Source organism: Amyelois transitella, chromosome 20 (genome assembly GCF_032362555.1).
Source record: "Amyelois transitella isolate CPQ chromosome 20, ilAmyTran1.1, whole genome shotgun sequence".
Classification (NCBI taxonomy): Eukaryota; Metazoa; Arthropoda; class Insecta; order Lepidoptera; family Pyralidae; genus Amyelois; species Amyelois transitella.
In genome coordinates, this window is record NC_083523.1 from 4045922 (window position 1) to 4283370 (window position 237449).

The window sequence follows — 237449 nt, forward strand, 5'->3', positions numbered from 1 at the left end:
TCGTTATCCCAACTCCGTACCTAAATAGAAAAACACAACGCGTATTTCTAAACTTTATTTATTTTTTCAGAATCCTCACTGTGTGTGTTGCGTGTTTGCAACACCCAGCAACCAGCCTTTTGTTTGAGGAAGGTTTTTGGCTAACAAGCTACTTTTTATTTATTTAATGTTGGTTTATTTCTAGCTATTATAATAACTTTCATTACAGTAGCAAAACGCTATTATATTCAGAAGAAATTAAAAAATATATAAATTTAAATATATTAATTTCTTAATTAATATTTTTTTTGATGTATTAATTTCTTCTGAAGATGATAACCAAGTCAGTCTTCAGTCTCAGCTGAGATTTATAATACCCAAAGCGAGTAACCATCGCTTTGTTAATTTCGCGAACAAAGCTCAAAGCTTTGCACTCGGGCTTCGAGCCAAAACTCCCATCTCGGTTTGTCAAGTCGGCTAAAACGGAATGCTTATCAATAAATAGTTTTAGTCTGTGTGTTTGTATGGCATTTCCGTGGGAATTCTAGTTCCTTTGAAAAGTGAACATTGTTTGTTAACACTTACTCTCTTTCACATCACAACGTAGTCCCTATTGCTCTAGCTGTAGCTTTAAAGGATGGGTCGCCATAATGAAAATGCTAGCATTTTCCAGCGGTTTTGCTCGCGCACATTTTCGTTTATCGAGTTTTCACGGGAATAGTTATTTTTTTCCAGGATGAAATGTCCTTTCCTATACATATAAATACCTACATATAGTTACGTCTTTATACCTTGCGGGGCAGACAGAGGACACAGTCTTGCTCAATTTAATGAACATAATATTAAGTAACTAAACAAGCACAGTATCAACTTTAAATAAATGCAATTTTCCTTCTTTAAAAAAAAATTACATTTCAATCATTTTCCACTAAACTAGTTGGTTTATTTTACTGTCTGTCCGTACAATTGAAACCTCCGCGTTACAAACACAAATAAAAGTATCAAGTTACCTCTGAATAAAAATTCTTTTTATTCAATCTAACTCCTGGCAAGCCAGTGGGAAAAGATTTCACTCACAAAGGTGGCACGCCAGCGGAAAACTGTTTTGACATTCGTGCCAACTCTAATGCACTCTTTGAAGAATATTTTTTATTTTTGAACAACTTTATAATAAACCCACTACATATCTTTCCCATGGACATCGTAAAAGGCGATTTAGAAGATTGGCATATAAACTTGGGATCCCTCTTGTAGGCGATGGGCAAACAACCTGTCACTATTTGAATCTGAATTCCATTATCAAGCCATACAGCTTAACGCGCCTTTCAGTATTTTCGAGACTGTTGACTCTGTCTACCCCGCAAGGGATATAGACGAGACTATGTGTATGTATGTATTGAACAACATTTTGGGTAATGTTTTTTTTTCTTATTAAGTAAGTATAAGTAAGAAAGTATAAGTTAAAGTATGTTCCTTATAGTTCCGAGGTATTTTATTGAAATATAAAGTTTTACATACTAAGTTGTTGTGTTAGTAAAATTATTTTTTCCCCTGTTCGCGTGTAATACTCCATAAAACCTAAGTAGGTTAGTAAACTAAGTCTAGGTTTCATCACTGATAATTAATTGAATTTGAATTTAATCGGTCCAGACGTTTATCATTCTTTAAGAAAACTACAATAGCCTTAGATAATACATACTTATTTACCTTAATTTACCTAGTAAAACCACCTGTGGAATATGAAGGTCTTTCTAACAAAAATAAAATTTCAGTAAAATTTTACCGACTCCCTACTTATATAGTAAGCAGGGTGACGTAAACCTGGATAGAGAAAGTCCTCATGACTGAAGAATCTTAGAGATTGGTTTCACTCGAGTATCCGGAAGTTTTTCATGCAGCAGCCGCAAAGGTTAAGATAGTCATGATGGCCAGCGGTCGTAGGGAACCGATTCTATTTGATACATTTTATAAAAAAGAAACTTTCCAATATTACTGACTTACACATGTATCACGTCTCCTCCTCCTATTGAGCAGACAAAGCCTTCACCCTTACTTAAATGTCATTTTCTGCTAATATGATCCAAATAAAAAGAAATCAAGTTCCTACAGCAGTCAATTGAACCAACAACAAATCAACCTACCTAATTTCATTGTAAAATTACGTCTATTACCGCGTCACAGAGTTCCATCCCGCATAACTTGATATGCGGTTGACTGTACAATAAACTATAGTAAAATGACGCACATACGTATTTGTTCCGAAAAGTCACCCGCTAGGGTTAACACCAAGTTTACGAGCAACAGTCGCAGATACAATGTCTATCTGTCTCACTCTCACCGCAATTGTTGAGTGAACAAACAACTACTATGTTGCAAAAAGGCGCCACTGCAACTTCTGCGCAACTTTATGTGGTTTGAACTACAAATTCAACATGGATGTTTGATAGAAGTGCGGTGTATGGTCAAAGTAAAATGCAAGTTGGACTAGATTCCTGACTCGTGTTAAGCGTTATTGTTAGAAAGGAAATTATAATAAGTTAAATACATACATACTTATAGTCACGTCTATATCCCATGCGGGTTAAATAAAGTCTTGTCAACTGAAATGCCATGTTCAGCTGTGTGGGTTTGTGATGGAATTGAGATTCAAATAGTGGCAGGTTGCTAGCCCATCGCCTATAAAAGGAATCCCAAGTTTTTAAGCATATTCCTTAGTCGCCATTTACGACACCTCTAGAAAATAGATACTGAAGTGCCGGAAACTACACGACTAAGTTAAATATAGTATCTTAAATAATTAAACGCTTTCTGTTAGTCACCCAATATAACGTAAGCGTTTAATATGTATTGGGTTGAGAAAAACACATAATATTTTATAGTCTATGGATTGGACACTACTGATATTTTATGGCCACGACTTACCTCAAAATATTATTTTCAGATGATCTTCCATTAGTTACAAAACACAGTTTTCATTATCAATAGTTACGAAGCGGTGGACTTGTTGGCAAATATATGTATCATAAATATTTGTCGCTGTGTCCGTGCGTTCTTTACGAGTAGCTTTGTATCCAGCCCGGTCGTGATATATCGCCCAATAAATATGAAGCCTACGACACTTATATAATACATACTAATATATATATATATATATAGGGCAAGCGTCGAAATGCTTCTACTTTCGTTTTGACTGAATATTTTTTTTTCGATAGACTCTTATTTGTACATACTTCAACACTTCCATACTAACCTTTTAAAGAGAAAAGATTTGTTTTTTTTTAACATTTAGGTTTACACAATGATCACACACCAATTGACATTTGGATAATATTTGACACAGAGACGGAAAAAACTTACGGGAGTCTAAACACTTTTTTCTAGAAATAGCTAAGCTTGTTTAAAGTAAAAAATTAATGAATCATATGATACAGAGTGTTTTGTTCCAACGCTTCTTCTACACTTGATCTTGAAAAACATTAAATAATTATAAAATAATGTTTGATATCATTAAGTATAATACGTACCTTGCAAGTATTGAAAATATCAATGAATTGAATTCAATTTGTACCCTTACCTTCGGTATGATAACCTTAACGAAACACGTGTTTTTGCAAAACCGAGAAAAACAGGAGTTAACATGTTTTCCCGTTGTTTTCGCGTCCGTCCGTACAAACACCAATTGTTCCCAAACTTTTGATTCGGACGTTTATTTTCGTGCGCAAATGCTGCTTTAAATAAGTATCTCTTTCATTTCCATTTCAATTAAATGTTCCCATTTAATAATAAGTTTTAATTGAGAAAAATAAATTGGTTTTTTTAATAAATACCTGCCATGTAGAAATAAATATAGAGGTACGGGACAAATAAATATATACAGCACAAATTACACAGATTGAGTAAGTCTCGAAGTAAGTTCGAGACTTGTGTCTCGACACTAACTCAACGATACTATATTTTATAATAAATACTTATATATATAAACATCCAAGACCCGGGTCATTCAGAAAAAGTTCTTTTCTCATCATTCCCTGGCTGGGATTCAAACCCGGGACCTCCGATTTCACAGATAAGCTACTACCACTGCGCCACACAGGCCGTCGAGAAATATTAACTGTGATCAGAAATAATAGGAAGCTAGAGTTTTATACCTTACATAGTATGTATATAGTACATAGTATATATGCAGTCCATTATACTATGAAAGGTGTAAAACTGTACCCTATACCATTATCGATGAAAATATTAGTTATGATTAAAAAAGTATGCAGTTTCAGGTATAGTGTGATATACAATATACATTCATGAAATCAATCACACCGACGATATGTACCTATGCGGTCATTATTATACCAACTGTGCCGGCGAAGTAGGTAGAGACTTAATCTTTCCACTTGCCCCGATCCCTGCATACTTCCTTTGTTTTTTATATATTTATCAATCTTATAATATAATTTAGGAAATAAGACCAAAAACATATCTTCTATATTCTAGTCTAGTCTAGTCTTATAGTCATCATTTGCATATAACCACTACTCATTGCAAATTTATAATTTCTTTTTGAATTGGTTACAATGAAAAATTAAATAAGGTAATATTATTTTTTTTTTTAAACACCACTTAACCACCCACTAGACATTTTCTAGCCATTATTATTCACTTCCGTTTACCTGAAGTATGAGTTTAAATAGATACATAGGAGTAGATTAAAACCTGAAATAGTCAACCTCTGACATGAAATGAGCAGAGAACCAAGGCCGTAAGCCGCAATCAAAAAGTAATAAATAATTAACGATTCAATGATGACCAATATCCGCATGAAATGATTTTTGTTTCTCGCGTTATTATTTCAATGATATTTTAAATCGCAAATGAACCTATATTATCGCTTGATTTCATATACTTGATAAAGCTAAAAATGCCAGGAGAACCTTGTTGTGTACAAAGTTTCATCATTACCAATCGATCGTTTATATCCATTACGGGGCAGACAGAGCCAACAGTCTCGCAAAGAATGAAAGGCCACGTTCAGCTGTATGTCTTAATGATGGAAATGAGATTCATATAGTGACAGCTTGCTAGCTAATCGCCTAAAATAAGAATCCCAAATTTATTAGCCTATCCCTAAGTCGCCTTTTGCGACATCCGTGGAAAAGACATGGAGTGGTACTATCTTAAGTATCGGGAACCACACGGCAACCAAAAGCAATGCTTCACCTCTTCTCCTTTCTAACGATTGTCCCGGTTACATCCTCAGTTCTCTGAAACGGATCCCGGGGTACGCCTTCAACCATGATATTTACATAAAACGACTCCCATCTCTGACCTGCGGAGGGCAGGTAGGAGTCGCTTTGTGTAAAAATAACCTTTTCAGAAGAACCTAACCCATATTAGATTATGGTTTAATATGCAGTTACCTGAATGCGAAGGTCGTGATGTTATCCCTCGTCGTGAGGTTAGCAATTAAACTAATGTACCCAAAATTGGTACATACCCCCAGTTGGTCTAACAAAGATTCTTAGCAAGACCTATGCAATGCGCTTTTTTTTTTTGCTTTTTGGAGCACCTTAACCGTTCGACCACCGCAACGCTCAAATAAAATACCAATATTTATATTACATTAGTTCAATAAGTTGAGGTTGGGCATGTCAAACTGAAACATATTTATTCATACATGGTGTCCGCAATGCGCGGGCCACGCGGCCCTGACAGCTCTGGCCGCCATGATTAATTGGCGACAGATTTCCAGTCGCAATCATACATTATTTATTAGTTTTACATTACTTATTTTATTTATAATCGAACGAGATGTGTTATATGAAATTGAAAATGTTTTGATTATGAATATTCTAGAATGGTGCAAGTTTTTTAACAATGTTTTCTCTCACAGTATGAGCGTTATTGTAACAATACAATACATACTCAGAAAAAGATTCACTGGTACATGGCCGTGGTAGGGTTTGAACATCACGCTTTTTATTTATTCTGATATGTTAACCGTTGGACCATCAGACGCCTACCTGCGCAAAATACACGAAGGGACTCTTCGTGTAATTGCGAGGGTAGGCGTCAAATTTCACTGTAATAAATTGTTGAATAATTTTGTTAGTATTCATTTAAGGCGATTCCTTAACATAAAATTAAGACTGACTTATTACTATTGATATTTGAAGTGAAAAACGCTTCATAAATTCAAAAGATGGTGACAGAGAAATGCAAGAGCTGGAGCCAAGAACGCGTAAACACCTATGCTGTAGTACTTGATCATTTACCTTGTAACACGTCACTTTTTGGTCGGCAGTTAAATGTGCGGTTCAAAACAAGTTCGATCGATACCGTCACTCTGACATGTAACAAACAGCTCAACATTACTGCAACTACAAAATAATCAGAACATAGATGAAGAACCGATTTTCTCGAATATTTTTTATAACAATTTCATTTCTATTTCGTTTTTATTGGTAGAAACTTGAAACTCGAACACGACGTACAAAATAACCAGAACATTAATAGTTAACTAATTTCGAATTTTTTTTTAAAGAAATAGTTTTTTTTCATTTTCATTGATAGAAACACAACCTCAAAACATGATATCTCGAACTATTAAATTACTTTTTATGAAATCATGCTGGAACTCTTTGACACTCTTAAACTTTCGGTGTACCGAACTGAAATTGCCCCCAAAATAGGTTTAACCTATATTTGTAGCAAATTTTATCAAAATCGATAAAGTGGTTTCATTGAGAAAAGGTAAATAAAAATAATACAATAGTTATCTGCTTTTTCCTTAGAGTCGCAACATAGATTATTCTTTTAGATAAAGTTCACCAGTTGTAGGACTAAAACTCAATAAACATTTTAATAAATAAAATAAAGAGAGATCACAATTAAAGTTGGTGCATAGCAACGGCGTGCATTATAAAATGCGTCATTTCTGTTTCAACTTTATATCGTGTTGGAAGCAAGGCGACGCGGTCCAACCATCCATCTTCTCAGTCGTTACCAAACCTTTCAGGTACAACGCGATTTGCTTAACGTCTTTTGCATTACATTTTGAGTTGTAAATGGGATTAAAATTATGAAGTACTCGGAAGATAAATGATGATTATTTTTATTTATTGATAACGTTATTTTGAGTGAAACCCACTTTACCAACAAATAAGACATCTCATCTGTAAATAATTATGTTTTTAGTGGCTTTCATAATTACGATGAAGAAATTACACTGATATGTATTTAATCTAAAAAATCTATATTTACCTACGAGCATTTTTCGTTATCGAAACAGCAGAGTGACTTAAATTTTACATAATCCTTAGGAGCCTAGTATATAAATAGACATTATTTTTACAATTAAATTCTAGTTTATCTACAAAAAGCTACGCGTAATTACTCTTCGCTATAACGTTCAACGAATATCCGTTAAACGTGCAAAAACGTCATTATTTTAACCGTTACGCAGCTTTGTCATACATTGCGTTTAATCAGGCTTATCTCCTTACCTGCTATATGTGCCGTGCGCCCGTTTAACTGGCAACGCTGAAAGGCTGATTTTGGTGATAAAGGTGCTAATCCGTTCCGCTGGTAGGCACGCTGTAATACCGTGCAAGTTTAATTTATACGTATAATAGTTCAAACTACTACTACTGCTCATATTTCTTATTTATTTAGTCTGTATCCCATGCGGAGTCGACAAAGCCAACAGTTTTGAAAAGACTGAAAGGCCACATTCAGCTGTATGGCTTAATAATGGAATTGAGATTCAAATAGTGACGGGTTACTAACCTATCGCCTACAAGAAGAATACATTTAGTCGTCTTTTACGACATCCATGGAAAAAGATGGAGTTGTCCTATTCTTTAGTGCCGGGAACAACACGGCACTTCTTTTTTTTTTATTAGTTGATTTCCACATGATTGATTTCCATTGAGGCTTATCTATCGAATCAATTATACCAAAATTGTCAAGTTAGTCTGTAATACTTTTTATTTTACTAGTTATTCTTGTATATTGTTGCCATTTCGTCACGAAACTTATAAAACTACACGATACATTCTTTGGGATCGCTTTTTCTCTCTCCCTGACATGTTTTCATAAATAACGTTGCATCCTCAGCCGCAACTTATTATTTATTCCTGAACAAAGGAACTGTACCCTAAGATAGCTCGATAGCCGCTCACAAAAAATGGCCACATCAGGATAACGTGCGACATTTGTTGACCTGCTACTTCCGTATGTATTACGGTAAATAGCGTTCATTTTATATGTTAAATGTTAGCTTTTCGTCACATGTTATTCGGACGCATGCGAAGGTATTCATCTTCTATTCTTAAAGTTACCGCAAACACATTTCCACATTTTGAGGAACATTTTTTTATTTTTGCTAGTTTTGTCCAGCCTAAGCTAAGATAAAAATACTTTATCTTTTAGTTGCGTCTTAAGCCCCAGATTTTTTTTTAAATTTATTTCTTTAGGGGTATTTATCTATATAAGGGCTTTATTTATTTTGTGAAAAACTATTTGCCCAATTTTCTACGATACTATAACTATATTCTACGAGAACATTCATGACTATATTCTATTTATAGAAATCAACTACGGTTCTCTTCTATATTAAGATCTCAGCGGTTCAATATTATTAATTATTCAGAGTTACAACTATCCTTGTATTCAGGGCTGCTTGAGAGCTAGACTAAAGATTAGGAGTAAGTCTAGAACATAATAGGCTTACCAAGAAAGTGCTAAAACATTTTAATGCTATTTGCTTTAAATGATGTTATATAATTATTTGCTTAGTGAGAAAAGGTTCTCGGTGTCTCGGACAATCAACTGTCACACACCGTTGATATTCTTTAAAAACGCACGCAAGCATACCTACCAACTATATTACACTTAGTAACGTTTTCCACGGAATGTAATCTACTTTAGGTACATTTCGTAACCACTTTTACGGAATCTCACCTAAAAAAGACTTAAAAACTAACTATTAAATTTTCATCGCACTCATTTCCCGTTCAATAAATATTTTTTCGCTTTCCAACACAATAGAAGCGATTTTTTATTCACTTGAGAATATAAAGAACGATCATGGCAGCGTTAATTAAAATCTGTTACCCCTTTAGAAACTTATTTCATAGCAATTTCTATTTTCAGGAAAATTATGCTTTTGTTGTTACAAACCGCGGCGTCTTTAACAAATAGCATTTAATCGAGTTGAGTTTTAAGTAAGAAAAATAAATATAGGGTAATTGTTATTAGAACAAGGTTGGTTTTAAGAATCTAAATAATTAACGTATTATTGAAGACAAATGCCTAATCAAATATTGTAAAAAAAAAATTATACTTACTTAATAGTTTAACTGTAAAAAATTATGTTTGTACTCATGCTCGATAATGTACCATTACGTAGCATTTCATTCCAAGCACCTATCTTAAGAGAAGCAAATGTGTTAATGTGTAAATTTCTTCTAAAAACATATAAACTCAAAATATGTTGCGATAAAAAACATAGAAAAAAAAGAAAGTTAGTACAATCACATATCGTCTATTGATTAAATTTATTCATATTATCTTTTGAAAATGTTAAAACCTGAAGCGGTTTCATAATAATCTGAATTATCCCGTTTCTACAATCGGTCATAGGTTTTTTTTCTGCAGATTATAATGTAAAGTGCCGTGTGGTTCCCGGCACAGGCGTGCCGGGCCAGGCGTGATTATATGTATGTATGTATAATGTAAAGACGTTTCTGCCGCTGTTTGCTAACCTAAAATCTCGTACATATTTTTGCCATCACTTACATATTTTCCTACCGCAGCCAGTGTACAAATAAACACATTTTTAACTATTTACACTTATTTTTAACCATCTGGGATGTGACAAATGACGAGAATAGAGAGTGCGCGGAAAAAGTTTTCTATAACATCTTTAAGGCCACTCCGTAAGATTAGGTTTTAATCGGATTGCAAAACGGGGGTGCTACTACTGGTCAATGAAAATTTTCTTTTAAGTAAGAAAAGATAGGAATGATTTGACAAAAAAAAATTTATGGCAAAGAGACAAGATAAATTCATGCTCATGGTTACGTCATACGGTGCTCGGACTGGTCAAGTCAAGAAAATATATGTCTCCGTGACTCTGCTAACATTGGAATTTTACTCACACGCTGAGTTGCCTGTAATAATAATACTACGAATAATAATACTCCGTACACTCAAGTTAGCCTGCAAAGGTTGATCGGAGTCGCTACGTGTAATAACCTGACACACCAAGCCTGGATCGCGTTCCCCAGGCTCCTCTCCGGAGAGATGATGATGTAACCGGGACTGACGCCAGGAGTAGAAAGATGGAATTAAGGTTCTAAAAGTGACAGGTTGCTAGCCCATTGACTAAAAGAATTCCAAGTTTAATAGCCTTTTTCTTGATTGACTAATTTACACAATGGAAATTAACACCGAATAGATTCGAATCTCTTTCCATAGTAGTGCCCCTTACCCTGACCATTCTTTAAGTAAGTCTGACAGCGCGGCTTTGCACGGGACGCTACGTAAATCTTGTCTCATTTGTATCAAGTCCTAAGACGCAAATTGTTCTGAGAATGTGTGGCCTAATTCAATTCGGAGTGGTAATGAGACGGGTAACCGCTGACTCTGAGGCAAAGATCGTGATTCCATTGAGTAAGTCAAGTTTTTTTAGTAGAGGTAACATTATACCACCTTAATAAAAGTTGAAAGGATTTTCTTTAAAAAATGAAGCATAATGTCTTCAATACGTTTTAAAATTAATAAAATAATCGGCTCTGTATTGTAAATTTTAAAGACATTTTCTATTGTAATCTCTAAGTCTAATATAACGTACCTTAATTAAATAAGAAAAAAAAAAATACTAATGCCTACTCTCTCCTCTATTATGGAATAAAAGCGCGCTCTACAGACTTCTTTGAGTATTAACTGGGAGTCGGTAATACAATTTTGTTAGGCGTCTGGACTTATTATCTCGAGATTTTCAGGTTCAATTGGGGTAATTATTAACGAAATCAGTCTATAAGATTGAGATCCAGCTATTATGCTAGTAAATTGGTTTTATTTAATCATACTTCAGTGTTTGTTGGTACATTAATAAACTTATTTATTGTGCGATCCAACCCTTTTATTGATAAAGGAGTAATTAAGAAAACAATCCTAATTAAGAAAATTAGAATCAAAATATATTTCTTATCAAGAATACCATTATTTGTTGCGCTATTCGTTAGTACTTATTCCATTTGATAAAAAAAAAACATTAAAAAATATATTAACTTGATGAACATAAACGAAAAATCCCGTTTACTTGTGGATCATTACACTCATGGTCATGAAAATTTTACTCACTCAACTCACGACCCAGCGTTTTGAGTTTTGCTGTTATATAACTTGTCTGACTTGGTAATTGACTGATTGAAATATTTCAATCAGTCAATTATTTTCTTCTTATAAAATAAAAGATAAAGTTAACCATGGTAGATGTGCCCAGAAGGCTAGCCTATTAATGCTGAACTTAATACAAACAATGTAATTTATTTTTCTTATCTGTGTGTGCGTTTCGTATATTTTTTGCCGTTCGAAAAAGATTTCGTATACCTACATTTTTATTATTCCGTATTTATCTCAACACGTTATACGTATTGATCGTAAAAAGCATAGATATAATTTTTTAACGAACACAAATTGCCGGCGGATTTCGGAATTGCAATATAACGAGTGTACAGACATTGGTTTTACAGAAAATTGCGATTTGTTTTATGCAAATAAAACATTTTTAAATTTAGAAACTTAAACTAGCATAATGCTAAGTACATAAGAGCGAAATGGTCGTGAAAATATTTTACTTTCGATGTCCACACCAATTGATACACTAACTAGGATAAATTTTGCTAATTCACATAAGTTGTAATTGACTTAAAAAAATATAAACGTTAATAAACAAATAAGGGTTTCTTAACATTGCTCTATTTATGGGATAACTTAACAAGGCAATAATAATTTTGTACTTGTCCATGTATATAATTTTTTATTTTACCTACTACCTACTATTGAAATTATGAGCTTGGGTTGATATTCATACATACATATAGTCACGCCTATACCCCTGGCGGGGTAAACAGAGCCAACAGTCTTGACTGAAAGACTGATAGGCCACGTTCAGCTTTTTGGCTTGATGATAGAATTGAGATTTATATAGTGACAGGTTGCTAGCCCATCGCCTAAAAGAAGAATCCCAAGTTTATAAGCCTATCCCTTAATCGCCTTTTATGACATCCATGGGAAAGAGAAGGAGTGGTCCTATTCTTTTTTTATTGGTGCCGGGAAGCAAACGGCACATCTTGGGTTGATAATTCGCACTTATTGTAAATATTAAAAGGTTTTTTAGTATTTACAATAAGGTATAGGGTAAGGTTGCTTAAGTCGTACCCCCTAAGGAAATGTTACTCTAATAATTACTACAATTGAAATTAAACACAACTTCTTACATCTGTCGAATCTTTATTTAGTTGCCTTTCCATCAACGTTTATAGACACTAACAAATCTTTCATCAAAATAGTTAAATTAACAATTTTAACAAACCTGCTTTCGGTACGACTAAGGCGCCTCAGTTCCTAACTCGTACCACCTATAGCCTAAGTCGTACTTAGAAAATAGACTTCAATGAAGTCATAATAAACTATATAGAAATAATACTGAATAACAAGAGATCACTTGAAACATGTTTTGGTTATCAAGAAGTTATAATATCGAATCTACTTACTAACACAGATATCACAAATATATTTTTTAATGGTAGGTACTACTTTCTACACCAGCGCATAGGTCATGTATCCAGACTTTACATTTTATGCACTGGATCATGTTTTCTTCGCGATCTTCTTTACATAGTTGGCATAACCATGATGCTTTAGCTTTTATTTTTTTGTTTTTCTTTATTTCTTCTTTTAATACTTTTATTAATTCCTTTTTCAATTTTGATTTTTTTCATATCTAGTACAGGCTTCTTCTTCTTCTTTATATTTTCCTTGGCTTCTATTATAGAGCCTGGTCCATATCCTCTTGCTTCCAAGTATTGTATTTTATCTTTTTCATGCTATGTAGTATTTATAACCTGATGAAAAAATAAATTAATTGTTAAATAATTTTCTTTATACCTAAGTCGTACCGGTACGACTAAGGAATTTAGCACAGGTACGACTTAAGCAGAGGGGACTTCTGAATTTCAAATAAAAACAACTAACAAAACCTATAAATATCTCATGTTTGAGTATGCTTAAACTATTGCTAGATACGCACTCTAAATAGACATTGTCAAAGAAATAAATTAACTATCGCTATCCTGCCATAAATAGCTTATAAATGTGCCAAAAATTGTAATGCAATACGTATAAAATACTTACTTTTTAAATATCTTCGTTTCACGAAGCCGAGCAGCGTTCCACTTGTTTGAATTTGTTTGCCTGACTAAATAGTTCAGATAAATGTCATCACATGGTGCATTTTTTGTGTATCAAGTGAGAAATTACCGGGGTACGACTTAGGCGGTGGTACGATTTAAGCAACCTTACCCTAATTAGTTTTTTTTAAACAATAAACTACTTATTTGTTGGTAAAGTTAGATTTCTTACATTCCATATTTTTTATAAAACTTAAATAAAAAATCATGAAATGTTTAATGTTAATATGGAGTGCCTAATACGCAATCTCGTTATTTTATGCCGCGGTTCAGAAGGCACATCACGTCCACGCTTTTTGCGGAGCGGACAAACATTCAAATTGATCGGCAAATTGCTAGATGCTGATTTACGAGCTTCGACAATTACCTGTGTGTTTGTTTACTCTTTTATTACTTTTGGGATACAAATGTTTGTTGTATAGAAAATTGTTTTATTTGATTGCGTCGATTCGAAATTGGGGAATGGCGTTTAGGAATGTAACCAATTTTCTCTTGCGTCCATGTATTACTATACTTATAAATAGCAAGGTGCTATCTGATTGACTGACATTTCAATTACGTACCGCTGTGTCTAAATTGCTAGATCCCATAAGCGGTTTAGGGGATCTAAGATATATTTCCTAAAACTCCCGTAATTAACGAAATTCTACAGTTTACATCGAAATAAAAAAAAGCAGGTTTGGTTTCGATATATTTAAAGTAATATCTATCAAAATAAGTACCTAGTATCTATCAAAATTTAATAATTGAAAACGTTATAATTTTTTTAATAAATTGTCGTTCTATGTTAATCTGAAGCCACTTTTAGACGCAACGCATTGAAATAACTTGTATACAAATGTAAATGACGGAAAATAACCTCAAAAATAACTTCCACGCTCATTGATCGCAAAACTTATCGGAACTCCCTTAACAACAGCAAACAGATCGTGAAACATAATATTAATCCAGATATGCCAAAAGGCAATTCATTTGTGGACATCATTGAATTATGATTAATCGGTAGGAAGTTGGTGGATACATCACTTACGCCTGGCGGCTGGCCAAGTCTGAACAATAATCTGGCCGGTGAAATATGGGCCAAGACGCAATAATGTATACTTAATCACAGTTATGCGTCTGGGGCCAAGCGGAATAGAAATATTTTGGCCGCAAATGCAAATAAGTTTTAGCTTCAACGGATTATTGAATCATTATGACACGTTAAGGCATCCTTAACATAACCTATTGGATAATTCAGTGATAAACATATTGTGAGTTTAACGGCGAAACGGACAAAAGTACATACATACATACATATAGTCACGTCCATATCCCTTACGGGGTAAACAGAGCGAATAGTCCCGAAAAGACTGAATGGCCACGTTCATCTGCTCGGCTTAATGATGGAATTGAGATCCAAATAGTGATAGGTTGCTAGCCCATCGCCTAAAAAAAAGGATCGCAATTTTATAAGCCTATCCCTCAGTCGCCTTTTACGACATCCATGGGAAAAAGATGGAGTGGTCCTATTCTTTTTTGTATTGGTGCCGGGAACCACACGGCAAAAAAGAAAAAGTATCTCTATGTTATTACTCACCTACCTTACCTACTCCTGGATTTTTACCAAAAGCAGGTTGAAAATGGGACAAATACCAGAATGATAATGATTTCAAATTTCATTCAAACAATTTCCTACAGTCGCTAACGAATTGTTTCTCAAAAAATCTCGCTTAATTTCCGATCCAGCGGTTGGAAAGTTCCTTAGTTCACCCCTAGCCTAGCCCATATAAGGTCACTTATAAGGTCTTCTTTTATATAGAAATATTTAATTTTTTTTAAACTCTCCTCTGAAATATAAATAATTCACTTAGAAAAACTGTTAAAAAAAACAACTCCATTATACTTAAGATTCTTTTAAATTAACCATATATAAAGTTTATCGCGCTATTAAGCTATAAAATTTATGGAGGCCGCAGCAAGCCTGCATTTATTTGGCGCATCACATCTTCTAACGATCCAATACGAGTACATATATTACGTCTGTATCCCTTACGGGGTAGATAGAGCTAACATACATACCTACATATAATAACGTCTTTAACCCTTGCGGGTAAAAAAAAGCCAACAGTCTTGAAAAGACTGATTGACCAAGTTCTTGAGTGGTACCCCATCCACATCCACATCCACACTAATAATCCACATCCACACTCCACACTAATAATAAAGAGGAAAGATTTGTATTTTTGTATGTTTGTGTGGAATAAACTCAAAAACTACTGGTCCGATTTTGATAAAATTTGGCACAGATATAGAATAGACCTTCAAAAGTGACATAGGCATAAATTTGTTTTGAAATAAATTAGTTTTCAGGTAGAAAAATATGTCCACCCGTGCGAAGCCGGGGCGGGCCGCTAGTAAGAGATAAACACATAATGTATAGATAGACAGACTCTTTATTGCACCTTAAGAAAAAAATAAAACAGAAAAAAAAACACTATCATTCCAGTATATGATTGTCTGTCATGCGAAGCTCCCCAATCTGCGTCTACATACCCGCAAAGAAATTTCTTTTTAGATTTCCTAAAACATAATATCAAATCCAAGGTATGCTTTAGATAACGCAGTCAGTACGCGCTTCGCGCTATTATACCTAGTGCTGAACAGTACAGCACGAGTTAAATTGCGATAAGACACTAACAATATGCGCTATGTTGGGTCTAGTGGAAACTGCCAGGTAATTGCAATTGGGGCAGTACAAATAAAATAAAATGCAAATGTATGTATGTGAAATGGTATAACTGCTCATGATGTATCAAGAAATTTCTACGTATTCGGTCAAGATGCGAACAATCGCTTTGACACGGTCTTACTGAAGGCTTTTGGACGCAATCGGCAAGTGTCTGGGGCCAGTAAACACCAAAACTTGCCGGCGTTCTGGCTTCAATACTATTTACACCAAAAGACAAGAATTGAATCTTAAACAAAATTCAGTTAATACATACACATACATACATATGGTCACGTCTATATCCCTTGCGGGGTAGACAGGGCCAACAGTCTTAAAAAGACTGATAGGCCACGTTCAGCTATTTGGCTTAACACTAGAAGGGTCGGGGAAATTGCATACCTTCAAAGACCGCGACCGTCAAATTGACGGTATATGATAATTACGGAGAAAATATGATTGAAATATGTACCTATGTGTGTCATAAAAACAAAATTACGAATTTTAATTAATGCTTTTAATTAAATACTTTGATTAGTTACATAAAACATTTATTACAAATAATTTTTTTAAATACTTTTTTTACACATTGACCACAAACAGCTTTCTGGCAAATAGTACATAAGTCACAAGTGCGGTTCTTTTTACATTTTGAATTAATTTGACATTGTCGTCTTTTTTGTGATGTAGAAGGCTGTTCTTCTTCAATAGTTATGTTATCCAAACGTTGAAAAGCTGATGCACTTTGTTTTTTATTCACGTACTCTGCGCGAAGTTCACTTACAAGTTGTAGAATATAATTATGACGAGAAATGTTTTCACCTGTAACTTGGCGATAAATAATCCATGAATTTATGGCGGCCAAATCTAGAATATTATAGAAGACGTGGACTGGCCATCTTCGTGTTCCAGCTCTTACAGTATATTTTCGTGCCATTTGGTCAATTATATCCACGCCTACCTTAGTTTCGTTATAAAATTGTATAGTCTCCGGTAGTTTTTTTTTGACTCAGCATCAATATGAATATTTTCGTGTAATGTACTCAATACAATGACATTTTTCCCAGGTTTACCTTGATAAATTGTTAGGGTTGTGTTTGTTGCCGATTTCAGTATAAAGGTTTCATACATATCTCTTTGTACGAATGTTTCTACAATTCGCTGGTACTTCTCGTCTTGCCCGTCTCATTGTTCCAACAATACTTGTACTTTCAGATTAAGCTTTTCTGCCAATTTTAGAGATGTGAAAAAATTATCCGTTGTAACGTTCCGACCTTTTTTGAGGTAAGGTTGTAACAATTTCATAACAACATGTTCTGGTAACGACATATTACTTAGGCGCTCACTATCTTTTCCTAAATAAGGAAAACCCCCACACAGATATTTGCTCTCAACATCCACTAATAACCAAAACTTTATTCCAAATTTATCAGGCTTGTTCGCAATATTTTGCAAAAAAGGGCAACGTGTTTTCGATGGAAATAACTGCTCATCAACAGTCATATTTTCACCAGGAATGTAACACATTTGGCAATTTTCTATAAAATTATTCCATATATCAGAAATCATTGCAAAGTCAGTAGATAAACGTGTATTACGCGTGCTTCTCAAATCAAATCGTAAGTATTTTATTATTTCTTTGAATCTATTTTTACTCATAGTATTTTTGAAAACTGGCGGACCCCATTCTAAGGACCATAAAATGTCTAGGTCTAAATGGCTCATGTTGTAAGCTCCACGTGCATAAATCAGTCCAATGAAAGCATCTAATTCATCTAAAGAAATTTCCCACGATTCATCTTGACATTTGATACGTGCTTCAGTTTCAGTGCACAACTTTATGCGTCGTAATATAAATTCTTGAATAAAAAGACGCCAAGAAGTAATAACTTTTTTGGATTCTACATACCGCTTTGCATATGGAGTGGGACCTGGGTTTTCTCTCAGTACATTTTGCCGACTTCGACGGCCCGTCGTTCCACCACTAAAACTAGGAATACACGTCCATTCAGTGCCATCACTAGCCACTTGTCTCATACCTATTTCGGGTAATGATGACGTTCTGACTTGCCTCCCACCACGTGTTATACTTCCCGAATGCACTGCTCTTCCGCTGGATCCAGGTCTTCTGCCACGACTTCTACGTATACCACGTTCGCTGTGTAAATTACTGTCCTGCGTTTCACTGTCGAAATGACTTTCAGTTGGAATGTCGGCTTCTGAATCCTCAGATGTAGAACTTTCTTGGTCTAGCTGAAAGTCTTCATCTTCGTTATCACAATGCGTTACTGATAATTCATTGCCACTTTCATCACCTGAGTCATCTTCTTCAATATTACAAAGTTGCGATAACTCTCGTTCTATTTCGAAACTCGAGAGCTGTTTGAAACGCCGATTGGAACTCATTATAAAATAAACACACGACAATTCTCTTCAAATAATCAGTTGAAACTGTAAGTCATGTCAATAAACACAACATATAAATATATAGGTAAGATAAGAAGGTAGAAACAAAACTTTTGTTTTTAACGATAGAATTGATATTTAACTAGTGACAGGTTGCTAGCCCATCTCCTAAAAAAGAATCCCAAGTTTGTAAGCCTATTCCTTAGTCGCCTTCTACGACATCTATAGGAAAGAGATTGAGTAGTCCTATTCTTTTTTGTATTGCTGCCGGGAACCACACGGCATCTCAGTTAATACCTTGCTCTATTGTCTCTGTTTAACGTACACAGGCAGTGTAGAATAGGACCACTCCATCTCTTTCTATAAATATCGTAGACGTACTTACGTTGGCTAATTTACAATGGGCTAAAATTAAATCACTTTCCTAACGTAGGTACAATAAGTATGAGAAGGTATTAAAGCTAGTCGAGAACCATCTTATTTTAATACAAACTTGGTATATGATCAATTAAGTAAAAATCTGATCATGGGGTCTATTCACCTTTATAAGGCATTCTACTGTCTCTTTCATTATCCGAAATGATAAAAAAGATAGAGATGATATGATATGAGCATGAGCTTGTTCGCTTCGTGTCTAAACGAACATTAGAATAGAACCACTACATATCTTTCCCATGGATGTCGTAAAAGGCTTAGTCGCCATTTACGACATCCATGGCAAAGATTAATAAACTTGTGATTCTTCTTGCAGGCGAAGGGAATTTGTCCCTTTTTGAATCTCAATAACATCTTAGGCTGAACATCTGAATTTTTGTCTTTGGCCTTTTAGTCTTTTCAAAACTATTAGCTCTGTCAAACCCGCAAGGTATGTAGACGTGATTATATGTATGTTTGCTTGTTAACTTTCGTCAATGAGGGGTCGTTTGGTGTAAGCCGTACTTCAAGGAACATTCCTCTGTTGGACCAAACTTTACAATTAAACCCTAAACTCTGACTTCGGTCAAGTCACGATCACAATCAACAAATACCTACGATTCACAAGTTTTCTTGTTCTTACCCAACTGTGATAGAAAAAGTAATCGTGTTTGTGTGTAATAATTCGATTGACCGCATATTATGATGAATAGACACATAATAACATATCTAACTTATATCAACATGTACCCTTTATGTATATAAAATAACAATAAATATATTTTTCAGTTCAATAGTAAACATAAACATATATGTGAGAACTCCTTTTATGTAATCAAATGTCAGGAGAGATACCGAATAATATGGATACGAGTACACAAGTATATATTTACACATATACCAGCCGACTAAAATGACGCCTTTTCGTAGGTTTAAAGAAAGCTATTTGAAAACAATTTCTGTGGAGATTTCCCAGCGGTCGTTAGTATGTCTTCGTGCTCATATAGTCAAAACTGAATTTAGCAAACGTTGCCTCCATCTCGAGTGTGGGATTCAATATTATCGGCATTAATATCACGTATGGATTCTGATTGAACTGTTATCAAAGACGAACTTATTTCATATGACTAGTTGTTGCCCGCATCTCCGTTTACGTGTTATTGAAAAACGAAGGTTAAGGTTATTAATTAACAAAAAAAGTTTCATTCAAATCCGTTGAGTAATTCCGGACAAACAAACATACAGACAGACATTTTGACATTTTTTTATCTACCACTAAAATAAACTATAAATGAAAATTAATATAAATGTGACTAATGAAGTACTTAAGTCAATTTATAAAAAGTTAAATGCGTTTACATTTAGACATCTGATTTTCTTAACGTTTCTGTTGAAATTACATCAGATTAGCCGTACGCTTGCAAGTGTAATTTAAAAGTAAAAATACCGGACTTAGCGCGCTAAAAACCGATGAAACGCTAGTCTAAATTTTCATTTAAAGAAAATAGACAACCGTTGGTCCCTCGCGTCAATTTAATTTTCATCCCCGTTACGAGCGCCGAACTTCCTACTACATGTGCTATGCATACACGACAATTATAACTAGAGCTCGCACCCTCCCTAAAATGACCCGTATACCTTGATTAATAGAGTGTAAATTAAAAGAAGGAAAGGTCAGTCAGAATTGGCTGTAGTTTTACCGAATTGGGATGCACCGACAACGGTTACGGCAACTGCATCGTAGTAAGTATAATGACTCGCACAAACTCCTTTTAAATGTTAATCCTGCCAGCCATTTACATTAACGTGATTTGTAAGGATTTACAAAAAAATCATTTAGTTCGTGATCAAGTATTAATCTTGAAATCCTTTTGAACATAAAGGATGGTGAATGACTAAGACATGAAAGTTTATATTCTGGATTGAATTTTTTGAACTCCTAAAGAATTACAGTTGTCAGCCTGAGATCACTTTTACTTAGCTATGCCATTTCACTTTACGCTATTTCACCATCATTCTCTCAACGTCATCATTACAAACGCACAACTACATTGTCAAATATCAAAATTTTCCTTCGAAATCTACCAAAGCAAACAAACTAGTAAATACTCGAAATAGTGGATAAAATTAATCTATATCCAAAACAAACAAACGGATGTAACGAAATTAAACAAACTAGATCGAAATCGGCGAAATTGAGCATAAACTAAGCACGATCGCACGAGCAATATTTGTCGTCACAACTCTCTGTTCCAGCTATTCTCAAAGCGGGATTTTCAGGAACTTCAAATAAATTGTTTTTGTACCCGACTGTTTATTAAAAGCAGATAGATAGATAAACTTTTTATTGCATAGGAGTTAAACATACAAAATAGCACAAAAGAGACAGAGATGGTACATAGGCGGACTTATCGCTGATGCAATCTCTAACAGTCAACTTTTGGGTGGAAGGAAACCAAACAGGAGATTGGCGTTGGCGCATAGTGAAATAAAAAATGCTTAAAAGTTATACAATAAAAACAATATATATCTATAAATAATAAATACACATCAATACATAATAATTACATATACTTAAAATATAGTAGAATGAGACTTAACGAGATTTTTGAAACTATCAATATTCTGGGCCTTCCCGTAAAAAAAATAAAAGCAGTCGGGTAAATAAATTAAAATGTCATGCAAAATGTCAGACCTGAACCTGAAGTGAAAGTTGAGCATTTTGAACAAGATTACAAATTTACCACTACAGAACGTCTTTAATACGTATTAAGTGATTAGTACGAGTAAAATAACGGTAACGTGTGAATAATTCCGTATTATACTTTTTAGTTTCGAAGTTGAAACAGACGTGTGTTTTGTTGGTCCGCTAACATCAACAGCATCACATAACAATCCTTACTCTGTCATACGTATAACCGATTTCGATTGAAAGAAAACACAAATTTTATACATATGTATATTATTGTATATACACTTACTACAATTACATATCTCACAACACCAAAATATGTTTTAGAACCACTGTCTTTCCTAACGCTCTGTAGTCTGTAACTAGGAAATACCCCAGTGCTATGATGAAGCGCCTTTCAGAGCCAAGTCTGTGGCGTAACGAATGTGGCGCCAACAACGTACCTGTCTCCAAAATCTTCATGGTAGATTTGCACCACAAGTACATGAGTTAATATATAGGAAAGAGTTCCCGATGATGAAAAGCAAAAGAATTGAATTGAAAAAAACTGAAAAAAGTATACATACTAAACCAACCTTGCATGAAGAGAGTGAGGAATGTGGATGAAGCCAAAGAAGCATACACGGATCGAGGGGAATGGAAAGCTGTAATTTCTGCCTACCCCTCCGATAAAGAGGCGTGATTTTATGTATTAAATTAAGGTAAAGGAACTAAGACGAGCGCCTTTTTCGGAATGGGGACGAAAAGTCAGTGTCAGTTCAAAAGTGCCTAAACTCCTACGATCCCTGTTGCATACTTCTTTCGTTTCATTCATTCATATTTGAGAATAAATAAAATGATAGCATTGCTCTGTTAATATCTTTACTCACGATCTGCAGAGCACTAGAAGGAAGCAGCTTATTGTCATGGTCCAATTTCAATGTCCACTGGCTTCATGACTCCGTCTGTGAAAATCCGAGAAATCGCCCGCTACTTTCCAATGCCTTGAGAGATCTCTACAACTACTCGTAGAAACTCTCAAATGTATTTATGATTCTTTCCTTTGTTACATTTCAGTACTTTTAGACATGATACGTTTTTTTAGTAGATATTTCGAGTGGAGGTTTTATTTTAAGATATCATTTATTTTTAGGGCTTCGGTGGTCAAACCGTTAAGAGGCGAATATAATGAGTGATGATAATGAAAGCACTGGTTCAAATCCTATGTATTTATGTACACATGGCCATGTAAATGAGTTTGAGTGCTAATCAATGTTCTTACGGTAAGAGAGAAATATTATGAAAAGGCCCGCCCATACAAAATGATTTTCATAACTGATAAATCTATGAGAATCATAAAACCACTCAACGGATTTTGTTGAAATTTGGCATAAAACATTTTAAATTTCCACTGAAGCTCGTCCAGGCAAACGGTACTCCGTAGCGATTACTCATAGAAATAATGAAATCGATGCAATCACTAAATCGAGGACTATTTTCCAATACCTATTTTCACACCTGCTCCTACGTAAACAAACGCTGCCGATTTAATTAACGATTAATCATGAATAAATTTAACATCTCATTAGTGGTCGCACTATGCTTTTCACCTAATTAATTATATCTTTCGCCACACTCGAAATGAGCGAATTAAATTCGGTCCAAATAAATAAAACAAGTCTATCGCCAAAAGGATTGTTTGAAATCCTGGTATTGTTTTGTGGTTAGTCAAATGTAGTTGAATTTTTGAAATCGGAATAGAAGTACAATTAATTGTTTTATTATTTCTTTAGCGCGTGAGAATTTTTAAGAAAAATCAATGTCAACGTCAGTTTTTATCTGTAGCTGATAAGATTTGGTACAATATTTTCTTATTTATTCGTTACAAGAAAATAAAACATTATATAACACACATTATTTGAATCTCAGTTCCACCATAAAGCCATACAGCTTAGCGTACCCTATCAGTTTTTTCAAAACTGTTAACTCTATTTACCCCGCAAGTTATATAGACGTGATTATATGTATGTAGTAACATACAGAAAAAAACGCAAACGGAAATTCTAATAATCAGATTTTTGGCTTATATAAATATATATCGATTTTTTTTGCAACAGACATTAGTCAGTTACTATTTTATTATATCCATGGAGATGGATGCATTCGTTGCACAAAAGACCTCCTTAGGTATTTACATTGTGGCAAAGGATCGAACTGAGAGCACGCAAAGAAAGAGAAAGAGATACTAAAGAGAAGGGTGACTGAACTTACACGGACCAACATAGACACCAAATTCTATATATTTATAGACAGATCCCTCGGGACACGGTGTAGTTATCATTTGTTACTAGTAATGACTAATCCACGAATGAATAATAGTCAAACCGTGCGCCGCCAAATTGTTAGATGATTTATGAAGACCGCCTTCCGCTGGTAATCTGAATGTACAACAACTGTCTCGTAAATAATTCTCAGTAATGTATTTGGTGTGGTTCCCGGCACCAATAGAAAAAAGAATAGGACCACTCCATCTCTTTCCCATGGATGTCGTAAAAGGCGACTAAGGGATAGGCTTACAAACTTGGGATTCTTTTTTAGGCGACAGGCTAGCAACCTGTCACTATTTGAATCTCAATTCTATCATTAAGCCAAATAGCTGAACGTGGCCTTTCAGTCTTTTCAAGACTGTTGGCTCTGTCTACCCCGTAAGGGATATAGACGTGATGATATGTATGTATGTATGTATGTATTTAAGTGGGCCTGAAATTAATGAAAAAAACTTTTAATCTTCTCCGCCGAAATTCATCCCACGGATTTGCTAATTAAACTTAACAAAAAATAAATTATTGATTACATATTCAAGCATTTAAAACTAAAATTTCCGGCTGTCTTGCTCATGTGGGAACTTCCATGAAAGTCTTTTGTTTTTTCCGAGAAAGAGGCGTGATTTTATGTATGTATGACTTTTACCCCAGAATGAATTAATCGTACCAAAGGTTTAGCCATAAAAGCATATGACGATCACATAATCGCATTTATAATATTACTTTTTAGGTAAGTATATTTCGCCACCGAATCCTGCAAGAAGGGCCTGAATTGACCTAAAAATACTGATTTTATTACCCTAGTACCGAGAGAATTCAGTACAAAGGTGTAATACAAAGTGTAGGAAACTATGATTTGCAAACACCTTAATTCATGGATATTTGTATAATAACTAACCACGACTGCCTACCTGCACAATAAAATACTAAACAGTCCTACATTTTTTCAATTTAAATGATTCAAAAGGATGTATAACTGATAGTATTTGGCAAAGTTTATATTCAGTTCCGTGCATGACACCTCAAAAACAAACAAAATCCTCCTGTACTTTGCCTTTAGTAGATTTCCACAAATAAACAAAGAGATAATGCTCTACCCGGAACCACATGGCACAAAGCTAGTACCAACGGAAATATCTCAAATATTATTTTATTTACACAGCATATTAATTTAGAATATAAGTAACCACAAAATAAATATTTGTCACACATTCTTGGCTAAATTCGCATACTCCAGAATGTTACACGCCACATACATAAAGCCGTCGATACACTGACGATTAGTTATAATTTCATTTTAATTAGTGTTTAGTTTACCATAATTGGCTTTAATTTATTTAAATTACTTACATACAACTTGATGAGTAGTCGATACACTTTCGGAATTCATTATATGAGTTTTGATAAGATTTTAAATGAAATGCTATTATTTATCATAATGTAAAAATACTTTTTTAGAAGTTTGTCATATTCTAGGAGGTCTTTTAACAGTTTATCTGCCTAGTTTCCAATATAATAGGTAACGTAGGTCAAAACTTTTTAAATTATTTAGTCATTACATTATTAGACCGCCTTTATTTATAACCGTTCCCGTCTCTTTTGTACTTTATCTATCTATTTTTATTTAATAAACTACGAGAAAAACGGTATCGAAAGAAAGCCACAGCAAAACAAGATTAAGTATTATTAATTAAGAAGTAAATATTTATCAAATAAAATAAACTTTATCCTGAAAATATAAGTTCGTTTTCTAACTAAACTAAGTGAGGTGTGTAACTGGCATTATGAGTTTCCTGCAAGCCATAACATTCTCAAATTTCCGCCGCGGGCGTGGAGGTGGCAAGGCACCAGCTACGTTTAATTTCGTTTAAACCGCCGACCAATTATAAAAATAGACTCTTTCCAGATATCGACCTAACTGTAATAATGAAAAGAGAAGGCGATGATAACAACAAAAGTTGTACCTTGGTACCGAACCAATGGTCATAAGATTTGAATGCCACGTTTAGCTTGTTTTTATTTATTCTGCCGCAGCATCTTTATTTTACAAGTACTCTCCTATATACTTAAGAGTTACCTGCTAGGTTTCATTTAACGTAGTTTCGTTTTCATTTCAAAATGATAAGATTCTTTTGGATTTCAATAAAATTATGCCAAAGAAGAAGCATCACCTAGTTATATAATGTGTTAAAATATATTTCTATCTTTCGCTCTATACAGTAAAAACCGACTGTAGGACAGATAAAATATATATGATCGCCCTACTTTTTTCCATACCATGTAAGGAAAGTATATTTACCAGAAATTTCTTAATATTATCGTTTGCTGAACTTTCATTTGTTGTCCATTCATTTCTATGTCTATGAGAGTAACACTAGTTGGGTACCGCGGCTTCGTCCGCACGGATACTTGTACCCAGTATTTTAATTATATAAGGTGTAAGGGTTTGTTATTTCGACAATCTCCTCTATTTTGTATGTATTTCGGTGTGCTTTTGGGTTTCGTGCCCGTATCTTATGTAAAGTAAATGGTATCCTCGTGATGTATGATTATATATTTTAACGTAAGCTTTTATATTTTATACTAGTCTATTATAGAAGAAATTTTTTTTTCTTCCTGCGTATTACTTAAAGTCAATCAAGAAAATGGCTTATAAATCTTTTGTCGAAACGAATTTCGAAATAAGAAATATGATTCTTTTACCTAAACCAACTTGGAAGGAAGATAAAATTTCTTATTTAGTAACTGGTATATGCAAAACAAGAAGGTCAAGTTTCTCTGCAGATAAATATGAAGGAACTAAATCAATGTGCAGGTATTAATCTAGTATTGTCTGTCTGTCTTCCCACTTATGAAGCTAATGCACCGGTTTGATCTAAATGTAATCACCTTCCCGCCATCAAGCCTATCTGATATTCAGTGATAAAGGATCTGTCACATGTAAGGTATGAATGTAACACATTTCACGAACGATCTTAGGACCCAGAGAATTAAACCTATTATTTATTTACTTTCATAAATTATTTACTTTCAGTTATTGGAAAATACGATTCGCTTTCTAATAATCCAAACGAAACCAAATTTCGTATGTCTAACCATAGCTCATGCTATAATGCTGGCCTGCCTGGATGGTTGAATGGCTACGGTTAGTGGACAATATAAAGAAATAAATATAAGAATAATTCCATAAAAACAATTTCAAACTAATATCTTAAGAATCACATACATATATCAACGTCACACAATATCACATCTTTCTCCTTTACAGAGACAACAGCATCGAAAACACTGGAAGACTTAAAAAATTGCCTGCAAAAATTCAACAATGTAACATAAGTTTCATATGACACTACCTTTACAAAGCCCGATGCGCTCACAATTACCGCTTTTGTCCGTCACACGGGGATTTGGGGCTCTCTATGAATGCATTATAACTTGCATAATGTGATGGCGTAATGGCCGAAGTGGCCAGGTATTTATTAGGTCTATTAATATCAGTTAGTTTATGTAACTAAGTTTGTATCTTAATTTTTATGTACCGCTGGAAGAAATTTCTCTAGAAATAAGTAATGCCCTTGTACTGAATTGCTCTTTATTTTAATTTTTTTTTATTTTCCTTGTTGTACATAAATATATAAATAAGTGTGATTACCTACCTCCCGGTGTTAGTCCCGGTTACTTCCTCATCCTTTCCACGCTCACACTATTTTAAAAAAGGACCATTGATCTCTTGATTTGTAAATGTGACTAAGAAAAAAAGGGGTGAAATACCCAGGGTCCTTTGTTAACGATACATCTTTGTTTATGGTTATTTCTATCAGTAATATCTTCTTTCTCTTCGCGTTAATCCCAGTTAAAACCTCGACTACACACACGAGACTCTTTAAAGACGAACCGAGGATGTGATTTTTGACCATGATCCTGAGTAAGAAGCGATTCCCGTCTGATTTCCGCAACCTTTGCAGGAAAACCTGACCCAGATTTGATCATGGTTTATCCAGTTAGATGTTTCCCCTCACCATAAGGACATCAGATTATGTTCAAAGAAAAAAACTCAGGAGTCATTAATACATAAGTAGCATTTGAACCCGTTACTCCCCGCGCATAACACATAATTCAGCCACCTAAACGGTTCGAACACCGACGCTGTAAAATTACCTGCGTAAAGCTTTTACAATATAGCGTAATCGTAGAAGTGGCCAGGTATTTACTAAGTACGATTACTCGACTGGAACCATGATAGGCAGGCGAACTGCACTGATTTTCATTGGGAATTGGTGAACTGAAAATTTCGTTAAGGCCTACCCTTTAATTGAGTAGAACCTATTTATAATTCTATGGCAGAATTCATGGAAATCGGAATAATCATTCATTTGAATCAATCAATTCATTTGAACCTAAAGTGTAATGTGGAAATTTGTATTGCAATTGAGCATCCATGGTCGTTTATCGGTATTTTCAGTTTATGGTTTTGCAATTATAACTTTTTAATATAATCATTAGATATGCAATTCTTCTGGCTATTTAGTTAATTATTCTCATGCTCAAATTTTAATCCTTCTTTTTGACTTATTTGTTTTTAATTAATTTGAATCATGTGAAATAGATTTCCTAGGCACTAAGTACAATAGACAAAAAGTGACCAAAATCATATCTTTTCCACGTCAAACCCGCTATCAATCTGTTTACTGTGTAATTACCGCTTGTAACAACCCATGGAGTAGCATTGTGTATTTATACAATTACTGTTCATTAGGATGCAGCCGCTTTGTGATGCAAATCCCTAGTTTTTGCCCTGTGGCCCGCTTCCACGTGGCGACTGTAAAAATCTTAATTGCATTTGTTACATAGAATTGTATAGAAAACTAAAGTACGCCCGCGGCTCCACCTGCGTAAATTAAAAAATCGTAATCGGAATTTCGGGAAAGCTTCTCTCAGTATGTACTAGATCGCATAAGTAACCTTCAAACCAAATAACAAATCTCCAGACCTACCAGTTTGGGCTGTACGTTGATGGTCAGTGGTTCCTTTTATATATTTAGCTTCACCTGGATATTTAAAAGGGTAATTGATTTACTATCAACGAGCTAAAGGTTTATAGAAATAGGAATAATAAAAGACGATATAATTAATAATTAAGTTGTCATTTGCTTGCGGAAAGATTTTTCATGTCTGGACTGGGTCCCTGGTGGGTACTCGTAATGCCCCGAGTAAAAATCCTTCTTTGGGTAAAAAGATTTGTACAAAAAAAAATTGTCAAGTAACCATTTGAATATTTTTAATAATTTTTTTTTTCGCAATGGCAAATCGCATAATCAGAACACAACACATGCTAATCAACAATTCGCATCCAAGTCCTAATATCAAGTTGTGCGATTAAGCAAATACCTAATAAACATACTTACATTCCACACTAAACTCACAAAGAAACCAGTAGTTGTAAATCAACATTAAAAAAGGAAGTTCTCAAAAATATTACTTCAATGTCCTCATTAGTCACGAAATACGAGTCCATCAGTTCTTGGCTCGAACTGGAGCAATCTCATAAGTGGAATGCACCAGAAGTTGGACTAAACTTTATAAAATTCAATATTTTCAGTAGCGAGTTTCCTTGAAGAAGTCGAACAGTCGGGAACTCCGTACGTTGCCTATGAAAATAAACATGATTTCTGTGCTTCGATCAACTATGTAATAGATTCACAGATGAAAACAAAAATAAAACATCCACACACTTATAAACGTAGTTTTCAACAGCAATTGGGTGATCGAGCGAAGCTTGTTGTTTGTTTTTTTTTTCAGTAATGTCACAATTATCATTATCGTAGCCAAGCATTCAATAATATTTACTGCGAGAAAAATAACTTGTTCGATTTTTTTGCCCCTTGTATTCGTTAGAACTGTTTTCGAAACCGTGAATACAGAATTGCAATAAAGCACACGGTAATATGCATATTCATGGATTGTATGCCTTATTTTAATACTTTAAGATCCAGTTTTGAAAAAATGGACGAACTCTGTAATTTTTTCAGGAGGATTGTGGGTCTATAAATAGTACGTCGATGATTCTGTGGTGAATCTCGGCGGCGAATAGGGGCGTATCTCGAGGGTTTTGGACAAGTTTGATTCGATTCTTGAAGCCGGCGCGGTCAGGAAATGCTGTAAACTAGGTTTGATCGGACGGGATGCAATCACTGCTTTAACTGTGTATCACTTTTAATGTTACTTTGTAAGCAGTCGGTAACATAGCGTACATAGCACAATAAATAATTTGAACAGGAATTTATCTTAATAAGCAGTTGTAACGTATTATAATTTCTTTGTGAGTTACGGATCTTTAATGAAGACATTGAAGTAATAGTTTTGGGTACATATTGATTTATACGTTGATTTACAACGAGCTTGATGTTGAAGTTTAATGTGCATTTTAAGTTTTTGAAGTACTTACTTGTAACGAGTCAAGAGTTTTAGACTAGAAAATCGATTGGCATGTGTTGTTTACGCATGGGATTTTGTAGTTAAATATGTATTACAAAAAGACGTATCAATATTATGTACCATTATATCAGTACGAAATGAATGAACTTTAGAAAATATTGTTCCAACAAGTACATATATGTGGGTTGTGAACGTTTTTTTATTTAAGTTATTCGTTATTTTTAGTTATTGCTAGCACTGGCAACTTTATTTTAGAAGGAAAAATGAGGTTAGATGTCAAAGAGTGTCATTAAGATTTTGAAGTTTGTAAGATCTATAAGTCTATTATAAAAACCGAAATAAGATATTTGTTTTACTTAATCTAACTGAGTAATCCCACAACTTTTTTGGGGGCTCGTCCGGGATGGTGCTCAATATTGTGGTGGTCAATATTGGATTGAAGTGAAACAACACGACTGAAGACGAAAAATCAAGACGACTATTTAAGGGTGCGTCCACATCTGGCGAATGTGCCGCGAATGTGCAGCTCGCGAGCCGTTTGCGAGCTGCGCGCGTACAATTTTGTTCGAGCGCCGCTCCTGCGCCGCCCGCGCGCAGTTCACGCGCAACCTAAGCGCCGTACGCGATCAGCGCGCGGGCGGCGCGCTAGCGGCTCGCGTCTTCCTTCCACCCGCGTCTCAATCCCCGCACCCCTTACCCGCTCAGTTCGTTTCTGATTATTGGAGGTTAAGTACGTGTTGTCATGGAGTGGACGGAGGAGAACTGTTTACGCTTAATTGAAACATATAAAAGATTTCCAGTTTTGTGGGATCCTAAAGATCAATATTACTATAGAAAAAATGTAAAAAATGATGCGTGGAAAGAAATTGGTGCTATAATGGGAAGCGATTATGAACAATGCCGTAGCAAACTGTTAAGTCTTTTATCTTCTTTTAGAAGAGAGAAAGGAAAAAGTCAAAAAAGTAAAGGGACAGGGAAAGGCGAGTAAAAAACTATTTGTTACTTTTTATGTTTTATTTTATTAGTTAAATTGACTATGTAACTAATATTATTCTATATTTTTAGGTGCATCCGAGACTTACAAAAGTAGATGGTTTGCCTATGACGCTTTTTCCTTTTTAGCTGATCGGGATAAACCAAGGAAACGTATAAATACTGTAAGTAATTAAATCAACAATATTTATCTTGAAATGCAATACGGCCTTCATTTACGCAATAAGAAGCAATCTCATCTCTTATTTCGTTTATTTCTCTTGAATATCTTATTTGTGATGTTTGAATATTTGAAAGAGATGTCAAATTAGGTACGGATTGATTTATATACATATTGGAATTAGTTGTATAACTATCGGTGGCGTTCTGTTTCAAATAATTATGCAAGTGAATAATACTCATAACGACTACTTCAGCAACTTCTGGTTTTAATATCATAGGTTTTCTAAGTACCCTAAAAATGGATGATGCAATGCCAAAGGCACTCTCAACAATTCTGCGAGCTCTGCTTAATCTATAGTTAAAAATGCGTTCCGGAGTGCCTTTACTGTGGTTACCGGAGTATGGTTTCATCACATGTTTATCTAGAGCAAAAGCGCTGTCAGCAACAAAGAAGTAGGGTATCGCTTTAGTCCTGTAAGGTAATGCTTTTTCTTGTGGTAAATTTAAGGAGCCATTTTGCATCATCTTGTAGAACTCTGTATCTTTGAATATCCCTCCATCAGATATACGCCCCTGGCAACCAACATCAGCAAACATAAATTTATAATCTGAGTCTACCAGTGCAAACAGAACAATACTAAAAGTAGATTTGTAATTATGATATTCAGTTCCACTTTTCGGAGGTGCCTGTATGACTATATGTTTACCGTCTATTGCGCCAATGCAATGGGGCAAATGCCATTTATCTTCGAATCCTTTACTCACTTCTAGCCATATTTCTGGTCTCCTTGGCACCTGAAAAATAATAATATAAATATAAAAACATTATTACAGGAACAGGCAGATATAGAACAAGATAAAGTGGATGAGCGACAGGTACAAGATGATGGAATAAATACTGACACTGAAAGCGACCTGTCTTTTATTGAACCTCCGCCGTCCAAAAAGAAAAAATCGACGGATGATAAAATCGTAACTGAAGCCCTACAATGTTTAAAGACTGCTACAGAAAAATTGAGCGATAATTCCAAATTGTCACAAGAAGTACATTCATTTATAAATTTTATTGGAGCCAAAATGGAATCTTATTCACGTTCAACAAAAAATATGGTTCAACAGGCAATATTTGATGTCATAATGAAAGCTGATTCTGGGTACTATGATTATCAACCAAATATGCAAGTGTCAACGCAAGGTTATACAACTTATTCTCAAAGTGCTTCTACGTCCAGACCGCACAGTCAGGAAAGTAATTATTCGGCAGAAGATACGAATGACAGCTACAGTGATTTGTTTCAATAATAACTACTTTCTTTTTGTAAACTTATATGTTGCTTATAAAAAAGGCTATGTGATTATTTAATAAAGATAATTAGAAAAATACTCACACGTACGTTTTCCTTTAAACACTTGATAATCGCCAAACACACTTCAGGAATAATAATACTTATACTTTGCTTAGAAATTCTAAAAAGGTACTGCAAGCTTGTGTAGGAATCTCCAGTGGCCAAGAATCGTAATGTCAAACTTAATTTATTTTCAACTGAAATTGGTAGCCTAAAATGCGTTTCCTTTTTAGCAATCTTGAAACTAAGCATGTGTAGTAGATTTTCATATAATTCTGGTGACAATTTTAAAAAATTTGCATAGTGGCCGCTTAATTGATGGCTTTTTAACTCCGCTACTATATTCTGTTTTCTTTTAAAAATAGGATTTTGCCACCAACGCCGTTGTCTCTTTTTTTTCCTTTTTATCAGTAATATAATAGCTAATGATGCAGCAATTATATTAAAAGCACTAGTGTCGTCCGACATCTTCGAAAGTACTGAGCCAGTAAATGGAACTGTAAGCGCGAGGATTGAGTACGCGCAGATCGCGCGCCGCGCGCACGCCTTATACGAGCCTTGTATGAGTTGCGCTAAGGCGGCGCAACGAACCATTGCAGTGACTGCATGCGTGCAGCGCGAGTGCAGTTCGCGTACCGTTCGTGAGTTGCACATTCGCGGCACATTCGCCAGATGTGGACGCACCCTAAGAAGGCAAGTCATCGACGGACATATTACAGACTGTTTTACCGACTATTAGTATCCGACGGTTCATGCTTAACCGCTACGTGACGTCATTTCTGAATGCTGTTTTACCGACGCTGATGGGAAAAAATATTGCCAGATACATGAATAACGTTATTCGTATTCGTTATTTATTAACGTTATGATAAGTTGATACAACGATTTATAATATTCAGAAATAACGTTAACCCGATTTTATTATGAAGAAATAAAGACTTTAATTAATTTTCACATTGAAGACGAATATTATTGATGAGTTCAAAGAAAATATCTTGTTGTACGGCACAAAGACGACTTTCATTTAAGACGAATAAGATTGCAACTAAGATGCCGCCGAAGAAAAATACCCAAGACTCAGATGTAGAAGACGTTGAAGATGTTGAGGTACAGATATCATTCAGAGACTTAGAAAAGTATATGAATACTTTCACTGGAGATGATACTTACCCGGTTAACGAATTTATTGAAGAATTTGAAGATGTTGCTGCTTTAATGAAATGGACTAACGTCGAAAAATTAATTTACGCGAAAAGGCTTTTAGGAGGTACAGCTAAATTATTTCTACGTTCGATGGGAAGAATTAAAGATTACTCTGGGTTGAAAAAAGCATTAAAAGAAGAATTTGGTCCGAAATTAAACAGCGCCACGATTCATAAAAGACTGAGCACCCGCAAGATGAAGAATGATGAAACGTATCAACAGTATTTTTTGACAATGAAAGAAATCGCTCTGCATGGTAAAGTTGAAGATCCTGCTTTAATGGAATACGTAATTGATGGTATTAGAGACACTGAATCTAATAAAGCTATACTCTATGGTGCTTCAGACCTTAAGGAATTTCGGAAAAAGTTGGAGATTTACAGCGAGTTTAGAAAGAAGATGTCTTCACGTTCCAATTATGTTTCTCCTTCAACATCAGTCCAGTCTGGATCTAGAAAGAAAAATGACGCCGCACCACCTAAGAAACGATGTTATAATTGTGGAGATTTAAATCACCAATCATCAGCGTGTACCAAAGGCATCAAATGCTTTAGATGTAACGAGTTTGGACACAAAGGACCCGACTGTCCGAACCAAGTAAAAAAGACGTTAAATATTTTGAAGAACGACAAGATCGAAGCTCCTTTTAAGCTAGTCAAGATTAATTCTACCCCGATGATATCACTTGTTGACACTGGAAGTGATGTTAACCTCATAACTGAAACTGGATTTGAAGACATAAAACGAAAAATTACTGACTATAAAGATATGAAGATTTATTTAACTGGTATAGCTGAAAAACAAATGTTAACAGAAGGAATATTTACTGCGAAAGTTGAAATTGATGATGGATTCTCGGATATGACTTTCTACGTTGTGAAAGATAATGCCATTCCCGTAAGATTGATTATTGGCAACCCGATCCTGAAAGAGTTTGAAGTTAAGTTCACTAAAGATGGAATTGAAATGGAAAAGATTATGCATCTAACCCTACTAGTAGAAAATAATGAGAATACTGAAGAATTTAATATAGATGACTCACAATACACAGCTGAAATAAAGAAAATGATCAAAGACTATAATTCTAAAGAAGAAACTAAGAAAAGTAATGTAACATTAAAAATAATACTAACCGATGAAACGCCGATATACCAAAGTCCACGTCGCCTGTCACCTCTGGAAACAGATATAGTTCGTAAACAGATTAATGAGTGGCTGGATAAAGAGATAATAAGACCTAGTAAATCAGATTTTGCATGCGCAATAGTTTTAGCTAATAAAAAAGATGGAACCAAAAGAATTTGTATGGACTACAGAGGAATTAACAAGAAGATAATAAGAGAAAGATTTCCTTTGCCGCTGATTGATGATCAGATTGATAAATTAAAAGAAGCTATTATATTTACGTCTCTTGATTTAAAAAATGGATTTAATCACGTGGATGTTGATGTAGATAGTCGGAAGTACACTTCTTTTGTGACACCGCAAGGCCAGTTCGAGTTTATCAAAATGCCGTTTGGTCTATGCACAGCGCCATCCGTTTTTCAAAGATATATCAACGATGTTTTTCACGATTACATAACTGATGGTACTGTACTATCTTATCTTGATGATTTAATCATTCCCGCAAAGACAGAAGAAGAATCACTGGCTAAAACAAAGAAAATATTTAAAAGAGCGGAAGAATTTGGTCTGATATTCAATTGGAAAAAATGTCATTTTATGAAGAAGGAAATAGAATATTTAGGATACATAATTTGTAACAATGAAGTAAGACCATCCAAAGAGAAAATAAAAGCTGTTGCAAATTTCAAAAAGCCCACTAATATCAAAGCCGTTCAATCGTTTCTTGGTTTAACTGGATATTTCAGAAAGTTTGTTCAGAATTATTCTCTAATAGCTAAACCTATGACAGATCTGTTAAAGAAAGGAGTTGTTTTTAATTTTGACGAAATATGTGAACAAGCCTTTATAAGATTAAAAGATATACTTACCAATTCGCCGGTTCTCCGAATTTATAATCCTGCTTTATACACAGAAGTACACACCGATGCAAGTGCAGATGGTTACGGAGCTGTTCTATTACAAAAAAATCCGATTGATGATCAGTTACACCCAGTGCATTTTATGAGTAAAAAGACTACTCCCGCTGAGAAGAAGTATCATAGTTATTATTTAGAAATTTTGGCTATTGTTGAAGCAATAAAGAAATTTAGAGTATACTTACAAGGGATACACTTCAAAATTGTAACCGATTGTTCTGCATTAACGATGACACTACAAAAGAAAGACTTACCTCCACGAGTTGCACGATGGGCCTTATTGCTCGAAGAATACGACTATGAGATAGAACACCGATGGGCATCACGAATGAAACACGCAGATGCGCTGAGCAGATATCCTGTCTGTTTAGTTCTTTCTGAAACTACAGCAAGGATAAAGAAAGCACAAAACGAAGACGAACATGTAAGATTGATTAAGAAGATTTTAGAGACAGAAGATTACAAAGATTATGTTGTTCAGAATGAAATATTGTATAAGTGGAAAGACGGAAATAAAATAATTGTTGTACCTAAAAAGATGCAATGGGAGATCATTAGGAAGAATCACGAGAAAGGTCATTTCGGAATAGTAAAGACTGAGGAACTTATTGAAAGAGAATATTATATAGAGAATTTAAGAGAAAAGATTAAGAAAATTGTTGATAATTGCGTTGAGTGCATAATTGTATCTCATAAAAAGGGCAAAAAAGAAGGTTTGCTTAATCCGATTGATAAGGGTAGTGTCCCATTGTCGACCTATCACATAGATCACTTAGGACCCCTTACATCAACAAATAAAAGTTACAAGTACATACTTACAGTAGTTGACGCGTTTACCAAATTTACTTGGATTTATCCTGTGAAGACTTTAACAACAGAAGAGACTATTAACAAACTGACTTTACAACAACAAGTTTTTGGGTCACCCGAACGTATAATAACAGACCGAAACGCTGCATTCACTTCAAATGATTTTAAAGAGTATTGTAAGAATGAGAACATTACACATTATTTAATAACGACTGGTCAGCCAAGAGGAAACGGACAAGTAGAGAGGGTACATCAGATAATTATAAACGTACTTGCTAAACTAAGCGCCGATGATCCTACGAAATGGTACCGTCGTGTATCAAATGTACAGCGTTGTTTGAACGGAACTTATCAACGTAGCATTGGAATGACGCCGTTTGAATTGATGTTCGGAGTAAAGATGAGAGATAAAGATGATGGAATATTAAAATTGATTGAAGAAGAAATTATTCAAAAAGTAAACGACAAGAGGCAAGAATTAAGGGAGAAAGCTAAAGAGTCTATAAGGAAAATACAAGAAGAGAATGTGAAGTACTACAATCGGAAGAGAAAAGAGGCTTTTTCTTATGATATTGGAGATTTAGTAGCGATCAAGAAGACACAGTTCTCACAAGGGAGTAAACTGTACCCTAAGTTTCTAGGACCCTACGAAGTCACCGAAAAGAAACATAACGACAGATACGTACTAAAGAAAATAGGAACAGCGGAAGGCCCTATTAAGACGACTAGTTCTGCAGATAACATGAAGCCTTGGGTCACCTCGGAAGATAGTATTTCATCTGGGACAGATGAATAGTCAGGACAGCCGTGTGGGTTGTGAACGTTTTTTTATTTAAGTTATTCGTTATTTTTAGTTATTGCTAGCACTGGCAACTTTATTTTAGAAGGAAAAATGACGTTAGATGTCAAAGAGTGTCATTAAGATTTTGAAGTTTGTAAGATCTATAAGTCTATTATAAAAACCGAAATAAGATATTTGTTTTACTTAATCTAACTGAGTAATCCCACATATATTACATAGTCTTCATTCCCTCCACAACATGGGTAGGCGGAAGGATAGTAACACGACACTTCCTGCCTCGAGACCGCACACCGATGCGACGTCGCATTTTAAGCTATATGGGACTGGAAGCTTTATTGCAGTAAAAACTCGACCTTATGTGTACGCGATACGGTCAAAAATACTCTAAACGTGTATATAAATAATTTTTTATGTACGTCAATTATTAAAACTTGAGATTGTTAATTATATCTTGTTCTCAAATTGACACGTGATTATATTATCTATTTACTATTTTCTAATGGTTGACTGGTTGACAATGCTATTAGCATTAAGTTCACCTTATGTACCTTTAAGGTTCAATAAAGTTTCAAATAAATAAACCGAGCTATGATTGTAAGAATATATTAAACGCTATCATTACCTGCCTTTAATATGTTTTCAAATATTACAAAGGGTCAGAAAACTGTGTCTTCTATCCAGATCGCGGGATATTCTAGATACATTTCCAGTATGGAAAGTAGCCGGTTCCCGGGGGATTGCTGTAACAGGTACATTGTTGGAAACACGTCTACGAGTTTACATAAATGCAATTTAGTGTACTGAGAGCTACGAAATTCGCCTTCATATCTAGATCATAACATGTTAGAAGTTATGCAAGTTCAAATTTTTCAAAGGTTCTTTTCTCAATAATACAGTCAACTACAAATCTCTATACATACTTTTTCAAAGCAAATACTGCGAAAGTTATACTTGCACATGTACCTACTCTAGATTATGTAAAAGTTTGTAAGGATGCGTGGATGTGTGTGTGTATGTTAACTCTTTCACGCAAAATCTGTACGGATTTAGATCAAATTTAGTAGAATAGTAGCAAATCCCGGAGTGCAGACGTCATACAATAAGTACACCATATCTCTTTTCATCACAGCATGCGCAAGGTTATCCCAATACATCTAATTGACTTATTTACACTACTTCGGTAATGCGTACCTTTCCCAAAGATTTCAATTTAACCAATTTCGGGTTTCCTTCTGTGTAATATGTATGTCATGCACTTTCATCTGAATGTTGTATTGAAACCAGAGCGCAAATATTATTCTTTGCACAGCGAACTTGCTTGGAATCCTATCTGCGTATACGATTTCGGAATGTTGCGCGGTACGCGTGGGATAATATTTTAAAGTATAACTTAATGTCTTCCTAACAGACTATGTTGTGTTGTGTTACGTCAAATGAAGAATTTACAAACATACAGAAAGCCGAGTCATTAATAAATAATAATAAATTATTAGAAAGAGAGTAAACGAACTAAAAATAGTACTTTGAAGAGTTTATTAAAATTCTCAAATAATATAAACATCTAAGAACCTCGCCAAAAAAAAGGTATAATTTGCATCTTGACCTGACCGGCGAACAAAATTCCAGCCTATTGTCCAACAGACCTTAAAATAAAAACTAAATTTTAATTTTACACTTAAATGATATTTAATTTTAAAGTACAATACTCGTAGGCTGTATACAATAATGGCTGTGTGACTCAAAAACCTGCGCCAATCACGGTTTGACTTTCAAAAAGTAGATACATTCAATTCCATCGTATTTTTTCATCACAAAATTTATTTCCATTGTCACATACTCTAATCAAAATAAAATTTTCATCACACACAAATATGGAATAGGAAAAATGTAACTGTCCCAATATTAGCCGTTGGATACCGAAACGCCGGGACACAGTCTCGACACATTTCCCGCGCAATCTGATTTCCCTTGAGCGCCGATGGTACATTTTAATGTTCATTTGCAAAGTAAATAGCCTTCCCTAGCCCCTGTTTTTAATCACGTTCTTTTATCTGAGGTTTTAGTAATTTTAATACAAACACTTTTAAATACTAATCTCGAGGGACTAATGTGAGTAGTTTCGATGCAATCTGTTTGTTGACAATTCTCTAACCTACTTATATTTCTGAAAGAACAGCTCATGAGGAAAAATTACGAAGATTTTTATCCCCGTTCATCATATTTTTAGCAGCTTATGGCGACACTTGTTTTCATACGATACCACAACTGACTTATTTTAACTAATTTAAGTAGGTAAAGGCGATAAAATTATAACACAATGGCCTACTCACAATATGACGTCACATTACGAACACTTAAACTTGAATGAACATCTTCATAAATCACTGAAAAAGACAAAAAGTCATGTTCAACTATAGATAACTAATAAAAAAATAGTTGACGAAAATCAGCCAATTTATTGACAAACATTGCGGCCCTTTGATACTCACCTACGCTTCTACCACACTTTGTTGATACAAAGCAAAAATGTACCAGTTATCAAAACATATATCAATATCAATACATATAATAAAGCAGTAAAAAAATATTTATTACGATAAAGAAATAGTAACCGAGCATGAATTTGAAAAAAAAGTCTGTCTGTTTGTATGTACACTCTATTGAATGAAACTTTTTTGTTGTATAGCTCTTATGCCTGACCAACATATAGGTTATAATTTATTTTGGAATCTTTGACGGCCTCAGTGGCGCAGCGGTAGTACGCTTGTCTGTGACACCGGCGGTCTCGGGTTCGAATCCCGGTCAAGGCATGATGAGAAAAGAACTTTTTCTGATTTGCCTGGGTCTTGGATGTTTATCTATATAAGTATTCATTATAAAATATAGTATCATTGAGTTAGTATCTCGTAACACAAGTCTCGAACTTACTTCGAGGCTAACTCAATCTGTGTAATTTGTCAAAAAAACCTGATTAACCATATAGACCACCTAAATCATCCGAATTATGGAAAAGACGCCTAATAAACATGTAAGTAAATTTAATAACCTTAATCTTCGTATTTCCAATAACACGCATACGGAGTTGCGGGCAGCAGCTAGTAGAAAATATATTTAATTTACTGATTTAAGTATAATAACGTAGCGTTAGTTTGCGCTTGAATTCTTATAGAAATTTCAAAGAATTTCATATTTCCAACATAGGCTATGTTTAAGCAATCGAGTTATATTTATATGGCCTTAACCTATTTCATACACAAATAAGTAATTCAGACCTAAGAAATTTAAAAACAAATCATATTCACGAGATAAAACAATCATACGATTCAATTGTACAATTGATCGTGTGGCTTAAACCCTTTGGCGATTATGTACAAATCTACATGCAAATGTGGTCAGTCCAGCCCGCGGTTCTATTCGGACGTGCAGATGTGTCCGGGGCACGGCTGCTGGCCCCAAATGAAGCCTCCATGCAAATCACTCGGCCTGCGGTTTGGGGAAATAGTTCGCTGTCTCAATACACAAAAATAGAAACAAAATACGAACGAACAACTTGGCCTTTTTCTTTTAATTTATTATTTATGTCACTATCTTCTTTTTTTTTGTTATTATATTAGTTATGCTATGTGGTGGTTAATGGATGTCGTTAAAGGCTTAAGAAATGGCTAATAAACTGGATATTCTTCTAGGCGATTAGCTAGCAACCTGTCACTATTTAAATTCAATTCTATCATACAGCTGCAGGTGGCCTTTCAGTCGCTACTGTACAAAAAAATACTGGCCTTCTAGAGAATCTAACACTCATTTTTTTTATTCGGTTTAAAATTAAATAGATCTATCAAGTATTTCATATTTCAATCGATACCGTCTACATTCAGTTATTAACGTATCAAACAGTACAATACCCGGTTAATATGATTACCGAGAACAAGATCAAATACGAAGAATTCCCAATCGGCCGATTAAACTCCACAAGCCGGCAAGTGATCGACTTCTTTGACGTATACTCGAACTTTGCCCTTTAGTCGACAGGTACGATGAACCTGCGAAACATTGCTCGGATCGAGATTACATTCTGAACTTAAGTATTTGGAATTGGTCTTATTATATTTACTGGCTTAGGTTATTAAGTACCTATTGGCGAGATTTCCTAATGAGCGCTGACGCCTAGAATAGAGCTTAGTTCACGTAGGAGTTACTTTACACGTTAAAAAGTTTCCTCGTTTACGTCATTATAACAATTTTTTCTAATTACTTTTGCTTTTGCGTACGTACAAATTGAATATTATCTAAGCGATAAAAATATATACTTATACATAGACGCATATACATAGATAATAAAAAACAGAATAGGACCGCTTCATTACTTTCCCATAAAAGTCGTAAATGTAGACTAAACAATATGCTTAAAAACATGGGATTCTTCTTTTAAGCGATGGGCTTGCAACCTGTCACTATTTGAATCTCAATTCTATCATTAAGCTATATAGCTGAACGTAGCCTTTTCAAGATTATTGGCTCTGTCTCTGTATGTATGTCATACATAGGTATCACGTCTTACGATGTAGTCACAACCAATAGTCGCAAAACTCGAAGACCAAATTTAGCTGATATAGCTCTACGAGTATGTTGGAATTGAGATTCGAACTAGTGCGAGGTTACTTGTAAGCACAAATAAGAATTCCATGTTTAAAGCTAACCATTTCTATTCATTCCCGTTATCATCTATTGATTGAAAGAAATAAATATGCTTAGCGGCAGGTCATCGAAAGTTAGTTTCCTTGTGTTAACATGAATATAAACAACATTGCTGATTATTTTGTATTCGGTCACTCGACCGTCTTACAGCAAACAAACACTAGTCTGATTGTGTGTTTGTCTTTGATGCTGCGTGCCGCGAACTCACCGCACGATTGACCTTCTAATGTTTTGTGCCAACAAATCTTTGGCCAACTTCGCCCTTGCTCGCCTTGGTTTTATTATTTGCCGTGGGAGTTGGTTCACTGGGCCTCGGGGCTAAGTCAAATCAAACAATTTTAGCTCTTTGCGGAAATCTGCACAGTAGTATTGAAACTTTCAGCTCAACATGTCAGTGTTTAAAACATTTTTGTTTTGTTTTTGGTAAATTCTATTAATTATTGATTTGTCTAGGATAGGGTAGGGAAGAGACGCCCTAGACAATCACATAAATTGAGCAAGCTATAAAGTTCTACACATTATTTAAAGACTTCAAACTGTAGCACATATAAATAAAAAAAAGCCGTTAAGCATTTTTTTCATGAAAACAAACTAACCAATCTTCGCTAATATTGCTATAAAATGTGGCTAGTAACATTTTCCAAGGTAAAAATAAGAAAGTACAAAGGGTAAACTGAACAGAAGAGATAATTGTTTGCGGATGTAATGTCGGGACTGCGACATAGTCGGTCACTTTGATTATGTCAGTTATTAAGCCGGCCGGCCCCTTTAGAATCCGCATGGGTTGTAAAATGTCTTTTTGAAAGGTAAAAACTACTAGCTGTTGCCTGCGATTTGTTTACTGTAAAAATTCAAAAAGATAATCTCAATTTATAAAATCTGATTTATTGCCCCTTAGAGGGAAGAAATTTTCGTATACTGTACCATTTTTTAATTAGTTTTCGCGACATACGAATACAAACATACAGAAATTCTGAAAATCATATATTTGCCTTCTAGCAATACTTTGTGAAATATAGCCATCGGTTAGTTACAATTATATGAATGATAGTGCCTGTGATTATGTGCTTCGGATTAAAAAAAATAAGTTCAACACATTTTTAGTGTTCAGGCAATGGTAGGCAGGTAGGCAGTCTATCATCTATACATATAATAAAATTGTAGAAAAGTGCTGTCTGTACAATGAAAATAAAAATAAAAAAAATAGCAGGGGTTGTTGTTATGTCGATGTCGAACCCAAAAACGTAATTAACTTTTTTTTTGTCTGTTTGTCGGTTTGTCTGTTTGTCGGTTTGTCTGTTTGTCTGTTCACGCTAATCTCAGAAACGGCTGAACCGAGTTGGATGCGGTTTTCACGAATATATTGTGGTATGCTTCAGTTATGCTTTAGTGTTTGTTTCATGTCAATCGGTTCATAAATAAAAAAGTTATGTCAAATTAAAGAATCACGTCGAACACTATTCTATGCTTATACATAGGCACCATTAATCTCCGCAACTATTTGACGGATTTGATTGAAATTTTGTACCGACATATTTTAGAGCCTGGCGCAACATAAAGACTACTTTTTACCGCGGGAAAACATCCGTTTCCCATGGGAATCGGTAGTATATTGTTTTTTTAACGCCTGTTCCGGTCAACGAACGACGTCGATCATTGTTACTAGATAGGTAAATTACAATCTATATCTATACATATAATAAAATTGTAGAAAAGTGCTGTCTGTACATTGAAAATAAAAATAAAAATAATAGCAGGGGTTATTGTTATGTCGATGTCGAACCCAAAAACGTAATTAACTTTTTTTTTGTCTGTTTGTCGATTTGTCTGTTTGTCGGTTTGTCTGTTTGTCTGTTCACGCTAATCTCAGAAACGGCTGAACCGAGTTGGATGCAATTTTCACGAATATATTGTGGTATGCTTCAGTTATGCTTTAGTGTTTGTTTCATGTCAATCGGTTCATAAATAAAAAAGTTATGTCAAATTAAAGAATCACGTCGAACACTATTCTATGCTTATACATAGGCACCATTAATCTCCGCAACTATTTGACGGATTTGGTTGAAATTTTGTACCGACATATTTTAGAGCCTGGCGCAACATAAAGACTACTTTTTACCGCGGGAAAACATCCGTTTCCCATGGGAATCGGTAGTATATTGTTTTTTTAACGCCTGTTCCGGTCAACGAACGACGTCGATCATTGTTACTAGATAGGTAAATTACAATCATTAATAGAATATGTTATAGTTACTTATTACCTTGGAATTGACTGGATTACCATGGGAAAAAAATTAAAAGGGCTCATCTAAATTCTTTCTACTTAAGTTAGTTTAGGCTGATATCATAAACTATAAGAATAATTTACCGAGGGAAATCATAGTACTCCCATGGGAATGAAAAAACATTGTTCTTTTACGGCTGAAGGTAGTTTGTAAGCTGTTGGATTTTAAGAATAATGTCGAACAGATTCCTTCCAGTTTCCCGTGGGTCTGAGATGTTATCCCGCGGTAAAAAGTAACATAAGTGTTGTTATTTCCAAGCCTAAACTAACTGTTTGCCAAATTTCATCCATATCTGTTCAGTAGTTTTTGCGAGAAAGACTAACAAATATGCGTCTATACAAAGTTTCGCGTTTATATTATTAGTAAGAGTTAATTCTATTACGAATAACTACTTTTTTTCTCTGTTAGTAGAATTTACTGAAACTTTATAATAATTTTTATCTATCTATATACATATAATAAAATTGTAGAAAAGTGCTGTCTGTACATTGAAAATAAAAATAAAAAAAATAGCAGGGGTTGTTGTTATGTCGATGTCGAACCCAAAAACGTAATTAACTTTTTTTTTGTCTGTTTGTCGGTTTGTCTGTTTGTCGGTTTGTCTGTTTGTCTGTTCACGCTAATCTCAGAAACGGCTGAACCGAGTTGGATGCGGTTTTCACGAATATATTGTGGTATGCTTCAGTTATGCTTTAGTGTTTGTTTCATGTCAATCGGTTCATAAATAAAAAAGTTATGTCAAATTAAAGAATCACGTCGAACACTATTCTATGCTTATACATAGGCACCATTAATCTCCGCAACTATTTGACGGATTTGATTGAAATTTTGTACCGACATATTTTAGAGCCTGGCGCAACATAAAGACTACTTTTTACCGCGGGAAAACATCCGTTTCCCATGGGAATCGGTAGTATATTGTTTTTTTTAACGCCTGTTCCGGTCAACGAACGACGTCGATCATTGTTACTAGATAGGTAAATTACAATCTATATACATATAATAAAATTGTAGAAAAGTGCTGTCTGTACAATGAAAATAAAAATAAAAAAAATAGCAGGGGTTATTGTTATGTCGATGTCGAACCCAAAAACGTAATTAACTTTTTTTTTGTCTGTTTGTCGGTTTGTCTGTTTGTCGGTTTGTCTGTTTGTCTGTTCACGCTAATCTCAGAAACGGCTGAACCGAGTTGGATGCAATTTTCACGAATATATTGTGGTATGCTTCAGTTATGCTTTAGTGTTTGTTTCATGTCAATCGGTTCATAAATAAAAAAGTTATGTCAAATTAAAGAATCACGTCGAACACTATTCTATGCTTATACATAGGCACCATTAATCTCCGCAACTATTTGACGGATTTGATTGAAATTTTGTACCGACATATTTTAGAGCCTGGCGCAACATAAAGACTACTTTTTACCGCGGGAAAACATCCGTTTCCCATGGGAATCGGTAGTATATTGTTTTTTTTAACGCCTGTTCCGGTCAACGAACGACGTCGATCATTGTTACTAGATAGGTAAATTACAATCTATATACATCTATACATATAATAAAATTGTAGAAAAGTGCTGTCTGTACATTGAAAATAAAAATAAAAAAAATAGCAGGGGTTGTTGTTATGTCGATGTCGAACCCAAAAACGTAATTAACTTTTTTTTTGTCTGTTTGTCGGTTTGTCTGTTTGTCGGTTTGTCTGTTTGTCTGTTCACGCTAATCTCAGAAACGGCTGAACCGAGTTGGATGCGGTTTTCACGAATATATTGTGGTATGCTTCAGTTATGCTTTAGTGTTTGTTTCATGTCAATCGGTTCATAAATAAAAAAGTTATGTCAAATTAAAGAATCACGTCGAACACTATTCTATGCTTATACATAGGCACCATTAATCTCCGCAACTATTTGACGGATTTGATTGAAATTTTGTACCGACATATTTTAGAGCCTGGCGCAACATAAAGACTACTTTTTACCGCGGGAAAACATCCGTTTCCCATGGGAATCGGTAGTATATTGTTTTTTTTAACGCCTGTTCCGGTCAACGAACGACGTCGATCATTGTTACTAGATAGGTAAATTACAATCTATATACATATAATAAAATTGTAGAAAAGTGCTGTCTGTACAATGAAAATAAAAATAAAAAAAATAGCAGGGGTTATTGTTATGTCGATGTCGAACCCAAAAACGTAATTAACTTTTTTTTTGTCTGTTTGTCGGTTTGTCTGTTTGTCGGTTTGTCTGTTTGTCTGTTCACGCTAATCTCAGAAACGGCTGAACCGAGTTGGATGCAATTTTCACGAATATATTGTGGTATGCTTCAGTTATGCTTTAGTGTTTGTTTCATGTCAATCGGTTCATAAATAAAAAAGTTATGTCAAATTAAAGAATCACGTCGAACACTATTCTATGCTTATACATAGGCACCATTAATCTCCGCAACTATTTGACGGATTTGATTGAAATTTTGTACCGACATATTTTAGAGCCTGGCGCAACATAAAGACTACTTTTTACCGCGGGAAAACATCCGTTTCCCATGGGAATCGGTAGTATATTGTTTTTTTAACGCCTGTTCCGGTCAACGAACGACGTCGATCATTGTTACTAGATAGGTAAATTACAATCATTAATAGAATATGTTATAGTTACTTATTACCTTGGAATTGACTGGATTACCATGGGAAAAAAATTAAAAGGGCTCATCTAAATTCTTTCTACTTAAGTTAGTTTAGGCTGATATCATAAACTATAAGAATAATTTACCGAGGGAAATCATAGTACTCCCATGGGAATGAAAAAACATTGTTCTTTTACGGCTGAAGGTAGTTTGTAAGCTGTTGAATTTTAAGAATAATGTCGAACAGATTCCTTCCAGTTTCCCGTGGGTCTGAGATGTTATCCCGCGGTAAAAAGTAACATAAGTGTTGTTATTTCCAAGCCTAAACTAACTGTTTGCCAAATTTCATCCATATCTGTTCAGTAGTTTTTGCGAGAAAGACTAACAAATATGCGTCTATACAAAGTTTCGCGTTTATATTATTAGTAAGAGTTAATTCTATTACGAATAACTACTTTTTTTCTCTGTTAGTAGAATTTACTGAAACTTTATAATAATTTTTATCTATCTTCTATATCTATACATATAATAAAATTGTAGAAAAGTGCTGTCTGTACATTGAAAATAAAAATAAAAAAAATAGCAGGGGTTGTTGTTATGTCGATGTCGAACCCAAAAACGTAATTAACTTTTTTTTTGTCTGTTTGTCGGTTTGTCTGTTTGTCGGTTTGTCTGTTTGTCTGTTCACGCTAATCTCAGAAACGGCTGAACCGAGTTGGATGCGGTTTTCACGAATATATTGTGGTATGCTTCAGTTATGCTTTAGTGTTTGTTTCATGTCAATCGGTTCATAAATAAAAAAGTTATGTCAAATTAAAGAATCACGTCGAACACTATTCTATGCTTATACATAGGCACCATTAATCTCCGCAACTATTTGACGGATTTGATTGAAATTTTGTACCGACATATTTTAGAGCCTGGCGCAACATAAAGACTACTTTTTACCGCGGGAAAACATCCGTTTCCCATGGGAATCGGTAGTATATTGTTTTTTTTAACGCCTGTTCCGGTCAACGAACGACGTCGATCATTGTTACTAGATAGGTAAATTACAATCTATATACATATAATAAAATTGTAGAAAAGTGCTGTCTGTACAATGAAAATAAAAATAAAAAAAATAGCAGGGGTTATTGTTATGTCGATGTCGAACCCAAAAACGTAATTAACTTTTTTTTTGTCTGTTTGTCGGTTTGTCTGTTTGTCGGTTTGTCTGTTTGTCTGTTCACGCTAATCTCAGAAACGGCTGAACCGAGTTGGATGCAATTTTCACGAATATATTGTGGTATGCTTCAGTTATGCTTTAGTGTTTGTTTCATGTCAATCGGTTCATAAATAAAAAAGTTATGTCAAATTAAAGAATCACGTCGAACACTATTCTATGCTTATACATAGGCACCATTAATCTCCGCAACTATTTGACGGATTTGATTGAAATTTTGTACCGACATATTTTAGAGCCTGGCGCAACATAAAGACTACTTTTTACCGCGGGAAAACATCCGTTTCCCATGGGAATCGGTAGTATATTGTTTTTTTTAACGCCTGTTCCGGTCAACGAACGACGTCGATCATTGTTACTAGATAGGTAAATTACAATCTATACATATAATAAAATTGTAGAAAAGTGCTGTCTGTACATTGAAAATAAAAATAAAAAAAATAGCAGGCGTTATTGTTATGTCGATGTCGAACCCAAAAACGTAATTAACTTTTTTTTTGTCTGTTTGTCGGTTTGTCTGTTTGTCGGTTTGTCTGTTTGTCTGTTCACGCTAATCTCAGAAACGGCTGAACCGAGTTGGATGCAATTTTCACGAATATATTGTGGTATGCTTCAGTTATGCTTTAGTGTTTGTTTCATGTCAATCGGTTCATAAATAAAAAAGTTATGTCAAATTAAAGAATCACGTCGAACACTATTCTATGCTTATACATAGGCACCATTAATCTCCGCAACTATTTGACGGATTTGGTTGAAATTTTGTACCGACATATTTTAGAGCCTGGCGCAACATAAAGACTACTTTTTACCGCGGGAAAACATCCGTTTCCCATGGGAATCGGTAGTATATTGTTTTTTTAACGCCTGTTCCGGTCAACGAACGACGTCGATCATTGTTACTAGATAGGTAAATTACAATCATTAATAGAATATGTTATAGTTACTTATTACCTTGGAATTGACTGGATTACCATGGGAAAAAAATTAAAAGGGCTCATCTAAATTCTTTCTACTTAAGTTAGTTTAGGCTGATATCATAAACTATAAGAATAATTTACCGAGGGAAATCATAGTACTCCCATGGGAATGAAAAAACATTGTTCTTTTACGGCTGAAGGTAGATTGTAAGCTGTTGGATTTTAAGAATAATGTCGAACAGATTCCTTCCAGTTTCCCGTGGGTCTGAGATGTTATCCCGCGGTAAAAAGTAACATAAGTGTTGTTATTTCCAAGCCTAAACTAACTGTTTGCCAAATTTCATCCATATCTGTTCAGTAGTTTTTGCGAGAAAGACTAACAAATATGCGTCTATACAAAGTTTCGCGTTTATATTATTAGTAAGAGTTAATTCTATTACGAATAACTACTTTTTTTCTCTGTTAGTAGAATTTACTGAAACTTTATAATAATTTTTATCTATCTATACATATAATAAAATTGTAGAAAAGTGCTGTCTGTACATTGAAAATAAAAATAAAAAAAATAGCAGGGGTTGTTGTTATGTCGATGTCGAACCCAAAAACGTAATTAACTTTTTTTTTGTCTGTTTGTCGGTTTGTCTGTTTGTCGGTTTGTCTGTTTGTCTGTTCACGCTAATCTCAGAAACGGCTGAACCGAGTTGGATGCGGTTTTCACGAATATATTGTGGTATGCTTCAGTTATGCTTTAGTGTTTGTTTCATGTCAATCGGTTCATAAATAAAAAAGTTATGTCAAATTAAAGAATCACGTCGAACACTATTCTATGCTTATACATAGGCACCATTAATCTCCGCAACTATTTGACGGATTTGATTGAAATTTTGTACCGACATATTTTAGAGCCTGGCGCAACATAAAGACTACTTTTTACCGCGGGAAAACATCCGTTTCCCATGGGAATCGGTAGTATATTGTTTTTTTTAACGCCTGTTCCGGTCAACGAACGACGTCGATCATTGTTACTAGATAGGTAAATTACAATCTATATACATATAATAAAATTGTAGAAAAGTGCTGTCTGTACAATGAAAATAAAAATAAAAAAAATAGCAGGGGTTATTGTTATGTCGATGTCGAACCCAAAAACGTAATTAACTTTTTTTTTGTCTGTTTGTCGGTTTGTCTGTTTGTCGGTTTGTCTGTTTGTCTGTTCACGCTAATCTCAGAAACGGCTGAACCGAGTTGGATGCAATTTTCACGAATATATTGTGGTATGCTTCAGTTATGCTTTAGTGTTTGTTTCATGTCAATCGGTTCATAAATAAAAAAGTTATGTCAAATTAAAGAATCACGTCGAACACTATTCTATGCTTATACATAGGCACCATTAATCTCCGCAACTATTTGACGGATTTGATTGAAATTTTGTACCGACATATTTTAGAGCCTGGCGCAACATAAAGACTACTTTTTACCGCGGGAAAACATCCGTTTCCCATGGGAATCGGTAGTATATTGTTTTTTTTAACGCCTGTTCCGGTCAACGAACGACGTCGATCATTGTTACTAGATAGGTAAATTACAATCTATACATATAATAAAATTGTAGAAAAGTGCTGTCTGTACATTGAAAATAAAAATAAAAAAAATAGCAGGGGTTATTGTTATGTCGATGTCGAACCCAAAAACGTAATTAACTTTTTTTTTGTCTGTTTGTCGGTTTGTCTGTTTGTCTGTTCACGCTAATCTCAGAAACGGCTGAACCGAGTTGGATGCAATTTTCACGAATATATTGTGGTATGCTTCAGTTATGCTTTAGTGTTTGTTTCATGTCAATCGGTTCATAAATAAAAAAGTTATGTCAAATTAAAGAATCACGTCGAACACTATTCTATGCTTATACATAGGCACCATTAATCTCCGCAACTATTTGACGGATTTGGTTGAAATTTTGTACCGACATATTTTAGAGCCTGGCGCAACATAAAGACTACTTTTTACCGCGGGAAAACATCCGTTTCCCATGGGAATCGGTAGTATATTGTTTTTTTAACGCCTGTTCCGGTCAACGAACGACGTCGATCATTGTTACTAGATAGGTAAATTACAATCATTAATAGAATATGTTATAGTTACTTATTACCTTGGAATTGACTGGATTACCATGGGAAAAAAATTAAAAGGGCTCATCTAAATTCTTTCTACTTAAGTTAGTTTAGGCTGATATCATAAACTATAAGAATAATTTACCGAGGGAAATCATAGTACTCCCATGGGAATGAAAAAACATTGTTCTTTTACGGCTGAAGGTAGTTTGTAAGCTGTTGGATTTTAAGAATAATGTCGAACAGATTCCTTCCAGTTTCCCGTGGGTCTGAGATGTTATCCCGCGGTAAAAAGTAACATAAGTGTTGTTATTTCCAAGCCTAAACTAACTGTTTGCCAAATTTCATCCATATCTGTTCAGTAGTTTTTGCGAGAAAGACTAACAAATATGCGTCTATACAAAGTTTCGCGTTTATATTATTAGTAAGAGTTAATTCTATTACGAATAACTACTTTTTTTCTCTGTTAGTAGAATTTACTGAAACTTTATAATAATTTTTATTTATAATAAATATCTTTATAGAGAAGTTAAATAAAAATTATCGGTTTAGGAATCGCGGTTCAGCTTAGGATGGACGTTTGTCGGTTGCATACGACGACTGCGCGCGCGGGTAGGTATATAAAGCGCGCCGAGAACCGCGCCGCGCCATTAAAGTAGGTTTTTTAGCTACCCAAAATGACTGTGATTATGATCCAAAATAAAAATAAGTATATATTTAAAAAAAAACGCTGCTCATAGTCACTATTCCACGCGAACGAAGTCGCGGGCACAGCTAGTATAAAAATAAAAAAGCAATAGGACCTTGTCTATCATGAATACAAACTAGTCAAGTTTTTACAAGAAACTACTCCCATCTGACCTGTGCATTCTTTGCATGCATATTAGATCGTTTGTTGTCCAAAATTGACTATTTTGCCAAAAAATATTCGCCTTCTCATAAACTGAGTTTACCATTACACCAAGTTAAGCGTTATCTCAGGATGGGTGCGCAATAAAGTGGAAAGTTGGAGTTTCGGCCGAATCTAACTGTACTTTGAAAATATTGTCCTTCCCGAGTCCTGAGTCGTATCTGATTAGACGGTCTTTGGTACCATCTGCAGATATTCATAAACTAGCTGTTTTAGTACCTAAGTTTAACATAAACTGGCTTATACTGCAAAAAGTACATACGAGTAAGTAACCAATTTAAACTTCTAAAGTCAGGAAAAATGAAATTTTTCCTTTTTTTCTTTTTAGGCTTAATATTTAACTTTAAGTTAACGCAATAAACCGATTATAAAATGGTTAAAACCTGTTTAAATGTACATACACTTCGTAATGAGCATTCAATTTAAATTCTCTTTGCAATGTGCACGCAGTTTATCAGAAATTAAAATACATTTTGTGCGGTCCTTATATTGAAGGTATAATGAATACAAACGGAATAAGTAACTTTGTAGATTGCAAAGTCAAAAACTGCATTATTTATGATGATGTTTCGAAATCTTGATGCATGTCAAGGAAGGAAAAACCTTGAATTGATAGCCTCATGCTTTCTTCCGTTGACTGTTCTTTTATAAGACCATCTTCAGCTGTCCCTGTGAGACAAATAACAGTCGTCCTAATTTATATTTTATAGAATTCTAGCTGGCCACATTTTCAGTTAACATATAGTAAGTGCGTTCGTACATTTTTAGTATGCAATGAAGAGTTATTTGTTTTTTCATAAACATTGCAGTGAGTGTGCAATACGATACTAATAAAAAGAAATAATAAGAGTAAAAAGTGGCGTAGCAACGCTCCATAAATATCGTAGCTCGCAGCGTAGATCTGCTACGAGTTACAATGACAATGCTACGAGCTACGCATTAGCGTTGACATTATCGAAACAATGAACTGAAAATATTATGCCGTAATATTTATGTTACTAGCTACTACGTAAGTGTAATTTAATTTAATAACAAATAAAGGCATCGGTTATCCTACGGCAACTACCAACCACTTTTCTGAACTACATAAAATAATTACATTGCTGAAACAAAAAGTCTTGCTCATAAGCGGATTCTGGGCTCTTCTTCAAGCAGGTGTGGACGCAACCGGGTCTCAATCCAGGAGGAATGAGGACGATGATGTGAAGTACAAAGTAACTGGGTGGTTTACTGCGAAGTAGGTAGACTTACCTTTCTCAATGGCAAAAGCACTTACACCACTACTAGAGCATTAAATATTCCCGAAGCGAACTTAAAGCGGATGACAATGTAGTAGAAAGTAGGTGAAAATCGTATACCACATTATACTCCCAGGTCCCAGCATATACTATAGTGTCTGAAAATGCATTCATATTTTTAAACGAGCTTCTTCCTATGTTACTCCTGATGTTGTCCGTCTCTGTGCCAAATATCATCAAAATCGGTCAAGTAGTTTTTTATTTATGTGTTACAAAAAAAATAGAAATCTTTTCTCCTTCTCGCTCCTGGCGTTAACCCGGTTTCATCCTCACCTCTCAGGAGAAGACCGCGGGGCTGCGCCTTTTGACCATAATACTGGATTGAGTAGGATAGGTCAGGTTTTTACACAAATATGCATGTATAGAAATAAACGCAAAATTTTTCACTCTCTGACTTAACCCAAACTTTTAATATAAAATCTACAAATGGATCATGTTATTAGCATAAAATAAAACCATTTACCGAAATAATTTAATTGCTCTTTTAACATGTGCGATTAAATGATCAATTTAAAATTTCAATTGCATGACACCACACCAATTAATTATTATTCAGAGAGTTCATTATTACTGGAACGGCCCATATCTGTATAACGACGGCGTCCATTTTCATTGAGTTTCAATCGTTGGTAATTAACAGCGTTCATTTAAATAAAACTAAACGAGCGGTGACAAACTGCTGACTGAAAGAGGAGCGAGAGAAAATAACTTTATGAAGTTGTCTCTGGCTCGGGGCCCGCTCCCGTGGGAAGTTCACGAAGTCATGTCTGTACCAAATTTGTCCATCATACCAAATTCGTCACAAACAGCGATACAAACCTTGTTATAATATTTGTATGGCTGGGTGCTAAGCTTTTACAGGAATATCTGATTAGTAATTTTGATTTGACTAAGTTTGCCTAATTATAAGACAATACTTATTAAGCCTTTTTTTTTAATAACTGAGCTCATATTACCGTAGATAAAAAAAATTTTATAATAAATAACTCATTAAATTTCCCAGAGAAAACAAACAAAAGTAGAAAATGCGAAGAAGTGAATAAATGAATTTATTCTACTATTGTTTTACTCCACGAGAGAAAAGGCTCTCAAAGATTGCCAGCAAATGGACCCGTTTCTAGTAAACTGTTTATAGAGATAACTCGCATCATCGATTCAAAAGGAATTGCTACGAGGAGGTAGTGCATTTGTTCAGAGCTCCTATGCTGGTAAAGGTGTGTTCTAACTGCTCCTGATATATAAATACTTACATCGGATAATTCGCACGGATGAACTGCCTCAAAGATACTCGTAGTTTAAGACTTTCGTTTTGAGTCAACTCAAGATTACTTATCGTCGTGCCAGAAGTATTAGTCGCGGTGGTAACCTCACCTCTCTGAAGAGTGGCTTGAGTTGCCTGAATGTGCAAGTTTCCTCGCGATATTTTCCTTAAGTAAGAGAATTTTTTTTATAAATATGATATTCAATTAACTTTTTCCTAAAGAGAAAATTTAATGACCCCAAGGACAAGATGATATGAATAAGATTATGAAGACTTAAGGACAAATAACAAACTAAATATCCAACTCAGCCAAAATAAAATAACCTTAATGCAGTTAATAAGCGGCTATAGTTATATACCTATTTCTTTTATGGTCACCTAAAGCGGAAAATATTCCCGATATTTTGTTTACAATGCTCCCAGAAGTAAATTATAATTGAGAGTATTAAACCATTAGGTAGTGATTTGATTGTCAGAAATTCGTTTTGTATTTACTGTAGTTAAAGCCTTAAAGTTACCTTCAATGGAAACTTACCTTAATGCGCTTTATAATAAAACTTATCCACAAAAGTGAACCAGTGGATATCACTATATTTTCATAAGTAAAATCACGTGAAATCTTTTATGTATAAGTCCACTTTCCATTTCTGTATTCTGATAAATAGATAATAACTTTGATTGAAATTAATATGTTCTGTTCGTATGTCATACTTTTGCGTAATCGCGTATAATATTCATTGGTAAAGCAATCTGTCAGTTTGACGTTACGTTTAACTAGGAGATATTTTTCCTGGCGCTTCATCATGGAGAGAAACCTGGAGTAGCCCATGACTGCGATTCTGGATTGGGTCAATCCAGTTTTTACACAATACAACTCCCGTCTGACCTCCACAACCTCTGCGTTCACACATCATGTCACATGTTTACTTGCCTGCACATGCAGTAAAAACTTACATCTATACTAATATTATAAAGCTGAAGGGTTTGTTTGTTTGAACGCGCTAATCTCAGGAAGTACTGGTTCGATTTTAAATTTTTTGCGTTGAATAGACGATTATCGAGTAAGGCTTTAGGCTATATAACATCACGCTGCAACTATAAGGAGCAAAGAAATAATGGAATATATGAAAATAACGGGGAAAATTATTCATCCCTTAGGGCTTCAGTGATGCCAAAAACAACTATTCCACGCGGAAGAAGTCGCGGGCACAGCTAGTATTTACAAAACTGCGAGGAGTATTTTTCTAGGTAGTAAAAAAAACATATAAAAATTTTAATCAAATCTCTAATTTAGCCAACTGTGAAGCAACCGCGCCCTGAACGTGTTAATCCAGCCATTACAGACAATTTTAGGCCAATTGAACGCTCCATCATGCTCAACTTAACCCTGAATTGTGGATAATGAATAGAAGCAGGAGTTATAATTGATTGCGTGAAGGTTGGCGTATAATGTAGCCAGCCCGTTAGATTTAACTACAAATCTTCAGTTTTTTCGTTTCCAAATTAGTTTCCAGTTTTGACATCCAAATCTACAGTTTTTATTTTCTTCATTATACGATTTTTCTCAAAAAAGGAAAGTTGGTTATGGAAACTGTAACGATATTTTCTAATAAATTTATTTATTTATTAAATTTATTAATTAGAAAATATTGTTACAGATTCTTTTTTTTAAATAAATTAGTTGTTTAAATACGAAAAAATGTTGCAACGGAAATTCAAAACAATTTTTTTGGTGGGAAAAGATACGTCATTAGTTTTGGTAGACACCACGATCAGCTGTTTAATAAATCGGCCCCAGTTTTCAGTTTTGACTTTTAAATATACAGTAAATATTATCTTCATTTTACTATTGTGTCATTCGGTGAAGAATTTAGTGAATTTTATTGAGATTAAAAATACTTATAAGTACTTACACTCCAACTTCTCGAAAAACTTTGGTATAATTTTCAAGAGACTTCCAGTTCTTTATGAGCTGATTTACAGTTTTATTCTACATTGGAGTAGGCAACACTGCGGCGTATACGCGGGGGATAGTTCGACGTTAAACCTTAATCGGCCATTAGTAGGAATCACGAGAGTGCTCACGTATGCAGAAACATTATGTTTGTCGTAGTCTTGATATTACACGTCTATGCTATCTTTAAATGTGTTTGAGTGACTAATGCGAAAACTTTCTTGAGATTCTTGGCTGGATAGGAAGGTTGATCGCAAGATATTACTTGTCAACAACTAAACGGAGATAAAAGAAAACGCTCATTTATAAGAATATGAAACTAGGAAGGTAAAATACATATTTCCATTTTAAGGTCTTATAAAAAAAATAAGCGCCTTGAAACTTAGAGCTTGGACCGATGTGTTGGACAAGCCCACAATAAAAAGAAATTCGTTGGATATAAGTACAATCCAACAACATTTCTCGTCTCTCGGGCAATTTTCCAGGCATTTAACAGTTTAATTTAACAGTTTGGGCCGTGTGGTTCCCGGCACCAATACAAAAAAGAATAGGACCACTCCATCTCCTTCCCATGGATGTCGTAAAAGCCGACTAAGGGGTAGGCTTATAAACTTGGGATTCTTCTTTTAGGCGATGGGCTAGCAACCTGTCACTATTTGAATCTCAATCCTATCTTAAAGCCAAATAGTTGAACGTGGCCTATCAGTCTTTATAAGACTGTAGGCTCTGTCTACCCCGCAAGGGATACAGACGTGATTGTATGTATGTATGTATGTATGTATTTAACAGTTTAACCCAACCTGGCAGAAGATCCGAAACATCGCTCCCGTTACGCTATTCAGCACATCAATATCCATCTGAACGAGGCACAACATTTGATACACGAAACTGTGAAAGCACTTAGCGTATTTCCCCGGCGACACTGCAGTCACTCGCTCTGATTGACACAGTGGAGGATTCTACGCGCAAATAATATTAATTTCCAATACGCTAATGTCTCCCATTAACATCCTATTGCATTGTTACTAATTTGATTATTTTTAATTTTCCATCTTATTGAATTTTGCCTGGACCTATAAAGATCACGGTATATATTTTTAAAAATGAATTCTATGTTTTAAAGAACTCTTAAGTAATTAGCACATAAAATTGCAACAAGCGTGACGCGAATTATGGCATAGTCTAGTTGTAACCATCATTTTGAAAAAATACATTGAAAAATGAATAGGTAGTTGGTGTTTGAAAATTGTTGAGTACGAAACAAATAATATAGCGAACACATAAGTGTTATATGCGTCTTATGTATAGGTACCTAGGTAGACACTTCGTGGCATTTCATGTATGAATACGACATAATTCGTAGTAATTTAAAATTATTTACTCCTACAGCATGTATATCCAAGTCTTCATTGTATGATGATGTAAAAATGTACCCAAACTTCGTATTTTTATTTAAGGCGCTTTATTTCTCAATTGAAGTGTAAATTGTAACAAAAACGTGTGGTTCCCGGCACTATTACAAAAAAGAATAGGACCACTCCATCTCTTTCCCATGGATGTCGTAAAAGGCGACTAAGGGATAGGCTTATTAACTTAGGATTCCTCTTTTAGGCGATGGGCTAGCAACCTGTCACTATTTGAATCTCGGTTCTATCATTAAGCCAAATAGCTGAACGTGGCCATTCAGTCTTTTCAAGACTGTTGGCTCTGTCTACCCCGCAAGGGATATAGACGTGATCATATGTATGTATGTATGTATGTATTGTAACAAAAAACATGTTCTGCGCTGTGTTATGTGCTGTCTGTCTCACGTTACCCTAAATTTTTAGCTCTGGGGTTAAAAAGTATACAACATTGTTGCAACACAATTTTAAAATATCCGAGAAAAGCACACACAAATAAATTACTCCCTAATATACTTTACGGAGAAGATAGAGCTAAGAAATTAAAAAAATTAAAATGGAACTGAGGTTGATATTGCTTATGGTCACAGGTTGCTCCTAAGAAAAGCAAAAATATGTTAGCGTAAAATTAAAGCAATAAAATATTAACATTATTATTATGCTTTCACTAAAAATTTTATATAAACAACAACGGAAGCATCACATCGCAATATCTCAGTTGAAAATAACGCTAAAGCATAAAAGCTTTATGTTCTAGTCGTTCGAGATAATTAAATTTGCTTTCCGCGGTTCTACGGTGAAATAAAAACTATCTAGTTAAAATGAATAAAGGACTGTGTGCAAGGTCTAGCAGTTTTAATGTTTTAATGAAAAAAACACCGGCACTCATTTGTTTTCTCTAGCTCATAAATATGTCCCTTATTTACCCTAGGTTACGTTTTTAATATAATTTTAACGTGTTGGAATAAAAGTTGGGATTTGTACATAGGAAGGTACTTGATATGTTGTGTTAAGTATATGGCATATTATGCCCAGCCCAGCCCAGCGACACTAGGTGAAATTTACAATTATTATATGTTATTTTTCTATACTTACTTACCTTTCGAGTATTGACTGTTGCTGAGTGATTGAGTACGTACCAGACAAAACACAGATCAAACCAGTGAGTTTTGAATTTAAATGTGGCAATAGGTTCCTTATGTGGTCAAGGAATGGACTCAGAGAGAATGCCAACATTCCGGCGGGAAAGGGACAGGACTTTTCATTTTACGGGGATTGACTGATAACTCTTAAAAAAGAAAAAAACTGATCGACTGACATATCCACGCACAGCCCGAATTGTTGTATCTAAGATTTAAAGTTCGGGATGTCGGTTCCTTATGTGGTCTAGAATTGCAATAATAATAAGAGCGTATTCCCCAAAATTTCCACGATAAAGGTAATTAAATGGATATTTCGCTTTACGACGACGGAGTCACGGGTCCACAAGCAATATAATCGAGAGAGAGAGAAGAAAAAACATATTTCATAACAACGTTCGTGAATCAAAAAGACCGCCATGATAATGTTGATTTAAAATCCTTCTTGCCAACATAAAAGAACTTTGACAGTTGAGAACGTCGAGAAGTTACAATTATTCAGAGAATAAACTTGATTGTCACACAACATATACGATCGACCGACAGTGACAGTGACAACTCAAACAATAAATACTTACTCATTTATTTGACTTCCAAGTTTGAAGCAAAAATAAATAAAATTTTCACGAATATACATAATTATTTTTCTCTACCAATTCCACAATATTTAGTACACAAACTTGAATAAACATTGAACCAGTGAATTAACATGAAAGCATGCACAGCAAACCTCAATAGATGGTGTCGGCCCTTGTTCATAACCTCTCGGCATTATTGCGAACATAAATCTATTTACGAGCGAGATGAGGCAGGCGAAAAACCTCGACTGGTACGAGGAAAGCCCTATCCTGAATGGCGTAAACCTTGGATCAAACGAGATGGCGAATGGAAGAGCAAACTCTCTGTGTTCATTGAGAAAAATCCTAGTCCAGGTAATGTTCATACTCATATATCATGTCTGTATCTCTTACGGAGTAGATAGAACTATTAATTTTGTGTAAGAATTAGAAATAAATAAATATTGATCACTTGTTATTATGCCAATTTTTTGCAAAATCCTTGCAATTCATTTCACTGTGCCTTTTATGTTTTTCTCTTTTATATATCTACTTGATGCTCCCTTTCTTTCAGACATTATGTATGCATTATCCAATATACCTAACCTGACTATGGATCAGATAAAGCAGTGGTGGGCTCACATGAAAGTAGTGCAAGAGATAGAGAATCAAAGGCGATTGCCGGAAAGAATTGCAGCCCTTGGTTCAAACCTGGCTGCTCTACATTTCTTCACATATAGAGGATGTGCTGTCAGGTATGTATAAATATTCAACTTGTTTCTCCATCTTTGACATAGTTTAGTTTATTAATAAATAATTATCAGAGTAAAACATCTGAGATCCTGGCTTGGATGTTTTTGTGAACTTTTCAAATTTTATAAAATTACATTATTCATTGCAGTATAGCATTATGTATTTCAATGTCACAATTGAATTGTTTTAAGGATGAAGGGCTCTAAAGAATGGGTTGCAGGAGATGCATTGACACTTAAGCTTCCAACAAGCTATATTGATGGTCATTTTGTAGAAGCAGTTGATTGCACCCATTTCCATCACAATGGTATACGCTTTGAAGGCATTGAGAATTTGTTGGGTTTAAATTTCCTGAAATGGCTGTCATTGAAAAACAATAGACATGTTGATGTGTGGTGTCTCGATAGATTATCTGGGCAGAACGGGAAAACACTGGAGTATTTAGACATAAGTGGCTGCAATTTATGTGTTGGATGCATTGTAGCAATTTCTAGAATGAATGCTTTGAAATATTTAGTACTCACAGATCCAGGCCCAAACATCAAACTTCAAGCTGCCATTTCTCAACTGGAGGAAGAGAAACCACATTTATTAATAAAAGCTGTCAATCCAATAATCGAAACAAAGATAGACTCTACCAAAAAGACATCTAGCTATTTATAAGATTTCTCCAAAATACAATGGTAAAAAGTAGTCAAAGAATAGTATTTTTACTTCAATACATAGATAATAATTTCACAAGCTTTATTTATTTTGTTCATTCATATGCAGTTGATATGCACAAAAGAACCAGTGTTTCTACACTCCACCCCCTTTCTTATTAGTCAATTCATATGATTGAGTACATTTTTTATCCTTCAATCATCAAAGATCACAGCTGTGTGATCGCAGATATATAATTTTTCAATGTATGGCATTATTTTTTATCAATAATTGTACAAAATTGTAAATAAGTGTAATAAATTATTAGTACAAAGGATTGTTAGTAGTAAGTGAAATTGTTAAATGTTGAAAAGGCAATAAATAAAATTCATAAATGTGTTCGAGGTTTTTATGTTATAACATAAGTTCATACAATGATCCAATATGCTTGAACAAACTGTCCACATTACTATGGTTTATTCACTAATACATTACTGCATACAATGTCTGCCTGTTTGTTGTTATAAAGTTAAAAGTGCCATAATTTGGTCCATAAGTTGGATTCATAAACGTTTTAAAAATCTTGCTTATGTGTATGTGTTTACAGTTTCAGATTTTTTTCTGATTCTTTTTGTCTAATTCAATCTAATATACATTAAATTGAATACTTAAATCTAAATAAAACTTCTAAACAAGATATTTACATTTACACCACTTTGACTAAACAATTAGACTAATGCCTTATGTAGAAGAAATAAATAACGAATATGAAATGCTTTATTTAAAATGTCCTTTTTTGATGTAATTGCTAATTTTCTTAATAATAAAAATTTGTTATATGCAACATATTAAATTCAGTCTAATATACAAACTGCCTATTATCCATTGTTTATTGACTGACAAAGCCTTGAAACAAAACGAGAGATGTGTAACAGAAACATGTATAACATGGAACTAAGGTTTGCAAGTCAATAAGGCACTAGTAATACGCAGCTTATTCCAATTACGATTTGTTTCATATTTGTTATTACGATAACACGCTAGTTTCCCAAACATTCACTCCAAGTTCAAGTACTCGACAATCTGCAAACCAATGGACAGCAGTGAAACAAATTGAAACATTCAGTACAAACCGCCGCGACATATCAAACAACTGTTAATTTTAACGCTAAATTAGTTTATTGCAACAAAATCTTAACGCGTAATATAACCATAGGTGCACATTGAATTTATGTAGAGACAAAAGGGTGATAAAATATATTCATTAAAATATAAACAACACAACTGTTGAAAGAACGATGTCAACAATCATAAAATCAAGTGATAAAATAAATCGTCCATATGTTTTATTCTGATTGATGTGTATAGAGTAATTGTATTAAAATATGTTTCGTAGAATGTAAAATTTCACACTATTTTGTAGCATACGAATAGAAGATTTTGAAAATGTTACTTATACTTTAATACTTTATTAAAATATCAATTGCTTTTCATTCGGCGTAGTACAAATCTATATTTTCGATCTACGGTAACAGTTCAAGTGTAAAATGTATGGTATGTGTAAAGCTTTCGCAACGATACTTTTATTGAGGCTTTTTAATTTATTAGGTATTATATTTTCCATTAACTTATTATTATTTTAGTGAAATGAAATCATTGTACTGCGCCTTAAGAAATAACTATCATATCCGTATAACACAATTTGCCTATTGCATATCATTTGTCTAATTCTGTCATAATTTTAAATGGAACGAGAAATGAAAGTCCAGACTAGCTCTGTATTGTGAAATATTACAACTACATTATGACTAATTGGTAACAACGTCTCTATAAAAGACATTCTATTTGATGAAATATGTAAAAAGCACCAGGATTTCAATGAGGCCAAAATTATCGGAGACGTTCTAGCAGAAGGTCAGGTCAAGAGTACCCAAAACCGACCAGCTTGCATGAAGAGAGTTATACATACATAAAATCACGCCTCTTTCCCGGAGGGGTAGGCAGAGACTACCTCTTTCCACTTGCCACGATCACTATATATTCAAGATAGATATTCAAGAAAGTTATAATTGTGGATAAAGCAAAAAAGTGTGCAGGGATCGTTGCTAGTGGAAATATGGTCTCTGCCTACCCCTCCGGGAAAGAGGAGGTATGTATATATTCAGTCGACGATAAAATACATCTGGAGCGTGTTTTACAAGTTGTATAAAACTCCTGCGCCTTCTTAAATCATCAGGCGTTCGAAAGCTTCATTATTTCACGTTCTGCCCCGTAACACGCCACAACGATAATTTTCGCGCGATAAAAATGGCGGCGCGCGTTCCATGCTAAGAGGAAGCTGGTCTTATTAATTATCCGATGAAATATTAACAGCTAGCAGATTTAAGGTTTACCCCATTATACCATATTTTCAGAAACTATTCCAAATCTTATGTTGCTTAAATCTGTGCAAAACGAGTAATGACGAGATAAACACTGGTTTCCCTGAATGTTTTTCATAAAATAGAATGCCTTCTACGAGTTGTATCAAGACAACAATGATTATGAAAAATGACCAATTGACTACGCGAGGCTGACACGAAGTTTTAGTTTGTATAGTAGAAGCCAATTCGGCTTAGTATCATACGCGGATCTTTATATAAATGCAGACATAAAGTGCACGACGTTGTCACGTGCGCTTATAGTTATCACTTCAGATTGAGATGCTTCTGTTTTCCCCAAACTCAGTGCCAACCGACGCTACAACTATTACGATACATTTAACAGTGCGAAAATATCTCTTATATTTAGTTTTTAATAAATTCATTTCACTTCCGGACTCCTAAAGCAATTGTCTAAATACTAATAACGCCAAAGAGATCATTAAAAAATACAATTTTGATTTACACAACATTTGTATTGGCCGAAATTTTCCAAATATAAATTATATATTTTTCTCCTTTAATTATTATTAATTAGCATTATCTAAATAAAAAACTTAATTACTTTGAGAGCCGGGAACTCTTAACACTAAAGTAAAATTTAATATTTACAGTGAGATTATGTTAATGTATAAATATTGATTTATCTAGTGTCGTTAATGTTTGAGCTGTTTTATTAAACCACTGCCGTGTTGTTTCAAAAATGATCACTACTTCCCTTACTGTTAGAAAAGACGTAATAAAGATATAAATTTTCGTATAATTATAATGTTGATATAGTATTTCTTACTATGCGCGTGATCCTACGCATTTGTAGCTTTCAAGACAACTAACATCTCCAAAACTTAGGCAAACATAGCACAACACGCAAAGATGAGTTTCAATATACATAAATACTATACGTGCATTTTGTCACTTCTCAAATCTAATAAATCAAACATGGCATCAAAAAAGATAATTCAAAATAACTCCGCGTTGCTTATAAGTAAATCACTGTACATAGAAATAATTAAATAAGTAGATATTCATCTAATAAAAATGTTTTTTTTTAACATGTGGAAGACGTACATCACAACTTAAATACAAACGATACAAATAATTAAGACTTAAACAATATTGTACGCACCAACTTTTACCTTTACTGAACATACAAGGTCTGCATATATAAAACAAAAAAGTTGATGGTTAGTTCCATGAGAGATACTAGCTGTTAAAATATCCAAAATAATTATAAAATGAAACATGAATAAATGAACATTACATACCAATCAATTCAACAAAAAGTCCAAAAACCTTTATTTCATCTTTCACATTATATTGGACATATATGCAAAACTTGTATTTAACGACATCGTTATACCAACAGCCAAATAATACGACAATATCGTATATTAAACATATTTAACTATGCCAGTCTGATACTTTAATTAGAAAGTTATAATATGGAGTAATGTCACTTTACTATTGAAATTTTTCTGTAAAAAAAACTATCTCATATTTACAACCTTCTAAGAACATGAATTTTCATATTTAGTAAACACGGCAAAAATTATGGACACCACATAAACATATTATTAGGCAGATGGCATAACTCCTATATAAAACAAGGACGCAATGAACGATATGCGTCTTTTATCTCTCTCTTGTGATTCTTCTATAAATGCAAAAAATCTTAAATGAAACAAGGTACAATAAGTAAAAGAAAGCAATCTTATAACGTTAAAAAATTACTTTAAAAACAAAGAGAAAATTGTTATTTTCTGATATGTCCAAATCAATATTTCGGCTGTATAACTTATTGCATTGCTAAGATGATTTGCGTCCTTATTTTGCTTTATAACAGAAATCTCACATTATGTCAACATCCCTTTATATTCGACAACTAAGGCAAGCAACAGTGGAATACGATAAATAAAATATGACACTCGTAAAATGGACGTACGTTACAAGTATATATTGCGACATTATACAACCCTAAATACACTTCAACCCAAATAAGGACTTACATATAATTACACAAATAAATTTATTGAGATCGTGCCCGTAGTGAGTAAAGTGCTAGTTAAAATGGTGGTTAGTTAATGCACAGTCCCATGGAATATTTTTTTCTTCCAACAAACTAGTATTTCAAATAAATTAACCGCAAATTGTGCATCAGACTAAACCACCGTCAAACAAACACGCAATCATGATTACAATAATTAGTTGTAATCAATGTTGTGCAATTTATTTGATAGCATGATAAGCATTAATGACCGCCCTACACGTAAAGTAGGTAAAAAGCGAAAAACAAATACATAATGAATGGCATTAATTTAAAATTCGGATGATGATTTTTTTTGTATTTTTTTTTCTTTTATCTGGACAACCAATCCAGCGTGTGATGAAAATTAAATAATAATAGTAACGTTCCAGCGTAAAAACTTCAGAAATTCTATGGTAAATTGCGTGTACACATTTCTATGATGTATTTAATTTACATCAGTAACTTTTACTGGAAATTGGAAGAAATTGAAGATATTGCAGTCTGATAACGCCGCAATTTTAATATGAACAATTTTAATTAAAGACAAAAAGATAAGAAACCAAATGGGGACGACGAAACTTCAGGTTCCGTTTATGTCATTTGGCTATGGAACTAAGAAATATGTTGTCAATACTTATTTTCTTTTGAGTGACAACACGGAACGTACTATAACCTAACTGTACAGATTAAAAAGGAATAACGTAATTACTGCTTCAAATCTTTCTGTAATGCCTCGTTTTCGCTAAGCAACAATGACGCGCATTGTGTCATGCTGTCTCAATAACTATCGTTAATAGCATATCTTGCATCTCGCTCGTGATAAAATAAAAGTGTTACTACGTGAATTGTTGATTAGTTCAAACGATACTTAAATAATGTACCAAGCATAGAAGCTGAGACAAGCTATTTGGAATAGTCGGAATTTCGAAGTCTTTCATTCGCAAAAATATGGCCTATTCACATTAGATTGCTAATGAAAATAAACCATTAATTCCTAAATTGCCAAATGTTTTACTTTATAATAATCTTTGAATTAACGACGCAATAAATATCTTAAAACTTCAATAAAAAAAAGTGTAATAGAAAAAAAGGCTGACGTAGTGGCTAGAAAAAATCTGTGAAGCATCGTAATGGCGGCATTGTACGCATGTGTGAGTGAATGAAAATGACCATAATCTATGACGTACAGGCGGCTGACTGTCACTCTAGCAGTGAGAGTGGGCGTGGGGTTTATATATATACTATTGGTGCTTCATTTTGCTGTATCATAAAACTCCGTCGTCCGCCTTTTTTTCTAGGTCTATGGGTATCCGAAAAAAGTATTTAAAACTAGCTATTGACACTTTATTTGGCATTCAGAAGTATATTTTCGTACTAATTTTTATAACATTCTAATGTAAATAGACCTTCGTTCAAATCGATTTTCATATAGTGAAATTCGTATCGATAACATGTCACAAACATCACATTTTTATAGATTTTTATTTTTTTTCCTTATAGTACTTTTTGGATATATTAAAATACGACAACCAATTACTTAGCGTATTTTTAAATGCGTTCAATCATCAGGGCTGTAAAATCACAAATTGAAAATATTAAAATGTACTTCTCAGTACTGAAATAGGCCCTTTTAAAACACAATTAATTCACACACGTTCTCCATTGCATTCGCCACATCATTTTAGCCGTTGATATTTTTTACACGTCCACATGGATACAAAACTATTCGGTTACATGTTTACACTCACCAAAGTTTCTCATTCAAGTAACTCCACGTTCATTGGGTACTTTATACAAAACAACGTAGTCGTAAATATTTGTACCGTATCCATTGCTCGGTCGGTATCAACAGCTAAACGAGCCGCCTACTCTTGTACGACAATGGAGATTGTGTATCCGCATCGCTAACTGGCCGTTGACGTTACTATCGGAGAGTTCACGTCTGAAAAAAAAGTTATTTACGGTCATTTGAATTCGAAGTTTAATTCTGCATAATTTCAAGATGTTGACTCGTTAGAGAAAGAGAAATAGAAGATACTTTTCGATCGGCACATTTATCTGTTATTTTGTGAATACTTTTTTTTTATTGCATATAAATAAAAAAAATGAAGTTTCATGCACATAATATGGTTGACTTACTGGTCGGCGTGTTGACCTCCGAATGCGGCGTGAGATTATTCTGCGCCATCAGTTTCTGTCGCACCTCTCGGATCTTCAGCTGTAGTGACATCTTCGTGGGGAAAATGTCCATGTGAGTAGCCTAACAAAAACAAGTTATGAGGTTGAAACTACATATTAGCATTTTTTGTTAAATTCAAATCTTTCCTGTGTATAATTCCTGTATGCACGAGGTCTCCCAGGTGGTAAAGCCAACAGTCTCGATTACGGATATAACGGATACTCGATATAACGGATTTTAAACTTTCGTCTTGTATTTAAAAAGAATCATTGTGTCACGATTCGAAACTATCTAGATAAAATAAAGATACCGTTACGTGCGCGTTAAAAACCTGTAAAAAGTATTTATAAACAGTTTCAAATAAACAGAAAGGTCAACAGATTTAAACATCAAGATGCCCGACCTGGAAGTGCGTGGTGGCCTGCGTGGAGGGGAACATGCCGTGGTCGTGGAACAGCTTCATGACGAGCTGGCGGCGCTGCTCCAGCGTGCGGCGGTGGCCGGCCTCGCGCCCGCCCCCCACACCCCCCGCGCCCCCCGCGCCCGCGCCCGCGCCGCCCGCCAGCGAGCCCGAGCACGGCGTGCGCGGCGACATCTCCTCCATGCTCTCGGGCGCTGGGGGAAAGTAAACATTCATATCTACATTGACTCAAATAATTTTTTACATTTATTTTTTAAGAAGGAATCAACAGCATTGAATATATGAAAATCAAATCACAGTTTCAGCTTTGTTTATTATCATCGAACTCCAAAACTTATGATATAAAAAATAACGTCATTCTGCTAAAGATAAAGTAACACATCACTCACCCCTATAGTTATCCAAATTGAAGTCTGGCCCGAAGAAGGTGTTCCCCACGAGTTTGGTCGTTGTATGAGGAGTGCCGTAAGATATAGGTGTCGGCATGCTGTTGCCGTTCATAATCTCGCTTTCCATTTGAGGCGTCGAGACTATCGTGCCGTCTTCCTCTGTAAAATATACAGTTATTTATTAGAATTATTATTTTTAACAACATAATTGAAATATTTAATGCTAATTACGACCTTAAGGATCTAAAAGTGGAAAGGGCACCATGAGACCACCGCAGAGAAGAATCGAAAGAAAAACAAGGTAATAATGACATGATCGATGATAAACGAAGGTTCACAAACAAAATTCATACTATTAATATGAGAATTTTTTATTTATTATTTTATCAACTTAAAATACTACAGGCCTTATTTTGAAAAGTACTATCATGACTAAGGCTACCTTCTCTAAGAATTCCGACAGAAGCGAAACTTCTGTGTCTAAGGAAGAAATAAAAAATAGAACCACAAACCTATGCCCAGTTTGTTATGCTTCTTCCTCAGGTACAGTTGAGGACTTCGCGGCACCACCATGGCGCTAGGGCTGCACGCCTCGGGCTTGAATTGAGGGAGGGTACTGAACTTCTGCTCGAAGTTCACCTGCTCCAAAACCCTGCAAGGTTTAGCATCGTATTAGATTTTCTCCTAAAATTACATTTATCTTTTTCTTCTTTTCTCTATCCCTAATTAAAATACATATCTGAAGTAACTCTGTCTGTCTGTCTGTCACGCTTTCACGCCTATTCCACATGACCGATTGACAACTGAATTTTCGTGAAATTTGGGACGAGTTGAGTCTGAACATATGCTACTTTTTATTGCGAAAAAAGAAATCATGCTGGCGAAGTCGCGGCCACGTCCCTTTATACTATAGTAAAGAGATAATATATTTTAAAGAATTTGTAGGGAGTCTAGAAAGGATGCGACGGTAGAGAAAACAAAAGCGATTGCGGCGCGCACTCCACCATTGAACGAGGATAACCCCAAGATTGGTGATACCATGGTTTGGTGAAAGTATAGTGTATTAAACATCCTATAGATATATGTGTTCCAGATGGGTGAACTTTCGATATTTTGCGTTGTCTATCTGTGATCTGAATGTACTCACTTATCCCTCCCGTCTTCATTGCCCTTCTTGAAAAGGCTCTTCTTCTTGAGCGAAGGGCTGGGTAAATTTTCATGTTTGGGAGACATTGGTGTTTCCGTCTCCAAAGGCGTTGTGGGTCCGCTTTCAGACCGAGGCACGGCTTGGTCACCGCTGCCTGTCGAACCAGTCGATGTTCCTGAAATGGCAAATTTTATTTAAGATTTAGGCAATGGTTCAGTTTAAATTTCTTTTTGCCTGAAAGATTAAGTTTACATGATTTAGAAAGTTTTTCCCAATACATCCCAAGATGAAGATACAAAAAATTGGAACTTGAAGTATAGGCCATAACTCATTGGAAGAATTCCCATCCACGTCGTTGCTCGAAGACTATTCATTGTCCATAGGTCAAAGTTTTGTTGTCTGATAGATGAATCATTTGGGATGGCAAATACTACCTTGCTGCACATACATAAAATGACGATAAAATATGAAATGAAAATTGTTAAACCTGTGAAAATAATACCTGTGCTGATCTCACATGAAATATCTCAATGAAAAGAAAATAGTTAAGAGCTGTGAATATAAATGAATTAGGGTAAACCGTATAGCTATTGCCCACTTAAGGACTTCAAACACTTTGGCTTCAAATTATAAAAAAAGTATTACAAGTTTCAACCATTTATAATTTTTTTCTTATGTCTAAATAAGATCTCTATCAAAGTGTTAACGATTTTTAGTCAAAACTTACATGGCTTAGAAAATAAATAAACAAATTTAAAATTATCCAAAAATGTACAGTTATTGCCCATTGCTTACACTAATTGCCCACATCATAGCACAGTAATTGCCCAGTACCCTTAAATGATAAATTAGACTTTGAACTTTTGTCACTCCTTCTGATGTTCTTCAAAAATGCCTTCCATTAACCATCACCTGGCTTATTTTAAAAAAAACCAATTAGAGCGCGGATTTTATTCCAAAAACTTTTGCACGGAGTCTAAAATGTCTATTTCGAGGAAATCCTTTTCTAGCGATATTTTTATCCAATCCTCCAAACGACTTTCTTCAGACATTAATAGGTATAGGTGACTAGCTGTGCCCGCAACTTTGTCCACGTGGAATAATTATTTTGAGCATTATTGAAGCCCTCAAGAATAAATAACTTTCTCCGTTTTTTCACATTTTCTATTATTTCTTTGCTCCTTATAGTTACAGTGTGATATTATATAGCCTAAAGTCTTCCTCGATTAATGGTCTATTCAACGCAAAAATAATTTTTCAATTCGAACCAGTAGTTCCTGAGATTAGCGCGTTCAAACAAACAAACAAACTCTTCAGCTTTATAATATTAGTATAGATGGTCCTGCAGCAATAGATTTAAAGCTTACCTAATTGAAGTTGAAGCGCAATCAGAGTAAGAGAAGAGGGGAAAGGATATAAGATAAAATGAAAGATTTAAATTACTTTTTAAGTGTATAGGAACAAACGGGCCAAAAAATACAATAAACTTGACTCTTGTCAAACAGACATTTTTAAATTTACTTGTCCGCCGAATTTATGGCGGGACGAAGGAGATCCGCGTATGAGTTTTTATACATACGGTTGTCCGTTTGTTACTAACATATAATTTTATTTATTTATAGTATTTACAACTATTTAAATGTAATCCCTACAGCCCTAAACTGGTTTTATGTCCCAGATTTTTAATATAGTAGCGGAGACTGGACCTCGGAACACAGTATTTTTGCCTTGTAGACAAATTGTTAGAAGCATCTTGAAGAGCCTCGATAGCTTTCTGTAAATTTTCTTTGCTATATTGCACTTTTGATGTCTTTGGCATACTGTAAATAAAACAATAACAGCCAATAAGATGTTGTGCATAGCGATTGGCTACCCGCACCCACGAAATAATGTTAACAATATTTGCTACATTGTCAATATTATTGCGTATGTTTGGCAAAAATATTGACAATATTACATAGTGAAAAAAATATTGACAATATTACATAGTGAAAAAAATATTGACAATATTATTGTCACAATATTATTGCGCGTATGCAAGCCATTAAGCTAATAAATGTGACGGCAACATTACTGACTTAATCAAAAAATTGCCGATAATGATTGCCCTGGGCAATAACTATAGAAATTAACCATGGCAATCACTAAAATTATGGTGGGCAATAACTAAAAATATGCCGAAATACGTACAGCGATTGCCCACCATTAAAAAACCATTGAATCTAATCTGATTTCAAATATTTTCATTAAAAACATAACATAACACTTATGATTTCGTCATAACCATACACCAATAATGAAATATCAAATAAAATTTAAAAAAAAATGAACCTCTAAGCAAGTAATTCCTTAAGAAAATTGCTAAAAAGCTTACCTGTTTGAGTTACACGTTCACCCGTCATGACAAAATATACCTTAATGGTTTTTTTTTCTTCAGTGTTAACACTTATCAATTTTAAAATCTACTATAAATTGACCATAGAGTAACCTAGTAAATTATATTCGAAACAAGTGAGAACACAACCTTTGATTCAGATTTTTTTCTAAAAACGGGCAATCACTGCCTGTGGGCAATCACTCTCTGGTTTACCCTACCTCTGTTTAGTCGTTTCTGCAGCGGCGCGCAGCCCAGCTGTGCGGGCGTGGGCGCCAGCGGGAACGGCCGCGTTTCCTCTGCCGAGGTCTCCCATTGCCCGCTATGGAACAAAACCATAATGTTCTTAAAGTAACTCTTCTTAAAACAAAGAGTGCTGTATGGTTTCCGCCACTTAAGAATAGAACCACTCCATATCATTCCCATGGATGTCGTAAAAGGCGACTAAGGGATAGGTAAGTTAATGAATTTGGGATTCCAGATGTAGACGATGGGCTAGCAACCTGCTACAATCTCAATTGCATCAACAGCGTAGACAAAATGGGCTCCTACTTACAAAATGATACCAAGTTGCAACGTTACAACTGTTTTATTCAACAGTTTAGCAGATAGCTTTTTTGTTGCAATTATAGATCATAATAAAATAACTAACAAACTATTTTTGAATCCTACGTATCAATACCTATCCATTTATTACCATGATTCTATAACTTATTACACATCCCTATTTTCATTTTGTTTGTTTGTAAACACTGTATTGTACATCACAATTTTTTTAGTAATACATAATATGACATAAAAAATGCATTTTATATTTATAGATAACATCTTACGTGTTGGGTTTGACCGCCGCGTGGTTGCTCTGCGACACGATGACAGACGGCGCGCTCGGCGCACTGCTCGGCAGGACCGTGGACTGCTTGCTAGTTTCCACTTCTGTAAAATAAACATTTATAGGTCAAACTCGATGAGGATTTATGTATAACTTTTATAAAAAAAGAGGACCAATAGGTATACTCCTATTTGAAATCGGTTAAATTTTTAAGCTTCTCCTGTATGTAACAAATACTTTCTTGAAAACCGCATCAAAATCGGTTCAGCGAAACTCGAGATAATAAGGGACAAACAATACAGATCAAACTGAGAACCACCTTTTTTATAGGCGGTTAAAAATACATGCTGTAAGATTTCGTTTAATCAAAACAAAAATAGACTAGATTACTTTCTCTCATTTACAAACAGCTTCCATAGCTAAGAAGGACAAATGAATTTATCTTATGGCACTCACGAATGAGGTTTTAAAAATGGTATGAGAATATTATAATAAAAAAATATAGATTATCGTTGGAAGGATGACGACGTCAAGAAGAAGGAGCTAAGTAGGAAGATAGATTTAACGAGAATCGATTAAAAAGATCTTTATTCTTTCTCTCATTTACAAACAGCTTTTATTGCTAAGTTTTATATCCAATCTGACCTCCGTAACCTTTGCAGGTCAACCTATTGGTCATGGTTACAAATCCAGTTGCCTGAATGTGCAGATTTCCTCACCATGTTTTCCCCCACCTTAAAAACATCGGTTAGTATTCTAACTAACAAACATAATTTATGAAAATAGTCATGACCGAGATGGGATTCGATTTTTTTTTTTTTTTTTTATTATACCGATTCAACCAGCAACGCTCTAATTTTAGTACATTTTTCTAATGACAATATACTGACCAGTGTAAGCAGGCACGCATAGCCTGGACAGCTGTACGACGTGCAGCTGGTGCGGCTGCGGCTGCGGCTGCGGCGACTGCAGCGGCGACGCCTGGCTCGCCTTTATCAGGAGGTTGCCGGACGCGTCCAACGACAGGGTCAGGGGGCCTGCATCAATTTAAAAAAAAGATGATTATACACTACAATAAAATGAGGAAAATTCATTAATAAAAATATGTGTGGTTCCCGGCACCAATAAAAAAAAAGGGAATGAACCACTCCATCTTATTCCCTTGGATGTCGTAAAAGGCGACTAAGGGATAGGCTTATAAACTTGAGATTCATCTTTTAGGCGATGGGCTAGCAACCTGTCACTATTTGAATATCAATTCTATCAATAAGCCAAACAGCTGAATTTAGCCTATCAGTCTTTACAAGACTGTTGGCTCTGTCTATCCTGCAAGGGATATAGACTTTGTTATGAACTTTGTTTGTCAAACAAACATTTTACATGATCCAACCCATTTCACCTTTCCCATCCAATATGATCCAATGATCATGGTTACACATACAGTTGCATTGAATTTGCAGGTTTCTCAAATTGATTTCCCTCAACTGTGCTGTTTATCTAGGACAAAACATATCAAACGAACCCAATACATATGTGAATCGGGACAAAGTCAATGTTGATTAGAGATTATTAAAACACTAGAGGCCGCCCGCGACTTCGTCCGCATGGAAACCCTATCAATCCCGCGGGAACTCTGGGATAAAAAGTAGCCTATGTGTTATTCTGGGTCTTCAGCTACCTACATACCAAATTTCATGGTAATCGGTTCAGTAGTTTTTGCGTGAAAGAGTAACAAACATCCATACATCCATACAAACTTTCGCCTTTATAATAGTAGTAGGATTGACTACCATTTAGACTACTACTACTAAAATTTACCTGTAGGATTATCACCAAGATTCCTTTTCATCAAAGTGACTCCCTTCAACAGAGCATTTGTTAAAGCAGTCGACGTCGATGCTTGAGTATTCATCGATAACCCACTTGAGTGATTCATTGTCAGCCCGCTTGATTGATTCATTGTCAACCCGCTTGATTGATTCATTGTCAACCCGCTTGATTGATTCATCGTCAACCCGCTCGGTTGATTCATCGATACGCCACTCGATATCACTTGGACCCCACTTGATGTTGTCGGCAAATTGATAATTGATGCTATAGCATTATCCAAAGCCGCTTGAGTGGTAAGATTTGGTGTGCTTAGAGAAATGCCTTGGACACTGTTAGTGAGGCTTTGAGTACTCGCTGATATTGACTGCAAAGGGTGCGGAGAGCTGGGTACTTGGCTCGGTAGACTCTTGTTCACGGTCGTGAATGCTGTGGCCCATTGTCTGTGATCACCTGTAATAAAACGTGTACCTTTATTAAAAGATTTATACATACACAACATCACGCCTGTTTCGCGGAGGGGTACGTTGGGCAAAGACTACATCTTTCCACTTGCCAGGATGCAAACTTCTTTCGCTTTATCCACATTTATTAGTATTTTCATGCAAGCTCTTATTTAATGTCCCTGATTTGATTCCATTTTAATATTTTATTAACATAAGTATGACGTAATTTTTGCGTTGTTTTTAAGTTCTCTTGTGACATATCATCCTCAATTAGTTCAAGCCTTCTTTTTACAAAACACAAACATACCAGTATCGGCGTGTGTTGATTTGAAAGCGCCACCAGTTGGTTGGAAAACCTTAGAGCCACCAGGACTCGAAGCTGTAATACCGCCCAGCAGATTGTCAGATGAGCCCGCCCTAAAACAAACATTACAAATTATAGGAAGAATGTTACTAAGAAAAAAATTATGAAACAAAAACGTAGGAAAAAAGTGGACACGAAACTACATTCATTTCGAATTTGTAACATCGGTAACAAAGAATGTGTTTTGCAAGTCTGCCATGTTACACAAACAACAACAGTTGCGACATAGATTTTTTCAAATCATGGTGGAGTATTATGGCGACATTTACATTCGCGGCAACAGACTAATTTGTTATTACCATTATGCCAGTACCCCATTCTAGAAATATGTTATCTGTTCAATACTGTACGCACCTAGCTTTGATCGGTTTCGGTCTACGAGTATGGTCGTGATGCGGCAAGTACTCTCTGCCCTCGAGCCCCTCAGAATCTGAATCCGTGACTTTCTCTCCGCACTTCAGGTCGATTTGCATATCCTGCGCCGGCGGCTCCTCGACCAGAGATTGCGGCATCTGGAATTAAATCATACATTAAATATGGCTGAAACCTGCATAAAAACAGTCATAATACTAAAGGAGAGGACTAACAAGTGAATATTTTATCGAATTCATTAAACCCAAACAATCTGTAGTTATTAATCAAAATGTTAAAAGATCATTAATCTAGGGTTTACGTTCACGGCGAACAAATTGATAAATTTTCGTCATTTCAGTCAGTTTATATGATGAAAACAAATAATGAGCGTTACCTGTTCGTCATCACTAAGTTGCGGCGATGCGACGTGGTATCCCGTTGCAGCCGGCATCTCCGTTCCTGCCGCCGCAACATTATTCGCTTCCGAAGGTGTGCGGGGACTCTGTTATAACAAATCATATCAAGTCAGCACACTAAGAAAATATATGAAATATGATATGATGGAGTGAGGAATACAAAACTAAAGGGACACTATAGAGATTTTGTAGGGAGTCAAGATAGTGTGCGCTATTAAAGAGCAAACGCGACAGCAGCGCACTCCGAACATGATTCGGCGAAGTTAACCCGGAAGGTTGGTAGAGCCATATATTATACTAAGCTATGTATAATTTTTCTTTCGGAATTGTTTTATGACGAATTCTGTAATTGGCTTTTCTGTGTCTTCTCTCTTATAAATAGCTATTGTAAGGGTGTGGAATATATGAATGAAACTAGCTTTAACCCTTGTGGGAATTGCCTCAACCTTTTTCCGTAGTCGACACTATAAGTACGCATAATTTTTTGGAGATCGGTTGTGCAGTTTAACTGAGATATTAGAATGATAAATTACCTCAATTAAACTAGCCGACCCTGAATAAATATTTATAGAACTTTTGACAAATAATGATTTGGTATAATTTGATTAACATATGAATCGTACCTGTGGCATAGATCGCGTGGGATCGCGACTGCTGGAGGATTTCCTGCGGTCTTTGTTGCACCATTTCCATTCAGGATGCGCTTTGAAGTGGGCCTCTTTAACCTGAAACAATGTATAGTTTATCAGAAAACTTAAAAAAAGAGAGAGAAACATCTTTACATATTAGCATACACTAGTTCGCTGCCCAGAAAAAGGCCGAAACCGAGACCAACGCTATGATCATGATGTCGATTTCACGGATTGGAGCACACATACAAACTCCGACGCAACATAGTCTATCGCGCGGTTTCCCGGGCATCACCCCAGCCTGGCGGAAGATCTTCCCTTTGCGGCGGTCGAGCTCGTTTCATCGCTCCCGCAGGGCGGCAAAACAAAATGGCGGTCGGGTCGCTCGAGCCGAATTACGGACTCAAAGTAAACGCTCTTCCGCAAAAGTACCGCGACGACAGAGTACCCTAACTGCCCTTATACTACAACTCGTTCGATAAGAGCGATTAGATGATTCGTGCGGTCGCCTTTGTTAGGGTAAGGATCCCTTAAAATTGGGTAGTGAAATAGGCCTTTATTCATTCGAGAGCGCCTCAAATGGGGGGTCAAAAAGGAATCCTGAATTATTCTCGTGAACTAACAATAATGTATGGATTCAAGATAATACAGTACCTCGCTAGCCAACTCGTTGTACTTCTGTTTCTCCTCAGGTTTGAGCGAGTACCACCACTCGCCGAGGATTTTGCTGACAGTCCTGTTGTCCTGATTGGGATTCAACTGGTGCACCATTTGTCGGTGGCGCTTGGAGAAAATCATAAACGCGTTCATCGGCCGTCTGATTCGGCGCTCCTTCTGTATACAATAATTTGGATTAATAAGAAAAATCATTATAATATAAAGTGAGCAGTGTCGTGTGGTTCCCGCACTAAAACATATAATTAGAATCACTATCTTTTTGGATGTCGTAAAGGACGACTCAATAAATGTGCCTATTCATCTTTTGCAGTTTTTGATAAGCCAATATGGATAAGTGCCGTGTGGTTCCCGGCACCAATACAAAAAAGAATAGGACCACTCCATCTCTCTCCCATGGATGTCGTAAAAGGCGCCTAAGGGATAGGCTTATAAACATGGGATTCTTCTTTTAGGCGATGGGCTAGCAACCTGTCACTATTTGAATCTCAATTCTATCATTAAGCCAAATAGCTGAATGTGGCCATTTAGTCTTCAAGACTGTGGGCTCTGTCTACCCCGCATGGGATATAGACGTGACCATATGTATGTATGTATGTATGTATAAGGTTCTCCAGCAGTTTGTCAGACGAGGGTCGCTTCGTGTCAAAGCCTGACTTACCCAATCCTGGATCATGGTCAAAATCCTCACCACGGGACCCTCTCTAGAGAGGTGTGGATGTGTCCTGGAAAATGAAGAGTTTACCTTATCAGTTGCAGCGGCAGGAGAGTTTAGTGAAGAGAGACTTTGTGACCTCCTTTTGTTGGAATCGTCGCCGCCACTCGTGTCTTCTATCACGTCGAACACTTCATCGTCTTCTTCTGTGCACATAGGTGGCGCTGTTTCACCTGGAATAGTGGAATAATGTATTAATTTATTTGATTTAGGGGAAGGTTTATAAACTTGAGATTCTTCTTTTATGCGATGGGCTACCAACCTGTCACTATTTGGATCTCGACTCTTATCATTAGCTGAACGTGGCCTATCAGTCTTTCAAGTGTTGGATCTGCCTACTTCGCAAGGGATATAGACGTAATTCCTCCTGGCGTTAGTCCCGGTTACATCCTAACCTGTCATGAGAGGAGCCCAAAGTGCACCTTTGATCGGGTGAGTAAGGTTTTTACATGAAGCAACTTCCGTATGAGCTCCACAACCTTTACAGGGAAACTTAAACGAGATTTCAGGTTTCCTCCCGAAGTTTTTCTCACCGTAAGAGCTCTGCGAATGAAATCATACTCACCAGTAGTAGCTTCAGTCTTGATCTGCTCCTCAGTCTTGACATGGGGTGTGTGGGGGGTGTGGGGGGTGTGCGGCGTGTGGGGGGTGTGGGGCGTGTGGGGGGTGCGGGGGGTACGCGGCGAGGGCGGCGCGGGGGGAGGGGACGCCGTCAGCAGCGGCACCAGGGACTGCCACGGGAACACGCCGCCTGGTACGCCGCTCGTGGACACTGGAACAACAAAACACGTGTCATCAATCATGTATATTATTACACGCTTTCACCTACGTTACACCGATTTACCTACTTTTATGAGTCGAATCGGCAATACTACCATCTGATATTACCATCTCAAACCAATGATAGGCTCGACTGGTCAAATATTGTCACTTAAGCGATTTAATGTGTAAAACAATTGAAATCTTACCACCAAAACAAAAGTTTCCAATTTCTACCACTTTAAATAGCCTTCACTCACCAATGATAGCTGTATGCGACGTCGGAGGCGGCAACACAGGCAGCAGTTGACTGGGATGTACAATCACAGCGCTGCTATTCACGTTGTTCACCTATATATATTGTAATATATTTATTTATTTTTAATTTATATTAGTTAAAACTTTATTGTAAAAAATAAAAATTTACAGCAGAATACATAGGCAAACTTTAATTGCCTTGAAATTACGTATAATAAACCCCTTTCCAAATTCCCACATTATTACAATAATTTCTTTCCCAAAACATAAAATGTGTGTATAAGTGGGTGAACATAATATAATGACAATATTCATATTCATAACACTTAAATCTAGATTCCTTTCCATTTTCCGGATTAAAAAACCAATCTTTTAAAGACAAACATTCAAAACCTTTTCAGAATGCAATTCCCGAGTCTCTTTCTATCTTTCTAATATAAAATGATCAACACTTACGTGATCACCATTGTCCAAACTCCTGTGTTCATTTTCCAGTTCATTATTGTTCATCTGCTGAGGCATTTTCTCATCTATCTGTAAGTCACAAAATACGACTTAAAGCTTCCCTAATTTTATTTATTACAATTGTATTGGTTAGTAAGAAAAATTCTACTAAATACTCGCACGGTTTCCATACACTCTCCTTGTATATTTACTAAGATAACCTTAATTTTTTTCTTTAAAGATTTCAGTAAACACTATGGCAAAAAACAAGCTTTACTATAACTGTACTCACATGAATAGGCTCGACTGGCTCATTCTTGATCAGCACAAACTTCTTCTCGATATTCTGCGGTATGACATAAAACCTCTTTATATTGTCTTTGGCCTCCGTATCCACCACGGACAAGAATCTGGCCTGCAGCGGCGCCGGTTTGATGATCCTTTTATCTTCTACAACTCGAGTCTCGGATAATTCCGGCGGCCTGTGTTCCATCACATTCCTGTGAAGTCCGTTCTCATCATCGTACTCCGAGACTCTTCTATTAAAAAAATTCTCTTGATTATTTAGTGGTGGTGATTCTTCGGCTCTGTAATCGTGTAGTCCGTTGCGTAAGTTCAACGTTTGTCGGTACATTTGCTCTTTTATGCCGTTTACACCTCTATGGACGATTAGGTTGTGGGGTAAATCGTTGTTGGTAGACCGCATAGAGTTGGCGATGCTCGTTTGGAGGTTGGTGTTGTTCAGGTTGAGGGATATGCTTGAAGGTAGAGTGAGGTTGGAGGGCAGCGTGGTAGAGTACTGGTTGATCGATGATTGGATGGTACTCTGGATGGACAGCGCTGAAGGTTGTTGAACCCCAATCACGTTCGGTTGGCTGGTGTGGAGACTTGTTGGGCCATTCCTGTTCTCCGGCTGCAAATTAGAAAAATAATTTTATTATTACTTGCACTGATAGCAAAATCATTTGATAGATAAACTTAAAAACGTGAGGTTATTTTAGGCGATGACCTAGCAACCTGTCACTATTTCTGAAGTTTAATTTCATTATTAAGCCATTTAGCTAAATCTAGCTTAATATAGCTTTCAAATGATGCGACTATTGTCTCATCTACGCCATAGTCAGTCAACCAAACATAGTCTACATTGCCTTTGATTCTTGTGGCTATTGGCTCTGTGTATATATTTTTTAAGTAATAGTCGTAATATAGGTATATTCACCTGATGGTAGGGCGCCGGTGAAACTCTTATAACGCTGGTCGCGACTCCACTCACTGAAGGGCTGACACGGCTCGGCCGAACTAACTCGGGGCTGAAACAAAAAGAAAAAGGTATAAAATACCCTGAAAGTCTGAAAGGGCAGTATATAACGATTTCTTGAATTTGACGGACTGATTATGGTTGTGGATATTTCCATTCCGGAAATCTTCATTTTCTGATTAGCATGGGTCGTAGATATATTTCTTTGCTTTTATTACTAGAGAAAGCTGGTAAATTATGATCAAAATTGATTAGTATCCACTGTAATAGATGTCAGAATTCAGACGGCAAAAACCTGAGAAAACGGAACCGGGGATAACGCGAGACGAATTATCAATTCAAAATTGATCGCCTATGTCAAAACTTCGCAAACCCAAGCAGGATGTTTTTCCCTTGAAAACACCCATCACTAACAATATGTCACTATGTTATTGCCGCCTTTTTTGCAGTGTTAATTTTACAACATAGTGAACAAAAACAAATAAAAAAGGCTTCTTTATTTATTTAGATAACAAGGTGAGCAGGAAGGCAATGTGTAACTGACCGTATGAGCGTGTGCGGGCGGTCGGGGAGCGCGGCGAGCGCGCGGTGCGCGGGCGGGCGCGCGTGCGGCGGCGGCGGGCTGCAGATGGGCACGAACACGTTGCTGCGCAGCGGCGTGGGCGAGCGCCGCGCGCCCGGCGGCGACGCGCCCGGGCTGCCCGAGCGCGAGCTGCCCAGCGACACTGCGGAACACACGCCCGTTCTTTATTTCAATTGTTGTTTTTTTTTATTTATGGCCAACACGTTTTGATGATATTCTTAGTTTGAATGTGATTCATATTTGACTATGTATTCACACTGTGCTGATCGATCAGCAACACTAGCACCTGAGCCTGGCACAATGAGCTCACAGATTTTTTTTTATGTTTGTTCTTTATTAACTTCTTACAAGATTTAAGGAACTAACATTCGACTTATCAAGAGAGCTTCTTTTTAAAGAGTTCAGTTTCGAACAGTCTAAAAATATATTTTGTAAAATACTAAATACATTAGTCACTATATATCAGAAATACAAAATATATTACCTAACATATTAGCAGCCTCGGTCTCATCGGAATCGAACCTGCCAGCGACTCTGTAATGCGGCGGCGTGGTGTCGGACTCGCGCGATGTCTCGTCGCCTTCCACGCCCGTGCCGCTAGACGACAGGGACTTGCTGCTGCTTCTGAAAACAAATTTAGACCATTAGGAATAAGGTAGTTTAAAATGGTTTGCCAACAAAACAGAATCTCTCCACTTTTAAAGTTCTCCTCTTAATATAATCATGCAGGTCAAACGCACCGGGAGGGGGGCAAGCAGAACGGGTAATACAAATAATTATACAATTTACAAAGATTATTTAAGTCTAGTCTTTCCTAACGCCATGTATTGCAATATATTATGTCACCTGTGATGTTGCGACGGCTGCGCCAATGGCGTGTTGGATGACGCGACACCGCGCAGCGACAAATGTCGCGAACAATAACCACGACGTTGGCTCTCCTTGGTGCAGCCATCTTTGGAACACAATCGCCGCCATTGCTTGCCGTTGAACTTCTTTCGGATTCCTGTAGGCGTTGATACGACGTCGCCCTTCTTGTATTTGTGCGGGGTTGCCGCTTGAGATCTGAAAAGGAAATGATGTATCGATCAGTATTTAATTATTTCACCGCATTAAATTTACTTGCTGGAGACCAACTCTAAAGATTTCCACGATGACCGTTTGGAAGCATTCAGTGTCTTCATACATACATATGGTCACGTCTATATCCCTTGCGGGGCAGACAGAGCCAACAGTCTTGAAAAGACTGAATGACCACATTCAGCTTTTTGGCTTAATGATAGAATTGAGATTCAAATAGTGACAGGTTGCTTGTCCATCGCCTAAAAAAGTATCCCAAGTTTGTAAGCCTATCGTAGCCTTTTACGACATCCATGGGAAAAAGATGGAGTCGTCCCATTCTTTTTTGTATTGGTGCCGGGAACCACACGGCACTCGTCGTCTTCATGTACTCATTTAAAGAAAAAGTATTAAAGCTTTGAATTAGTTATATATATTTTTTATGTATTATAGGAGCTAAAATGGTTACCATTCAAATAGACAAATTTCACTACGATTAAATCTATGACACAATCTAAAAAAAAAGTAATTATATTTGTCACTTACAAACTTAAATTCAATGAAGGTAATTTCATACGTTATACTAACCTGGGAGTAGGCGGTTGAGATCTGGGAGTGATGGAGCGCTCGATTAGACTGGACGTGCTGCCTCGGCTCTGCAAGCTGCTGCGTTTGCTGTTACTGCAGTCTGTCAAATCAATGTCAATCATACATACATACATACCATCACTTCTGTCACCCATTGGGGTAGGTTAGAGACTGTAATCTATCAATATAGTAATTACATTCAACCAAACAAAATTACATTATTAAAAATTATATAATTATCCTTAGCCATCCAAAGAGGAAACGCAGCTAGTGTGATGGGTACCTTTGAGCCGGGTACGATTCGGGGTGGAATTTTTGACTGACAATTATATATTACATTTAGAATGAATACCTATTTAGATTAATTGTAGAGAATAAAAATTTAATTTTAATTAAGGATACTAATTATAAATTGTAAAAAGAATACTGTGAAATTTTATGATGAATTAATAAATATTGGATATAACAATATATAAAAGAAAAAAAAAAAAAAAAACAAAATTACATCTATATTTGGTAGATATCTCCAGTAACTTTTGATAAGCCAAATCTTTTATCAAACGAACCGCTAAGATTTGCGTTAGGGAGTTTTGAAGGCAAAAGTGAATAAAAAAGTAGGCAGGGATTGTGGCAAGCGGAGAGATAGTCTCTTTAGTATTCCTTCGGGGAAGAATCGTGATTTTATGCCTAAGAAGAGTGAATAAGACCACCTTTGACCTATTTTTTTATTGTAACAATTATAATTTATAAAACACAATAGGCGAACTTAATGTTAATAGCATTATCGAAAAGTTTAAGCAGAGAACCTATGTGTGGGATAATAAATAATGCATAATAAACAAACTGTTTGATCCTTAATCAGAAATAACTCATAACATCATTAAACTGTAAAAAATCTTGATTTTCGAAATTTGGACGATGCGCCCACGAAACCTCTAGTCAAGAAAGAAACTCAATCTTCACTCACCCATCTGCGAGTCATTAGGAAACATGATGTCTTCTCGTCTCAAATCATCGTCGCTCTCGCCGTAGTCCATGGAGCCGTTGGACGAGGCGCCCACAGTGACCACCTGACCGGCGCCAGGCATCGGGGACGACGTGTAGAAATTGCCGTCGCACATTTGAAACGACTGCTGAAATTAGACAATGTCAAAAATTTTATTAGCTCTAGTTCAAAAAGAAATGACTACCGATAAAAAAAACACTGTCGAAACTAGCACATTGTGTCCTTAGTTTCCATAAGTTTAGGACTTCTCCATTTCTTTCCGTGGATGTCGTCAGAGGCAAAGGGAAATATAGCAATTCTTAAAACCCAAGCTAAGTTGTTTTTGTATACATAATGCCCAAATTCACCAATTATCATCGTAGTGATAATTAGACCGAACCGGGCCAAAGCCCGCGTCTTTCAGGAGTCTGATGTCTTCACTCCTACAGTCTCTTTGCCGTATCTAACACCTATAGAGTACAACAATACTGCCAACATACCGCCACCGGCATATGCTGGACCGGCACCTGATGCATGGGCGTGTGATGCGAGCCCGCGTCTTCCAGCTCGTCAGCCCACGGCGGCTGCAGCAGCCTGATGTCTGCGCGCTTCACTTCTACAGTCTCGTTATCCATGTCTGATACCTATAAAATTATGTACAATAATATAAATAGGATATATATACAGTCAAAACTAATTTAGGATATAGAGAAATTTTTTTTTCTTGAAATCGTTTGAAATATGTAAAATATATCAACGCCACACGCAACTGCAGAGGTAATTTGATATGCAGACTGCTGATCATAGTATTTCTTTAATTACTCCATTAAAAAAAGAGAGAAATGTATTTTTTATGTGCAAAATTAGTAATTTCCGAACCGATTATGAACTTACCATTCCTACTATCCTCACTGAACAGGTCGCAAAATCAACAGATACTAGGGCCTAGTTCAGATTTTTTATAATTTAAGTAAGTACACAACGGTCTATAACACTAACGGTCGTGTATTTCGCAAATTTTGCGTAAACAATAAACTTGATTGGCCTATTTCTTAAATAAGTATTGTAAGATAATTCCCATCAAATCTTAGTTCTCTAAAACAGTTCCGAAATTCAGAGTCAGGAATATATTTTAGTAGGTACGAAGAGCAAGTTATATTTATCTGTTATTAAACATATGCGACCGTTGGTCTGGGCGATATACAAATAATAATTGTACTTAACTATCAAACTACTAAAATAATCACGCGACAATATTATTTAACTGGCTTTTACGCAGAACTTCGCACCCGTGAGAATTTCCAGAAAAAATCTTATTCCTAAAAGTATTCTATCACTGTGCACAAAATTTTTTAAAAATCGTTTTATTACTTTTTGAGTTTATTCGTTACAAAAATACACAATATTAATATTTTCTCTTTATTATTAGTATGGACAATTAAACAGATTTTTATATAAGACTCGAAGTTTTATTTGTGCCAAATATCATTGAAACTGGCCCAGTACTTTTTACTTTTTTTGATTAGAGAAAAGAAGAAACCTCTCTTTACAGTATTATGATTTTTAAAGAAACGTAAAACTTAATTATTCATAATATATTTATCTATCTAGCTCTAGGAATCAAACCCTGCACTACCTACTCATAGTGAACCAGCGTAACGGTTACGCTTCCAAGGTCGTACATACACATTATGTAGATTATTATAATGTAGATAGCGTGATCTCTGGAGCATAATGATGTCATGTTTCAATTAAAATCACTGACTCATCCTAACATATCCTCTCTTGTTTTCAAAATTAACAGGAAAATCATTATTTATTATAACAGATAAATAGAGAATGTGCATGTTACTTCCTTATATACTTCTTCTTTCTATAACTTTCTTGTATATTTTTAAGTTGGTATATAAATATGTTTTAATCATAGACTTGAGCCCTTCACATTTCTCTTCCATGCAGATTTGCAGAATAAATAGGCTGTGATTACCTAGAGTGTTTTAGTGGAACTTAACTGCTTAAGTCCATACCCCATACTAATAATTATAAAGAGCTTTTTCTAGCAACAAAAAAAACTCATAAACTACTGGACTAATAGATATGTGTAGATGTACACAAACATATTTGAGAACAAGACAAGGACAATCTGATTCTATTTATAGGCATCTGGATATCATGTGTTATTCTGATGCAAGTCAATGAAACAAATCACCAACTATAGTTTCATCTAATAATATCATACTACATTATGGCACATTATTAATTTTAAACATGTGGCACTCAATGCAATCAAATATTCTTTTACAAAACCATCTGATTTTGTTTTTACTTTGAATAGACATAAGACCATTGAAATTCACCTAAATATTCAGATCACAGCATTGCAAATGCAAACAATAAATAAGGTAAGTAACTGGTACACTTTATGTCTATGAGATTAGATAAAATAACTAATGGACTAACAAATACAGTGATAGTGAACTCACTTTGACACGTATCCTTCTCGGCGCGTTCAGGACCTCAAACACGAATCCTTCAACAAACACGTTTTGCACACTTTCCCGGCTATGGTCCGTAGTCCTCACCACACAAGATGCCCCCACCAGCAGGTGCATCATTTGCGGGCTAGCATCACTGATTATATCGAACTTATTTTTACCGAAAATGTCACTGTACTCAATAGGGTCATTCTCCTGGCCATCTAGTTCCACGATCACTTTGCAGCCTTCGGCTTGACGGATCACACCGGGCACGTATAGGCCGCGTTGCTTGGCTAAGACTCTGTGGTCGCGCCATTCAGATAGGTCGATGTTTAGGTAATGGATCTGTTGTGCTTTGATTTCCTGTGGCGAAAGCTGTTGCACCACGGGGGAAGGGTGTAGAATGTGCTGGAAGTCGATCGGAGCTAAGGCCACGGCCACATTGTTTGTACAATTCCTTTCGATCTCTTCTAGTTCCGAGGGATCGAATTTTCTTTTCTTTGGGAGGTTTCTGACGGGGGCCTGCGTGGGCGGCTGGGCCGCCGGCTGTGGGGCCGCGCTGCTGCTCGCGTTCCCTGGATTCGTCGGGTTAGCCATGCTTATGTTTGGTATGGGGATAGTCGACGACTGTGACAGGCTCACTGTGCCGACACTGCTTATCACGGAAGCCGGGATCTAAAAACAAATTGTAAGACATTAGTTCCTGTTTTGCAAATATAAGTCTTGGTATTTTTAATAGGCAGGTGTTAGTGCGACAGTTTGCATACGTATAGGAACACCACGCCCGTTAAAACATAACTTTGCACAACAAAGTATGTAATCATAAGAATGATATCCACTAATTGTTAGGTTTTCTTCTCAATAACTATGTCTAGGGTCACTAGTGTAAAAAAAAAATTTAAGCTATTTTTACAGGTCACCTGTATCAGTACTACTGTTTTCAAAGTCACTTTCAATCTAGAACTATGTCCACTGTGAATGACAAAACGTTGACCTGCCGCATTGAATTGAAGACTTGATGAGTTCGTAGTGAAATCGTAAACAATAAACATCTGAGTATGACGTCACCTGATCGTCAATATCTGCGTGCGCGTGCGTGCGGTAGAGGGGGTGCGAAGGGACGGCGGGGGGGTGCGGGGGCGGGGCGGCGCCCGCGTGACCACGGTGCATCACCGCCACCCGCTACCACTGGTCACTCATGGCCTTCGGTGCCTGGGGATAAAAAAAAAAGAATTTGTAATCATTACTGATTTACCTGTTTTTTTACAGGACGAAGTCGACCTCATTTCAACGATTTTAAAATTATGTTTACGATAGTATCTTCCAATTCTTACAAGTTCATAAGCCCTAGATAATGCATAGAGCCAAGAAACCCTTTTGATTTGAAATAGAATGATTCACAGAGCCGTAGATAAAAATGTGTACTGCATATAGCCAAGAAGCCTCTAAAGGCAATTGTCGCGTGTAGCCCGAAAAAAAAAACGCCGCCTTCTGCCAGCAACCGACAAACCTACTTCGGTGCGTCATCTTTTGTCCAATGTAAAAGGCAGTCTAATAATTTTACTAAAATCAGATTGCCAATTCAAAATCATAGACTGATAATAAATAAAAATTATAATTAATATACTTTTTAAGTAGAATACGACACATAAACAATATTGATAAGGAAAAGTATACAGGAGATATTATTTCATCATACAAATTGTGAGATTCCTACATACATGCATCACATCTCCTCACGAAGTAGACAGAGCTAACGGTGTCGAAAAGACTGAAATGCCACGTTTAGCTGAATGTCGTTATGACAGAACATAGAAATCAGATTAGCTTGGAAAGTTTAACTTGAGTTGAAATTATAAGCGAAGAGATACCAACCTGTCACTATTTGAATCTCATTTTCATCCTTGACCTTTAACGAGACTGTTGGCTCTGCCAACCCCGAAAGGTATAAAAACGTGACAATAAATACATACATACATAAATAGTTTTAATATAAGATTTTAGTACCTAATTTTTTATTCATTTCGAATCAAGTGTATCCATCATTGCAGATAATACAAACAGTGTTGAGCATGACGCACACAAACATGAATGACGATCTTTACATTGATGATAGCGTCCTTTACGAGTGTGCTCGTACGCAAGTACTTAATTACAACGTGAATGGTAAACTGAAGGTGTATTTCTTTGATTGGATTGAAGATAGAACGTTTAGCTGGTACTATTATTATATTTCTTAACCTTACCTACTAAGTTCCCAGCGAACTATGAAAATCGTAAATTAATTCGGAATTCGATTACATTATGACTCCGGGTTCTTCTGGGTTTAGGTAAAGGACGCAACAAATCTGAATCCCAATTCTATCATTGAGCCATCCAGCTAAACAGCTTCGAGTTAAATGTAGCTTTTAAGTGGAACAGTCTATGTATATGTACGAGTATATCCCGTACAATACAATAACTCTTATTACAGGTCTCAGATCTCTTCCAGGTAATCTTAGAATTATGGAAACCATTACGTCTTCCCTTATAAGGGATAAAATCGTGATATAATGTTTACGACTCTCATTCATTTTCATCCAGGCGTTTTGTTCCAGTTTTCGCTAAGCCCTGCCCAAGGAAGACTCGCGGCCCGCTCCCGATCTAGAAATGAGAAGGTTAGATAACAACAGTAGAGCGTCTGACCTTCTAGACCTTATTTACAGTCACTATGACTTGACATACATTCAGTCAGAAAAGTATCGGGAATGGATTATTTATTTATGGTTCCAAATTCAAATTTTTGTTTTTTTTTGTTGTTGTTAGATTGGCACAACTGTTTTCCATTTTGGCGCGGAGTTTGAGTTGCATCTGTTGTTTACATTAAATACAGTGCTATTTTTAGTTATATCATATCTAGTGTGTATTGCTAATTTCATAATGGATAAAAACATCGAACAAAGAGTTTGTCTTAAATTTTGCATTGCCAATGGAATATCGTGTTCGGAGTCACTGAAAATGTTACAGAAGGCTTACGGTGAATCGATTTTATCAAAAACTCGTGCTTATGAGTGGTACAAAGCGTTCAAAAGCGGTCGAGATGTGATGGAAGATTTGCCTCGCTCTGGTAGGCCATCAACGTCTGCAACTGAAGTTAACATCGCAAAAGTGAAGGAAATAGTGACTGAAAATCCTCATTCAACTTTGAGAGAGATAGCCACCGAACTTTCTGTATCTCACGAGTCGATCCGTACCATTTTAACTAATAATTTGGGTATGAAACATGTTGCCGCTCGGCTAGTCCCAAAAGACCTGAATTTTTTTCAAAAACTCAATCGCATGAGAGTCGCTGAGGACATGCTAGAACGAGTCAATTCCGACCCAACATTCATGAAACGCATTGTTACTGGTGACGAGACGTGGGTTTACGAGTTTAACATGCAAACTAGTCAACAAGCTTCGGAGTGGCGCCTTCCAACTGAACCGAAACCGAAAAAACCACGCCAAAGTCGTTCAAAAGTCAAAGTCATGTTGACTGTTTTCTTTGACTATCGCGGTGTTGTGCACTCGGAATTCTTGCCGGAAGGTCAAACGGTAAATAAGGAATATTATTTGAGTGTTATGCGGCGTTTAAGAGAGCAAATCCGACGAAAAAGGCCAGATTTGTGGAAAGAAAATTCTTGGATTTTGCACCATGATAATGCACCTTCGCACAAGGCCATCATTGTGAACGAATTTTTAACCAAACACTCAACAAATACCATCGAGCAACCACCATATTCACCAGATATGGCTCCAGCCGACTTTTTTCTTTTTCCTAAACCCAAATTACCACTTCGTGGCACCCGTTTTCAATCGGTAGAAGACATAAAAGAGAATTCGCGGCGAGAACTGACCTCAATTCCGGAAACAGCGTTTAAAAAATGTTTTGATGATTGGATTATTCGTTGGCGTAAGTGTATCGTTTCTAAAGGAGCATATTTTGAAGGTGATAAAATAAATTTGGATGAATAACAAACAGTTTGTGTATTATTGATCTTTTCCCGCTACTTTCTTGACAGAGTAGTATTTATGTATATGTATGGCATATTTATACTTCATTTAAGTATATTCAGCTATCTAGCTACATCTTGGCGAGTCGACAGGATTCCAAAGATAGTTAAATTTTCCCACTATATTATTCTGCCATATTAAGCCTCGTTGGTACTACTGTCTGTATCAGGTCTTCGCGGATATCTCAGCCATCTAGCTGAACTAGATCTTTAAGTCATTTCGGTTTTGGCTAATCCGTAATTAATAAGGACGTGATCTTGAACCGTTAACTTCCTTTTGACACGCACGAATTAGGTATACCGTTTAAACATTTAGCTTTATCTGGAAATTCATGCTCTTATCTGTTTCATAACAACTTTGGTTCTCGACTGCCATATTATGGTAATTATTTTCGAAACTAACTTTGCTCTTTTCTTTTGTCAAAGTCTAAACTACGATCGTATTATTCAAATCTTTGTGACGCGAGACGCACTATGGAGTCCCGAAACTAAACCATTGTTACGAGTTTTTTTTTCGACATACCTACCTACTTACGAATATTTTTTGTATACACTGGACTTGAAAAAAAAAGAAGTGTTTGCGACCGAAAAGAGACAAAACATTGGCTAAAAATTAATAAAGTGATTTCCATAAAGGCCATCAATAACAAGTTCATTATCTAAATAACGCCTAAACTAGAGCTAGCAATAAAGTGAAGCGATTCTCCTAAACCAGTTATTCAAGTAACAAAAAACTTCAAAACTGATGAGTAATACCTTGATGATGTCTTCGAGAGAATACTAGTGTTGTAACTTGTATGAAATAGATATATGTAGGTATATTTAGTGAAACGTAATGTATTGTAGAATTTATTTACATCACTTTTGTTTCCTCCGCTCCATTCCGTGACTCATTGATAGGTATTAACTATTTATCTTGGCGATAAATGTAATTGTGTTGTTTCGTATTCAAATATAACATTTCAGTTTAATAGCTCAAACTCCTGGAATTTGTTATGTCAAAATGACACTGGAAGTTGCAATTGTGTATTGAATTCAACTTGATTTATACATACATACATACATACATATAATCACGTCTATATCCCTTGCGGGGTAGACAGAGCCAACAGTCCTGAGCGGACTGATAGGCCACGTTCAGCTATTTGGCTTTAAGATAGAATTGAGATTCAAATAGTGTTGATTTATATGTGGAATTTATATGTATATCTCTTTTTCTTCCTCGTTGTCTTTGAAGCTGCAAAGATCGGCGATAGAATGTAGCTTTCTTTACATGCTATTAAAAGATGCAAAGTTCATACGGTTGTTTGAGTTGACACCGGAGCTTGGGAATGTACTATGACGCATTACAAGCCCATTTTGACGGAGATGGAATGGTCCTATTCTAATCTGGTGGTCACAAATTCGTGCTCCCCATGATCAAAGGACAAAAGCACTAGTGCGTTTGTTAATACTAGCATTATAAGTTCCCAAGGGCAGTAAGGTCCGGACCATTTATTCACAAACCTTGACAAGGCGTAAAAAAAAGATATAAAAAGAGAGGGATGATAAAGCATATGACTTATTAAGCTTCGTAAATCCAGGCAGGCAAAGCCAAGGATACGACTCGAAAAAAGTTTACTTAGAGCAAGTATCACTTTAATGCTAAGCTTAAATGCCATCAAATCTACAGCAGACCCCGAGCATTTGATGCTGATGACGCAATCGGTAATACGCTACGAGAGAGAGACGATATCAGCAAAAACTTGTCGTAACTTGAACGCATGATTTATTAGTATTGGGGTGTCTCTCTAATCTTTGCGCATTCCCGGTTGTACCCTCCGCCAAAGTGCTTCGGGGCTTGAGGTCCGCTTCCTACATTTTTACTTTAACAGTTAAATAACTTCTGCAGATGACATCGTTACCCTATGTAATTTAATTGTACTTATTCTTGTTTCCAAAAATCTTTTAACCTTTGGTTGTGTATGGGATATCCCGAAATTCCCACAATCACGCTGGCAGATCTGCGTGCATAATCTAGTCAATGATATAACATTTTTCTTTAGCCACAAAGGCGTTGACGGTAAGTTCTATTTCGAGTAAACGCTAATTTAAAGTGGATTTAGCTCGGATCAATAACCTGTGCTTAGAGGTCTCTTTTGTTTAATTTTTTTATGCAAACCAACAGAATTTTATCTAGATATTTTATTTACTTTCAGGTGCGCAACTTCTGGGAACTGTTGTGTAATAAAATATCTGCTGCCGTTTCAAACAGAATAATTTTTAACAGACTTTGATCGCAGGTTGAAAACATCGAAAGCATGACAAGGCTTGCTTTAGAAAAAAAGAAAAGAAGATGCCATCACAAATCTTCCCGGGGTTTTGCAAATAAAAAAATACATACCTACCTACTAAGAAAAAGTTTATTATCTAAGTAGATATAAAAATAGGTTCTTGGCAGAAGGTCAACTAGGTTGCTTGGTGTGTTTTCCTGAAACCTGATTCGATTCATAAAGACCTACGTAACCTATTACACATGATAAAATAACCGTATACTATAACAAAGGAGATAGATTTTTTAAAATTCCAGGAAATTGATAAATATTTATAATTGGTTGTTACAATAGACATACTTCTAAGAACGGAGACAACAAAAACAAATGGTTAGCCATCTAGGTAGTTTGGTTTTCTAAAATTGATGCCAGTTACAGTTAATTTCACTTGTTATGACTACTGTAGCCTGAATATGTGATTAACAAATATTTAAAACTAGCTTTTTTTGCCGTGTGGTTCCCAGCACCAATACAAAAAAGAATAGGACCACTCCATCTCTTTCCCATGGATGTTGTGAAAGGCGACTAAGGGATAGGCTTACAAACTTGGGATTCTTTTTAAGGCGATGGGCTAGCAACCTGTCACTATTTGAATCTCAATTCTATCATTAAGCCAAATAGCTGAACGTGGCCATTCAGTATATAGCCCGCAAGGGATATAGACGTGACCATATGTACATACATATATACATACATATGGTCACGTCTATATCCCTTGCGGGGAAGACTTGGCCAACAGTCTTCAAAAGACTGAATGGCCACGTTCAGCTATTTGGCTTAATGATAGAATTGAGATTCAAAAAACCTTTGAAGACGGAGCCGCGTCTACAAAGGTTTTTCGGAAATCCCACGTGATCTTTAGTATTTACTGGGATGAAATGTATTCTATGTCCTTCTCCAGACTTCTACGCGAAATTTCAAGAATATTGGTTCAGTAGTTAACACGTGACAACGTAACAAACAAACGAACTTACTTTAGGATCATAAGGATAAAAACGGGCCAAGTGAGTTATTTGGTTAGATTTAAAGAGTTGTTGAAATTTTATTTATAAGTTATTTGGATTCCTGCTTGACATCAACCCTAGTTCTTAATTTGAATTACCCAGTCAAGATTAAAAATCTATTCTATGATATAAGTTTCTGTATTATTTTAATATACCTACTTCTTCTTCTTAACCTTCATCAATCAAATATAAAATATTTGATTTGCCTTCTTCCACTATGTACTATTTTGGGTAGTAAGTGCCATTTATACACAACTTCTCGAAAGTTAAAAGAGTGACATACAAGTATAATTACTGGTATCATATTAGTTTTTTCTTCATAAATCAGCTTAAATACCTTTATTATAAAAATTCCTTTAATATACATAGGAAGTTGTAAACATAACATTAATGCAGAATCTATATCTGCCATACCTATAATACTAACATACACAAATGTTTGTATAACACCTTTAACCTAATCTAGTCCAAAATAAGATAAGTGGCCAATAATATTATCATATTGCTTATAAAATTTTCCACTCCAATACAATTTAAAGTTATAATGTATAGGTACCTAGGTAGGAGTAGCTTTGTGTAAAAACCTGACTCACACAATCCAGGATCCAAGGTCATTATGGTCAAAGGCGTAGTACCCCAGGCTACTCTCCCGAGTGATGAGGATGCAACCAAAGTAAAAGCCAGGAGGAAGAAGTCATATGAAATTGTAATGAAACTATTATACTAATAAAAGTTCATACTCTACTCAGATTGCAATCTGTGTTTGGCGACCAATCCAACACCTGAATTTTAATTGATGTTGTAAATGTTGCTCCCAGAGACTTTAACTCCTAACATATTGATACTTTAATTCTATGTAATAAAACCACCATTTTCATTTGCACGCTTTTAAATTCATCTTAAAAAATATATTTAAAAACTGCTTTCTTTTTACAAAATTTGATTAGTTATTTTAAAATTTTTGGAACTTAAATGCATACCATCATTTTAAGTGCTTTTTTGTGAGAGTTATACAGCTGTCGCAACATGATGCAAAAGTGCCTAACTAACCTTCTTAAAACAAGACTAAAGACAAGTTCTTACATGTCTGACAGAAATGATAGGAGATCAGGTGAGGATCAAGAAGGTTGTTAAAGAAACATATTATGTAAAAAATATGAAGATACAATAAAAATATGGGTAGAAATTTAGTGTTTAACTTTAAACTATGGATGTAACCTGCTATAGGCAAACATGTGTTTGTGGATAATCAATTTTTTTTTTCAACATAGCTTAGACAACATTTTCCAGCATTGTGAATGTGACTGGCAATGCAAAATTTTATGTCTACTTTTGAAAAGTGATGAAAATGTTGCAGCATAGTTCATTCTGCTGTTTCTTCTACTATGTACCTACAAGTTTCTTGTACTTTGGAAGCAATACTAACTTTAAATACCTATAAGTACCTATAATGTTTGACATCAAAAGTGACAACCTATCCAATCCACTTAAATGGAGATTCCATTCTAAACTAGATACTGTAAAGGAGTTAAAATAAATAAACTTTTCATTTCATTTTCATCTAATATTGAAAATTATAGAAACTTAAATTGTGATAGATACCTATAGAGACTGACAAATGTGGTTATGTACCCTGGCATTTTTCTCATCTACGTATTAGAATCTCTTACACCATAGCATACACCAATATTAGATCACTCAGACTTATGAAAGCTCTGCCTCAAATCCTATCAGTAATTGGAGCCCTATGCTGCTTGGTAGGTAATTGATGACACTAACAACATTGATAAACTTGAACTGCAGTGTGCAATACCTACTCAAAATGTAGTAGATGATTGCCATAAACAGCTTTGTGATAAAAGATAGATATAACAAATAAAAAATATGAGTATCTATATTAAAATTTATGTCCAATACACGTCAGATTCCTGTGTGCCTCGCCAACATATTGGCCGATTGGAAAACATAAAATGCGGCAGCAACCGCTGCATTCGTGTAGTGTAATCAGCTGATAAGGCACTGTTAACGTTGCGTTACCGTGCACGGCGGCATTTCTATAGATTTTTACCAAAATCACCAGATCAGCAATCCTGAAGCAAGCCTACAAAGTGTTACGGAAGGTTTACGCGGCGTGAGTTCTCGCCGTGATCATACTCTTGCCTAGATGACTAATATCAACCCCGATACGACTGCGTCACAGTATGCACAAAATCGAATACTATTACTTATTCGCTTATGTACCTACATATTTATTGCCATATGCGCCCTACATGCGCAGACATCATCACATTTTTCTATACCTAGGTAGGTACTACTTATTAGGCACTCACCGTCGCTTTCCATTGTCTCGAAAACAACGCACACTGTATGCAGTCTAACCACATAATAAAACAAAATGGAAGTCCAACTCGCCCGCACCGAGATGAGATATTTTATGAGCGATCCGGGCACTTCTCTTGGTACTTGAGTTGTAAAACGTTGTTACTATCCTGTCGTAGTATTTTAGCAGCCCCCCTCCAATCTATTATCTGCCGTCACCAGGAGATTATTTGCTAACGACCACAAAGATAAATGTCTATAACACTGGTAAAATACCACAAAAGTACAATTATATGACGATATACACAAAAATTAATGTCCACTTGAAAATAATAATCATTGAAGCGTTTGACGTCCAAAGACACAACTCACAACACCCACATCAAAAAATTCTACATGGCGACTAGCCTGGCACAGCTTTCAATAATTTCCACTCGAACATATTCCCGTTTCACTTGTTCGCCATTCATTTTATTATTTCTCAATACGTGCGAAAGGGATAGAAATATATAAATATTTCCTATGTATGAATAGAATCGGTGTTTTGAAGTATCCCTCCCTAGCGCTATCCGCGACCGAGTTGAATGGACCCGAGACGCCTTCAGCCATTGGATCGATGAAGGCCACGTGATACAAATATGTCGCCCAGTGTTGAAAACCCCGCGAAGTTTAACTTAATACTCTTTTATTTACCTGCTGGGTATCTCAAGTCTTGTATGTGATAGTAGTATAACATTATTTTTTGATAAATTAAATTAATTCTCAATATTCTCGTGGCCATGAATGTCGTAATCGACCAGAGACATTCACTTCTCCTAGTGCAAGAAAGCTTGTCTGTAGCGAAAAGAAGACATTGGGTGCCAGCTGCTTTTTTTTCTCATGCAGATTGTAGAAGTAAATCAAGGGAAAAGCTAATTCACTTGGAATTCTCCTTGACCATGGGCTGGAAACTTGCCACTAGGTATTATGAATTCCATCAAAGCAATCCAAGTGAACGTGCGTCTCTGCTGACTGTTCGCTCTGTAGGCCCCAGAAGGAATAAAGAGGTCAGAGAGAGTTACTTAATCATTAAAGTCGATCCCGAAATTATGTAACTATGTACTCACGTAAGTCTTCGATTAGGTATAAAATAAGTGATATTCTGCTGTGAAAAGATATGTGATCGGCAGCCTGACATCGAATCGAAGCCAACATGCCTCGGAAAATTTTACGAATCGTTAGATGTACCTACCTGTGTTTTTTCGATGAAATGTAACTATCTATTTGAACCCGACTAGGCGATGCAAAGGAGGATTATGTGTTTATGATTCTATGTAAGTGTGTATGTTCCTTTATGACATTGTAAAGACCAAACGGTTTGGTAATTTTGATGATTCTACGTCAATCGATTTGTCTTAACTTTGCGAGTGACAAACATGTAACACCCCCTCTACCACTTGGTACCTTGAGCTAAGCCCGAAGTCAAAAGCCGAGCTCCCGAGCTAGGGCGAAGCCTATTACTCCAAACCGAGGTGTTCTTATTTGTTTGGGATGATGGCGGGAAGAGCTGTACCAAGTCTCTTTACCCTCAGCGACCAACTAAATCAGGAATAAGATCGCAAACGAATAGTTTGTAATTACGAAGCGCCACTATAATCTCTCGTCATTATTCGGTTTTTATTTTTAAATCTGTGGTTTTTATTACGTTTACTTCAAACAATACAATTGGTAAATTTTTTAAATTTTTAAAATTGGCAGATTCCGCAGATTATAACAATTCAAAGTGCTATGGTGACATCTCTACGCCACAAGACACAATAGTGAATCACGCAATGCTATCAACCAATAACAGCAGAGTCCGAATCGCGCAAGCAAAGATTTCACGGATTGGAGCCGTCAGCTGGATGCTATCAGTATTTTCTGCATGGGAACAATTTAACGCTGGGTAGAAGCACATCTGCAGCTATACATAGAAGCAGGCTCAAGTGGAATGGTGCCTTGGCGTGTTATCGGCATTTTACAACATCATCAGGTGACAAGATCTGAAAGTGAATGGCCAGTGGTCATGGAAGGTCCGTAGAAAATACCTTTTAAAGTGTCAATACGCCACTGTGAAGGGTGTTTCAAACCGACGCTACTTCCCGAAGTGGCAGATTTTCATCGACTTTCTAAAATTCTGATCACGACTGCACTCTCACAATGAGCCGCCAGTTCCTGAACAAGCAAGTGGTCTTCGTATAGTCCTGATCTAGCACCATGTGACTTCATTTTATTCTCGAGTATATTATAAATAAACTTTAAACTAAAAAAATCTTCGTCATCGCAAGTTGCATTGTATTTAAGCAGACTGTAAACGTAATTCTAAAACTGGTTAAGATCACTGTTGAATAAGTATATTACCCCACCAGAGTACACCCGCGTGGAACGCAAAATCCTTTTATAGCTTGGTTCCTAGTGTACCTTTACTTCTCACAATTTATGTCATAATGCGAAATTCTGAGGCTCTGTTATAATTATAACATTAGCATAAAAAGAACAAATAGATTTAGATATATTTTATTGAGTACGAAAATATATCCTAATTACTTAAAATTAAGTATGACTATAAAGTCTGTACATTGTTTACAAACCATGCAAATAATTTTACCAATATTATACCTCAGGTAAGCAGGTATATTTTCGTCACACAGAATGACTACTGACTTAGCATGATTTACAAACAATACACTTCACTGAAACAAAAGTGCAATCTTTCCATAACATTTACAGTGAAATTTTTATCCTAACATATTTATTGGAATTACAACATCTTATTTGATATTTTTTTTTCTGTAACAGTAATTTTAACATATCCAGCTTTATTAAAATTTACAATGCTATTGTCTAATACATGAGTTGTCTAATTAGTGGTTGTATTCCAAGCAACAACAGTGTAAAGTCATTTATGTTTACTTAAATCAAAATTGGTAAGTTTAGATGCCAAGGCCGAAAACAGAGACAATACAATACATGGTTTTGTTTTCCCAACGCACTGTGCAAGACCCATCAGTGTTGTTGTCCCAGAAACATGAAGATGCCGTGTGCAATCCAGCTCCGTTTTTCTGCATTATTGTGCATGTCACTGTAACAAATATGATGAAAGCTTGTTGAGAACTTTTAATTAGTGAATAATAAATAAATATATGCCGGACAAATTACACAGATTGAGTTAGCCTCTAAGTAAGTTTCAGACTTGTGTTATGAGATACTAACTCAACGATACTCTATTTAATAAAACTTATATAGATGAATATCCAAGACCCGGGCCAATCAGAAAGTTATTTTATTATTATGTCCTGGCCGGGAATCAAACCCGGAACCTCCAGTGTCCCAGACTAGCTAGTACTGCTGTGCTACAGAGGCCGTCAAATTAAATAAACTTAGTGCACATACAATAAAGCTAAACAAACAATTGGATTTAAATATGAAGTGTTGTTTTATAGGTTGCTTTATTAGGAGTCAAATGTCTGAAGTTGAAATTAAGGGGTGATAAAAGAAAAGGGGAATCAATTTTTTAAATGTATTATTTTATGAAAATAAAAAAGATTTTGTTACTTTCTGCGACTTTCTAATAATGACACATTCACTTCTTTTTTTAAAATTTTAACTGAAAAGATAGAAAAAGATAAAAGATAAGATGAATTATTTATTAACATTGGGGAATAAATTTGCAGTTATGAGTTAAACAAGATATTAACGTAATGCACATTTGGCATAAATTTGTATTTGAACAAAAAAGTTATTTAACTTTTTTGTTCAAATACAAATGTATGCCACTAAATATAAATAAAAAGAACAAGGATACAAGTATTAATTATCTGATTATATTATAGGTCACTGAACTTTACAAAGTTTAGTAACTCTTAACTATACATAATGTTTTGAACCATTGAAAAACAATATATCTAAACTATATATTTAAGAAATTGGAGTGTTTAAAGTCAGAAAAGATTTTGGTTAAGGTCTTCTGTTTTTACTTGTTGCCATACCAACATATAGTTGGCGGAGTTTTTGCTGAAATTGATTGCATGTGCCGGTAACGCTTATTACACTTGGTTTACATGATCATGACACATACCTATGTATTTGTACGGTTTCTGCAATTTTGTCAGTTGTCCCAAACATGATTCCACCACTGCAGATGTCCACTGATTAACTTTGTTATGTTGATATGCAGTCCCTCCGATAGAATTTTCTATTGCTTCCTTGATAATTTTACTGACATCGTCCACGATAAATTGATTCTGAAAACAGCACCATGACGGCGGTATTAATGAATCGATAATACATCAACATTGACTTATGTTATGAACTCCAAAGTGAGCTTACCTCTTCTGCCAAATCATTACACTCTTTCACTTCCATGATTTTAATAAGATTGTATGAAATTAATGTTTTTTTTTGTTTTGGAAATCGTTACAGCAAAACAACAAAATTTTTGACGCTCACAAGTGAAAGAAAACTCCAAGTTGTTTGTTTGACGTTTGCTCTTTTCATGTTGGTAGTAGTTTTCTGCTTTTGTTTTTTATTTTGTCTCTGGATAAAAGGTCGAATAGGATCATTCTGAATTAAGAAAATAGAAAATAGTGTGAAATGAACACCTGATTTATTATGTTTATTAATCATTGACTTAAAATAATTATGGATAAAATTATTCTGGCTTTAAAATTTGGATACTACTCTGAGCAGTAAGAATATAAGATATTGCCTTTCATGACTTAATAAGGCGTTCGATTAGACTAGACGATTTCAAATTAATAATTTTGTTTTCAGTTTCAAAGCTTAATAAATTCAGCCTAGCCTAGATTTTTCAACGTTCGTAAATAAGGCCACAGTTAAGAATCATACGAATAGAAGGGAAAAATGCTTTTAAAAATTTACGCTACAAACATAACAAGCGACACGGCGCCACACTTCCAAAGCTTCCTACATATATCAAAGCATAGCACTAAAAGTTATGGACTGGCACAAAAAAAATTCAAGATTGGCACAAAATCAAGGAGCTTGAACCGTGTAAATAGCCATCGACAAATAATCATATATTTTTTTGTAACTTTCATTTTTCATTGCTGTCATGTCATGTCATGCATGTCAATTTTTTATTGTCTCGAGAAATGGAACGATCATGGATGTTTTCAATTTTTATTTAATTAAATAACTATGTCTTCGTCAGTTCAAAATAATAGAGTGTCCCACCCAGGATATTGTGTTTGTTGCAGAATGTGCAATAAGTGGTGTTGGAGGGTCTTCAAATGGTTTCCAGTATTGTTGATAGTGTCGATCATAATTTGGTCATATTATGCCTACGTTATTCAGTTGTGTATTTGTGAGTATTTTTAATTAAACTAGGTTTTTTATTTTTCATGCTGTTTCTAAAAATATTTCTCAGTACATATATGATGCATTATCATGTGTTAACTGGATGTTCATTATTCTATATAACTGGTCCACTTTCTTTTTTATACATGTATTAACTTAGGCATTTATTTTTCAGTTACAATTGAAAATACAGCCCAACAATGTGTTTATTTGGTGCTCTATCACATATTGTTGATAATGTTTGCTTGGTCATACTGGAGGACAATATTTGCTGATATAAAGCCTATTCCAGATAAGGTAAGTCATCAGGTACAATTAATCTAGTATGTTCAAAAGAGTCAATTATTCCTAAAAATGCACATATAAAAATAAAGCTAAAATGTTAATTTTGGACAAGGCATTAGTTGTCTTTAAGAAATTATAATTCCTACTGAATAAGTTGATGCAACTTCATTGTATTGTGTCTGTCTAAAAATATTTATTTCCAGTACAAGTTGCCAGAAGTAGAACTGGAGAAGTTATTAAGCGCAGAGTCTGAGGATGCACAGAGGACCATTCTAGAGAACTTTGCCAAAGATCTCCCAATAGTAACAAGGTATTTATTTTGTATTGTTTCGGGACTTAGAATAGAACTACTCCATATCTTTCCCATAGACATCATAAAAGGCGACTAAAAAATAGGCTTATGAACTAGGGATTCCTCTTGTATACTGGCAGTAAATTAAAATAATTAAAAGAATTGTCTTAACTGATAATAACAATATGTAAAGAAAATGTGAGGTTAAGTTATTTGAATACTTTGTAGCTGATAAATATTGGTCTATGAATATTAAAGTAAAGGGTCATTCACCCAAGTCGTGTGACCTCTTGTATGATTTACTGTCTCATGACGTGATACACTTTATGGTGTGGCAACATCTCGAAAACATCACATGCCACCAGCCGTATATCATATAATTTAATGTATAATTTATATTTAATATAAAACTATAGCTGATAAATATTACTCTTTAATTTAAAACAACAGAATTATCTGCATGAGCACTAAAGAAAAAAATTGTGAAGCTATGTGTCTTAATTTTATCACAATTTACTGATTTTTAATTTTGTAAATCATTGTGTTTATAAATAAAATAAAAAAAATCTAATTGTACTTTGAAAGGTTTTTCTCAATTCTAGAATAACAAAATATATCAGCTTGCTACTCTCAGGAAAAAAAGAAACAAAAAAGGAAATTTTAGAAAAAATTGGTAATGCTATTCCTGTGCTAACGAGGTTTGCCTTCTGTGAATACTTGTAGCTAGAATTGAGAAAAATCGTAGGTAGATTATCGTTTATCAAGATTCGTTACTTTAACAACCTTTTAGTGACTATCATACTTATATGTTTTAAAATCCCTTTCAGTTATAAAAGTGTATTGTAAAGTACTACCACGTTTATAAGTCGCCGCTGCAATATTTGACAGCACCAAATAGCGCTACATACCGCCGAATCAAACCAAATAAAATACTTGTAAAATAACTTCTAAAGGGACTTTTAAGGCTATGCAGGGCTAGCAACCTGTCACTATTTGCATCTCAATTCTCTCATCAAACCATATAGCTGAACGTGACCTATCAGTCTTTTCAAGACTGTTGGCTCTGTATACACCGCAAGGGATATAGACGTGATTATTATGTATGTATGTAACTTTTATAGCAATATTTTCTGCTATCGCGCTAATGATACTAGTGCGGGCAGTTCAGTTTAATTGGTGCACTTTAAAAGTTTGACGGCTCAAAAAGTTTTTACACGTCGTAAAAAAATTTGACTTGCGTACAAGTGCTGTAATTGTTTATAATATTGATAACGCCAAACTTTAACCATCGTAGTTTAGTTTTAGGATGTTGGTCTCATTTTGATTTTAGTTGAGTTCTTAATTGGCGAATTTCATTATATGTAATTCCTTTCAAGTACAAGTTTAAATGAACCCTGTACAGCAAATTCAGCGCTACATTTTCCTTATACAATGTATTTAATAAGTTGACAGGTCATTTGATATCTTAACAACTATTTGAAGCCACTTACCACATAGTACATATAATTAGCTCCCTTTACCGACATGTTCAGTATGCGATTTCATTTCCTAATTGAAACTAGTTAGTCGTATTGCTGTACATTAGTCATGAATGAATGCTTTATTTGGATACATAGATAGTTATCTACTACATGTTTGGAATATGTATCGGTCAAGCAATAATATTTCTACTCAAACTTTGTAAAAAGGATAAATTTGTGTATGTTTGTAATACCTATGTTCAAACAAAAACGACTGGGCCGATTTTACCAAATTATTACGTTAAGAAGTAACATAGGCAGAACTTTTGTTTTGTAATTCCCACGGGAACGAAGCCCTGCCCAATCTTAGTCCATTACAGCTATATTGCCTACAGCTATATTGAAAATACCTAGGTTGCCTAAGCAGAGCTTGTTAAAATGCCATTAAAAAAGGGATCTTGCGTATCAACTAAATTATATGTCGAACTCTTTCTCTTATTTCCATAATTCATAATCTCAGGACGATGTCCGGCTCGGTCCGCTACTGCAACCGCTGCGTGCTGGTGAAGCCCGACCGCGCACACCACTGCAGCATCTGCTCCCGCTGCGTCCTCAAGATGGACCACCACTGCCCGTGGGTCAACAACTGCGTCTGCTACCACAACTACAAGTTCTTCATGCTGTTCCTTGGCTACGCTTTAGTCTACTGCATCTTCATCATGGGCACCTGTTTGCCATATTTTATCAAGTTTTGGAAGGTAAGATTTTAACGTTTTTTAAATTGCATTGAACTGTTTATAAGTTATACAGGTATTAAACGCGCACGTAACGTACCTTTATATCGAACGTTATAACATAATTCGACACGTCCGAAATAAAATGAAGTTACGTTACGTGCGCGTTTAATACCTCTTATTTCTATATATAGGTATGATTTTGTTCTAACCTACTCAGAACAGAGACAGGCATGAGTCATAAATCATAATTTAGCCGTGGTTTAAGCCCAATATCCTAGTCCTGGTCATAATCGTGGTTCAGCCCGGTAGCGTCCATTTTTAGGTGGAGCCCGTGGTCCAATATAGACTACCGTTCGGAAACCGGAAAATCATGTAAAAAAAATGAAAGATACTGGTAAAAATTTTTTTTTTTTTATAAAAATGGGCTTTAAAATATAAAATTAATACTTTCTCGATTTATACTCATCAGCTTTCTTTTACTACCTACATATAAACATCAACTTGATAACGCTGCCTGAGTAATATGAACGCCTTTTTGCGTATCATCTAATTTTACTTATGCTGTAAATTGTTGTTCATTTGTGCGATAAAGAGCTAAATATGTTATTTATAAATACTGACTGTTTAAATGCAAAAATTTACAGATTTATCGAGAATACAAGCATGCCCACTGCGATATGTTAATAGAAAACGGAAACTTTACAAAACAATGCATCGATATGCTGAATGTAACAAAGTTGTACTATTATAATAGTCATCGTAACATACAATATATTAGATGCATTAGTCGCTTACACGTGTTTGAATTCATTAATATTATGTATAGAATTTTTCATGTAGAGGAAGTAGATAATTCATTTAAAACTTTATGGTAATCGTTACAAATGCTTGCTACTTCTATAGATTATTTCACACCCTAGTGTCAGAGTATCTAATCTATGATATAAAACATATATGCTTACCTACGGATGCTCACTAAGACTGAAATTTAAACTTACCTTACGAAACACGAACTTACCTTATCGGACAAGCCGGTGAGTCACAGGTGACATACATTACATGTACAGGACGATTAGCATTTCCAACAGTTTTAATTTGATATTGAACCACTTTTCTTTTGGTTCCAAGTGAAGGCAAAGTTAGGAATAATATTACTTGTAAATAAAGCAATCTAACAATTTTGAATTTATTTTGGTTGCCGGTTCAGCTCCCAGATGTTTCAGAGATTAGAATAACAAAGAGTCAAAAAGTAAAAACAAAAATTATATTTCAACCATTAACTTAGATTTTTTAAAGTCGTACAAACTATTTGGGCACTGCTTGTAAAATCTAAAAAATACTGTTGACCTTTGAAATGCGCTGAGTGATTAAACTTGCACTACAAAACGTGCGCAAACGCATGTTTATCTCATAAACACTTGCAAATTATCGTAGGTACTTGTTAAAAAGTGTAATTTTCTAGATATTTCATATTATTTAGTTATTCCTTATATGTAGATCTGTTTACAAATACGGGATTCTTGCCAGATTACGTCATAATCGACCACGTTTTACGAACGGTTTATAGCCGAGTATTTTATGTAAACATCGATACTGTAGTTCCGTTATTATTGTAAACAAATTATTATTAGCCCAGTAGAAAATTAATTTTGAACTCATTAAAATGTTCCACATTGTTTAAATTTTCTATTTTCGTTTTCGCAGTGGGAATGTTTCCTTTTTTGTGGTATTTCTGTAAATATTCCTTACTTTAAAACAATGTGGAATGTTGTAAGTTTCAAACCATATATGTATGTAGTTAAAGTCAAAGTTTTTATCTTGTGTACAAACAATAGGTGAACGATATTCTAGTCTCTTCTCGAGTAACCGGGCAGGAATTACATCCCACACACCACGGATGTCTCATTATTATAAAAATATGTTATGATTTTTCCTAATTTCAATGAATCCTCTTCAGTTTGTTTTGCTTGATAGATGTGTCCCTCTTTATCTCGCCTTCCTTATACATATTTTAGATGAAAAGATGTTATTGTGGTTTGACGTCCATACAAGCTTTATAAAAGAAAATATTTGTATTTTTGTTTATACGTAATAAAAAGAAGATGGAGTGATTTAAATGAAATTTGTCCCAAAGGCGGACTAGATCTTAAAATAAACGGCGGAATAAGTAACTTTATACGGACCAAATCTGCGGTCTAAATTCTAGTTTGTTCTCATGTACAGGGTGATTTCGGCGGCGCAGCAGCGACGGGCCGATATCACATTGTGTTCGCATTCTTCGTCTCGCTCATGTTCGCCATCTCGCTCGGCTCGTTGTTCGGCTACCATTGCTATCTCGTCATGAACAATAGAACAACTTTAGGTGAGTTTGCTTCAATGTTTATAGAACTGACGCTGTAGACCAGGACGAAGTGGAAAGTGAAAAGTTTGAAACACTGGCAGAGGGTGCAACTGTGAATTCGCAAATATGAGAAAAAGAGAGCTTCGGTATGCTTATTGAGAAGCTTATTTGCAGTAACGTTCATTATTATCTCGGAGTTAAGAACCTGGTTACATTACACCCCTCTCATCTCTGCGTGTTCCCGGTTGCACCCTCCACAGAAGTGTTCCGAGGCCCAGGGTCGGCCTGGTTACAATATACCATGTCGATAGTTTTCCTCACCGTAAGTGCAACATTTCGTGGACCACTTATTTCGTTGTTGCGTAGGTACCTTAGCCTTTCGTACATAAAATACCTTGCGTTAAAATCAGAACTGCGAATACGCACGTGTTTTTTAACATATGTAATATCTTTCATTTATAATAAAGTAAAGAAATAAAAAATAACAAATATAATTTATCCTTGAAGTGACTGCGTTTTCTGAAATCATAACTTTAAAACTTACAAAACATCGTTACGGTCTTCAAGAACCTGAATATCTAGTTGTTCAAAGAAACTAACGTAGAGTTTGGTTTCAGATATGCTGATTAATTACAATCGGCAGGGCACTCCTACAGGGCAGATGGTTAACTCTGTGCTTAAAACTTTGATCAACGGTAAATGCGGTCACTTCAACTGGAACGTTGTAAAATCATGTAGATAAACGTTGACGTAGATGTAATCTGAATGTAGATCGTGTAGATTATCATTGTTAAGTTATAAGTATAACTATATCGGTTATCTGATTAGTTTTAATCGTTGGAGGAATCGTGCAAACATGTCTATGGTTAATATTTTTTTGAGTTACGTACATGTACATCAATTAAATGCTCTTACGCGAAGGAAAAACAAAGTCAGGGAACCTGCACAGACAGAATATTAAACTATACATCTAGGACAAACTAAAAAGCATCCGGTTTTAAGATGATCATGGAGGCTAAAGAGATTTTAAACAATATTATTCCCTGATTATGATGATCCCATTTCTGAATTGTTACCATGTTCGAATACAAGAGCGCAGTTGGGATAGGGACTATTTGCAAATGAGAGAAGTTCTTGATTATTAATTTTTAAATAAGTACATTGATTATTACAACACATTGACTATTATAATGTATTTTGTGTACGATTATAAAGTTGTTAAAAGATTAAGATAAGTTTACTTACCATACGTAGAACTACATATTGAATAGACATTTCCGGTTCATATTTTTTATTTCTTGATAAAATTTCCTTTACTACGGGCAAAGAGACATTCGAGGGAACGATTCTCACGCAATCGGACAAAGTTCATGATAGAAAATATTTCGAAATCACGTAGGTATATCACTATATCACGCAGTTTAAGATTGCGGAGAAATTAACAAAATAAAATCTTATACTTATGTATATTGCAAGAATGCTGAAAGGGACATCAAGGTCATAGGATTCAGGTCTATGATAAAATAAATAATTAGCTCAGCCAAGTTTCTTCATCAGCGTGGGAAAAGTATTCTAACTTGTTTGTGGTCTCAGATCAAGATAGATATCTTGGTAGAAAGATACTGGCATGAAGCCACTTAACCGACTAAGGATACCTTTTGACCCGTGGATTTCATACAGCTAAGATCATGTTGAAATGAACTCTTTCTTTAATATTGTTCTTTGCAATAAGATTTTATTAACCAACTTAAATTAAACCAACAAACAAGCAATGTTTAACTAAACATTTCAGAGGCGTTCCGTGCCCCCATGTTCCGGGGAGGCGCGGACAAGAACGGCTTCTCACTGGGAGCGTACAACAATTTCAAGGAGGTGTTCGGCAATAGCCCCAACTTGTGGATGGTGCCAGTTTTCACAAGGTAATTACTTAATTTTTTTTTCAATCTTGGCCTCTAGGTATTTTGCTAGCAGGCAAAACCTGACAGAATACATAGTCGTTATTCGCTTGTATAATCCCACAGAAACAGTGTTTTTTCTGAGATATGAGGTACCGTGTCCTTAGTACTCTTACTGTTTGTGCGTTTGAAGAAAATTAGCTAAGAAGTTTAAACGTGAAGCTACCTTAAAAACTCATTTTCGCAATTTTATCAGTTAGGACGGGACTAATTAATTATTGGGTCATGGTCTGTTTAAGATGCCGAGCAATTAAGAGGAAATATATCGATAATAACTTTGAGTCAAGCAACATGTACTATGAACTCTAATATTAGTCTTAAAATAGAACTGATATCATTTGACCTCCTCAGATAAACAGATAGATAAGCAGATTAGCTGTATGATATTAACTTGACTGACGAACTACGAATAGAAAATGCATGTGCATACAAATGATAACAAATGTTTAGTGCCGGTTTGTGACCCCAAATGTGTGCATGTTTTTAATGTGTGAAAAAGAAGTGAATGACCAACAGGCGAATTACATAATTGCGTAACACAAGTTCACGATGTATTAAATTTATGTGCCCAATGACACCTTTGATCATTATACTTAACAATTTTTTTAGAAGTCTCATCGAAGATATCTTCTTTAACCACTGTCTTGTCTGTACTACCTACTATGTTTCTAAATCTGACGGCCTGTTTGGTGAAAAAGTATTTACAACTAACAGTTTTTGACATTGTACATATTTTCATATCCTAATAATAACAAGCATATATTTAATTAATTCACATGAAATAGATATATTTTAGATTTAATTTTCATCATATCACATGCACCGCCTTTATTTATGACATAACATCATTTAACCATTGCATGACGTGTTTCTTCTAATAAATATAGTATATATTATCAACGTTTTTTAAATTACAATATTATTCCCAGCGTCTCTGACACATAATTATTTTCTTTTGATAAATTAAGATTGCATGAAAAATTATTTTTTCGTAATAATGTAAACATTTAGAGAATGTTGAAACTAATTTGACATTATTCTTGATTATGATAAGTCACATTTCAATGCAGTCATCTGTTTTCAGACTGAATCATATCTTATCGGCCAGAAACTGATTTTCTATATATCTTTTCCCTGTTTACGGCCGATTCATGTGCAATGTCATTAATCTTAAAAATATAAAGGGCGGGAGGAATTAATCGATCAGTGCCTATCCCAGTATTTTTTTCACTTTCCTCTGAAATCATGGTCATTTTGTCAGCCTCGGGGACGGATGCCAATTCCCAGTGCGCCGCGAACATCAACTACAGACGTTCACATCCCCCCAGGAATGTCCCCATGGGTACGAGTCCATGGGCACCACGAGGTCAAGGTCAGACCCGCTGGACGGGCGCCCGTCAGCCGATTTCAAACACATACCTTGAGTAAAAAAAAAAAATCCCGAACAATTTTTCATGTCTCAACTGCCAGTTACGCGAGCAATTTTCGTAGCGAGTTTGAATTTCATTTGAATTTGAAAAAGTTTTTCTTTTACTATACAATACCTATAGCGTTTAGGTAGAAAATAAATTTTAAATGAATACATACCTATTACGATACTTTTATTAGATTAGATTTTAAAATCGAGCGTCTTCCTTAATCGTATTTCAAATAATAATTTAGTGGTGCTAGGTTTTGTATTTTTATGTACCTACTAGTTTAGTGATTAATTCCATACAAAAATTCTATGACAATAATGGTAATACCGAGTGTAGTATTAGAATTCAGTATGATCTTAATTTACAGATTGCCTCTGGCAAGTTAATTTGCTCATATTGATAATAAGATAATTCAAAATATTTTAATACTCAAGTTGTGTGAAGAAATGTGACTGACGTGTGTCTTTGATGAGAAATATTGAAGTTTAAGAATTTATTGCATTATAAAAATTAATGGTTCCAATATTGAAATAATTGTTATATATATTCGCAAATTGCTTTTTAATGCATTTATAATTTCTGAGCTATATACACCACACAAGACTGATAAAGTTAGAGAGAGTAATAATAATATTTTGTAAGTATGTTTTGTGCACAATAAAATGTTTTGTTCTTTATTTTGTTTTTTATTTTTTTTCTTCTAGTTCTGTTTGTTTACACAGCAACAAATTCTTGAAGAATATTTTATTTAACATTTCATGTTCCACGATTTATCAAAGTCGAGCCAAAAATGTGCTATTCGTAAAATAAACACTTGACAAATCGCTGTTATGCTTCTTATAACGGGCATTTCTGAAAATGAAAAGTTTGCAGATAAATGATTTCTCTAATTTAAAAACAAAATTCAGAAATGCACCTATATCAGAAATGAATATTTTCACTTGCACATTTATTTACACATCGACAGCTTAATAATCAATTTATTATTAGCAAGCAATTGGATACAAAAACCATTGGCGATACCTTCTTGACGTCTCTGTGTGCTGTATATCACAAAACTATGTTACCCTTCTATTTTCCAGGGTGACTTAAGTCTTCTCTTACTCTCTCAGTCTTCTTTCTTATGCATGTTATCGGTGCTACAGATTATTATTGAAGTTCATTAAAACATAGGTATATAAGATACGCCACTGACACTGTTAAGTATAATTAAATTAATTTAGAAAAATTATGGGATTTAAAAATTATAAAATTACTTATCATAATGTCATTTAAGACACTTGATTATTTAATTCATTTCTTCATATTGAAAGCCGTGGAATTGTTTACTAAAGTATAAAAATACTATCACGTCTTTTTCTGTATTGGGAATAATCAAGCCATAAGTTGGCGAATACCAAAATTTTTTTTCCGAAAAATGTAGGTAATTTTCTTTTTTCTTTTTAAAACTACTACTTTAACGTAACATAATCTGCAGCACCAACAATACTGTGTTTGTCCTGCTTTTCTATCTCTTATTACCTACTTAGGATGTCATTTAAAAATGAGGCTTTATTACGATTTTAGCTCGGAGCCTGGCCACGAGACTGAGAGATGGAGACTTTGCCCCCGAAAGGGCCGGACTGTACCGCAAATAGTTTAAGAAATAACGTTTAATAATAAAATTAATCCTTAATCCATTTTTTCACGATATTTTATTACATATAAATAAAACATGTCCAATAAAACATGCTTTTCATTCATCGGCGACGTCATCCTTTTGGAAATTATTCAAAATTTATAGTCATTCACTTCTTTTTATCGTAGTACGTAAAATTTTGATAACGAGAAAGTGTCCTTTTGCATGCTAATTATATGTAGCAAAAACTATATCCCGAACACAGTTTTAAGTCCATAATAGATGGAGAATACGTTGTGCCTGGCTTTTAGAAATATACTTCGCACTTATATAAGGTTATTATTGTAAAACATCTTTCTTTTTATGAAAAAGAATGAAGTTGTGCATCAGGAAGCCAATTAGATGATGCACATCATACGCGATCTAGATGTCACTAGCGCTTTTTTTTAAATCATTATTATGCGGAACAAATGAGAATCTGCAAGATATTTTTTTATAACTTAATGACAAAATGTTAACATAAGTAGCAATTTGGAAACCTTATTCTCATTTGATTCGTGTATAAAAAAATAGAAAGCATGTCTGTGCTTTACATGTTAGAGTCAAATTTAACACTACAAAGCCAGGACACACCTAATTTTTTAATCCACATTACAATCGAGAAACATTCATTTCGAAGCATGAAATCAAATCATTACAAAATCAGATGACAGACAATGAAAATGTGAACATTACATTGAATTGTGCCATGGGAATAGTTTCGGAGACGGCATCGTGTATCCGCTGCCGCAGCCAGACGAGGACACCGAGTCGTTGCTTAGTTCCGAGCGATGGGAGCGGTGGGGCGAGCGAGCGAGGCCCTTCGATGAGAGGGAAAGTTCCTCCTTTGACGAACTATGAGTGTAAATCCGGCCATCTTACTTTGTGCAGGTTTAGATCAAGGTTGCTTTATAAGCATGTACCATTGGTGGATTTCAAAAAATCACTAATCACGTTACGTATAGAACTAATGGTGCGCTGTGATTGGTCGGCTTCATGCATCTTCGCCTCTATTGGGGGCGTGCTTTTAAACATTTTGGACTTTGTTGACAACAGCATTTAGAAGCTTTTATTCCAAGCTTTGAGGTTTTCGTGTGGTTTACCAAGGTCTTTGTGCATTTGTATATTATATAGATTTTGAATATTATATGATCAGAGCTTAGTTTTGTTACATACCTGATTGTACTGATAATTAATTTTTATACCAGCAAACGCTCCATAGAAATGGGATTGTCATTTTTTTAGATTCTGTGATGGTTAATTAGAAACTACCCGATATTATAATTAAGGTAAAAGCAATTGTATAATTTGCCTTCAATATGTAGATTTGATCGCCCGCACGTGTAACGTGGCCGAGATAAAGTACTATTCAGTGAATCATGAACTTTGGGTATAATTGGTGCTTATTGTCATGTCATGTAGTTATATTACGGCTGAGAAATGAGATGTATAGAGCAACAAAAGTACGTCTACAGACGCTTTTCAAAATCTCATGTTGTGCTGTGATTTAAAACATACTTTTGAATATTATCAGTACATGTACTTTTGTTGTTTAATATTTAAACTAGTGTGAATTGTAACTTCCTTGGAATTTATAAGGCTGACCAAGATAGAGTTTGCTTTGGCCCAGTTAATAATTAATAATTGAGATAAAAGTGAATGTTTGAAGTTAGACCAAATTACAGATACATGTGAAATTTGATAAAATTCTGTTCAAGAGTTTCGAAGTTGTCAATTAAGTACCTATTATGTACCTACTAATATAATAAAGAATCCCACTACTACGTAACTGACGTTTGATTCTCATCGTCACTCAGTTTTTGAACTCCAAGAATGTTTTTTTAGCTTCACGATTTAAACAATTCTTGTGAATTTTGCTATTTGATAAAGGTTAGTGTTCCATTTGTGGACCAGTTAAGCGGTTTCAAACTTTTAAATTTAATAATGATTACTTAATAATTAACGATCTATAGATCTATGTGTTTTTATGAATATTTTGGCTTTACTTTGATTACATTTATACATATCTGTGTTTTACATAAAGCATTTATTATAATATGCACTATACAAAATAAAAATCTGGTATGTACCCATACCTCGACCATCAAAAACCAATACCTGACCAGGCAATGCTCCAATAGCTGACCACTACTAAAAACTTAAATTAAGGCAATAAATAGACATTTATTTGTTATTAATTTGTTTATTAAAATTGTTAATAGCTAATAAACATATTTTTTAGTAAATCTAAACCTGCATATAAAAAAATTTATAACGACAAAGAGAGAGATCAAACATTTAAAAGATATCACCGTTTATTATAATATTTTTACGAAACTATTATTATTATTAACCTTTTATAAAACTTCAAAAGTAAGTAAGTAATTTTAAAACACATAACAAAAAAAAATATCCATAAAAAAAGAATGTTGGAAATATGTAAGAAAAAGTAACTAAACAGTAAAAGGCAAAAATTTTGACATTTCTTTTACCGTATAAAAACCTCTTTTGTTCGTTAAGACTGGTGTATCTATATGCTCTACTATATCTTTCATAGAGTACCAAATTTTGTCTGGTTTTTCGGGCCATCTAAAAGTGTTTCCTGTGGAGAAAGTCATTGAGCTTATTTCGAAACTACACTTATCAACGCTTTCTACCACTCCCGGAAAGTATTCTCCTTCGTATCTTATTATCACATAGTCTCCCTTAGATAACTTCTTTTTCTTCCCACAAATTCTGCTGAGGGGTATGTTCTCGGAATCCGAATTAGATATTTCATCTTGCTCTGAATTTTTATCTTCGCTTTCTGTTTCACTATCACTCCATATAATCTGTCTTCTTGATTTTTTACTTTTTCTACGACTAGGTTGTTTCGAATTCTTTGCTCTAGGTGCTTTTTGACTCTTATTTGCTCTTATTTCCTCTCGTATTCTTTTCCTTCTTTCCACCTCTTCAGCTTTTCTGTCTTTCTCCTGTTCTTTTATTTTATAATATTCCCGAAATGCTGGAGACGTAACTGCTAAAGGCATACGTTCTTTGGTATATTTTTTTATTGGTGAATCAGATGGAAATAGAATATGATTTGCGAAAGCCGGACTAACTAATTTCTGTTTCTGTGCCATTATCTCTATTAATTTAGGATTGATATGCTTAGTGGAGCACGTTTCTGAACTTAGTGGCGGCGTCTTATCAATAGAGCGCCTTAGTAGTAAATATTCTTGATTATTCGAGGAGCTTGCTACCTGTTTATTTAGTTCAGGAGTTATACACGAATTGGCATCTGGGTGATTTTTATTGGGAGTCGTAACTGAACTGCACGTAGTAGAGTCCGTTCGCAAAGCTCGTGGTGGTGTTAACATAATAGATGGAGACGGAGGCAAATCATTATCTTGGTTGAATTCAGGAAGCAGATTTTCCGTTGCTATTTCATTTTCAATAAATACATCTTCAGACACATTTTTATGCAAACATTGTCGACGGAACTTCTTCCACACATAAAATAATTCTTTTGCTGATTCGTCTCCTTGCCAATCTTCTTTTTCGGCCCTTCTAAATTGTTCCGCGCGGCCTCGCCTCATAAAGGACTCCAGCAAAAGAAGTGTTTCCACTCCGACTTCAGTAGCACTTGGTAAAACTTTTCGCACTTCATTGTCCATACATTTACTATAGTCTACCGCAGAAGGATCAAATGGATAGAGTCCACACCGCTTAAAACCGTTTGCTACTATTTGGGACGTGACTTTATTTTGAAATACTTTGAGCAAAAGGGGTGCAAAGCCAGCACGAGTAATATACTTATTGCCCGTGTTTTGTTTGTATTCAAACACAGTGTTTTGCCAACCACTTTTAAGACACTTAAAAAGTGAAACATCTGCGGGCTGAGTAATGTGCGTTGAATTCGGATATAGCGCATGGACAAGTATTTGATTTTCTGCGCAGTACTCTGATACTTGCAAAGTCATATGTGAGCGATGGCCATCAACTAAAAGCAACACCGGTTTCTTAACATTTTCCCTCTTGAGCCACTGATCAAACACGTTTGCAATAAACTCGAAATATAACGGGCCTGTCATCCAACCTTTAGGTGATCTTCCAATGGCCCAATCTGTCGGAACATTGCTCGTTATATCCTTCGAAATACGGACCAACGGATAAACAACCATTGGGGAAACCACTTCGCCGGCGGCGTTAATGCAGGCCATGACAGTAAGCTGCTCTTTTTCTTTACCTGATTTGATCTCAAAAAAGTTTTTCATTCCCACAGGCCCCAATACTTGTCCTGACTGAGGGCAAGTTTGAAATCCAGATTCATCTGCGTTATATATTCTTCTTGGGTCATCAAGAATTTCCAGCGCTTGTTCCTCAGTCAAATATTGCTTAAGGGATTCAAACCATTGTCGTAGATCAGCCTCTGTAACATTAGCTCGTGATGTCGATATGCTCTCCGCCTTCTTTTCACTTAACTGCGGGTGCCGCTTCTTAAACAAGTCAATCCACTTTCTCCCCGGACGGTTACATTTAAAGGGCGTTTTGCGTCCGTCTTCATCTATAATTTTTTTCACGGTTTCAACTAAGGATTGTCTTTTTATTGGAATGCCTTTTTTGGCATTAGCTTCTATGTATGAAACTAATAGTTTTTCTTCTTCATTCGTTAAATAGGTCTCACGACCCATCTTTCTTTCTTCAGGCACCACACCTTTTAATTTATTGCTGAGCGTGTTGTGTGGCACACCATAATGTCGTCCTGCTTCTCTTAATTTGAAACGACCTTCGCGAACTGCTTGTATAGTCGATTTCATTGCAGACTCTGGATAGCGCAGATTTCTAGAATTTTCCTTCTTCTTGACTGTGTAAAATAGCAATTAATGTTACAACCATCACCAAAGCTTAAGTGGTCGAGCATTAGATAAGCAAATTTTGTCAGTACTATTAGATGACCACCCTGGTCGACTATTGGAAAAAGACCAAATATAAAGTTACGGATTCTTAGATAGTAAACCTAAACAATAACTCGTACTGAAAATCAAAGAAAAACAACACTTTTGTCATTGGTTATATTTTCCAATAGTCGACCACTGTGGTCGGAGAAAGGGACATTAATAAAAATTAGGTTCCAAAATGTAGACCAGCCTCCCAAAACCACGCGACCATAGAAAATACAGAAATAATGCTTTAAGTTAGTTAATTAGACTATCCTCTATATATATGCCATGTTTTAATAACAAATATATGCAATGCTTTCAAGATTAATAAGGATTACGCAAGATATCAATAAAAAAAAATCTTAGTAAAATCAATAAGCACTTACCGGGAGCCATCTTTACGTCAAAAAATGTCAAATATTTCGACCAATAGAATGCAGCTGTGTATGTCAGGTGACAAATATGGTGTTGCCATATTAATAAACATCAAAACAAAAACTCAGTGTTGTCAGTGTTTCTTATTTTGGGAGTTTTTAAACATTTTGGTCAGCCGTTGGGACATGGTCGACGAATAGAACACAAACCCAACTTATTATTTTACATAGAAAAATTTAAGGAAGTTGCAAATACATTAGTAAAATAATTTAAGCGATGTAAATAAAAGTGCTTTTATATTATAAGACTGCTAATAAGGTTTAGATTAGATCGATTTTATCAATGTACTTAAGCACAGCAGTTTTGTGTGACGCAATGTTATACCCATTTAAACCTTTGTTTGTCACAAATGTTAGTTACTAATTTTATTAGGCAAAATGAATGTTTAATGTAATAGCAAAATGTTTACAAGGTGCCAACAAAAAGGAAATACATTCCGATCCATTTTTTATGTAGATTTCCTTTAGCAGTATTAAGTCTGTTTATGATTCAAATTGTAATATTTAAGTTTAATTACTAAGTGGGTCAATAGAATGAAAATATTTTAAAAGTGTACATGAAAATTAAAACCACCAAAAGGTTTACTCTTTCTGCAGCATTGCTGTTTCTCTAATCACAGTTATTTGACCAGATCAAGAATCGCAGTTCTTGGTGTATTGTATTATTAAATATCAAGATTAATATTTAGTATGTAGGTACATTTTCTCATTTAAATGTATACTTTACTAGTTTTTGCGTACTCATCTCTCTATTTTTTGCTTAATAAAACCTGTTCTTTCTCTGGGGCAACGGCCACAACAGTGCGTTGCGGCGTCGCATCGTAAAAACAACATCGCACAGCTATGCGATGCGATGTCGCAACGCAAAAATTTCATCGGATACGACATCGTACGTAAAGACGCTAACCAACGTTTCAGTTTCTAGTGAGACATGGATCGCACTGCGCGTGTTCTACTTCTGCTTGCGTTAAGGCGTATTAAGAAAAAGAAACAGAAAAGAAAGTACTGGGTGCACCCATTACTGACAATTATGAATAAAGATGGAAACCACTTCAAAAGGAAATATGAGGCGCTAAAAGTGGACGAGGTTAAATTTTTCGATTACTTTAGGATGAGTGTAGGAAGTTTTGAAGAGCTTCTTAGTTTGATAAAGCCTCATTTACAAAAGAAATACATATTTAGAAAACCCATCGAACCTCTGGAGATGCTGGGATTAACTATAAGGTAAGAAAAAAATAAACTATTTATACTATAATCATACTGTTTAATCATTTTCACAATTTAGTGTTATTCAAAACTCGTAATCCGATTGTGTGTCATTCGTCAAATTTGTTAGTTCCTCATCGAAATTAATTTGTTCTGGCTCATTTACATCATCATTCCTTGGCGTTTGTGGAGACGATTGCATAGGCGCCGGTGATGTTTCGCATCCGCTTTGGAAGGCACTGCGTTGAATGGATGTTTGGTAGCCACTCTGCATAGACATTTGAGCTGTTTGATAGCCAGTCTGAACAGTTGTTTGAGATGTTTGATAGTTTGCTTGGACGGATGTTTGTGAAGTTTGATAGTGGCTGGGATAGTATGATGGTTGGTGTAAATCAGTTAATATCTGTAGGACACGACTTTGGAAAATTATTGTTTGATTATCATTCAATTTTTCCAATGATGGCAAAATTCCTTTAAAAAAAGATAAATGTCTACTTTCAGGTGTTTTTAAAGCAGCTATAATATTCTTCTCAAATTCGTCTTCGTCAATTTTTCTTTTACGCGATGCAGGCTGGTAACGTGGCATGACAGGTTGCTGGCTTTGTTGGGTTGAGGTGCTTGGTCTTATTTCTTCATCGTCAAGACTTGATGTTGTTTTATTTTGAAAATTCTTTTTCAGAAATAGGAGCTGGTCGTATAGATGATATTGTTTAATTTTTTTGGCCCCAGCTCCGGATTTACATTGCTCGTTTAATTTTTTTTCGTATTTTGTAAAATTATCCTTGATTCCTCTCCATTTTTTTATGACATCGTTACCTAAAAAAATATGAAGAATAATGATTTATTTTGTTTTTTTTTTTCAGGTACCTGGCGACGGGAAATACTTTTAAAGATATGCATTTCACATATTATCGTGGAAAATCTACAATAACAGAAATAGTAAAATTTGTTTGTCGTATTTTATGGAACATTCTTAAAAGGTTGGAATTACCAAAAATTACAACAGAGCTGATGGAACAAATTGCTCAAGAGTATGAAAAAAAGACCAACTTTCCTAATTGTATAGGAGCGCTAGATGGAAAACACATTCGTATATTGAGCCCGGATCACAGTGGATCCCTATTTTTCAATTATAAAAATTATAATTCCATTGTTCTATTAGCACTTGTTGATACGAATTACAAATTTATATATGTCGATATAGGTGCATATGGTAAGGAATGTGACTCCACTGTTTTTCAAAATTCAAAACTATACGACTTATTAAAAAAAGGTCAATTATCTATACCTCCGCCAAAACCGTTACCTGGCTTTCAAAAAGAAATTCCTTTTGTCTTCGTGGCGGATGAAGGATTACCACTGACAAATAATATAATGCGCCCATATTCTGGGAAGTTTTTATCGATAGAAAAACGAGTTTTTAATTATCGTTTGAGCCGAGCCAGACGATATGTTGAGAGCGCTTTTGGCATTCTCGCAAATAAATGGCGCATATTTCACCGACCCATTAATGTTTCTTACGATTTCACAATAGACATTATAAAAGCATGCTGTGTATTACACAACTTTGTATTGAATCGAGATGGCGCACAAACGTTTGAAGAAATGATTATTGACGATTCTTTGCAAATTTTACACGAAACAACACATGAAAGTAGAACGGAAGCTAACATAATCAGAAACGAATTTTGTAATTATTTTAATAGTAGATAACATTGGAGCTCTAAGTTGGCAGTTAACGAAAATATAAATGTTTATAAGTACTTACCGATTTTTGATTTTTCAACAGTATTTAACTCCTCAAAATTTGAATATAAACTTGTACACACTTCCCTCCATGCTTCTGTTTTTAAATTTTTGTCTTTGAATTGTGATATAGTTTTGTCCCAAAGGACGGGACGTTCGTAAATTAAAGATATCAGGTGGTCGACATCGTACTCCGCCATATCGCTTAAAAAACACGTGCAGGTCGTTCAAAGTATGGACACCGACTAAACGGCAACGCGTTGTCGCATCGCAGATTTGTACGTTGCGCAGCGCATCGGATTTTCCACGATGCGTTGTGCGGCGTCGTTGATTTTTGCGATGCGACGCCGCAACGCACAGTTGTGGCCTGGTCCTATCTCTGTACCGAATCTAAATCGGTTCAATGGTTTAGGCGTGATTGAAAGCGTAACAGACATACAGAGTTACTTTCGCATTTATAATATTAGTAGTTGTGATAATATATTTACAAAAAAAGTATAACAAAGCAGAGATGTTTTTGTATAAAAATAATGATACTTATACAGATAATAATTCTCAAATTGACCCACTTATTCTCACTTATGTTTAAATTATTCTGTGTTGTAGTACAATAGATAATTATGTATATCCTAACACCAAATAAATTTTAAATTTAATGTTATAGTTTGAAATAGGTATATTTTAAATAAATGTTTTATCTAAATGTATACAATTTTCAAATAAGTCAGTTCTTCTCTCAATCACTTGTGGGCGTGTACATATATTATTTTATTTTCTATTTTATTTTAACTTGAACTTATCTAAATTATATATCAATATTTACCGAATTAATTTTTAGAAATAAAAAAAATATGACACTTTGATCACAAAATCTACACGAGTACACCTACGTGTTGTCTTTATGTACTTATTTGCGTTAAAAATGCAATATTTATTGTTTTTGTCTTTATCTGATCCTAATGTACCTGTATTTGTTTGCGAAACGTGTTAAAACTTGTCATAATATTCAAACATTTAAATCATATTTAGGTACAATAAGTAACACTACCATTTCAATTGGATTAGTTACTTTTTGGTACACTTATATATATATATATATATATTTATATTTACAAGGGTCATTTCTTAATACACAAGGTCTGTATTCCACATATACCAAATATTTAAAGGGTGGATTCGGTTATATGAAATGAAAATTATTTTGTTTCTCATTCATGAGGACCTACATATAATTACGTCTATATCTTGAAAATACTTAAAGGCCATGTATAGAAACTGCTCAACATTCATTGAAATCAAATAAAGCATTCGTATTTCCCTTTTGATGAAGAAGAGTATTTTCAACGCCATAACATTTGGTGCCATAATTTAAAGACTGCGCCTGCACATAACGTTTGGTATAATTATCGTTCCGCATAACTTTGCCAAAACCTACAAACAGTCTTTAAATTATGCCAATGAATGAATGATGAATTTTTCATGGTACCTTATAAAAGTTATTCAGTATCATTGGCCGAATCTATCCTTCAAATATATGTATGTACCAATCTTATGACCATAAAAATTTCAAACTAGTCATTTAGCACACTTTTTGTATGGCTGCAATGTGCGATCGTTTAAAATTGTACAAGATAGTTGTTTATTTGCAAATGACATTCCTTTTAAATCATTTTTATACAATGCTAAAATTACGTAAACTGCGATTTAAGTTATTAGTAAGTATCATAAATTTAATATATAGGTATGTAAAGAGATTGTACAATATGAACAAAAATGGCATGGTGTTTTTGTAATTTAGTTACGAATTAATTGAATTTAATTAATGACATGAAAATAAACTGGATAAATAATATGATTTGTTTTCTTGATAGTTGAAACGACCTTAAAAAAATGATGGATGTGTGGGAAAATAAAAAAATTAAATTATTTTGTTCAGGAATATTCGTCAGCGATATTAGCACTATAAGTGCTGCCGCCCGGTGCCTTAGGCGCATATACAAGCGCCTAAGTGTTATTCTGTATGTATAAAGTAAATAAACTTAAGTAGAGATGCATTTAAATCCGCTAAGACGTTTTTGTGTGAACAAAGACTCATACAACCTTCCGCATAATAGAAGGGGTAGTCCCTTGCGGGGTAGGCAGGGCCAACAGTCTTGAAAAGACTGATAGGCAACGTTTAGTATTTAGCTTAATAATAGAATAAAATAGAGAAAAAGAGAAAATAAAATCAGTTTTATTCTGATAAAAAATAGTCGCTACACATTTAAGCAATGGCAAATTAGGTAGATTCACTTCGTATAATAATCACAGACTAACAACTTATTCGAAAACAAAACTGAGCTAACGAAAAATTATATTGAAACCCTGTTCTCGCTTTAATTAACAATAACAATTTGTGACCAAACACAAACATTACTTACGTGATAAAGCCTACAACAAACAAATGGCTTTTGGAAAATCACAAAAAAGATTCTGATGGCATAACATATATTTTTCAATATATGTATATGTACAATTCCATAATTCCATTGATGTACAATATAAGGAAAACATAAAGACATTACTTACCATTTAGGTATAAAATGGAAATTATAATGTCCAGTAAATAAATTGACAATCGAACATAGGTCTTTCGACGTATACAATCTAGCATAGGTAGGTTTATAGGTATGTTCCAAACTAATCACAACTTCACAAAATCTTGAGAATACTGACAATTAAAAACAATTGTACATTATAAAAGGATCAAAATCATATAAAAGAGATTCTAAAAGCAAACTTAACCAGCAATATATTCGTCTCCAACGAGGCTAGCAATTATTTAACATTCCACAATCAACAAAGAATAAAAAAAGACTTAAATACTCAAACCAGCCAGTAACTCCCTGACATCCTTCGCAGTGGCTTCCATTTTCATAATATCTCTAAAGGCGCGGGCACAGGCGGCCTCTTTTTCAATTTTCTTTGAGATTTCGTGCGCTCGCCGGGTGATTTCCTTCGGAATGCCGGCGAGACGGGCCGCGTTGAAACCGTACGATTTTGGACACGCCCCCGGGCTTAGTTTGTAGAGGAATGTTATGGTTTCCTCTGGGATGTGGTCTTCGCTGTCAGGTGTCGATTCGTCCGTTTCGACCATGCAGGCCTGAAGAATGATTTATGATAAGTTCAACTGGTAATATACAAGTCTATTTACCTGACCGTGCATTATGGGGAACTCAGGCGACACAAACATGTGCCAGTCAGGATGATAATGTGTGTGTGTGACTTAGTGGTTCCCGGCAGTTTAGTAAAGAGCACTCTCTCTTTCCCGAGGTTGTCCTAACGAGATAAAACTTTAAACACTTTCACCTATCGACCCATCATCCGAGCTGGGTTAGAATGCCCCGTTAGTAGCCACGATGATCAGACTGGAATCGTTTCGTAAATTCCAGACTTGCCCACTCTTGAATTTAATATAATTAGATCCAAACAACACAAGCATCGTACGAATAATTAATGTGTAGATTAGTTAAAATCCAATCTTGGATCATCATTAAAGGCGCACCACGGACTCCTATCCAACGGTCAGGATGTAACTAGGACTAACTCCAAGGGAAAGAAAAGAAAAAGATAAAAAAACTTACCATATGCCCCAAAACAACTCCCGGGTGTGAAGACAGATGATTCACCAATGAGTGGTAATGCGTGGAGAAGACAACGCGGCACCCGCGCCGCGCCAGCTCTGCGCACACGCCGGACGCTATCGCGGTGCCGTCGTAAGTGGACGTGCCTCGACCTGGGGTAAACAATTAAAAAAATTGGCACTCACTTAGTCCAAAATACTGAGTTACTATCAATTAACCGGGGCTGTGTTTAAAAAAAAATTATCATTCATTCATTTTTTAACTTATCAATGAAGATTACTTGGGTCAGGTTAAAAGTACCCGAAACCGCCGCGCTTGCATGAAGAGAGTTATGAATGTGGATGAAGCAAAGGAAGTATGCAGAGATCGTGGCAAGTGGAAAGAGGTAGTCTCTGCCTACCCCTCCGGGAAAGAGGCATGATTTTATGTATGTATGTATGTATTACTTGGAAAAGTGCCACAATTGTGTAGTAGTATTTGTAAGTAAGTTATAAATACAAAAAACCATTACGGCTTATGAGTTACAGGAAGTAATAAAGATAAAGTCTGAAATTAACAGTTATAAGCTTATAGCAGTGTACGAGTCTGATAAAATGAATACACTAATTCTTAGTCATCATACAAGTATTAAGTATAAAGATCTGAATTTTTTTATGAAGAAATTATCAATTAAAATAGAGTTTATAAACGCCTATGACTTTGGAATTAACGATACATGCTCCTAGAGGATTCTGGAATTTCCTGGAAATTCCATGGGAATAGGATATTCGGCAGTGAGCGAATACGCAAGCTACCTAATACTAGTGCATCATGCAAAAAAATATTACAGATAAAAACAATATAAAAAATGTTTGGGCTCGTCCGGGATTTGAACCCGGGACCTCTCGCACCCTAAGCGAAAATCATACCCCTAGACCAACGAGCCGGCTGACTGGACTGTCGAAAATATGTATCGAATACTACTTCGCGGTGGCGTATACCAAAGTGAAAGGTGTTTGGTCACTTTGATTACGAAAACTGATGTGTAGGCGGCCGGAATGAATCATAAATCATACTAGGTAGGTACGTAAGTGTGAGACGAATATAAAAACTACTCTCATGATGTACCTACAGATAAACTTAGTAACTAAGAGCCTTCGTTGAAACATGGCAAACAAACTTGAAATATATATACATAGTTATAATAGCAACATTATTATGTAATTAACAACCTTAATTATGTATTAATTTTTTGATAATTCTTTCACTTAATAGATTTTTTCAGAAAGTGGTAAGTACGTAAAGTAAATTAGACCAGCGTTGTTGGTAAATTGATATCTAATTAATAAGTAAAACTAAATGTATTTCTAGTACATTATATATGAAGTATGTAGAAATTGTAAAGAATACGCAAAGGCGAAATTCAACAGCGGTCTTTAAGAAAAATACGAAGAAAACACGAAATAGATATTAATGTGGAACAAAATTTACAAAATATACACGAAAAATTTTCTTTGATTTTGATTAAGAAAATCTTACCCTAAAAAAATACTAGTAAAAATTCTGGGCTCGTCCGGGATTTGAACCCGGGACCTCTCGCACCCAAAGCGAGAATCATACCCCTAGACCAACGAGCCTCCTTGAACAGATCAGTGAAATATCAATTCACAATCAACTCACGTTTTCGAAGCAATTTTTATGGTAATTATTAAGATTAGACATAATATTATACTATGATACATCGTTAGCATAAAATAACGATAAATTTCGCAACTTATGGAATTCCTAGACAAAATTTTTATTTTTTAACAAATTAAGCTATATTTAAGTAGTTATTTCATTGTTTTAGTGAATCATTTTTTTTAAGGCCTCCTTACTGTGGCCGACTAGAAAATTTGCATTTAATTTAATCGCATTGTTAAAATACATTTATCTCATCTAGTTAGTCCACGAGGAAAAGTGTACCTGCTTCCTTTTGCTTACTTTACTTTGAACCTCGAAGGCCTGTTTTTGTAACCACAAAAATGTAAATGATCTGTGAAGTTATTTGTCAAAGTTTTTTGCAACAGCGCGCCAACGCGGATGTCTTTTCTTTTTTCTTAATTAGTGTACAGGCACATGAATTACTTTTATCTTCAGTCTCTCTTTTCTACTGTATGCGGTTAACTTTAGAAAAAGTGATAATAGTTCATACGCCTTATCAATGTTGCGGATAATTCCAAAAATTCATATAACGGAAATGGTTCGATGATAAGATGTATAGATATAATTAATATCTCACCTAACTCGTCTAACAACACCAACGAATGCAGACTGGCGTGGCTAACAATGGCGGCGGTCTCGTTCATCTCCACGAGGAAGGTGGACTGTCCAGATAAGATGTCGTCGTGGGCTCCCAGCCGGGTGAATACCCGGTCCACTACGCTGAGGCTGCATTGCTGGGCTGGCACGTAGCTGCCCTGTATAACATGGGGTATTATTATTTTAACTAAAGGATGCAGCGGCGTTTAATAATGGGTATATGCCCTTATGTTCAATTCTTTTACTTATTTTATTTCATACTTCATTAGATTTTTTTTTCTCCTGAGTGAAGTCTTTACCTGCATTATTACACTTGGTTCAGAGCAGGAGGCTGGTAATTTGCTATACAACCTGTATGGCAGATTACCAGTCTCTCCTACTCTCTCTCTCTTCTTAGTAGACACCAGTCTCAATGTAATTGTAATGAATCTGGATTTAAATCAAGTATAACTTACCAGATGAGCGAGCACGGTGATGAGCCCCACTTGCCGCATGAGCGTAGACTTGCCCCCCATGTTGGGCCCCGCCAGCAGCAGCAGCCGCGGCCCGGGGCCCAGCGCCGTGTCGTTGGGGATGAACTCCGCGATCGGAATGCACGGGTGACGGCCTTCCACTATGTTGATGTACGGCTGGAATATAAATAGACTTTTTAGAATATTTTTATTTTTTTTGTCACAAGTCGTTATTGATGTTCAATCAAATCAACCTTTTCAACATTCGCCGTTTTTTTTTTTACTGATGACCTGATTCCGTGCATGAAAACTTGACATGCGGATTACAGTAAATCAGGAGCGATTTAAAATTTTGCTAATGGTAACTTTGGTCTCTGATCTTAGCATTTTAGTTCATATAACATGCTTGTAGCGGGAGCGATGATTCGGCTCGACCGCCACCAAAGGGAAGATCTTCCGCCAGGCTGGGTGTTATGCCTGGGGAACCGCGGCTCCGACGATGTTGTGTCGGAGGTTGTATATACATATAGCTCCAATCCGTGAAATCTATGAAATCGCGATTTAGATTCTTCGCTGCTATTGGTTGTGCGCGTCAATTTCTTCACGATGATTGACAGTTGTTGTGTGATTTGATGTTGTGACGAGTGGCTTGGAGATGTCGCCACAATGCTGAGAAAATAATTTGTAATTCTTACCTCACTATTCTTGTCAAAAGTGACATCAGGTATACACATTTCACCACTTTGTTGTCTCGCGAATTCGCTGCAACAAATAGATAGATAAACTCTTTATTGAACCAAGAAATAGATTATTTTAGAAATTAGCCGTGTGGTTCCCGGCACCAATACAAAAAAGAATAGTACCACTCCATCGCTTTCTCATGGATGTCGTAAAAGGCGACTAAGGGATAGGCTTAAAAACTTGGGATTCTCTTTCAGGCGATGGATTAGCAACCTGTCACTATTTGAATCTCAATTCTATCATTAAGCCAAATAGCTGAAAGTGGCCATTCAGTCTTTTCGAGACGGTTGGCTCTGTATACCTCGCAAGGGATAAAGACGTGACCATCGGCTGATTGAGACCGATTGACTGATTGAGAACTGATTACGTACGCCGTATTAACGCCGTATTAAATTGGTATTCGCTATCTTTTGCCATATTTATGTTATCCCACTACTGTCACTAATTTGTGAATTAAAGGCCGGTTGGTTATGGTAGCCTACCTAATAATAGTTAGGTACATGTGAAGCTATCAGTATTCATTGTCATGCAACTAAGCGAGGTCTTCCAATTTGCAGTATTCGCTGCTATTACCTGAGGGAAAGCAATACATCTAAAGTGGCGATACACTGCACCGCGGCCTCCCATTTGTCGTAACTAGCCGAGAACTTCTCGAATATTCTCCGGCTGAGGTCTTTAAGAACGTTTGTCTTCTGTTCTTCGGCAGCCATCATACGAGAGAGAAACTCCTGTTGGAACAAGAGGGATATATAACGTTCGTTAATATGTTAAGGAACATGTTTCGATATATGTTTATTGGACTTTTATATCATTAATAAATTTTCTGTTAAAATATTTGTACACTAGCTTTTGCCCGCGGCTTCGCCCGCGCAAATGTATTTATATTATAAGGATACGCCATAAAATTTCACCCATTTTTTTTATCCCGTATCGTGCGGGGCTGTTTTATGTTTATATTTGGTTTAAATTCATATGGCTTCTCCCGTCTTGTCCCGTCTCTTCTCGTTCTGTTCCGTCCCGTCCCAACCTGTTGTGTCCCGTCCTGCCCCGTCCAGTCCTATCCTGTCCCATCCCATCCTATTTAGTGCCATCCTGCTTTCCGCGACTGATACGTATTTTTTACTAACCAATATTTAAGACTTCTCGCACTTCGACACCTATCACTATCAAAAATATCAAATCTAATCAACAAATCAAAAATTAACTGAAATAGAGAGTAAAATAAGTTAAATAAGTCAAGGTAAAAGTTAATGAATCAAACGAATAATAATTTCAAATCAAAATATTTGTAGTGTGTAATATGTAGTTTCGCGTATGTCCGCTAGGGGCGCTGCTAAAATTACACGATAAATTAAAATATTTTACGCAACCTAGCTAAATGACGGTAACGAAACCATAGCGCGATCTGTCTCGATGCTCGATAGATGGCGTTGGCTCGTGATAGTTAATAGAAAATAAAATTCGGGTGTTTTATTTATGCATACCGATTACGCCGAGATTTATGGACCGATTTACGTGATTCTTTTTTTGTTCGGTAGAGTATACTTTCAAGTTGGTCCCGTTGTTACCTAGTCAGGATCTGATGATGGTATTCCAGGGAAATCTAGGGCAAACCTCAAATTTACAGGCAATTACGTTTTTGACAATTTCATAGATCTGTTTAAGTATTTGCGTCTGATAGTCATTATCCCATGTGAATGAGCTGATGATGGAAGGTACAATTCCTCAACGGTTAGGAGTTGAAAGAAAATTCTTACGAAGTTATACGTACATGTGAGGCTATTAGGTTGACCTGATAATAAAAAGTAAATCTCATTAACGTTAAGAATTTAGGTGAAAATGGATGCGGACAAATTTCGTCTCTTCACTTGTTTCCTTTTAGCTGTTTGTATGGGTAGTGTTAACACAAAATAGGGATTTAAAGGCGTGATGTTATTAATGTTATGCATGTATGTACATAATTATGTATGTTAAAGAGACGATTGAAAGTTGTCATACAAAGTCTTTTTTTTTAAGGATGGGAAATCATCAAATGACCTCTCCCGATCTGGGTGGAACGGAAGGGAGTGTCAGACTTTTACTGACTAAAACCCACCTCGTTCCTTCAGTTGCCCTTTGCGTTCCGGGGCCACGGTATCTCGTTAGAACTTTCCCGCAGCCCCGGCTCAGTTTATCCCGTTTCCCCCCCTTGGGGGTTGACATTTCAAAAATCCCTTCTTAGTGCTCACTTATGTTACTAAAGGAACCTCTGTTCAAAATCTCAGACTCCTATACCGAGCGGTTTCGGCTGTGCGTTAATAAATCAGTCACCCAATCGCACCCCCTAAATCACGATTGGAGGGTAGTTTGAAAAAACTTATAATGTCAAACATATTTACTTGCCTATGTACGTGTTCATGCCAAGTTTCAAGTTTATAAACCCAAGGAATAAGATTTTTCATAGAAACGTTTTTACCCCTTTTCCCCCCCTTGGGGGTTGAATTTCCAAAAATCCTTTCTTAGTGCTCCCCTACATATCCCAAGGAACCTACATTCCAAATTTCAGCTGTCTACGACCAGTAGTTTCGACTGTGCGTTGTCTGTCAGTCAGTCACTCAGTAACGGAAGAGTTTTATATATATAGATATTTGTGTTAACCTTGCGATAAGAAGGAATAATGATAAAGAAAAACAGAAATAAACTGCAAAGGCCATAATTATTTTTCAAAGGGCAATAGCCCTGTCCTTTTCATAAACAATGTGCTCAAGAATAAACCCAAATGATTTTTTTTAATGGTTAAACCGTATCAATCCAGAAAACTACACAATATTGTTAAATAAGAGTCTTATTGAAGAAAACAACCATTACCTTAGTTTCTCTAGTGGAGTACCGTTTGTACCCCTTTCTAGCACCCTCTAAATGGTAATCCGAGTCCGCTTTGCTGGCGGCGGACTGCGGCACTTCTATTTGATAGCGTTTTTTGTCCGTGCCCACATATGTTAGCTGAAATTACATTTATATTGAGATGTGTGCTTGAGAATATGTGAAAATTTCCGAAAATTCATCATATCAAAGCATCTTGTGGAAAGTTCGAACGAAGCAAGTTCATTGATTTTGGTTCTCTTCTCATGTTTCAATCAAAAACAATGAACTTCCGTACTTACCACTTATTTATAGTCTTATATTATTTTGAATTCTATGGTTTCAACATTAGAGGTTTATTTCTATTTTCAAATGAGAAATATAGTGAGAAACATCATGTTACCTATCTAAAACCGTTATTACTTACTATACTTAAAATTGTAACACCACAAATGTATAAACAAAAGTTAAGCAAACGAAATCTTTGCTCTAATTTAGCTTTCGGCCGGGACTTCGTCAGCGTGGATTCTTTTTTCACAATGAAACGTACGTTACGACAGACGGTGGAACGTCAGCATTTATAATATTAGAAGAGATGAAATTAATTTATGTGAAATTTTGTAAGTTTTATTGTTTTTAATTTACATACCCTAGTCTTAAAGTATTTCTCCTGTTCCTTCAAGTAGTCTTTCAGTTCGTCCTCAATATCCCGGATTAGGGCCAAAGCGTTGTCATACTCCTGATCAACTCCCTCCCCGGGCAAGATACGGCCTTCTTTCTCAGCCTGCGCTTGGTCAAACGCTTCCTGAAATATATGACATATAAAAACAACTTTCTTTTTGTTCCCAGCTATGCATATTTACGCATAATTACGTCTTTATCCCGTATGGGCTAGACAGAACCTACAAATTAAAAAAGACTGTAAGGCCACGATCATACATGCATATAATAACGTCTATATCCATTGCGGGGTAGAAAAGAGAACATTTTGTAAGGAATCAAGAATTAGCTATTAGAAAAGAAGAAAAGCGAAGATAAACGGAAAGTTGGTAGTGGTAGATTCATGGGCGGTTGTGGTATAAAACTTCTAAGTTTAGGGTCCGCTAAAGCTTACCTGGAAAAACTTCAATGTCTCCCTATAATCCGGAAACTTCCCTTCGGGGCTGAACTGAGTGATCTTTCTCAACAACCCATCTGTTTCCGAGAACAATTCCGTCAGTTTCAGCGCAGCAGTGAACCCGTTCAGCACGGAGACAAAATCTAGGACTTTACGTTTGGAGTATGTCTTCTCTTCATAGAATATCGCGCGGGAATCAGGGTGGGTTTTAGACCGTTTCAGATTGCCCATCGCGTGTACTCTGTAATACAAACGATGAGGTTTTAAAATACCTAGATATTTTGCTGTTTGTGTGTGTGTTGCTTAACATTGTTCTAATTTATCGGCAAGAATTTAACTCAGGGCTTAGCATCAGTGGGAATCTTCAGAAAAAAGCCTGATGCAACTGCCTTGTTCAATATTTCATGATTTCCTAAACTAGTAGTATTTGAGTTAATTCGTAACAACGAAAAATCTTCAATTTATGCTATTTATTATACATAGAACGGAAGATACTGTAACAATTATGGAATACTTACAAATGATATTATGGACATGCAATGCACAGAATTAAAATAAATTCAAAAATCGATTACATACTTTGCCAGTAATCTCTCCAAGTCTGGTAACGTGGTGAGAATATTCTTCGCGTCCTGGCTTAATTCCTGGTCTTCCAATAACTTCTTCACAGCTAGCTGCCTCTCTTTTATTACGGCAAGGTTGCAACTAGGCGCACACACCCACTGGTATAACCACCTGTCAAAATAAATTTACTATCATTGCGGAAATAAGGCAGATCAATCCCGCAAAGGGAAGATCTTCCGCCAGGCTAGGTGTCATGCCTGAGAATCTTCGCTGTGATTGGCTGATGGCAACTCGACAAAAATCTCTACTGAAGGTCGGTGTAAAACAAAACGTTAAAATGTCGAGCAATCTTATCAAAGGCGACTAAGGGATAGGCTTACAAATTTGGGATTCTTTTTTAGGGGATGGGCTAGCAACCTGTCACTATTTGAATCTCAATTCTATTATTAAGCCAAATAGCTGAACGTGGTCATTCAGTCTTTTCAAGACTGTTGGCTCTGTCTACCCCGCAAGGGACATAGACGTGACTATATGTATGTATGTATCTTTTCACAACATGTAAATATTTACTTGAATCCTGTCTCTAATCCCGAACTGAGAATACAATACTTGATTTTGCTAGGTGGAATAAAGAAAATATTTTTTCTTACCTCTTCCCCATAGGCGTCGAACAGAAGTTCAGTTTATCATACAAGCAGCCTTCATCTTGAACGATCCTCAAATTCCTCAGCGTTATCGCATCCAATACCATTGTATTGCCGCCTTCCCAGCGATTTTCAACCTTGCCTTCTTGCGATAAGGTTTTATTTAGAACGTCCGGTGGCGTGTATGTGGTGAATTGGGACATGCCTAGTATCTGAATGTCTAGAAGGCAGTCTGTTAGGTAGGAGACGCACCCTCCTAGCGCTTTGACGGCCAGGTAACAATTTTGGGCAGGAGTCAGTCCTAGAGCGTCACCTGTTGAAGAGAAGATACTTACGTGATGGAAAAAAATATTTCATTTAATTTTTTTTTAACTCTCGTTGTTTGACTTCCCGGACTCTATCATCAAGGTCGCGGAGGTCAAAACGTGAGTGGGTCTGACCTGCTTCTGATCATTAAGGCGAACCCTGTGTGCCTCAGCAATAAAAAAATGCCAAACAAAGATTGTTCTCTTTTATCTTTGTAGTTGCATCCTCCATTGCTGATATACTTATATCATCATCCATACAAATAAACTAATCACGCCTCTTCCCGGAGGGGTAGGCAGAGATCACGTTTCTTCGCTTGTCTTTCGCTTCATCTACATTCATAACTTTCTTTACGTAAATATGCTTATTTGTCTCTTAAACATACAAACATACATATGGTCACGTCTATATCCCTTGCGGGGTAGACAGAGCCAATAGTCTTGAAGAGACTAAATGACCACGTTCAGCTATTTGGCTTAAATATACCTTCGTTCAAAAACGGTTTGATCCCCTCTGGCCAGTCGCCGTCAGCGTTCGTCCTGTAGTACTTCTCCGCGAGGACTTTCAACGTCTTCTCCGGAGCCCACAAGTGGTAGGGCTCCCGTCGCGCGCTGTGACAATGTGTACTGAGGAGTTTGCTTGTGCGAGGCGTGGTCGTTTTGCGGTCGTATATTATCTGTTAATTGAAAAATTATTATAAAATTGGTACCACAAAAATCTATTTAAGATAAAATGGAATCCTAAATACACATAATATAAATACCTAAATGATACATGTCACCTCACAAATAAGTTTGTTTGTTTGTAAACTCTTTATTGCACATAAAAATAAATAAAACAAATTACAAAACAATTATTGGATTTAGAAGAATATGTACAATGGCGGACTTATCCCCAATGGGATTTCTTCCAGTCAACCAAAATAATAAGTATTATTAGTTCATTTTTTACACACAAAAATACAAGTCTTCTGTTACAATATTGGAATCGATATCAAATGTTTGAATTTTTTACTTACCAAAGCCGGTGGGTAGTGCGCCAAAGTGGTGAGCAGTCGTGAGGAATGCTTGTCGTCTTGGAACTGACCCAGGTGGAACATACCGATGGAAGTGTCCACGAAACATACGCCGTACGCACTGCAGCCGTTGTTGTGCTGCAAATATATCATCATCATTGCTTGAAATTACCTAACAGTATGTACTTAGGAAGAAGAAGACCTATATATATTTACACAAATTGCATCTTAGAGTGCAGTTTAGAGCGTTTCTCTTCTAACAATGTCGGTTTAAAGACGTTTCCACGTACATTAAGCCAAACAGCTGTACATGGCCTTTGTCTTTTTAAAAACTTTTACATACATACATACATATAATCACGTCTATATCCCTGCGGGGTAGACAGAGCCAACAGTCTTGTAAAGACTGATAGGCGTTCTGCTATTTAAAAGCATTTACCTAGTTTTTTAATACTGTTGGCTCTGTCCACCCCGTTTTTTTTAATGGTGTTCTGTTTTTTGTAATGGGGTTGTACGAATAAATTATTTTTACATTTACTTTAAACCGTAAGGGTTATAGACGTGACTTTATGTACGTATGTCCTTTCTACCTGAACCGTGCGCACAGCCATACAATTAATTCCCATTTATTGACTATTTACTAAGAGCTCACCTCTTCGGCTATTGAGAGCATGTACGCAGCGCCAGCCTCAGGGGGCCCCTGGTCCTGGAGGCCACAGATTTGAGTCCCGCGTAAGGTCACTTGACAAATCTCCCGGCGGACCACTTTGTCCCATTTGCTGTTTTGGCCCGCTGGAAGATGGTAATTTTGATAAGGGAAATTTAAAGACTATTTCATATATCTTGTAACTGAGAGCAGAGCAAAGGATCATAGTCAAAGGCGCAACCCATACCATACTGCATCCTCTCAAGAAAGATGAGGATATAACGGTAATTAACGCTGAAAGGAAAATATAATAGAAAATAATCCTACCAGGGTTGAGAGCATATACATACCTACACAATTTTTCCCCCCATCTTTGCTGTTAGTAAGTCCAAATTTTAACTAAAAAATATTTTTGGAAAAAAAAAATAAAAGCAGTAGATTTTGATTTACAAAAGATTCTTAGCAAACATTATCAAAAAATTAGAAGAAACTCATTCAACAATTTAAAATCACATATGTAGTAAAAAGCTTTGAAACCTTAAGCATCGGAGAAAGGGTAAAACATATACAGTAGAACCCGTTTAATACGATCACGCTTAATACGATTTCTCGCATAATACGCCATTTTTCATCAGTCCCTGCAACTTGAGACATGTTTTCATACATTCTTTAACGCTTAATACGATTCGTCATCCCGTTTAATACGCCCTAAATCAATTGAAGATCTTAGAGAATGTAAATAACACACAAGAAGAGGCTGAAAGTGATAATGATCAAGATGAGTCAACTCCGATTTTGTCACATGCCCAGCCATTATCAGCAGTTAATGATTTAAGACACTATGTAACTTCTTTGAATCAAAGCGAAGACGCACTACAAAAGTTAAATTAGGTACGTTGAAAATCTTGTAATTGCTAATGCCTCAAAATCTTTTTGTCAAACTAAAATAAGTGATTTGCTTGATTAATTTTTAAATAACGTGATAGATACACGGCATTTTATATACACATACGTACATAATTTTTAAATGTACAATTCAATACCTAATATTAATAAATACGTATTTAGTAGGTCCGTTTTTTATTTCCCTATATCCCGCATAATACGCTTTCCCGCTTAAGACGCGTTTTTGGTTGTCCCTGTGAAATCGTCTTAAACGGGTTTTACTGTATATCACTTACTCTTTTTGCACCGCTCCTGCATCATTTCCGGTGTCTCTGTTTGTTCCACACGCGCCACTTTATACCCTTTCGACACTAAAGTGGAAGCCATTCTAGCATATGCACTTTCAGGGAAACCAGAATGTGCAAACTCTCCCTGTGAAAACAGGATTACAATATTATTAGTAGAGGTGTGTAGAGTTTGAACTTCTGCCAGGCTAAGGCTTCCCTTAGAGATCTTCAATATTATGTCTCTAATCTCCTGATGATATTGTTAAGTAGCAATTGAGGACATCTGTTTGAAAGATGAAGGTGACATTACACAGATTTTTTTGGGTCAGGCTTAATCCATGTCAAGCTTTCTTCTTTGACTTTAACAACTTCTTCAGCCGATGGCTGATATGCTATACAATCAAGTTTTTTATGAAGCATATTTGAAGCTGTTTCCCAACTAGCCAATATTACAGTATCATTAATTCGCCTTTGTTACTTAGTCATAACTGGTAAGTCAGCTGTACAACGTTAGACCCAAGACTGACCTGAGGGATCTCAGCAATAGTATAAATTAAAACATACATAAATTACTTATCCTTTAAAAAAATCAATCATGCTTCAAACAAAATAAATATTTTTACCTTCATGTAAGAAAATCCCAATTCATTAACTCCTACTGCAGCATCCATGTGGTATAATTCATAGAATTTTCCAACTTTGAAAAATAGGACACAGTCGAAATGGGATGATTTCATCTCCCACCACTGGCGATGAGCCTACAAAGGTTAAGACGATTAGTCTTTAGCATAAAAAAACCTATTCGAAAACAATTTTGACAAATCATATGGATAAAATAATTCTGTACTTCTTCTGCACTGATGCTTTAGAAGCAGTAAACTTAGTTTTAAGTAGTTTATTTGACGTCAACCAATTTTGTGAAGCCAAAACATATGACGATTATTAAGTGATATGGAGTATCCAATAATAATGAATAAAAATTTTTAATTTGAATTATAACAGTGTAATTTCACAAATAAATGAATAATATTTATAATGTAGTAATATTTTCAAAAGTTGTTTCCATTATTTATTATAACTTATACAAGTTCATACATAGTCTTGCACAAGTTTTCCATTTTTTGCCCTGGTTCATATTACTCTTCTATGTCACCTTTTCTGCAGGCTTTTCTCTTTTTGTTTTGTCATCGAAAGGCAGTAGCGGAACACTTATAAGTCTATTAAATTAAAAATTCATTACTAACAGGAGTTTGATTTTTATAAAAATCAGGTGGCACATATAACGTAGTGGGATCATAGTCAGGATCATCAGGCCTCCTTTTGTTAGCATCCCGGATTTTCTCGGGCTTCAACCACTCCAACTTGCAGTGGGTCCAATTTCCATCATCTACAATCACAGTTTTTTCTGCTTGAGGCTCTGGTTTTGGTTGTGATGCAGCTCTGAAATATTAAACAAGTTTTTTGAAAATATTTGTACAAAACTTTGTTGTTAAGTACAGTTAATAAAAGTGACATGAAAAAATAACATAAAAATCATGCCTCTTACCGGGGCAGAGTCTATGTGTACTATAAACAGCCCTTAATAAACTTTAGTTCCAGTACCAGAAAACAAATACAATGAAATCTTACCCATTGCTCACAGCAGATTTCGGTTTACTGGGTTTTGGAGATTGTTTGGGTTCAAACTTAAAGCTGTTCTGCAATTTACTTTCAGTGGATTCCTTCTTCTTAGGCGACTCTTTAATTTCTGCAAATATATCATTTATTGATCTCTTCTAGGAAAACACTATCAAAAAAAAAACAAAAATACCAGTCCCTAAATATACAGCCTAGATTAAAAAAAAACAGCACATTTTATGTGTATTTTAAAGATAGGTACTGTTTAATGGTATTTTTTAAAAGGAGCTTAATGACTTGATACCAAATATTTAGCCTATGAAACCTGTGATGATACCTCTATTTTCTACATCTGAATCATCAGAATCCACTGGATTAATGCGGATCCTCTTTCTTCTCTTTGAAGCAATTGGAAGCTCATCATCGCTGTCTTGTTGCTCTGTAGGTGAATTGGTAGGCTGCCGTTCACGTTTTTTATCTAAAGAATTAAAAATACTTGAGTTGCCAATAAAGACTGACTATCCCAGGCTCCTCTTCATAGTGGTGAGGATGCAACCGGGACTACAGCCCCGAGGTAGAAGACTAATTCACAGAAAGCAAGAGTGAGATATTATGTCTTTAGCGTCACCTTTAAAATCACTTTAACGCGAAATAGTTCAATGGTTTCGGACCAAAATATCTGCGCAAGATAAACAAAATCCAAAATCTCTATACTTCGGAATATCGTTTGCTCATGGGTTAGCACATGCAGAAAATAAATAGTAATATCAAATTCAAGTAATTCCTCACTATCAGGTTTGGTTTCCTTCGGTCCATTTACAGAGGAATTCAACTTCACCGGCTCATCATCTGCAGCTGGTTTTGCCTTTTTGCTAGAAGGTGAAGTCTTTGTGAAGTAATTAAATAGCGTATTTGTCGCCCCTACGCTATTGCGCTTGGACATTATTTATTAAAAACAATGTAAATAGAAAATAAGATTTAATTTTAAGCCGATATTTTCAGCTTGTTTTGGCGCACAAAGACCAATTGTCAATGTCAACTCAAGCAAGACAAAATGTCAATAATTTTTTTTTGTTTCATTATGTTACATTAAACACCATACTGCCTACCCATTGGTTAAATTAAATCATAACAAAGCGCAGCGGTTAAAAACTCTTTGAGGACTAGTTCGTCTATCAGATCACATTAAAAAGACACAGAAGTCTAGATTATGATGAATCTGCATAATTCGATAATTGCCTTTACAAAATCCATGTGGAAGTGATGGTGTGGTGTGATCCCCAAACTATATTTTAATCTAAAAAGTGGTTTTATTTTTGTGTAAAACACTTTTCAAAAACATTGTCTTTAAAGTTTCCGTTAATTTATACTGTACTTAGTATACCTACTAATACAGAAAGGACAGAATAATAGAAGGACAATAACTTGAATCGTGTATTGATTTGAATTTGGAAGTACAAAATTCAAAAGCATTACGTTAGCCTACGTTGGATGCAGGTCGCCTCCGAGGTGGCCGAGGTGGTTCAGGACAGGATGTCTACAGCCGATATAATGATGATGATGAATATCATAAACAAAATAATGATTGTATTCATTTAATATTTAATTTATTACAAATAAGAGGTATACTAATAATGAAATAAAAGTACTCATTACAGAATATAAAAATAAAATTAATCTTTTTGGTGTAATTATATAGTTTCTGATGTCAAATGACATAGCTACAGTTGTGGGCACATAAACCTGACAATCAGAAGTCAGAATTATCCTTGTTATAATAAGGGAATGTCAACATATTTACATATTAAGCACAGTCTAAAATTAAAAGAACCCTGAAGACTGTAATGAAATATACTTAAACAAAATTTGAATCTTTAGAAATTATTACTTATGTAATTAACTATGTTGGATTTCCAATTGGTATATTATATCAATTTAAAAATTACTTCCCCAAAGAATCAACAATATTTAATCCTAAATAATTTAAAACATTAAATTATAATAAATGACGAAGTTGATGTAAAAATACGACAAAATAATATAATAAGTCTTTATGCGACTTCATTTTAAAAATAAATAAAATATACTTTAATTATTGCAATATTTTTAAACCTAAAGTTAACCTAAATTATGTAAATCCTGATAAAACGTTTTTTTTTAATACGAAAAGCTGTATTGGAACAGCCAATACAGTAGTATTGTTGATTTACCATACAAAAGCTAAAATACAGCCAAGTTATGAAAAGTATTATCCAAAAACATTGCCAGATTGTTTTTGGGTAATTAACCAAACCTAGAATGCCCCGTATGGAATAAATTTCAATAAATAAAACTTTCTTTCCTTACAGCTCTTGGTCTAGCAAAGATTTAAGTTTAAATATACTAAACCTTAATATATTTTGGTATAGTAGGCCTAAACAGAGGCAAACTTATAAATAATATGAATGTCGCTTGAACATTTCACAAAGGCAGCGAATTTGCAGAAAGAGTTGCAAAGTTTTTCCCTCATTCACTCACAATTCTTCATCGACGTCTTTTCTTAGCATTGAAATTCTGTTGCCTTATACACAAATATTAAATTTACTGCACAGATTATCCTTTATCAAAATTTAAAAAAAAGACTGTCATCCTGACGTCTATGCACATATGGCACCCACAGCCTTTCCAAATAAAACAATCTTCACATTATGATCTGCGGCTCTGGCACTGACAAAGCTATAGACTTGTGCGGCAAGACTTGGCCTCCGTTCACGTACAACTCGTCCTTGACAATCACGTCTTCCCCCAGTACTGTGCAGTTTTCCATCCGAACCCAGCGGCCCACGACGGACCGCCAGCCCACTATGCAGCCGTCAAGCCAGGCGTGCTGTCGGACGCAGGCGCCGCGGAGGATCGTGCTTCGTTTTATACAGGCTCCTAGAAATATAAGAGATAGCATTATTAGATCTGTATTTTTCATTTTTATTTTAATGATAAAAAGCAAAACCTGTTTGCAAAACGATTTTGACGAAATTTTGGCCAGTGATCGAATAAACCTTCAAGAGTAACATAGGCTAATCTTTGTGCTCTTCTAAATTACGATTTTAAAAAAGACGAAATTATTAAATTTTATTTAAACCAGTAGTTTAGGGTAGGTGGGCCAACAGATATTTTCTTTGTTTGTAACTCTTTCTTGTACAAAATAGTATAAAAAAACTGAAACTGTAATAGATTTTTGAGGCCTGTCTACAAAATATAATCCTTTATAATTACTTTGTATTAAGTATAAGAAAATACTAACCATCTTCAACAACCACATCGGGTCCAATAGTGACATTGGGCCCTATTCGGCAGCCTTTCCCGATAGTAGCAGTGGGGTCAATCAGAACGTTGCCGACGACGCCAGCGCCGTCGTATAGTTTGTTCGAATTTTTCTGCCGTAGACTTGTAAGATACATACACATTCCTGGAAAGAATATTTCCATTATCACATTTTATATAAATAACACAATAACACAATCATTGTTACTTATAAAGAAAATAATGATCCATAATAATCAATAAGTAGAGGAAGCAAGAACTCTATTAGGAATGTTGATAATTAAATAGAAATCCAGTTTTTTCTTACCCGGGGTAAACAGGTGTGATTGTAAAATTACACCTAAACAGCCAAACAGAGAAAAATAAGTTGTAGTTTGAAAAGCAAGGACTTAATCATTGATAAATATATTCACCTGTAAGAAAGTCTTTCGGTTGTCCAACATCCATCCAAAACCCTTGCAGCTCCATGGCATGTAGCTGGCCATCCCTGGCCATGAACGGAAACACCTCCTTTTCTATAGACATCGGTCGCAGTTCTATCCTGCTGAGTACCGACGGGTTAAGTATGTACATACCTGTGGACAATAAAAAATTGACAATAAACAAAAATTATTGAAGAAAGAACACTGAAATGTCATAAAAAAAATTAATAACTACGGCCTGTATATAGTCAGTCCCCCGCCATTTTGAATCAATTTTTAACCAAATTGATGCTATCTTTATCATAAATACGAAAGAACATTGTCACTCCTAAACACTGAACCGATTTTGATGAAATTTCATTCACAGATAGAGTTGACCCTGAGGAAGAATAAAGAATTTTTTTTATTGCGAAAAAAGGGGAGGAGTACACAAAGTCGCGGGCAAAAGCTTACGGCTGTTGCCCAGGACTTTGTTTGCCGTTAAGTTCACTGAGAATCTTTCATCCTCTCTTTTTACCCTTTCTAATCTATGTAGTAATTGTTCACCACATACTTGGACCTCACAGACAATATATTTTTTTTCCCAAATTGTGATAACATCAAAAACTACTAAACCAATTTCGTTTCAACACAACACAATCTTTGAGCTAATTGTATTGGAATGTAGTCCCTTCATTTATTCATTCAAAGCTTACCAGCATTTATCTTATTAGAGATGAACTCCTGTGGTTTCTCCACGAAGCTCTCGATCTCACCATCCTCTTTATAGCATACAACACCATACTTTGAAGGCTCTTCAACTTTCGTTACTACTATTGTCCCTTCCTGTAAAATTGACATTACAATTTTTAGAGGAGTTCAATATTGTCTTATCTTGCTATTTATAGACTGGTTAATTTTTTTTTAGCTACTTATAACAGAAAGAGTAGTCTCTACTATATGTTGTATATTTTTCATGACAAATATACTAAGCATTCAGAAATAGTCATGACTCATGAGTCATAGATAAAATGACACACCTATCTACTATATTTAACAATACAATAATTTCTGATCTGTAATTTTTTAATTACTGAAAGGATTTCAAGCAAAATGAAACATATACATACATATGGTGATGTCTATATCCCTTGTTGGGTAGACAGAGCCAACAGTCTTGAAAAGACTGATAGGCCGCAAATCAGCTATTTGGCTTAATGATAGAATTGAGGTTCAAATAGTGACAGGTTGCTAGCTTATTGCCTAAAAAAGAATCCAAAGTTTGTAAGCATATCCCTTAATCGCCTTTTACGACATCCATGGGAAAAAGATGGAGTGGTCCTATTCTTTTTTGTATTGGTGCCAAAGTTCCAAATTTCCATAAAAAATAACAAAATCCTTAGCATATTATGTCCTTTAAAAATGTAAGTGTGTGTTGTTTACCATTTCTTTTGCATGTATAAAAGAATATCACTAGACTATCATAGCAAGAAGGTATATGGAAATAAATTATTGTCTACCTAGCTGTGCATATTTCATAGCAAACCCTGGGTTATGCTTGCTATAAAATAAATGTCCATATAGATAGAATAGGAAAATGCTTTTTTATTATACAATAATCACAAAATTTTAAACAAAGAAAGGTATAAGGAAATGTAATATTACATTTGTTGCACATACATTGTTGCAACTATGTAATTAAAAAAAAAAGAAACAAATAAGGTACCATTAGGTACTAAGTGATACTAAAATTCACCTTTCCATGACTCCTGTGGTACTTAGCAAGCTCTTTGAATGGGAAGTCACAGATGACATCAGAGTTAAGCACAAAAAATGGTTCTGGACTTGTACTAAGGAGTTCTCGTGCCAGTGCTAGAGGCCCAGCAGTGCCCAGCGGTTCAGTTTCATGAGAAAAGGTCAATGACACTCCCAGTTTCGAAACTTGTTCTGTCAATTCTTTCTCCATTTCCTCAGCCCTGTATGAAACTGCCAGTATTACCTAAAAAAAATTTAAAATTTATACTTTAGTTATTTTAATACTAGATTTATCAATAACTTTTACCCATTCACTTAGATGCTTATTAAAACATTTTTTTACCTGTGTGACCCCGGCTTCGACAAGAGCTTCTATCTGATGAATCAAAATTGGTTTGTTTGCAAACTCAACAAGAGGCTTTGGTCTACTCAAAGTTAGAGGTCTCAGCCGTGTCCCGTATCCACCAACGAGAATCAAGGCTCTTATTTCACCTAGTTTCTTATCTGTACCGCACATTTTCAATGGTATGTGTGAATTTTACGTGAAACACTAGAAGTCTGGCACCTTCATACGTGGCACTGATTTATGTATACAACAAAGTGTGTTACAGATTACGTACTGTAAAGTTAGTATTGAAATGGTACTGATAGTTGTTATTGAAAAGTAAAATAGTTTGCAATTAAATATTTATAAAAATATTGTAAACACTGTTTGTACACGTACGTTTACTTTCTGACGACAGTTGACATTGACATAACACGTCCTGATCCAGTGTTGCCAACGACGTATCAAGCTCCCCACTAGAATCGACCGCTAAAACCACTAGAAATCCACTAAAAAAATCGCACCATCAAAAAAAACACTAAATTTTCCACTAACTTTATTTCTGTTGTGTCGAAATTAGCACCTGATGTCGCTGTTGGCGGATTAAGCGACCAATAATTAAATAAAAATAAATGTTTAAAACAATTCGTTACGATCATAAATTATAGTAAGTGGTTGACAATAAAAAGTAACAAAGTTTATTTGTTGTCGAATTCTCAGAGACATAAAGTTTGAAATGAAATGTTGTGGTTTCTGGCCTGGATGCCGGTCCTTTTGGGCGTTTTACTAACTACTTAATTGATGGTTGGCAAATTATTGATGGATGAGTCTAGAAATTGAACTCCAACAACGATACGAGTGGATTTTATAGACGGTATTCCAATAATTTAAAAAAATACAAAATTCTTAAATTCCACTAGATAAATCCACTAGCCACTAAAACTCATATTTGTCCGCTAAAAGGCAAGTCAAAACCACCAGATTTAGTGGAAATTTTACTAAGTTGGCAACACTGTCCTGATCACGATATATTTTTTAAATACCAGCAGCACACAAACAACAACTTCTTATAAAAATAATTAAATCTTTTTAGTGAAATCGGTTTATTTGTTTTTAATTGATTCTTTTTTTGTGAGTACATTACAATACATCTTGAAACATTAACTATTAGTGCTTAACACGACTTGTTCTTGTTCTCTCCAGTAGCTATTTTAAAGTAAGCTTAATACGTTGCTGACTAATCAGTTAGTCACTAAGATCGATAAATATAATGGTTATCCCTTCTACTTGTGAGAAGAAGCCTTTTCCAAATAAACACCATTATTGTTGTTACCAAAATTGAAATACTCTGAGTATTGACTCAATTTTAAAATATGAGCGGTGACGCTCGCCTGTGCCTTTTGTATAAACAAAAGTAAGGCGACCTATCCGTTCAAAGTGAGTTTGTAAACTGTGTAGATATGCTTGGGCTAGAAAAAAAAATTTCGCTTCTGTCAAATCATTGTCAAAAATTGTTACTTTCACCTACGTCAAATCTATCGTCATGTCAAATATAGTAAAATTATGTAATGGCTGGCAGTTTGTCACTGCCACAAATTAATTATTCTTTTCTCCCCACAGCCTCCCATTCTAGCTAAAACAATGGCTGTGTCAGTACGGATTTTTTCTCGGTTGAGAGGTAAATTATATCATTCTCATTATACTGTCATTCAAACGTAATATCCTCGCTAATTTCTATGTATTGTCGGTCCCTGTGTTGTGTCCGAAGTTACGGTCTCTTTACTTACGATTATCTTACGATAACCTTGTAATTTGACTAGCGACTATTACATGACAGAAAGTATTTTTAATTCAGTTGATTCTTAATCATAAGGGGGAAAATTTGTACAAAAATACCTCTTCCCATACACGATAATAAATCACACAAATCGTACCGCAACCGAGACCTTCATCCCGTCTAAAAATATAATGTTCTTTAGCTATTTGATATTATTCCTATTTGGAGTTTAAATTCATGTCATTTGTACCCTTGAAACTATTTAAGTATTCCTTTTCAATGCATTGTTGTTAGACTACTGCAAAGGTCTAAGTGACCTTTGGTCTATCTGTATCAATAGCCATATTGACAGCATCATTAATTATTCTTACTATATATTGTTCTGCTGATATCACAAATGTGTTTACTGACCACAGTTGAAGTGAAACTGTTATTTTTATTGATTTTTGGCTTACTCGAGAGATGAGTACCTTTTTATAGTTTAGCCTGCATAGTCTCATTTGTATTACTAGTAATACCCCTCAGAAACAATGTAATATGTGTATGTAATTAGTTTATTGTCAACATTCAACCAAATAATTTTCAATGTGTCACTTTTATTTGTTTATGTTTGTTTGTTTAAACATGGATATAATAATCTTACCTAGATAAGGATAATTATTTACATGTATTTAATTTTCTTTTAAGTCATAATTTATTTTTACTCTACTTATTTATATAGTTAATTACCTATTTTATGAAGTTAAAAATTAATTAAAAATACAAATACCTCAAAAAATAATACTGAATTTCAGTACTATACTTGTACTCTTACTTATGTAACTTGTGTATCTTTCCATATCAATTAACTAGGTAGTTTTTCTAATAAGAAGATAAGAAATGTCTTTTACTCTTTTGCTATTTAAAAAAAAACTAGAACCAGCTATTAAGAAAATGATTTAAAAAATCTTGTACCAGCTGTTTATCCTGTAAAAATATGAATTATTTTTCTCAATGCTCGTCTCCAAGATCTGTGCTTAAATTATGCTCTAACTAGCGGCTTCGCTTCTTGCTGAATTTTGGGATAAAAAGCACTTATATATTCTGTCAAAGTGCACCAAAATCCATCTAAAAAAAATGAATCTAATCTAATCTAAAATGAATGGTTGGCATAATAATATAATGTAGGTATTTATAATGTGCAGTCACAGTAATTTGTAAATCTTTTTTCAACAGAGGGCCTGAAACTCAACAATGTGAGGTATTCCTCTGGCACTCCATACGCAGAAACCAGAAAAAATCTGGTACTGACCTCAGAAACAAAAGTCATTGTCCAGGGTTTCACCGGCAAGCAGGGCACCTTCCACAGCCAACAGGCACTCGACTATAAGACACAAGTTGTTGGCGGAGTGTCACCCAAAAAGGCAGGAACAGAACATTTAGGGAAGCCGGTGAGTTCTAAATTTGAAATATATTTTTATATTCATTATTAAAGTAATTGGCCCTATAGTATACCTTTTATCTAATACTATCCTTACTTTGAATCCAAATAACCAGAACAATAAAATTATGCAATATTTTTGGAAAAAGTGAAAAAAGTTGTTTTATGAATTTAAACACCTTTAAAAGTTCTATTAATAAACCATAAAGAACCTGCAACAGTTCTGAATTTATCATTGGTTGATATGTTAATAGAATAGACTTTATGTCTGTTGCAATTATCAATAGTAAATTAAGAATAGGCATATGATAATATTACAATATATTATATTATATTGTTGCCAGGTATTTGCAACAGTAAAAGAGGCGAAAGCAGCAACTGGGGCGCATGCTAGTGTTATATACGTGCCTCCCCCAGCTGCGGCCCAGGCTATCTTGGAGGCCATCGAGGCAGAGATGCCTTTAATCGTGTGCATCACCGAGGGAGTGCCACAACATGTGAGTTAATTCAATATTTTATAGGTCTGTAGTTAATTTGATGATATAATTTGAGTTCGATTTTTGATATTTTTCAGAGTCCCAACAATAGTAACTACTATTAGCGATGTTTATTTTTATCACAAATATTTTTCTTTCTACCGGTTTTAGCTGTTAGAACCACTTACATATACATTAACATACAGTTATACTTTACATGATGTGAAACAATTTGACTTTTTAGTGTGCCCGCCTGCAACTTCTGATGACTGACATGATTATAGGGATCGAAAATACTGCCTTGCGAATGCTGTCGATTTTATTTACATTGTTCTAAAAATTTGTAAGCATTGAAAGGATTTAACAGAGGAATACTCTACCATATTTTAATTATCATGTTATTTTTTAAAATCCTATTAAATTACCTTAAATAAATATTTTTCTTCAGGACATGGTGCGCGTGAAACACGCTCTGCTAAGGCAAAACAAATCCCGGCTGGTCGGCCCCAACTGCCCCGGGATCATCGCGCCGGAGAAGTGCAAGATCGGCATCATGCCGGCCGCGGTGCACAAGAGGGGCTGCATAGGTGTTGTTTCCCGCTCTGGTACCCTGACCTATGAAGCTTGCCATCAAACCACCACGGTATTTTTTTTTTACAGTTTTTTGCGTATTAAGTTTAGAAACTTTGGTAAAAATTTATTATCAAGTACTTTACTCCAAGTAATAAAACATAGGATATTGCCTATTGTTGGCCCATTAATTAATACTGCCGCAATGATTTTTTAAACAATTTCATTCATAAACGCCCTACAAAGGCCACATGCCAATGTGACAAACAACAACTAATGTTCGAGATTTGTATGGATCGTTTCTTTCTCTCACGTGTTGAGTTGCTTCCAGTTGCACATTTAGCTGCTATGTTTCAGAGCCCAGGGTACGGTTTTCTGTATTTTTCATTTCATTTTGACCACTCTTCAGTTCCGCACATTTGAGACTGAATCTGTTCTCCATATCAACATGGATCCAGATTTAAACTTTTAGTCCTGTGAAGATTCCCACAGAATAATATAGTTTAGTTACTAGCCTTATGAATGCTATAAAAATATTTTCCATTGTTCATTCTGTTACTGCTTATCCTTGACCTGCGATACCAACTCAAATATGGTAATTTAACGTCGGGGCGGTAATGTCGGAACTGCTCATAGGAACTAGTATATGAGTTTTGTACTTTTTTTTCTACTAGTGGTTTATGTTGACGACGTTCGATGCTTAAAATGGGATATAAAATTAAATATTATTACCGTTGATAAGATCGTAAGTTCTTTTTTTGTTTTGCCTTCTTGCGAATGTGTTTAACGCAAACAAGTGACGTCTACGACACCACACGACTCAACGCGGGGAATTCCCGTTTTTTATTATTATTAATCTTTTGATATAAGTTTTCTTATATTTTGAAATTATGTTTATTTCTTTTTGTTCCTTTGAAAATTTCGATTTGAAACGTAGGAATTAAAGAAGCATATCAAAATTTTGCACAACCACTTTAGTCATAGTAAGAACAATATTTATTTTATATAACGAGATAACATGACGACACCAAACGTCACGTTATCTCGATGGGATTGCTATGTTTATTAATTTTACACAGGTGACTAAATGGCGAGTCGCGTTATCTGTGCTACGAGTTTAATCAGTGTATCTCAGAAAACGATTTAACGAGAATTCGATGATCAATGAATGACCTTCGTAGTGTTATTAATGCAGTCACTTAAAGTTGAAATGACTGCCATCTAAATCAAAAACTACTAAACACATATAACAAAATTACTGAAGGGATTGACGGTTAAGTCACCCTAAAAAAATGGTGGAACATTAGTCAATTGATAGAACAATAATTATTACAATTACGAAGTGACGCCAAGGCTCATTTTGCGTCGCTCCACCAGCGCTAGTAAGAATACTACCTATGACGAAGGTCCAAGTCAACAACACGAAGCCACAAGAGAATCTATTACAGTTTAGAGATACAGTAGGAGGTGAAAGTGCTCACCCTTTACTCCTGTCAATATTTTTCGCAAATAATTTGTAATTACATACATGGTTTACCGTAAATTTCAGACTGGTTTGGGTCAAACCCTGTGCGTCGGCATTGGCGGCGACCCTTTCAACGGCACAGACTTCATTGACTGCCTGGAAGTCTTCCTAGCAGATCCCGAGACGAAGGGCATAATCCTCATCGGTGAGATCGGAGGCAACGCAGAGGAATTGGCGTCGGAGTACCTCACTCAGTACAACACTGTAAGTTTCGTACCATTTACCAGTGTTCAGCTTAGATTATGAAAATAAATGTTATAATTATTGAGAATATTTAGAAACCTTAGTGATGCTAAGTTTCTACAGCTCGGATTAGAAGCTGGATGATTATTGTTAAAAAGTAAACTCGAAACTGGTACCTATTTTAATGGTTTTGTACGCATACTGTACTCATTGTCCAATGCGTCGACCTTGACACACTGAAACTTTATTTAAAAAATTAGTAAACAAAGATATTTCTAAATTTACTGTGACAACAGTATGAATTTAAAGAATAAAAAGAAATTATCAATTAAATAAATTATTAGAAAACGATTAAGTCAATATAAAAAAGTTTAAAATTACTATTTGAGTTGACAAAATATCTTCAGTTGCTTGTTGTTATTTAAAGTAAGTTTGATGCGTGATGTTAGTATTGACGCTGTCCCACGTGGCAGTTTGCTTGCTGTAAGTTTTTTAAGTAGTTTGAACAAATTCCCTTTTAAACATTAGATATTTTTGCTTTTAACATAATTTATTTTTTTGTTTGCACAGGCCAAAAAGGTAAACACTTGAGACCGCCCCCAGGTTTATTTTATTATCTTATCTCAGCTAGTCTACATTGTAGTATGTCATAGTTGTTAGTATTTCGTAATCGTTCATTATTAAATTAGATATGCGTGGGAATGTTATTGATAAGTCTTCTTTTTCTCTTGAATGGACCAGTATCACGATTTTTTTCTACTCTTTGTCATCACTACGTCAATTTTGGTATGATCATAGCTTACCCCGTTGTAAAATAATTCTTGAGCATTTATTGTTTTATCTTATTCTAAATGAATATCTCTTTCTGTACTTCGGATGCCTGGATCCACTAAATGTCTATGAATGCTTAGTTTCTTGGAAATGGTCTCAACTTTATTGCATCTATTAAATATACTTTATTATATAAGGTCTATTTATATGCACACATTTCCCATGCACAGACCAAATGTAGCATGAAAACAACACCACATGTCATGTTAGTCAAATCTTTGAATATTAGAGCATTTTTCTTTAAAGAGGCCTGTTGATGGTGTAAGTGAAATTCAGACATAGTCATCTGCTTATGATTTAGTCATATAGGCATCAATTCGAATATTGACAATCATATTTTGTTAGTTCTGGTTAAAGTGGCTAACTTATCATTATCAACAACATTGTTTTTGTGCTATACATGAAAGTATTTTACTAAGCCACCGGTATCGGTCTGATTTGAGGTTGTTTATTATTGTGATTAATCTTCAGATATTTGTTTTACTTCAAATTTTTCGTAATATAGTAATTCATATTTATTAGTGATAAAGACAGAAGCAAATCTTCTGTTTAACTGAAGATTTAATTTGTCTTAAATTACCTAAATCTTTTTTTTTTTATGGTTGGCTATTTATCTTATAATATTTGTCTGATATAAAATACTGTTTAAGTTTAAATTGAAAACGCTTTCAATAGAATTTAGAAACGAACTAACTTGAGATTCTCATAAACTGCACAAAACTAACCACTAAATCAACACTAAATTCATTTTGTAATCTTCCTATTATAAATATTCCAGGGCCAGAAAGCGAAACCCGTGGTTTCATTCATCGCTGGCTTGACCGCCCCGCCCGGCAGGAGAATGGGTCATGCCGGAGCCATTATTTCCGGCGGAAAGGGAGGCGCCATGGACAAAATAAAAGCCCTAGAAAAAGCAAACGTCATCGTCACACGCTCACCTGCAAAAATGGGCACCGAACTCTTCAAAGAAATGAAAAGACTAGAACTGGTCTAAGTAACGCTTATATTTACCACAAGATTGTATGTCTATTCTGTATAGTCTTAGTAAATAACGGAATTATTTATTTCCTAATGTTATATCAGTGATATTGTTCCAATCAGGAAATTATGAAGCGTTTTAATAAAACGAAATTTTTAATACAACCATATAATCGTCCACATAAATTTAGATTTCAAAAATCTCTACTTGTTAAATTTTGAAATTATGCACGACATTGTTAGCTGAGCACTATATTATATAGGCGACATGGACACATTTTGTTATATATTTTACAAACTTTATATTTTAGTCCATGATAGGCGATAAGTGTCGTATTAAATATAAGTGTTACATAATCGATCAAATTTTCGTAAGCTTAAATTCAAGACAATTTCCTGACTACGCTTTTACTGTTGTATTGTATTGTATGGTTGAAAAAATTGTAAAAGAAATACAGACGTATTACCTATAATGTAGTTTTATTACGTCTTTCGACATGCACTTCTTGAAAATAGTATAAAAGTATTAACACAAATTATATCACAGCATAAGTAGTTACATCTAGGAAGTGTCTCCATATCTGCTGTTAAGATGGCAAAATAGTGAAAAGCAAAACTAAAAGAGTATGATGATGTAAAAAAAGAAATGTGAGTTAATTTTCCCTAGCGCTATATTTTTTCAAATATTGAATAAATAGTGAAAGTACAAATAAGTAGGGATCACATTGTGACTATTCTATTTTCCTAACACTAAAAATTTTCAATTACCATTTTAAAGTGAATTCTTTCTGTAGCTAAAAATATAGGTATACAATGATTGATAAATGAACCAAGCAGATGTGCAGACACTTATACTGTGTAAAACAAACTTACATTCTTACAATAACAGTCTAAAGTGAGAAAAGTTATGTAGTGCAGAAGACACAGAAACATAACTTTGTTTAAAGTGAGAATACTAGTATCTGTCGCGTCTTCCGCGACCGCCGCGTCCTCCCCGGCCTCCACCTTCTTTCTCCCTCCTAAGCTTCATTGCCTTGAATCTTTCGGCCATCGACTCTAGCTCATCTGGAACTTCTTGATTTGCCTCCTCCAATATCTTTATCAGATCTTTGGCATGTGCCCAATCATTCCTAGCAATGAATGACAGAGCTGTTCCAGTCCTCCCAGCTCTTCCGGTCCTGCCAACTCTATGCACATATTCTTCAATATGCATCGGAAAATCGAAGTTTATAACATGTGTTAGATCTTTGATATCTATTCCTCTTGAGGCGACATCAGTTGCCACCAAAATATTCACATTACCATCCATCATATCAGCTAATGCTTCTTCACGGTCGCACTGATCTCTATCTCCATGCAATGACTGGCATTCAATGCCCTTCAAAGCCAATTCTGTAGAAATATGTGTAGCTGTAGCTTTCTTGCCGCAGAATATAATAACTTTGTCATTGGAGTCCATATTCTGAATAAACTCTAGCAATACATTTTCTTTATCATCTTCTTGTACAAATATTATTTTCTGCGTGACTGTGTGGACTGCTGCCAAATCCAGAGAGCCAACATTGACTTGGATTGGATCTTTCATGTAGGAACTTGCCAGACGACGAACTCCAGGAGGCCAAGTCGCTGAAGTCATGACAGTCTGTCGATCCGGCCTCACATCAAACAAAGATTTCCTGATCTGTGGCTCAAATCCCATATCCAGCATTCTATCAGCTTCATCCAACACTATGTATGAAAAGTTGATTATACTTAAATGTTTGGCCATTACCAAATCATTTAGTCTTCCAGGGGTAGCTATTACAATATCAACTCCTTTAGAAACAATGTTGATTTGCTCCTTTCTGTCTCCCCCTCCATACAAACAAACAGACTTGATTCCTCTGTACTGATATTTAGATACCTCTTTATCTATTTGTAGTGCCAGTTCCCTTGTAGGAGCCATGATTAACACAGTGGGGCCCTCTCTCTCTTCTCTTGGAATCACTTGTCCTTCAATATGTATCAAAGCAGGCAGCAAAAAAGCTAATGTCTTACCTGTACCAGTTTGGGCAATACCAATCAAATCCTCACCTCTTAGCAGTATTGGCCATGCTTGACACTGGATAGGGGATGGGTTTGCAAAGCCTTGTTTATATATTTCATCTAGGATTTCTGGGTAGTGTTTAAAAGCTTGTTCGAAAGTTTTTATCGGGTTTGGAATAGGCCTCAATCCTGGTTTGTCATCAAATGTCCTCTTTACTTGTATGTCATTATTAGCAAGTCGCCAACGGGCCACTGAAGAAGGTGACATGGCAGCTACTTCTGGGTCTTCTTTGTAGAAATCTTTAACAATGGGAGGCAAACTTTCCCATCGAGCTTTTTGATGTTGATCATGATAACTGTTCAGTTTATCCCAATCAATAACTTGGACACCAGACTCATTTGTTTTGAAAAATTCATTAGTGCGACCACTATCTGTACTTTCATTATGACTGTCCTTTGGTGGTGGCTTATAGTCCTGCAAAAGATCATTCAACATCTCTTCTACTTTAGTTATAGCTTCATCAGATCCAAATAGACTAAGTTCGGTCTCGTCGCCGCTTGAATCGCCGATCTGGATCTTAGCTTGAGATTCAGATTCCAACTCACGTATTTTTGAACCTCCTTTACCAATGATGCGACCAATCTTTTTTGATGGGACGAACATAGTTTTCTTGTTTCTGTTATCGCGCCTTGGAAAGTCCCGCCTCGTGTTAGAAAAGTCGCCGCCAGCGGAATTACCACGAGCCCTCCAGTTACCTTCGTTGCTGTGGCCTCCGTCCCCTCTGCCTCTGTTTTGGCTCGGCCGGTAAATCCGAGTATTATTGTAGGTGATCGGCGCCGGTGCCTGAGCCTGTTGACTCTGTTCATGTTCTAACCATTCGTCCTCGAAATCAGCCATTTTTTAAAAAATATGAAGAGATCTTTGTAATACTATTCAATCAGGGTTAACTTGAGTCGTTTATTTACTGAATGAAAATGGAAAACTACCTACAGTATAATAAATACTGGGTAGGTTTGTATTACAGAGATGAACCCCATGGACGGACGCATGAGGAAATAAAATGAATGAAAAAATGACAATTGACTTGACATGAGGATGGAGACTTGCTAGTGCTTACGGAACCAAAAAAAGCGCCAGATAACTAAAAAACAAGCGCTTAGTAAGTACCTACATTTGATCATTGCATTTAAAGTATATATTATAAATTCATACGTGACGTGCCTGTAGGAAGTAAATAATATTGTTAATTATTGAACGTAGGAAACGTTCTCTTATCTCAGAGAGATTTCCACGTCTACACATAATTGACCTTAGTATGCAGTTTATAAGCTGCTGATAAATTTTTAATGAATATTCATTGATTCACTCCGAATATTTGAGTCGGTTGTATTTATGCTCCAATCCTTGAAATCTTTGCTTGCGCGATTTAGATTACGCGCTGTGATAGGCTTGGTGACGTGTGACATTTGGGTTGTCATAGACTCTTTGCAGTTATTTGTTGAGCGCGTCGTATTATCACTGTGAATAGCTGATGTTAGTGAAGTTGCCACAAATTTATTATCGCCATATATTTACCGTGTGGTTCCCGGCTACCACTCCATTTCATTTCCCATGGATGTCGTAATAGGTGACTAACGGATAGGCTTATAAACTTGGGATTCTTGTTTTTGGCGATAGGCTAGCAACCTGTCACTATTTGAATATCAATTCTATCATAAAGCCAAACAGCTCAACGAGGCCTATCTGTTTCTTTAAGACTGTCGGTTCTGTCGACCCCGCAAGGAATATATATATATGATATATTACATACATACATACATACATACATATAATCACGTCTATATCCCTTGCGGGGTAGACAGAGCCAACAGTCTTGAGCGGACTGATAGGCCACGTTCAGCTATTTGGCTTTAAGATAGAATTGAGATTCGAATAGTGACAAGTTGCTAGCCTATCGCCTAAAAAAAGAATCTCAAGTTTGTAAGCCTATCCCTTAGTCGCCTTTTACGACATCCATGGGAAAGAGATGGAGTGGTCCTATTCTTTTTTGTATTGGTGCCGGGAACCACACGGCACCAATACAAAAAATGTATATATATGATATATTACTTTGACAATTTAGACCAGCAAAAAATAACAACGTTCTCCGTCAAGTTTTGTACGGAATGTGTAGTAACATTAGAAAAAGTTATTATTAAACTCCAAGTCGGTGCGACATTTCCAAAAAGCGCTAGACTTAGCACCAACTATTTAATTGGCAACAAAATTAAAAAAAAAAAAAACAAAATTTTTTATTCATTATTATAGCCCAAGAGCCCGTGAACGCCAGACATACCTTATTTTGTAAAAGCTGAAAGTTTCTGTAAATATGCCTCTAGTACAGGTAGGAACGATCCCCACCTATGGTACTCAGGCAGTGGTTGCTTTGGCAGGTAGCAGGTAATAAAGGTATACTTTTTTCAACCTGAAATTCGTTAATTTGTAAAGCTCAATTTTTTGATATTTTATCCGTAATAATACACAAACTCGCGTTACTCATTGCCAGACACGTACTATGGTTGCAACCCCTTGCCAGACACCCCTAAACTATAATATTTTGTAACTCTACTTATACGTCATTTTGTAAAATCTGAATTTAATACATATTTTTTGGGGAATTATTCAAACAAAGTTTCTGAAGTAGCCAGACAGTTTTTAAGGTTCTATTATCCTGCCAGACGCATTGGAGTGAACAAAAGATGCAAGAGTGCGGAGTATATGTAGTAACTGGAGCGAGTGGGACAGAGTGTTCGGTTTCTTGCGACGTTTCATTGCGCATCAGCTGTCGTTTATTTTAGGGATGTGACCTGATGAATCAATCCTCAAAAATTCGATATTTTTCCAAAATGTTTTTTTCACTGTAAGTATAAATCAAATTCATAAAAAACAAGACAAATGTTAGAATTAACGATCTTTTAATCAAATTCTTTTAACAATTATTTTTATTACTATTATCATCAATGTATCAGATCAGGTAGAAAACAAAACATTTATTTTCAAATCTTTTTTAATCAAAAACAATAAGATAATTTGACTTAAAGTTCCCAATGATTAATACCTTACCTTTTTAAAAACAACAATCTGTCAAGTCTACCGGGATCCAAGCGGTTCCGCTCATCATTTGCTATGTTTCCAGCAACTGAAAACAGGCGCTCACAAGGAACGGATGATGCCACAATAGTCATATACGTCATGGCTATTGATGGTTTTTTAGCTCTTGCCAGTAATGTATAGGATTATATTTCAGGTCCACGACTGCCTGCGATAAATAATGTTTAAGTTCGTCATTTAAACCCTAAGTTTCCTGTGCAAGTGCATTATACATAGAAAGTTGCTTTTCGACAAGCAACTTGTGGAAATCCCATATTCCTTTATTCAAAGTAATAGATTAATTTCTGTTGTCTGTGGTTGCTAAGTATGTTTGGGATGTAAATTAAACAATTTTAAACCATAACGATATGTATGTTAAGCTTAAAATCGAGTTTTAAGTTGTCTCGGACGGTCGGCCCACATGTGCGCCACAGCAGATTACGGTGGTGGCGCATATAGGTTAAAGAATATGATTATAATTTATAAACGTAACAAGTTTATTGATGAGAAGTGAGGCGAAGGAGACTACACATACAGCCATCTTGCGAGGTTTTGAGTAATCAACCGGCAGCACTCTTGTAATACGGGCCTTCAATTAATTGTATGGTTTAAACCAAAACAGAAAAAATCGTATCTCGATTTTAGAATGTTCGAGATCGATTCACGAGATCGATTCAATGTATACGATCGATTAAAAAGATCGATTTTTTCGCTCCAAATAATCGATTCTTCGATTAATCGATCTTAGATCGCCATCCCTAGTTTATTTTGTATTGTTCAACGGACGGTTATATACGCATAGTAAACTGTCCCACTCGCTCCAGTTACTACATATACTCTGCACTCTTGCATCTTTTGCTCACTCCAATGCGTCTGGCAGGATAATAGAACCTTCAAAAATGTCTGGCTACTTCAGAAACTTTGTTTGAATAATTCCCCAAAAAATATGTATTAAATTCAGATTTTACAAAATGACGTAAGTAGAGTTACAAAATATTATAGTTTAGGGGTGTCTGGCAAGGGGTTGCAACCATAGTACGTGTCTGGCAATGAGTAACGCGAGTTTGTGTATTATTACGGATAAAATATCAAAAAATTGAGCTTTACAAATTAACGAATTTCAGGTTGAAAAAAGTATACCTTTATTACCTGCTACCTGCCAAAGCAACCACTGCCTGAGTACCATAGGTGGGGATCGTTCCTACCTGTACTAGAGGCATATTTACAGAAACTAGGGATGTGACATTGCTGATAAAAAATCGATTTTTATATAATCGATTTATTTTTTAAGTATGAAAAATCGATTAACAAATAATCGATTTTTCTAAAGAAAATAATCGATTTTATTGTATTGATAGATTTTTTCCTAATTTTTCAATTTATGTCAAAATAAACGCCATATAGGTACATTATATCAATAGATTTATTCATATATATATATAAAAGAAAGTCGTGTTAGTTACACCACTTATAACTCAAGAACAGATTTGGCTGAAAAATGGTAGGTAGCTTAGAGCAAGGAGACGGACATAGGATACTTTTTATCCCGTTCGACAACGTTCCCGTGTGACTTGACATGAAACGTCAGTCACTATAAAACGTGGTATAACAAAAAAGAATCAGACTTGTTAAAACATTGGATTTTAAAAACTGCATCTCAAGGGCGAAAAATAAGGGTTGGAAGTTTGTATGAAACTTCGTTTTTTGATAGGTGTCGAAGTGCGAAAAGTCTTAAATATTGGTTAGTAAAAAATACGTATCAGTTGCGGAAAGCAGGATGGGATGGGACAGGATAGCACTGGACGGGGCAGGACGGGACACAACAGGTTGGGACGGGACGGAACAGAACGAGCAGAGACGGGACAAGACGGGAGAAGCCATATGAATTTAAACCAAATATAAACTTAAAACAGTCCCGCACGATACGGGATTAAAAAATGGGTGAAATTTTATGGCGTATCCTTATAATCTAAAATACATTTGCGCGGGCGAAGCCGCGGGCAAAAGCTAGTTAAAAATAAACAACAGAAACAGTAAGTTCTTATATAATTAACACAAATTAAAGTTTTTAACAATCAAGTTTGAAAAATTTAGTTTCAGCAACGAATAATGAATAAAATATCAACCGAATGTCGGTAAAATACTGTTCATCGACTAATTCCATCTAGAGAATGTTTGATTAAATTAATCATCTAAACTGTTTTAAGAGCACAGAAAGAATGCACAGATGGCGTTAATGTAATATTTTGGAGCTATGATAGTATTCTTTGGCAGTTCGTGTTCCGGGCTACAAGCCAGAAGGCAAAAACGTAATGTCGGAGTGCATTTATTGTACGATTTTAAAAATCGATTTTTAATCGATTATTAATTTAAAAAAAATCAGGTACAAAAATCGATTTTTTTTTCACATTCCTAACAGAAACTTTCAGCTTTTACAAAATAAGGTATGTCTGGCGTTCACGGGCTCTTGCTCTATTATAGGATATTATTATATCGCTTAATAATTGTCGTATGGTTTAACAACTTGGTTGACGTCAAATGAATTACTTAAAAACTAAGTTTACTGCCGCTTCCAAGGTGTCAGTGCAGAAGAAGCGGTAACAAACTGCAACACTGTCCATTGCTCAGTGTTGCCATTTTAGTATTTTCGTCATCAGCGCCAGACCTCGCGCTTTTTACAATGTAATGGCATCCAATCGATATCCCTCATTTTCAAGACGGTTAATTTTCTATAAGCTTCTAAGTGTAACGAACACTTTCCAGAAAACCGCGTCAAAATCGGTTCTGCAAAACACAATATAATCGCGGATAAACATACATACATACACGTCAAACTAAAAATCATCTTTTTTTTTGAAGATGGTTAAACGAGATATGAGACTAAAAAGAGGTTATATGTATGACTGTAATTTAAATAAGTCAACAGAGTCTAAAAAACTCGAGGGCCAGTTTCAACTGTATGACTTGATAAATCTGTTTATATCAGGACTACATATATATTTTAATTTGAGTTCATTTAAATTTAGTTTTCTATTGTTATTAAAAAATAAGTAATAGAGAATAGAAAAATGAATGACATGAATGAACATAAACCCCGCGTTTTTTTATCAGTTTCACTTGGCAACACTAATGAGCCAAACAACATCTCATTCTATTTCAACAAGCAAGCAAAAGACGAAAGTAGGAAACACGCTGATCGCGAGCAAGACTGACGAAATCGGAATCGACGGTACGGTACGGACGGCATGGCACAGTACCAACTAGAACTGTAAAAGTACCGATTAAATTCACACCCGCATGTATTTGGTACTAAACAAAACTGTACTCGTTACAACTGTATCGGTACTCGTTACTTTCGTCACTTTGAGTATTGAGAAGGTATTCTCGTGTAAAGTTTTGCGCCCGCCGGTGTGTTTCCAGAACAAATCGTATGTACTTCGTATAGTATATTTCGTATCTACTTACAATATCCAAAACGAATTATTATTTTTTGGACAGAATACTTACCTACATTATTATTATAGGTGTTGATTAAGTAAAGAAAACAAAAGATACAAATAAAGTTTAATCAATTAGTATTAAAAAATACAAAAAAAGAGGAAACTACGCATCATCCCGTGACTTTCCGTTTCTCACATCGTTCGTACAATCAAATCGAAAAATGCGAGTAACGAAATTGATTCGAAAGTAACGAAACGTTACTTCGAGTCTGACTGAATACTCGTACGTCAGTAACGAATACATACAGTTTGCTACAGCTTTGGTACCGACCTACCGACAGTCGACAGTACCGACCGAGACCGACCGAGCTTAGGAGCACAAAAGTTGACTTGGAAACGTTGTGTTCAGTCTTGGTTACAGAGTACCTACCCTTTTATGTGTTGGTTAAAATATATTGTGCAGAACTGTGGATCAAATTTTGAATTGCATTGCATCGTAATGGCAAATCACGTTGTCATTTACAAGACCCCATAAAAATATATTGGTTATGCGTTCTTAGTTTGAGCGAAGACTTCTTTCAAAATGAGCAACTGGGCTAGGAGGATGCACCGCAGAGCAGCTACATTGAGCAATGTGGTCACATCTTGTGGGCATCCCAACTCCCTGCCTTATCCACGAAGATTGGAAAAAGTAAAATTTGGTGTGCCCTTGCACGAAGTTTGTAAAGATGATATCCCCGGGCCGTTGCTTGTTAGTATCGAAGTCTGAATTTGTGCAATATATATATCGGTATATGAATCGGTCAGTGTTTTAAGATTATGGGTGTGTTTAGGTGCTGATATTGAAGTTGAACAAGGAGGCTCCACTTCGTCGCGATGTGTTCCGTGCCCCTGGACATCAGGGTGCTATGAAAAAACTCATACATTTTCTTCAAACTGGCAGACTAGTTAATGTAGATAATTACTCTGTTTATACCATTGCTAGTGTTTTGAAGAAATTTCTAAGGTAAGAATTAATTATGTTTAACAACACCAATACTACAAAACCCATAATCTAAAAAATCTGCATTGATAATCAGTTAACAACTTCGTAGAACATACCTGTTTGTTCTAATTTTGCGATAAAATTAAAATAAAATTCTGTTTTTTAAAAATTGAATTTAAACTAAAATAAAGAAGTAGTACTTATGTGCCAGGTGACTTAGCTATTATTTATGTTATTTGTTCAATCTATTATTTTTTTTCAAAATAGGTTCTCAGTTGTTTGATATTAATGCATTAAGCAATTTTTTTTAAACTACCTACTGAATTTATTTTAATAAAATTTGTAAGACTACTTTTTTTTGCATTTTTAAAGCTTGACTTATTTTTGGAAATTTTTATGGTAGTACAGTAGGTAAAAGTATCCTTTTGTATATATTTTTGTAGGAAAATCCCAGGCGGTGTGTTTGGCCGGGATGGAGAGATGCAGTTGTTCACGGCTGTGGAGCTCCCTGAAGAGCAGCAAGTACATGAAATCCGCAGGTCAGTCAATAGGGTATTACTTGTATAAATATGTTAAAACTAATTTTTCAGTGTGCATCTCTTTCTATCTTTAAGTTAAACAGGATTTTAATTAAATCTAAGATTTTGTCTCTGTCTACCCCATAAGGGTTAAGTACATACATATATTCATGTTTTTATATGGAATAGACACATCCAACAGGTTCGCAAAGTCTGCAAGCCACCTTCAGCTTAGTGTAATATAAGGGATAAAGACGTGACTATATGTATCTACTAGAGGCCGCCCGCGACTTCGTCTGCATGGAAACACTATCAATCCCGCGAGAACTCAGATAATAAGCCTAAATGTTATTTTGGGTTTTCAGCTATCTACATACCAAATTTCATCATAATGAGATCAGTAGTTTTTGCGTAAAAGAGTAACAAACATCCATACTGACATCCTGACATACTCACAAACTTTCGCATTTATAATATTAGTAGGATATTAGTAGGATCTCAAGATTATTTACCTTTGTTTAGTAGGTACTTTAAAATTGAGTATATTAGCATGCATTTAATATTTGCTAATCTTAAAAAAATTCTGCTGGTTCCAATAGGAATTCCTGAAGAGTCAAACTTGATTTACCCATTATATGTATAACACAAATTTCAACTTAGTCTTTTGTATGTTTATTACATTTAAAAAGGCATGACTGGCAGAACATCCAACTGATATACTTTTTATGTGCATTAAGTTTAAATAAATTAGCAGGCCAATTCTGCTATTTTATTTTTAGCCGAAACGGATCTGAAACGCTTTGATGACAACTTTTGGTATTCTACTAACCATTTTTCAAAACGAAGTCGTAACGCATTGGTTACACAGCCGAAAGGGTTCGGTTGTCGTATTCTGCTAAAGGACACGTAAAGTTCCGTTTGCCGTTCGGCTATTATTGCGTATTCTGATAACTTTTTGACAGTTGGTCCGGCCGAAACACAACGGTTCTGCGTTAGTTGAATTGTCAAAAGTTGCGGTTTTGCATCGGCAGCAAAAGTTTAACTTTTGCGAAATTTTGCGATTATCTTGTGATAAAATTGTAAGGTAGGTAATTCCTTGATTATATTAAATTACCTTTTCGGGTGTTTATTGTTGACTTAAAATTTTTGTTCAGTCAAAATTCATTGTTATTTCATTGGTTACTCATACCTTCTTACATATTATCCTTGCAGAAATAATGAGCTCATATTTAGCTTGGGATATAATGTTGAGAGCGCAGCTTCAGGATATTGCCAGGGCTAGAGACCGTCGTAGAAAAAGTCGCAATTCGGCATCAAGAGGGAAGGCCTTTGATATGACCGACAGGGAATTTTTAAAAACCTACAGGTTATCAAAGACCCTTGCACGTCACCTCATCAACGAATTACGGCCCTTTTTACGCCGGCCTCGCCGCAGTGATGCCATAAGCCCAGAAAATAAGGTAAAAGATTTACCCTTCCATCTACAGTGTGCCCCTTCTATACCAACTTTTAATTAATTCAATTTTAACTTCTAGGTGCTAATAGCATTAGCATTTTTTGCTTCTGGCTCATACCAGACCATAACTGGCCAATGTAGGGTCCATGGAGTTTCGCAGCCAACCGTGTCCCGGGCTATTAAAGAGGTGGTAGGGGCCTTAAATATGCCTGATATTTTAAATAAATATATTGTGTTCCCTTTGACTCAAGCTGGCCGGGAACAACTAAAGACCCAGTAAGTATATTGTATTATTCTTAAATATGTATGTAGCTATATCAAATAAATGTTAATTTTGGTGATTTGTTGCAGGTTTTATTCAAAATTCAGTATCCCAGGAGTTGTGGGATGCATAGATGGGACCCATGTTTCAATTATTAAACCCACTCAAAATGAGGAGAGGTATATGAATAGGAAGGGTTATCACTCCTTAAATGTACAAATTGTAAGCATGGTCTCCTTACTCTTAAATATTTGTACTCTTTTAAATGGAGTGTTTATTTTAGTCAACAAAAATTAAAATGATATTTTTATTTCAGATTTGTGATGTGAATCTCAATATAATGAGTGTGGATGCCAGCCACCCTGGCTCAACACACGATAGTGTTATCTGGGGTGAACATCCTTTAAATAATTACTTACAGAGGCAATTGGCCTTGGGTGAAAATTTGTATTTGTTAGGTTTGTATATTTTGTTACAAGTTTATAAATAAATATAAATAAATATAAATATATACGGGACAAATTACACAGATTGAGTTAGCCTCGAAGTAAGTTGGAGACTTGTGTTACGAGATACTAACTCAACGATACTATATTTTATAATAAATACTTATATAGATAAACATCCAAGACCCAGGCCAATCAGAGAAAGTTCGTTTCTCATCATGCCCCGGCCGGGATTCGAACCCGGGACCTCCGGTGACGCAGACAAGCGCACTACCGTTGCGCCACAGTGGCCGTCATAAATATAATTTCAAATTTAAATACATATTAATTCATTATTTTATTCATCAGGTGATTCGGGCTATGCTTTAAGACCAAGCATGATGACGCCAATTTTAAATGCTCTACCTGACACGCCTGAAGAGCACTACTACAACCTTCACGTCACAGCTAGAAATACTGTAGAGCGCTGTATTGGAGTTCTAAAAGCGCGTTTTAGGTGGGTATACTTATATTGCTTGTTAAAGTAATTGATGAAATAAAAATACTATTATTTTTGTAAAGTTGTGTAATAACTGTTTTATAATCATTTAGCTATTTTACTTTTTGGCTCTTCTATTATAATCTTTTTTTATCTGAAATCATCTCAAGTCTTATATTCTAAAGTAATTTCAATCAAAAACAATAAAATTATATCTAATATGCATCTTTGAAATCACAGTTAAATTACAAATCAGTCTTTTTACCTGAAGAAATATAAATCAATAACAATAACAATCTTTTACAATAAAACAATTTTAAAATATTCATTATTAGGTACTTTTTGGTACATCTATATCCATTGAAATCACAGTTTTATTACCAAAATCAGTCTTATTTAAAAATCAATAATTTCTTATTAATCTATGTTATATAACATATGAAAAATATTTCAATTTACTAACTATAAGTATTACTTTTTGATACTTCTATTATTTATATTATGCCATTTTGAAATCACAGTTAAATTACGGATCCTGTATCAATAAATTCTTATCAATTATGTTGCAGATGCCTGTTATCTGCTCGACAACTTCATTACGATCCCATCTCAGCTGCGCGCATAGTGAATGCATGTTGTGTTTTACACAATATAGCAAACAAGGCACGCTTAAATGTCCATCCACTAAACAATGATGAAATAGCAGCTGAACTTGCTGCTAATGTTGATTTGCGCAGGCTTGAAGCAAGGACTGACAGCAACAGGCATCAAATCAATCAGGAACTTTCAGAAGGCAGGGCAGTCCAACAATCGCTCGTGGACCGTCTGTGGGAAGAAAAACACAGACATTGATTAAAAACCTAATTGATACTGTACTCGCCTCACAATAATTTTATTAAATCTTATTATCACCATAATATTTACCTTTCATTACGCCTTCTAGTCACTACTAATGGTCACTCTCATCACTCGAAGAAATTCGAGGACTCTGAAAAAAAAGTTATGATTAAAAAAACCGGCAACATGTTTGATGATATATTATAATTAAAATAAAATCAAAGAATATGTAAAGGCGGTTATACAAAAAAAGATTCTTACTTTTTGAGTATGATGTCCATGCTGTAGTGTAGAGGAGCCTGCAGGATCAAATGTAGACGACACTGCATCTGCTAGCTTATTTATAGCTAGTGCTATTTGCTGCAATGCCTCTACCTTTTTTATTTCTATCTCCATTTGTTTAGTTTGGGCTGCAAGCTTTGCTTCCTCAAGCCTAACAAATGCAGCTCGTGACTCATCCAGGGACTCTTCTACTTGTTGCGCTAAAACAAACATTAAAATAATATTTGATTGGCAGTTTTAAGAAAAATTTTGCTAAATATATATTATAATTGTTACTTACTCAACAAGGACCTATGTCTAGCATGAACTCTAGGCCTGTGTCTAGAACGGCGAGGCCTGGGCTCTGATTCTGTAGGCTCAAGTTGGGGTGCTGAGTCTTGTGGTGTATCATGGTCATCAGTGCCAATCATTTGTATCGAGACAGGAAGATCGGAGATAGAAATTTGCTCAGTCATATCCTGCTCATACCTGTAAAGCAACCCATCCTATATTTTTGTGACCTCTTTTGTGCCACAGCTTTGCTAACTAGTCAACAAAATGCATCACATGCAACTGAAATTGGCTTTGGTTCAATTGGTAATAATGAAGCACTAACATATATAATCTATAATAGTTTAATCACTCACTCAATTTCAATGTCGCTCATATAACTTGACAACTCTTGGGGTTGTTGAGGGTGGGATGCTTCATCAGGAGTGTTCTACAGTGAAAATCAAAACATGAAAAAATTAACTGTTAAACTAACATAACAAACCAACATTTATTGTATACATAAAATGAAATTACCTGAGACAAAAAAGGATTTTGTTGAACACCCTGCAATGGAGTGACAACATCTCGTCCCAATATTGTGGCCACTCTATCCTCAATAGGGCTCAAAGAAATATCTATTGCTGGTCCTCCTCCAGGTTCCACCCACACTTTGGCGTATGGTACGTAATTTCGATTTCACTCTACCTTTGAAATCATTCCAGTACTGAAACAATTATGTAAAAAATATTTTTTTATTGGCTAGGTAAGAAATCATTATTACAATTTTTTATGTATTGTGTTACTAGCATTATCGTGAACCCACAGGAACAATTCTCATGGCCGGAATGAAGGGTATCCTATATCCTTCTTCATACCCCAGACTATGTCTATGCAAAATTTCATCCAAGATAGGTTCAGTGGTTTAAGCGTGAAGGCTGGACAAACAAAAACACTTTCGCATTTCTTATATTAGAGAGGATTAATTTTAAATGAAATAAAAATATAACTACACACCCACCCTTAAATGGATAGTTTTTGGTGAAGTTATTTCTAAGTACTTAAGGTACTTACACGGCTCCATTCCTTGGGTTTTCTATATGTGCCCTCAGCATTACAAATCGTGGCACACTCATTCCACAGGCGAGAAGCAAGTGCCCGTGCCTCTTTACTATGTACACGACCAAGTGCCAAATCTTTATGGCGATCCATGAACTCCACCAACAGCTCCAACTGCCTCACAGAAGTTATTCTTCTGCTACGGCCAGCTTGTGCTGACGAGTTTTGTGACATTTTATCTACGAACGAAATTTAATATGAAGTTTACGAGAAAATTTTACAAAATAAAATTCATAGTTCTATTATTTGCCGGTTTATGTGGTGGTGGCCTATAGCACAAACCTCTTTGAGATCCGTCTCAGCAGTAGAACGTATTTATTTCGTGTTGTGTCTAACTATAACTTATAATAATAATAAAAAACTTACTTTGTTAAAAATTTTCGTTTGCCGCTTCGTGAATTCAAAACAAACCACTTGTTTGTCAATGTCAACTTCGAACTAAGCGTTACCTTTTTAAACACTGAGCAAAATACTCATACAGCCAAAAATCTTGGAAATTTATAACAAAAGCAGCAATGTACGCGCAACTGTTTCTTTTTTGAGTTGCAACACCGTAAGCCTTCCTTAAGCGGCTTTATGACCAATCGTTTCTGTTTTATATGCGCTTCAGCTATCAACGTAAAGTTACTGGAATACCGTTTGACATTACAAACGCAACTGTAACCAAAACGAAACGCAGCCGACCTGTTTCGGTTAACAAATAGCAGAATTGGCCTGTAGGTCTACGGAATAAATTCCTCTAGAAATAAGTACTAAAGTTCTCCTTAGTCTAAGTTCTAGTTGTATTTTTTCCCCATAATTGATGTTCATAAATATATGTACAAACGAAAATAAATAAATGTCTAAATGCTTTTTGAATAAGTATCTAACTCTGATTAGATATTATCTTTAAAACCTACTTTTATATAAATTTTATGATAAATAATAATATGTAATAAAGTAAATAATATAATAAAAAATATTAATAATTCAAAATTTAAATAACTGTCTAGACGCGAGTTTTTGTAATCATAAGATTAAATTGAAGGTTCATTAACCTGAATCTAAAAAAACACAGATTTGTGTATAAAACTGTTGAATTAAACAACAATAGATGATTGTTATTAGGTACTTAACACGCGCGCGCAAAGGAGGTGAGTCGCCGATAATGTATTCAACATATATCATTAATTAGCATGAGTTAACACGGCATTATCATCCAGCAGGTTGTGTCGAAGAACTAACGTGACGCATACAGTTAAATAATCGCCAGTCAGTGCAGTGGTATATATGAATATTTCTGAAATTTAGAATGAAAAGAAATAAAGAGGGCCTTCCTTCAACTTGTTCCCCTCTCTCGTCTTTGCGTGTTACCGTTTGCATTTCTCTTTCCACTTTGTCAGTTCTGCAGGGTCTTCGATCCGAACACGCTTTGAGCCAAGGCCCGTTTAATACATCTCTCTCATAAGTTAAATATATCTTAGAGTTGCATTATATCCAGCGCTACCCTAAACCTTTTGTTTCCCACCTCCCTAATGGCGAATTCTCCATGTACGCATTGGTTTTTATTTGAAAATGTTTTTTTTATTTTTTTTCCCTCCTTCCTCCTGTCGTAGTCTCGGTCTCCTCAACTGTTGAGAAGACAGGGGTGCACCACTATGATCCTGGATTGTGTAAGTCAGGTTTTGCACGAAACAACACCCGTTTTACTAACACAATCTTTGCAGAGGAATCTAAACCACATTGGATCATACGGGGTTACACATGCAGTTGCCTGAATGTGCATCTTATCCTTTTCCTGGTGATACTTGTCATTAAATATACCACATATTTGTTGCTTGTATAAAATGATAAATAACCGTAATTAACGTAAGTACGGAGTGCAGACGTAACAAAGCATGAACACGAGCACATCCTGCATGAATTTCAGTCGGAAGCAAACCGTAAACAGCATTGTCATACTGCTGTTATAGTCAAACAGTATCTCGACTTACTGTAAACAATTGAAAGGTACTTATTAGTCGCTTAGGCGCTGTTGGAGACTCGAAATCCTACTGTTCCATAACCATCATAGTCTTAGCGTTTCTATCCTCCTCACGAAGGGTGAAACGATATGAATAAATTGATACTGAATTTGAAATGCTTAAAACTTAAATATAAACTTTTTCTATTAAATGTGTCTTTTAATTTTATAAGATTTAGTAAGCACTTAGGCGCACTGATTTAGGTACTCTGTTCCACTTAATTCCAGGCCAGTAGCTTTTGCTCCACAAATTGTATCCATTATTGCCGATATAATCTACAATAACGATGGGCCTGTTGATCGAGAGTGAGCTTGCCCACGATAGTATTGCATTCACTATCGATAGGCCAAAACTATTGGGAAAAAATGCAATAGTTAGCGGTAATATTATCGATTCTATCGATAGTGCTTTTGATCTTGTTGCAAAATTGGAAAATTGCGCTTCAATGCTATCGAAAGTAATGTTGGGTGTCAATATTATTTTCGGTAACTGATCTATCGATAGTATCGGCTTTCTGTGGACAATCCATCGGCATCACTATTTGTGTCCGAGTGTCTATAAACAATGGTTAGTTCATCATGTAAGGAAGAGCTCGTGAACGGGTGTGGCTGGGCGTGCCACTGGGATAGACTAGTTCCCTAAGGTGCGACTGATCGATATTGCATGCGTGTCAGTCGGTAGGAGGAATATAGTTTTTTGTGACATTCAAATTAATTAATACAGAATTAGAACAACTTTTGAGAGATTCCTTGAGGCGTCCTGAAAAAAGTTCTAGATAGCTAAGAATATTGGTGTAATTCCTGGATAAGTTTCTTGTAGCTATAAAGTTGAAAACGTGGTTTTTAATCATAGTTTATTGAATGACCATCTACAACTACCAACTACCTTTTTGTTGCGACTCCTATAATTATACTCGATATTACCGTTTTGCCCCAAGACCAGAATGGCGTCTCTGAGCATTCTATTTTTCTTAGTTAAGTCCTCTTGTAAGCATGTGGCAAGACGGGCAAGGTGCATTGCTATATAAGCATAGATAGCAAATTCCAATCCATGCCCCGCTTTCATATGTTATCTGCATAGGCGGCCCAGAAAGATGTAAAAAAAAAACGCTCACACTGGAATGATCCTGTAAGCCTTAGAATTGATTCTTGCTAATCACAAGAATCTCTTCAACATGTCTAACAGGGGTTTCTTCGGGTGAACCGATCCTCGAAATGTTTATCGCCGACTAACTGACCACAATATCGCGCGATCGCTAAACGCCCCATTAGCAACTCGAACGTCTTCCCGTTTCGCTGCGGTGCATCAATGCTGCCCATTCATTGATAATATCTGTGTGAGCCGTTCCCATGATCGCTACGAACATAAAAAGTGGATGTACAGATGTAAAGCTTTGTATTTATTGCGGCGACCAACGTTACGTAAATGATTAGTATTAGATTTTCGCCGTGAACGAACCTTACAAATTACTTTCAATTCTTAAAAAATTGTGAATATGCCAAAACCTACATGACCGATTTTTATGTCCCACGAGTTTAAAATTTCTATTCACAGATCCTACATACCTTTTAATTACATCAAAATCAGACCAACTGTTCGGAAGTTATCGGGTTACAAACATACATACAAAAAAAAGGAGAAAATGTGTCTACACCCCAAGTTTATTGGTAGACCTTGTTCTTCGTCAATAATGTACTACAGCTGCTCATTATCTGTGCCTTCCATATTTTGTCGCTACGGGAGCAATAACCCCCGGTTTTCTTTATAGTTTTCCTGTTTAATTGGTTACAGACGATAAAACCATTGTTGTGGCTTTCAAATTGCTCATGGCACGTCTGTCTATGTATTTGTAGCTTTATTTTATTGTGTATGATTCAGTCATATCATTTTAATACAATCATAACTTTTGTTATCAAATAAGTGCTTAACTATGTAAGAAAGAAATTCTGTGACAAATGCATGTTACTGATATGTGTCACATATCCTCAAACTGTAAAACAAATTTTACAGTACCTATAAATATTTTATGTTACTTTTTATTACAAAATCGATCTTTTTTAACTAAAGAAATTGTTCGGTTAGTAGTTCTATTAAATATAAAAATAAAATTCACACACATGACGTGTGTATTGTGCATTGCAAAATAAAAAAAAAATTTATTTGCGGTCAGGAAACTAGAATTTTTTTTTGCATTTACATATTATAAAATGCTCTAGTTTTACGCTACGATGACCGTCATGATAATAAACCTATCATAAACCCGATGAGTTCGTTCCAACTGCATATTATTCTGTGTGTTTGTTTCTGAAGTTTGATTTCTATGCAAATTGTAGCAAACTAGAGAGCGGTTCGTGATTTGTTGCCTACAGAAATGTTTTTGCTATTCTATTTTTCTGTCAGTGTATTAATAACGTTAATTAATAATAATAAAAAAAGAAATGAGGCCAGGGTATGTTACTCATATGAAGTGAGGCAGGTTGCATCTGCAGTTGAGATGTCGTTAATTGAAATCTTGTTAAAAATAAATATTTAAATATTTACGATTAATTTTTACCTTTCTTGCCCTTGTTACTACCAATCTAACGAAGAGCAGTAATACCGTTAATTGTAATTTCCCTTACTGCTATGGTCGTAGTACGAGTTGGATTTTTTATATTTTTGCTATCATAATACTGTCTGACAAATAACAGACAGCCGTCACATATTCATCGTGTTCGCAATTCGTATATTTGTTTGATGATTTTAAAAAAATCCCACGGAAATCGAGAGTTAGCCAAAGCTGTATCGTCTTTCTTAAAATCTTTAGAGGATACCTACTTTATGACAGTTGTCCATATTACAAAACTCTATCAGAGTTTTCCGGCCAACTATTACATGTCAGTGAGTCAATATATGTATTTAAATCTATTGCCGACTTCTATAGTTGTTAGCAACAAAACTTATTGCTTATTTGTCCGCAGACTCCTGCTGTCTCTGCCAGTCTGCACACAAAGACTGCTGGTGCTACTCTTTGGCACTTTCCGGGTAATGGCCTCCAATGCTGACAAAGCAGGTAATTTGGATTGTAAGATTCACTTGTAAAAAAATATAAGCTTAGGCGACCAGACTTATAAAACTCGCGATAGCATTTTTCTTCTTTGCTCCTAAGTAAAGCACTTTTAAAGAACAACGCTATTATCACACAAATCTTGATATAATTAACGCTCATTCGCACAAATAATCTCTTGTAAACGATGGCCATGCATGTAGTCAAATGTGTGCGTTAACCTAACGAGAATAAGTTAATTATTGCCAATTACACGCGGAAAAATGTGTGGGTTGGGTTGTGATTTTAACATTTGATTTCATGTCTACAGTTTTCCTACATATCCTTGATAATGTGTAAAGGATAGCTTTACTTTCGTTTACTTTTTAAATTACGCTTTTTTTATTTTGTTATAAAACGGCGTTAGGAATCATTCTTATATGCTGTCTTTAGCAGATGTAAAACCAGGAATGCAACCATTAACAGTCAGCAGTAACATTTGAACGAATTAGTTTCACTTAAATTCGGATATTTTCGTGCATTAAAGTCAATACGGTCATATGTAGCAGCTTGCTTTAAAGGAAAATTATCCTGGACTTCAGTGTATACCAAGAATAATTTAATGATGGAAGTAACACTCGTGTAGGTGGCTCATTTGTGATGCAACCCGCGATTATTTCATCCGAGTTACGTCTTCCACTCGTTCTCGCTGCCCTACTTTAGTTTATGAGACTCGTTATGGAATTACTGTACGCCAGTGGTTCCCAACCATTTCTTTGCACATTTAGGTCTTAGAATAATTTACACACACAAAAATCACTTCTTTATCCCGTATGGCGTAGGCAAAACAAGTATTTATAAAGCTAGACCAGTGACGGAATTGGGACCAGAAATAGGGAAAATAAAAGTAGCAGACGCGTTGAATAGTGGTAGTGTTCTCTTCCTGATTTTTTATTATTAATACCATTATGTGAAAAATAGGAATTACGCCTCTTTCCTGGAGGCAGAGACTTAACATTTACACTTTATGAGACCGTTGCATACTTCTTTCGCTTCATCTACATTCATAACTCTTTTAATGCAATCTCGCCGGTATAGTACTAGGTACGCTCTCGATATTTATCAGACAAATAAACCACCCGTAATCTATTGTATTGTAGAAGTACCAGTGTTATCAGATTCGTAAAATTATCCAAACTCCACTATCCAGAATATTTAAATTCCTATGCCCCGAAGAATAGTTTTATTACGTAATTACGAGTGAATTATTTGATCACAGCTATTGTCGGCTGATCAGTCCAAGGCATCCAGGGTATGCCGGACGTAGCTCATATACGATGAAAGGTCACATTGTGTGGTCGGCGTGTGACTCGAACTGTATGGCATTTGTAATTTGTAGTTAATTTTACTTCTTTTTTATAAGCATAATTCTTTAACTTCTTTTTAATAATAATAATCAAGCGCTAACAGTTTTGGGGTTTCAAAGTCCATTTAAGGCGTTAACATGTAAAAAGGTCAAGGGTTAAAATTGACTGAAGCGACGAACTTGCATGAAGAAAGTAATGAAAGTCAACGATGCAAAAAAGTATGCATTTATCGTGGCAAGTGAATAGTTGTGGTCTTTGCTTACCCCTCAGAGAAAAAGCCGTGATTTTACGTATGTAATTATGTATCTTTTAGCATTATATATCACATCACCCCTGTGGTTATAATGAGTTATGATAAATAATTATCAAGCTTGTTTCTCATGGGCACAAATGATTAAATTTTTTCCACTTTCTATGATAATATGATAGTTTATTTGATGTCAAAAAAAGTTCACGTTACTAAATATAGAACTCGTATAAACTTCTTCGTGGTCAATTAATTGAGTGACCCGGTTCAGTCAAATGCTCCTAAAAGGTCGCCCTCAGTGACATCAGTAATCGTGACGGTACCTAATGACGTCACTTTATCTTTTGTAAATGCATGGTTTCTAGTTTGCACGAATTTCAATTAAATGACAGCTAAGTAAAATATTAAAAAAAAAATACACGGTTAGTTATTTATGTTTCGTTTGCGGTTACCAACCGCGAACAAAAGAGGCAAAATAAGATAAAAAAAAGAGACTTTCTCTTGTCTTGTAGCCCGAATTCCCAAAAAAACTTAGTCCTATGTTTACCTCAAATGAATTTTTCGCCAAATTTTTGTCTTTATCTTCTCACTGGTTTTAAACAGTAACTTTTTCCAGAATTGCCAAGATAATATTTTTAATGTAAAGTATTGTTTTTTTTTTTAAGGTAATCTTGTTCAGGTCACAGCCATTGTTTTTAACAAATCGTCGGCCTCTGTGGCGCAGCGGTAGTTCGCTTGTCTGTGACACCGGAGGTCCCGGGTTCGAATCCCGGCCAGGGCATGATGAGAAAAGAACTTTTTCTGATTGCCCTGGGTCTTGGATGTTTATCTATATAAGTATTTATTATAAAATATAGTAACGTTGAGTTAGTATCTCGTAACACAAGTTTCGAACTTACTTCGAGGCTAACTCAATCAGTGTAATTTGTCCCATATATATTTATTTATTTATATTTAAATCACAGAAATGCGGCCACTTCAACTTGTGACACCGTTCTATACAATATTGTCAAGTTGTTGACGACAGTGCAAATACACAAATGTAAATTAAGACCTAGTTGTTACTTAGTCCATTCAACTGCTCTTATGGGTGTATTAAAACTTGTATGATAAGATCGCGCCCATACCCGAAAACAATACGAGGACATATTGCGCTCAACCATTGTATTCGACCAATATGGTGAGTTTCGCATGAGCGCGCACGCATGCGTCGCGCCGCACGTCATTACCGCATACCATTTAATTATCAGTTCGAATTTTAAACGAATAAACTGTTAAAATGTTCGAACAAGTCATTCCGATTGAAGTGTTTTTGTTACACTTATTTTGTCAGGGTGCTTGCGTAAAATACTGCTGTTATTCATTTTCTGTTAGTTTGCAACACGCAACACAACACATAAAGAAATATGCTTATTTTATAGGAACAGTGTCATACGTCAACATATTATTTAAGCTCACACAATTAAAGTTTTAATGTATTATCGCATTACTATGATGTCAAGGTTAAGTTTAAGATGGGTAAGGTTCTCCTTTTAACAAAATCCCACATCTGGATAGTAGTCTGGTCATATTGAGAATCAGAAAGGATGCCACTGGCAAAGGTCAAATGAATTTAAATAATTCGTCACAATTTCCAAATTATAGCTAGTGATAGCTGGCGCTTACATGTTTTAAGTAACGTGACTCTTACATCTAGTTAACACAACACACTACACAATTTATTTAAACCTAAATCTTCTGGTAAAGTTATTACTATAATAAAATGATTTTGTATTTTTTAAATAAATTATACTTTTACTTAAAAAATACAAAATACTTTTACTTTTTTTTCAAATTAATTATCTTAAATCGACATGCATATGACCAATTTCAGGTACAGGAATGACATCGGAAGCCCTGGGAGTGTCGGTAGCGCCTTCGTTCTTCCACTCTTGCGTGTCGGACGGCAAAACGGCCACTATGGAGGATGTCCAGCGGTTCAAGGTTAGCAATTACCATTAACGGGTTAAATGAGCTGTTACCACTTTCATGGAAGTTATCCTTGTCGCTCTATCGACGAATGTTTTGGTTAGACAGAGATATTACATAGATGACTTAACGAATCTGTAAATGCGATGTTTTCATTTTAGATTTTATAGAGAATGATTTTAATTTATCTTTATCTGTGTGCATCAAAAGAACAAATGTTGATTTATTTATTATATTATGTTTGTTCTTTACCCACAGAGGTTAATCTGAAAACTTTGCAATAAATTGTTTTGCGGATTTTATACGCAATTAAGTTAGGATATATGGAAATATACGCCCAATGAAAGTACTTTGAGGCTTTTGAATTTCAGAAAAGATTTATTTCCAAATTGTAATAAAAATGTAAATAACATAATGATGTGCACATGAATAAACATTGCACCACGCCTCTATTAATAACAACATATCGGGTCTATGGTAATCATCCGACGTGTTTTGATGTAGGTATACGTTATCAATACTAATCTACCCGGTCACAGATATCGGTTTGCGCTATTGTTTGAAAATAAAACAATGCATAATCGCGTTTAAATGAATTTGAGCGAAGGAACTCTAGAATATTTCAATTTCTTTTTGTATTGTTCTCTATAACTATAGGATTAAAAAAAATTTAAATAGTCTCTATAAATATAGTTAGGCCACATAGAATGCGACGCCACCTTTTTTTAGTCACTGTGGCGTAAGTCCTTTTACAAGTGATTGTTTTGGTCAGAAAGTCTCCTGTTCAGTCCCATGTCAGTCGTATTGATTGGTTGTTGTAATGAGTTGTATTTAACTGTTTTATGTTGTACTCGTATGCAGTTATTTCCAAGTTACGTTTTCAAAACTGCGTATTATTTTTTTATTGCTGAAGAGAAACAATTTCTTACAAAAGTATTAATTCAACAGATGACAATATAAGTCTTATCAGTAAGTCCAGAGTTAATAGCATTTGTTTATCAGATAACAGAGTTAAATGTTGTTCAGATCGTACTTAACAATGTCTAGGGGATTCACAATCCTTCAAGATTATACTACACACTTCTAGTTCATATAAAGACTCAATTTGTTAATATGATATCTGTGCTTAGTTTGATTAACCTGAAAATAATTTAAAAACGTTATGACAAACGACCAATGATCGACAAAAAATAGAACCGACTTTTAAAAAAAGTGAGGTTTCTAGATTCGACCGTATATATATTTGTTTTGTTAATGCCTAACAGTATATTGGGTAAAAGTATTTCATGTCGGATGATTACAAAACTGTATAGGAAGTAAGAAGCGAGCGTTGTAAATAGCTTAATTGGTATTGTTGAACATGCGGCTTCAGGCTGAAGTGAGCGTGAGTACTCATTACATACGATACTGTAGTATATACTTCCCCTGCCGGCATAGTAATAGCTTATTTTGCACACACCTTCACGGTCATAGTATAACTCTTTAGAAATAAATTGCTTTTATCATATTTTAATATAACCTTTTTGTCCATATGCCATCTTGTTCCCAGCACTTTTCCGTACGAGTAGGAAGTCGTAAGAGGCGACAAAGTGAATAAGCAGTACCACCTAGTGTGCAAACATGATCAAAAACGGGATCACTGAATATCAAACAAGGGTCGCATTGAATTTATAATCTCATTTACCCAATCCTAGATCGTGGTCATGAAGAGCTACTTCTTTGGAGTAGACGTTACCGGAACAATCTTGGAATGCAATTTTTTTCGTCAATGTCGTCCGTTGTCTAACATTTTGGTGTAGAGAAATCAGAAAGTTTGGGAACAAGTTTCTTACCTTTTATTTTTGTCTTTAAATTTTTGACCTGATAACAAAACAGAGATTTAGTTTTATTTTTAGTATAAATGGAATATAGCGGCTAGCTTAAAACAGGTCTGAAATATTTACTATTAGTGTGCCCGTTTATTATACAATTATTAGGCTTATGAGAAAACAGATTTCAAATATTGCAACAAAAAGTCTTCCATAGATATGGACTAAAATTCAGATATAAGATCCAATATTTTTTTTATTAGAAAACTAAAACCTTTTGATTTATCGTATCAATAATAATGGTATTTTTTTGTAATAATAGTCTTATTTGTATTAGAAAATCTTGTTCATAAAGATCTTTTGCAGATTTAATGCAACCGGTGACGGAACATTTGTTTGTTGACATAAATTTGTTTCGTCGGTTGCAATAATTATTGATATGGTCATTACAAAATGGGGTCTTCCTTTCCTTATTAAGTTGATTACAAAACATATATGCTGTTGCAATAGAATTATATGCGGTTTAATATTTAAACATAGTAATTTTATGTGCTCGGTATAAATCATGGAGAACAACGAAATGGGGTTTATGAATAAAGATGTGTCAAAACACGTGTAAATTAGCGTGCGAAGCCCTAAAATATATGTCGTGCAGTCAACATAAATTAGATGAGTAATGCACACAAACTTATCTTTTGATAATCAAACAATGTTTGTGGTTTAATGCGCACTTCTATTAAAATACTGCTTTGTTTACACAAGTCAGTGTTATTATACATTTACCTGGAAAATTAAAGCATTGTTAAAACGACTATAATAGTTTACAGATGCAAAATAGAATGTAACTCATGTTATTTTTATATAAATTAGTGTTGGGTAAAACCACCCCGATAATTTAAAAAAATCAGTCCAGTTATTTATACCACCATAATGATATTTTGTTGAATATATATATTCTATGTAGTGTGTGGTAATGTGTTCGTGTTTAGTAAGTTTGGGCGTGCGCACTACATCTAAGCTCGTTTAGACAAGGCATATGAGTTTCTGCCTAATTTATATTGGGTTTAATTATCCTACGATAATCATTAATTTGGTATTTTTGCTCATCCTGCGACACCGTTGATAAGCTTGATTCACGACTCTTACTCACTTCCTAAAGCCAGTGACTCACCTGTTATCCGAGCTAATTTAATTAAAACTGTTTGCCGAGTAATGTAGCGTAGTGATCACACTGTTTGAATTAGTATTTAGTACTATTAGTATTACTTTGTATCGCTTATCATACTTCCCACTATAGTTGGAAGCTATAATTTGCTCAAATTTCTAATAATTATGCTTGTAAAAATATTAGACTGCCTATTTTTTATTAACTCTAAGATATATTTTATTAAAAAGAAATAGTTACGTATGTTTAGGTTAGGCCATCTGCTTATATTATTTTCTTCTTATAATATGAGGGTGTTATCATACTAATGTTTTCTGGCTAAAAGATTTAAATAACAATCGGGTTCTGTTTTTTAGAACAGTAGGCATTGCCTGAATAGAACTTTCTTACAAAATACACACGAATATCGCTCTGTCGAAATTAGATTAATGATGCCAGTTTGTTGAAAGATATTACAATCACCTATTATTTTTATAAACTGATTAAAGTGTCAGCATCAACTAACACAACATGGCGCCGTTTTGGCAATGTTCAGCATCAGTAGTAAAATAGATGCCGACATCCGTTAGTATGATAACGCCCACGCCACCAATCGGGCCCGCATTTCTCAATTGCAAAGCTCACTAAATGCTAATTCGTACACCAGGTGGCGACCCGTATAATGCGTCAACTGATCGAGCAGTTCAGTGCCGGCGATCTGTTCGGGCGAGACAACTACGAGTATTACGCGAGGGTCACTGGGCGCATACTGAGGGTGAAAGACGAGTGGATTTGTTCCTTTAGAGATCCGCCGCCGCCGAGGCACCATCGGGATCAGGAGGCTTATGCTAGTGAGTATACTGTTGATATGTGAATTCGCAATATCTTACTATAGAAGTGCTGGGTACTTGTGAATCGCAATACTTCATATTGCATCTCTATTCTGGAATTTAATGGCAACTGCGCAAAAAACCTAGGGCGATGTTAGACGATGACACACCATTGTGTTATAATTCTTTGATTATATATAACTAAATGTCCAGTAAGATGGTTTCCAAGTGAATATTAGAAGTGCAATAGTTGATGCCCGATGCGTTAAATTTTCTCATTCAATATAGGTTTATTCTCAAATAAAAGTTTATACAAATTAAGGTATATGTAAAAACTTATATCGAATTTCAAAGGCTCGGGCAAGATACTAATAAATTTTCAAAGAAAATAAAAATATTTCGTGCTTCTAAATTGGAATCCAATGATGAGTTCAGTGAATCCTGTAGATGATTAAATAATTTTCGGCGATGTATAAAATCAAGGTAACGATTACATGTTATGAGAACTTCAGTCGACGAGACACTGTTTGTAGTGATTTGAGATTGCTTTATATTTAGACTGGGACGGCCGATGTTATCGTTAATTGAGAGAATTACCAGTTTAATTGCTACGGTATGTTTGGTGTCGCGACTCTTAATTATAAGGTTTTATGACCACATGACGTGCATACAAAATTTGCCTCTGCCTATAATTTTACTCAATTTAAGCAGTTATAGGGTAGGGAATGTCTATTTCTTTATGTAGCCTAGTTGTAATCTCCCTATGAAATGTTTAGTTTTGTCAATAAGGCTAATCGAATTAAAGAAACGTCAAATTTTTTCATCAGCTTGATAATATTTCGATGGAAATATAGAAAGTTTTCGCGTGACCACTTTATGCCTTCCCTTTTCAGCTTCTATTACCTTCGAATTTGAGAGTGGTTGTCAGCTTGGTTAGAATGTTTATTGAAATCTCTTATTAATTAAGAAAATAAATTAACAAAAGAAAATGCTCGATTGATGAAGCTTTGAATCCCGAAAGTAAGGACATCTATCGGTTATACTGATCAAGTTTATTTTTACAGGACAATTATCATTGGAAGCTGAGAAAACGTGGTTACAGTGCGAGTGTGACCGTTGGGGCAATAAGTTCAACTTAGAAGGTACATCATATCTACTATTAAAATATAGACTAAAACATAAATCTACAAGGAAATTATAATGAATAGTCAAATCTTCCACAGGTCCACTCAAAGAAAATCGTTTAAGTTATTAAATAGTCAAGTTTTTAGTCAATTTTGTATCATATTATTTGGTGAGTCAAAAGTTTACAGAATTTTACAATAACATACACATTTCATGGTATTGTTCCATCATCGTTTTATGTTGTATGGTAGAACATTGGGGTTGGTGGCACATATAATATGTATTACTATGTCATATAATGTAATTATTATCACTTGTAACCCATTGTAAGCATTTTTTCGACTAACCGTGGGTTACCATCAAATGTATTTTCAAAGTTAACAGTTAAGTAGATAAACTTAAATATTCACTTGTTTAATAAGATTCAGCATTAAAGTTAGATAAATAAAAACAAGTTAATATTACTTACTAATGGTGGGCACTTAATTAGATAGATTTATCCACACAAAAAATATAAGCATAGTTTTCATAAGAAACAGAAGTTAATAAGTATAAGTGCTTACGTTTGACCCACTTATACCTGATTTGAATGAGTAAAAAATATTATATGTTAATTTTATTCTGATCTTAAGACTATATTTTATACATGCAACAGTGGTATAAAGGTGCCGTCTGCCGATCATTTGACGTTATTCCAAAAATTGCGTATTAACGTACACACAGCAAACTTTTAATTATAACCTGCCACTTTTTCAGAGTTATTCCACATTTTAGTTGGCTCGGATAAACAATATATTGTCCTTGCTATTTGATAAAGACAAAGCTCAATCTTCAATTATCTCATTGCAGATCTAATCCATAAAAACCGTTCAATCATTGAGTTTCTCATTACAGGTCTAACAAAATCCGAGGAGTGCCAATCCATGCCGGCCCTGATGGGCGCGGCGGGCGGGGGCGCCGCGGGGGGCGTCCTCGGGCTCGGGATCATCCCCGAGCACAGCCTCTTGGACTCGTGTACGCGGCTGTCCATCTCACTCGAGGAGAGCGTGTTCAAGGTGATATCATCATTATATAATAAAAGGAGAAAAGAGGAGAGAAATAATCAGTTTTAAAATAATTATATTATGAACATAAAAATTAAGAAGCTTTTACAATAAAAAATATTTTTGACATATCTCTCTAACAAAACCATGGCAACCGTTGCTATGGCGTCTAGCAACAAGGTTGCCTACATCAATAATACATGTAATATAACAGTAAAATCCGAGAAATTCCAAGACATGCCGCAAGCTTATGTGGGTGCTGCAGGGGGGTTGAGGGGTCTCATTGGAGGAGAGTGTGTTTGACATAGCGTGTATCTGTTTGAGATTGATTATTATAGCGTGTCTGAACTGTATATCATCTATGACAATTTACGGAGACGTTCGCGTCAGTACAGCTTAATTGATGATGCAGTACTTAGTTGCATACCATTTACCGCCAACTGTCTTCGATGAGCGGTAAGTTGGCAGCACTGCTGCGTACGGATGCGAATTCGTTCCTATGTGGGCCATCGCCGGCAAAATGAGAAAGGCCGTTGATCTACGTAGCCCGAGTTCTAGCATGTCGACTCCGGCAATTTATTTGCGACATACAGTATATCCCTACTGATATTCTAGGAAGTTTTACCGATAAGAGCCTATAAGCTCTCTAACCTTAACAAATAATTAATAAATTTATTCCATTTCCTCTCAGGTATCGGTCAGTTCGTCTTCGCAATCCTCCCGCAGCAACTCTAGCCCCCACATGACACTTGAAGAACTGCGAGCTATCAACAAGTACGCCGAGAGTACTAAGAGTCTCTCCTATCTTCCTCAGGTAAGGAATGTGGCGCCATCTGTGTTTGTGCGATTTTCCCATTGAACGAATGTTTGATACAGATGTTTTAAGGTTTTCGATTGAGATTTGTAGGTAGAAATGAAATTTTACAATAATATGAACCCCAATTTACCTAGTGATAAGGTTTTGCGAAAAGATTTTAATTTTTTCATTCCTATGAATTGAAATATTTGTGTTGAAGTTTTTTGAATGTCTGAAAAAAAGGTATTGGTTGATCGAATGTTATTTGAAAAAATTTTAACTTGGTGACGAGTGTTTATTTTTAAATTTGTAATACCTACACTATTTATTGTTTCTATGGCGTTTAATGAAGATTATCCTACCCTAGATTTATAAAAATGTGTGTTTGAATTCTAGCGCTCTCATAAAGGACGTTTATCTTAAGCGATGGTGACTGATATCTCTACCTTAACACCTGTTGAGAGTCTGTCCCTTGTCTGTCTCTAACACGGATCACTGGAAAATAAACCGTATGTTACTGCAAATAAGTATGGTCTTGGCAACTTGTAGATTTTACTTTCGATGCCGAGTTATGAACCCTGTTTTGGTATTGTGTTTGTGTACCTACTTGACACGGCATTTGTGATATTTGGCAATATGTTTTTTTATTTCATAATATTAAATAAAAGCCGGTAAAACCCGATTCGAACAAGCATTGACACATATTTTCCACTTAGAAAAAATAATGATGCCTAGATTGACAATTTGTATCTACTTAAAATGCTGTACACGACAAAAGAGGATTTGATTATTGCGTAGCTTCCAGAAGTCAAGACGTCCACAAACACTAAACTTTTATTTTTGAATGACATATGTTTTATTTTTAGTAGCGGTCCGTGTCAAATGCATGAGTAATTTCTGTTTCCCCTTGAAGCGAGTTGTGGCTGTTCTTATTCCTTTGTAATTAGTACTCAACTCACATTATAAATAATGAAGGACAATGACCACGATGTGTATAGACATCGACCAAGCACGACTGGGTGTTGAGAACACTAGCTTCAGCTGCACCTGTTGATGCTAACTATGTTGCGAACTGTCCTCGGAACATATTAGGTCTATATTTTTTTTAAGTCTATTAAAGTTCGAATTTCAAAATTTTAAATAAAACCGTTAACAGCTTGAGGTTGTGGTGCGAAAAGTCATCACATTAACAGTATTTCTGTGTGAATACTAATCTTTATTTACTTTAAATATTAACAAAACAAAAAGTTCAGTTTTAAATAACATCAGGGTGTGTTTAAGTAACTAAGTTAACAATATTTACTAACTTTTTTATTCTGTCATCATTTTCTAAAACAATTAATTGTATAATATTAATAAACCTTTATAATGATAATGATTTATGATAAAGCTGAAACCAAGAATGAAAAGTAAAGACCGCGAAATTTGTAGAGTAACAATTTGGTACAGGGCCGTTGCCAGGATTTTGATTGGTTGTCATAGGCTACTTAACTAAAAAGTAAACTGCAAATTACGGTCTGCACGTTCCTCTTTACAAATATAAAGAGCGGATACACAAATCGTGATAGAAGAAGCGAAATTTCTTAGGAAGAAGAAGATTTTGTAGACCGAGATAAAGAAAACATATGATTGTTTAAAATTGCTTGTCGCATTTAATTATTTATTGATACTCTTCATAAGAAGTTTCGCCTCGAGAGATAAAATGTCTTAAGTAAGTCAGGGGATGCTACTGGTAAAGCACAGCAAAATAAACGATGCGCACCTGGCTACGGCCCTAATGGTGGTGGTGCGTAGGTGCACGAGCGGCAGCGAGCGCGGATGCGCACGCGCTCCGAGTGGTTCCTGCAGACGGGCAGCTCGCTGGACACGGGCCGCCGCGCCGGTACGCCGCCCCCGCCCCCGCCCCCGCCCCGGCCCCCCGCCACCCGCTGCGCCCCGCCCCCGCCGCCGGCCAATGAGAGCACAGCTCTCTACGTGCTTGTCGCCTGTCTAGAGTTTTTGTTTTGACCTCGCACCGGTACTGTGCAATGTGTTCGTTCGCTTCGGTGCGGAGGACTAACAGGCGTTGGAGAAGGCTTTATTACCCTCTATTTGTTTTTAATGGCTTAATTACCCTTTGCGAACTTTTTGTACGTGTGTATACGCTGACACCATAATTTTACGTGGCGATGGCCTGTAAATTCTAACAATTAAAACTTGGAGGCCATAAGTTTTTAATATAATTATTATTATATATATTTTATTTTTATGATATTAGACAGTATTTTAGTAACTTCTTTGAACTACGAGAAGCTTTTCTACTATATCAAAAAAACACTGGACAAATAAAGCCTTCTGCATCACAACCGGTATAAACGCTACGGGGCCCGCTTTCCGCTTCTATGAGCATGCAGTGTACAATCTCCTTTGTCGCATATTTCCTCGCATGTCTGTCTATCTGTTCGTATATTGTGATCATATAATATACATGTGCATTTATTTCATGGCTTATTCATAACCAAGTTCTAACATTAACATAAATGAATTGTAGTTGGAAATCTGTAGTTGGTACTTTAGTAAGTTATTTTTTGTTATCATTAGGTCTTTACTATTTATTTGGTTACAAACCGGTTTCGATGTAAGTACGGTGGCTACTAATTGGGCAATCTGAGCTAGGTATGTTGTCTTTCTGTACATATTCGATAATTTTTTCTATGAATGAATAAATGTCTCTTGGAAACCTTTTCAAACTTATTTATGGTGTATGAATTTTGAGTCCCTTTTATAAATCGAAATGTTGCGCAGTCGCTGCGTGTAAGGCAGTATTATATGTGTATTTATAAACGAATTTGGGGCATGAGCGTAAATATTATAAGGCCTTACGCTCTTATATTGGAGAATTATTATGATTTGACCATCTATATCATAATCATGAGAAGGTAAAGTGTAAATGCTAAGCGTACATCCAAGCTCAACATACAGTTGGTTTGGTAAAACTGCCTCGAATGTAGCGACTGTTGGGTCGTGTATACATGATGTGAACTCCTACTACATTTGCGTGCTAACTTCACCTATCGTGAACTATGTACCCCTAACCTGTTTATTTTTTTTTCTATTGATCATTATTATTGCATTTCAAGTCGTTTATCATAATGCAATGCAATCCCATCAAGTTTGAATTTAATAACCTGTTTTTTGTTTTACACCGTCTGTTCACGTGAAAATATTGTTTTAAGTCAACTATACAAAACTTTTTTAAATCATTCACAGTTAATAGTGCACACATGCTATGTTTAACGTCAATTTCGCTGAAAATTTCATGTATTTGTTTGTTTGTTTGTATGTAAACTCTTTATTGCACATAAAAAAAAATATAACAAAATCAGAACAGTCATTGAATATAAAAGAATATGTACAATGGCGGACTTATCCCAATCGGGATTTCTTCCAGTCAACCAATTTGTCTTTTGTTATTGTTTTCGCTGATCGTTTTGTATATTGTATGTTGCAAACAGTTCCAATAAACGTTCAATTTTACAGTTTATAGAAATATTGAATAAGATATCTCAACAAAATTTTGCTACTGCTAAGTTAATTTGACGATGATGTTGCCTCTGTTTGTAATAACATTTTGATGACACTTCACTACACTTCACTTTAGGAATATAATTTACACTCTTAAATGTTTAAAAAAAGCATAATTTTTATAGAAATCATTTTAAATATTGAGCGCTTGTGTTGTTAGTTTGAAACCTTGGATGGGCATTTTGTGTGCATTTTAATGCCTGTTTTGTATTATTCTGCATATTTTGAACAAAGTTGATAACGTTAAAACAAATGAGGAGTTTTAACGAATTCCATATTTTTATTAAACGTGCCTGGTAATTGTAATACTTACTTAAAAGTTATTTAATGATGATATATCTACTACAATAATTTTTCCTTGAAAGACTCCTCATTGAATCAGAATGTGAACAAAATTTAAACCTCTATTTAAACAACCGGCTCCAAATTAAATAGATTCGTCAATAACAGTAGAAGTAACTACCTATAAAAACATATCTTTACTAATATTTTGCCATTATATTCTATACATGAATATTGTTCACATTTATATTATTTTTCACATAGTTATCCTTGGATATCGCTCCATTTCTTGATTAGCAATTTTAGAAAATATATTTTTACTAAGACTTAGAATATGGAGCATATCCCAAAACGCTGAACAAATGTAATTTAAAGATCTTTGCAAATTGTTTAATAGCGGTAATTGGCTTTATTGCACAACTACTACATACTTACTTTTAAAATTTGTTTGTTCAGCTTTCCTTGAAAAATTTCAAAATCTGTTTGACTACACAGGAGAAATGCCGTTTCAAAGGTTCGGCTGATAAGCAAAAAGTGGTCGTCATTGAAATATTAAATCATGTCACTTTTAAATGATTTCATTTCATATTGCTCCTGTGTGGCAAATTTTGTTACATTATTCAAATAAATAAAGCCATGCCTTTCTGTCTTTGAGTGATGTAAAATGCCTTTTTCTTAACATTAATATCCGACGCCACATCGTTTTCATAAACTTGTTAAATGATAGTAAAATCAAAACGTCTCTTAAAATAAATCCTAAAATAAAACATTTATCTATGATTGATCATAAAATTTTATTAAAAAATAAATGAAACGATATCGCGTCGAACCTGAACATTCTAAATTCAAATCGAACATCGCGGGTCCAGGTGGCGAGCGGCGCAGCTCTCGGCGGCGCTCGCGGCGCACGCGCGTGTGCGGCGGCGGCACCTGCCGCGCCCTCACACACTCCGACACTGAGATCCCGCTCGCTCTCCAGCCTCGTAAAGTGACCGCTTGACACGAGGACTGCTCCTGTGTGCGATGCCCGGCCTAGCGGTACCTTCGTTACTTGATATATTATTCAAATTCGAACAGTGAATTATCGAATCTTGGATTAATTATATTCGATCTGTTTTTGGCCACAACGATTTGAATAACTTTAAACTAGGAACTCTCATAAAAGGCTATAATTCATATAAATTCAAACAGAACGAATTTTGAATATACAAATTTATATTCGATCTGTTTTTGGCCTCAACGATTTAAGTAACTTTAAGTTAGGAACTTGACTTAAGTAATAATAGTACCTAGCAAATGACTATTATGTTTCAAATCGAAATTACAACAGTATATGATTTTATTTTGAATACTTTTCGAATTTTAATTCGATTATTTTTGGTCAAAACGATTTGAGTAACTTTAATCTACGAACTCTCTTATTATACTGTTAAAGCAAGGTGACGTCAAATATGTCAGATAAAAATGTCCCTAGGCAGCCATATTGTATCCTATATCTTAAAGAAATAGTGTTATTGTAAGTTAGAAAGAATTAATAGGTTATAGCTAATAGACTTTTAATAAATTGATCTTTACCAATCCTTATCAAGTAACAAATTTCCACAATATTGTATATCATAACATAAATAATTAACCAAATATCTTTTGAACTACTTGTTTGTCATACAAATTCTTTTGATGTGAAATATATTTGCTCTTACAAATGTTCAGTTGGGCGAATGATCACAATAAGTAGGGAATGATTACGTGAAAAAGACTGAAATGAGGGAAGCTCACGTTTATGACTGTGGTCAATGGTGTGACGAAATGTCTTTCTATAATAGGTTTCTTTACTTAATTAAAGCCAAAAATATGTAAGGCAATGAGATAAAGAAAGCGATTTCGACGACTTGGGAACTTCTTACTTTTTACGTCCAGTAAAAAGGTCCTTTAGACCTTGTTGTCTGAATTAAATTTACTAGTTGTTTGTCAAATAAAATTATCCCTAAATGATGTTTGAGTGTTTTAAAATATAAAATTGCTCCCGAAAACTTTCGGGTAGATGAGTTTTTGAGAACGTGCAATGATCGGTTTTAACAATCAACGAAAATCTAACGATTGTTTACTGTATTTATGAAAGAAAAATTCAGCTCTCTATTTTTTTAGTCACAAGATCAAAAATATTTGGGAATAAATTATTCTCTTCATTAAAAAAATCTCATTGATGTATACTAAGCGTTTGAACAAATAATATTATATATTGACTTGAGTATTGACAAAGTAGTATTGTTAGGCGGCTGTAAGATAATCACTTTAAGGTCTTTTCTACACGTCAGGGCTACGCTTGGCTTATGTTCCGCCAGCCTAAAAAAATATAGGTTCACTCATTATCTATGGACAGAACACTGACTGATAGTGGGGGGTTTCAGAAATAGAGGAAGATCAAAAAAAGAGATGGATGGCTAACGTGAAGGAAAACACGAGTAGGAAAAGAGTGCAAGTGCAAACATACTGTGAGAAACACAACACAACGATAAGAGTGGGAAAATGTAACAAAGAAGACTGCTGAATGACCTTCGAAGCCGGTAGAGGTAAAGACGTGTGTTATCGAATCCATAGATAATGAATGCGACGATATTTCATATTGGCTCCGGATAAAACACGTCTGAGGCACGGTCTAGGGACTTATTCAAGAACGTCGAAAGGCAATATGTCTTCTCTCTCTTGTAAGCTTTGACATTAATCGCAATGGAAGAAATAGAGACAAGGTAAGAAATTGGCCTTGTTAACGTTTATGAGTAAGGGGGCTGTTGAGTGGTGAAATGAATAGACCTTGAATCATCATCGCTATTCTAGATGTCAAATCATCTGTGTGCCATGAAATTGCTGTCAGATTAGATTTTGTGTGAAACATAAATATTATGTGAATATTTAGCGAGTATTATTTAAAGTATAGCCTATCCTTTACACGATAAGCTTATTATTTTGAATTTGTATTGTCCATTCGGTTATTTTACAATTTTGAAAGTTGAGAAATTTTGATAAACTTAAAGCGTACTTGAAATAATAATTTTCATTAATAAAAAATTTTAACAAAATGCTTTCAGTGAGTAATTATGTTACTTTCCCAAGTAGCGCATTAAAATTATCTGACATTATTATTTCCGGACTTGTAAAAACGTTTCACTATAATTTATGTTTGGAATGCCGAATTTCTTACAAGCATGAAAGTCTATATCATAATTCTTACAGAATAGAATCACTAGGCGAACTGTTGTTAGAGAGATGCTCAAACAATTATCTTTGGGCCTACAATATCGCCCATGTGCAAGTTGCGCAACTATAAAACATTCCTGTAAATAATTATTTAGTTAGTTTAATTGTTTTATATATCACGAATTAATTGTTAATTGACTATAAATGAAGAAGATTTTAGTTTTAATAGATAATTCTTGTTCCTAGTCGGGATAAGAGACATTTGCATTTCCTTCTACCTCATTCTAATCGTCTTTTCATCGCTCACACCTGGAAGACATCACTATAACGAATCACATTTAATTTTGTCTGTAAAATTTTAGGACTCTCGCCAAAATTAACCAGAATTTATTAAGACTGATGTATGTTTTGTATCTTTTCTGAAATTGACTTCACTCATAGAATAGAATATTATTTATGACGATTTGGTATGTCACGATTAATTGCAATAACTTTGTAACTGATAACTATGTAACCGTACAATATTGAATAACACAGTTTTCGGATTCGTATATAATTTAGTACTTTCATATTGATGTAAAATTTTGGATCGTATATTAGGTGCTAGATGTGAAATCTCTTATGAAAAGTTCTATTCTGATAACTTTATAAAAATCTGCCTGCTATTTTTTTTAAGTGTTTGGAAATATTTTTGTTACAAAATTAACTGTAAATAGGTTTGTAAATTATTGTTGTACACGTCATTATTATGCACATTTGTACGCACATCGTTTTCAATAATCCTTGTTTGTGTATTCATATATTTAAGACTGTTTTAGGTTAGAAATTACAATGCAAGTCAAAGGTATATCTTTTTTTGTGAACACAGAAAGTTACGGCTCATATTTAGAGATGTGGGATAAGCGTCTCAATTTTGTTCTTATAATTAGTTTTAGAGGCTGTGTTAGAGCCTCATCGCTAAACGGAGTCTCAGTGTAATAACGTAACATAGTATTGTATGTGATCAGACGAACGAATAGTTTGTACTGCGATTTTATGACTTGTACCATTAATTTTTATATACTGCATTATAAGTACACATTGAAGAAGAAATTTGTTAAAAAAGATATTTTGTTCGAAATGGTACAAGTATGAAATCGAATAATTTAGTATATCTTGTAAAAATTATTATTACAGATGATTATATTAGATGTATGATTATACCTGGCTTGCATTTCTTGGATTTGCGTGTCCAAGTTCCTGTGTTCATTGGTAGCAATAGGGTAACGAATGTAGTAGTATTGTAGTAAGATATTTTGGACGTCGCAATGTTTGCTGTTTTTGCCTTCAACGTGAATGACACTTGTGGATAAAATGTCGCTTATGTGGTGCAGTTTTTTGACAGGAAATTAATTAGGTTTGAAATTGTGTTGTATGGACTACTGCTTCTCAGAAAATAGTTAACATGCAATTGTGTATCCAGGCGAAAAAATTTACTATTTAAAATATGTAGTGTCGAAGCGCCTAAAACCGATGACATTAACAGCAAATAAATTGTTTTGTAAACTATTCTATTAGTCGTATTTATAAAAGTTTCTTTATTCAAGTACGTCCTATATTTTTTAAATAAATTAACGTTTTTGAAGTTTCATATTCACTTACGAGTGTAACTTTTTGTACAATAAAATATAAGTTGCTTTAATGTTTAGATAGAATATTTTTAATTTTATAAGACTGCTCGTATGTTATTATTATAATTATTTATTATTAACACTCGAATACATTACATACTTATCCATTCCACCGACTTAAGTATTTAACGAAACCAGATGCATTTGAGTATTATTCTCTTTGATAAAAGTTTATTATGTTATTAACAAAGATCTCAAAGCTTTAACAAAATTATAGCAGTGTTAAATAGGCGGTTTTTTTTTATTTTCGGATTCTAAATTGTTAACTTTCTGTAGAGAGCTAAGAAACAAATTTATTTTTAGTAATTGGAAGAAAAAATGGGCAGTGGGGGACACAGAAATTTGACTCCGTTGATTTTTGCTATTGGTATGGGCTTTTTATAACTAAAGACTGTCATAATAATTTAAAATTAAAAAAAAAGGTTTAATGAAAAATGCGGTTTGAAAATACACCTTTTTCTGAGCCCTATTAAAAGCTTTGGCAAATCTTTTAGACTATGGAAGGTATGACTTATATGGTGCTTGCAGCGGATCCCAAGTTTTGAAGATTATATCTTATACAATCAAATTTATATCTCAAGAAAAGATGAAACATAAAGGTTTAATCAGATTTCTTTGCCTTTCACTGTACCACATAAATCAACAAGGTTTGTTTATATCGCCATGTTGGAATTGATAATTAATATAATTCATTTAAGTATTATTGTACTAAGGTATTCGTATACCTATTTAAATTCTGTTTTTATTGTCACATTATATTTGCACATTTTTTCTACACAAATTATTAAGAATTACACGATAATAAAAAAACTATAACGAATTATTCACATAGTTTTATTTTAAGTAGAAATAAGTTGTGGAAATATTTACATAGGGATAATAGTTTTACTATTTGATAACACGATGAACAAGGGCGGAGAAAGTCAACGAACAAAATTAGCAAATCCAAAATGCTCAACGCTCTCATTTACTCCTCTATCAACATTATTATGTATTGCCATTTCATTCTATCTTTTACAAATAATTTCGCTCCCTTAATTCCGCCCTTGATGCACAATGAGTTTATAACAATGAGTATGTTATCTAGCCAATTATAATATATCTTTAATTTTATTTCCCTTGACATAAACCTGCACGATGTTCCGATCATCTCCCAAATAGACGAACCGTTGAAGGAGCCCTAAATCGCGGTCTCCGGCGCTTCCATATGTCTCGTGGTTGTCTATGGCGCTGTTATTCGCATACACGTCGATTAGTAGAGCATCGAAATCTTTGCCCTCATCCAAACTGCCAATTTTGCTGTCCAGTCCTAAAGCTGTAATAATTAGAAATTATTTGTAATGTGAACCAAAAAGTAAGTAACTACATACCTACAAATTTTGCTAGCAATGTCAGTAACTGCTGTAGGTAGTTTAAAACTCACAAGTTGCAATAGACAAACAGAAAATATACTTCTCACAAATTAGGAAAATTTGGATAACAGAACTTAAAAGTGAGAAAATCGAAAGAAATGAATAGACATCAGAAAAATGTTAATTTAGTTTTAACCGAGGGGTTGGCAGCACCCGTTTACCACATGACAATACGTCAATTCACATATCTTATTTTTTTATATCTTTGTTATGATACCCTTTGATGATACCTTTGGCTCCACCCAAAGTCGCTAGATAAAAGGCGGCCGTCCAGTCGAGAGAATAATTCTCATTGCCCTTTAACTCTAAATGTGTGGATACGTCCATGCTCCTTCTCATGGCGTCCAATATAGTGGCGTTGTCACCACCGGCCACGTCTGAAAAGTAGACGTACCGAAACTTAAATTATAGTCCAATATTATATACTTACATGCAATAAAATTTATTCTAGTTTATTACTAGCGATTCGGGTTCTTACGGTGCTCTCTAAAGTATTTTTTTAATGTAATTACTGTGTTTAAACCCTTGGAAATAAATTGTCTAAATATTACTGCATCAAAATTTGTTGCGTGGTTTCAAAGTAAACATTGAAACAGACAGGCGGAGGGCTATTTTATATGTAGCAATTACGTAACTTGAAAGGAAAGAGTTACTTTGCAGAGTAACCTTTCATATGCTTTATCTTATGTAATACTAGCTGACCCGCGCAACTTCGTTTGCGTGTATCCCGCTACTTCGACAAATACAGTCAACGCACCAACACATATTGGATACTAATTTTCAATTCACAATAACTTCTCTTTCCCTTAACCGCGTTTAAAATATTAAAATGTTTTTTGGTTTCTGTGACTCTTCTTTGATCGTACCGTGCCGCAATACTAATATCGTGATGCAATGCAATCTTCAATTAGATTTTTTTTCTGACTTCTTGGACATAAATCGCTATAACTCAGCTAATATAGTTTCAATGTATTTCAATTATATATAAAAACCTGTCGGAGAAAATACTCTTTCTATTAGTGAAAACCGCATCAAAATCCGTTGCGTAGTTTTAAAGTTTTATGCATACGAAGGGACTACAGACAAAATGGGCGACTTTGTTTTATACTATGTAGTGATTGTAAATTTTTCTTTTGATAGATATGAAATTAATATTTTCGGCGGTTGGTCTTTAAGTACTTTTTTGTTAAATAAAAATGATACGCCGTTACCATTTTAATTTGTATGTAACTTGCACCAGGAGAGGGACCAAAATGATTGAAATTATGTGCAATAGTGTGGTTTAACAAAATATTTAATGATACCTGTTCCCAGGCCAACAGTGATGTCACTGTCCAGGTATTTCCTAACAGGGCAGAGACCAGACTTCAGGCGGGTGTTGGAGGCTGGGCAGTGTGCTACAGACACTCCTCTTGTAGACAACAGCTTGATTTCGTCATCGGTAAGGTAAACCGCGTGCGCCATGATGCACTGGAATTTTTAAAATATCCATATTTAAACTAATATTATAAAGTTTTGAATTCAGTTTGTTCGTAAGATCTAATCTTCGGAAATATAGAACCGATCATGCAAACTTTCACCGTTATGAGGTACATTGTCTGGTGTTAAAATTTACAGCCATAGTTAGCCGCTAGTCCATACATACGAATTCTATACATGGGAAAGTGAGTTTATTGATTGTCTGTCTTTACTTACAGACAGAACAGATTTTTTTGTAAAGATCTGAAATGTCATATCAGCTATTTTTCGCGTAGGGATATTATCTTAATTCCATCAAAAACTATGTAAACTAGCCAATGTCCCGAATAATGTGTTGTCACAACTGTATATTACTCGCCATCATTAAAGATGGCACCATTTTGAATTGCGGGTAGCGGAAAAACAACGTAGTGATACATTCAAACTATTTACTGTGATCTCTATTGTCACTTATACCTTATATCCTATTTCGAAAAAATACTTATAGAAATACTATAAAAATTAGTTCTAGGTACTTTACCTTATTGTTCAAAATGTTGCTCTTGTCATATACATCTCCGTAACTCTTGCAACTCGGAAATTGTTGTAAAACATAGTCTATTTCACTGAGATTCTCTGATATATGGCTCTGCAAATAGAGATAATAATTTTAATTAATATATTTTTAAGAAGAATAGGTATTTTTGTCTGTTCGGAACTTTGCTCGGTACTACTACGTACACTACTATTTTTATAGGAATGAGTTCATTGATATTCTTTTTTTAGGCGACGAGCTATCAACTTGTCTCTATCTAAATCTCCATCATTATGTCAAGTTGAACGTGGTCTTCAGCCCTTTGGGGACCGTTGGTCTACCGAATGCAGTTAATTGATCTTCTTATGTTAGTTTCAAAGTGCAAAAGACGAGTCTTGAATTGTATTTACTGATGTTGCAACAATCTGCACAATCTCTCTTAACTTCATAGAAAAGAATTCTTGGGTGTTCTCAGACTGTACCCTCAGTTCTAAGTTCAGTCTTATTTTGTTTATAATTATAGTTGCATCTACCAAGTGAACTGACCTGAATTCTACAGTCGTACCGTTTGGCGATATCCGCCAGCGAGGCGAGTAGCTCGAGATCGCAGCTCACCGCAAACCGGGGTGTCACTACGGGTTGTATCAATTCGTTCTGAAAAACATCACTTTTTCTTATAATTATATATGGGGTTTGAGATGACTGATGAGAGGTTCTTATCGTGTTATTTTTCGCTTACCACAATTTTCTACAAGGGCGAGCACAGGAGTTCAGTAGTCACAGTACAGAAGAATGGGTACCTATATCTAGTAGTTTTTAGTTGGGACTTTGGCAAGAAAGTTTGCTTACATTATTTATTATTATTATCTACCTACATTTTTCTGTTATTAATTCAAACCGTTATCAAAATAAAGGCAACAGAAAGCTAGCTTGCTTGCCTTACCCTGCTCGATGGTCCATTAATTTAACTTACTATCCTGTATTTATTTAAAGTATACAAACCTTAAATTCCAAAATCTTCTTCACAAAATCTTCAACTTCGTGTACCTCTTTGGCCGTGTCGTTATAATATCCCGCGTCGTTCTCCAAGTTCATGCTGACCTTACCGATCAGCGCCCTCTGTCGGTGTTTGATGGCGCTTTTCGCTAATTCCAGTGTACCGTCTAGATGGAGCGAGCCGAAGTAACAAGCCGTTGTTGTCCCGTTGGTGATGAGTCTTTGCTGAAGAAATATGCGAATAATTTGTTTAAAGGCTAGGACTTTTCCGAAAGCGTTAGATACAATTTAAGGCTGTTTTTTTTCATGTAGCCTAGAATGACGAGATTCTGGATTGGATAAAGCAGAGATCAATTCTAAATGGAACTAGAAGGGAACGAGTGATAACAAAAATTGTCATTAGTTTAATGGTACACTATGGTAGTGTCAACGAACGGGGTTTTTCTAGAAGCTGACTCGTGATGGACAGAGTTCGTCTGACCTCCGCAACCTTGACAGGAGAACCTACTACGTGTTTACGTTCTAGGTCCAGGTGTCGTGTGGTTCCCGTCCCGGATCTTTAGAATAGGATGACTCCCATAGCTTCTCATGTCCCTATGTCGTGAAAGGTACATTCATTTATACATTGTACATTTCTGTTGGCTCTGTTTACCCTGTATGAGATAAGTATGTGTCATTATGTAGTTTAACGCGACGGCGAACCAATAGTTACGGGAGCAGCTATCGCATTAAAAGATTATCTACTCACAACAACTTTATCATAAACAGACGACGCGAACTCTAAATCACCGTATCGGCTCTCCAATGGAAACGTGTATTTCGCCAGCCATTCGAGCAAAGGTCGGTCTAACCCAAGCCCAATGTTGGGAAACTGTGGCGCGTGAGTGTGGCAGTCCACGAACCCAGGCATGATGAACTGGCTGTCATTGAGATGAACTATTTTGAATTTAGAAAACGATCCTGATTTTTTTAATGTTTCAAATTCGTTCGATGTTCCTTTCTTTGATATCTGTAAGTAATTAAAAAAACTAAGGTCAATAGACTGTAACATACATACGAGATGTGTACTATCACTATGTGGAGGGAGGGATATAGAGATATCTAGATTCTAGGACAGTCAATGGCAGGAAAACTTGACTTTTATTTATGTAGAAAACAAAACTATAACGCTGGTTTGGTTTCTATGACTGTAACTGTACCTAGAACATTTATCATGTTTTCGGAAATCTTGCTTTGGATATGTCTGTTCTCTTTTACCTGATAAGATTTATTTATATTATCAAGATATTATCTATTTGATACTGGTACCTAACCCTTTGCTTTGTATTTTTCTTTTTTTAGATTTTTGTAAGTATTCAAAGCAACTAGTATTAACAAATTCGGTATTTTATGTTAAGTAGGTATTAATTAAACTAAAATATGAACTTTGAGATTAAAATGAAGTAACAAATGGTGACAAGGTACCTACAACAATAAGGAAAAAAAATACCTACACCTACTTGTACAATGATAAAATAGTTATACCCATAATTAACAAAATAAAAAATAGGTACCTTTCCATTTTCAACAACCAAAAATCCTCTCCTTACACTTAATTCTTTCAAAGACTTGGCTGAAGCCCACAGTCCAACAAATACTATATTTTGGTCGGACATAATTTGATCAAAACGTGTTCTCACAATGATAAGAACCACGAGAATAACAAATAGGTTGATAATATAACTTAATCTAGTAGATACGTGAATGACATGTAGCATGTATCTTTGTCATTTCTCTTTGTATAAAAAGAGAAGCAACTATTTCAATCAGTACTTAAAACTTGGCTTCTTTATTTGTAGGTTATGTTTATTTGTTTGGGTGGGAAAGCAGATAGCAGACTGGTTTAAAACTTGGACTTCTTGTTATGAAGCATAGCCAGATGGCATTAGTATTGAGTAAGTAAGTTAATGTAAAGTATCTACATTATCTAACTACTTGGATGGCTGATGATAATAAAATATAACTCATTTAATTTCATATATTTAGTTATTAGTTGCGACGCTTGGGACTTAACTTCTGGTTACTATTGACTCTTCGTCAAAAAAAATTAAGTCATGATAAGGGAGAGATATAACTATTAATTGTATTTTACCTATTCTATACCAATAATAATCTTTCTATTAATAGTAAAAAAAAAAAATTAAAAGTAAAAAAAAAATTACTCCCTTTAGACATCTATTACGTCTACGTCCCTTACGGGGTTGACATACAAAATTAGCGAAAAGACACAAAGGCTACGTTCATCTGAATGGCTTAAAAATAGAAGTATCTATCTACCTGCTTAGTAATATAAATAGAAGGCATAATTACCTTCCACAGTTCCACGATTTGCTGTTATTGCCTGTTTGTCGTGATTTTGTAAAGAAGTTGATGCCACGAACTTTGTACTTGTTCCTTTGCTGCCTGCCACTGCAAGAATACCCCGGCACGGGCGTTTTGCTGCCAAACCCTGGAGTTAGAGGTAGCTGCACGAGCCAGAGACTCTTCCAGACGATTGTGGACGCGCACTGCTTCTTCCAGAGCCTTCCCGGTAAGTCAATTAAAAGTAAATATTTTTTCTAGAAATCAAATTGATAATGAAACCTGTCACAAAAATGTGTAATCACAGCGCGGGCATTTTAGGAGGTGATAGTTACAACCAGGAGATAGGACAAATAATAGGTGGATGTTTTTTATAAATTTTCAAGTTTTACTCAGTAAAAATAAGGTAACGATTAATGAAAATACAATAGAAACCTGATTAAAGTAATATCCGGCTTTGCGACTGGACAAACTGCAGGAGTAGGCCTTTAAAAGGAGCCATCGGGGGTAAATACTTCTCATAAGTCGGACGTCCTTCTCGAGTTTAGAAAGTTGTTTATCCGCAATCGAACGCAGCTCCATCAAATCTACAACCTAAAATTAAGTTTACGTTTTGGACATGTGATACAGTACACCAGTGTCGCGTGAAATTAAGATTTAAGTTGCTACCTACCTTCTTCAAATCATCTATTTTTCGCGCTAAACTCTCTAGCAAACCCTCAGCAAGTCTTAAGCAGCTCAAGAGTGTAGTGAGTGAACCGTAATCCTCATCGCTATTCAACCAACTTAAGGCTTCAGCTTCAAATCTTTTGGCTTTTTTATCAAAGTCTGCTCGCATCCAATATGTCCACAGTCCTAAAACCAAACGGCGTCGACTAGGCCCGGCTGACCTTCCACTAATCAGTGCATATTCTGCATATCGACTTATTTCATATGGAGGTTCCAATTGAAAACCTGCGTCTAAAATCAGGTCCATGCAAAGAGCGTAGTACCAAGTTTCAAAATCGTATGACATTTGACTTTGACCCATATGTAAGCAAAGTAAAAGTATATCTATAGCTTCTTCAATACGACGTCGTGCGATTAGAACATAAACTAAGTCCGGAATTATGTCCAGCGAAATACTTTCGGCTATGAGAAAACGGCTAATTGTTAAAGATCGCAAGCCAGAACGAATTGCTGGTGCTAATTCACCTCGCGCTGAACGAGCTCGAAATGTAGCCATGAAGAGTTTCCCGACAGCACATAATTCATGAGCCTTTATTGGTTGAGATAGTTGCCGCAAAGTTTGACCAGCAAGTTGCTCTATTTCCAAAGTAGTTTCAGGTGACTCGCGATCCAGTTCGACTTGTATTGCATTACTAAATGCATCACATATGTCAATAACGTTACATTCAACATTCATGATCACGTCTAAGGCCCATAAAGCAGATATTCTAGCAGTTTTATCATCTCCTAATGCGGAGTAAAGTAGTGTTGCTGTATTCAAACAATAAACGGAATCAGCTTCGATAGTTTCTTTATGCAAACGATATTTACGATTTCTAGATTGAATATTTTTAAGAAATCGGTTGAATTTTAAAAAGTTAGAGCCTTTAGACAAATTGATCCGATATATTTTAGTTGCATTGTTCATTTCAAGTTTCGATGCCTGAAGATGTCCGTTCATCAAATGCAAAGTAGATCTAAGTGTGTATATTTGACCCAAAAATCTGCGTTTCTCGAATTTATTTAATGATGAATTTTCACTTGATTTGTCATCTTTGCAAGCAATCTCTGCTTCTTCAAGTTTTGGGAAACAATCTTCCATGTTTCCATTTACCAAACTAAGATAACAATACTTAATCGTAAATTCTATAGATTTTACCTTTAACTCAGCCTGTTGAGCATGATGTATGAGTTGTTCACAAATTTCAATACTTAAATCTGCACAAGTACATTTTTTAAAATTTGTTTGAGAAACATTTTTTTCTATTTGTATGCAGAATGATTTTTTATTTTTGCTTTTCAAATCTCCCGTAAGATCATCTTTACTATCTTTGACATGAAGATTATGCCAGTCATTCAAATCATTAGCTTCTGCTACAGCTCTTAACATATCGAATACATGATTTTCATTAATACTGTCTGAACTTTTACTATTAACCAAAAGTCGAGACATGGTGACTCTTTTCATGCTAACAGTTTTATTAATATCAACTTTCTCTTTACTTTTTAGAATTGATGTGTATACGGAAGGATCACGTTCATTTGGTATTTGTTTTTCATTATTATTATAACTGCTAGCTCTTTGAATGTTAAAATCTTCTTTTTGGGTGCTATAAATAGACGTGGATGCAGTTCTTCTAAGATACTGCTTTTCAAAATTGTTGAATAAAATTGTTCGCCTTTTTTCTTCAGTTTGATTATGATCATCTTCACCTTCACTTTCGTTGTTTATGAATTCAAATGATTCTACACTAGATTTAGTTCCCATATCTATCAGACTATTTTCTCTACAAGGTGGTGCAATTGTAAATGTACCACCACAAGCCGGGCATTTTATGTTATTATTTTCTAGATAATAAATAATTCTTGAATGAAATTCTTTCTTTTGATTCATAGGCAGTAATTCGTAACAAGTTTTTTGGGAATTTTTATTTCTGAATTTCATAATTTTACAAAATGCATATTTTGGGAGATTCCCGTAATTTTCGGCTTCATATTCAAATGGACATTCACAAGTTGGGACATCACAGCCTTGAAATGTTGTTGAATAAATACTAAGTGCCGATAAAAATCTTGATTTCGATGATTTAGATAGACCATTTGCACAAGAAAATAACCTTACATCAAAAAGCCTTTTGATAGCTTTTGCAGTTGTAATACTATTGTTTTCATACATAATATTTTCCAAGAGATCTCTAGATATCACATTTCCAATTACTGAAGATATCTTGAGTAAAAGTTGTTGATAAGGTGTCAATGTATCTATTTGCATCATGATCAAAGCGTCTATATTTTGAACATTTATATTAGTGTTTAATTCTGCTTTTTGCGTTACTAAACATATTGAATATTCACCTGTGTTATCATCTTTTAAAAAGGAATCCAGAAGTTCCTGGTCTTCTGAATTAATCGCTTGTGGATGTAATAAATTAAGATCAGGATATTGCAATTGTTCTTCTTTAAAATTATCAATTTCTTCTTGGGTAACCCTTCGTATTTCAAGAGCTCCGCTTGAAAATAAATGCACGATAAAGCTCTCCGTTAACCCTGGAATTCCGTTACATTTTATTTTAAGTGCTGAGCATAAATCTTTAGGTACAGCATTAACATCTAAGATTTGACACGCAAATGCTGAAATCCAATCTGAAGGCAAAGGTCCCAGAACAATTTTTCTTATGCTATTGTTAATAAAAACATCATATAACCAATTATTAACTGAACTAAACTTTCCACGTGTAACAGTACATACGGTGAATAACTTAATTGATTCAAACATAAGTGTTATATATTCCCAAGAGTGTACATCTAAATTCTGCAAATCATCTAAAAAGATGACATGGACATCTTGTATTGCCTTTATCAGTTTTGTAAACATTTGTTTTGCTTTTTCACTTCTGTTATTTTCATTTAAGCTATATACACCTTCGTGATATGCAAAACGTACTTTAATTACATTATTTAAATAGCAAAGGTCTTCATCGTAAGTTTTAATCAATTGAACTATTTTCTCTTCTTTTACAAATCCAATCGCTGGTTCTTCAACACCTAATATTTGATTTATTATTTGAGTCAAGGCTAAATATGAAGTGGCAGAGTGTATTGACGTTAAATTTATATAGTTAACTCTGTACTTATTATTTCTTGCATATCGAGCCATCCATTCTAACAGTCTCGTTTTTCCAATACCCGGGTCACCAACTAATAAAAGGGCATCAAAATCCCTAAACGCTGTTGAATTTTGGAGCCAATCTTTGAAATAGTCGATCTCATCGTTACGGTTTAATATAGGTGGGGTTATGGGTATATCGTGTAATTCTTTTTCTCTTATATCTTCTGTATATTCATAAATGTTACCAGCGTAACCGATACCTTTTAAATCAATTTTAGGCATTAAAGTAAAACCATTCTTCGACATTTTACTTTTTACAAATGTACTTTCGTCGCACGTTATTTTATTTTTAAAAGCGCACATTAATCTGGCCGCTTTGTTGACAATTGCCCCTATGACAGTGAATTCTCTTCGTAGTGGATGTCCAACTACCCCGCAGTAGACCTGTCCTGTTGTGACTCCAATCGATACATCTTGCACACCATCTAGTGCCGAAACAGATTTCCGTATACCGTAACCACACTTTAGGGCAGCTTGTGCTTCTGATTCGTGTTTGAATCCACGCAGTCCAAAAATTACTAGAATCATTACATCTTTGTCAAAAAGTATTATTTTATTAACACAACCCATAGATTTATACACAATTTCACATGTTATTTGATACGCATTATTGACTATTGTTATCAATTGGGGAAGGGGACAACTGGCTGGTTTTAAAGTTATAAATAAAATTGAAACAAGCCTCATTTCCGTCAAATATTCAAGTGGCTGATGAGCATCTATTTGTGTCAGTACTGGTCGAATCATAAATTTTCGTATTTTGGACCCAATTTGCTTTTCTTCGGCTAGTAAAATCGCCTTACGGAGATTAAGAATTTCATTATTTTTTTGTTCTTCTGCCGCGGATGTATTTTTCGAATATTCGAAAAAATCATCTGGCAGATTTTCGATTGCTGTAAAGTTTTTCTTTATTTTTCTAACAGCGGCGCCAAATCCGGTAAATGGTTTTGAAACATCTTTTTCACGTGGGTCATATAATATTGACTTAATAGTCACATGTCCATCGGGATGCACAATATGATCGTAATTTCTTGAATAGCAGTGGCCCCAAGCAGAAGGGGTCAACTTTACTTCTCCGGAAGAGCAAAGGCTTTCGGCAAGTTTTGCTTCGATCACCGGCAGCCCAAATATAACGTAATTCATATCTATACCAGTTCCAATGGGAGCGAACAGGAGATTCCCAGCTGAGATTGCTAATTTCACTTTAAGATTTACTTTGACATCAGTTTCATATGAAGCAAATGAATGTTGTATAACTAAAGCGCATGCTATAACTGTATGAATGGTGTGGCTTAAGAAGGTTCTTTTGTCTGTTTTCCACAAGGCTAAGAACGCATCTCCAGCAAATTTGATAATATCTCCACCGTGGCTGTATATCAGTTCTGTCAGTGATCCTAGGTATGTGTTCAGAGTGACTGTGAGCCGGTATGTCCCGCCTTTTAAATTATTATATTTTTCGGAGAGTGCCGTATATCCGGATACATCTGCCATTAGCAGAACTCCGACAAACCGCTTTGGGTTCCCGGAATCGAAACTGAAAAGAAGTAAACAGGAAAATTAAATTTATAAAATTAGTTTATTATTTCGGTTCTGATCCGAAATCTTGTCTTCATTATAATTGATGATTGTTTTGGCGTTTTTGGCATTGTTTAAGTTCCCATTTGAATTCTTGAATAAAAAGAAAACTCTTTTCCAAGTGGATCAGTTTTTCATCAGTACCCTACACAAATCGTTTAGCCGAGAAATCTTAACACATAAACTCACTTTCGCATTAAAAACCGGTACGTATTTTAATATTTACTTATCCATTAACAGTATTTCATCTGGCACCAATGTCGATAGTATAAGTGTCTGCTTTTTAGATAGCTCCGCCTCGATGTCTTGATCTGATTTGCTGTCCTGGCTGTTCTGATCGAAGCACTCCTCCATCCAGTCCTTGATCTGATGGTACTCCGAGTCTGATTCTTCTTCGGATTGTGAGTCTGCGGAGACGTCCACCCTCGAGGCTCGCTTCCCATACTGCCTCCACCGATCCGCACTCATCATAATACTCATAGAATTTCGTCGCGTCCGCCGGCTTCTTCGGAAGTTCATCTTGAGTTTATACTTGAATTTTGATTGTTTGTCCTAAAATGATAACCTCAAACTTCGCTTATAATCTATCGTCATCAATCTATTAGGTCTTGAAATTTTATTGATTCTTATAAATTATTATTTATGTTTGTGCGATAAACACGACCAATGACTGACATTGTGACATATGTACTTACTTCAAACGTAGTAAACAAACAAATATATTTTTCTCGCCTTCGCGGAATTTCTACATTGTTTACTTTTTAAAACAATTACAATAGTCAGAAATAGTTTTGTTTCATAAGTATTTTCAAAACCTTCCCAAAACTGTGATAATAATGTTATGTTTATGGTATGTGTCTATCAGTGTATCAATTCAAATTCAAATTTTTATTTGCAACATATGAGTACATAAATCTATTTCCATCATCAACATCCTCTTGCTGTAATTCCTGGTTGCATCCTCACCTCTCTGAAAAGAGTCCCGGGTCCGACTTTTTGTTTGATATTGTAACTCAGGTTTTTATTTGAAACGACCGTTGCAGGGAACCTAGCTTAAGAATATTGGATCAAAGCTACCAATTCACATCCAGTTGCTAGAATGAATGCCAGGCACGCGATGTTTACCTCACCGTGAAAACATTTATTTTGAAAGCTGGTTGTCTCCAATAGAGCGAGGTGAAAAACATTGGGGGAGGCCTAAGTTCAGCAGTGGACGTCCTACAGTACCGCTGATATGATTATGATGAAGAGCATCAGTAAGCAAACGAACATAACGGAGAAAAAGGTCATTGTAGGAATATGGCCGCGGTAGAATATGATTCTGCATCACGTTTTTGTAGTCGGGTGGCACCATACATGTCGTAATTTGTACGGTGGCCTTAGGAGATAGTTTATAGTATAGGAGGTGGCCCAAGTATCTCCAAAGCTGTGTGTAAAATTTCTAAATTTTTTATAATTATAAGATTTCCTTGCAGGACAACCAAATATATCATCGAGTAGTGTCCAGTGATATCGAAGCAATTAAGATTAATTAGTAGTAATAAACCCCTTAATTACTTTAATATTGCTGTTATGTGGTGATTAATTAAATACATAACATATATAATTAACCCTTTAGCCTTCAATGTGGGTGAGTATAACAGAGTGCAGGTCTCCATAGTTAAAGTATATTCTTGTTTTGTTTGTTTGCAAGGTAAATCTTTATTTTCATTCTTCTGGCCGACTTTGCGTTTTCTATTAGAATGCTCTTATTCGTACAATATAATATTCAAAGAAACTTACGTAAAATTACGCTTACTACCATAAGCGGTAAACAGAGACTACTTGCATCTGTCCACAAGTCACGATCCCTTTATCATGATCATCATGCAAGGTGAGGGATGTCAGACGGGCGGGAATGGCCATAACAGTGAACGTCATCACATCTCTGGATCATGGTCATATTAAGTTAATATATTAAGTTAATATGACCATGATCCAGAGATGTGATGACGTTCACTGTTATGGCCATTCCCGCCCGTCTGACATCCCTCACCTTATTTTTACAGGGAATCCAGTTTGAATCATGTGGTTGCCGCATACGTTTTCTCTACTGCTTGCATGATGATCATGATAAAGGGATCGTGACTTGTGGACAGATGCAAGTAGTCTCTGTTTACCGCTTATGGTAGTAAGCGTAATTTTACGTAAGTTTCTTTGAATATTATATTGTACGAATAACCTAAACCAATAGCTTTGTCTGCCTTCCTGCGATACCCTGATTAAGTCACACATTAATTAAATTCATCTCATGATCGTTTATAGTACGTGTATAGTTCAATGACATATAATCACTCTACGAGAATTATAATTTTGTTGATAAAAAACGTGTGTGTAAATGATAAGATTTCTGTTCAATAGAACACCACACGCCACTAGTTTTTCTGGGTTCTGTTTTTATGGAAACAAGAAGTTACTTTTGGATTATACCAACTTTAAAAAAAAGGGCACCTCTTGATAATTAATTTCTTAATTGATCTATTACGAACAAGAAAATATTTCCTCTAACTTTAGTGTAGATGTATTTATATTGTTTTGTTTACGCAAAGCTATTCACTAATTAAAACGAATGGAAACTATTAACAAATTATTGTCAACATCAATTATGCGTGTGCGCAAGGCCTAAGGCTTAAAGGTGCCTGCAGACTATCGCAAGCGCAATTCAGTTCAACTCCGTCCTTTGACTTGTTAACACTGATGTTATATGTGAACCTATAAAAAGTGTGTGTGGTCAATATGAGTTCGAATGGTCATTCGTTTTTGGACAGAGTCCTGCAAATAGTCAAGGACGAGCGATGTTCTGACAAGCCCTTGATCCAGTTTAAACATCCTGAAGAGTTGGAAGTAAGGATTTCCTTTTTTTTATTTTTAATATACTTATAGTTACAGAGTGATGAGCATTTTATGATAAGGTATAAAAATCGAAGATCTCAAACACCTGATACAACACCTTATCAAACATTGTTTAGCCAAAATGTTGCGGGCGTCAGCTAGTTTTAAATATAGTTTTGATATGTACCATTAAAATAAGAGTAGAAATATAATTTCATGAACAAGAAAACAGTGATTGTGGCAGGTGACAGCCGATTAATATCCCACAAAAAAAGTGAGAAAGTGCCTACAAAAATGTTTGTGCTTTATTAACCGACCTAACCGTCACAGCTTAAATTTTAGTTTGTAGATTGTAAGTGCATTTTTAATTAACTCAAAAAAAAAGAGATTTGAGTCCTTAACTAAAGTAAGTATTTTAAATCCGCGCGCTAAGAAATACGCCATAAACGGTGATAATATGCGCGTGTGGTCACGGCTTTATATCTGATGGGGCAGGCAAAACTAGGTTAGTAAATATACGGTTTGATTTTTTGGGTTGTAAATTATTAATATTAAGAGTTAACAAGTACAAACAATCAACTAGTATCTTATCAAAGGAGATAAAATTATATGAGTATCGTTAACATTGATTTGTACGTTAATTTCTAATCACTTATTTGATTTTCATTTTTACCAACATAAAGGAAAATTGGTTCGGACATCCATTAAACTATTTTCTGAATATTTTACACGTGAACATGGCCTTCAAGTTTTTCTGAGATGTAGTATTTTGAAAACGTGCTATAAGTATTATATTTCAATTGAAGTTTCGTTAACTTACATATATACAAATAATCACGTCTGTATCCCTTGCGGGGGAGCCAGCAGTTTTCAAAAGACTGAAGGTTGCTAGACCACCGCCTAAAAGAAAAATCCCAAGTCTATAAACATATCCCTTAGTCGCCCTTTACGACATCCATATGAGATAAGATGGAGTAGTCCTATTTTTTTAGTGTCGAGAACCACACATCCATAACTTAAACTACTCAATTATGTGTTATATATATTATTTTTGTTCTGATATCAGTAGTGAACGCATATCATATTAAATTGTCAAAATAAAACTCGTAATGAGTTTTTGGTAACTTTATTCATTAATTTCTACGGTTAGTATAATATTTTATCGCCATAGTCACTTCTCTGTAATCAGAATAATTATGTATGATGGATTGTTGTATACTTATTTATTGTGGGTAAGATTACATTGTTTTATGTTCTTGTTTTTTTCCGTTCTCATTAAGTTAATAAATACCTATATGACCAAGTTTATCAGGAAACAAATAGATCTGAACAATGACAAAGTTCTAATGATCACGAGACTTGCTGTCAATATACAATATCGTTTTCAGTAGGTTTATTAATTTTATCAGATCCCCACATTCTTCAATATTTTTTTTTATATTTGGCGTTTAAAAAAGTTTGCGTTTTGTGCGCTGACGTGTTTTAAAAATTGTGACACAATGATATTACTTTTTTAATAATTATTTTGCGGTTATTAATAATGATAATGAAAGAACAATTCTAGAGAGCGAGTTAAGTTCGATAATCTCTCTTTATTTTCCCACAGCTGACTTGTACCTATTTGTTTATTTTTTTTATTTATTTATCTATTATTCTTTATAAGTAAGAAGAATAAAGAAAAAGAAAATCTTTTTTTTTCAAAACGTGCATTTCCAGGAAGTTAACTTATAATCCGTTAGTATGCCATACTGTCTTATGTTTACACTGTGTGTACTTGTATTCTGCGCACGCGCCGCATACGCAAACTGACACCATTTCCATGCAACTATATCATTATTTATAGAAAATCAAGACACGACGTCAAATAGAAAACTATAATGTATATTAATGCAAAATATAATAAATGCAAATTTGAAGGTTAAAGCAGTTAAGCACAGTGCACAAATAACCTCAGCGGAAGAAAGTTGTTTGCTTGTTACTGCACGATCGTTTTTTAAAAAGATCTAATTACTATCTTTTTCAATTCTACCAACTGTATGTGCGTTTATAGGGTTCCGTATGTAGTTGCCAATTTTAGTAAAGTAAGCATCATTAAAACTAATCGTTTCTATCATTAATAACTTAAGAGATACAGAATAAATAGTAACGAGATTTTAAGATTACACAATAATTATTAATTTAAAATTATTATTGTGTAATCTTGTTTCGAATTGATATCAATTCAGCTGGGTTACAAAACTTAGGTCCATAAATTTGCTTTTCTACTTCATAAATACTTGGTTATTAGTTAATTAAAACAAGTTAGGTAGATATGTAAGTTGTATAGCAACGTCCGAAATGCTTTGTTACCTTGACTGTGATACATTTATGCGTAAATTTAGTGAAGAATGAAGAGAATTATGAATGTGGATGAAGCAAAGGAAATATGCAGAGATCGTGGCAAGTGGAAAGAGGTAGTCTCTGCCTACCCCTCCGGGAAAGAGGCGTGATTTTATGTATGTATGTATGTATGTTAATTTAGTTAAGTGGTTTATGCACTAACATAAATATGTTTTCTTTTTTAGAAAATCGTTGACTTGGATATAAGTGAAGGCGTGAAGGACGGAGAATTGGAGCAATGTGTTCGGAATGTTCTGGAATTCAGCGTGAAAACAGACAGACCGACGTTCAGGAACCAGCTGTATGGTGGCTGCGACCCATACGGGCTGGCCGGTGCTTGGATTGCGGAGGCCTTTAACACGAGCCAGTAAGATCTTTCGATAATTTATAGAAATACATAATTCAGATGTTTCATTATATTTGGAGTATAAATCATAGTGCCGTGTGATTCCCGGCACCAATAAAAAAAGAATTGGACCACTCCATCTCGTTCACATGGATGTCGTAAAAGGCGACTAAGGGATAGGCTTATAAACTTGGGATTCTCCTTTTAGGCGATGGGCTAGCAACCTGTCACTATTTGAATCTGAATTCAAATTCAAACTTTTATTTGCATAATATGAGTACAACAAGGTCTTAAATATTATGTATAACAGATCTTCATATTTACCCTTTCGGATGTTGCAAACATTTTTTATGTATTAGTAGACATACAAACTTATACATAGACCTACTTAGTATCACATTATACGTGGCCTATCAGTCTTTTCAAGACTGTTGGCTCTGTCTACCCCGCAAGGGATATAGACGTGATTATATGTATGTATGTATGCATAAAAGCATAGACAAATTCCAAAAAAGAAAGAATGTTGAATACTAGGTGTGGTTGGGCAGATTGTTCAAACTATAATATGTAATTTGTTGTTGAATACTTTATACTTAAACTTTACTGGTACCTGTATACACATATAAGTAGCTGAAATTCCAGTCTAAACCTTAAACTGGAAAAACATTTTAACTAAGGTCGTCTAGTGTTTAAAATCTAGTTATGTAGACAGTCTAAAACTAGTTTGCCTTCCCTAGGATCCCTATCTTATAAGCAATGTTTACACAGTGTAGCGGGAGCGATGATTCGGCTCGACCGCCACCAAAGGGAAGATCTTCCGCCAGGCTAGGTGTTATGCCTGGGGAACCGCGGCTCCGACGATGTTGTGTCGGAGGTTGTATATATAGCTCCAATCCGTGAAATCTTTGAAATCGCGATTTAGTTTCTTCGCTGCTATTGGTTGAGCGCGTCGATTTCTTCGAGATGATTGACAGTTGTTGTGTGATTTGATGTTGTTGACGAGTGGCGTAGAGATGTCGCCACAGTACTCCCCCCCAAGACCGGAGGTCTGAAGTCTTGATCTTGCTGTGCAATCTGTGCTTCAGTAGCTTGCAAGTGCCAGTTGTCTTCCAGTGAGTCGGAAGTTGCTCGAAGTCCTAGTGAGTCAGGAGTGAGCTGTTGCGTTGCTCGTAGTCTGCGGTGAGTCGAGACAGTAGAGAGCGAAGTCGACTTGTTGGCGCCGGAAGATATCGTGCAGAGCTGCCACGCTGGAGAGAAGAGCGGCCGTCGAAGAGATCCAGGCGTGGGCTGCGGTAGATGCGTCGGTCGCTGAAGTCGATGAGAGTGAGTGCGGGTGGAGACAGGACCAGGAAGCTCGGTGAGTCGGCTGCGATGGACCTGCTGCGATACCCAGTTGCTGGCTTGCTGTGAGACTGCTTGCAGAGTGAGGAGTGATGCTGAGGATTGGAGTTGATGATGATGGAGAAGGTTGCTTCCAATCACGTCGGGGTCACCAATGTAGCGGGAGCGATGATTCGGCTCGACCGCCACCAAAGGGAAGATCTTCCGCCAGGCTAGGTGTTATGCCTGGGGAACCGCGGCTCCGACGATGTTGTGTCGGAGGTTGTATATATAGCTCCAATCCGTGAAATCTTTGAAATCGCGATTTAGTTTCTTCGCTGCTATTGGTTGAGCGCGTCGATTTCTTCGAGATGATTGACAGTTGTTGTGTGATTTGATGTTGTTGACGAGTGGCGTAGAGATGTCGCCACAACAGTATTTGACGGTACCTTTCCAAAATAAAAGATCACAATACATATTAAAATTTAATGTTCAAAGCTGCTAATGCCCTGCCTTTACACAGAATTCTATCTTAACATTTTTTTTTTATTCTTCCAGGTATACGTTCGAAGTGGCACCTGTCTTTACACTAATAGAATTAAAAGTCGTTCGTCACATCCTGGAATTATTCGGAATTCCAGAGGGAGACGGCATATTCAGTCCTGGAGGGAGTATGTCAATGTTATACGCCTTGGTGGCTGCCAGGTTTAGAGCCTTCCCCGAGGTTAAAACCAAGGGGATGAGAGTTCTACCTGAAATGGTCATATTTACTTCGGAAGATGTAAGTAGAGAGATTAAATATGATGAGGTTCTTCTTTTTATGGCTAAATATCGAGAAATATTCCTTAAAAAAAGGAGTAGACTTTGTCAACGATAATTTTGGTGGATTAGTGTCCCACATAACTACGACTAGCTGTTGCCCACGACTTCGTACGCGTGGTTATTCTCCGTTGTATGCTGTACGTACATACATACATAAAATCACGTCTATATTCCTTTCGGGGTAGACAGAGCTAACAATCTTGCAAAGACTGATAGGCCACGTTCGGCTATTTGGCTTTAAGATAAAATTGAGATTCAAATAGTGACAGGTTGCTAGCCCATTGCCTAAAAAAGAATCCCGTTTAATTACGTTAATACAACTGTTAACAAATAATGCATTAATTTCGACCAAATTTGATTACCATAAAAAAGGTTCTAGTAAGTTTATTTTAAAAGAAAGACATATACTGTCGCGGACATTTTTTTAGATTATTTCAAGAGGAATAATTCTTTCATACTTGCATATATTTTTTGTATCTTGAACCGTTTTCGCAGCGCACGCAACGGAAGCCCTCAAGGAAGAATAATTTTCCCCGTTTTTTTCACATTTTCCATTATTTCTTCGATCCTAATAGTTGCAGCATGATGTTTTATAGCCTATATATAGCTTTCCTCGATAAATGGTCTATTAACACAAAAATAATTTTTCAATTCGAACCAGTAGTTCCTGAGATTAGCGAGTTCAAACAAACAAACTCTTCAGCTTTATAATATTAGTATAGATTAAAAGCTATGATTCTTTTTAAGTAATATGAGTGACACTATGTTTATCATGCCAAGATACTCGAAAGACGCCATCAAACCAACGAAGTAGTTCAACTAATATCCGATAGATGGCGTTATTCAAATCGTCCATACAGACGACACGGGTTTAAATCACGATGATGAAAGTTTAATACATTGGGGACATATCTTGTACAAAAACCTTATTTTCTTAACACCATCTTCAATAACCGAGGTAATCGGATGAAGTTGGTGTCTACATTACTTTTTTCACGTGGTGCATTATACATTTGAGCTTATTTAATTTACACTTAATACAAAAACAAAATTTTTATTTTGGGAATTTTGGAAAATACTCTCTGTATGCACCCCTAGACCTCACAAGGAACCTACATGCCGAATTTAAATCTGTTCCCAGCGGGGTGGATTGTGCGTTGGTATGTCAGTCAGTCAGTGTCGTTTTTAATGTAATAACATCACAAAGAGGGGAGATTTATTGTGGAAAAGCCGTTTAGCCCGCGCGATTTTACCGCCACCTACAAAAGACCATGGGTTTTTCGCATATCCCACAGGAATTATAGTCTTTGCGGCATTTAGTAGAATAACCATAACGGAAAATATAAAATATCTGAGCCGCGCGGCATGGTACCTCGCAAGCCACATCTCTCTTCTTTGCAGCGTCATGTTTTGCACATCATGCGGCGCGGATGAATTTTATATCGGTGTTATTTTTAAATTGTAATATCTTCTAAGATATTCATTGAAATTATGTGATGTCTAAGACAATTTTGTTCACAATTAGGTATCTACTACTTTTAATCAACAACACATTTATTTGGATAAAGATTAATATTATTACGTTAATAAAACTCTTAACAAATAATGCATTAATTTCGACCAAATTTGATTACCATAAAAACGGTTCTAGTAAGTTTATTTTAAAAGATAGACATATACTGTCGCAGACTTTTTTTTAGATTATTTCAAGAGGAATAATTCTTTCATACTTACATATATTTTTGGTATCTTGAACCGTTTTCGCAGCGCACGCAGCGGAAGCCCTCAAGGAAGAATAATTTTCCCCGTTTTTTTCACGTTTTCCATTATTTCTTCGCTCCTAATAGTTGCAGCGTGATGTTTTATAGCCTATAGCCTTCCTCGACAAATGGTCTATTCAACACACAAAGAATTTTTCAATTCGAACCAGTAGTTCCTGAGATTAGCGAGTTCAAACAAACAAACTCTTCAGCTTTATAATATTAGTATAGATTAAAAGCTATGATTCTTTTTAAGTAATATGAGTGACACTATGTTTATCATGCCAAGATACTCGAAAGACGCCATCAAACCAACGAAGTAGTTCAACTAATATCCGATAGATGGCGTTACTCAAATCATCCATACAGACGACACGGGTTTAAATCGCGATGATGAAAGTTTAATACATTGGGGACATATCTTGTACAAAAACCTTATTTTCTTAACACCATCTTCAATAACCGAGGTAATCGGATGAAGTTGGTGTCTACATTACTTTTTTCACGTGGTGCATTATACATTTGAGCTTATTTAATTTACACTTAATACAAAAACAAAATTTTTATTTTGGGAATTTTGGAAAATACTTTCTGTATGCACCCCTAGACCTCACAAGGAACCTACATGCCGAATTTAAATCTGTTCCCAGCGGGGTGGATTGTGCGTTGGTATGTCAGTCAGTCAGTGTCGTTTTTAATGTAATAACATCACAAAGAGGGGAGATTTATTGTGGAAAAGCCGTTTAGCCCGCGCGATTTTACCGCCACCTACAAAAGACCATGGGTTTTTCGCATATCCCACAGGAATTATAGTCTTTGCGGCATTTAGTAGAATAACCATAACGGAAAATATAAAATATCTGAGCCGCGCGGCATGGTACCTCGCAAGCCACATCTCTCTTCTTTGCAGCGTCATGTTTTGCACATCATGCGGCGCGGATGAATTTTATATCGGTGTTATTTTTAAATTGTAATATCTTCTAAGATATTCATTGAAATTATGTGATGTCTAAGACAATTTTGTTCACAATTAGGTATCTACTACTTTTAATCAACAACACATTTATTTGGATAAAGATTAATATTATTACGTTAATAAAACTCTTAACAAATAATGCATTAATTTCGACCAAATTTGATTACCATAAAAACGGTTCTAGTAAGTTTATTTTAAAAGATAGACATATACTGTCGCAGACTTTTTTTTAGATTATTTCAAGAGGAATAATTCTTTCATACTTACATATATTTTTGGTATCTTGAACCGTTTTCGCAGCGCACGCAGCGGAAGCCCTCAAGGAAGAATAATTTTCCCCGTTTTTTTCACGTTTTCCATTATTTCTTCGCTCCTAATAGTTGCAGCGTGATGTTTTATAGCCTATAGCCTTCCTCGACAAATGGTCTATTCAACACACAAAGAATTTTTCAATTCGAACCAGTAGTTCCTGAGATTAGCGAGTTCAAACAAACAAACTCTTCAGCTTTATAATATTAGTATAGATTAAAAGCTATGATTCTTTTTAAGTAATATGAGTGACACTATGTTTATCATGCCAAGATACTCGAAAGACGCCATCAAACCAACGAAGTAGTTCAACTAATATCCGATAGATGGCGTTACTCAAATCATCCATACAGACGACACGGGTTTAAATCGCGATGATGAAAGTTTAATACATTGGGGACATATCTTGTACAAAAACCTTATTTTCTTAACACCATCTTCAATAACCGAGGTAATCGGATGTAGTTGGTGTCTACATTACTTTTTTCACGTGGTGCATTATACATTTGAGCTTATTTAATTTACACTTAATACAAAAACAAAATTTTTATTTTGGGAATTTTTGAAAATACTTTGTATGCGCCCCTAGACCTCACAAGGAACCTACATGCCGAATTTAAATCTGTTCCCAGCGGTGTGGATTGTGCGGTGGTATGTCAGGCAGTCAGTGTCGTTTTTAATGTAATAACATCACAAAGAGGGAAGATTTTTATTTGTATAAATAATAATAAACTCATACTAATAATAGTGTCTTGTGGTTTCCGGCAATGATACAAAAAGAATAGGACTACTCCATCTCTCGCCCATGGATGTCGTAAAAGGTGACCAAGGGATAGGTTTATAAACTTGAGATTCTTTTATGCGATGAGCTAGCAATACATACATATATACATACATACATATGGTCACGTCTATGTCCCTTGCGGAGTAGACAGAGCCAACTTCTTCGTTTTTTTCTTCTACGTCTTTTTTGTATTGGTGCCGGGAACCACACGGCACGAGCACGGCATGAGCTAGCAACCAGTCACTATTTGAATCCCAAATTTATCGATAAGACAAACAGATGAACGTGGCCCATTGGTCTCTTCAAGACTGTTGGCTCTGTCTACCCCGCAAGGGATATAGACGTGATTATATACATGTATGTATGTAATTTATCTTATTATTGTTTCGAGCGAAGATTTGTGTTTTCGTATGTACGTTTTCATTGATTCACCGAAAACTACTGGACCGATTTTCATGTTTTTTGCAGAGATAAACCATCAGGAGGAAAAAAAGAATAGGTGTAATAGTCATATAGTTTAGATAAATTTTCATATAAAATATATGACAGAAAAAAATTACAGTTTAAAAATAGTAAGAGTTGAACTCAAGCTGAATTTAAAAAAATATGATCTCGAAATGTTATGTACAAAACAATTATGTAATAAGAAATGCAAAAAATTACAACTATCTGTTATGAGTAATATTACTAACTAGCTGTTGCCCGCGACTTCGTACGCGTGGTTATTTTCCGTTGTATGCTGAACATACGTACATATATACATATAATCACATCTATATCCCCTGCGGGGTAGACAGAGCTAATAGTATAAACTATTTTTGTACAAACTTATTTCTGACGTACTGTTTTTTTTATTCAAAATTATAAAACACCTAATCAAATATTTTCCAGACCTGTTGTTGTTAAATACATAAGCAATTTAAGTTTTCCGATGCTTATAAGGTCATAATTTTTTTATTGGTAACTCAGAACTCTTCAGCTTTATAATATTAGTATAGATGTGTACGGGTACGATAATAAAAAGATGAACTTATGAGTGTACAGTTTATTTTTTTCAGTACCTTTATAAACTTTTTGTTAGATATATATATTTTTTAATACAATTGATAAGAGAACACCTATTAGACAAACATCCTTAAAAATACATTAAATTTAATAATTTTCTTTTTTCTACAACATTAGAATAACATCGATAATTTAACCATATGTACATTCATATAATTTCCAGAGCCACTACTCAATCAGAAAAGCAGCACATTGGCTCGGTTTTGGCACAGAGAGCGTTCACACAATAAAGACCAATGAAGACGGTCAAATGATCGTATCTGAACTAGTCAAAGCAATAAAAGAACAGAGGAAATTGGGAAGACATCCAGTAATGGTGAATGCCACGGCGGGCACCACAGTACTAGGAGCAATTGATGATCTTGGAGCTATAGCTGAGGTGTGCAGAGAGAACGGAGTTTGGATGCACGTTGATGTAAGTATAATATTAAATGTTCCATTCCACTCTAGCTTAAAAGCAATGTAGAAAAACATAAAGATAAGGAGAGAGATATAACAGTAGAAGTGTGAAAACTGAAGTGGTTAAAGGTAATTGAAGAACAGAGGAAGTTTGGTAGACATTCAGTTATGGTGAAAGTCATTGCTGAAACAACAGTGCTTGGAGCTATTGATGATCTTAAAGCGTCATAGTCGAGGTGTGCAAAGAAAATGGAGTTTGGATGCCAGTTGATTTAAATATTATTTTGGATGGGAATTAAAGTAAAAAGTTATTTAAGTATGTAGTAATTAATAAAAGAAATGTATAAAAAGAGAACACTAACTAGCCAAACAAGCAAATAGGAACAAACAGAGATGAGAGTAATTACAGTAGACATGTAAAAACTGAAATAAAGATAATTGAAGAACAGAGTTTTTATTTATAAATTTCCTAAAAATAGTTAACTACATATTTGGTTATTTCTTGTTTATTGCGTTTCAGGCATGCTGGGGTGGGAGTTTAATGTTGTCGCCTAAATTCAAGGACAGATTGAAAATGGATCAAAAGTTAGTATGTGTTATATTTAATTGTAATTTTACTTGTATATTGCAGTTTTGGTAGCACCGTTAATTACTTACTTTTTAGGTGATGTGTTTGTTTGTTATTTCTGACTTTATTCACTTGTCTAATCTTTCGTTGACGAGATAGAATATTGATACAGTAAGGAGCACTTTAAAGACATACCTTATGCTTAGGGAGTGTACCATCAGTCACCAAAGGTCAGATTTGCGAACAACAGAGTATTTTCAATGCTTTGTGTATCACTTTCAGGCCCGATTCCATAGCCTGGAATCCCCACAAGATGGCTGGCGCGCCGCTGCAGTGCTCTGTGTTCCTGGTGCGCCACCGCGGGCTGCTCCACGAAGCTAACTCAGCGGCCGCCAACTATCTGTTCCAGCAAGACAAGTTCTATGATGTCAGCTATGATACAGGGGATAAGAGTATACAGTGTGGCAGGAAGGTAAAGACAAAAAGTTTTTTTAACACGATGCTGTATGTCGATTATTGGTAAGTGGGTGGTGTAGGACATTTTATCTTTCTTATTCAATCTATCAGTTTTATTTTATTCAGATCATTTTACTATAGCACATAGCGTGAATGTAACTCTGTTAAGGTATATACGAGTACTTATAGATGATGTCGTCTGTTAACACCAATTTAACTGAAATACCGACACTTCACCATTCACTAAATAAAACAGACCGTAATTTAGTTTTGCATAGACTATAAGATGAATGTCGTCTCCCATTAGTTAAATACTCAAATCATCAATGTGATGTTTCCAGATAGACGCCTTCAAACTGTGGACGATGTGGAAGGCTCGTGGTGATGCTGGGCTCGCGTTTCTCGCAGACAGGACCATGGGCATTGCTGAGTATTGTATGACTGAAGTATCGCGGAGGCAGGGCTTCAGGTATTATCAATAACTAGCTTTTCCCCGCAGCTTCGTCCGCGTTTATTAAGTCATCTAGAATAAGTGACCAATTTAACGCCATCTACTAAAAAGCGATGAAATAAGCACCACCTACTAAAAGCAACTAACTTAGCGCTACTTATTAGTTAATTATTTCATATTAATTAGTCTATTATTTCATAAACAGGCGTTAACCACTCCCGTTCTCCATTTCGCATATGACTAAATAAAATTCAGTTAGGACAAACCCATCGCCAAAAGAAGAATGAAGGGATGAGGATGTGGGAAGTGAAAATTTTATATCATCAATCGAAAAGATATAAATTAGTCCTATTACTAATACTCTAAATTATCAAACTGTTTTCAGGTTGCTGACAAGGATTCTCCAATGCCCTAACGTATGTTTCTGGTATATACCTAGCTTCATGAGAGACAAGGAAGAAGACGAGCGATGGTGGGAACTAATGCATAAAGTGAGTGCTTGTCACTTAATTTTTTTTTGGACATGACTTAAAAAATAATTGCATAGGTGATTAACTAAGGTAATATTTTAATCCTGATGCAAGAAAGTTGCGTTACAACTAGCTACTTTAATATGTACCTAGGAAAATCAATAGTAAATTAACATTAAATCTCATTTAACTACTGGTTAATATTTAATTAAAGGTTTCTCGGTGTTTCTCGCTATTTGTTTAAAATATTTAAGTTTGTTTTAAGAGATGCGATATTCTATAAGTTGTCAATTAGTCGACTGGTCCAGTTAAAAGTTACGTAAGAACTGATTGTTCAATGAATAAACTAATAATTGCAGATCACGCCTAAAATCAAAGAGCTGCTTACTCTGAGCTCTCGGCTCATGGTGGCCTACTCTCCACTACGACACCACAAGAATTTCTTCCGACTCGCATTCACTTTCCACCCGGCAGTGGAAGGGAGTCATGTGGTAGAAATGCTGGATGCAATACAGGAGTGCGGGGAAAAGGTCACTTTGGCGATGTTGCAGTGATTTTAAATTAAATATATTTTTATCATTATTTTATTTAGTTACTATTTGATATATTGTATTATTAGCGAATCTATGTTAATACAATTAGAATTAAATGGAATTTATATTTTATGTATAGTACTATTTTTGTATGGTAGTATTCTACGAAAGAAGGCGTAGAGAAATGTGAATAATATTCAGTGTTTGAAAGAGTGATCCCTAATCTTCCAATTAAAGATTTTAAGTTTCAACTACTCTGAATGAAAATTAAAATGAGATTTAAAAAATCATATCACAAATTTCCTAACATTTATTTTTGTTTTTGTAAAGGTCACTATGGTAAAGCTAGTGTATGAATGTTTGCTCTTATATTATTGTTATGTCCTACATCGAGATGGAATGACGGACGGGTGTAATTTATTGCGACGTTTAATAAATTGTTACTTACATTATTTCGTTCGTTATTAAATTTATGAATTGATATTCTTGAAATATTGAAACAGACGATATTATCAAATGTATTTTTATAACTGCCAATAAGAATAAGTGTTGAATTTAACGACGTTACCAGAAAAAATAATTTTCTAAATGTATAAACCAAACTAAAATAAAACTATAACATTTCTTTGTTATTTTATTACCACCTAAAACAATACATTTTGGACTATCCAAGATAAGTATTTATCAACCCTTGTATAAATCCCGGGATGGTTGGGTTCCCCACAGCGAATGCCCCATGATACTACTCCCACGATGGTCCAGCGACCGCTTGGCAGTTGGTACATTAGAGGGCCGCCACTGTCACCCTGAAAAAAGAAAGTAAACATTTGAAATATGTCAAGTGGGATATGTCTTTCATCGTGATGAGAAATGTTTGAACAAGAGAGAGAAATGGCGAGAAACAAGGTCAATTCCTTACTTTGAAAATATTTTTAAGCTATTTATCACATACGTATGTATAGCGAATTTGAACTGTAAGTTTAAGGAATCAACCAAAAAATTTCGGATCGTTTGGAAAGAATGGCCAGCATTTCTTCGCAGCCTATTTGCTTACTTCGCTGAAGGTAAGTTAGCGTCATTTCGTTATGAGAACTTTACAATCGACAGGCTATCAATAAAGTTAGAGGAGTATGAACAAAGATTAAACGTACCTGACATGCATCTTTTCCCCCCTCGTAGCCTCCAGCACAAAGGTTCTCTTCAAACACGGTGTTCACCAGCGCATCGGTACATTGTTGATGATCCCAAATAGGGACGGATACTTCCATTAGCACGTCGCTGTGGGGTCCACCATACCATTTTGTGCCCCAACCTAAAAAAACACATTGGATATAAACGAAAAAATTTTGCTTTAAAATCTCAAACACTGTACTCGTCAGAACAGGTTAAAGATTGAATGCATTACACATATGGCTAAGTAGTCAGTACAAAACCTAACAGACCTATTCTTTTTTTTTTTGGAAAAATTACTCAGACAGAACCGTTCTTACCAATAATAACTCCTGTTTGGTTAGTCAGCTGCATGCCCACCGGGGGTAGACATATCGGCCACACGTAGGAGTTGAACACGGCCGGTCTGTGCAGCTTTAGGATCGCGATGTCATTGTGATAGTTCGGCAGCTCGAAGTTGATGTGCTGTCGGATCTCCACCACCATAAAGTTGTATGAGCGCGAGTCGTTGTTGCGGTCGAAGTCGTATTCACCGAGGCGCACGCGCAGGTCTTGCGCTTTCCATCTGTGAAAGGAGAATTTTAGCTTTATCTAGGTGCTTTCCGAAACTTGGAAATTTGACTTTACATATTAATAGAGAATTTAGGGATTTAAACACTAACACTCAGTACACCAAAAAATCCCGGGATGGGCTGCCTGTTTGACGTACACTTTTCACGATCTCGATTGTTCAACCAATAATGCAAGAAATGAAAGAGCTTAAGAGCATATTAAAGGTCAGCCAACGTCATAGATAATCAATTAAAATGAAACGGGACATTATCGACGTCGCTTCCATATAAATATGTTTTGGATCGTATACCGTCTAGTGCAGTGAGCGGCTGTTAGCACATGTCGATCCGTGATGAGCACGCCTCCGCAGTACTGCCGGAATCCCTCAGGGGTTATTGAGGCCATCCAGGGCCATTCGCGCGGATTAGCAGGCCTCGCGCCTGTCACCCGACCGTGGGGACGAGTACTAAGACCACATCCTGAAAGATGATCCAATAAGAATGATATGTTTAAAGGTAGAAGAAATGCAGAATGACAAACGACTGACGAAGACTATTTAATTCTTTTCGTCTATCTTATTGCACAACCTACCTGAATTGATGATACCTTATGATGATACTAAGAATATCTTTCATCCGTGGTTGCGTCAAAAATTGGTTTTTGAGATATTTTATTATCACATTTTATGTGTTTTCAATACATTATACAAAACGCCGATGTCGATGTTGTTCGATATGGTTCTGGATTTTGCAGGAACTCTAGTCGAAATCCAGGGTTAGTTATTATATTGCATAAACATGCCTACCTCTATTTTCAGCTCGTACCAGTAACTTCTGTAATAGTTCACGCCTCTCTTCCTTGGGCGCGGTGGCTGGCAGGTCTCCCGCCAAGCCCACGGGACCTGTCTCATCGGGACAACATATTCCGATTGACCTGAAAACAAATTGTTTACAATGTTCTGAACAAATAGGTCGTTAATTTATATCAGAGACTCATAAAATTGCTTACTGAAGAGGACGACGGACGAGGCACACAATCAACATCAACCATGATCATGACTCAGGAGTAGGTAAGTCAGAAGCTCTCCCGTCTAACCGCTGTGACCTTGTAATGACCGCCGTGAACTGATTAGCATAATACTTTTAGTTTTCCAAATGCGCAGGTACTTTTCTCTCACTGTCAAGAGCCACACCACTACTAAATTTTTTGGTCTTCTACTTCTTTTAGTCGTCCCTTCAGAAAATCTATTCTAACGGCTCAAGGAGGATATACATAGGTTAAGATGTACTCACGATTGTTCAATGATGCACAAGTTTTCTGTGAAGTGCACCAAGTTGTCCTTGATTTCATCTTTGACACAGTATTGGATGTGCTTGCAGTGGCCTTGCTTCCCGTTCGGTAGTGTGCATTCTTGGTACATGACGTTAGGCTTAACGAAAATGTTCGGTTTAGTGAAATACTAATCAGACGCAACAATGAGCATTGTTTATCTTTTTCTATGTAAAAAAGTGATAGCGTGGTATATTCCAGTCAATAAATCTATCTAGGTAAATGATCTAAAACACGTAGATAGTCTTTTATTCGAGCATCTATCACCAAAATACAGACGCCTTTGACTATTAGAAACTTTTGAATCATCAAAAGCACAAAGAATCTAAATATTTCCTTCTCACAAGACCCTTCCATCACGACTTTACTCACTATTTTTACGACTTCATTTTCTTCTATGATCTTACCTTATTGGGGTCTATTTGTACGAATCTCTTCATTCTGCCGCTGCCCACATGAGCACCACCAGTGGATTCCAATTCTGGCCATGGTGGGTCAGTGGATTCCACTGTAAAATATGATTCTAATTACATAATACTGTCTTCTGCTGGTTCTTGATTCAAAGTCAATGTTATATGGAAATGAGCGCAGCAAGTGGAAAAAATGAAGCTTCTCATGTCTCTCTATCTCAGTATATTTTTCCTTGTTCCTGCGAGAATTTTGTCACAGACTGCATAAAGATCATCAGAAGAAACATCTACATACATACATAAAATCACGCCTCTTTCCCGGAGGGGTAGTGAGAGACTACCTCTTTCCACTTGCCACGATCTCTGCATATTTCCTTTGCTTCATCCACATTCATAACTCTCTTCATGCAAGCTCGGCGGTTTCGGGTACTTTTGACCTGATCCTTTTAAAGAATCTACAACCCTTTTAAAAATCATAAAGAATCTACATACCTAAATCTAATTCTTTAAAATAGAGGTTCAGTGTATGCGTTCTTATAGTATCGGTCAATGTTCGCTTTTATAGATATCCGCAAATATAAAACAATTTTGATTACTTTGTTTAGTACCTCATCATCAACAGAATATAATATAAAACAATTTTTATTTTTCTCTTCTACTACATAACTACTCACCATTCACAAGAAATCCAATAACCACGGTTAAAGTGACCACCAACAGTGACATTGTGACCACTTCGAGTTCACAGAACGTTGTGATTTATTTTTGCAATTGGGACATACGGGAAGCGGTGATAACACGTAATCCACAGGATGCCACTGATTGTCATTATTCAAGGGAATGGTCAATTAAATATTTTAGGTAGAAGATTGAATTTGGACAAAAAATTGCGGTTAAACTGTACTACGAGCAAGAAACAGTATCAAAGTCTAACTTGTAGGTATTTTAAATTTATTGTTTTCTGAATAAATGTTTAGTTTGGTAAACTTTAACCTTTAACATAATATAGTCTTGTACAATCAGCTGTTTTGCTTCAGAGCCCGATGCAATTTTTCTCTTCTGCAAAACCCCTTTATAAGCTTCTTTAAAAGCAAAGATTACAATCTGAACAGAAAGTACTTAAAACGCCAAAGGAACTTTTCTTATAATAGCCATAGTTTAAGTTATTAAGATTCAATACAAAATGTTAGCCTAATGTTGCTTTATCTATAATTTGAGCTAGCAAGTCATTCGAAAGGTATAATTCCTACTAACATTCAGAAATTAATGAAGTGGGTGTTGAAAAACGAATATAGATGTTATTATTCTAAAATGTTGACGACGAACAGGGAAGGTAGGTATCATTCAAGGTAATTTGACTGCAAAGTATAAGTAGTATAAGTATAACTTTGTATAAGTAGGTAGTGCTGGCGCCGCGTTGCTCGTAAAATAATTCTCCAAAAGATTTATGAGCCCCCATTCAATATTGCGCCTATTAGGTAACATTGTCGATATAATTAAACAAAATGTTTAATGTTCATAATTAAATAACGTTATATTTGCCATAACCACGGGGCATTCAAAATAAATTAATGCAAAATGTGTCGTAGGCGGCAAATCTGTATCCTAAATCTACTTATTGCCAATCTTAAATTATGACGGTTCTAGTGTATTTTAGCTAAATTTATTACTTACTGCGAAATTGTATAACTACCTTCGTACTTATTATTTTTAAAGCATACAGTATAAAAGAGCTACCTAAAAATCTGACGTACTTTGAAGCTTACACAAAAAAAAAATCATCGTCATGACATGATAAATTATTTAAATTTCAGGAAAATTAATCAAAAGATAAGATTGCACTGCGCTCCAACTAACAATATATTTTCGTATAGGCAAATTTATATGTTAGAAGAGAACCGAGTAAACTCTTGATTTACATAATAAAATAATAGATATCATTATTTTTACTTTCGGAAGTAAGTCTTCATAGGGTTAAGACATAATCAAAATAGCTGAAGCTAGGTAACATGGTAAAGCTAGTCACTATGTAAATTTAGAGTGCAACAGCGGTAGATTGCAGATTGCAGGTGCATACCTGCAGATTAGGTCGCATTACAATACTGGCTGCGTTATACCGGCTGCCAGTACAAAACAAAGAGGAAACATAAAGGTACCTTAGACTAAAGATATAGGAACAAAGGGGACATTTAGCAAAAACTAATTTTCTTTTTCAACGCCGCTCTGTAAACCTGCACTTCAAATTCGTTTATTCCTACTTCCAAGGTTACGTGGAGGAGATCGTTGCTTACTGATAAATATAAGCGCCTCTCATTTTGTATTGTGAATTAGATTACAATTATAGATATGTAGTTACGTGGTAACAGAAGCATTTACATAGGAAACCTTTGGCCATGTTTAAAAATACCTATAAGTAAACAAATTTGATTCATAATTTGAATTTAATGCAACGGAATATGCTTTGCTGCTGTGCTGTGCTTTCGTCAATTTGTGGGGTCGCCAGTCGCATGCGCCGGCGTCGCTGCCGGCGCCTATCAAATCGATTTTTCCTTGACAATTTACTGTATTTAAATTTATATAATTTTAATATTATAATTGTTTACTATGGTTTAATATCGCACAAGTATAAGAAAACATATTTTGTGCAAGGCAGAGTGAATGTTTTAATTTCTCTAAATTACAAATTATAAAACCCCTTTTGCTCTTTGGTATCACTATAGGTATATGCACTATGTTATATTTTAGAATGGTTACTTGTAACCTTTCAAATTGAGGACATTTTGTGTTCCTAAAATATACAGAAGTTATAGGTACTTAATTCGAGAATTAGCACATTGATAAAGTTTTCAAGAGGTACTCTGTATCTAAGACATAAGTAACCTACATACATGTCTCGTGTACTCATGTATAGCGCACAAATTAGTTATTTACCTAAGTTATTTTGCATTTTGTTTTTATAATGAAGAAATAACTTTGTTTGCGTGCGGTTTTAAATAATGTTTTTGGATCTAAATTTTAAGTGTCTGGAAATCTTTCAGCCCGCAAACCGGCGAAAAGTAATTTTCTTAAGCATCTAATAAGAAAGATTTTCGTGGATTCCCATGGAAACACAATTTTCGGCTATGACTTGCAACAGATAGACATTCTTTTAGAGGAAAACCTAAAATAAAAGTAAGATTTCGCAAAAGTTTTGGAAATAATATAAAGTTTTGGAAATAATAAATAATCAAATTTTAATGATTTCCACGTGACCATTCTGCCAAAGCTAGTAAAAAGGTAGTAGCTAAATTGCAATGAATTTGCTTGTTTGATGTGCTGCTATGTGTACAGTTGTCCTCCGCAGTTATTTGGCGTGGTGAAGGGGGTAGACAGCGTAGGCAGGGTTTCCACATTTTGAACGATTGCACTTCGCGGTAGGTTCCAACTGGAGCCATTTGTCATTTGCAGATATAATTTGATAGCTGTATATTGTTTCATTAGAGACAGGTTCGTGGTGACCTCATGACTCACTTCAGGTGGGAATGATGGTATAATTGTTCAAGGACTGTTCAACCAGCTTCATATTATTGAAATAATTGAAATAATAACTTATATTTATTCATCATTGTTTCCTTTAGACAATATACATGCATCCACCGTTTAGATTACAAATAGTAAATCGACGTCATTGATTTTTTTAGTGTAGTTAGTTCCGCTCAGATATGGATTTGTGGTTCTGTCCCTGCAGTCAAGGCATCTTCTCTTTATTTTTGTCACTTCGATTGACCTCAAAATATGGAAAATGCTAAACGGTATTTGCGAAATTACGGTACCAGCTGGGATTTTATTGTGCTGTCCAATCAAACAAACCTTAATAGAAAACAAAATAGAAATTAATAAATCAATTAAAACGAAGCCATCAGCAATCGTATGTAATGTTAGAATCGTCAAGAATATAAAATTTATTTACAAAATCAAGCTGTGGTGGATAATCAAACTCCGTGATTAGAAAGCCATGAATGTACTTTATTACATACCTATTAGTTTTCTACTTATTAAAACTAGAAAATGTTTATCATATAGTTAATTTTTACTTTATATCACTACCATTATGAACTTTGCAAGGAATAGGTGCACCTATTAGTAAGGGGGAAATTCGACCTCTTTTGTAATAACCTGCTTTGTGATATCAAATCTTGAATCGAATACGAAATCAGTTGGAAAGCTACGGTCTGATGGGAAAACTTTCCAGATAGGCTAGGATTAATATTCATAGCTGCGTAAATACTAGAGCAGTGGCAATCGCAACCCGTTGAAAACTGAATTGCCTTGTTGAAAACGGGTTTCTGAGTTCATCTGTGACTAAAGTTGTTCTTAGAAATACATATTCACGCACATATTTATTTAGTATTGCGAGAAACATTGAAGGTTTGAATTCTTATTTTAGGCGATAGGCTAGCAACCCGTTCCTATTTGAATCTAAATTTTACCGTTGAGTTTTGACTCAAAGTAGGCCACGTTCAGCTCTCATTCCATCAATAAGACTGTTGGCTCAGTCTACCCCGCAGGGTATAATGATGTGAATATACGTATGTATGTTGAATTGGTTTCGGATGGAAATATTGTTAGATTTTGTTTCATCGTCTAGGCTTTGAAGCTCGAGGATATATTTCTTCTCAACTTATTTTTCTCCATTGTCTAGAGATGATGATAAAGTAGTATTGAAGGCGACCAAGTCAAAGCAATTAGCAAGCTCACAGGGCAAACATTTCTAAAATTCAACACTTTTATGAGAAAAAATCTGATGAGAACAATTTTTGGGCTTTGTGCATTATGTGTCTTACGGCTATAATATGCCTAAGTACGGTGGATTTGAAGTGATTCTATTCCATTATGCGGGATGCCAAACAGCTTCCTACCATCAAAGCTAAAGCTATCAAGTAGATATATATTAACTTACGTCTAAGTTCTTAGAAGGCAACCTTGTTATAGATAATTTAGTTGACTGGAGAAACGATTGTGAAATTACTATACTCGTTGACTTCCGTGAAAACGAAGCTTGTACGTATGCAGATACATTATTATTATATTGACGATACTTGATGCCCAACAATTAGCATGTAGGAAGTAGTTAAGCCCCAATTAACACCTAGCTAGTCCGTTACAAGCTCTAACACGGCTGTTTGCGAGTGCGAACGAACGATGCGCTAAAACATGGTCATAGAAGACTGAATGAGCTTAACTAGAACACATGAACTTAATGCTAGAACCATTCACCACCAATCAACCTTTAGAAAATGGTAATAAGATACAGATTATTCACGAGAGTTCTGTATAAAAGACATACATATAATCACGTCTATATCCCTTGCGGGGTAGACAGAGCCAACAGTCTTGAAAATACTGATAGGCCACGTTCAGCTGTTTTACTTACTGATAGAATTGAGATTCATATAAAGTGACAGGTTACTAGCACGTCGAATAAAAGTAGAATCTCAAGTTTATAAGCCTATCCCTTAGTCGCCTTTTACGACATCCATGGGATAGAGTTGGAGTGGTCCTATTCTTTTTTCTATTGGTGCCGGGAACCACACGGCTCAGAACCATACGGTATAAAAGACATAATCATATATCTCGAATATTTCCGCTCCTGTGGGAAGTTCTGGAAATCCTTTCTTAGGCGTTCATAATGATGATCTGCATGCCAAATTACAGCTCTCGCGGTGTAGTAGTTTTGACTGTACGTTGAAAGATCAGTCAGTCAATCACCTTTGCATTTAATAATAAAGATGGCGATAAGAAGGCGATGTAAGTATGTATATTTTTTTCTAGACAGAGCTAACTAAGTTCAAAAATAATAATAATTATATTTTTGTGCCACATCCAGTCAGTGTCATATCGGTGGCGGATACTGTCTAATCACATCGCACATAATATGAGTTGTGCAGCACTACATTGTTGAAAAAGCTCCGGGCACAATGGTTCCGCAGGTAAAATTTCACAAAAAAATTTTAACTCATACAAAACTTCAACTCGTGAATTTTTTGTGAAAGATAATCTTTCACGAAAAATGCACGAGTTGTTGAAAATGCATTCTTAAATGTTGAAAGCTGTTAGGTTTGTTTTGTCTTATTAGTTATTCAAGTAATATAATTACACAAATTATATGAAACCAGTTATGCGTACACATTCAGTTACCCGATTATGCAGGTTTCCTCGCGAGGTTTTCCTTCACTTTTAAAGTATCGGTTAGCATTCAAACGTACATAATACAGAAAGTCATTGGTGCACGGCCGCGGGAGGAATTGAACCTTTGCCTCCCTGTGCGTCACGCATTCGAGCATCTTAACCGCTCGACCACTGATCCTTTTAAGAAGCTCTCTAGAACCGTGTAGCGATCTCTAAAAACGGCATGCCTTATCATTAGGCTCGTTAGTTCTGCTAATTGTTACTCATAACTTGAGTTCAAGTAGTTCAATGGAATCTGTCTCGTTCTCACCTATCTGATATTGGTTACGTATATTAACTTACCATTCTTACGTGTGTTCGTCTCTTTTTAATTTCTTTGGAATATTTTAAAAAGTTGCATACAATTGAGCCTTAGGCACCATCAAGTTTATAATATATTGAAACGTATTTCAAACTATTACAAAAAGCCATGAATGGTGTTTTGTTTTACATTCGTTACTGGCAATTTAGAGGGCAATCACTCCTTTTTTGTTTCTGATCATGAATGGGCAATTTCATTCAACAGTTGATCTCGAATTCGAGAATTTAAAATGGCCGCCAGGATGCGGTCCGCCATCTTTAAATCCTTCTTCATGTGCGTCACGTGTTCGTCTAAAAACCTTGTCGCAGCCACTTATTATTGCTAAGGTGTTATTCTGAAAAGGTAATACTATACCGTGCCGTGTGGTTCCCGGTACCAATACAAAAAAGAATAGGACCACTCCATCTCTTTCCCATGGATGTCGTAAAAGGCGACTAAGGGATAGGCTTACAAACTTGGGATTCTTTTTTAGGCGATGAGCTAGCAACCTGTCACTATTTGAATCTCAATTCTATCATTAAGCCAAATAGCTGAACGTGGCCATTCAGTCCTTTCAAGACTGTTGGCTCTGTCTACCCCGCAAGGGATATAGACGTGAACATATGTATGTATGTATGTATGTAATACTATACTATCACTCAGTTTTGCTTGTATGGATCTGTCAATAGGAACTTTGGTCTTTAAAGGAACAAGTGATTCGTGAAGAAAACTTAAGCTTATAAAAATTAAAGGTTCACTTAAATTCCATTCATATTGTTTTCTCTATCTCTCAGCAGCAGTAAGTCTAAGCTGCACCCTCCACCATAGTGTTTCGGCCTGGAGTACCAGTTTTCAGACCATTCATATCTTTCTTTTTACAGATAAAAAATGTAGCTAAACAACAAGCATCTTTTTTCGCTTTTTTATAATACAACCTTTATAAATGGCAGAAAAGTGAGAGGAAACTGAAGAAAGACCGTTTAAATGTTCCTAATGGTTTAAAATACTTTTTTTAAAGTTACATAACCACCGTCATGCACGATCGTACTTCAACTGTTACTTTTTATCCATCATTAAATATAATAGTTGCTGCTTTACGAAGTGAATGGGTTACGTGACACTTTAATTGTTCCCTGATTATGCCGTGATAGGTTTTTTCTACACAAGTTCTGAATAAAATAAGGTTTTCTTGCCGTTTCTTTTTCTGGTGGAGTAGATTGAAATAACGGAAGGACCTTTAAAAAAGATGGCTCTTTCTTAGGTGTTGAAGAAGGCGACTAAAGGGTTCAAAAGCTAGGTAAATCATGAATCAAGAAATAATCATTTCGATAAACGGAAATGATAAAAATAAATTAATAACAAAATACCCATGCTCGTTGATGTCTTATGAACCAACGATAAAATTCACAAAATGTTAAAACTATCATGGCCAGAAGGTTGTGACGGAGTGATTATTTTAATTTTTTTCAGAAAAGCGGTAGATACAAATAAGTTTTTCAATGAGTAGATGTCAAAATTGGTAATACGACACTTTTTCGCTAATCGATTTCGCAGATCTCTGATCGAATATAGAATTACTGACAGTAATATCCGAGTGTGACAGCGGTACCGGATACCGTCAGTTAAATACTGAGCAGTTGATTAGCGTGTGATTTCACACTTTCGCTGAGTTGGAATAAATTGGGCAGTTAAATATTACTCTTTAATTGATGTTGTAAGTAGAAAAAAGTGTTATGAATTTTTTGTAAGTATCTTCGATTTTACCATCTAGTGTATGATGAGTCGTTGTCGTAATACGCATTGCATATTTAAGCTAGGTAAGTTAACGCTCCTTAAAGCCTTACGGGAGCCCAGGCGGGGACTGCTTAGTTCAACCCTGATTAGAGGAGGAGGAGAGAGGAGGTTTCATTAAAAATGTTTATAGTCAAACGTAAAAAATCGAGTCTCAGGTAACAGGTTATTAGCCCATAACCTAAAAGATGAATCTCAATAGCCTTTCCTTTGCTACATTTTTATTATTTGTGCTGTCTTTTTTTCATTGGTTCCCAAAACTCACAAGGCACAGTCACACTAACAAGCATGATGAATTATGTTATTATTAAAACTTTAAATCACTGGCTTTCAAAAACTATCTACATTAGAAACGAGGTCAAAATCTCGCTGTCACCAGGAGCGTGTCCAGAATATCGCCGTCTCCTGCAGCAATTAGAGGCCCTTTTTGCCAGTACTACAGTTAGCGTCCCTTACAAGGAGCGCGCTCGCATGCGTCAACCCGATCCGTTTCACTGACAATATAAGTTATATAAGTTGTACAGATGTATAACAAGGTGGTACAAGGTATACCTATCCTGTGCGAAGTGAAGCTTTTTTTTTTTTTTTTTTTTTTTTTTTTTTCTCCGGAGGGGAAATCCTTTTAACGGACTGCCTCCCGGGTCTTCACCCGGGAGAGTGTGGGACTCCTGGCATCTAATGTGTCAGCCTACCCACTAAAACCCCTCCGGTGCGCCCTTTTCGCCATTTTGAGGACATCATGGGATCGCATGTGCGAAGTGAAGCTGGCATTCTATAAAGTTGAAAAATAAAAATACAATCTTTTCAGAGTATCAGAGTATTTTTGTTAATTTTATTTTATAATATAGCATTCTAATTAAATTGATGGTACCTACTAACGATAAGCCCATAAAATATTTGTTTACAATATTCCTATCTATACTTTATATACCCAAAACTAGGTAATAATTGCACTGTACTAAACTTACCAACAGTACACGCAATACACATTAAATAAATAAATAAATAAATAAATAATAAATATATGCGGGACAAATTACACTGATTGAGTTAGCCTCGAAGTAAGTTCGAGACTTGTGTTACGAGATACTAACTCAACGATACTATATTTTATAATAAATACTTATATAGATAAACATCCAAGACCCAGGCCAATCGGAGAAAGTTCGTTTCTCATCATGCCCTGGCCGGGATTCGAACCCGGGACCCCCGGTGTCGCAGACAAGCGCACTACCGCTGCGCCACAGAGGCCACATTACATTACATCTTATATATACCTACATACAAAAAATAAATTTTGTTTATGTTTTGTAGAGATATTGCAAAAAAACATGAAAATATCAAAATGAGCATGAGCGAGCACAAACATACGGAAAAAGGTTAAGACTGGAAAACTGGTAGCAGAGATGATTTTTTTTTTATTAAGTTAATAAAACGCTACTTGTCAACTTAGTTTGAGCACGATGAAGGAATGAATTTTGTGATGAGACACGTTTAAAAATCATAATTCTCATAAAAGAAAACAGCGTTGATTCTGTGCTCTCCATACTTTGAGGCTTCACGCTAGCTTTCTACCTCATTCATGGATGATGTATATGGACTTTGCCGTTTTCGTTTTATCTGTTTTATGATTTACTAGTTTTGTTGTGGACACCGGAATGTATTTTATATTTATTTACTGGAAATAGTAAACTATCTTTCACCCGCGGCGCCGCTTCCCGTCGTCAAAAGAACTCTGTGTCCCTTTCCGTAATTCCACACTATATGTATCATACATACAATGTATGTTAAATTACATGGATATCGGTTTAATGGTTTTGACGTGACAGATGGACAAAAAAGCACACAAACACACTTTCATTTCATATTCGTAATGGTCCCATGGATTTACCTTCGCCTTCGATCAGAAATTCGACCATCGCATACTAAGGTAAGTACTGATCTTACTACTAATATAAATATATGATTGTTACCCACAATATCTTACCTAATTACAAACTTTATTTATGTTAAGTTATAACTTGATTTGATTTTGTATTCATAACAAGTTGAATAGAATGTGTATAAACATAAGGATAACGATGATATAACTTGAATGGAATAATTTTTAATCCATAGATGCGTCAACCGGTCACAAGATCTGCGGATTATAAAGATGATGGGAGGAAGATATCACTGATTAGTATCTGTCCCGAAATCTTAATATAAAGGAAAATGAACCAAAGACGGACTTAATGTCGATTGTAAAGTATCTACCTATTTAAGTAAGGTGTAAACTTATTTTTAGTGACGTGGTACAGCTAACTAGTCCACCTAGGCTATATTAGCACAAAATCATATAGAGGCCATACGGCAGTACGGCTGAGAGGAATATGTCTTCATTTGTCTTCATCTGTGGATGTCACAGAGGGCAAAGCACTGACTTCTACATATTTCCATAAACTCCCGGGAGGTTGGAGCTTTGGGACTCACTGGATTATGACTTTACCTACCCTTTTCATATCTTACAATCTGTGTCTAGCTGAAACAAAACATTAGAGTAGAAATGTAGGTAATAATTTGACGAGGCAAAATTAAAAAGGCAATACGCTGTGACGAGAGAGCGGTAGCAAGCAATTAAAATGACTTGAGAATACCAAATGGAACATGTCTTTAACCTTCCGGTTTACTGTCGTATTTTAGATCAAATGATTTATAACACGGCGAATGAATGTCGCGTTTTAGTTTTATTTTTAATTCAGAACCAATTTCGTCTGGCGGACGTCCATGACTGCTGTCAAATTGTAATGTCTAATGGCAACTGATGACAGGCGTGGAGAGAAATGAGAAATGTAATTTGCACAAAGCACAGCGCCGGCAGAGGAAGTTATTTTGCTTTGTGGTGGTTTGTTCATTTGCACGAGTCCGTGAGCAGAACTTAGGCATTGAAACGAAGTACCTAAAGTGGCGGAGGGTGCGACTGGGAACGGAACACGCAATTAGGAGATGACACGGGTCCCTCAAAAATTGACTACTTATTGTGCATAAAAAAATAACCTAAAATTCAAAATATTTGTTTATTTTTTTTTTCTATAGAAAATTTGTTTTATAGAAAACGGGATAAACTATTATTCCGATATCTATGCGTTTTTCTGACTTCCGGCAAGCTCAGGCGGGGGGTACAATGTAATTTTTAATTGATCTTGTCACGGTTTTACTTGGTTTAGTTTTTGGGAAGAGATTTTATTAAGAAAAACAGAAGGTAAAAAGTACGTATACATACGTAATGACTTAAATCTTATATAAACACAAGAATGCAAACGAAATAAGTATTTTATTCTACCTTTAAAATCGACCTCGTCTTCGAAGAACCCCAAATGTTGATTTAAGTTAGGTAACTAGTAGAAAGTCAGTCAATGGAGATTGACTGACATGTGCATAGGCATTCGCTGTAGAGACCACGCCTTGGCTTGATAACTGAATCTCAAACAATAAAACAGTGGTTTATTATTGTATTCAACGTCATGTTATTATGTTGAATTACATGATATGAGTACAGTCGTCTTGAAAATACCCTACGTCCTCCTCCGTACTCTATACTTTATTTTATGCAAAAAATCATGAAAATCGGTTAAGTGGTTTTAACGTGACAGATGGACAAACAAACACATATTTACATTATAATATTAGTAGTATATGGATATTTTGTCATATGCATCATTAGATCTAATGGAGAGTGCGCAACAAGCTTTAATTCAAATATAAATTCATTTGTCTACTTTTATTGTCTACTTACAATATACTTATCAATAAATGGTACTTTTACACTATATAAAAAGAAAAATTTAATTTTATTAACAGACGTCTGATTTTAACTTGACTAACCTAAACTTTAGAGATAAACATTATTTTCTAGCCTAATTAATCTTTTAAGCACTTCACATCTACAAAGCTAATAGGAAATTAATACTGAACAGGTTTAATTAGTAAGCTAGCATCTAGCCGCTGGTTGGTATTCGATGCTCAAGGCGGGAATTCAATGGGTTAAGCTGAAGATCTAATGGGTTTTTGTCGCGTCCTTAGACGGACGTGGTCATTACGTCCTCCAAGAACAGCTCATTAGGGCTACACTTACATTAGCACAGAGCAAGGAAGGTGGCGAGGAGGTCGTCAAGCTCTGTGTAAGTAACAGGTATCGTCGGGTACAAAATGAACGTAGCATATCAAGTGGGGTTAGGATTAAATGTGCGGTACGTTGAAATTGTTTGAAAAGTTCTTGTGCTTATGAAGAAGTGAAAAAATATTGAGGTATGATCAGGTCAGGTCTAAATTATGGACAATGCTTAAAATTATCACAACAAACAATATAAAGTAACAAATTTAAAAAAAATTGCTTTTAATTTAAAAGTGATCACACACAGTCACAAGTCTTGCGTCAACATTGATTCTACTCTTGTTTAGTTACGTAAATAGGTAAGGTACCTACCCATAAATTTTACGTTACTACATGTTACGTAGGATAATTATTGCGATAATTGACTATCGGAACACTTTTTTATCGGTACTATTCTTATCTTATGTTATCAATTATGAAGTAATTTGGACGTGAAAGACTTATAATGGTACTTTTTGCACCCGTTGTATAATGTTTCGAGATGAAATAATTGGTCAAGCGCAAGTCGAGTGCGTGAAAATAGGTTCACAAATTGTTTTTATTCTCTTCTGTTTATCTCACATCTTAGCTATTATAAAAATAGAACGATTTTAATGTGTTTCAGGCTTATTTTATCAGAACACTAGGAGTTCTGATAAATCAGATCTGAACTTCTCGTGACTGATCATCAGTTTTAAGTCAAAGTTTCGTAAGAAAGTTGTATAATTCAAATACTTATTACGCGTTCGAAGGTCAGACAGGACTTTTTGTTGAAACTTGGCTTTCTCCAGCAACGCGGTCACAGGCAGATCCCAGCTTCCAGGCCAGGAAGATGTTGTAGTTATGGACGCTTTTACAGATTATTGTGTGTACGTGTACATTAATAAAAAAATATTGAGACTTAATACTACAACAGATGTCTGTACAATCCTCATGTTATCCTTGTATTGTGCCCATATATCTAGAGGTAAAACTTATACAACAGGTATTTACAGCAAACAAAATGACAATTTTCTCAGTAGCAACTTGATCATCTAAATATAGTTACGGAAGTTACGCCCGGGTGCTGAGTGGGCAATTTATTTATTGTTCCAGTTCCCAGCGACCGGAGTGGCCGGTGTAATTGATCATCTGTCATGCTTGTGGGTGGATTGCTTCCAATAGGTGTATTATTGGGTGAGAAATTACTCTTCTTCCTCCTCTCGTTAAACCCGGTTACATTTCCACCTCTCTCCCGGCGGGCCTCCCCAAGGAGTAGGGGAACTTATCTCATATTGGATCATGATAAAAGCTTCATATGCATGAGCATTTTGGGTAAGAATTTGCAAGGAAGTTTTAATAAGTGGTCTGGGAGTAAAGATAATAATTAACGGCAAAAGAGAAACATTAGTCAGAAATAAATAGATTAATGACTTACTTATTCTTCGCTACATTATTATACCACTCTTAACAGGCAGATTATTTTAATCCATTTTGTCACTTGCACTATCTTACTCAAGTAGATACTCCTTTCCTACTCTTGATATCCTCTGTTACGCTATATGTCCAACTATTTTTCGGTCTTCCCTTATTATTAAAATCACCTTCCAAAAAACAATACCTATTATCATTGTTTACATCCGGAGTAGACATTTTGATAACAGTTTAGATTTCTGTGATGTTATGTGAAGCCGAGTAGGGTCACTAGTGGGCTAAATGTCTGGTAGGCCTTTACCTCTCACATTCAGGTCTAATCTAAATTCCTTATAAGCAACTGAGACCGTGGTTCATAGCCTCAATCTGCAGTCTAGCTCTAGGTATGGAAGTCATTAGTAAACCGGTAAAGTTTCTTATTTTTGCCTTACACTAGTCATTGCGAAGTCTAAATTAAGATTGGAAAGTTGGTGAAATCCATATCGAAAATTATAGCATAATCGTTAATCGATATAATGTATTCTAATCGATATAGGTAGGTATAACCGTATGAGTAAGAAATGAGACTCGATAATTGCTTTTTATATACGATCTTGTCACAAGGATAAACTTATTTTTATTGAAAATCAAATTAACTGTTGTATAATCTGATAAGATTTGTTTTTCATGATTCGTCGTGTTGAAAATATATATAACTAAACTATAACTAAACACGTTAAAAATTTTCTATTCCGTACTTTAGAAATAGATTTATTTTCCAAATAGGATACAAGGTACCTACCACTTATTGACGTCAACATAACTTACTTAAGACTAAGTACTTTGTTTTTTATCATTATGGAGTAGATATAGCCTGCTTGGTCACAACACTCGAAGGTGATGATAAGTTTGATAGCCTTATCAAATTGATTCCGAGATAGTGACAGGTGGCTATAAAGCTTAAAGAAAAACGTCGAAATTTATAAGCATTGATTTTCAATTTGCACGGGAAAAGGAGACTGAGACTAAAAATAAATAATGTTAACGTCTGTCCTTGATTATAGTAATCCTAACTTTATGATTTATTGCCGTATTCTCGAATTCGAATTTAATACCGACAAAACGAAAATTAAGGATGTCAATTTCTGACAAACTGAGAAGCTAAAAACAGTAGCTTTTTTCCTATATTCTAAAGATGTGCTAGTAAATATCCAATACGGGATTAGATTTCCGGCAAAGTTTGAGGAGCGGAGGTCAGATGGGAGTCGCTGCGCGCAATAACCGGGCTCACCCAATTCACGATCCATGGTCAAGGGCGTACTCTGGGGTTCTCTCCATAGTGGTGAAGATGTAACTGGGACTACTGGCAAGGTCAGTAGGAAGAAAAAGAAAATGTGTGAACTACTAAGCATATTGAACTTTTTTCAAAAAGATCCATTGTTATTTTTATAATAAAATCTTCACCGGTGGTCTATGCCTTGAATCTCCTCGGCTAATAATCTCATAAAAATCTGTTTCTTTAAATATCGTGTTAATACTGATCATAATAAAAAACCATGAAATCGTAATACATGTACATTTTGCTGCACAGATTTGCCAATTTACGAGCACTTGGTATCAATTGCTGACTCCAAATGTGCATTATATTGAACACCCACGCCTTAATGATCTTGTTGGCTCGCATTTCTTAGTATTTTATTTCATCCTTATTTGCTGTATTGTACATTTTTATCTGAGTATAAATAAGTGATAATAGTGCATAGGATAGATATTTGCACGTCCACGTCTATAATAAGGTACTAAATATGACTACTTATACCTATGTACCTACTTGTTTATTTGAGCCTGAAGAAAACAGAATACGTATAGGGACGTATTCTGTTTTCTTACACGTACTCGTACTTACTCGTTCTTCTTCGTACTCGTACCTAACTCTATCATAGGTAGATCCTGAGCTAGTTAGATACAGCATAAATATATTATAATATAAAT

General features: G+C 35.3%; 17 protein-coding genes and 2 non-coding genes across 27 annotated transcripts; 8 read left to right on the top strand and 11 right to left on the bottom strand.

The window, feature by feature from the left end:
- Positions 1-30772: 30772 nt before the first annotated feature.
- LOC132902957 (uncharacterized) lies at positions 30773-33598 on the top strand. The gene is made up of 3 exons (XM_060950040.1): positions 30773-31391; positions 31477-31568; positions 32401-33598. The coding sequence occupies exons 1-3, from the start codon at positions 31154-31156 to the stop codon at positions 32866-32868; spliced, it is 798 nt and encodes a 265-aa protein (XP_060806023.1). The 5' UTR covers positions 30773-31153; the 3' UTR covers positions 32869-33598.
- A 1664-nt stretch (positions 33599-35262) lies between these two features.
- Positions 35263-37872, top strand: LOC106131548 (uncharacterized). Its single transcript, XM_013330664.2, has one exon. The coding sequence runs from the start codon at positions 35421-35423 to the stop codon at positions 37761-37763; it is 2343 nt and encodes a 780-aa protein (XP_013186118.2). The 5' UTR covers positions 35263-35420; the 3' UTR covers positions 37764-37872.
- A 22241-nt stretch (positions 37873-60113) lies between these two features.
- On the top strand, positions 60114-61936 carry LOC106131606 (uncharacterized). The gene is made up of 3 exons (XM_013330757.2): positions 60114-60517; positions 60717-60897; positions 61087-61936. The coding sequence occupies exons 1-3, from the start codon at positions 60295-60297 to the stop codon at positions 61556-61558; spliced, it is 876 nt and encodes a 291-aa protein (XP_013186211.1). The 5' UTR covers positions 60114-60294; the 3' UTR covers positions 61559-61936.
- LOC106131605 (protein capicua homolog) lies at positions 61933-97393 on the bottom strand. Of its 2 annotated transcripts, none has more exons than XM_060950094.1 (30): positions 96840-97393; positions 88231-88374; positions 87169-87837; positions 85186-85329; positions 84668-84830; positions 83701-83800; positions 82900-83118; positions 82538-82677; positions 82015-82195; positions 81432-81522; positions 80505-81125; positions 80225-80302; positions 79771-79861; positions 79317-79523; positions 78782-78924; positions 78016-78195; positions 77356-77457; positions 76711-76818; positions 76317-76474; positions 75906-76015; positions 75144-75605; positions 74216-74362; positions 73327-73429; positions 72715-72815; positions 70120-70294; positions 69485-69624; positions 68973-69131; positions 68566-68777; positions 68123-68243; positions 61933-67925 (listed from the first exon to the last, which is right to left on the bottom strand). In XM_060950094.1, the coding sequence occupies exons 2-30, from the start codon at positions 88330-88332 to the stop codon at positions 67888-67890; spliced, it is 5265 nt and encodes a 1754-aa protein (XP_060806077.1). In that variant the 5' UTR covers positions 88333-88374; positions 96840-97393; the 3' UTR covers positions 61933-67887. The 2 variants fall into 2 exon arrangements, with proteins under 2 accessions (XP_060806077.1, XP_060806076.1); XM_060950093.1 differs by having other exon boundaries at positions 84668-84833; positions 96840-97392.
- A 1954-nt stretch (positions 97394-99347) lies between these two features.
- On the bottom strand, positions 99348-101335 carry LOC106131521 (dynein light chain Tctex-type). Its single transcript, XM_013330636.2, has 3 exons — positions 101176-101335; positions 100925-101090; positions 99348-99928 (listed from the first exon to the last, which is right to left on the bottom strand). The coding sequence occupies exons 1-3, from the start codon at positions 101209-101211 to the stop codon at positions 99780-99782; spliced, it is 351 nt and encodes a 116-aa protein (XP_013186090.1). The 5' UTR covers positions 101212-101335; the 3' UTR covers positions 99348-99779.
- A 588-nt stretch (positions 101336-101923) lies between these two features.
- LOC106131586 (palmitoyltransferase ZDHHC15B) lies at positions 101924-113329 on the top strand. 2 transcript variants are annotated; one of them, XM_013330721.2, is made up of 8 exons: positions 101924-102172; positions 102341-102462; positions 102654-102760; positions 104723-104960; positions 107163-107301; positions 109073-109199; positions 110497-110607; positions 112220-112380. In XM_013330721.2, exons 1-8 carry the CDS (start codon positions 102007-102009, stop codon positions 112293-112295), a joined length of 1086 nt encoding a protein of 361 aa, XP_013186175.1. In that variant the 5' UTR covers positions 101924-102006; the 3' UTR covers positions 112296-112380. The 2 variants fall into 2 exon arrangements, with proteins under 2 accessions (XP_013186175.1, XP_013186176.1); XM_013330722.2 differs by lacking the exons at positions 110497-110607; positions 112220-112380 and adding an exon at positions 113030-113329.
- A 5268-nt stretch (positions 113330-118597) lies between these two features.
- On the top strand, positions 118598-122470 carry LOC106131587 (uncharacterized). The gene is made up of 2 exons (XM_013330725.2): positions 118598-118890; positions 119736-122470. Exons 1-2 carry the CDS (start codon positions 118598-118600, stop codon positions 120583-120585), a joined length of 1143 nt encoding a protein of 380 aa, XP_013186179.2. The 3' UTR covers positions 120586-122470.
- On the bottom strand, positions 118889-120818 carry LOC132902928 (uncharacterized). The gene is made up of 2 exons (XM_060949905.1): positions 120641-120818; positions 118889-119688 (listed from the first exon to the last, which is right to left on the bottom strand). Exons 1-2 carry the CDS (start codon positions 120816-120818, stop codon positions 118958-118960), a joined length of 909 nt encoding a protein of 302 aa, XP_060805888.1. The 3' UTR covers positions 118889-118957.
- A 365-nt stretch (positions 122471-122835) lies between the features above and the next one.
- On the bottom strand, positions 122836-138643 carry LOC106131588 (probable DNA mismatch repair protein Msh6). Its single transcript, XM_013330726.2, has 20 exons — positions 138426-138643; positions 137974-138114; positions 137649-137766; positions 137264-137459; positions 136643-136777; positions 136029-136164; positions 134854-134993; positions 134205-134339; positions 133673-133862; positions 132887-133193; positions 132252-132407; positions 131670-131913; positions 131205-131360; positions 130562-130696; positions 128288-128442; positions 127669-127735; positions 126977-127150; positions 126502-126679; positions 124242-124393; positions 122836-123760 (listed from the first exon to the last, which is right to left on the bottom strand). Exons 1-20 carry the CDS (start codon positions 138577-138579, stop codon positions 123476-123478), a joined length of 3354 nt encoding a protein of 1117 aa, XP_013186180.1. The 5' UTR covers positions 138580-138643; the 3' UTR covers positions 122836-123475.
- On the bottom strand, positions 125095-125166 carry Trnap-agg (transfer RNA proline (anticodon AGG)). Its single transcript has one exon. It is a non-coding gene; the product is annotated as a tRNA-Pro (tRNA).
- Positions 125786-125857, bottom strand: Trnap-ugg (transfer RNA proline (anticodon UGG)). The gene has a single exon. It is a non-coding gene; the product is annotated as a tRNA-Pro (tRNA).
- A 572-nt stretch (positions 138644-139215) lies between the features above and the next one.
- LOC106131689 (mannose-1-phosphate guanyltransferase beta) lies at positions 139216-143856 on the bottom strand. Its single transcript, XM_013330861.2, has 6 exons — positions 143436-143856; positions 143094-143336; positions 142054-142183; positions 141350-141511; positions 140917-141081; positions 139216-140552 (listed from the first exon to the last, which is right to left on the bottom strand). Exons 1-6 carry the CDS (start codon positions 143607-143609, stop codon positions 140317-140319), a joined length of 1110 nt encoding a protein of 369 aa, XP_013186315.1. The 5' UTR covers positions 143610-143856; the 3' UTR covers positions 139216-140316.
- A 1082-nt stretch (positions 143857-144938) lies between these two features.
- Positions 144939-151602, top strand: LOC106131653 (succinate--CoA ligase [ADP/GDP-forming] subunit alpha, mitochondrial). The gene is made up of 6 exons (XM_013330818.2): positions 144939-145095; positions 146410-146624; positions 146959-147111; positions 147539-147733; positions 149210-149389; positions 150978-151602. Exons 1-6 carry the CDS (start codon positions 145059-145061, stop codon positions 151191-151193), a joined length of 996 nt encoding a protein of 331 aa, XP_013186272.1. The 5' UTR covers positions 144939-145058; the 3' UTR covers positions 151194-151602.
- Positions 151402-154254, bottom strand: LOC106131652 (probable ATP-dependent RNA helicase DDX43). The gene has a single exon (XM_013330816.2). It carries the CDS (start codon positions 154098-154100, stop codon positions 152133-152135), a length of 1968 nt encoding a protein of 655 aa, XP_013186270.1. The 5' UTR covers positions 154101-154254; the 3' UTR covers positions 151402-152132.
- A 5202-nt stretch (positions 154255-159456) lies between these two features.
- LOC106131577 (putative nuclease HARBI1) lies at positions 159457-190252 on the top strand. 7 transcript variants are annotated; one of them, XM_060950054.1, is made up of 11 exons: positions 159457-159561; positions 160606-160778; positions 161201-161296; positions 171368-171459; positions 174920-175029; positions 178634-178817; positions 179861-179938; positions 180816-180976; positions 181656-181778; positions 183555-183642; positions 186476-190252. In XM_060950054.1, the coding sequence occupies exons 2-11, from the start codon at positions 160681-160683 to the stop codon at positions 186604-186606; spliced, it is 1161 nt and encodes a 386-aa protein (XP_060806037.1). In that variant the 5' UTR covers positions 159457-159561; positions 160606-160680; the 3' UTR covers positions 186607-190252. The 7 variants fall into 7 exon arrangements, with proteins under 7 accessions (XP_060806037.1, XP_060806035.1, XP_013186163.1 ...); XM_060950052.1 differs by lacking the exon at positions 159457-159561 and adding an exon at positions 159621-160523 and having other exon boundaries at positions 183555-183777; positions 186476-186597; XM_013330709.2 differs by lacking the exon at positions 159457-159561 and adding an exon at positions 159627-160523.
- Positions 190253-191289: 1037 nt separating this feature from the next.
- Positions 191290-196582, bottom strand: LOC106131578 (guanine deaminase). Its single transcript, XM_013330713.2, has 8 exons — positions 196426-196582; positions 195621-195881; positions 194879-195097; positions 194423-194530; positions 193883-193990; positions 193188-193353; positions 192114-192260; positions 191290-191786 (listed from the first exon to the last, which is right to left on the bottom strand). The coding sequence occupies exons 1-8, from the start codon at positions 196525-196527 to the stop codon at positions 191563-191565; spliced, it is 1335 nt and encodes a 444-aa protein (XP_013186167.2). The 5' UTR covers positions 196528-196582; the 3' UTR covers positions 191290-191562.
- Positions 196583-197230: 648 nt separating this feature from the next.
- Positions 197231-203183, bottom strand: LOC106131416 (adenylate cyclase type 10). Its single transcript, XM_013330529.2, has 4 exons — positions 202891-203183; positions 197886-202623; positions 197648-197806; positions 197231-197434 (listed from the first exon to the last, which is right to left on the bottom strand). Exons 1-4 carry the CDS (start codon positions 203181-203183, stop codon positions 197246-197248), a joined length of 5379 nt encoding a protein of 1792 aa, XP_013185983.2. The 3' UTR covers positions 197231-197245.
- Positions 203184-205355: 2172 nt separating this feature from the next.
- Positions 205356-218753, top strand: LOC106131496 (acidic amino acid decarboxylase GADL1). Its single transcript, XM_060950051.1, has 9 exons — positions 205356-205547; positions 208100-208281; positions 210139-210361; positions 215460-215711; positions 216216-216280; positions 216546-216735; positions 217061-217188; positions 217556-217661; positions 218000-218753. Exons 1-9 carry the CDS (start codon positions 205440-205442, stop codon positions 218192-218194), a joined length of 1449 nt encoding a protein of 482 aa, XP_060806034.1. The 5' UTR covers positions 205356-205439; the 3' UTR covers positions 218195-218753.
- A 64-nt stretch (positions 218754-218817) lies between these two features.
- On the bottom strand, positions 218818-222374 carry LOC106131504 (venom protease). Its single transcript, XM_013330616.2, has 8 exons — positions 222309-222374; positions 221632-221732; positions 221188-221324; positions 220701-220828; positions 220206-220374; positions 219664-219908; positions 219325-219485; positions 218818-218979 (listed from the first exon to the last, which is right to left on the bottom strand). Exons 1-8 carry the CDS (start codon positions 222358-222360, stop codon positions 218818-218820), a joined length of 1155 nt encoding a protein of 384 aa, XP_013186070.2. The 5' UTR covers positions 222361-222374.
- Between the last annotated feature and the right edge of the window lie 15075 nt (positions 222375-237449).

What these genes read in the sequence shown, in the direction of transcription:
- LOC106131689 (XM_013330861.2), bottom strand. Translation starts at nt 143,609, where the DNA reads ATGTGCGGTACAGATAAGAAACTAGGTGAAATAAGAGCCTTGATTCTC. An exon ending in ACCACAGGAGTCATGGAAAG is followed by an intron (nt 142,184 to 143,093) that starts GTGAATTTTAGT and finishes TCAATTTTACAG; the next exon opens with GAAGGGACAATAGTAGTAAC. An exon ending in CTCTAATAAGATAAATGCTG is followed by an intron (nt 141,512 to 142,053) that starts GTAAGCTTTGAA and finishes TATTGTCCACAG; the next exon opens with GTATGTACATACTTAACCCG.
- LOC106131605 (XM_060950093.1), bottom strand. Translation starts at nt 88,332, where the DNA reads ATGCACCGTGGTCACGCGGGCGCCGCCCCGCCCCCGCACCCCCCCGCC. An exon ending in TCCTAATGACTCGCAGATGG is followed by an intron (nt 83,801 to 84,667) that starts GTGAGTGAAGAT and finishes TTGATTTGACAG; the next exon opens with ACTGCAGTAACAGCAAACGC. An exon ending in ATCAACACACGCCGATACTG is followed by an intron (nt 75,606 to 75,905) that starts GTATGTTTGTGT and finishes GTTTTATTACAG; the next exon opens with GTGATCACAGACAATGGGCC.
- LOC106131653 (XM_013330818.2), top strand. Translation starts at nt 145,059, where the DNA reads ATGGCTGTGTCAGTACGGATTTTTTCTCGGTTGAGAG. An exon ending in CAGAACATTTAGGGAAGCCG is followed by an intron (nt 146,625 to 146,958) that starts GTGAGTTCTAAA and finishes TATTGTTGCCAG; the next exon opens with GTATTTGCAACAGTAAAAGA. An exon ending in CCGAGGGAGTGCCACAACAT is followed by an intron (nt 147,112 to 147,538) that starts GTGAGTTAATTC and finishes ATTTTTCTTCAG; the next exon opens with GACATGGTGCGCGTGAAACA.
- LOC132902957 (XM_060950040.1), top strand. Translation starts at nt 31,154, where the DNA reads ATGGAGTGGACGGAGGAGAACTGTTTACGCTTAATTGAAACATATAAA. An exon ending in AAGTAAAGGGACAGGGAAAG is followed by an intron (nt 31,392 to 31,476) that starts GCGAGTAAAAAA and finishes CTATATTTTTAG; the next exon opens with GTGCATCCGAGACTTACAAA. An exon ending in CAAGGAAACGTATAAATACT is followed by an intron (nt 31,569 to 32,400) that starts GTAAGTAATTAA and finishes ACATTATTACAG; the next exon opens with GAACAGGCAGATATAGAACA.
- LOC106131588 (XM_013330726.2), bottom strand. Translation starts at nt 138,579, where the DNA reads ATGTCCAAGCGCAATAGCGTAGGGGCGACAAATACGCTATTTAATTAC. An exon ending in GAAGGAAACCAAACCTGATA is followed by an intron (nt 138,115 to 138,425) that starts GTGAGGAATTAC and finishes TTAATTCTTTAG; the next exon opens with ATAAAAAACGTGAACGGCAG. An exon ending in TCGACGCCTATGGGGAAGAG is followed by an intron (nt 132,408 to 132,886) that starts GTAAGAAAAAAT and finishes TTATTTTGACAG; the next exon opens with GTGGTTATACCAGTGGGTGT.
- LOC106131587 (XM_013330725.2), top strand. Translation starts at nt 118,598, where the DNA reads ATGGATCGCACTGCGCGTGTTCTACTTCTGCTTGCGTTAAGGCGTATT. An exon ending in ATGCTGGGATTAACTATAAG is followed by an intron (nt 118,891 to 119,735) that starts GTAAGAAAAAAA and finishes TTTTTTTTTCAG; the next exon opens with GTACCTGGCGACGGGAAATA.
- LOC106131548 (XM_013330664.2), top strand. Translation starts at nt 35,421, where the DNA reads ATGGACTACAGAGGAATTAACAAGAAGATAATAAGAGAAAGATTTCCT.
- LOC106131606 (XM_013330757.2), top strand. Translation starts at nt 60,295, where the DNA reads ATGAAAGCATGCACAGCAAACCTCAATAGATGGTGTCGGCCCTTGTTC. An exon ending in TGAGAAAAATCCTAGTCCAG is followed by an intron (nt 60,518 to 60,716) that starts GTAATGTTCATA and finishes CCTTTCTTTCAG; the next exon opens with ACATTATGTATGCATTATCC. An exon ending in TATAGAGGATGTGCTGTCAG is followed by an intron (nt 60,898 to 61,086) that starts GTATGTATAAAT and finishes AATTGTTTTAAG; the next exon opens with GATGAAGGGCTCTAAAGAAT.
- LOC106131652 (XM_013330816.2), bottom strand. Translation starts at nt 154,100, where the DNA reads ATGGCTGATTTCGAGGACGAATGGTTAGAACATGAACAGAGTCAACAG.
- LOC132902928 (XM_060949905.1), bottom strand. Translation starts at nt 120,818, where the DNA reads ATGGCGGAGTACGATGTCGACCACCTGATATCTTTAATTTACGAACGT. An exon ending in TGTTGAAAAATCAAAAATCG is followed by an intron (nt 119,689 to 120,640) that starts GTAAGTACTTAT and finishes ATATTTTTTTAG; the next exon opens with GTAACGATGTCATAAAAAAA.
- LOC106131496 (XM_060950051.1), top strand. Translation starts at nt 205,440, where the DNA reads ATGAGTTCGAATGGTCATTCGTTTTTGGACAGAGTCCTGCAAATAGTC. An exon ending in AACATCCTGAAGAGTTGGAA is followed by an intron (nt 205,548 to 208,099) that starts GTAAGGATTTCC and finishes TTTCTTTTTTAG; the next exon opens with AAAATCGTTGACTTGGATAT. An exon ending in AGATTGAAAATGGATCAAAA is followed by an intron (nt 216,281 to 216,545) that starts GTTAGTATGTGT and finishes TATCACTTTCAG; the next exon opens with GCCCGATTCCATAGCCTGGA.
- LOC106131578 (XM_013330713.2), bottom strand. Translation starts at nt 196,527, where the DNA reads ATGTCCGACCAAAATATAGTATTTGTTGGACTGTGGGCTTCAGCCAAG. An exon ending in AGAAGATTTTGGAATTTAAG is followed by an intron (nt 194,531 to 194,878) that starts GTTTGTATACTT and finishes GATGTTTTTCAG; the next exon opens with AACGAATTGATACAACCCGT. An exon ending in CACTGTTGGCCTGGGAACAG is followed by an intron (nt 192,261 to 193,187) that starts GTATCATTAAAT and finishes TCTACTTTTCAG; the next exon opens with ACGTGGCCGGTGGTGACAAC.
- LOC106131577 (XM_013330709.2), top strand. Translation starts at nt 160,356, where the DNA reads ATGAGCAACTGGGCTAGGAGGATGCACCGCAGAGCAGCTACATTGAGC. An exon ending in CTCCAATGCTGACAAAGCAG is followed by an intron (nt 171,460 to 174,919) that starts GTAATTTGGATT and finishes GACCAATTTCAG; the next exon opens with GTACAGGAATGACATCGGAA. An exon ending in GGACACGGGCCGCCGCGCCG is followed by an intron (nt 183,643 to 186,475) that starts GTACGCCGCCCC and finishes TCGCGGGTCCAG; the next exon opens with GTGGCGAGCGGCGCAGCTCT.
- LOC106131586 (XM_013330721.2), top strand. Translation starts at nt 102,007, where the DNA reads ATGTCTTCGTCAGTTCAAAATAATAGAGTGTCCCACCCAGGATATTGT. An exon ending in GATCTCCCAATAGTAACAAG is followed by an intron (nt 102,761 to 104,722) that starts GTATTTATTTTG and finishes TCATAATCTCAG; the next exon opens with GACGATGTCCGGCTCGGTCC. An exon ending in ATGGTGCCAGTTTTCACAAG is followed by an intron (nt 109,200 to 110,496) that starts GTAATTACTTAA and finishes TCATTTTGTCAG; the next exon opens with CCTCGGGGACGGATGCCAAT.
- LOC106131521 (XM_013330636.2), bottom strand. Translation starts at nt 101,211, where the DNA reads ATGGAAGTGAAAGAGTGTAATGATTTGGCAGAAGAG. An exon ending in GTAATGATTTGGCAGAAGAG is followed by an intron (nt 101,091 to 101,175) that starts GTAAGCTCACTT and finishes TGCTGTTTTCAG; the next exon opens with AATCAATTTATCGTGGACGA. An exon ending in GAAACCGTACAAATACATAG is followed by an intron (nt 99,929 to 100,924) that starts GTATGTGTCATG and finishes TATTTGTTACAG; the next exon opens with TGACATGCACAATAATGCAG.
- LOC106131504 (XM_013330616.2), bottom strand. Translation starts at nt 222,360, where the DNA reads ATGTCACTGTTGGTGGTCACTTTAACCGTGGTTATTGGATTTCTTGTG. An exon ending in TACAAATAGACCCCAATAAG is followed by an intron (nt 221,325 to 221,631) that starts GTAAGATCATAG and finishes ATTTTCGTTAAG; the next exon opens with CCTAACGTCATGTACCAAGA. An exon ending in TTGTGCATCATTGAACAATC is followed by an intron (nt 220,829 to 221,187) that starts GTGAGTACATCT and finishes ATTTGTTTTCAG; the next exon opens with GTCAATCGGAATATGTTGTC.
- LOC106131416 (XM_013330529.2), bottom strand. Translation starts at nt 203,183, where the DNA reads ATGAACTTCCGAAGAAGCCGGCGGACGCGACGAAATTCTATGAGTATT. An exon ending in GAAATACTGTTAATGGATAA is followed by an intron (nt 202,624 to 202,890) that starts GTAAATATTAAA and finishes ACTTCTTTTCAG; the next exon opens with TTTCGATTCCGGGAACCCAA. An exon ending in AAATAGATGATTTGAAGAAG is followed by an intron (nt 197,807 to 197,885) that starts GTAGGTAGCAAC and finishes ACTTAATTTTAG; the next exon opens with GTTGTAGATTTGATGGAGCT.